General features: G+C 40.0%; 9 protein-coding genes across 33 annotated transcripts; 2 read left to right on the forward strand and 7 right to left on the reverse strand.

Moving 5' to 3' along the window:
* Nucleotides 1-1,951: 1,951 nt before the first annotated feature.
* LOC117813914 (cyclin-dependent kinase 17-like) lies at nucleotides 1,952-48,791 on the reverse strand. Its single transcript, XM_034684975.1, has 17 exons — nucleotides 48,326-48,791; nucleotides 31,517-31,665; nucleotides 23,966-24,130; nucleotides 23,072-23,205; nucleotides 16,167-16,292; nucleotides 11,688-11,744; nucleotides 11,401-11,515; nucleotides 8,943-9,037; nucleotides 8,635-8,697; nucleotides 8,138-8,261; nucleotides 7,795-7,915; nucleotides 6,946-7,043; nucleotides 6,672-6,777; nucleotides 6,226-6,268; nucleotides 5,936-6,026; nucleotides 5,685-5,762; nucleotides 1,952-3,242 (listed from the first exon to the last, which is right to left on the reverse strand). Exons 2-17 carry the CDS (start codon nucleotides 31,641-31,643, stop codon nucleotides 3,205-3,207), a joined length of 1,581 nt encoding a protein of 526 aa, XP_034540866.1. The 5' UTR covers nucleotides 31,644-31,665; nucleotides 48,326-48,791; the 3' UTR covers nucleotides 1,952-3,204.
* On the forward strand, nucleotides 48,142-59,032 carry ucmab (upper zone of growth plate and cartilage matrix associated b). Of its 2 annotated transcripts, XM_034684977.1 has the most exons (7): nucleotides 48,142-48,853; nucleotides 51,334-51,402; nucleotides 51,531-51,593; nucleotides 51,680-51,775; nucleotides 57,604-57,702; nucleotides 57,781-57,902; nucleotides 58,184-59,032. In XM_034684977.1, the coding sequence occupies exons 1-6, from the start codon at nucleotides 48,847-48,849 to the stop codon at nucleotides 57,876-57,878; spliced, it is 432 nt and encodes a 143-aa protein (XP_034540868.1). In that variant the 5' UTR covers nucleotides 48,142-48,846; the 3' UTR covers nucleotides 57,879-57,902; nucleotides 58,184-59,032. The 2 variants fall into 2 exon arrangements, with proteins under 2 accessions (XP_034540868.1, XP_034540869.1); XM_034684978.1 differs by lacking the exon at nucleotides 51,334-51,402 and having other exon boundaries at nucleotides 57,781-59,032.
* Nucleotides 59,033-59,496: 464 nt separating this feature from the next.
* Nucleotides 59,497-91,829, reverse strand: camk1db (calcium/calmodulin-dependent protein kinase 1Db). Of its 8 annotated transcripts, none has more exons than XR_004631487.1 (13): nucleotides 91,083-91,688; nucleotides 78,364-78,495; nucleotides 75,457-75,531; nucleotides 70,274-70,412; nucleotides 69,313-69,439; nucleotides 68,973-69,048; nucleotides 66,288-66,400; nucleotides 63,990-64,068; nucleotides 63,181-63,268; nucleotides 62,885-63,047; nucleotides 60,235-60,764; nucleotides 59,930-59,990; nucleotides 59,497-59,678 (listed from the first exon to the last, which is right to left on the reverse strand). XR_004631487.1 is itself a non-coding variant. In XM_034684976.1 (11 exons), the coding sequence occupies exons 1-11, from the start codon at nucleotides 91,166-91,168 to the stop codon at nucleotides 60,613-60,615; spliced, it is 1,230 nt and encodes a 409-aa protein (XP_034540867.1). In that variant the 5' UTR covers nucleotides 91,169-91,829; the 3' UTR covers nucleotides 59,497-60,612. The 8 variants fall into 8 exon arrangements, 1 of the variants encoding a protein (XP_034540867.1); XR_004631485.1 differs by having other exon boundaries at nucleotides 59,497-59,713; XR_004631486.1 differs by having other exon boundaries at nucleotides 60,121-60,764.
* A 5,044-nt stretch (nucleotides 91,830-96,873) lies between these two features.
* On the reverse strand, nucleotides 96,874-115,189 carry dhtkd1 (dehydrogenase E1 and transketolase domain containing 1). Its single transcript, XM_034685965.1, has 17 exons — nucleotides 114,728-115,189; nucleotides 113,694-113,846; nucleotides 111,766-111,977; nucleotides 111,190-111,384; nucleotides 110,758-111,027; nucleotides 108,451-108,622; nucleotides 108,135-108,333; nucleotides 107,696-108,008; nucleotides 107,522-107,606; nucleotides 107,279-107,418; nucleotides 107,040-107,190; nucleotides 106,845-106,951; nucleotides 102,537-102,701; nucleotides 101,617-101,699; nucleotides 101,269-101,435; nucleotides 97,646-97,731; nucleotides 96,874-97,561 (listed from the first exon to the last, which is right to left on the reverse strand). Exons 1-17 carry the CDS (start codon nucleotides 114,897-114,899, stop codon nucleotides 97,460-97,462), a joined length of 2,772 nt encoding a protein of 923 aa, XP_034541856.1. The 5' UTR covers nucleotides 114,900-115,189; the 3' UTR covers nucleotides 96,874-97,459.
* A 4,253-nt stretch (nucleotides 115,190-119,442) lies between these two features.
* Nucleotides 119,443-149,090, reverse strand: LOC117814816 (CUGBP Elav-like family member 2). 16 transcript variants are annotated; one of them, XR_004631635.1, is made up of 14 exons: nucleotides 148,749-149,090; nucleotides 137,428-137,630; nucleotides 134,276-134,358; nucleotides 132,559-132,607; nucleotides 131,923-132,057; nucleotides 130,896-130,975; nucleotides 129,485-129,646; nucleotides 127,851-127,914; nucleotides 127,172-127,306; nucleotides 126,442-126,555; nucleotides 125,765-125,941; nucleotides 125,521-125,667; nucleotides 124,092-124,272; nucleotides 119,443-123,137 (listed from the first exon to the last, which is right to left on the reverse strand). XR_004631635.1 is itself a non-coding variant. In XM_034686346.1 (13 exons), the coding sequence occupies exons 1-13, from the start codon at nucleotides 148,817-148,819 to the stop codon at nucleotides 124,145-124,147; spliced, it is 1,548 nt and encodes a 515-aa protein (XP_034542237.1). In that variant the 5' UTR covers nucleotides 148,820-149,090; the 3' UTR covers nucleotides 119,443-124,144. The 16 variants fall into 16 exon arrangements, 7 of the variants coding, with proteins under 7 accessions (XP_034542237.1, XP_034542235.1, XP_034542236.1 ...); XR_004631633.1 differs by having other exon boundaries at nucleotides 126,442-126,567; XR_004631631.1 differs by having other exon boundaries at nucleotides 126,442-126,579.
* An 8,162-nt stretch (nucleotides 149,091-157,252) lies between these two features.
* On the reverse strand, nucleotides 157,253-170,520 carry taf3 (TAF3 RNA polymerase II, TATA box binding protein (TBP)-associated facto). Of its 2 annotated transcripts, none has more exons than XM_034685365.1 (7): nucleotides 170,133-170,520; nucleotides 169,442-169,684; nucleotides 167,229-169,057; nucleotides 167,050-167,132; nucleotides 164,001-164,271; nucleotides 163,639-163,745; nucleotides 157,253-158,143 (listed from the first exon to the last, which is right to left on the reverse strand). In XM_034685365.1, the coding sequence occupies exons 1-7, from the start codon at nucleotides 170,296-170,298 to the stop codon at nucleotides 158,029-158,031; spliced, it is 2,814 nt and encodes a 937-aa protein (XP_034541256.1). In that variant the 5' UTR covers nucleotides 170,299-170,520; the 3' UTR covers nucleotides 157,253-158,028. The 2 variants fall into 2 exon arrangements, with proteins under 2 accessions (XP_034541256.1, XP_034541257.1); XM_034685366.1 differs by having other exon boundaries at nucleotides 164,016-164,271; nucleotides 170,133-170,519.
* A 2,388-nt stretch (nucleotides 170,521-172,908) lies between these two features.
* On the reverse strand, nucleotides 172,909-191,163 carry tasor2 (transcription activation suppressor family member 2). The gene is made up of 22 exons (XM_034685379.1): nucleotides 190,502-191,163; nucleotides 190,063-190,211; nucleotides 189,680-189,775; nucleotides 189,514-189,586; nucleotides 187,483-187,574; nucleotides 187,241-187,378; nucleotides 186,810-186,943; nucleotides 186,666-186,682; nucleotides 186,351-186,450; nucleotides 186,166-186,254; nucleotides 185,950-186,056; nucleotides 185,641-185,713; nucleotides 185,453-185,524; nucleotides 183,091-185,259; nucleotides 181,936-182,686; nucleotides 181,331-181,811; nucleotides 177,047-180,925; nucleotides 175,194-175,313; nucleotides 174,953-175,106; nucleotides 174,728-174,833; nucleotides 174,266-174,447; nucleotides 172,909-173,618 (listed from the first exon to the last, which is right to left on the reverse strand). The coding sequence occupies exons 1-22, from the start codon at nucleotides 190,533-190,535 to the stop codon at nucleotides 173,518-173,520; spliced, it is 9,117 nt and encodes a 3,038-aa protein (XP_034541270.1). The 5' UTR covers nucleotides 190,536-191,163; the 3' UTR covers nucleotides 172,909-173,517.
* Nucleotides 191,164-198,066: 6,903 nt separating this feature from the next.
* On the forward strand, nucleotides 198,067-205,279 carry asb13b (ankyrin repeat and SOCS box containing 13b). The gene is made up of 6 exons (XM_034684751.1): nucleotides 198,067-198,311; nucleotides 199,791-199,990; nucleotides 200,095-200,245; nucleotides 201,446-201,580; nucleotides 202,594-202,785; nucleotides 202,893-205,279. The coding sequence occupies exons 1-6, from the start codon at nucleotides 198,269-198,271 to the stop codon at nucleotides 203,039-203,041; spliced, it is 870 nt and encodes a 289-aa protein (XP_034540642.1). The 5' UTR covers nucleotides 198,067-198,268; the 3' UTR covers nucleotides 203,042-205,279.
* A 2,756-nt stretch (nucleotides 205,280-208,035) lies between these two features.
* Nucleotides 208,036-215,427, reverse strand: LOC117814511 (neuroepithelial cell-transforming gene 1 protein-like). The gene is made up of 12 exons (XM_034685887.1): nucleotides 215,062-215,427; nucleotides 213,065-213,131; nucleotides 212,823-212,882; nucleotides 212,349-212,456; nucleotides 212,090-212,257; nucleotides 211,926-211,988; nucleotides 211,731-211,827; nucleotides 211,560-211,636; nucleotides 211,214-211,471; nucleotides 210,944-211,114; nucleotides 210,672-210,858; nucleotides 208,036-208,970 (listed from the first exon to the last, which is right to left on the reverse strand). Exons 1-12 carry the CDS (start codon nucleotides 215,205-215,207, stop codon nucleotides 208,639-208,641), a joined length of 1,734 nt encoding a protein of 577 aa, XP_034541778.1. The 5' UTR covers nucleotides 215,208-215,427; the 3' UTR covers nucleotides 208,036-208,638.
* Nucleotides 215,428-220,456: the final 5,029 nt, after the last annotated feature.

A 220,456-nucleotide genomic window follows, 5' to 3' on the forward strand; every position in this document is an offset into this window, starting at 1 on the left:
AGTACCGGCTGTGCCTTGTTGTTATTTTTGTGTCTTTCTTTTGAAATCTGTTAATGAAGACGAGATTGCAAATCAATGAAAAAAACTTTGTAACACTTGTATTGTTCTCTTTTTTATACTGGACTCGGTATACAGTTTGTATTCTGTATAATTTTGTATTGTGAAGAATGTTTGTCATTTTCAATAAACAAAGCATTGAATGCTTGAATGCATGGCCCTTAATTTAATATTTTATCTAGAGATAGACCGATATGGTTTTTTCAGGGCCGATACCGATACCGATTATTAGTAGTCAAGGAGGCTGATAACTGATATTTGGAGCAGATATTTATTTGCAGTAAAAGGGGAAATATTGGCATCAAAATTTTGAATAATACAAACTCCAACACTTTAAATGCCTTTAAAGCTGGGGTTGGTAGTCAGATTTAGATACACTTTTTGTTATACTGGTTAAAGTGATCTTTATGTCCCGATGGCAATCAATAAATGATTTGTGTTCTTAAAAAAGAGCGAAAAAAAGTCTCTATCTACAGCCGTAGTAAAGCTGGGAAAAAACCAACCAATCTCTGCCATCAGGAGCCAAAATATGAAACCAATCAAATCTCGTCCTGCCGTCCTGCCCGCCTCCTGCGCGTACATTTCAGGTTTGTTTGTGTTTTTAACTTTCACTATGATAATGTTTTGGTGTTTTCTTACTGCTGAGTGAGACATGAGTTGATGTAGTGCAAAACACAAACGATGTGATGAGGACCGGTTTTGAATCAGTCACAATCATATGGTCGTGAATCAGCGGCGCTCGTGCATGTGAGCGGGGGGGTCGTTTTGGAGGAGCTCCGAGGGGAGGGGTGAGGGATTAGACCAAGCGGTAACCTCCGGCCTAAAAATATGAGTCAATGCGGAAGTGTTAAAAGCTGCAGTTCATCGAGGATCCGCTTGAGGCTGGCTCCAGTTGTACCGGAAGTCACATACACATGAATGGGAAAAAGCCGATCTTTACAGCAGAAATAAACATGTTTACAGCCTGGTACAAAAGACGAGTGTAGTCTGAATAGCTAATTTCTCGATGTCCTCTCACTGTGAGGGGGGTGAATTTTTTTCTAACGCGGCAATTTCGGAGATATTGAGATTACAAGTCTTCCAGTGAGAGGCACAGCTGCCTGTGGGAAAACTGTAGCTGTTGGCTAGGAGGCTCAAACTCCACCTCTTTACGTCACACTGGCTCGACAGAAGCAATATAGCTGCTGCCGACGATTGGCCTCAAAACAGCGCTTCAGAAACAGATGGGTGAAAACACGGATACTACGTCCATATTTTATACAGTCTATGGATTAGACGAAGTCCTGAGGAAATGCTACATTCAAATTCATGCTAGTTTTCCGTGACTACCAACCCTAGCTTTAAGCATATGTTTATTAAACAGCTTTTCAGATTTGCAACATGTTAAAGGTTTTTTTTAATCTTAGACAATAGACATCTTTGTTATAAAATTCAAACAAAAGCTCCCAGGCCCAGCAGCATGTCTTATAAAGTCAAATGAAAACTTAAACAAATAAATAGCTCCCTAAAGTTTTCTACAGTAAATAAAGTTTTCCAAATGTAAATATAACTGAAATATTAATCTTTCACTTATCTTTGTTTTAAAGGGATATTTCAGTGTTTTTGAGTGGGGTTGTATGAGTTTTAAATCACTAGTAATTGTAGGGGCCACAACAGATGCTGCTCAGCTCGTCTCCTGTGATGAGAAACTGCAGGGAGAAATGGAACACAACCTAGGCTATGGATTCTGCAGACGGTGTCATTTCTGCCACGTGATTTAGTGAATTTTGAGACAAAATAACCCAGTTTTAAATTGCCGTCAAAATGCCGAATATCAGCGCCGATAATCGGTCTACCCCTAATTTTATCACCGCTAAGAGAAAAAGGACAAGATGAAAGAAAACAGTTCAAAGTGTTTCTGTTTAAACTTTAGATTTTATTTTCTTTACTCTGGAAAAAAAAGCTCAAATATGGGGGGGTATCTGCAAGGAAATCCCACACCAATAACAATTATCCACAAATAAAGTTAAAGAATATCATACAAAACATCTCTGGTAACACTGTTAAATAGACTTTGACTCAGTATCATATTCACTGGGGGCAGGACTATAGCTAGTGCTCCCTGAAGTAGGAGTTCAGTGGCTGTGTGCTTCCTCATACAACAGAGCAGGCATGCAACACGATGATGGAGGCAATCCAGGAAAAGAAAGGGGATCCATTTTTACAGCTGATGGGAGATGGGAATGGCATCAGGGGAACACATCTGTAATTCACAAAGGCAGAGTCGCAGAGTCGCAGATTCCAACACTTTGCACCTCGTCTTTGCAGCAGATTAGGTGTCAGATTGAGGTGGAAAAGGATGAGAGGGTTTTTCACAGCAGTTTAATCTCTTCTGAAGAATTTAGGCGGCGTAACTAATCCTGTAATGCCCTTGTTAATAATCCTACATTGCCTTTCCCCCCCTCCTCTTGCATTCGTTCATTGGTCACGACACGAGACCACAGCATCCCGGAATGATATGCCAGCATCTGACAAGAACGCACAGCCTTCACGACGGCCTCCAGTTAGGATAAAACTATCTGTTATATCAAAGCTGCCCTCAAAAAAACCCTTCAGAGTAAACGGTCGCATACGAAAGGTGCAGCTGAGAACAGCGCCGTGGCAACAGAGACAGAAAATCAAACCCTTTTGAATTGCTACAGAAACATCCCTCTGCATGTCTCACACACCCCGACACACACACGCACACACACACACACACTGAGGAGCTTTGAGGTGCAGTTTTGTTTGTATGAAAATGGAAAAATGACAAAAATTATCACTAAAAATACCACCACTTCAAAAAAAAATTAAAGATCTATACACATTGCATGTACTCATTAAAGTGACTGAGCCAGTTAGAATTCTAGACAGTAGTTGTATTTAGCAGCAAATTCTCTTCTCAATAAATATAGATGTACAGTATATAAACGTCTCTTTTGGGCCCGCTTCAGGCCAAACCTGGAGAGGAGGGGTTCGGCCGCACTGTGGGCGAGTTTCCCCCCCAAGTAGTTTCTGAGGGGTGATGATGGTGATGATGATGATGATGCTCAGCGCCAACATCCATCTCAGGTTACTGTACAGCGAGGAGATCCTTCCCAAATAAAAAAAAAATACAGTCCAGAGAATCTAAAACAGCATGCTTTGTCTTCTGCTCTTTCCGTTGCCTGAGGGGAGAGAAGAGAAAGGGCTTCACTTATTTTGGTTTTGCACAAATTACAGACGGAGATTTCAGATAACAGTTAGTTACAGTTCATTTCAGTCAATTAGTTACACCTCGGGCTACAACTCGAGACTCAGGCTGTTTTCGAAACCGCCCACTATACTAGCAGTACGTACTAATTCGGCCAAAATTCAGTATGTAGTATGTAGTATGTGAACAAGAGCGAAATCTGCAGTCTACTGATTCAGGAAAATGTCTCTGTATTCATCTGACCAGTCTCCCTTGCGTACTGTTTCCCACAATGCACGGCTCGTTCCGCTTTTTCCTTTCTCTTTTTTTTTTGATGGGGAGAACTCAACTTTAGGTGCTGTGAAAATTCTAAAATCACTTCCCAACTTTTTAAATCATAAGTGATGCTAAAGAAGGCACAATTAACCTATTGAGTTAGCTTTGAGATGGTCTAGCTTGTCATGTACCCAGAACTGTGGCAGCAAGTAAACCACTGCCACTAAACAGTAAAGATGTGTGGGTTAAGTGGCCTTAACAATCAAACGTCCTCACCTTTGCTTGTTGGCGCCAGAATTACTGCTAAGTGCAACTTATTATTGATTGTTTTAGAATTGTGGGCCAAACATGCTGGTCGTATGTTGTGTCTAAGCTGTAAGCTGCTGAATGCTACAAGCTGCGGCTGAAGCTCTGGGTAATGCACCAACGCTCTACTACCCAGATGTAAAGAGGCATAAATGCAAGACGACATCCTGTAGCGTGGCAGTTTGGCCATATTTTGATTAGATTTTTACAGGATGTTAAACTTAAGGCCAAGAAAAAGACAGCTTGCACGCTGAAGAGCTCCTATACTGTAGACAATGTGTCTCACCAGAGTAGTGACGTTACCAGTCACCTCAAAACCTCACTACCCTGGTTATCAGTGACACCTTTCCTCCACTCAGCACCTTCCCTCTTTGGTTTGAATGCAAGTGTTTCTCCACTTTTGTACATGTTAACCTGGGGGACCATCGGCTGGTGGTGCTCGCTCTGCTAATGTTGGCTTGAAAAACACTTGTCATCCTTCACTTGGAGACTGGGATACCATCGTCGCTGATACAGATCTCTGTCTCCCATTGAAAACAAAACATGCCATCTTTGGCTTTGTGCCAGCTTTGATTAGATACATTAATGCTTCAGCTCTTCTTCGTGCTTGGCCCACTTCCAATGCTTGTATTTATTGACTTAATTATTTATTCATGAATATTTTTACTCCAACTTATTCTCACTGGTGACTTTTTAAACGACTTTCTTTCTCGGCTGCACGTTGTCTTCTTTAGCCGTATGTCTGTCTAGCTTTGTGTTGTTTGCGCCGATACTTTTGAGGTAATAACTCTTAGTCTCTATATACTTTTAACGTTTTATTGCACCACAGCATTAGCTTCATTTTTCTACACCCAAGGCTGTCCCTTGATTGCGACATAAGGAGTAGGGCATGCAGTGTTGCAGTACAGCCCAGTCTATCTGTGAGAGATCAAACCAGAGCTCCTATTAATAGCTGACCCACATCATGGTCGCTTTAACTGTTACTTACTATTTTGATCACTGACCACAAACACAAATACGAATGTCCATTGAATACCAATAAAGGCTTTTAAATCTAACTAACTGTTATACTATGTATTGTGTATCTTCTATATGTCTCCTGGACAAAAGTGTACTAGCTGCCACTGCCACCTAATTTCAAGGTAATTTGCAAAGCCAATAACGAGATGGATCTTTCAGTTTCAGCCTGAGACGTAATGATTTTTGAGGAAGTTGTTTGGATAAAGAACTGTAATTTTTCTATATTTCTGAGTAGATTTACATCAGAATTGTATGTATAATTCATAATTAATCTACAAACAGGAGTATCATCTCTGTTTGTTTCCCTAGAAGTTTATACTTAGACTAAAAATGGAATACACAGCTCTCTGAGAACTGATGATCAAACTGTTTAGAGAAATGTCAATACAAAGATGCCTGTGGCTCAGTGGGTAGAATTGGTCATCTATCAATCGGAAGGTTGGCGGTTCGATCCCAGCTCCTGCGGTCACATGCCGAAATGTCCTTGAGCAAGACACTGAACCCCAAATTGCTCCTGCTGTTGTTCAGCGGTGGGTGAATGCGTATGAGATTAACTAATACTGATGGTCCCTTACTATAGCAGCCTCTACCATCAGTGAGTGAATGGGTATGAATGGGTGAATGGGACAAGTAGTGTGTAAAAGCGCTTTGAGTGGTCAGAAAGACTAGAAGAAGTCCATTTACAAAGTCCATTTACATCAGACTCTGTCCCTTTTTAACTCTTCCTCCGTCCTGAAAGCCTGCAGCATATTGGGAAACTTTCCCCAGTTTGAAAACTTCTTGTTTACACTGTAAAATAAACAATCAAAGTATTCATCCTTGCATCCTTCCTCACCTGACTCAGGGTACGACGAGTTCCGGTAGCCAGGATCTCTCTGCAGCTGGACCTCCTTCAGTGTGAATATGGATATGTCTGCCAGACAGAGAGAGAGCCAGTCAGAGCAGCAGACATCACATCTTGCCAGGAGAATAGCTTCTTTGTTATGAAGCTGAAACTGATCCTCACTGTACACTGCAATATCCTTCAAGCTGTACCTAGAGCAGCCTGCCAAGTCTACGTTACTGCGCTGCCATTTCATTACTCACTCTCTGGCAGTGTGTGCACGCGTGGCCCCAGGCTCCTGAAGTACGGCTGTCTCATCGCTTCATCAGCAGAGGTCCTCTTTTTCGACTCGTACTGAGATTTAAGGAAGTAAAAGAAAGAGTCATTAAGGGATGACAAAAGAATTAGGTCAGTGTTGTGCGATTGTATGCGAGTGTTCAGCCGCTGCGCCTTGATGCACTTCTTTTTAAAACCACAGTCCTAACATAGCTGCTGAATGTGTCACTTTGCTTTTAACATCCCCATCATGCCGGGCAGATTCACTGACACTCACTTTTAGGAATGACATCAGCAGGTCGATGCCATCAGTGTCCAACCTGGAGAGCAGAGAGAGGGGGAGGGAGGGAGGGGGGAGAGAAGGAGAGGTCAGCAGAGGTGGGGGTGACGCACAGATGCTGGTGAGTGTAAGGAAGGAAACTCAGTCAACTATTCCACAGGATTTCCTTACAGGAAGTGACAAAGAGCACACACTCACACACTAACTAAACAAACCTAAAAGTCAGGCTCTCTAAAACCTAAAAAGCTCTACATACAGTCTCAGCTCGACTTTGATACCTGGGTCTGTTCTCAAACAATTGCTCGTTTCCATCTTCAATGATTAGAGGGCTAACAAGAAAAGCGGAGGGTGAGCGTTTAGAACTACAAAGTTGTATAATTGCCTTATAAATATCTGAAATAAGCTCATAATGAGCAGAAGAAGAAGCAGATGTTGTGTCTTACCTTGGGGCATGGTTAATAAGAGGCTGGGCCTTGTACTTGGGGAACTTGTAGGACTTGAACTCGTCGATGGATGAGATTCCAGGCCAGCTGTCCTCGTTGGGAGTGCCTGTGGAGGGACATTCAATCGGTCCTGTTATACTCAGGCTTTACAGGGGCAGCTGGAGGGGCTTTTTAACACTGCAGCAGGGGGGGGCTACATGCCAGGGTTAATGCGATTAGAGGATCATATGAAAAATGCTTGTGTGCATCCCTGTCAGCAGGGGGCAGCACTGACCTAGCAGCCTGAAGATGAGGTGCAGCTCGTCCTCCACTGTGGAGCCAGGGAACAGGGGTCTGCCGGCAGCCATCTCATAGAATATACAACCCACACCCCTGAGAGCAGAGACAGACGGGGATCAGGTGTGAGGACTCAAATCAACCCATAGCCCCAACCCTTTGGATGGAGCCTCGACAAGCTCAAAGGAATGAAAGATTGATTAAATGACATAATTACTATGTAAATGTTGATAAAAAAGCAGATAAATATACGACCAGGGTCAAAAAGAGAGAAAAATAAATACATATATGAAGTATTGAATCTTTCCTCCTCTCATTAACTGTTAAAGATATCTGTACAACGACTTGAACAGAATTCAGTTTGTACTTTTCTTGAGTTTCATGTTTAAATACTCCAGAAGTTCCCCCCACAGGTCATTACACTTTTTCCTTATTGTTGAGCTAGCACAGAATTTCTTTGGGTTGAAAAAAATCTTTAAATATTAGTTGTAAGTAATTAATTTATTGCTTTTTACAAGAAATTCAACTGAAGGAAGAGGCAAGAATTTGTTTAAAAAAGCAGCCGTCTACCCAATTACAGTGTCCGTGCTGTTCTGTATCTGTCAGCTGCTTCGTTAGAGCAACCACTAAGCCTAAGACAAACATCACTGCTTATTCCACAAATCACTCAAGTGGCTTCAGACTTCACATAAACAAACAAAAAAAATGCTCAATTCATGGCAGGAATTCTTTCTGCTGGAGGATTAGATTTGCTTCTGCTGTTTCACTGCAACAAAGAGAGGAGTCAGGAGTCCACTCAGTGTTTTCCAACAGTTGTAGTCACCCGTGCAGAGCGAGGCCCACTCACCACATGTCTATCTGCGTGGAGTACTCGGAGGAGCCCAGCAGCACGTCAGGGGGCCGATACCAGAGTGTTACCACCTCGTTAGAGTATGTTTTGGTGGGCACAGACTTGGCCCTCGCGAGGCCTGCGGAGAGGAAACATGTGAAATAAAAACAGATCCAACAGACACATTTGGAAGAAAGTCATCTGAAGGATTTTATTCCCAGACACCCAAGATGTATGAATTTATATTTGAATGTAGCTTAAAAAGGTGGAACATTTACTAAACATGGTGGCAGAAAAAAGCGTAAACCCATATGAATAAATAACTACGCAGGTTGTGTTTGTTTTTGTTTTTGTTACTTACCAAAGTCGGCCAGTTTAAGTTCTCCTCGGTCGTTGATGAGCAGATTCTGGGGCTTCAGGTCTCGGTGGAGAACTTTCCGCCTGTGACAGTACGCCAAACCTCTCAAAATCTGGTACAGAAAGATCTGCAGAGAAAGATAATTTTGATCAGCATCCATCATCATACTGCAGGCACCATTCAAGACTTAAATCACACAGAGGATTAAAATGTGTTTAATTCAGCTTAAAGTAACACAATATTCAAACGCTCCGACCAAAAGCTTCAGTTAAATTTCCATCTGCAGTTTCAGTGCTAACCAAAGGGAAATCTAACCAACTGGACACTAAGGAGTCAGGTAAGTTTGGATGTTAGGTCAAAACTCTCTGCTTTCTACACAGTGTCTACTCTCCACCACCAGGGGGCACACTGACAGTATGTCTGGTGTTGACACCAGCAACCACAGAGCTGTGACATCAGATCAAGTTGGCTGGGCCAGCAGGCTGCCTGCCGAGGCTCACCTTGACATTCAGCATACTCAGGATGTTCCCACAGTCGTCCATGTACTGCTTCAGGTCTTTGTCCTGGAGGAGAGTGAGAGAGAGAGAGCGAGAGAGAGAGACAGGGGGAAAGGGGAGTAAAGAGTTAGAGGAGGGGACAGGACAAACTGCAGCAGTTACTTTCTAACTATTGTGCTCCCATGCTCTCATGTCATCCCTGCAGAGGGTCATGAATAATAATGATATAAAATACATATTTATTTTAGCATCTGTGCACAGAATAATGTGAGTCATGCAGGAAGTGAGGGCAGAGGGTCTGTCGGTCTCACCAGGTATTCAAAGACCAGCGTGAGTGACTTCTCTGTGTGGATGATGTCGTGCAGCGTCACAATGTTGGCGTGTTTCAGGTCCTTTAGTAACGACACTACAGGAAGAGAGAGACAATACAGCTGTAACACTGACATCATCATTATTACACTCTGACCATGAAGTTCACTTTGAAGTATGCATCAAAGAAAACATAAAAATATAATTACACAGAGAGTGCAAGATGTCAGGACATAAATATCTCACTACATTCTCACTACAGTACTAACTACAGTATGCGTTGTTTGGAAGGCAGTAACCTGTAGTATCAGTCACTTCAGTCATATTATGTTTGCAGCACTAAATACAACACATCAACACTTAGTAAAAGATTTTAAATCAGGAGTTTCTACCATAAAGATCAAATAATTCAGGTTCATTTTCAAACTGGTCAAGCTTTGTGATGATTTGAGGATTTACAACTTTTTTAAACTCATCTGAATCTTTTTTTTTTTTTACTGCTAGAGCTTTTTGACATCTCGTTGTATGCTTAAACCCAATAAACAACTCAGGTGTCCAAAATGTATTCCCAGATAATTCCCCTAACTTTGAGGCTGCATCTGAGAGCAACATCTCTACAAACTTTCAGAAAAACAGGACACTGGAAGTGCGCATGTAGTCAACTAAATGATTAAACATTATCATCCTTGGCAGTCGGAACCAAAATTACTAGTTGTTTCACTGAATTGTTAATATTTTATTATTAGGCCAAATGCCGGACTCACGGTTTATGTTGTGTCTGTGCTGTAGTGCAGCCGGCTGCTACTAGCCAGGGCTGTGGCTCAGGTAAATAGCTATCATGCATCTGGTTGTGTGGCACACCTATTTTGATCTAGAACAGGGGCGTCAAACTCATTTCAGTTCAGGGGCCACATACAGCCCAAGTTGATCTGAAGTGGGCCGGACCAGTAAAATCATGACATAATAACCTATAAATAACAACAACTCTACATTTTTCTCTTTGTTTTAGTGCAAAAAAAGTACAAGTACATTCTGAAAATGTTCACATTTAATGAACTATCTTTCTACAAAAACAGCTGTTGTATTTGTCACCATGATCAGTCTCAAATGGGGCAGAATATTTTACACTGTAAGCCCTGAAACCTGCTGCGAACACACCAAACACACAGGTTACCCATTCACCTGACACAGTGTAATGTTTACTGCAAAAGAACAGATAGATTATAATAATGAAGAAGGTAAAGTTGATTATTTTGGCCCCCTCAGCTCCAGCAGGAACAGTTTGTTTGCTGGACAGTGTTGTATGCAGGGGTGTAGTGCTAGTAGTGACCTGTGACGCATGCACATGTATGGCAAGCACGCATACAGTATGTGGCTCCTTTCGAAGACTGTGGATCCACCGTTCCTACTGTAACAAGTTTACATATATGTGAACTTTAGTGCTAATTGGATCATCTTGTAGTGCTCTAAAAAGTCTTTATGATCTCAACCAGATTATGCAAACAGCAAGTCATCTATTTTCTCACTTTGAGAACTGTCTAAGCGCCGTTCAGGTGTGCTCTGTCAGCACTATGATTTTATGCGACCCTCAGAGGACAAATCTGAAATAGTAGTTGCTTTTATTAAAAACTTGTAGTTAATGTCTCTGTAATTTTTTAACCGTATGTTTGACACCCCTGATCTAGAACATTATAAGAAGAGTTCTATGTAGGTTGTGTTGAGTTAATATGGCATATAACCACTAGACTGGAGCAAAGCATGTTGACCAACAAGGAGGACTGAAGGTTGGTGGTGCTAGCTCTGCTCACTGTAGCCACACTCGGCATACGGTTTCGACACAGTTTACCTGAGGACTTGTGTTTAAAGGTGTTTATATTATGCTCAATCTTGACTGTTTTCTGAGTGTTTTCTCACTTATAGACTAGTCGCTCAGTCGGAATTTGAATTACAGTTTAAAGAACAAGGAGAGTAGTTTTTTTGGAACATCCCTAAACAGAGCAAATCAGCTGCGTTTGTTACTTCCCTGGCTCTGCACATAGGAATGAGTTGAGAGCAGCTGTAACAACATGGTCATACACTCTCTTTTAACCACTAAGAGGTAAGACTGTCGTTTGAATATGCAAAAAAAAGATTTATTATGGTTAGATTTTGTTTCCTTTCCCTTTTAGATGGGATACTTAAAGGGTAAAGGAAGAGACTAAATTATAAAATTATATTCAAGGTTAATGATAAATCATCTGGGGTTTGGAATTTAAAAATGTGGCAAAAAGACAGGAATTTAAGGGAAAGGGGGAAAATATTTCTGGTGCTTTGGAAGTTTAAAACTAGGAGAAGCCTTCATCCCTACAGAGGGCTGAAGTGGATGGGACAGCTGTTTATACTCAAACACTCAAATCAACAGTCTGTCTAAATGGAGGTAAATCAGTTTTCACTTATGGTGCACAGCAATGAACCCTTTACCTTCTCTAATAGCTGTGCATGGCGCCCCCTCTTCATGCTCCAGTCTGATCTCCTTCAGCGCCACCAGGTTGTCTGTCAGTTTACTCCTCCCTTTGAACACTGTGGCGTACGTACCCTGGAGGAGCAGATGAGCGGAGAGGATAGGTTTAAAAATCAGCAGTCAGGCAGTAAAGGGTTAAAAGTAAACTGTTAAGTGTTATATCACTCACTATGAGAGCTGTAGCACCTGTGAGAAAGTCAAGGTTAACAGTGAACACACACACTTCCTCCCACACACTCTTACATACCTCCCCCAGTTTGTCCAGTTTGATGTAGGTTTCCAGCTTCCCAAATCCAATTTCTGACTGGAGGAGGGAAAAGGACAAACAGCGTTAATGAGGCCCACGTTGTGATTAGCACTGACAAGCTTACAGACACTACGGCAAATCCTTATGACGGCCAGGCAGCAGAGGAGGGGGGGGAGTAAGGAGGTCACAAACCCCCAACCATCATCAGAGCTAATCTGTTGTGACAACGGACTGCTGGCTTTTGGCTTTTACCGTGTGTTTGTTTACAGGGGAGGAGTGCTTCATTTTTAAATCAGGTTAATTACACAACGGAAAACACTAAAGTGCTTTAATCAAACATGTCAAATGTCAAACTTTGGATTTGATGCTTCTGTACAACACATAATAGAGTTTTGGAATATAACTTTGATCTAAGATTAATCCCAATAATAATAATAATACTAATAATAATAATAATAATAATAATAATAATAATATTAATAATAATAATACTAATAATAATAATAATAATAATAATAATAATAATAATAATAATAATAATAATAACATCAACAATAATAGCCATATTCTGAGTTAAAGCAAGGTGAAATGAATGTGGTAAGTAGTGTGGTAGGATGTGGCAGCATGTGCTCTTTATTTATTTATTTTTGAAAGTTTGGTTTAATTTAACTTATGGTGTTTTTGTTTGGTTTGCTGTTTTTTTGCTTTTTTAATTTGGAAATGTGGATGTGTGTATGCTTGTATGTCTATATATTTTTATATATATATTTCTGTATGTATATGTTTATATATTCTTTATTATTAATATTTTTATCACACTTTTATCATTATTATTATTTTCACTTTTATTTTTTTCCTTATGTTTTATGTTAAAGCTGGAGTCACATGTGTGGTCACTGTTATCTGTAATGTTGCCTGATTGACATCAGCAAATATGTTAATGCAGCTATTATTTTCTCTAATATCTCTATTAGTATTTGTTTAACATTGTCTTAGGTTAACAGGATTTTAATACTGTGAATGCTAATAAACAAAAATGTTTAAAAAAAATGTTAAAAAAACAACAACAACAATAATAGCCATAATAATCCTAATAATAATACAATTATTTATTAGTTAATTAATAAAAAAACACTGAAATAAAAGACCTTAGATTTAAGGATATTATAACAGACATTATTTCAAGAATGAGTACCAAAACTTAAAGCTCCTGTGGGGAGTTTTTAGCCAGTTATGGAATAAACTCAAATTAAAACTGATGCTTCTAAATGATCTATAATAGCAAATAGGACCATTAGCAACAAGACTGCTCATCTCTATGTTGTCCTTTTTGATGCCTGTTACCTCTGCCGCGTACTACCTGTCAGACGTACTCTGCAGAAACAGCCTTTTTTTCACATTTTCCACAGCAAACATTCACAATGAGTGATACATTTGACTGTTACAAGACACCGGCCTGAGATTTTGTGGTCAGAAAACAATACCTATGCATGTACAGGAAAGAAATTGAGAAAATAAATAAGGTGTTTTTTTGTACACAGGGGGCACCAAAATCAACATAAACCTAAAGTTCCCCACAGGAGCTTTAATTAATTAAGAGAATAACCTGCATAGCTCAAACTGGCTATATTGTTGCCATATTGTAATAAATGCTTAACTTAATAAAAGTTAACACAAAAAAACCTGATTACAAAAAGTATGCATACAAACTCTAATAGATGCATTTATCATTGAAAGGGCTGAATTTTGTAACAGCTCATCTTTGAGGTCGCTGAGTCCCAAGGAAAGTTTCTGTAACAACTAGGACAAGGTTGCCAGTAACAGCTGCCAGGTTGCCAGGAGCAAACATTTTAGAAAATTAGCCTTTAGCAGCCATCAGTGGCAACAACTTCTTGACACACAGAGAAGTGACAGCAAACAGCAGAACATGCATCCCTAAATAAATATTTAATACAGGTTGCTTAGTGGTAGGGATCAGTTGAATGGATGAATAAGCTACTGGTGGGTTTTTAGATTCCCTTAACCGGGGTCTGACGACAGCCATGCAGTGTTTGGTGTTTTATAAACCAGGAATAAGTAAAGGACACCTTCACTCAATAACTAAATGATTGTATATTCTGTCATGGCAATCATATTTATAGATTTAACAGAAACCTGATGCTGTGAAGTGTAAACCCTGAGAGAATTGAAACTGAAAGGAAGCTCCACCAGACTTCAATATGACCCTCTTCTTCACATAAACCAGGACCAGACTAGCTGAGAAGCTGACCTGCTGATAGATTTTTCACATATCAACACACATCTTGAGCAACATCACTAAGTTCTAGATAAGCAATTTTCAGATGAGCATGTCTGCAGATGCAGCAAACTGGACCCGATGACACAGAGCTCATCCTTTTCCTGTCTTCTGCTTTTGACAGATGCACGTTCACTTTAAAACCACAAGCCAATTATTGAGCCTGCTGACAGAGTGAACACATGAAAGGCTGAGAGGAAGAGATTAGACCGTCAAAGGCGGAGGTGGGAGCTCTCTCACTTCAGTTTCTTGTTCTCTTTAAATGAAAACATCACTCTTTCCATTATGTAGCCTCTTCCTGACGGCCTCTCTGTGTCTGTTTCTCTCTGTTTTAACCTGACTCTCAAATCAGAACTGCTCGCTCTATGTGGGCAGTGAGTGCTGGACATTTACATAAGCCAGTTTGGAGACTTTAACTCTTCAGTTGATTCAGAGAGGAGTATTTCAGTTTCTCTTCTCGTACATCTAATTGACGGATGTGGCTTTAGTTACAAAGTTAGAGTTAGGGAATACATGAAAGATATTATGAATTGAAATAATACATCTGTGTCACATGTTGAGAGATTCTGCCACAAACTCTAAATTTAAAAAAGCCTTCCTTTTTATTTCTCTGGGTGTGTAAAACTCTTGAAACTCAATAAGCTGGGTTGTGATGAAGAACATCAGTGTGTCAGGTATTCATTATGCTTTATTGGCCCAAGAAGAAATACAGTGTGGCAAAGCTCTTTGAGCTGGTTACTGCCCTGTACTTCCACAAGCTGAACAAGTCTATTTATCAACAAGGTCAACAGCAGCAGGAGCAATAGAGGCTGCTGCTTACAACACATTAGCAAAGGGAATTTGGGGTGAGATTGCAAAGCACCTGTAGACTGGTATTTGCCTCAGAAGCAACATTCATACTCTGAGTCATAACTTAGAGAATACAAGAAAATGTTCTTTATCACTGCAAAACTAACCTGGGAATCATATTGTATGATTTTCATTCAGTATCAGAGTTATCCAGTGATTGTGGGGTTGATTTTATTATTTCTGTTATTATTTTAATCATTGCTTTAACATATATTTATCTTATTTAATTATTTATTTATCTATTTATTTTGTGTGTTCATCTGATCTTGTTAACGCTACCTTATTTTTAACTTTTCTTTCCACTATTACTAATTTTATTAATTTTACTGTATTGATTTGATCTTATTTTTAAGTATTTTATTTATAATCCTGCCTTTAATAATTTTACCACTGCTGTTGTTTTCTGTCTCTCATTTATTCTGTGAAGCACTTTGGGCTGCATGTTTTTATGTATGAAAGGTGCTATATAAATAAAGTTGAGTTGTGACAGCCTTCTTTGAGGAACTGTTATGAGCTAGTCTAGTATTCAATCTCCTCCAAGCTTCGTCCTGACAGAAACATCTGGCTCATAAGCATCTCAGTATCCACCATGTTACTAAATCTGTTAGTAAAGTCATCTTTCTACTGTTTGCTACCGGGCAGGTCAAGTCCAGTGGGTTAATTGCAGCTCCAGGACTGAAAATAGCTGCAGGCTGTGGTTGGATACAGCGCTAATGACGGGAAAGTCTGGGACATTTCAATTCTAAAATTGTAATTCTCTAAAATAATTAAATAGACTGACCAGTAATGAAGCTGTATTTACAGAATCTCAATATTAGTCGCATATTCTCTCACTGACCTGCTTCACCCTCACAACCCCTCCCGTAGTCTCCACTCCTCCAATGAAAACCTTCTCTCCCCACCCTGTAGGACCAAGCACTGAACCTGGGGTGACAGGGCTTACTCCATTGCTGCCCCCGTCCTCTGGAACTCCCTCCCCAAACAGATAGCAACTCTACTGACCTACAAACTTTCAAATCCTAGCTCAAATCTCACCTCTTCAGAACTGCTTTTAACTGTTAATGTTTTAATTTTCTAAAGCTTTATGTAAATAAAATGTATTATTATTGTTATTATATTCTGATATAATTAGGATAATTTCTCATCTCTACCCCAGTAGGTCTCTGGAAATGAAAGCACTTCAGCAGACAAACTGGTTGTAATCTTGGTATTTATCATCTTTTGACAACTTTAATGTTTCTCCTATGTCTTATCATCACATCACCCTCTCTGTCTTGACCCTCAACCAGTCTCTCTCTCTCCATCCTCCTTCTCCTCCCCTCCCTCTCTCTCACCAGTGATGCTCTGCGGGAGCGTCGGCTCAGCGGCTGGTCAAAGGGCGGGCTGCTCAGCTGCAGCTTCTCCAGATAACCGTCAGGTATCCTGATGTCAGCCGGTAGGGATAGACGCTTGTTCAGGTCCTGCACACACACATATAAACACACAAGATAGTTATAAAAGCAGAAGAAACAGAGTACCCCATTTAAACACAGAGTCAACATGGTGAAAATAAACCTTTAAAATCAGGAATAAACCCTCAGCAAACAGCATAAGCTCTGAATAAATACCAATGATTGTCAACAAATTGGCAGAAACCCAGAGCAAACAGGCAGAACGTGTAAGAAGGGGCTGGCTTCAGGCCTCAGTGGTCAACAGAGAGGGCAGTGTGTGTGCAAGTGTGTATGTGTGTGTTAGAGCCATAGACTGTATGTTAAAATGGAGTTTTCACTGACTGTAAAGCTATAACATTTAGAGCTCCCTCTGCTGATTGGCTGCACTATATGTTGTAAATCCCGCCTCTGTGATGTTAGCAGATGGAACATGGGTCTAACTACAAAATTAAAATGTGCATCAAATACACTTTTCTTTATCATGTTGGCTGTCATCATATTCATCTGTATCATGCTGATTTATGTCCAAGTTTTTCTGAGAAGTTTAGTTTCAATAAGATATTTGATTTTAACAGGATGATTGATTGACAGCTCCATTGACAAATGCAGGCTCCTGCAGCGTTCTGTACCAGATTAAAGGAGGTGAGGGACAAAGTAACAAACACGAACACAAGAGTCATTGAACTTCCTAAAGCCATGCATGCCAGATCTCAAGCATCTGTTCTGCTGTGGACTGTACAGACCTGAGGGATCTTTGACGTTTTATCTTTAAGTTTAATGTTAGCGATTTTTGTTTGATGTTTTTCTTAGCAGAAAGGATGCTACCAGCAAGGTCACTTCCGCGTATGCCTTGGCTGCTCTAGTGCAATATGTCAGCGCCTATTAAGGCGGCCTTTTGGCTTCACATCTCACAATAGGAGGAAATGAAGGCATGTTGTCCATCAATGGTATGAACACACATGTAGCAGCAAACACTTCTGTGAAGCTGACTTGTGTACATATCTAAGTCCGCCTGTGGAGATCAGAGTTCAGGGTTACAGTTTCTTCTAGAGCAACAAAAGATTAAAGCATGATCCTAATGAGCGTTACATAAAATAAAACACACACTCCCAGGACGACATCTAGATTCTTCCCATCATGCATTTCCTCTGTTTGTTAGATTACAGTTAATCCAGCTTCTCTCTCTCTCGCTCTATCTGCTTTAAATCTCACTCCCTCTGAGGTAACACTGGACACCTACTTACACCCCGCTGCTCCTCCCCTCCTCCTCCTTCCTGAACACAAACGCACAACAACATGCAACTTTGAACGTTTCCACATTTCAACAACAAACTCATTGATGAATCAGTAACTGGAGGTGACTGACATGTGACCCTTCAGCTTTTATCTCAAACCCAACAGTGACTCAGCTTTTAGCTGCTCTGTTCACACAGAGATTTAAATACACTAGAACAGACACTTTAAAAGTGCAGTAGGTAGTTAGCAGCTTTTAGACTTGGTAGCAATGAATATAATGTCCGTAAGTATGGACAAACTAATACCACATGTATTTTTGTGTCTAGATAGCAGCCGGGTGAAATGCACTGGTCAGGGGATGTAGAAGAGAAGAGTGGCTGTTGTGCACAAAATAACTAGTACTGACGGATGTTAATGATGGTAAGACTTAACAAATGAAGGATACTTATTACTTATTGAAATATGTATCATCAGGTCATTTCATCAACAAAACCCCCCCAGAAATTTAATCAAATTAAAAGGAGGGATTTCTTTTATTTTTAAGACAGATTTTTCTGCTATTTTTCTCTAATTGTGACAGGACAGCTAAAGTGAGAACAATACTGGAAGTAGAGGGTGATGATGATGTGGTGAGGATGACGTTCAGCAAAGAGTCATCCTTTGCTAGTCATCATCACCAGAATTACTTGTCAACTTGAACCAAGTATCAATATTTTAATTACTATAGGCCCAAAATCCTCTCGATACAGTATGTTGTGTCACTAAGCATTGACGTAACCATCCAGCACTAGTGGCTACTGACATAGTGTGAGATAATGCTCTACTACCAGATGTAAACAAGCACAGATGGCAGATGGCACCAGCTCAGTTTAGCATTATTTTGATATAGAAAATGAAGATTAATTTGTATGTAGGCTGTGACTGCTTAAACTGGCACAACCATCTGACCCGAGTAACAAGCATAGGCGTGTGGATGTTAAGCTGTTACACAAATTCAGGGTCCTGTGTTTAGCTGTGTCAAATACAATGTGCTCAATCTTGACAGTTTACAGAGTGTTTTCTAACTTCTAGAGTATTGCATTAGTTGGAATCTATTTAGAAAAACATGGAAGTTGGTTGTTTCGTCAGACCAACAACCGGGAAAAAACAAGTATTAGTAGTATATGACATTGCAGCCATTTCTTACACTGGAGAAGCCTAAAGCCTGATTTTTACTACTGCATCGAAACCATGGTGAAGCCCACGTGGGCGGTCCGCGTAGCTGACGCGCACCTCCTCCAAAATTTAACTACGCATTAAATTGACGCAGACCGCACGCCCTATGATTGGTTGTCTTGGCAGCATTGAATTTTCGCATTTACAGCACTTTCGGGATCCCCGCTCATCGGCTGTGTACTTCATCTCCTCCTCTCTATTCTTCCCTGTAATCATGTCTGTATGATAAACAGCAACATGTATCAGCTGTTGATTAACGTAACATGCTTTGAATCTCTGTGAAAAACGTACATAGAGATCGTAGCGGGGCGGAAACAGGCGACCGGCTATCAGAGAGACCACACTGCCCTCAAGCCTTTTGGCGGAGTATTGCTGCGCGACACGGACCCATCGACAAAGAAGTATGAAGTGCACATGTCTGCGTCAGCCCCTGCTGCGTAGGGTATAAACCAGCCTTTAATCACAGCTAATTAACTCTGTCAGTTAGGGCTCCACAACACTTGAAAAAATCCTACCAGTAATATTAATAACAGACAGATATTCAAATTAAAATGTTGTTCAATAAGAGGGAAAGAAAAAGACTGCATCAGCATTTTATATTCACACCATAATAACCAGTGATGAGATGTTATTAACTGGGGTCTGCAGCTTATTAGTCCTTGTCACAGAGGCTGCTGGTATGACTCCCAGCCACACCCCCCCCCCACAGTGTTATCCCCCCACTCTCTTCTCCTCACATTCCCTGTCTCTCTTCAGCTATCTTATCAAATTAAAGCATAATGGGACAAAAAATGAATTGAAAAAAGCTTCTACTTTCAATTGATTGTGCTGCTTTGCTGCCAATGGACTGATTTGGTTTTAAATGACTGAATGGTAAGAATCATTGAGTAGACTCAAATAAATAACTACCAGGCTGATTATGTAAATATTTTCGAATGACATTTCATCCATATCTGCCTGCCTGTTTCTGTCTGCTGTGTCAGGATTGGTGGTTGGTCCCCAGAGCAAGTTGAAGCCATCCATCACCTGACCTTTGCCCCTCCTCTACCCCCCCTCCTGTTCTCCAATCAACCCGTCCTAATCTGTTACAACAGGGGCCCATCTGGACCGTATTACAGTAATCCTTGTGATGTAATCCCAAAACTGCACTGCCTCCTCTCCCGTGAGAGACGCACAATCCACTACCTGTCCGCAGACGGAGGGATTTCCTCACTTCCTTCTCTTCTTCCTTGTCTACTTTAGCAAGTGTCCCCTCAGATCACAGACGAGTGTTTCCATTGTTTGTTTACTTCATCATCGAGCCCTGCTGTCAATCCCTCCTCATACTGACACAAACAAAGCCCTGGGTTTTTATTAAGTTACTGTAAATGTGATCTTGTGTGCACTTCTCCCCACGTTAAACTCTTGTGAAACAGTGAAAGGAAGTGTGGGGGGGCTCTGCATGCACACGCTCAGAGCACAGCGAGAGGTGATGTGTGTTGTCTCTGTGTGGGAAGCCCTGAATAGAGCAAGCTGCTCTACAAGTTCAGAGGTTTTTGTTTGTGTCTGTGTAGCTAGTGGTATGCTCTTAAAACCCAGAGGTCCTGCAACCAAACCACCAGGAAGTTTGTGTTTCTAAATCACATGATCTTCTTTTGCATGACCGCCCAGCAGGTACTGTGCAACATGTGGTTCACTGGCAGGACGACAACATTGACCACACATCAAAACACAGTCACAGTATGATTAAGGCACATGTTGGCTGATTTAGTTAACTAGTGATGTTTTTTTCTCTTTTACATTAAATCAGCTTGAGTTCTCATATGAAAAGAAAGGAGGAAGAAAACTTGTTTCCAAAATCTTGAACTGGTTAGATCTTAAGTTTTCACCATTTTAAACGTTTTTGATCTATAATTCACTTTACAGTACGAGTGTCAACTAAAAACAGATCTACTCAAGTGATTGGATTGATTTGATTATGGAAAGTGCAGACGTCATATGATTTTAGTCAATCTGCATCCTTGAATTTTGGCCTTTGCTGTTCATTTTAAAGTATATTAAAGACCCGTCTAGGAAAAGGCGCTGCAAATTAGCTAAAGATATAAAAACTACACTGTGTTTTATTGGTTAGCTTGTGTTGTACTTGTCCGTAAACAAATAAACTTTAAGAAAAAATGTATATTCTGAAGTATGGGTGGATACGATAGACCATATAAAATATGGACGTAGGATCCGTGACGTCATCCATCTGTTTCTGAAGCGCTGTTTTGAAGCCAATCGTCGTCAGCAGCCACATTGCTGCTGTCGAGCGATTGTGTTGTAAAGAGGCAGGCTTGAAGCCTCCTAGCCAACAGCTACAGTGTTCCCGCAGTCAGCTGTGCCTCTCATTGGAAGAAAAAAAAATCACCCTCCGTACAGTGTGTTCTGATCAAGAAATGAGCTATCCAGACTACACTCGTATTTTGTACCAGGCTGTAAACATGTTTATTTCTGCTGTAAAGATCAGCTTTTTTGAATTGGTGTGTATGTGGTTTCCGGTACTTCCGTTGGACTCATATTTTTAGACTGGAGGTTGCCGCTTGGTGGATACATAGCGGGCCGACAAACCTAGCAGTGCCACTTTTTAATTATTTTCTGTGGTACAAGCTTATAACCATGCATTGAAAGAAAACAGTCGTATTCTACTAATTGACCAGCCTTTTGGAGTGCTATTATGATTGAAAAGACTCGTATATAAGGCAAAAAGGGAGCGGTAAAGGGGGACGATGCAAGTCCCTGCTAATTGGTTGTGAGCAGTCGGTCAGTCTGCATCTCATAACTATGCCAAATACAATGGGAGTGTTCACGCAGGACTACAGTTTTATCCCTCCAGAGAAACCCCTGAACAGCCTGTGTCTTATATACCATTACGACTAACAAAAACTAGACAAAGCAATGATGGAAATGACACAAATCTCTTTCATGTTCCTCTGATAGTTGGACTATGATAAATGCAGTGAAGAATATAAAATAACATGTAAGATAAGAAAGCTGTAAGCCAAACAGTTAACTGTGACTGTTCACTTTCACTGTGAACCTGGGAAGTCATTTGCACTGACTCATGGCACATGGACAACCCTTAAATCCCATTAGTGTCCATCACGTTGGATTAAAAGGACAAAGTCTTGGCTGTGTCGAGGACGGCGAAAGGGAAAATTTTCACACAGTTTCAATGATTGTTTAAAACAGATACGCCAAAACCTTTTGTCTATACTGACGTAAAAAAGATTGAATAATTGACTAAGAAGAATAAAATATTAAACAAGTTGTCCATTTGATTACTGTTTAACATTGCTGAGCTTACAAAGTATTCAGATTTAACTAAATGTCAAAAATCTGCAGAATTCACAAAAAGCCCTTGAAGCCCTTAATAAGTCTCCTGAAGATAAAGCAGTGAGTTTCCTCTTATCCAACGCTACTTTTCATGTGTCCCTCAGTCAGCTGGATTAAAGCTACACTCCTCATCTGGTTCTGCATTCGTGTGCTCGTCTGCCTTTTTGTTTGCTAAATTTTGTGGTGCAAGCAATCACAAAACAGCCATCACAAGATCTTCCTGTTGTTCTCTCATGGTCAAACTTGATGACACAGAGATAATGCTAAGCCTTATTTAATATGTGCAAAATCCCACACCCTGGATTCAAATAATGCTTGTGGTGAAATTGAACCTCGCTTTGACACCAAATGAAAAATAATAATAATCACAGCGAGAAGTCTTTCCATAATGTGTTGAAATTATGTAACCACAAAAGGAATGTCAAAATCTGCCCCTTACTGACTCAGTGAGTGTGTTTCTGTGAGAGAATGTGTGTGTGAGTGTGAGTGTATGTGTGTAAGAGAGAAAGTATGTAAGTAGGGGTTCGGGTGGGTGGCACTGGTGGCATCTGTGAAGCCTTTGTGAAACAGCTTTCCAAAGTATGTTAAGCATAGCAGTATGTGAAGTCAATGTGTGTATGTGTGTGTGTGTTCACTATGTAGGCAGCTGTGTGTGACTTCTGTGTGTTCATGTCACACTACGAGAACATGTTCTGGGTTGTAACAACATAAATTACCTCTTTTATGGATGAAAAAAAATAGAGCCTGTCATCAAACGCTCGGCTTTCTTTGCTGTAAGTGGACAAATAAAAAAAGATACCTCCGACAACAAAGCAGAGGCTGAACTGCCACGCCAGGTACGATCTCCAGCTGCAGAAATGTTTCATGATTCATAGCAGCAACATATTCAAATGTCAAAGCCTGTTACAGCAGCCAGTGACTCATATCCTCCAACATATCCTTTCATTGAAAGAAAAAAATACAAAAGAGCACTGAAAGTTTATAAAACTCAGAGAAACAAATCCCACCTCTGCAGAGATGCGTCTGTTCCCCCTGTTCCGCAGACAAACACCCGTGGGCGACTGCACCTCATCGGAGGAAGTCCCAGACGCCTGGTCGCTCTCCCCGTCCGACCCCATCTTCAGGTTCTCATGGACGATATCTGGAGTCCAGGCAGAAAGAAAAACAGGGAGAGAAAAGGAGGATGAGGGCTTGTGTTTGACAGATGGAGCAGGTCTGTGGAAAAACAAGGAAGGGCTCGACAACGCCTGATGACTTCAACAGGAAAGAAAAACACGCTCTCTGACACTTTTATGTGCCCCTTTGTTCTGATCCAGCTTCTGGTAGTGTCAAGCAGAAGTTACACAGCGTATGTTTTTCAGGTGTAATGAGTCTGACAGATATATCTTATTTATAAATCCATGCATCACACTGTTATTATTCTATGACTAAACAAACTCAGCTATCATAAATATAAAGAACTCTGCCATTTCCTCCAGGCTTTAACCTTAAAAAATGAGAATGCTGTGGATGTAAATATTGTATTTGGGTCTGGAATCCAAGAAGCAAGTGAGCTGGAAGTGATTGAAAGCATTATTTTCAGTCTAATTTTTTTAACATCTGGCGAATTGCTTGAGTCTAACACCGGACGGGTTTAAATTTTTGTGTGTCTGCACTAATTTATGCCTCTAGCAGAAGTTTTAAACAAATAATTACACATTATAAAGGTCACTAGACTCATGTAACTCAGTGAAAAAGTATAGGAGGATGTTAGATATAGTTTTGAGGATATAATACATCCAGATATTTAATAAAGAATCCTATATCTGAATTTAAAGATTGGTACTTGAGCTTAGGTCACAGTTTATCAAAGTATGAGATGTGATGGTAGCCCGTTTGTGTGTAATACATGTGTGTCTCACCGAGGCGACTGCCGTTGCGAGGCATGACCATGAGTGAGCCCAGGCCTCCCCCTATGACGCTCTGGGGCCGTCTCAGCGGCGGCTTCTTAAAGGAGCCTGTGTACTGGTGGAGGAAGGAGTGGACACTGTGGGCTGATGGAGGACGCCCATTCCTCACTATGGGCTCTGTGAAGGAGGGAGACAAACAATTTAATGTTAAGATGACGACACAAAAACAAAGCCTAGGAATCAATTAGTGTTTGGGTGGCTGACTGAGTGGAAGAGTTACTGCTACTGAAAGAATGTAACCGCTACCACAAACACTAAATCTTATAACTACACCAACAAAGACGGTGTTTGATGGTAAGTCATCAAACTAGGGTAACCATTCAGTTTATTGTGATATTGTTATCAAGGCTATGCATCACAACATTCGACTTTCATGTTTCATGGATCTGTGTCCTCTTTTGAAGCAAACAACATGTGCTTATTTTTTCCTGTCTCAGTTTTTGATGGAGTTTTAGAGTAAAAAACATGAAGAGAGATTACATCAAAGCTATCTTAACTTTCCTGTCACTTTTTATTCAAATTCTACCACTCACCCAAATCTTTGAGCGTCACTTATCAGGAAGCAATGCTGGGTTAACTCAGAAATGATAAAGTGTTTCAAAAACATAATATTACACCTTTTAAGTGCACTGAAATTTGCTCACACTCCTTTTTACATGTGCTTGTTTAGTCCTGACCAGGGGCTTAAAAATAATAACAATGTGTCCACTTGAAACTACTGTGAATACTTAGGGCATTGATAGAAATATATCCTACAATTGACTTCTTCTTTTCAGGCAAAAACAGACCTTTTTTCTGCAACTAAACGATGAGTTTTGAATGTTGTGTATGACAAACAGTGTTACCACAGAAAAGGAGTTTCTGCAAAAACCTTCAAAGTAAGGAGCAAATGTGTTTGCTGGATTACGACTTGGATTATTCTTTAACAAACTAAATCAACACTAGACTTCAGATATCTTTCCCATTATTACTATTAAAGCTAGGGTTGGTAGGAAAACTAGCATGAATTTGACTGTAGCATTCCCTCAGGACTCCGTCTAAGAGACGTCTGTAAACATGTTTATTAATGCTGCAAAGACCGTCTTTTTCCCATTCATGTCTATGTGGTTTCCGGTGTTTCTGCAGCCAGCCTCAAGCAGATTCTCGATGAATTGCTGTTTATAACACTTCCGCATGGGCTTCATAGTTTGAGACCGGAGTTTGACGCTTGCTCAGCGGTAAGAAAACACCAAAACATTATCATAGTGAAAGTTAAAAACACAAACAAACATGAAATGTACGCGCAGGAGGCGGGCAGAACGGCAGGACAGGATTTGATTGGTTTCATAATTTGGCTCCTGAAGGCAGGGATTGGTTGGTGTTTTCCCAGTTTACTCCGGCTGTAGATAGCAGCTTTTTTCACTCTTTTTTAAGAACACATTATGTATTGATTGCCATCGGGACATAAAGATAAATTTAAACAGTATAACAAAAAGTGTATTTAAATCTGACTACTACTAAAATATCCAAACTTTTATCCCGTGGTTGCATGAATAAGTGTGGATCAAATTGAAGGCAGAAGAAAGTCTGTTGTCTTTTGAAGCATAATTCAGAGATGTGAGTGCTCCTGGCTCCTTGCTGGCCAACTGCCTAAAAGCTTTGTGTGGCACAAACTACACATTAGTGGTTACATAGCATAACGCCAGAATGCATGAAATAATCACAGTTACATAAGAGGTTTTAACTCTATCTGCTGATGCACAGTTCACATGAACATGGGATAGCTGCTGTATGAAGCAGAGCAGGTGGTTACATTCTAAACCAATACTGCGCAACGTTAAGTGTGTGTTCCTGTTGGTGGACTAAAACACTAAGGGTATGTTTTCTATGACACAGATGAATTAAAAATGTGAAAGAGTGTACGTGAAAGCAAAAGTGAACATTTGCGGCACTGAAATGTAAAAATCCACATGAAAATATTAAAAGGATTTTGTGATAGGATGCTATTTTTAGCAACATAAAACTATTCAACACTACTTATCCTGGCTGTGAAGGAAAAATTACAAAAACCAATGTGATTAGGTTAACTCTTGATCTTAATGTGCTCAGATTTTCCAGAATATTGCATTCCTACAGCCTCAGGCTGAAACTAGGGTTACCTAATTGTAAACAGAGCTGCGTGAGCTGCACTGTGGTCCGCTCTATTGCCCAGTGTAACTTTTAAACTAAAAACTGTCAATACCAAAGAAAAGTAAGAGAGTCTTGTGTGTAAGCATAATGTCTTGTAGTCTCAGCAGTGTATTCTGGCTTGAGAAAAGGCTCTGCGACTGCCCGACAGAGAAGCATTTGTTCCAAGGGGAGAAAGGGGCTGACAGAGGTAAAAGATTTATTATGTGTAGAGTAGCACCAACTACAGCTCCGACCATGAAAGTGTGGAGAAAATGGAGCCCAAGAGAAGCTGTTTATTGTAGCAGGCAGTGAGATCAAACAGAGTGAAACTGTCATACCATATGTATACAAAAAACAGAGATGATCAGGAGGGAAAATACAACCCCTGTAGAGAAAATGATGCCCTTAACAAAAAGCAGAAAAAACTGAGTCAATGAGAGGAACATTTTAAAGCTACATGACCTTTTAAGTGCACAATCAGCATTTGATTTAATACAATTCTGCATCAGAGGGTTTAAAAGTTCAGCAGAGGGGTTAGAGGTCAGTGTGCAGAGGCTGGAATGAGATTGAGCCAATATCAAGTGTATGAAACAGCAGAGGAATCAAGGTCTGGTGGAAGCTTCCCCTTTTGTTCCTATGCTTTTATCGAACATTGTGAACATTTGGGGTTTTTTTGTATTCTAGTTTTCCATTAGAGGCGTTTCAAAGTAAGGTAACGCAATCAGCTACTAGCGTGTCACACAGTGGTGAGACTAGTTAGCATATTCATCTGTTGGTTAGCTTGTAAATGGCACTGACTCACACTAACATAAGTTGTTAAACATATAATATCAACTTCAAATGTTAAAGTGTTTTTACACCCCCAAGTTGTGGAACTCTCTGCCTCTGGACATTAAAACAGTGAGCTCTCTGGATGTTTTTAAAATTACATTTAAGACTTACCTTTTTAATCTAGCTTTTAATTTGGAGTAATTTATTTTTAACCCTGGACTGCATTATTATTATTTTTTTATTATTTTTATTATTTTAACCATTATTATTTGAATCATTGCTTTAACATTTATTTAACATTTATTTATCTTATTTAATTATTTATGTATCTATTTATTTAATGTATTCACCTGATCTTGTAAACACTACCTTATTTTTAACTTTTCTTTCCACTTTTACTTATTTTATTAATTTTACTGTATTGATTTTATTTTATTTTTAAGTATTTTATTTATAATCCTGCCTTTTATAATTTTACCATTGCTGTTGTTTTCTGTCTCTCTGTTATTCTGTGAAGCACTTTGGGCTGCATGTTTTTATGTATGAAAGGTGCTATATAAGTAAAGTTGAGTTGAGTTGAGTTGAGAGTTAGAAATAGTAGAAGGAAGCTCCAAAATGATGTTAACAAGTAACCACGCTCTACTTTCACTATGCTAACGCTAACTTTTGTCTGCACCTTCCGTTGAAAGCAGACTGCATTAAAAGATGGATGGCATGACAGCTCTACAGAAGTGAAGCTAGCCCTGTGTTTTATTCAGATCAATATGGTAGGACATGTAGTTACAGCCTCGTGTTCCAACTTTAAAATAGATAGATTCATGAACTTTGAAAGGAACCAAGCCACGTCACCACCTACACCACCTCTAGTTTCCGGATTTATTTGGCTTCCAGTTTCCAGAGTCGACCAACTCTCTGTGCTTAGTGCCAAAATTAAGCACTCAGGATTCAGGCAGCTTTTCTTTAAAGGCTGATTCAGAGTGGTGTGGGTGTGCTGTGCTGAAAACAAGAATCGTCAGCAAATACATCAAAACTTTTTTTAACTTTTTAACAGAATCGCATAAAAGCACCTCTGGTTATAAGGTCATCACTGGATGGTTAGATAACTTCCAAATTGAGCTGTCTTTTCAGCTTTAAACAGTATATACTTTTCAAATGGTTTGTCCTGCATTAAAAGTTGAACTCAAAACATACTTTCTGTAATCTTTTTGTTGTTTGTTTTTCCTGATTTTCAAATAAAAACGGAAAAACAAACCGCCCCATGTGAAACCCAGGTCCTTCTGTCACTCGTCCCTTATCTCTGTGCAGCTGCTGTTGCTGCTGCTGCTGCTGCCTCTGGCTGGAGTTATAAGTGTTATATAATCAGATCAGGACCAGAACGCTTTCCCCTGATCACTGGGGTCAGATCACATCTCATGTGGCTACTCCATTCTGTCTCCTTTCTCCCCTACTTACTGTTACACAGGCCGCTGAAATCCCCTCACTCACGCAGGCTCACACACACAAACACTACATGATTCTGTGTCCCCACTCAGCAAGCACAGAACACTCTGGCCAAACCTGGTGTTAATCACTACACAAAAAGCTCTTTACAAAGCCCGGTTAGTTCTCAGAGGGCTGGTGGGGACGTGGAGGGGGGGGGCGCAGTGGACTTGGATGATCTGATTGATTGAAGAAGAGGGAGAAAAAAAGCTTCTCATTTGGACCAAAAACAAGAGAGGAAAACTGAGGACAGGCCTGAAAGAAGATTGTTGGGAAGGGTCAGGGCGGCCAAAGAGAAGAAGTAGAGGAGCTGAAAGATGGAGAAAAAAAACGGGGGGAAATGGTTTCACCAAGTCATCCAGGTTGCCTGGGCGATGTCATGGAAACTCTAAAATGTTTCCAGATCCTAAGCACCATGGAAACGTCGTGATAGCACAACGAAAACTCGCTACCTCGCCCGCTCACTGCAGATTTGGTAAAAAATCAGCAGAGATAAGCCGCTGTGTTACTTTGCTTTTTATTTTGACGGCTTGAAGGCCTCAACCTTCAGTGGGATCCAAAGCGGTGACGTAACACGAGGACAGGGTGTAAGAGCGCAGAGCACAGTGTGTCAGCAATCACATAAATAAATAAGACATGTCAGACAGAAGATGAAAAACAATCAGAGTTAGAGAAGTGGACTCACCACGTGCACCTCAGAAGAAATATTCAATCACTGAGTCTCTGTTGTTCCTTATATACAGAGCAAAGCCTCTGGGTCAGAGTTAGATCAAATTTGGATTTTGGCTTTGGATAAAAGTGTTGTGTAAATGCATTAAAATCCAAGCACTAAATCTCAGTTTAGCCAGGCACTTTATTACGTAAACATGCTGGAAATTTTACACGTCTGTCATGTGTTTGATTAAACCACTGAGTCACTTTTCTGTACAAGTCGGGACAGAAACCCTGGTTGCTAATGGCAATGTTTAGGACTACAGTGTCCTTGATTTCCCCACTGATGGAGATAAAAAGCCACTTAACTGAAGTATAGATTTGAGATTCTATATGACTGATGATAAGAGTCTGTAAAATGTCACTTCTGTCTCCCTCTCTATGCAACAGGAGCCGAATCCCACATCTCTAGTACTGCTGTTTCATTGGTCTTGTACTTGAGTACATTATACTCAAAGGCGTCTGTAATATTCCGCCCCTTTATTGAGAAGTGGACCTCTCAATAAAGTCCAGTGCAGTTCAACAACTCTGCAAACTTCGACCTTAATCTTAAGATCTGGTGAAATCACTGGGCACGCTGTAAAGGAGCAGGGATTTCATTGATGTGCCTGATGGATCTGTAGATGTTAAAGTGACCAAATCTATCAACGTTAATGACAAAGTGTTAGGAAGAGAGAAAGAGGATGACATGCAGGAACAGTCAGTGGTGGGAATTCAAGTCAGGACACTGCAGGAAGGATTGAGCCTCTAAAGTTTAGGTCAGTGTTAGATAAAATACCAGTGCACCTTAAAATAGGGTTCAAACTAGATTCAATTTTGGATCTGACCCTGTCTTAAAAATGTCAGCAAAGTCCCAATTTTCTTAATGGATCTAGATTATCTGTCCAGATTTTCCTGTGGTGTGAGGTGAGTTCAAAGTTATATTATCTCCCCCATATCTGCTCAGAAAATGAACAGGGCCACACTGATTTGAAGTCGCAAATATTGAACGTGATCAGCCGGGCCCGCACTTTGTGGATTGTAACGTGGAACGGAGCTATAGCCAATCAGGAAGCAAGCTGACTGAAGAAGGAAGCTCAACAAATGCTGCCATTGCAGCAATGATAAAGACAAAGCATAATGGACATAAGAAATGAGGGACAACACTCTTAGAGGCAGTGTTAATTTTTGTGGCATTTTTAGATTTAGTCTTAGTCTTAGTCTTTAGATGAAAATGCCAGTTAGTTTTAGTCACATTTTACTCTTTTCAGCCCTTTATAGTTTTAGTCTAGTTTTAGTTGGTTGAAACTCACAACATTTTAGTCTTGGATTTTTGCCGAAACATCTTCACTCTTTAAATAATTCATGTAGTCTATCAGATATCGGTAACAGGGTTGTACCAGGTGTTAAAATCGTCAACATTTAACTTCTTTAACACTTTTGCTTGTGTTATATCTTAAGTTAAATAATTCAGCCTGGCCCTGCTAAAAAGTCAAAAAGAAAACATTCTTGATGTGACAACTGTGACTGTATTTTGATTCTCTAGACTCGCAGAAAAATGCCATGAAAGGGCTGTATTGCACATTTACGACGGTCCCTGAATGCACCTGCAGTGACAGGCGCACTGGACAGTCAGTCAGTTCACAGCACTCTGAAATGTATCTGCATATTTCAACAAGGAGTTTATCAAAACTTACTAAATGTGTCTGCAACATTTAGTTTCAGCCACATTTGACAGCAAGAGATTTTGCAAGACTTCTAGTTTTGAGAGTGAGGACTCTGATTGTGGATGAAGGGAATCTTTTAATGTGTGGTGTGCAGTGTGGTCAGAGGTCTCTTACATCTTTAAAACCTGTAAAGATTTTTAAAATCTGTTAATGTTTCCAACCCCAACTCTGTCTAGGCAGATGGCTGTCTGGTCCTGCTCGAGGTTTCTGCCTGTTAAAAGGACGTTTGTCCTTGGCTCTGTAAGTTGCTAAATGCTGCAAAGTGCTCTGCTCATGGAGGATTAAGATGAGATCAGACTGAGTCCTGTCTGGAAGACGGGACTGGATCTTATCCTGTCTTGATGTCGGATCTGTGTTAATAATATAACACAGAGTACGGTCTAGACCTGCTCTGTTTGTAAAGCGTCTTGGCATAACATTAGTTGTGATTTGGCGCTATATAAATAAAGATTGATTGATTGATTGATTAATGTGAGCCATGCTTCCTGTGGTAGAACTTGGATCTGTTTAGAAAACGGATCCAAACTATTTAAAAAACAAAGTTGTGCTGATTTAAAAATGTTCAAAGCAGCGTTCATAACATTTAGACCTTTACTTTCTTGAAGATCTTCCTGGTATCATTTTTCACTTATAGGACATTGAGTGAGAGTTTAGCAGCTCACGCTCAGTGTCAACTCTTTCAACTCACCGCTGTCCTTCAGGCCGTTCTCCTCAATGGTCATCTGTTCGGCGAGCTCAGACAGCGACTCATCGATGGTGTGGCTGCCTCGTAGCGTCTGAGAGAGACGCCGCTTGAATCTCTTCATTTTCTCCATGGAGCTCTCGGGAAGGGGAGGCCTGGGGATGACAGATTAAACATTAGGGATTAGGAGTTGTGGTTGCAACCTGTGCAAGACGACAAGGAAAACAGATACGGCTTGTTTTAGTTCCAGATGAACACTCCCTCTGTGTGTCAGCTGTCTTGTTGATACAGGCCTTGACATTTCACTGATCATATCTGTAGTGTAAACTGCTTTTCATTCAAAAGAATACAACTCATTCGCCTGCAGCCAGATTTCACAATCCCACACTAGGAATCTGAAATCAAAGACAGTTGGATCATCAGGTGTCTGACTGTGAACAAAGAATGCACCACTCGGCACTCTGACGTTAATTATGACTCAGCTCATTCAGGCACATTACTTCACATTCCTCCCGCTGGGAAAACATGACGAGCTGGTGAGAGATTCTTACGGTGAGTTTAGAGCACGGTCACTGGCACACAACACTGAAAAAGCAAATCCTAAACCAGGGGGATTTGCTGCTGAATGGAGCAGGACTAGCTTGGGCCGCATCGAGTCCACATCACACATTCCAGCAGCATTTACTGTGTGCATGAGAGCCACTGAGTGTGAGAGCTGGAGGCAGCATGTGTGTATGAGAGAGGAGAAGAGAGAGAGAGAATTTGCGTGATGCGAGGAAGAGATGTCAAATCAAGACAGAAGATGTTTGGGAATGTTTGGCAGATTACAAGCCGCCTCTCTCTGTGACCTAAATGTAGAGATCATGACTCCACGACTTCGGCAGATCTGGACATGAGTCTGTCTGCGACGATGATGAGTAAAGCTAGCCAGACATGAAAACACATGAGTAAAGCCGCTCCTCAGGGCTTACAGCACGTCAACAGCACACTGCTGACAGTCTTTGTCGTCCAGATATCACTCATAACCTGGTTTCTGTCCAGAGACTCAACAACTTACTCACTACTCCTCAGTGTCATTCTCAGAAAAGTAGTCAGTGCACAGAAGACTCAGAACAGAACATGACTTCAAAGAGAGGAAGCTTGATTCTTAATCTGTCTTTTAGAATAGATTTTAAGATTATTTTATTGGTTTTTAAATCTCTTAATGGCTTAATTAAATCTCTTGGCCCTTCTTATTTATCAGATTTGCTTTTATCATATGAGCCAGTGAGAGCCCTCAGGTCTTCAGGTAGTGGATTTTTAATTGTACCACAAGAAAGAACTTAGACCCACGGTGAGGCAGCTTTTAATTATCACGGCCCAGGCCTGTGGAACACCCTACCTGAAGATCTGAGGGCTGAACAGAGCATCAACATTTTTAAAGCAAACTCAAGACCCACCTTTTTAGTCTCGCTTTTAACTGAGTTTTATTCTTATAACAGGATTATTTATTTATTTATTTATTTATTTATTCATTCATTCATTTATTCATTTATCTATTTATTTATTCATTATCTACTTCCTATTTTAGTCACTTTCATTCTTATTTATTTATTTTAAGAAAAGCATCTTATTTTCTTTTAATGGTTTAATATGTTAGTGTTTTATTATCTTAGAAATGTATTTTATTTTGGTGATTTCAATTTCCTGTGTTGAGCTTTAACATCTTATTTTACCTCCAGTGTTTCCTCATTAAGATATCATGAGAGTGTTTCATCAGTTCGTTCAGCAACTTTTTTTTTCTTTTTTTCTTTTATATTTTTTGTTTTTACTACCATTGTTGCATATATTGTGTTCTTAACCTTAGGATTGTGGGGTGGGTTTGGGGTCGGGCTGGGATCTTTTTCTTAATTTATTCTATTTTAAGTTGTTTTTATGTACAGCACTTTGTGTTACAATGCCATTGTATGAAAAGAGCTTTATAAATAAAGTCGGATTGATTGATTTCTTAAAGACAACAACCACAGGTGCTATATTTTTTTCTTGTTGCAACACTGCCTACAAATAGTGGTGTGATGCAGCTTAGTACCTTTAGTCATCATTCTGATGAACAGCAGTTACACAAGTACATAGAGACTAGAGATGTGAGTCTTAATTCGACGGAAACCAGGTATTTGTTTTGGTTAGTTTGGGGCTTTTCATACTTGCAGATGTTCCAACACATGCCGACAACTTCTCAATCACTGTGGCAAATACCTGTATCCTTTATCTTGCCTGCTTCAAACTCCACAACAGAGCTATGTGTGCGTTGGCAAACCTGCTTTTCATTATTGCACCCATGCTAACAGGTACATTTTTGTTGGAGGTGCACACATGCAGTTTCAGGAGATAAAAATAGTGACAATGATCTGTGGATTATCTTACTGATATAGGTGACTAATATTCAAGTGGCAACCTCCAGCCAATGGGGAAGTGTTAAAAACTGCAATTCATTGAGTGTCTGCTTGAGGCTGGCTCCAGAAGTACCGGAAACCACATACATACAAATTCAAGAAAGACGATATTTACAGCAGAAATAAACATGTTTACAGCCTGGTTCAAAAGATGACTGTAGTCTGGATAGCTAATTTCTTGATTGGCTCACACTGTACGGGGGTGGGGGGGGTGGGGGTTCATAATGCGGCAGTTTCGTAGATATCAAGATTACGAATGTTCCATTATGAGAGGCACAGCTGACTTGTTTGACAGGCAGGAACACTGTAGCTGTTGGCGAGGAGGTTCAAAGCCCGCCTATTTACCTCACGATACCTTTTCCAATATGGCTCTCACTGACGATCGGCTTCAAAACAGCGCTCAGGAACAGTGGATGACGTCACGGATACTACGTCCATTATTTATACAGTCTATGGTAATATAAACCTATTTCACAACAGTCTCAATGCTTATACTTGTACAATGCAGGACACTGCAAGAAGTCTGCTTTGAACTTTGTGATAAGACCTTGAAGTGTTAGGTGGGTGCCTTTTAAAAGCCCTCAGGCTTGTTGTTATCTCCACTGTGCAGTGTTATATGTAAATGTGAGTCTGTTCTATTTCAACCATGTTTTTGCATAAATAAAGAAAAGAGAACAAGGTATATTCATAAACATTAAATACATGCACCATCTGCATTGTGTAGAATGTATCCTCAAGGGACCTATGAAAACATTTTTACAGAAACTCAATGAAACATTTGATTCCTTGTTGTATTCTCAGAGTCAAACTCATTGGAAACAGTAGCTTCCTTGAGTCAAAACATCTACCTTGTACAAATAACCCACAAAGATACAGTATGTAGGGTTAGAAATAGGCCATGATGCAGCTGCTGCATAATCTGCAAGCTCTGGTTTAAAAAGTTTCTACACAGAGTTTCAAGAGGCAGCGAGCCTGGCCCCGTTCCCTCTGCGCAGCGGACAGCAGCAACTGTCTGCCTGAGGGTGGCTGAAGGCCAAAGCAAACTGGGACAGTGCAAAGACAAAATATTAAACAGCAGATCGTGTGTACTTTAACTACGCAAGAAGAGTGTATAGACATTTACAGATTCAGACAGCTGCAAGGTACCCAGAATGTCTGGACTCATTTATTCGTCCATTTTTTCAGCACATGGAGGTAAAAAGTAACAACTTTTTCTCTGTTTACTGAGCAGCTGATAGCATGGTGGAGTTCTCCTTGTTACAGCTAAGATCCAGCTATAAACTTGGAACAACTGCAGATCTACGAAGTCATAAGAACAAGGAACTGCGTGCTCTTCTCCTCCACCGCCTTATTCTTCATTCAGTTTGCACAGAACATCTATTTTTACTTATTCTTGAAAATCGTTCATCTCACATTAATACAGACGTTCCTTCTTTGCTCTAAGTCAAGCAGCAATCATTCTAATTATTCCAGGGGCTGAGATGAGGCAGAACATCAACTTGACTGTCACAACAGCTCGACATCAGCCCGCAACATGACACATCAGCTCCCCGCGGGGCCGAGAAGAAGTCAGTCACTGTCCTGCTGCAGCCTCACACACACACACCATGCAACATGTGCCCTGGATAGGAAAGTAAACTCTTGTGGAAAAAGTACTCAATCCTGACTGCTGACAGGTGCCCTGAAGGGGACAGGTTACCCTTAAAAACACACTGGTGATTTAATAGTCCCTGATATAGAGATAAGCACTGGCAGCAGTAGATTTCCTGCTGCAGAATAAAACAACATGCTGGGTGTAAAGTTCCCAGCAGGCTTTTTACATTCAATGTCAATGCAATGCATCGAGCAACAGAACATTAAAGTGCGGCTATTTTGAGAAGCTGATTGTTTTATCTTTAAATTAAAGAAATGTGTCAAATATGAGAGTTCAAGCAAATAGAAAAATGAAGGTTTGCTGTTTTTATAAGAAAGAAGTTTTTATTTTATTTTTCAGGCAGTATCACTGGCAGGATTTTATATTATATACATACATTTTTTCCTTCCTGATCTTTTGATTTTTTTAATCTTTTATCTTTTGTTGTTTTTATTCTTCCAACATTTTTTTATTTCCTTTTATTTGTTACCTTTTTATCTTTCTTTATGTCTCTGTCACTTCTTTCTTATACTCTAGTCATCTTCACATTTCTCTTTTAGTTCTTTCTTATTTGTAAAACACTTTGTAACCCTGTTTTGAAAAGTGCTACATTAATAAATATAAATTATAATTATGTTTTGCACAAATTCAAACCAAAAGATCTTTGTATTTTTGGACTACTACCAAAAAAGGACATGTTATTATTTTATTTACAGATTATTTTACCAGGATTTAAATACTTGTACAGAGACATGAAGCAAGGCTCTAGAGACCCTCTCAATATATATATATATTTTACCACTTTTTGTCATATCTTAATCAACTAAGCATGGTCCAAATCAGAACACCGATATAGACTGAACTAACTCACTGTAAATGTGTCCACAGTCAGTGAAATAAACAAACCAGGATTATTTGGGGATTAACTGACGACAGACCATACACTGCAGGTTGTTGCAGTCAATCTTTGCTCAGTTTCCTTGGCAATATTGAGAATCCCCTCTTGATTTATGAGTGTGTATGAAGTGTGTATGAAGCGGACATGAGGGGGCACATTAACATCTCATAAATAACCGGGAAATGACCCACTATGCAGCAGACTCTGGATAGAAATCACTTTCTCAATGTTCCATGGAAATTTAATGGCGGCATAACAGAGGAGGAGGGGGTGGAGGGGATGGGGTTGGGGGGTGGGGGGTGGGGGGGGGGGTAGAATCTGTCTGCTATGTGAACAGTATCCACTGTCCCACGTTCCTGCTCTGGGATCGAGTGTGGAGCTTTGGACATGATTCCTGCACAGAGCCTTATCCTTTGCTCCCATAAGTAGGCCGGTCTGAGGTCTGAGCTCCAGAGCCGCTGGGAGGTGGCCATGGGGGAGGAGGAGGGAGACAGGGAGGGGGGGGGGGGGGGGGGGTTAGTGGAGGGGTCCGAGAGAGCTCTGCACTGATTCAGGATTTGTTTCCCTGGCAACCATGCTGCTTTTTCCATGCTGGAAATGCAGAGCACGGCAGGAGAGTGCATGCATGCTGATTTCCTGTCTCACTCCATCTCACAACCTATAGCAACCCCTCCCACCCCCTCCCACCCACACACACACACACACACACACACACACACACACACACACACACACACACACACACACACACACACACACACACACACACACACACACACACACACACACACACACACACACACACACACACTCCTTCCCTTGACCACGTCTGCATTTCATCTCCTAAACTAGCCGTTGACACCCACCTAACAAGCCTCTCCCCTCACAAACTGACTCTTCTATCTGAGGCTGTATGCCATTTTCCTGATCTGTCTCCCTGCAGTACAGTCTGCAGGAGCCTGCTGTTTGGAAGCAGAGAGGAGGGGGGAGGATGAATGCTGCAGTGGTGACAACAGACGTATGCTTCATATGGATTCTGTCCTTTCCCCCTGCTGCAGCCGCGAGCAAACAGCCCCTGTGCTCATGATGGAGAACAGAGGGCTGCTAAGAGGGTAAGGCCAGCATTCCTGCTGTGAAGTACCACCAACCCCCCGCGGCAGCCCCCGCAACGCTAGACCGGAGCTCCCACAAGCCTCCATTACTGCGTGAGCCAGTGCAATTGTCCCACTTGTTCAAGACAGACCAATCACACCGCGACCACCATCACTGCCATAGGGTGGCTGTGCTGTCAGGGGCCACCCACAGCCACAGGACAAAGTGAGGTTGTAACCTCTCTCTTACCCCTACAGGGTTCAGTTAACCACCTTAACGTCACTGCCTCCAGGAGAACTGGGGTCCTGAAAAACCTCTGCCCCCTCCTCCACCCCTCTGGCTTACAGAAGACGACAGAGAACAAGCGTGACTGTTGGCATGATTCACGGGTGAGCTCAGCCTCGCTTTCTCTAAAGAGCAGCCTTTTCTCATCCTGGCCAAGACAATGAGGACATGAGTGAAGGAGCTGGCTCCATAATGGAGGCCTTATATAAAGGCTGCATTGTGCACAGGAGAGAGAGAAAAAAAATAGGCTGTTTCGAGAGACGCAGGAGGTTGTGGTGTGCTGCGTGGTGCTGAGTCGAGCCTAGCTGAGCGGAGCATAACAACCAGGCAGGCATGCGTCCCCCGCACTCTGCACCAGGTGAGGCTTTGCTACAAGAGTGAAAATCTGTTTGAACTTCAACACTTTCCGAGGCAGACACACGGAGGAAATTCATCTTTTCTGCCTCTTTTCTTTCCCTCCTCCCTGGCACACATACCTCCCTCATCCTGCCCTCACACTTGTCACATGTGTCACCTGTGTCCACAGGAATGAGAGCTGCTGACAGACCGGGCAGTGCATGTGTGTGTGAGTGTGAGTAAGGGAGAGAGTGTCTTTGTGTGCTCATGTGAACTACAACACCTCAACCACAGCCTCTGGCCGAAGAAGACCTGGTCATACCAGTGACGCACAGCCACAGATCACACGGACAATAAGATCCAACACCAGCTGATTAACACTGCTGCTATGGTAACAGCAACTTGACTGACAGGCCGGCTCCCTTTGTGGTACAACAGTCAGATAATGGAGGAGGAGCAAGTTCAATATTTCAGTTTTGTAGCTGCAGATCAAAGACACGCTGAGAGTTCGACTGTGAGAAGAACAGCTTTCACTGCAGAATACATTCCTAGTCTTTGTTGTCAAGGTTGTGTTCTTCTAATTAAAGCTCAATATTCACTTTATGGATTCATCCACAAGAGGAAAGTTATTTATTATTCTTTAAAAGGAAATTCATGACCAGGCAGTGAACCCTTTTTCATAACTGACTCATCATTAAAGGCAATTTTTAATCAAGGATGCCAAACATTTTTTGCCGTTTACTGCTTTTCTTGTTCTTACATCACAGCTGAAAGAAAATAAGGACGTCTGTTAAAGTCGCTTTAGCTTCTACAGGGATACTTTGACCGTCTTCTTGATGTTTTACACACCATGTGATTCATCAAAAGAATGATCAATCCATAATGAAAGTGCTCGCAATCAAATTAAAATCAATATCATACTCCTAGAGCTCGGGGTCACGTCTTATGGTGGCTTGAATTGCCTGAAGAAGGTCTAGTGTTTCCCCACCATCAGAAAAAATACATACGTGAAACATAAAATAACCCTTCAGGATGAAATCTATAGAAGCATTATTCCAAGTAGTAAGTGTATATTCTAATGGAGGGGTGGGGGAGAGCTGACCTCGGCACAAGCCTTGGATTGACTGATGAATCAGGATACTTGGCTTGTCAGCTGGATCAATAAACTAAATAATTAACTGATTTTTAGATTTGTTGTACCTGCAAAATCCTATCATTATTTCAGCTGAGAGCTATAATCATTGCTCCAAACCACATGACTCTATCTGACATTTGACACAGGAGTAATGCAGTGACTTCAACTATTGCTATTAAATTCTATACGTAGGGTTAATCCAGGTTTATACTTATGCTCATGGTTTACGACTCTATGCCATAGCTACACTGTAGTGGCAGACATGGTCGTAAGCACTGCATACTTGTGCATTGGGTGTCCACGTTGCTCAGCAATAGTCTGCCTAAACGCTAATTGGTATGCTAGTTGTATCATCAGTTTACGGTCTCTACTTGTTTGTGCACAGGAAACTATGGCGACTCGGGAGTATTATGTTTGAGTTGGAGCTGATAAATGGTGAACAGCAGCTGCCATTATTGCCAAAAAGAGAGTCGGCATCAGAGAAGATTTAATGTACGAACCCAACTATGACGCAACGCCGACTGTGTTAATGCAGGAAGTTATAATGCTGCACAGCGAACCAATCAAAGAGCTAGTAGTGTGTGTTGTCTCAGCCACAGACTGAATAATCAATGGACGTAGTATCCTTTATGTCCCTCATCTGTTTTGAAGCTGATCGTCGGCGGGTGCCATATTGGAAATGCTTAACTCAACCATACTTCTGTCACACCAGTGTGAGGTAAAGAGGCAGGCCTTTAGCCTTTTCCCGAACAGCTACAGCGTTTCTGCGTGTCATCAAGTCAGCTGTCCCCTTATTTGGGCAAAACTTGTATGTTTAATATCTTCAAAAAATATTGAGTTCTAGACCTAGCGGTCTAAGCGCCCCACATACAGAGGCTACAGTCCTCGTCGCAGGGTTCACCGGTTCGATTCCCAACCATGACCATTTCCTGCATGTCTTCCCCCACTCTCTACTCCCCACATTTCCTTTCTCCCTTCAGCTGTCCTACAGAATAAAGGCAAAAAGCCCAAAAATATAACTTTGAAAAAAAAAGTGGATGACAGTTTTGAGGAGGTGCACATCAGGCTATGTGTGTAGGCTTCTGCGTACGTTCAGGGCTACGCATACCTCCAGTGTATGCTATGGCGTAGATTTGACACAGAGGTATAAACCAGGCATAACTTTATTTTCACTGTGAGATCAAACAAGGAGTAGGCAAAATGACTTGGAGCTGAGCTATAATAATTAAATCCCAAAATGAATTGGTTAACAACAGAAAACTTTAAGTTTGTGCAACCAGGGCTAAACTTCCATCAGCCACCTAAAGTTAAATGAGGAACTAATCATCACCTGGGTCAACAAACATTGTAACTTTTATCGGCTGAGGATATCTGAACTTGTTCAGTGAGTTAGGTCTGACCTTTGCTAGTCTAAATATCTGTATGTGTAAACTGTTTAAAAAGGATTCTGATGCCTATTCACACATTCATGAAAGACTTGCAGAGTGATGATAGGGGGTAGCCTCACAGTGTGCTGGCACGTTTATCAGGAAGTACTGAGGTTTAGTGTTTTGCCAAAGAACACAGTGGCATTTGGACAGGAGGAGGTTGGGATCAAGTAGCCCAAAGTGTGATCAGAGACAACCTGCTCAACCTCCAGAGCCAAGTTCTCATCTATTCGAAGAAATGAGCACACATATAACCAGAGTTACCTTCAGAGGTAAAGGGGGTTATAAATCACCAGACAAAAGAGATTCAACTTCCCCTGCCTAAGTGTGTTGGGACAAGTTAAACCACAAAGCTGAAATCAAATGCTGGATTTAACTGAAAAGGATACATCTAAAGCACTACTTACACGTCACATGATAACACTGTTTATGAATGGGATGAAAGGCCTGCATGAATACTGACAGATAAGCCTTGTGGACCCAGCTGGGTTCAGAGCAGGGCGCTGAGATCAACAGATATGCTCCGATGTTATCAGACATGCAGCCGACTACTGTCACTCCAAAGCAAGACTTGTTTTATTTTTTTTGCTTCCCAGTCCTGCTTAAGGGAAATCTTGTCATTTATTTGGTCAAGTATACATTATAGAAATAAAGGGAATCAAATAAAACCACTTCTAGGATAGATTCTTGAGAGTTTACAGCTACAGAATCAGTTTTTCCAGTGTTGTATATCCCCTGAACTACACTACTAGTCTTGATTGTTGTGAATCAAAAGCAGAACCATTATCACAGATTCTTCTTTTGCTCATTGGAGATAATCGCCCCGGTGTGCACCAATCTGATCTGAGCCTGAGTCAAGTCACCTGGCGTGCATTTGTGAGTGGAACATTAGCATCAGAGAGAGCAACAATTAGCAGTCCCCTCCAGGCCTGTCTGAGCACCAGCAGGTCCTGCAGGCCTTTCATGGCTGCTTTAATATCTCACTGAGGGCAGACGGCAGGAGGGGGTTATCAGGATATCAGCTTCCAAATCAAACTGCAAACACAAACAGCTCTTTAGTGGCCTTTGTAGTTGTAGCAGAGAAGCCTGTGTGCCAGCTGCGGTTACGGCAAACCCTGCAGGGTGGTATCACGCTTGCAACTGAGTTTGTTTTGTTAGGACTGCAGATCACAAGTACTTAATACTAGGGATGCATCGAAATGAAAATTCTTAGCAAAAAAACGAAAACGAGGAAACAAAGGCCGAAACACCGAAAGAAATTATTATGCCAATTATTAGTATGGAGGCCGGGGACAGTTGTAACACGGGTCAGTTGTAACACTTGCCCTTGCTCCAAAAAGAACAAGTTAGGAATCACCTGATTCACTCTGCACATGCTCAGTTTAGTTGCAGCTAGTTTGTATAGCAGTTTGAACACACTGGGTTAAAAGAGCTCAAAGTTATAGACAGAAATGTCCAAAATGTTACAACTGTCCCCGGTCTCCCCTACCATTGCATTTATGGCTCTGACTGTGTGCTAACCTCACTAAAATCAAGGATCTCATTGAACACATCAGACCACGAGGGCGCATGCCCCTCATCTGGTTCAGAGAGACGAGTCCTTTTTCCGGGGTTCTCCGCATCCATCGTGGCCTGGATCATTTCTCGTGCGCGCTGCTTTATTCCCACATCCAAGTAATGATCTCTATAAAGCAGATCAAGTACAGTCGCGATGAAGTGCAGAGGATCTGAATAGATCTCAGTGAAACGTGTGCTCACAGACTCTAAGAGTGTACTTTTCATTGTTTTCACTCCGTGGTCCGTCTCAACCTCTTTGCTTAGAAGACGCTTTAGTGCTGCAATTAAAGGAATAACGGAGGCAGACATGTTGGCCCTTATCCAGAAAAGCGCGTACTGGCCATGGTTTTTACTTGCGTCATCACAAATTCTGTTTCGGCCGTGTTGTTTCAGTGATAAAAGAATTTCAGCCGAAAATGCACTTTGCGGCCATTTTCAGTGCATCCCTACTTAATACTTCATTGTCTTTTGTTTGAACTAGAATGTTCTTTAATAAAACTGTTGATTCATTTTTACTGGACTCATTCGTTGTTGTCTGCATTTATATAACATCAATGGCTCAGTTTTACTTGTAGAAAAACAGATCAAAAACATGAAGTGTGTCACTTTAGCTTAAATAAGAAACGTACTAAGCTTTAGATCAATCAACTTATCGATAATGCCTTCTAGAGAAAGCTTGTAGTTGAACATGGGTCGACGTCCTCATGATGAGAATAACTTCTGAGCTGCGGGTCAGTGAGTTCAGCTAATTAAAAATAAACAAACAGATTTAACATGGTTTTTATTACACCTGTGAAAGCTTCATAATGAACACCTCAGCACCTCTTCAGTTTGCGTAGACCTTTCGCTGGCTGTCACAACGTTGGTTTGGACGAAGGTATGTGCGTGTGTGTGTGTGTGTGTGTGTGTGTGTGTGTGTGTGTGTGTGTGTGTGTGTGTGTGTGTGTGTGTGTGTGTGTGTGTGTGTGTGTGTGTGCTTCCAAAAAAAGACCAGACAAGTGTTAAGACAGCTTCTGACAATCCTGCAAAGAGCGACGGGAAAAACAGCAGTATCAGTCCCTCACCTGTTTCAGACATGAATACTGCCGATGACGACCCAGATATGTGGAGTAAGTTCTTACTGTAATCAAACAGGTTTCTCGGCCAGCTGGCTCAGTGGGATCTTAACCACCGGCAGACTCTTCCAGATCCACATTCAGATAGAGAATCTGGGAGTGGAGCCGGTCGAACCTAAGCAGCATTTGTCTCTTAGGGTGAGTTCATGTGAGAGGCCTGGGCTGCATGCCGGGGCCCAAGCTGTTGTGTTAATGCAAGCGGAGAAAAGAGGAAGAGTTTGTATTCATGGCTATCTATAGACAGGAGTGGTGCCTGTGACATAGCAGCTGCTCCCAAGAGTGCTGTGACACATTAACCTTCAGCCAGCTGTCTTGGCCTGCCGCTTTAACATGAGCTCACTGACACACACACACACACACTCAGACCCAGTTTGTATTAGCATTTAACCTCACAGAAGGACTTCAAATCGCCCCAAAAGTCTATGAAATTTGGTTGGAATCAACTTGGAAGTCATTGTGAGAAAGTAGAGACTTCATTATTTCGTATTATCATGGACTTAATTACTGTCAAACAACACACAAAAACACTCACACAGGCACACTGAACACAAACACTTGCATAAGAAGCAGACACAGAATCACTTTGGCTTGTTTCATTGTGGATTTGTAGAAACTAAAGTGTAAACAACTGATCGTATACATAAATATTGACTTCACATGTTTTGGTTTTAAGCTTGGACAAAGAATTAAGAAGGTTGGGGTTCAAATCATTTTGTTCTGTCCAAAAGTAGAGAATGAATCTTTCCAAAACACATCCATGACATATCTCTGACACACACATGCCCTCATGCTTATACTGGACCATCATCTGATCTGCACTGGACCTCGGGGGATCAGCACTGCGTGGCTACAGCTGTTTCGCAGCGGCTCAGGTTACCCTGCCACCACCATCCCCAAGGCCCTCACCAAGGGAACGACCCCACCTAAAACCAACACACCCAGGCAACACTGTCCTCACAACAGCTCCCGACCAACCTGCAGGTCCCAGACCCGACACCAGGTATTTCCAGCCCGCAGCTCCCTCCAGAAGCTCCCAGGTGACATTCACCTCACAAGAAGGTTCAGCAAGTCGGGGCTGTCAAACTGAAACCTTCTCACAGGAAGCCGTGGAGAAAAAGTGCTTTGACAGCTCTTTCATTCGGGCATCAGCAGAACAACAAAAACTGTAAACAGTGACAAGCACATCAGAGGATCAAACCTCAGTGTGTTTCCGGATCCTGACCAAAAAGTTTGCGCAACCAAAGAACACTGACTGTCTGTTTCTTCACCTGTCTTTTGTGTGGAGATAGTTTCGTTATCATGATTTTAAGATTCATTCAAATAAATCATTGTTCACCTGGTGTCTTTTGAGAGAATAATCATATTATTTTCCCTACTATTGAAAACAGGCTGATATCTCAGTACCAATGACTGACTGTCAATAACCACAGTGCATTTTATTATGATCTGATTCTGCTGATAATAAAAGAAACTGATAAATAACTTCATTAGTCAGTCAGACTTTTACGTTTTGTTTTTTTTAAATAACCAGAATTGATCAGTCATGAATGTGAATATCAAATATTTAATAATAGTAACTCTTGTGATAGTAAATGTGAGGATTTGCTGGTTTTATCGGTCTTCTAAGATAGTAAACTAGATATTTAGAGTTTTAATAGAGATAGACTTATATGTTTTTTTCAGGGCCGATACCAATAATTAGATAACCGATATTTGGAGCCGAAATTCATGCGGAAGAGCACATCTGTGTTGCGGCCATAAATGGTGCAAAAACGAACTGACTTTCTGGCGGCAAATTAAAGTGCTGAAAAAATCCAAGTGGAGCGTACACCTAAACAGAAGTGAGTGCTCGGGTTGGAATCTTTCAAAATTTGCTAAATCACTTGGCAGAAATGACACCGTCTGCAGCAACGGTAGCCTAGCTTGGGTTCCATTTCTCCCTGCAGTTTCTCATTGGCTGATTGGCTGTTACCTGTGCCGTGGCTCTGCGTGTAACCAATCAGATGGTGCTGTGGGTGGGACAATGATGGAGACAGAGTAGTTACAGCAGATAGAGAGGCGCGGCTGCATCAGAGCCAAAATAACCCAGTTTTAAATTGATCTGTTATCAGCCGTCAGATTTTTTTTTTTAAAAAGCCCAATGCCGATATGCGTCAAAATGCTGAATATCTGCAGCGATACTGGCCCGGTCGATAATCAGTCTATCCCAAGTTCCTAATTTAAAAAAGAGGACGTGTGCCTGGACTTTGGGAAACTAATGGTTAGTATTCAGTATGGCTACGCTTTTTGTAGACTTACTGGTTCCTAATCAGCAGAGTATAAAATAATCCCAAGATCAAAATCTGGTTTGTTTTTCCTTTTTTTTCCTTCCCAAGCAAGGGTTTGTTTCTAGAGCACAGGTCAAACAACCTTTATTATCATATCTAATGTGTTGCTATAAATGAAACTGTAAAAATAAAGTGGGCATGATTATCCCAGATGGTCGCCCCCGTGATGCCAGGTTTATATCAGACACATAGCGAACATGTTACGAAGGAATCATCACATATTGAGATGCTGATGCAAACTGATATCAGGTTAATGTAACTCTTAATTATCCTGAAAATCAAGCTTTTCCCAAGGGACACATTTGCATTCAAGCTTTATGCTAACCTCAAACACACAAAAGTAAAGATTGAGCATTTTTAAAACTTGAAAGACTGATTTTTTTAAAGGGGATCATGACTCTGCTTGTTTTAAGTGAGGTTTTGAATCCCTTCAATGTTCTGAGAATAAGTTTTTTAACAACATAAGAAGAATAACTATGGTAATAAATATGTAAACACACTGGGTCCTGGGTGTTTTCACACCAAAAGTACTTCCTAATCAGTTTTCCATGAGCTTTCCTCCCCCTCCCCAGAACAATGATGCCTTCCTTTTGGACATCCTGCCAGCTTCACACTCATCTCTCGATCCCCCCACGCACATACGTACATACATGACCTCACAGACCATCTCCCCATAAAAAAAGAAGACACAAGTAGAGGAATTCATGTGGTGAGACTCTTGAAAGTCTTTCTCAAAGTGTGTGACGGCTGCTGTCCTGTCCTGTCCTGGGTTGTGCTGCATCAGCTTAGAGATGATGACACTGGCTGTGAGTGTGTTCCCAGGCTGGTAGAGTTTGCTCTGTGTTTTCCACAGTTAAAGAAAAATGTGTATGGGACATCTCTGAAATGTGGGTCAGTGAGTGTTTTCTGGTAGCAGCTATGCAAGACGATACATGTACAGCAGAGCAGTGAGCCCTCCCTCTTTACAACCAAACCTCATAGTTTAGTGACAAGAGACCATTCAAGTGTTTGTGCTACTGTAACAACAAACCTGACACACATGTTTAACTCACATAGAAGACAGAGCAAAGCTTGAACGACTCTGAATGTTCATTTAAATGCTGCCTGCAGTTAACCTCAGTTTGTTTTAGTTTAACGTGGACACTCACCGCACTGGAATAAATGCCCGTCTAAAAACAAGGAAAAAAAATATTTCAAGGTACTTTTACCTTGAAATAAGCAAAAAATCTGCCAACAGAACAAGTGAAAATTTGCTTGGTAAGATTTCTTAAAATAAAGACGTAATATTTAGAAAACTGTGATCTTAAAATTAGCAGGGAAAACTTCTTTTAAGCAATATTTCCCCAGTATTTAAAAGCGTAGTGTCTCAGAATAAGTCAAGAATGCTAAGAATTAGTATTTTTTCACTCAAAAATAGATTTTGGCACTAATAAATTTCATGTCAACTTCTTAATTTGAGTTGTATTATAGCGGCACTTCTCTAGGTTTAAGACCATCTTGTACTTGAAATAAGATTACAAAGTTTAGTTTGAGCATTTTGAGATATAATGTATTCTCATAGTTAGCTGGATATACAAATATTCAGTCATGATGTTTTTTAGGATAAGCCAGCTATGCTCAAAAGTAGGTGTTTCATTGTGTGCATGTAGTTTGAGGATGTGTATTTCTATCTGATTTAGAAGAAACAGTGCCTGAAAATTGTAACCCACCCTTAAAAAACAACTTCTCTTTCCTTATTTTATCAATGGAGCTGTTTCTGATAGATTCTCCAATAACATGCATTTATTTAAATCAAGTAAATGGTTTGTCTTAAATCAAGAGAATCCATCTTCTACAAATAAGATCTCCGCTTGAAACATGTTGGAAATGTTAAATAAACCTTGTTTCTTCTAAATTACAACTCAACACAAGATAATTTCAAGATTTTTTTACTTAAAAAGATATTTAAGATGCGTTGTCTTAAAATAAGTCCCTCTATCTTGCTCAAGTGTTACTTGTTAAGTAAATGGATCTTAAATCAAGTGGGATAAGACATTTTGACTAAAAATGAGACTATTTCACTCAGAGTTTGAGTTTTTGCAGTGTAGGTGTTTCGGTTTTACGAGTGACCCTGTGAACTGGCGACTTTCAGCTGAATGCGTCTGTGGTTGTCGTAGTTACAATCAGCTGTTGAAACACGGAAAAAAGTAATCCACAGATACCTCTTACAGTAATTTGTCATCACAACGTGAAGATACTGTCACCAGGTATGAGTTCAGTTGAAACTGAACAAAGGGGGATCGGTGAGAACCTTTTTTTAGTAGCTGTTGTAACTACGACATCCACTAACGCATTCAGCTGAAAGTCGCCAGTTTACAGGGTCACTCTTGAGACCGAAACACCGGTGAATGAGCTCACACAACAAACGGCTGTATTCACACTGACTGGGGTTCAGTGAAGTAAACATTGCTGCATTGTTAAGCCCGTTTGTGTGAACGCAGGGTGGTGTACATGTTGCTGACCCGGGGGGGGTCAGCTGCTTTTACCCGGGGTACATTCACACTTTAAACTGTAAACAGGAACATGGAAGCACTCTCACCAGAAACGATGAGCGTTACTCCGACCGGAGTCCCCGACCTCGGAGCTTCTCCTCAAGCCGGATGCCGTCTTTCCCTCCGAGCGTGAAAAAACAAAAAGCACCGACTGCTTCTTCTTCTTCTTCTTCTTCTTTGTGGTTTCCGTGTGGTGGTTTCTAGTCTCAGGTCTCCGGTGTCGCTTATATCCACGGGCTTTTAACGTCCGGTAGCATGCCTGCGTTTACAAGCGTTCAAGTTTTTACTCTCGGGGAGAAAATAGAAAGCGTTGGACGAGGTTTTTCGTGTCGGGTTCGAGACCATGGCAGTGTGAGAGACGATGGTGATTACTGGTTGATCTCTCTGCCTGCTGACGCTGCCACCAAACACCACACAGCCGTGTCATCATCAGGGTGTCAGCCGGGAAACAGCGCCGCTCCCAGGCGACTGAGGAGAGGCAGTGAGGCTGTCTGTGTAACCCCACAGCGCCCCTTACTGGAGGATATACTGGACACATAAATATACAACCACATACTTTAAAGTTTACATGACAGGTGAGCCACATCCTCAGTATTCAGAACATCTACCCAAGTAATCTACTTCAGGGGTTCCCAAAGTCTGGGTCGGGATGAGATGTCTTCCAGAATTTTTTTTCTATCTAAAAAATAAATATTATTGTTATTATTTATTTACCTTGTTTTATGTTTGTCTTCCTTTTTGTTTGTACTGTCATTATTATTATTTATTTATTATTATTATTATTATTATTATTATTATTATTATTATTATTATTGTTATTGTTATTGTTGTTATTATTGTATATTTTGTATTTATTTATTTTTTCTTCTTTGTTGGTTTTGTATTACTTATATATAACTTGTGGTGAACAGAGAAATCATGAAAAAATGTAATAAAAAAACTTGAATGACAAAAGTGATCTAGAAATAGTACATTTTACCCATTATAGTAAAAAAAAATATTGACAAAAATAGTACCTAAACTTGAAATAACACCTTAAAAATAGAATATGTATTTAGTTTTCTGCCTTTCTTTGTTGCCAGATGACTCTTACGTTTAGAGTTAGTGAACAGTTAATTATCAAAAGCATCAGTATTAGTAGGTTAATTCATAAAGGCACAGGAAACACAGCCACATGCTCAGATAGGTAGGCTAATTTTCTGCAGACCAGTTAAATGAAGCCACATTAAATCATTTAGAGGGACAGGGGGGGTCGCGAGTCTTTGGCACCTATATTTTGGGGGTCACGGGCTGAAAAGTTTGGGAACCCCTGCTTTAGATGACGGCTGAGCCATTCCCTCAGTATTCAGAACATCTACCCAAGTAATCTACTTGACTATAATTTTAATAAGTTAATAACGTGTCCCCTGTTTGCACCTTAACATCAGTCTATTAATGTACATTTGTCAAATAAGTTTTCAGATGCTGCATGAAGTTTGAGATCACTTTTAACAACCAATCAGCTGATTATTTTCTTGATGACTCATATATTTTTCAGTTTGTAAAGAGAGAGACAGGAGCAACCTCTTCAATACAAGCTTTAAAATTATTCAAGAGCAGTATGGAAAATAAGCAAACCATCCTTCACATTAAAAGGCTGTAATTACCATTTTATTTAGATAAAAAAAAGACTTCAATCAACAGCACAGCTTCTTTTAGTCTTCTATAAACAGTTTCTATCAGCTGCAGCCTCTGCACTGCATTTTTCAGTGTAGAACATTTACAGTGAAATATACAGTATATCCTGTAGTGTATGATGTCTGCAGGTTATCATAACAAGACATCAGTATTTTCAGGATTTTTGTAACAGATTTACATCAGTAACTTTCTTGGACTTCCCTGGCCTTACTACCCGCCACATTTCACAACAAACTGCTACTGAACAAACAGGACAAATACTTTTTACTGAACATAAGATTTGCAGACTCTGTCAAATTTAATTTCCTGGTTCAATACCTGATAATATTTATTTGGTTATAGGTTACATTGATTTTCCTCCTCTTACACACTACCCTAACTGGAGTATTCTGCAACCCTGCCTTTGACTTCCTTGCTCTTCCAAAAGAAACAATCCCTCCACCTTGGATTGCCCCGTGAAACAATTTAAACATTCACTGTTTTCTGGGACACAGCCAGAATTCAGGTGAAGAGAGAAAAAAAAAGCTCCAGCAAACAGAAGTCTGCATACTTTCCGGGTGGATTTTATGCAGAATCAAGGAGAGAGAAAGCAGCCTTGTTGAGGGGCCTCCTTCAGCTGGACCTGAGAGAGAAGAAATTAGCTGTAGCTCTTGGCAGACACTTTTTTTGTTGTTGTCTGTCAGTCATGTTTTCTCTGGTAAGTGTTGATATTAACCAGGCAAGAGGAGCATATTCAGCCTGTGGTGTAATATTTAAAATCAAAACTGCTAACTCTCTTGGTAACAAATTAACCTCACAGAGTAATGATTCAATAAAAACAGGTCTGAATCCAGATGATTGGTTTCTTGATGATTTCTTGCTTCTTTACACCTTAAGACAGACTTTGCAAATTGCCATCATACTATAAAATATAATCTAAAGTACTATCATGAGAGTGTTCAAATCTATTTTTTGTCATCACTTAGCAAAAATATGAAGAGTTGAAATCATTTCTTATAATCATCAAAAATAAAGAGCATAAATTCAGTTTATATGACCTAAAATGATGATCACTTGCAGCCCTGAAGAGTCATTAGGTAATCTCCTGTATGATCAGAAACACAGGTCCTGAGAGGCTCATGCATGTACCTGACCGGCCAGGTGTCCACTACAAGCATGCTTTAACTGCAACTCAATAATAGTAAAAGTAAAAGCTTAAAGTAGCATACAATTCTCAGCACAATCCTGTTTTTGAATTTAGTCTTTTCATCAGTTCTGCATGGTCACTCCCTCCTTTTTCTCTGACATCAGTCAATATTCCTCCAAGCTCTCTCCACCTCCACATATTTCTCCTTCATCTCTCCCCCCGGGCCACTTTCTCTCAACTCTCCACACACAGAGCGTCTGATGATGTCCTGGATGTCTGCAGCCCTCCTGGCTGTCCTCTCTGTGCTTCTTGCACTTTCCTGTGAGTGTGTTTCAGGATGATATTTAACTATCAGGGGTATAGAGCGGTGTAGCTGTTTGTATATTTTGTTTTTATGATGGAGAGGTAGGCCTTATAGAAATATTCTCTGTTTTTGTACTCTTCCTCAGTGTCCCTGGAGGCCGATGCTGCAGCTGTGCCTGGCAGCTCAGGCAGCACCAAAGACCCACAAGGTGAGGAGCTGCATCATCCTCTCTCTTTATCCCTCTTTATCTCTTTATACTGTGAGCTCAGCCTCATTCTGCGGCCTCCACTGCAGGTCCAATGAAGAGGATTTTCATGAAGGAGGCTGATGCCTCAAACTTCTTCAGGAAACGCAGCAGACGAGGGGCCAAGTCTCAGGATGAGATCAACGGTGAGTTCCCCATGGGTTTATTTGAGGCAGTTGGGACAGATGGTGGGTGTTTTCTTGCACCTGTGCCTTATAATACAGGACATTTTAGTCACACAGGTAACACTGTCCTACAGTAGTGTCACTATTTTGAACTCAACTCCAAGTTGAGTTCTATGGAAGTATGAGTGATCCACTCGGTATGGATTCCTTACCCTAAAGAGCTTTTGATCCTTTCCTTTATTGATAATTTGATTGTGCACATTTTTTGTCTCAGCTGTGACCTTAAAAAATGAAACATATTCTCATAGCGAGCTAAATAATCCAGAAATGTTTACATGCTTTTGGAATGTCCTAGAAATTATTGACATTCTCTCCAAATGCACAGGATGGTGCAGACTGCTGCGGTAGCATTGACGAAAAGACAACAGAAAGATTTAAATGAAAAGTTCTGACACCATACTGCCCATTCTGAGCATAAAGAGACACTGTGTCGTCATGGAGACAGGGGGTATTATACAGCAAACCACAATGACAAATCGATTTATCTTCTTTAATGGTCAGGATGTAGAGGATAAACAAAGCCACCAGCACCTCAATTATGTCAGTCAATTTTTCTTCTTTCTTTTATCTGTCAGTATGCTTTGCTCACTCTCGATTGGAAAAAAAAACATGCTTTCAGTGATGATCAAGGTCTGTAGCAGCACCACAGTACTTAACTATCGTCTGTCTGAGTTATATAACAAAGTGTGTTAAAGAAAGCTGAACCACAGACTGCACAGACTGCACTGACACTCTGCTCAGAGAGCTTTAGACCTCATTGCATTCCCCACTCAAAGTCACACAACAGATCAAAATGCCTCGACATAATCTCAATAGTTTCACCGCAAATCTCAGACAGGAAGGTAACAACAGTGTGATGAGTTGAGTCAATTTTGGTTTAAATTTTTTGGTGTTAGTATTTGTACTGATGATCTTTAAACATAGAGTTTGTTTGGACTGAGGATTGTTTATTTCCTTTTATATTTCAGATTTGATTACAATGTGTTTCGTGTAATTCGTATCAAAACTGTTTTCACTGATCCACAACCAGTGAACCTTTAGAGACAAAAAAAATCAACTTAACTTGGCAAATTTGAAGAATGTTGAAGTTTTGAGCACAGTGATGGATAAAATTACTTTCTTTATTATATAAATGTATTTATATAATAAATATCAATAATAAAGATAATAATATAATAAGTAATAATACAAATCTTTATTATATAAAATTAATTTATGAATTCAGCATGTTGTTTTTACATTTTGAAAAGGCCGTCAGAAGGAATGTTATTGACAGCCTGAATGTTTTATGACAGGCAGATGTTAACTGTCCTGTTTACCTGGCCTGATCAGAGACCACCTCAGACCTACTCACTCAGCAGCTCTGCTTCCTCTGCAGGAGGCTGCAGCAGGAGTCACAGGGCAGCATGGAGCTGACACACACAGACACACACATGCACACACACGTTCACCTCCGAGTAGTTCAACGAATATCCCCCTCGAAAGTGTTGTGAAAATTCCCATACTGCACCATGTTTGACATTCTCAGGTGATATAGCAGCTCTGTTATGTGCAGTTCTGCCAGCAGGAAGGTGAGAGCACACAGTGAGACGGCTGCTCTGAATCCGAGTTGTATAACAGGCTGCGGCTCGGTGTGTGTGTGTATCAACAACTAGACACTTGGTGCAGCTAAAGCAGGGATAAAATGAACACAAAGCAGTAAACAGAGAGAGAAGACTGAGGTGGAGTGAGTGGGTGAGCGGCTGGGAGATGAATGAGGAATGTGCCGACACACAGCAGAGAGGGGTCAGGGAGAAGCCAAGTAAAAAGTGAGACGAATCCACTGCACTCACTTTGGAGAGCCTCTACCGCTGTTTGATGACATAAAAGCATGACACCTTACCTTCAGATAGATGAAGTTTTCAAAGTAAATAACTGATATTAGCTGTTTTAGGGGTTGGATGAGCAACTTCATTAATTTTAAGCAGAGTTTGTGACATCCAAATGCAGACATCAGACTCTAGACAAATGCTTCTGTTTGACTTTGTTTGTTTGTGGGAGTTTGTGTGTGCCGTAAGAAGCAGGCATGCTGTGCTGATGGAAGACTCCTCCCGCTGTGACATTTTCAAAGGATAAAAACAAAAATAGTGGGTAGTAGCATTCAAAATCCTTTTTGTCTAAAATATGTCTGAGTCATGAATACTGATCAGCAGCTCATCCGTGAATCTAAGTGACTTGAATTCTCAAACTAAGCTCTTCACTGCAGGCACGGACTCGTGCAGGGAATCCCAGTAAAAGGTCAAAGGTCAGGACCTCTCTGTGGAAAGGTTAGCACCTCAGCTAATGTCTCTTTCTAATGTTACTGCAGCCAGTCAGTGTGTGAGTTTCACTGAGACATGTTCAGTTCTGTTTTTTTCCTTGGGTCCAAAAGCTGCAGGTCAGAGGTCACACGCAGGCTTTGTCGAATCCTCTGCCTCATTTCTCTGTATCAACACTACTCAGAAAAATGAAAGGAACAAATTTAACTTCAATAATGTTTTACATTATTAAAATGGTATGGCTGTAGTATCCATAGAAATGTGTTTGTTTTGAAACAGGAGATAATTCAGTAACCACAATACTCAGAGAAAACATCCTGCCCACATTTGGATAAATAAGCGTACTCTGAAGAGTTCAAATCTGGTTATGAAACAGTCTCATGCCTCTATGTGACCTATAACAGCAAAGCAGACCATCGGCTCAAAGATGACTTTATCGATACAGTTATTTTAACTTGGTCAGATTCTGAGGAAGTTACTCACAGCATGCATAGAAAAAGAGCCAATGTTCACATATTCTGTTCAACAGTAGATTATTAGAATATTAATCTTTAAAGATAACACACACATGTTCAGGGCTTGATCAGCAAAGAGATAAGATATAAGATATATGATATACAGCTTTGTCCATAGGGACCAAAAGAATGAAAGATATTTATAGCTGCTTTAACTAATGAAAGTAACATAAATTCCACTCCTTATAGGGTTTTCCTCACACAGCCAGGCATGAACTCTAAACACACAAACACGGCACACTGTAATTACTTTTATGGTATGGTAGGTTTGCTGCTGTAAAATAGCCTCTTTTGAGTGGTACAGTATGTCGGTACCAAATTAAAACATGATAAATTTTTTTTTAAAACCATATCTTACACAGAGACTGTAATTTTCTAATACAATGATACAATGACATGGCACAATACAATGCGATACGAAACAATATGATCCAATGCAACACAATATGATATGTGATGATACGATACCATACATGCAATACAATAACATGTTATACGCTGCAATGCAATACGTTACAATACTTTATGATACACTACGATAACATACTAAAGAATACCATACCATACCTTAGGATACAGCATCAATACGATACCATACAGAACGATACGATACTATACGATACGATACTATACGATCATAGACTGTATAAAATATGGACGTAGTATTCGTGACGTCAGCCATCTGTTCCTCAGTGCTGTTTTGAAGCCAATCGGCGGCAGCGGCCATATTGGAAATGCGAAACTCAACCAGGCATAGTGTGACGTAAAGAGGCGGAGTTTGAGGCTCCCAACCAACAGCTATGTGTTCCCGTCCGGGAGTCAAGTCAGTCATGTCCTTATTTGGGCAAAAATTCATAATCTTAATATCTTCTGAACCATACAATACTAAACGATATGATACAATATAGTGCATTACAATTCAATCCCTAATAATATGATGCAATTAGATGCAATATGATACGAAAGAATGTGATATGATGCAGCAGTATAATACAATAGGATACAACACAATTTGCTTCGAGACGACAGGACAGGATACGATACGACATGTTACACTCTTATGTACTTGTATGGAAATTTGTCTTGTACTCTCGTGCTGCCTCCACAGTAGCATGTACTGTATATATAAGCTAAGGCACATGTGGGTTTATAAAACATTACTTGAGTAACCCTGTGTTGTCTACCAGATTGTAAAAGTTTGTACTCAAAGAAGAGGATGTGAGATGAATCCATCCTCTTTACCTGGAAGAATGGAGACAGTATTCCTCTTTTCTTCTTGTCCAGTTCATCAAGTAAAAAATGGGCTTACGATACGTCAGCTGCATTAGGAAATAATCTCTGCTGTCAGAGTGGACAGGAGGATCAATAACGCAAACAGAAACCATGTACACACATTCTTAAAACTGCTGTATGAAATTTTGTGAACTTCTCCGTTGATTTTCTTTCTTCCCATGGGAATCTCTCAGGATCGAATAAAAGCAGCAAGACATGACTCAGTAGACTTCTATGCATCCCCTGAGTGCCCAGGGTTTTATTGATACAAGCCGCTTCTTTAAATACCAGCGTCTTTATGATAGATAAAAGTGGCTTTTGTTCAGACAGTGATTCAGTTTTTTTTTTTCTTAGAGGCTGTAGTCTTGTGATGTTTAACAGTCATTGTGTTGAGCGTGTGTATGTGAGTGTATCTTATGTGAAGGTGAGCTTTGCAGTGAAACTTTGATTCCTTTTGGCATGCAGGTTATTTCTGGACTGTTCCCCTGCTATATTAATGGTTGTCCTAACAGTTTGGTAGAGCATATTAAGAATTGTAAAGTATTGGGTTTTTTTCAGCTTAACTGAACCTGACGGAGTAGACTGAAGTACATCCAAAACATTTCCAGTTTTCAAGACCAGATGTTTTGAGGCAGCTTCCAGCCTGGAAGTTGTTTGCAGTAAAAATCCTCCTTGGCGTGGAGACTTGATTGATTGCTGGATTTTGTTTCTTAGCAGAATAATTATGATGAATGCTCCATAAAGAAAGACCTAAGGAATTTAAGATAGTTTTCAAAAAAAAAAAAAAAGGCTTATCCTGCTTGCTAAGTTGCATCTCTTAAGGTAATGGGGAAAAAACAACAAAAAAACTACAAAGTTGCAAAAATGGTTAACCAAAAATAAATGCTAATGTGGTGTTGTTAAAGTAAATGTTAAAGTTTTTCCGCTAAAGATTCGATTTTAGCAACAGATTAGTTACATTGGCTGCATGTTGTTGCAGTGGGTAGTGCTGTTGCCTCACAGCTAGAAGGTTCCCAGTTTGAATCCCTGGCCGGGCAGGTGCCTTTCTGTGTGGAGTTTGCATGTTCTCCCTGTGCATGCGTGTGCAGGTTCTCTCCGGGTACTCCGGCTTCCTCCCACAGTCCAAAGACATGCTCACCAGGTTGATTGATCACTCTAAATTGCCCTGTGTGTGTGAGTGGTTGTCTGTCTCTCTGTGTTAGCCCTGTTATAGGTTGGCGACCTGTCCAGGGTGTACCCTGCCTTCCGCCCGAAGCCAGCTGGGATAGGCTCCAGCCCCCCATGACCCCTAACGGGATAAGCGGTCAAGATAATGGATGAATGGATTAGTTACATGACTGGGTATAAAAAGGGTTGAGTCTCTCCGAAGTAAAGATGAAAAGAGGTTTATCACTCAATGAGAGACTAGATGAGCAAAACGAATTTTGGGATATCATCATCTACAGTGCAAAAATGTTTTAAAAGACACAGATAATCTGGAGAAATGTCTGTACAAAAAAGCCCTCAGACAGCACTGCATTAAAAACAGACATAACTCTGTAGTGAAATTCACTGCATTGGCTAAAAATGACTTCCAGAGCCATAGTCCGTGAACAGTTAGTCACTCATCTACAATTGCAGGTTAAAACCGTGCCTGAGGCAAAGTGGAAATTTTTTTTTCTCTGATTGCAATCTGTTAGTTTCTCCCCCTCTTTTGTTTCTGCAGCTGAGCAGAGACAGATCCTGGCTGCAGACGAGAGAAAGAGAGAGTTTCATGAGGAGAAGAGGAATGAGTTTGAGAGCTATGCTGAGGAGGAGAACGATGGTATGCAAACCCTGATATATGTTATAATGTATTTGCTAAACATGCTCCTTATCTTTTAAACTTTTCTAAATCTCCCAGAGCAAGACGAGAGGACCAGAGAGAGCACAGAGCAGTGGAGGGAGTTTCACTACGATGGGATGCATCCTCCCCAGGAGTACAACCGTCACTCCATCTGAGACATAGAGGAGAGAAGTGATGCTGTGAGCTGAAAGAATATTATGCTTTAAAAAATTACAACTTAAGCTGTAGAATGAAACTTTAATCTTAAGACCATCAAACCTTGGCTGCGTTAGAGAACAGAAATATCAGCCACATTAAACCCTTGTGTCGGGTTGGATTACATAAAGTTCTTGACATTACAGTCACCATTGAAATGTGAGGAAAGCATTCATAATTGTATATCAAGAGTATATGATACTAACTGATAATATTCATTAACATCATTTTAACAACAGTGTTTTGATTTCTGAACTTATTAAAGGCCATCCAAGGGAAAGGAGACCTTTGCCTTAGACGCCTCCAGGGCTTCTACATTTTATGAATGTGAAGAACCCAGAAAGGACCATGAAACTTTGTTACTGTTTAAAAGGAAATTTTTTATTTTTTATGGGCTACAGATAAATCTTGTAATGTAAGAAAACATAAAAAGATACAAATGTGACAATTTCTTACCATACAAGACGACTTCATCGTTATAGAGAAGAAAATGTGTTAAGATTTAATGGTTTTCCTTTAAAATTAACTCAACAAATCATCAATTCACACACGTTGAATGTGACGTTTCTGATAAGTAATGTTCATGAAAGCCCATAAAGGATTCTGAAAGATGTCTTATAAACTCCAGTAACTCAAATACAAAATTACTGATATTGGATTACTGGAGTTTAGTAATAAAGTTAAGAAAGGCATGCATTGAATGGATTGGAGTAAATATTGTTTGCCGTTACTGAAGACCAAAGTGTCCTAGTTATACTATATGTGGAATGTTTTTTCTTAACACATTAACATAGATAATGTAAATATACTGTATTCAAGCATATTAACATACTTACATGTGTTTGATGCCATGATTAACATGATTAAATATATATATTTAGAACTACTTTGGATGCAGAATTGTACTAACTTTCTGTCAAAGAAGCAACAACCAGGCAAACGAGCCCCTTTTTTTAATACATGAATCTCTACAAATCCAAAGCACATTTCTTTAACAATATGTAATACATGCTTATTGAGGGGAATTCAATGCTTTATATTTTGCTTTCTGTGGGTGTTTTTTGGAGGGGTGGAAAAAAAACAGGGAAGACAAAAATAAATACTTAAGACCAAAGCCCACTGTGTTGTCGAGATTTGTATTTACACTAAAGCAAAGGCTCAAAGTCAGCACTCACCACAACATTTTTACATAATTTAATTCATGTTATGGGCAGTCTTCCCCCCCCCAAAATCATGTTGAGTGATTTAAATCAAACAGAGGAACTACAGAAGTAAACACAAAGACAAATTCCTTTTCTCCTTTTTGTTTTAGTCTCTGGAGAGAGCAGTAGAAAGAGTGTTCCTGCTAAATTCAACAGGCTGGAATGAAAGCACAGTGATTAAACACAGAGAGAGTGAGCTGTTCTCAGAGCAGCCACTTCAGGAGCGGAAGCAGAGCACGATATTACAACTACTGAACTGCACACTACTGATCTGACGATGCTGCAATGGGTGCATTTTTTCCAAAATACATTAGCATTCATATATAATTTCACACTTTTTTTTTTTTCAAGAATTGAATACTCACTTGACACAAAACTGTCAACAATGATGGATTTAATGAAAGAAAGCATCTGTCAGACTCTCCCAATGGCACATTGGAGTAACATGCAGTTTTTGGAGGATTTTCTCTCCCACTTTTCCACCATCCTCCATCAGCGCTGTTGGATCACTCTGACAGGTGGTTTGGTTAGCTTCATGCTGGAGCACATCCCTGAGAACTGGTCACACAACAACAATACGTTGTTGCCCCCCTCTGGTCAAGGAGGGCTTCACAGTCAAGTCAAAACTAATCAAATTAAACATTAATTACAAAGAAACAGCTAGTAGATTATCATATCTTTGTCATTCAGTTACTTTTTCAGTCTGGCCTAATAACACATTTACATGTTTCTGCAAGTGATGTTCTTACAAAAGTCATGATATATTGTAAGAAAATAAATAATCCAATACATAAGTGCAATGCACCGACCTCTCAGCTATCACAGCTGTGATTAAAGCACACTGTCCCAGTCGTGTTTCATGTCCACACACTGTAAAGCAAAGAGATAACACACACTGTCACTGCTGGGAGTTAAGACCCTGTGGAACTGTTGGAGCAAACATCACAGCAAATTAACAAGAGCTGTCAAAACGAGTGCAGATGATGTCACAATTATTCACCACAGCTTGAAGCTCACTGTATATTTCACTTGCATAACATGACTCCACTCAACAGTTCCAGGCAGTATATTTACACAAGGCAAACAGTTGAGCGTCAAGTGTTGGGACGCTCACAGTCAAAAATGATAGCAGCTTTAATGACGAGTTCCTTTAAGAGTGGCACTTCCAAGACCATCTGCAGGATTATCTTCCAAGACAACCAAGATCCAGGCTGAACATGGATTCCACAACAACATCTTCTGGTGAGCATCCCCTCCTCTGAACTTCCACGTCTCTGTGACAAAGAAGGCAGCAGGGGGGGTGCCATGCTGAGCCAACATAAATGGAGCTGAACCAACGCTCCTCAAATTCCTCCCCTGGTTGGCAGAAACAGGTGGGAGGATGCGGGATGAGCAAACTGGGCGACAAGTTTGAATCACAAGGCCTGGGTAGGTTTTGATCCCCATCTCAAAGCTCTGTGGTCTCCCAGCTCACTTCCCGCGGAACCTGGCGTCATTTAGTCCCAGTGTGGATGACCGTAACAGTGGAGGGGCGTGGTCTCGGGGCCTCAGCCACCACTGATGGCTCCTCTCTTATAGGAGAGGTGGCGTCTGAGTCCTGATTGTAAACTTTCACAGCAGAGGGCAAGGGGGCGATTGAAGGACCTGTGGAGGGAAGAAAAACAAACATGCACATCATTAACTGAGTTTAATTTGACTACTGAAATAAAAACAAGGTCCAGGTGAAGTCTTAATAAGGTATTGGCAACAAATCGCATGAAAAACACTGACCAGTTGTGTTTAACAATTCTTAAGAACTTCTTGTCAGATGGCCTGATAGCTTAATAGAAAGTTACTCAGCCCAACTCCTTGATAATGTTCTCATTGTCCACATGGCAGCCATTTTTCTCTGATGGGAACCTCAAATGACTTTATCTCTGCTGTGCTCCATGTTTTAAAGGTGTACCAACAGAGAAAAATGTCCATATTTTGACCCCTCACTGATTGTTAAGGAACTTAAAAGAAGATGACAAAGTGAAAATTCTGGAGACGTAGGGCCATTTCTTAAGCTAACTGAACAGTAACTGGCTAGCTACCAACAGCGAAGTAAGAACTGCTAACATTAGCATTAAATCACTTTAAAATGACTGATCTTTAGCTGTAATTGCTAGCTTATATTATAGTGTGATGGGAATTTACCACATTCCTATTGCACTGTGCAACTTTATCAACAATATTTCTACCTAAATGACTGAATACTAACTTTAGCTGATGGTAGAAAAGAGTACTAAGATGGAAAGTATGTTGCTTTGCTTGAAAATATTTCAACGTTCCTCCAGATTTTCACTATCCATTGCTTTGTAGTCTCTGATCAAATAAAAGGTAAAGAAGCGTGTGACTCGTCTGATGTCTAATTTTTTAACGTTAGCAAATATGGGATAGAGTAGCACCACACAATAGCAGCAGCTACCCTTTACCACTCTAAGGGTAATGTACAATGAAAATGGCTGCCTTGTAAATACAGTGAATTGGATAAAAGGGGTCTGACAACATTTTCAGGAGCTTTCATTTTTTACTCTAGACTGGATGAAAAAGTTCAATTTTCCTCATATTTAAATGATAGTGAAACTCCTTTAAGTTCTCAATGATAGCTGGCTCTGTGACCTTTAAAAAAACGAGTCTATAAAGTGCATTAACATATAAGCAAAACATAGATAAGAAGAAAACAAGAACCATAAACACAAAAGAGGAAGGCTTAAATATGGAATAAGGTCAATAATATATATATTTTTAAATAGAGCATTGAGTAAATCTCATTATTTACTGGAAGAAATAATGAAACATTTTACCATTAATTAAAAACGTTTGGTGCTCCAGTTAGTTTACAGCAGCAGGATTGTGTGTGTGATCCTCTCTCACGAAAAACATAGGCTATGCCACTTGTGTCACACGGCTCAACATTGTGACTCATTAATATGTGTTTAATGGCCAACAATAGAGGTCTATGGAACAATGTTATTACATTTAACAGACTGTGAGTACCCCAACAATACTGAATAAAATAAATAAAAAATAAAATAGATATCATTGCTGGTGTGAGTCTTTGTAGGAATTAAATTGTAATAAAGTAATATGAGACTTATCCATTATTCCTAATCATAGAAAACAAACTGTACAAACATTATTTAGAAAAAGAAAGAGAGAAGAATAAAAGAGAATATCTTAAAGACTTCAAGTTTAATGTCTTTGCTGTTGAAACTATGATATGTGGTTTAAGGATTAGTAAAAAAACAAGATTAAGTACTTGCTGAGTATGTGTTGCCGATTCAAGGATATTGCAATGTATGAACACAGTAAGAAGGTAATAATTGGGGCGTTGGTGGCCTAGCGGTCTAAGGCTACAGTCCTTGTCACAGGGGTTGCCGGTTTGATTCCCGGCCGCGGCCATTTGCTGCATGTCTTCCCCCGCTACCTGCTCCCCATATTTCCTGTCTCTCAGCTGTCCTATCAATAAAGACAAAAACGCCCCAAATATATAACTTAAAAAAAAGAAGGTAATAATTCTAGATGTTGTAAATAGAGATATTGTGTTTAATTAAAAGCCCCCACAGTTTGACACCAGGTCATGACCACATGTCTTGGTGTCAAACTCACTTCACTCTGTTTAACAGAAAATTACATCTGAAGGATTTTAAGCTTTGGCTAAAGTGAGGGTGAACAGAGCTGTGTAGGACTAAAAGCTGGGCATGTCTGTGTCTACAGAGGGCATCTAAAGTGTCACTCACAGTCCTTCATGGAGAGCGGGGCACAGTCCACGGACTGGCTCTTGGCTGGAGCACGGCTCGGAGGGTTGGACACAGTGTTGTTGCTTTGAATGCTGCTGCCGAAGCTGGTGCCCAGCTGCAGACGCCTCATGTGGCGAATCACAGCCGTTGCATTAAACGCTTGCTGTGAAGAGAGGGTGGAAACAGATATTTGTGACAACAAAGACACGCTACAGTACATTTCAGCAGTATAAACAGATCAAGGATAATATGTTTGAAGTATCATTAAATACTGCAACCAGGTCATTTCTGCTCACCCTCCATTTGCTTTTGGCAAAGTTTTTCCGCATCTGCCGACTGACTGACTCATGGATGTTCTTGCAGAGAGCAGTGTCTCCAGCAATCCTGCAAATGAAAGTCAAGTTCTATTAGATCAAGCAAAACTCACACATACAAACACAGAATTAACCAAATGAAATATATTTGTATGTGTTAACACTGTTAGTCATCCTCATGCTGTTTTCTTATTTGCTCAGTTTATTTTTCTATTTATTTATCTGTGATTGCTCAGATGTTTTTTTCTGCTTTCTCACTTTCTGTCACATTCATCTTCATTTCAGAGTCTGAAACCTTGTCAATGGAGGCCATTTCTCTCACTTATGATACCTGTTACTGGTGTCACATACCCACATATTTGTATTAGAACGACCACCTGCCAAGGACCCAAAAGGCCCATTACTGACTAACAGACCTATTCATATTGGCCACCTCAGCCGGAGACAGCAGCCCACGCCAGCTCACTCTCGTTAGCTTCGGCTCGGGCCTGGGAAGACATCCTAATTGTTCATTAAAGCTCCCACATTCTTCAAGCATCCTTCAGGACGCCAGCCACTAATTGGCAGCCATTTATTCAGCAGATTTCTCTCCGAGGGCTGGCGGTGCCGAGCAGAGGTGGGTTTGCGGCTTGAAGCCATGGCGACAGATGATAGTGGGAGGACATGCTCTCCATGACAAATTTGTAAGCCTGGCAATCTGCGTCATACTGCTGTTTCATTGCACCGAGATGTGAGGTTCCCTGTGATTGTCTCGTAGGGAAGCAGTGTGACGGGGGAGTAAGTTTTCTCACCATGGGTGCTCAAGAGCCTGGTCACATGTGAATCTCTTCTCGGGATCCTTCTCCATGAGGCAGCTGATGAAGTCTTTGGCTGTGGAGGGAATGGAAAATGTCAATAACACTTATTCTGCACTTTTTTTCCTTTCATAGCAAAAGACTTCAATGAAGAGTTATCAGAGCTATTGAAATAAAGATAATTTGGCAGTACTAACTAGAGAGAAAGAGGCACATTTTTGAGTCTGCACATAGTGATAAGTTTCAATAAGTTGTATGATGCCATGTAAGCCAAAAAAAGGCAGTAAAGGTTAAAACTTTAGTCAAAACATAGTAGCTCCTAATTTAGTTCCTAAATAGTCTAATATGTTCCTTTCAGTGGAAGTCTACATTGAAAGACGTGCAGTCTATGGCTATCCATTAAATCATCTCTTACATGCTTAAAAATGATGGCAAATTGATTATAGAACAATGCAACCACAGATGGTTGCACTAATAAAGTGCTGTACAAGTAACAATGATGGGCAACGCTCATCTCAGCTTTCTCTTTTCTCAAAAAATATAAAATTAGCTAAGTAAAAATCAAAAGAGCCAGCAAAGGAAACTGGAAGCTGCCTTACTGAAATAAATAAATAATGATAATAATCAGAGGATCAGTGCATAAATCGACCTAAATAGATCTGAATGACAAAAATGGCCACAAATGTTGAATGAGGATGTTTTTTTTAACCTTGTCAGGTTGCATAATAATAATTATAATAATTAAATATTATTATTGGAATATATAATTATAATAATTTATTGGAATAATTTTCCAAGACAATCTGTGATTTTCCAGGACATTTTATTTTTTCTCCCATTTTCCAGGTGTTTTCCAGTACTGGAAAACTGGTCAACTGTTTTCCAGGTTTTACAAGACGCATGGGAACCCTGAACTAATATATACTAAATGTCAAGCACCATACTTTTGCGTGTTATCAGTCAATAGTGAGTCAGCAGTGTGTCTGTAAACTGCTGATTAGCATAAGCTAAGATTTTTTATGACTCATCCATTTAAAAAAATATAAAGTTTTGCACAGATTTCCAGAATTTGGGGGTGTGTCCGGGTGGACAGACAGGCAGCACTTTATAGCTGTTTTCAAGGAAGCTTAAGCTCCGCCTCTTTTCCTGTTGCTAGGTTGATGCAAAGTTAGGTTGATTGTGCATCTACAACATGGTGACCCACCACAGTCTGCGCTCATTGCTTTGTGCTTCAGCTCAGTCAAGCTAGCTAGCTGGAAATGTTGGAACTCAGTGTTGTAAGCCAGCAGTGTTTTCAGGTAAGCTATCTAAGCAGCTAACCATCCTTGATTCCAGCTCTTCTTTTAGACACATGGGCTGCTTTCCAAATCACTTACTTCTCACTACATAATCTACTAAGAAGTGAGTCGAGTCTTAATTTACCTTATTTATCTACAAGGAACATTTTTAGCTTGTTGGGTAGAATATCAAATGTGTTGGGAGAAGGATCAAATAAAAGTTTAAATATGTGCCAAGAAACACTGACTTAAAAATAACAGGTGTGAGAGCCGTTTAAGTTTAGATATACGTTATTAACTTATCGGATAAAAGATGCAGTCATTGCTTCTCGGTTTTAAGTGACTGAAGGAAATAAAGAAAGCCAGGGACCTTTATCCTGGAACCAGGGACTTTACCCCTGAACTACGTGCGTTTCGACCGGTGGACCAAGGTTCTAAATTTAGTTCAGGGGTAGATAATATCCCGCCTAAAAAGCCCCTGCTAGGGGGATAGTACTTTTCGAAAAGCCCTGGGGCTTTTGGGGGGCAGGGCCTGCAATGCTGAATGTGATTGGTAGATTAACCGCAGTGTGTTTATTCCACCCGTCGTCCACAATAACATGACACACATCTGTGAGTCACTTGATTATTTTACTTTGTTCTATCTTTATTGTATGTGTGTGTACTTTTCAAAAGAAGAAGCTGTGATTATTCACTTGATTTAGCAGCTTTTAGCAGCTTGTAACAGTAGTCTTCTCTCAGCCCACCACGAATGCACCTCTCCTGGTGTTACGGTTTTAAAAGTGACTCTGTAATAATTGTAGTTAACACTCCTTTTGTCCCATTAGGGATCCTGTAGCTTGTTTATTTGTACTTTTGGCTTGTCTATTACTTCATACTGCCCTTTTCAGGTCTTTGTGGCTTCAATCATCAGCTACTTTATTGAAAATCAAAAAGTGTAACCTTTATTAATGATCTGAAAACAGTGTTAACACATCCACATCCATAAAAAGAAAGAAACATATATGTCATAGCTCACCAGAGTCTGATATGTCGTCCCAATACGGTGCATCAAACTCATAGTCGGCCTTGAGAATTTGTTCAAAGAGTTTGGAGTCGTTCTCGTCATAGAAAGGAGGATAACCGCACAGCCTGAAGAGATGAAAGATGGATGATTACACAACAACAACCCGTGTGAGCACACTCATCCAGCTGCTGTTAGAAATTTTTAACCCAAATCTACAAGGATTTAGTGTGGCCTAATCTCATTCACAGGCAGTTTGATTTTTCATACAGCATGCAACAGGAGACGGGTCAGAGGGATTATAGAGACTACATGAGTGCTAAGAGAGGAAAAAACAAGGACATAACAGTCTATTCTTATCTGATATGGAAGAAAATAAAAATAACAACCATAAGCATGACAACGACCAGGCAAATGGTCTTATTGTAAGGGAATCAAAATGTCTTTAAAGCTCCTGTGAGGAGTTTTTGACTGATTATAAACCAGACTGAAATTAACAGTTAAGAGTTTAAGTCTTAGGAAAGCAAATGAGAGAGGGGGGAATCCCGACCAGCGCAACAAGGACTACAGCCTCCACCAACAGAGCCAGTTAAAGGACAGAAAGCCTAAATTACAGGACAGATTCAGCAAAAATGTCAGAGGTGCCACTTTGTCCAGAGGGGCTAACAAAACCAAGACAAAGACAGTTTCTCGTAGGCGCTTTAGCTCAACACTAAAGCCATTTACCTGATTCACTTTTTGATTTTATAAAGGAAAACAGTAGCTGTGGGTTTCACTGAGACATGATTTGCTCCCAACAACAATAATTCAAAATCAAACAATTTGATGTTAAAATCTGGTTTAGTTAAATCAGTTTGGGTTTGATGGTTTGAGATTGTTTTAAGCTTTTTTAAAACAGACCTACAGTTTCTACCAAGGGTAGCAGAAGTGCCCCAGGCCACCTTTGTGATCTAACAACAGTGAGCACCAATTAGAAGTGCTCTGAAATAAAGGTTGTGGGTGCTGTCAAAGCAAAAAACAGCATTAATGGACGCAGCCCCTTACACCTTATCACCAATGTAAACATCACAGAGGCAGATTGGTGGGGCTGTCGCTCTGCCACTGAGCCAAAACAGAGGTGAAACATTGTCACTGTAAATGTTGGAAAGTGGAACGGCACCTTGTCTGTAAATGAAGCTAGCACTGTTTGTTTACATGTCATGCCTCTTGTGTTTTGTGGAATGGCACATTATAACATTGTGTTAAATCACACATCAGGACACAAACATTACCACTTTGTGTGTTCTACACAAAAATAGAGAGGCACAAAGACAGCAGAGCTTTGTTATGGCTGTGGCAGAGACAATGTTAAAAAAGGGCCACGGACACTCCAGGGTGTGGCCTAAAGATGAAAACTGAATGACAGTCTTTTGGTCTGTCACTCACTTGGCATCAGACTGAAGAGTCTTAATATGGATTTAATAAATAACATTACTTTTTTTTATACATTTATGGTCACATATGTGTGAATCCTAATTTGGTGATCATCTAATGCAGGGGTTACCAAAGTGTGGGTCGGGACCCCCTGGGGGATTGCGAGACACAAATGGGGGTCTTGAGATGTCTTCCAGAATAGTTTTTTTTTTAAGTCATCTAAAAATAGTACATTTTACCCATTATAGTAAAAAATATTGACAAAAATAGTACCTAAACTTGAAGTAAAACCTTGAAAATAGAAAACGTAATGAGTTTTCTGCCTTTCTTTGTTGCCAGATGACTTCTAAGTTTAGAGTTAGTGAACAGTTAATTATCAAAAGCATAATAGTAGGATAATTCATAACTGCACAGGAAACACAACCACATGCTCATATAGGTAGGGTCATTTTCTGCAGACCAGCTAAATGAAGCCACATGAAATCACTTAGAGGGACAGTGGGGGTCCCGAGTCTTTGGCACCTATATTTTGGGGGTCGCGGGCTGAAAAGTTTGGGAACCCCTGATTTAATACACTAAACTGAAGCTAATATCGGAATCTTACACATTGTTCATGTTAATTTTATGCTAAACTTATTTCATGTCTTTAAAAGTACTTCTTTGCCTTTCTTTGTACAGATGGTATTTTTATTTTGAACTTTTGGATTTTTGTTTAGGTTTATACATTTATTGCCCTTACTGTCTTGTTGTGTCCTTACTCTCTCTTGTTTTAAGTACCAGTGTTCCATTCACCACATCAAATTCCTTGTGTGTGCTAGCTCATTTGGCAATAAAGCTTTCTTGAATCTTGAATCTTGAATCTTAAATATTCCTTAAGAGCAGAGTTATAACTTAAACTTATAACAGTTATACCTTGACTCTGACATGTCACTGGCTGCTTCAAGAAAATGTATGTGAATGTGTGTTTTAATACTAGTGTGAATACACCTCTTCAGAATCAGTGTGAACCACCATACGATGGTCAGCATCCTAAGAGTTAGCATTTCATGCCGAGTATAGCTTCACTTAGCTAGCATGGCTGATGACTCTCTTTTGTTAATCAATTTTCATCCTGTCATTGGTTCAATGATTTTTTTTGTCAGTCTAATAACCATTTCTCCCCCTTTATATTGTTTGCCTGGTGGTTTATGGACTGAATGAGGGTTTCTAAAAAAAAGAAAGAACATCAAGCAATCAACAGAGAAGATGAGCTACTGTTGCATATTATATTTGAAAGTGAGCACTTACAGGATATAAGCGATGACCCCAATAGACCAGCAGTCCACTGCTTTACTGTAAGGCTTCTGAGCTAAAACTTCAGGCGCTAGAACAATAAAATAATACATTCAATAGTCAGACAAACTGTATGCATTTAGCAAAGAATGAAAAAATTATTATTATTCCATTCCTCGCAAACATGGCTTGAGATGAATGTGAATGTTTGGTGGTTTGCCTGCAGCAGATGGCTAAAGTCATCCTGTGGCTACTGACAGATTAGATTAGATCATCATGTTTAGCCAACTAGTGAATCTAATTATCTCAGAGTAAGTTTCCACAAAGCTGGAAAGAGCTCACAGGGCATCCTCACCCACGTATCCTGGAGTTCCACAGGCGGTGGCCATGACATCCCCTGTTCCCTCCATCTTTGACAAGCCAAAATCACTGATCATGATCTTTGATTCATCATGTGGACTGAAGTATAGCAGGTTTTCAGGCTGGAAAATAAGAGCAAAGAGTTAAAAAGCATGTCTGTGTTTGTTTGTCTTTGTGTGTCCATCTGACCTCAGGCTCTGTCGATGGAGATTAATCTCAGTCGGTAAGATATCAGACAAAATATGGAACGAAATCCCGGCTCACTAAAGAGGCTTCGTTAGTTTTACAGTGGAGGAAAATCCCTGACATTTAACCTCTGGGGGTGATCCTCTGCATGCCCTCACGTGATATGACTCACAGGGTTAAACAGCAGGGATTTCCCCAGCAGAGGAAAACGAGGGCTACCACACGAGTGGCAAAAAATTTGAAAGCTTTAAAAACAAGTGCAGAGATTTTGTGAGGAACTGTGTAGTTGTTATGGCTGTTTAAAATGCCAAGGGGGAACACAGGAGATACTCCAAACTAAAAAAAAGGACAAAAGACAGCTGGAGCACTTTAACTGTGACTATGGATGACATTTATTAGCAGAAAAGGATGATTATCCAAAATAAACAAGCTAAAACCGCAGAGCTGAAAGCAAACCACGTCAGGGTCTCCAAGGACAGAACAAAAATGGCGCACTATCTCTAAATTTAAAACTTAACTTCATAAGTATACAGTATTAAACAGAAGAGCATTACTGTTAAGTTCAACTAAGAGAGAAAATCCCTGACATTTAACCTTTGAGGATGATCCTCACAAAGAGCTACAGTAATATCACTCCTACAGGTTAGATGGAAGGGATTTCCCCTCACAGTAAGACTGAAAAGTTCAAACCATCTTTGATAAACAATTTTTATAGTCAGAGGGCTGTGTGAAAAACAATGTTCAAGCCATGAATACACATTCTATTGTACCTTTAGGTCTCTGTGCACTATGCCCATGGAGTGCAGATAGTTGACTGCATCAAGGACCTGTCGAATGAGCCGACTCGCGTCCATCTCTGTGTAGAAACCTTTCTCTACGATGCGGTCAAACAGCTCCCCTCCAGACACTCTGTTAGAAACACAGTAAAAAAAACATTTATCTTTTAACTTTCAGCTGTGAGGACATTAGAGCATCTGTATATGTAACTGATTTAAATAAAGGAACTAACTAGGAGCCAAATAGTTAATGTAGCTGCAGGGATGAACTCTATGCAGAGGACAAATTAACAACATTTTGCATTCAAATAGATCTACAAAAGAGGGAAATGCATACAAAGAAACATATAATGCTCTGTTGACATTTATAAAAGATGTGTATTCAGGCAGACACTACCAGTCAAAAGTTTGGACACACCTTCTCATTCAATGGGTTTTACTTATTTTAATTTCAACATTGTAGATTAATACTGAAGACATCAAAACTATTAAATAAAATGTTTTTTACCATAATATGGATTACAACAGTAGTCAAATAGGGCTATCCATTATGTACTAACCCTACCTCTGAACAACACAACTGATGGTCTCAAACACATTAAGAAGGCAAGTCATTCCACAAATGAACTCTTGACAAGGCTCATGTTAATTCAACTATTCCAGGAGACCACTTCATGAAGCAGACTGAGAGAATACCAAGAGTGTGCAAAGCTGTCATGAAGGAAAAAGGGGGCTACTTTACAGAATCTAAAATATAAAACATGTTCTGGTTTGTTTAACACTTTTTTGTTTATTAAATAATTACATATATGTTCTTTTATAGTTTTGATGCCTTCAGTATTAATCTACAGTGTTAAAAATAATTAAAATAAATAAAAAAACGTTGAATGAGAAGGTGTTTCCAAACTTTTGACTGGTAGTGTACATCTGTGAGCTTTTGAAGCAAGACAAAGAATTGGCGTGCTCACTCGAAAGTTCGAAACTACTCAAAGAATTACTCGGTGCCGACTCAAAAAGGACAAACTGTTGAAAAACGTCAGCACTCGCAATACAGTTCAAAACTTTTAGTGACAGAAATTGATAGCAGCATAAAGAAACAAACGCTTTTCAGCCCTAGGCTTTCATTGGCGTCTCACCAACTAGGTGGGTGTGTCTCTTTCGCCAGGTGGCCAACCACAAAATAAAAGGCGATGTTACGTAATAACACAAAATGATACGCGATAAATGAAGTAGCAACTTGAGTCAACAGGAAGTAAAACAAACCAATGTGTGATAAATCAGCAGCATGAAAACTCCCAAGCCGAAAATAAACAAATACATAAAGGAAACAGTCAGTCATCATACATAGCCCCTGTGGTCACTGTAGACTGCACAAAGAAAAATAGTGAAAGAAATGGTCAAACTTAAAAACATTAAATTATAAAAACCAACCGAAACCATAATATCAAAAACATATAATGGGCCAAACCTCATTACCATCTCACATTGCAGTCACAATAAGATAAGATAATATATCCTTTATTCGTCCCACAACGGAGAAATTTAAGTGTTACAGCAGCGAAGTAGACAGTGCAAAGCAATATAGAGCAAACAAGAGCATATGAAATAGTAATTATCAAAAAGTAAAAATAGGCATATCTTACAACGTATATACACAATTAAATAAGTAAATTAACAAATAATAATAAAAAAAGAAAAAGAAAAAACACATTATCGCTGTTCCAGGTGAAAGCTTTTGAAGCTATTCATGCACAAAAGACCTTAAAACTCATGATAACTCTCAGGGCTTCCACATCTCTGAAACTGCCTCCACATTACAGGTTATTAATGTCATTATCTCTGTGACACTACAGCAACAATATAGAACAGTAAATATAATTCAGTGTTTAGTGAGCCTAAAGGTAAATGGTGCTATTGTTAAGTTTTACTTTATTTACTTCATTTTTCAGAGAGTTTGAGTGAAGTAAATTTAAAGTTGTTGTTAAATGTATTTTGAAATGCCAGCATCCTTTATTTTTCCATATACAGCTTTTCATTATTTAATGCACATAGAACATGATATTTGAGGCTCGCCTGTTTACACATTATGAAGTCTTCCAGTTTGCGGCTCAGGTACAATCAGTTACTCTCAACAACTTCAAATCATGATTACAAAAAGTCAAAGACAGAACAAGTGGCTCACATTAAGCTTAGCACAAATAATGAGTATGTTCCTGCTCTTACAGACAAAACAGCACTCAACATTTTAGTCGAGTGAGACTTAAAGGCAACATGAAGCACCTCGCAGAGGAACAATGAGGGCAGGTAATTGCAGCCTAAATTGCTGTAGCATTAGTCACAAACACTTAAATGTTGTGAGGAGAAAGGTTGCTCTAAAATCATGCCGTCATATGTCAAACAGGAAAGAGGCATTAGTACGGAGGAGCAGCTGTTACACCTACACCACAAACTCTAACTGAACATTTAACATGAACTTTTCTGCCTGAACTTCATGGAACAAGAATTTGCTGCTTGAAATACTTCCTGGCAAGTCATTGTTGAGCGTTAATGTATTAATGGAATTACCAGGTGTGACAGCTTCAACGTAATCTGAAGGTTAAACTGGGAGAGCCAATCCCCTTTCTTTCTTAAAATAGATGAGCAGATTGATATAGTTAGCTTAGCTTAGCATAATAAATGGAAACAGATAGGAACAGCTGGTTTAATAGTCAGGTCTAGCAGTCCCTCTTTATATCATTACCACAACCATTACACCATGTTTAGTCTTTCTATAAAGAACACATAGAGTGCTGTGCTATTTCTTGTCAAGGTGCAGCAACCTCTTTCAGTCTCTGCAAGTAACTTTGATGAAAAGACCACATAGAGTCGACCACAATACAGCCGCTGTAGATGAAAACAAAGTAGATCTGGGGCCAGAGGAGGGGGGGTATATTCAAATAAAATGTGTTCCTTGATGAGATGGTTTGTTTTTACTTATTGTTTCTTTAGTTTTATTATCCTGTGTTTTAATTGTTTTATGCCTTTGTTATTTGTCTATTTATGTACAGCACTCTGTTTTGACTGTGGTCGTTATTAAAGTGCTTTATAAATAAAGTTGAGTTGAGTTGAGAAAAAAATACTAATAGTAATTCAGAGTTTTTCTTGCAAATAAATCACAGTATACTCTTGATTCTCTCGTTTTTTTTCTCATTTATAGGCCACTTTAATCCTGGAGAATATCCTTTTTTAAAATAATATTAGAATTTTTTTAAATACATTTCCAAATATACAACTTCATACAGCTAGTTGTGTATCTTCTCACCTAGTTGTAGTGTTGTAGTCAAGACCACATTAACCGAGAGTGCACCGAGACCAAGACAAGACCAAGACATTTAGGGGCCGAGACCGAGTCAAGACCGAGACCAAGGCAGTGCAAGACCGAGACAAGACCAAGACCATATATATCAATGAAAAATCATCATGAGAGTTAACAAAATAAAAGACTTCTGTTTATTTTATTTAGATATGCTTTAAATACAATTAACAGCAACAAAAAATATTTGGTTTTGTCTTTGTTGCCTTTCTTTTGATGCGCTGTGAGAGACTTTTTACTCCTTTAGTTAAATTTTGTTGTCGTTAGTTAAACTTTCGCTTTAGATTAGAGTTAAAACTAGGGATAGACCGATTATCGTCCGGGCCGATTACCGGCGCCGATATTAGGCATTTTGATGCATATCGGCACCGGCCTTTTTTAAAAATCCGATGGCCGATACGAGATCAATTTAAAACTGGGTTATTTTGGCTCTGATGCTGCTGCACCACCAGGTAACTCCAAGTAGAGCATACACCTAAACCGAGTGAGTGATCGGGTCGGAATCTTTCAAAATTCACTAAATCACGTGGCAGAAATGACACCGTCTGCAGAAAGCGTAGCCTAGCTTGTGTTCCATTTCTCCTGCAGTTTCTCATTACAGGGGTCGAGCTGAGCAGCATCCGTTGTGGCCCCTACAATTACTAGTGATTTAAAACTCGTACAACCCCACTCAGTTATAATGACATTTTGGAAAACTTTATTTACTGTAGAAAACTTTAGGGAGCTATTTATTTGTTTAAATTTTCATTGAACTTTACAAGACATGCTGCTGAGCCTGGGAGCTCCCTGCACTTTGTGTTTGTCTATTGTCTAAGATAAAAAAAAAACTTTAACATTTTGCAAATCTGAAAAGGTGTTTAATAAACATATGCTTAAAAGGCATTTAAATGAAGTTAAGTATTGGAGTTTGCATAATTAAAAATTTTGATGCCAATATTTCCTCTTTTACTGAAAATGAGTATCAGCTCCAAATATGGGTTATCGGCCTCCTTGACGACTAACAATCTGTATCGCCCTGAAAAAAACCACATCGGTCTATTATTAGTTAAAACTGTGTTTTCTGTTTCATGAGATCTCAGGTGAGGTATAAGGTCTTAGCGGTAACTGCACAGGATTATTTTGTCAAGCCTTTCCTCATTAGTTGTTTTATCACAGTAATGACAGGGACACAGAGTGCATCAGTTGTGGTCTAGACCAGTCTCGATATAAAATGCGGAGTCCGCCCAGTCCAAGACCGAGACAAGACCGAGTACAAATGCTTTCGATTCCAAGGCGAGACCGAGACCTTAAATAATCGGCCTCGAGACCAAGACGGGTCTTGAGTACTACAACACTACCTAGTAGGTCAGAAGAGAATGAGCAAACTCTGGAATTAGTGTCAGAGTAGTAAAGCATGATTTTGAGGACACTATCTTAACACTAAAACCTGAGAGGAACAAACTATTGCGAGTACACACAACCGCATTAACCTTTCCTTTTTTTACACTTCTGTTTTTGTAAAGGTAAAAAATGTGTGTAGCTGTTAACCTTTACTTTCAGTCTTCATGCAGAGCTGTGCTAACCTGCCGCCAGCCATAGCTTAAGATTTCAAAGATTTCTTCTGATCTACCTCATTGATATACATTTCCCAACGTCTTCATCTTATCACCCATCTTTATCCCCTTCGTCTTTACAGCATCACTGAATCCACTCAGACATTAGCCTGAAGAAAATAAATACTCCAAAGGACAAAACAGATGTTTATAAAAAAAACACACGTTATAAAAATGACTGAACGACAAGGACCTGACGTGAAAAAAACAATATGGTGGGTTTATGTACTTACAGTTGCATTATGAGGTACAGGTGGTTTGAGCTCTCATAGATGTCCTCCAGAGCCACAATATTCTCATGTTGTATCCTGGAGAGAGAGAACAGAAAATTCACTTTGCTTGCTGTCAGCCTCTGCTCAATGCAGCACAGCCCACTAATGAGGTGCTATTAGCCTTTTCTTTTGTTAAAATGATGCCCTGCCAACTTAAAACAAAGCTCTTTTTGCTTACTGTTACTGAGTATTGCCTATATTTAGACAGTGTGTGTGTGTGTGTGTGTGTGTGTGTGTGTGTGTGTGTGTGTGTGTGTGTGTGTGTGTGTGTGTGTGTGTGTGTGTGTGTGTGTGTGTGTGTGCACATTTGTATATTCACGCTTATCAAAAATGGACCAGGTAAAAGGTAAGACAAGCTCTCGTGTGTGTGATGGAGAGTAGGAGAGATTCTTGGGGGATGTTAATCAATGAGTCATGAAGCGGCAACCCCCGTTAGCCGTAGATGAAAAAAAACATACGAAGGATCAAGATGCTGGGAGTCTGTGTCCAGGCAACCAACCATCAAGGTTTTATTATAAAAAAAAAGAGCTACTGCCAGGAGATATGCAGATGACAGAGCGTGTTCACAAGGGCAGGTGGCTGAAAAGGAAAAGGTGGGGGTGGAAGAGGAGGAGGCGTCTCAAAGGACCAAACAACCTTCAGAAACTTGCTTTTCTAAGTCCAGAACGAAAAATGAGACTGCAGACTGAGGGCTTTGAGACGGAGTGAGGAGGAAAAAAAGGAGAGAAATGGTTGAAAGATCAAGATAGCGAGGGAAAAAAAAGGGGAAGTCAGAGGTAGCAACTGTAACCAGGCAACTACACCCAACAGCTGGCATGCTCACTTCAAGAGTGACTGATAACTGAGCTTCTCAGGGGAATTACCTATCAGACCCTGGAGGAGGATGGAGTGTCACCTGATGTCAAAGTAATCCTATCATACTGTGTGTAGCTGTGTGCGAGTGTGTGTATGCTGTGAAGACCCAAAAAGGTGGTTAGATGGGATTGGACAAAGGAGTCACTTAAGACTGACAATGGCTGTTTAATAAACTGAGCAGCATCGACATCTAAACCTGGAGCCATTAGCCATATTCACACAGCAGACATTTTCTCTCTGACATTACGCTCAAGTTGGGAGGCTCAAATGATGTGACCATGTCATACGGTCTGTAGATTGTGAGATATATGGTTGTAAGGAATCTGTCATCGCCATTTTCCAATTCTGGATTGATCAGTAACTGACATATCAATATATGTAAAACCCATAGACTGTATAAAATATGGACGTAGTATCCATGACTTCACCCATCTGTTTCTGAAGCGCTGTTTTGAGGCCAATCGGTGGCGGCAGCCATATTGCTGCTGTCGAGCGATTGTGACTTAAAGAGGCGGGCTTTGAGCCTCCTAGCCAACAGCTACAGTGTTCCTGCCTGTCAGTCAAGTCAGCTGTGCCTCTCATTGGAAGACTCCTAATCTCAATCTAAAAAATTCACCCCCCTACAGTGTGTGCCGATCGAGAAATGAGCTATCCAGACTACACTCTTCTTTTGTACCAGGCTGTAAACATGTTTATTTCTGCTGTAAAGATCAGCTTTTTTGAATTGATGTGTATGTGGTTTCTGGTACTTTCGGAGCCAGCCTCAAGCAGATCCTCGATTAACTGCAGTTTTTAGCACTGGACTCATATTTTTAGATGGGTGCCGCTTTGTGAAACCCAAAGAAAAGTTAAATTAAAACGACAAATTTGGTAACCACTTATCTACTGACAGACAGAATGAGGGTTAGTATGAATATTATATTCAGATTGAACTGTTTGATATCATGTGTGAAATGCTAGCTAATAGCCAGTTATCAAGGCAGTATACAAGAGTTAAGATTAGCTTTTATTTTCTATAAGCTATGGCTAATTAAATGCGTGATTTTTACAACGTTAAGCCTGTTAACTACTTATTTTTAACTGCAATGTTAGCATTCAGTATTAGCAAGTCAATTGTTAATAGCCAACATTAGTTACTTCAAAGCTAACAGTTATATAGATACAAAAAGGCTAAGAGTTCATTACCTACTTCATAGCTATTTGTCATACTACCTATAATGGCCAAGATCCATTATTAGCCACATGAAAGCTAACAGAATATTAGCTAGAAAACTGCTAAAAACATAAGAAACTTCAAAAGTTTACATTGATATTAGCTTCAGGAACCTGCTAAGAACTAACAATGAAGACTTCTTGGACGCAGACTTGGCCTAATGGTAAAGTTGCACGCCCATGAAGCGGTTGGACCGGGTTCAAATCCAGCCTGCAGCCTCTGTCCCGCATGTCATTCCCCCACTCTCTCGCACCCTCCTACATTATCCACTGTCCTCTCCTCTATGAATAAAGGTGTAAAAGCCCCAAAAATATAAGTTTTAAAAAAAACAATGAAGACTTCAAAGCTAACACTAATATTAGCTTTTATATGGCAAAGAGCTAGCATAAGCCACTTCAATGCTTATAGTAATATTAGCTCGGGAATAGCTAAGGGGCTAACATTAGCGGGTCATTGATTTTGGAGTTTGAACTTGTAATATGGCCAAATTTCCCTCCAGTGTTTTCCTGTTCATTGCCTTTATTTATCAATCTGGAAGTTCTGAATTGTAAACGCTTAATCGGATTTCCTTTCTTTGTACAAAGAGAAACTAGAACACAGAATGACATCACAACATCATTTGAGCTTTACACCCTCAGCATGATGTAAAGGGAAAAGTGTCCACTGTCTTAATATGGACAGTAACTCAGGAACAGAGACACACGCATGCTTCCCTTCAGGACACCAGGAGGTGATGATCCCTCTTAACTGTGGTTCTTTATCTGCATCCTCCCCATGTGGCTAAGACATGTGGTACCTACTTCCTAAGCACTGCAATTTCATTCTCGATGCTCGTCTCCTTCCCCTTTAGAGCTTTCTTTGGGATACACTTGATAGCGACCATCTTCCCTGTGACCTTCTCCCGAGCCATCACCACCTCGGAAAATGCACCCCTGTAAAGACAGAGAGAGAAACATGTTAGCCCCGCTTGATATCTGCTTGGACAATATTGACACAGCAAAACCGATGGTGTGTGAATGGACACCGGTCACTCAGTAAATATTCACAAGATGTTGTTTGTGTGCTGTGGACGGAGGACTAGTTAAGTTAAGCCCCTGACTATGGCCAACAGCTTCATGCTTGGTGCTCATGTGCAGCCAAACGCACGGCAAACACTTTTAAAACCACTAAAAACACCCATTTAGGGCGGCAGATAGCGTGTCTCCCTCGACCATCTGTCTCTATACTGAGAGCTTTTAAAAACAAATACAGAATTAAGAGAATATTTGCTCAAGCAATTTCTATCTGTTGCTATGATACCACATTCAGTCCACCTTAATAAATCTTGCTGAGCAGGCAGCATGATTGCTTTTTTCCCTCCCCCCTCTCGTCTTGTTTTCATTACGCACCTTCACAGGCACCTTTTCCCTACATGCTCCCTCAGTACGGCTTCATTTGAAGATTTAGAAAAAAGGGTTTGATGATTTAAAACTCCTTGGGCAATGTTCAGAGGACCAAAAAAATAAATATGACCTAAATAACTCTTTATCAACTGATGACCTCAAGCCTCTGATGAGTAGTTAACATATGAAGTGAAACAGTAAACTTAGCCTGAGGCCATGATACTGGGGACTTGTTTTTTTTTTTTTGGAGTGCTGCTTTCCAACTCAATTTATCGTCGTTTTTATATATATTTGGCCTTTTTGCCTTTTTTTGATTGGACAGCTGAAGAGAGACAGGAAATGTGGGGAGTAGAGAGCGGGGGAAGACATGCAGGAAATGGTCGACCGGCCTGGAATCCAACCGGCGAACCCTGCGACGAGGACTGTAGCCTCTGTATGTGGGGCGCTCAGACCGCTAGGCCACCAGTGCCCCTTCCTTCATATTTTGTCATCACTGCATGTCCATTACTCCTCAGCTTTTTAAGCCTTAAACAGGCCATATAAATTATCCTGATGGCTAAAAAAATGGGTTAATGTGGACGCATACTTTGGTCCAGCAACAGTGACATACAGTAAGGCATTTGTTACTTACTTTATGAGCACATTAATTAATAGTAATTAATGTTAATTAAATTCATTTTTTGTCTTTCTTGATATGTATTAAAAATAAATATTTATCATCTGCCAAAACAGTATGACTAAAAAAATACAAGATCATCTCTTTCAAATTTCGCAAATATAGTAGCGTTGGCCCTTCATGTCTTGTTTCCCTTCAAACTTTGTGTTGGACTGACGCCTGATTTCTTAAGCTAGTTGTGTCTGTTTTTCACATAGACTATAAATAATGAACGTAGTATCCGTGACGTCACCCATCTGTTCCTGAGAGCTGTTTTGAAGCCAATTGACGACGGGAGCCATATTGGAAATGTGGAAGTCAACCAGACAGAGTGTGACGTAAAGGGGCGGAGTTTGAGCCTCTTAGCCAATAGCTATGTGTTCCCGTCCGAAGGTCAAGTCAGTCATGTCCTTATTTGGGCAAAAACTCGTAATCTTAATATCTTCTGAACCGTTGCGTTAGAAAAAAATTCACCCCCCATACAGTGTGTGCCGATAGAGAAATTAGCTACGTAGAGCCAAGCCTTTTTTTGAACCAGGCTGTAATAATGTTTATTAATGCTGCAAAGATCGTCTTTTTCGAATTGGTGTCTATGTTGTTTCAGGTGTTTCTGCAGCCAGCCTCAAGCGGATTCTCAATGAATTGCAGTTTATAACACTTCCGCATGGGCTTTATAGTTTGAGACCAGAGGTTGCCGCTTGGTTTTTCATCATACAGTTGTTACTTATTGTTACTTATTGTTCAGGAGGATTTTATGTGGCCTGATATCATTTGTCGCATCTGTATTTTTCTGCAGCTTTGAATATAACCAAGGACACCATTGTACTTCATGACCTCAGCTATACTTTGTCAGTGTGTCTGAGGTTTTGTCCCCCTGGAGTGGATGTCATTAATGGCTTCACATTGTGAAAAGCTATTTATCTCTTTTCTTGAGAGTTACTACAACACTTAAGTCCTAATAGCAGCAATTAGTTTAAACCCAGGCTGCCTGTTGCCCTTCTCTGCCTCCCTTCTTTTCTAACATAAATAGTTGTTGGATCATCACCAGATATAAAAAAAAATAAAAGTGACGCAGAGAAACACACCTAAAGTGATCCACCGCCTCACAAAAAGCAAGGCGGCCACCATCAAAAGATCCATTATGCCCTCAAAGTGTAATCAGTTCCTCCCAACAGGCTCTAAACTCAGTTCCACTTGCTGCACTAAGTCCCACCGAGGCCATCAAATCCACGCTAATCCCCCACTCCACCATCACAGCGTGGAGGAGGGGGGTCAGTCAGTGCCACAACACATAAACACAGACTGTGCATAAACACACTACCTGCTGCTCACAAAGCCGACACCAGGTGTGATTAGGTGAAACACACAGACGGCTAACAAACACTGCTGAGAGGCCTTGGAGTAAATGCCCTTCTGACTTTGACCTCTTTCTGACACTCATTGTGGGACTGTATGTAAATCCAAATGAGGAAGTTGATTCTCTATCCTCTGGACTGTTACAGCACTATCTTCTCAACACAGCTGCTGCCGCGAGGACAGTGAGCATCATATTCATTCAGTACGTGCAACCAATTCTAACAGCTGCATGGACTAGGGGAGAGGTAAAAAATTCTTCCACAAGCTGGGCGGGTATACCAAGCATTTCTCTTGCACATGTTTTTTCAGTTCTTTTTTCCTCTCTCTGCAACAGAAGACACACAATGACGAAAACCACAGGAAACCTGTGAACCCAGTGAGAGGGAGGTTAGGGTGTACAGCACTGCCTCTGTACTGTGTTCACCACATTGACAAGCAGTAGCATCACTTCCTGTGAATGACAACATGACAGTATCTGAGCCTGTTACTTTCCTCACTTGAGATGCATGAAGCATGCTGCTTCAGTGCTGCAGTTCTGTCAATGTGCAATCTATTAATGCTTCATTCGCAAGAAAGAAAAGGTGTGATATCTGCTAAAGACGTGCATATGTTGATGCTTCTGACCACCTGCTGTATCTGCACATACAAACCTAACATACATGCAATCACACATGCATAAATACATACAAAAGATACAGCCGCATATGCACACAAAACAAACGTGGAGCAGAAACAGTGAGACAATCAAAAAAAATAATCTACATTCATTCTGGTAACTGGTTGGTCTTGGGTTTTGCTGTTTCATCTTTGTAATATATAGAATTTGATTTACTTTATTGTCATATATGAATGCAAATTAAATATATTTGAACTGTTGGTCCAATAAGTAAAACAAGTGAAAGATCCACCTTACCTAAAAACTTTTTTCTTATTTTTTAAGTTATATTTTTGGGCTTTTTTGCCTTTATTGGATAGGACAGCTGAAGAGATACAGGAAACGTGGGGAGTAGAGAGTCAGGGAAGACATGCAGGAAATGGTCGACCGGCCGGGAGTCAAACCGGCAACCACTGCAATGAGGACTATAGCCTCTATACATGGGACGCTCAAACCGCTAGGCCACCAGTGCCCCACCTACAAACATTCTTCATCACGTTTCTAGATATATATTTTTTATATATTTTTGGGGATATTTTTGGGGATATTTTTGTCTTTATTTGATAGGACAGCTGAAGAGAGACAGGAAACGTGGGGAGTAGAGAGTCAGGGAAGACATGCAGTGAATGGTCGAGGCGGGAATGGAACCTGCAACCTCTGCGCCGAGGCCTATAGCCTCTGTACATGGGGGCGCTCGCTTAGACCGCTAGGCCAACAGCGCCCCAATGTTTCTATATTTAACAGAGAAAGTAACCAGCAGTCTAATCAATCATAAAATAATGTTTAACTAGCGCTCCTTGACTAAACAACCTACCAGCACAATATCACTATCACTGGAGTAATCCTAGAAATTATCTGTTGCAACATTAAGTGATGAGAGAAAGCTCCATCTAAATTGGACTGTTACTGAAGCTCATCCTAATTTATTATGCAAGATAAATATGTTTGTATGGCTGCAGAATGTTCCTGACCCAGTGTCACAGACTGTACAGTCAAGCCAGCACACTGACTCACTGGTTGAATAATAATAGTTGAATTTTAAATTCTTCCTAGAGACACAGAGCCCTCTCTTCGTGGCTCTTGGATGACAGTATGAGCTGTGTGCTTGTGTGTGCACTAGTGTGCATGTGAGTGTGTGTGTGTGCGTGACAATCTGGAGTCACACAACACCACTACACATACAGGGCAGTGAAGCCAAATGGGCTGACTAATGTGAGATGTGAATGTGGGCTGCTCTCTGTGCAAAAAGCTGTGGCTGCTGCTGCTGCAGATGCAGAGTGAAGCCCAGCATCAATCACACAAAACTTTTTTCTGGCTGCGACCTCGGCTGGTTGTTCATAGAGATTATGAAATTCAGGGCACTGTTAATGGAGGATTTTTTTTCTATGGAGTAGGAGGAGGTGGAGGTGGGGGTCTCACGACTGATGTTGGCTTATTGGCATTTACAGGTGGTGCATGTATCGAGGTTTGCTGAGTAATCACAATGAGTCATCTTGTGTAAGATGCATTACAGCGGCCCGTTACGTAACGTATGGGCTAGAAAAGAAGAGGCTTGATAATCCAGGAAGAGCTACCGTCAAGGTAACCTGCTGTGTTCAAAGTCACCTTCCAGTGGGGGCAATGACAGCTTTAACCAGACAGATGCTGGATCATTGTTTTGGAAAAAAAAATGATATACATGGTATGTTAAGGAATTCAAAAAAAAAAAGTTAATCAAACTTCACTTTTAATAACTTTACACTTATATCAACACAACTGATGCAATGTTATCTTCAAAATCATCTGGAATACTGAGCAGCTGCATTCAGGACTGAAAAATGAAGCCACTGTGTAAGTGCCAAAAAGTGCAGTTCCACAAATAGCCACTTGAGGCTGGCCCCACAGACACCTCTGATGGCCCTTTTCCACTACACAGTTCCAGCCCTACTCAACTCGACTCGACTCGACTCGGTTTGGGTACCTTTTCCACCAGCTCAAGTACCGACTCACGGTGGGCAGGGTCGTCATAACACAGCTACTCGAAACTGCGTTCACGTCATTTTGAACGCGACACCGACACAACAATCACCAACAATGGAGGACATGGAGGCAATGGTGTACTTGCTGCTCGGTCTGTGGCTTTTTGTCGCAGGCCGAGCGAGAGAGGAGAAACCACGGAGAAACTTTGCGTGCAGACATTGTACAGTACTGATGCCGTTTTTTAAAAATGGTGGGTTTGATTCCTGTGTTGGGCGTTGTGCTCATGACTCTTCTGTGACGACATTCTCTGACCAATCAGTGGCCGGCAGTCCGTCAACGTCACCTTTTAGTATCGGCTCAGCTCGCTTGTAACCAGAGCAGAGCAGGTACGAAAAACTAGTATCTGACACGAGGTACCGCGCCCGTGGAATCGCAACACAAACCGAGTAGAGTCAAGTCAAGTCGAGGAGAGCAGGGATAAGAATGTATCATATTTAGAGCCTTCTACAACAAAACCGCCCTGGTCTCTTGTTGAAAGATACTTCCTCCATCAAAGACAACTGTTCAAGGGCTGAATGCAGTTTTTCAACTCATATAAAGAACCAGGGTTTACTCCGGTACTAACTTAGCTCTGAGTCACCAGTTTGGTTTCTCATCTGTGTTTGGGTTGTAGGTGGATTTTGGAGGATTTTTCATTCACATATCAGACAGATCTACAGTATGTTGCACGACTAACTGTACTAACATACTATTCAAGAAGTTTGTTCACCGGTTTGTTACAGTTAGGAAAGTTAGTGAATTATTTTATTTATTTTAACATATTTATTGGCAGGTATTATGTCCATGCTCACCACACCTGGTTAATTGGCTTAGCTTGTTAGCGAGCCAATGAGCTAGGTTACAACTCAGCCCTGGGCATGGACTGTACGTAAGTATGTCACTTTTTAAAAACTCTTTTGCTGACCACTTGCTTTGCTCAATCTCCACCATCTCATCTAAACATGCTCCCTTTCATTATCGGCGAAGGATCTATCTCCTGTAAAGACATATTAATGGCATATAGAGACAACCATTCAAACGCATGGCTACAAGCAGTTTAGAGTCACCAGCTAATCAAAAGAGTACGCTTTTGGACTGAGGAGAGAACCCAAAGACTCAACATAAATAGGTCCCTCCAGGACAGATGAGTCAAACCAGAACGCTGTTGCTGTAAGGAAGCTGTGCTAAGCTGATGGGGTGATTATTGCAATTACCAATCAAGAACAAGAGTCAAATATTAGATGGTTCTAGTATAGGGTACCTTTCTTTGTCATTTATGGTCGTAATGTTGAGCCTTTGGGTTTGTGGCAGTTGGATTGACCTTTCTGCAGTGGTGATTAGCAAACAATGGATTCAGTTTTTATCTGGTGTTGCAGATTCAAATCCTACAAAATATGATTACAGTGAAGTCCAGCAGCTTTTTCAGTCCTGATAACTAATAGTGGGCACAATTACACAACAGCACACACAGGACCCTGAGGCTACTTTCCAGGAATGTGCACTTAGTTATCAACAGACTGCTGATCAAACACACAAAGATGGTCAGTTACATGCCGATGAAAGCGATGAAAAGCTCATGCAACACTTACAATGAAAAAATATGTATCTCTGGGGTGAAATGCTTGGCAGAAACCTGTCTGAATCCACTGAGCAAGCCGACAGAGAGAAGCTGAATTTTTTTAATGAGGGTGATTACCGCCTCCTGTGCTCTGATACAAGGCAGACTGCTGCACTTCAGCTCTGTGAGTGCAGCGAGGACAGTACACTATGGTTCTGTAGGTATTCACTGCAGGGAGGGGGGCAAGAACACAGATGAATGCTAAGAAAATGAATACACATACAACATACTATGCCTCATTATAGCTAATTAAATGACTTGTCCATGTCCCGGTCAAAAAGAGAGTTTCTCATTGCAGGAGGACAGCGGTAGGTACTGGTCGTGTCTCCTTGGAGGGAGCAACTGAGGACTCCCATCATCCTCGTTGCCTAGCTGCCATTTTTACTGCATCAAGGACCCAACTCGTCAATACACAATTTGTGTTTGAGAAAATGATCAATGCATGCAGGAAGCAGCATTCACTTTAAAGCACCATGGACGAGTCACAGCCATGGCTTGATTAGAATCTGTGAAAGAGGCCTGTTTATTCATTATTATGCGATCTGAAAAGGGTGATTTTTCTCTTAGTTCACAAAAAAAAAAAAAAAGAGGCTATGGATGGCCAAAAAATGACCTGGATGAGTCAGCTGCAGCTAAACTGTGTTTGGGCTGAGTGGTGGCTAACAGAGGACAACTTTAGCACATTAATATCAGAAAGTAATACCTGACAAAGCACTTAAAGCTGGGGTTGGTAGCCAGATTTAGATACACTTTTGTTATATTGGTTAAAATGAGCTTTAAGTCCCGATGGCAATCAGTAAATAATGTGTTCTTTAAAAAGAGTGGAAAAAAGCCGCTATCTACAGCCGGAGTAAACCTGGGAAAATCCAACCAATCCCTGCCATCAGGATCCAATTTATGAAACCAATCAAATCCCGTCCTGCCGTTCTGCCCGCCTCCTGAGCCTACACTTCCCCGGCGTGCACTCCCCGTCCCCTGCCTCTGCTTCACCTGCCTCTATTTACTGCCCCTCTCGCTCGACCTCAGGCCTGTCCCCTCTGACCCGATGAGGTGCTTTGCTCAGGACTGTAGTCCGGATCAGAGTCTAAAAAGCTCTCAACACGGGGGCTCTGACAAGCAAAATAATTAATGACATCTAATAAGTCCTACAGAAAAATGTATCATATGTATTATAGCTTTTCTCCTGACATTGTGTCACCAGTACAACTGGATAATGCTAGCATGACAGTTGTGAGTACTGACAATAGTCAATCAAGTCAGCTGTGCCTCTCATTGGAAGACTTGTAATCTCAATATCTTCGAAATTGCCATGTTAGAAAAAAATTCACTCCCGTACAGTGTGTGCCGATCGAGAACTGAGCTATCCAGACTACACTCGTCTTTTGTACCAGGCTGTAAACATGTTTATTTCTGCTGTAAAGATCAGCTTTTTTGAATTGGTGTGTATGTGGTTTCCGGTACTTCCTGAGCCAGCTTCAAGAGGATCCTTGATGAACTTCAGTTTTTAGCACTTCCGCATTGGACTCATATTTTTAGACCAGAGGTTGCCGCTTGGTTAGTAACTAGCTGGTGAGTACTGTGTAGCATTTCAAATTAGCATTTAGCAGCCAGATATTTCCTTCAGGGGGGAGTAGAACCAAAAACAAAGCAAAAAGAGGGTTAAAAGTGGAATCATATTCATCAACTGGAGAAATACACTGCTCCAGAGGGAGGATAGTGATGCATTATAAATGTTCAAAATCTAATTAAGCAACTAATTTAGTCGCAACTTTGCTATATCAACAAAACAAGAGATAATATGAGGATAAGTTGTTGTAAAAACTTTATCCAATACTGACAGGAGTGTATGCTGCTGTAGTGTTCCGATCTTACATTAAGACATTCAGGAGATCTTTCAAGGGTTTCTTTTTATCAGAGATGTTGAGAACAAATAATTTTAAGTTTTCTTAGTTGAAATCATGTAGTTGACGGATTAAACATTGATGAAGATTTTTATCATTTTGCCAAATTAAAAATGTCCATCTTATGTCTTCTGCAACCCGAGCTGTAATTTCAACTCCAGTAAACACACAGTAGGACATGGTTAAAAAAAGAAAGAAAGGTATTGTTCTGTCATAATATTTGGAAAATAAAAGTTCTTTTTTTTTTTTTTTAATAATGTTTAAAAGATATCTTTGGAATTTCTCTACTGCAGTTTCTTACTACATAGCAGCCATAATACAAAGAAAGCAATACACTGATGATGAGCTGGTTGCTGATACCTTGGCTGTCTCAGCTGTAAGCAGGGAAGCTCAGATAAACAACAAACTAAATCAGAATCGACAGCAATCCTGACCTTGAGCGGGTATAGTTTTGACCATTGTGTGGCTCATGCGCCTCTAATACAGTTTCTTGGCATGATTCCAAAATTCTGTTTCTTATGGCTCATATTTTTAAGTCATGATGGACTGAATTTGGTGCCTCACTTTAGATTCAATGAAATGATTTAACTGGTGCAACACATAGTGAAGTTTACAGAAATTAGGTAAACAAAACTCTTAGAAGCAGTAACGTTGGATTGTTGCATCCTTATTTTTTGTAATTCAGACAGGCTTTAATGTGTTGGTGAACCAGAAACTATGTATGACAAACACCTCAACACTCCCACTGCGAGTAACAACTCTCCTTGCCTTGTGTATTTACAACACTGTCTCTTCTGGGATCTGTGAAAGTGCTCGTGTGGTCAGGTTACTTAATTTGTTTCCACAGAGTATCAACAGCTTAAGGGTCTGAAATTAGCCGCGAGGCAAGTGGCAGTGAGGCAGGAGGACTTCAGGCTTCAGTGGCGAAGATCTCATTAGCTCACAAGAGCTAAACTAAGAAAACACAGAGAGGAAGTATGTCCAAAGAATTACTGTAACTGCTGCAGGGTCTTCCCCTCAAAACTTCTATCAATATCTGATCACTCATAACATTCACACACAAACACACTCGCAGAGTCTGGCCTCCAGCTGTTGTTGGATCTTTTTGTATTTGAATCTTCAGGTGCACATTTCTTATATTGACACATTCTTGTGTTTCAGTCAAGTATTGGTGTTTACATAACCAAAGAATAACTTTCAGCCAAAAAGAACTCACCTCACAGAATCAGTTTATCACAGAGGCGTGATCACTGAGGTGTTCAGGCTTGTAAAATACATTGCCTTTTGCTTTAGTAACAGAAGCAATACTGCTGTGTAAAAAATGCTCTAAAAATCATGTTAATACAAAAGGATTGAATGCAGATATAAAGTATCACAGAACTGTGCAAAGTATCAATGTTTACAGTCACATTTTAAAATCCATTTGCGACCATAACATTAAACTCTTTCATTATTACGCCGTTCTGCACAACTCATCATTTTGAGCTGTTCTTGTGATTTTGCATGTTCTTTTACTGTTGTTAAATGGTTTTGCAGGTACACTCAGTGTCGTCTCTTGTATATCTGTGTAGCCTGAGTTGCTTCTGCATCCTTTCATGCAGCTCTGTGTTGTTAAAAGTAGGACCATGGTGCTCACGGAACATCGCTTCACCTCACTGTGAACTATCTGTGTACTTGTGGAAAGACAACGATGAAGGTCTTACAATCTAAATACATTCAATATCATCAGTAATTGAAGAAAAAGTAGTTAGAACACAGCACAAAAGACCTGGTCAGTTTTGTGTAGTTTGATTTTTTGGCTATGATGGTTTTAATGTTGTAGCAGGTGGGAGTAAAGCTAATTTTAATACTCTGGACTGCTTTATCTACAACAACTTGTCACATTTTAGAACTTAACAGAAGGTTGATTTTTTCAAATACTCTGAATGCAAAGTTACTACAGCTTTCACATACATGCAATGAAGTTAAAAATGCACTACTTTACCCTCTAATGCAGTTTTATTAATTTAAGAGTAACATAATATGGAATAGTCCCTAAAACTGTATTGAGGTGTAGAATTTGTGCAAAAGTAGTTCGACTTTTGTGATGAATAACTTCTGCTTGGCTCTAGGACCTCACAGCGGGATGATCCCGAATTGGGAAACCAGACAAGGGACCTACAGTTGAAAGGTGGAGCAGCAGCAGGAAAAGAGGAAGGGAGGAGGAGGAGGAGGAAGATAATCTAAGTCTCTTCCCTCGACCAACAGTCTTTCCTCGTCCATCTTTAATCCTTAAGCAAAGCTCCAGGGCTGCTGGGCTTTTCTGTCCCAGGTGGCCTGTTTTGAACCCCGCTGTGGAGCATGAAGGCACTCCCTGAATAACACACACAGGAACTCATAAATGGGACTTACTCAAAGTCAATCAGGAAGAGTACGCGCTGTACAATGTGCAACAGAAGGGCCAAAACAGTGACACACTGGGGCCCCGAGATGTGGGCGAGGGACGTGAGTGTGTGTTCCTCCAACCTGGCCATTGTGTGGACAGTAAAACCATGATGATTCACTGGTGTTATTCAGAGGCTCTTAGCACATAAATGAAAGCCTCGGGGAAATCAGAGCTGCCTCCAGGTAGGAGCGTCTGACTGTTTAGAGCAACAGCTGAAGTGTCGAGTGAGCTTTATGAATCACCAATCTGTAAGACACTTTAATGACGCTGCTCCTCAGGAAAAAAAAAAAACAGGTCTGCAATCATGCCAAGCTGCACTGTTCAACTAAAAGAGAGGATGATCAAGACAACCAAGAAGAAACGATGAAGTTATCACAAAATGAGGTGGAATATGACCCCAAACCAAAGGGTGTCTCTTTTCCCTATTAGGCAACATCCACAGTGACTTCAGGCCCATTTTCCTGCTCAGTTTGACACCACTTCTCTCAGTCCAAATAAAAAAAAACGCTATCATATTTCCCCAGGGAGACTCCTTCCTGGACACTTCCCAGAATTTCAAACAATACAAACATCATCACATTAGATTCCTCGTAGTCAAGGGAAAACACAAATGTCTCCAGGGGCCAGAGAGCTGCAGGAAATGAGAAATATGCTCTATTAAATGTGTGATGTGTGCACCCAGCGGTTGATCAGAAGATTGGCAGCCTGTTTCTCTTGTAAAAAGCTCAACCCAGCCTTGACCAGGGCTTTTTTTAATCAGGGGATCTCTGGGGCTCTTTAAAAGCAGCATAACTTATTCAAAGAAAAAGACATGAAGTCAAGCAGCACTAACAGCAGGACCAAAATAAACTCTGGAATTTGTCTGCTCTGTGATCCAAGGGGCAGGAGAATAACTTTAACCAAAGAGGTCCGAAAAACTGCACCCATCAAAAACAGCAGATCAGCTTTAATAACTGTACAAACACAGTATAAACCCAGACATAGTGTTTCTCAGCTCAAATCTGTTCCTCTGTTTGAAAAAGAAAGGGAGAGCTTGAGCACAAAGTCAGATCACAGATGGTGCCTTAATTTCAGAGCTCATTTTATCATTTCTGTATGCAAATAGGCCCTGCTGTCTTTGTCTGAGTTGTTGCACAAAGCCACCACAAATACATGACTGCCTGCACAAAGCTCTGTGAAGACTACATGATGTTATCTGTGGGGAGATTTCAGAAGCACGCTGTTGCTGCAGCAGTTTCTGAATGAACTGAAAAAGCGACGCGTGCCTGACTTCACACATTATTGTATTTCCTGTAGCATTTTTCACGCGTCCTGGACTTAAACCTGTTTTTTATTCTAACAATGTCTCTTATTACAGGCCCTGTCTGTTTCTCTGTCACCGTTCAGCGTTTCATTGTGAATCCAGAGAATATTCAACAGCTGTCAGTCTGCTTTTTCATTTCCCTTAAATCGCCTCAATGTGTCATTGTTTAAGAGGCTGCACACAAAGTTTGTTGTCGCCTGCACGGATGTGTTATCTTGTTACTCACGTCCCAAGGACTTCCTTGAAGTCAAATATCATCTTGATATCATCGACATGCTTTTTCCAAGATCCATCGCCGTTTTCTTTCGCCATTTCGCACCAGGGGGTGGGGGAGGACAGGCAAAGAGAGGAGGATACTGGAGGATCTTCAGCCAGCAGACAAAACAAAAACAAAGAAAAGAAGAGAAAAGTAGTGCACTTCTCTAATCCGTCAGAGGCTTCCTGGGTCTTTGTCAGCGCAGACTATGTTGCTTCCTCAGCCCCATACATGCAGCAAGGAGGGGAGGTATGTCTGTCCTACCCCGAGAGGTTATTTCACTAATCTGTTTGACGTAGCGGATCCCGAGTCTGAGCTTCCCCACTGTTCAGATCACCGTGACAGGGGAAACACAGGCTCTCCCTCTTCTTCCTCCTACTACTCTGTTTTTCCCAGGGCGGGTTTCAGTCCCCAGTGCAGCGGCAGAACGGTGAGCTCACGGGCTTACTTGCTGGAGGATGACACCTGGCAGTCGCATCCGAGCCGTGCTGCTGTGGCATCGAGTCACACCGCCCGCCCTGTGGTTGTTATAGCAATAGGAGGAGTGGGAGGTTGCTGCTCCCGCCTATCTATCTGACAGCGTGCACAATGGACCATTTAAGTGTTCGCATTGCACCAAATCACCGGCCCGGTTCAAACTCCACTGGACTGATCAGTGTCAGGGTCTGGTCCTGGTTCAAACTAAAAAGCAAGTCTCGCCTTGTTTCAGGTTGTTGCACAAACAGATGCTCTCATCTAAGCAGCCTATGTGTAATTCACAGACAGGGGCGTAGCTGGGAGAAAAGGGGGGTACAGGTGACCCCTGGCCTTAGGGGCGTCGTAGTGGGGGGTGGGACTGACTACCTAGGGCCAAAGTGGGGAAGGGGGCCCTTAATGGGCCTGAAATAAAATGTGTTTTCTACTACGCTTTCGTTTTGTTATAACTGCAATAAGATAACTAAAACTCTCTGAATACATAAACAAACATTCAGAATTCCTTTCTGGAATTTCTTTCCAACTCTGTGAGATGCACGTCTCATGCTTAAAGTGGGGAATTGTCATATTTTCATAACGTTAAGTGTGACTGAATCTGATTGAAAGTAAACTATAGGATTTTAGAGTTTTATTTGACTTCATGTGGTTAGATTAGACCAAATAATGCCCCCTTGTTGTTATTCAACAAGTCACTTGGCTTCAAATAATCTTGTTTAAAGAGGTGGACAGTCTGAAGGTCAATATTGTGCAATTACATTTGGAGAAATTGTAAAAAAAATAATAATATTGATATGTAGCTTAGATTTGAGTCAGTTGACCAGGATAGTTTTAATCGTATGTTTTTGTTTAATTCAAATAAATCAGTATTAAAGCAGCAATGTTATATTTTGTATGGTTGGCTGTGGTGATGGGGTCCACTGAGATATCTTTTCGGGGGGGCCCAGAATTCCTGGTGACACCCCTGCCTGGCCCCCTTCCAACCTCCACAATGAACAGTTTAATTAAAATAAATTCAAGCGATAAAACCAAACAAGGTGTACTCGCAAACAATTCACTTATTTCTTATGGTTCGTTGGTGCATTAAAAAAGAAAATACAACATGCGTTACAGCCCCTTTTTTTCGATTGGGTCTAAATTTGACCCTTTACTTTGACTCTTCTTCTCTTGTTCAACTCCAGACCACTTGGTGGCAGTATTGCATCTCTATGATGGTTTGTAATGTATAGAAAACATTGTAAGTACTACAAAATCATCTTAACTTTATATTCATTTATTTTTTTATCTAGAAGAAACAAAGAATAAGACAAAGATATGTGTTGGAAAAAAGGGCAAGGGAGCGTTTAAATCTAGAAACTGACTGCTAGATACCACGTTATATTCCCAACACTATACACTGTACCTTTAAAACAGAAGGGAAGAATGGCAAATTTGTTTGGAGGGAATTAAACAATATTTTACAATCAAGTTCAAAAGAAAATATCATTGAATCTTAAGAATCATCTCCTCAAGAAACCAAAAGATCAATTTACCAAAAATTGGCAGAAAAGCAGCACCATCTGTCTCCAGAGGAAATGCCCTCAGTAAACAGCCCTGACTTAAATGCTACTATTTTTGTCAGGACACTTCCTGATAGTTGTGATTATTTCACCCATACATATTTGGGTTTGTTTGGATTCTAGCTCTGTTATTTAGATATCAATCTCACTCCTATATGCACACTGGCTCAGTAGTTTCAGGAACCAGGAAGCCACCGTTTATGAGAGATGACTGGACAAATCTGAGTGAATCTGAGGACAAATATCTAAAAGTTTGAGGCCACACTGAGGAAACCCTATTCAAGAAGAGGTACTGATGCAGGACTCAGTACTCCATGAAACTATTTTTAAGACAAGTTTGAGGAACAGAGATTTCACTGTGAAGGCAACAAGTCAAGTGAAATGACTCACTCGTGGAAAAATATGAAAACGGATCCATCTGGGAAGATTTGTCTTTAAAACATAAACTGTAGTCTCATCTTATCTATATGTCCCTATAATTTGTTGGAGACTTAGTGAATATTCTCAACTCTCAAAACAAAGAGGAAAGAGTCCAGCAGTATTTGTCATCACCTTGAACTGCTGATCTAAATATCATTGCTATAGAGTCATCTGAGCCACAGTCAATTATAATAAAAAACAAGAGGACTTAAATCATTGCATTTACATGACACATTTTTTTGCTCCAGAGGGAACTAAGTCTTCAAGATGTCCTCATGTGATGTCACTTGAGTCAGTTTCAAAAAGCAGAAATGTGGAAACAAAGAAACCTCCCTCGCTCACTTCTGATCTTTGCTTGAGACTCTGGGTAACTTTGGGTAATATTAGCAGCTGCTGCTATAACAAACCAAACTGCATTCTGGGTAATGTAGGCACCTGGTACAAACAATCAGAAAAGTTTGGAACACATTAATGTCATTCCTCCTTCTGTGGCTCAGAGTGAGACTGATGGTGTGATGGGTGTGCAATGCCAAATCTAACGAGTGCTCTCCAACAAACCAAAAACACTTTCACGTGTTGACTTTGGCACTCCTTGTGGACAAAGTGGGACCATTTATTTCTCTGCTCATCCTGGCCTTTCCTCATGAGGTGTTTTTCGACCACAGGAACTCTACCCTCGAACCAGGGACTTTACCCCTGAACTATGTGCGTTTCGACCGGAGGAACTAGGGTCTAAATTTAGTTCAGGGGTAGATAATCTCCCCCCTGAAAAGACCTTGCTTGGGGGGTAGTACTTTTCAAAGGTCCAGGGACTTTTGGTTGAATGTTACAGTGTTTGTGGAGTTTACACAGAGTTGAGTTGTCTGTTGAAACACAGAGGGAGTTCCTGGGAATGCATACAAGTTTAGATTTTTATTAAAATTTCAAAATATTATTTAATATTATTTATTTTTCTCCATACGTCACTGGCCTGATTTGCACAGTCTACCCAGGACTGCAGCCTGCGGTCGAAACACAGACAACAATTGGGGCACAGGAACCTTTTAGTTCCGGGGACAGTAGCTTTGGGGGCTTAAAGACCCCGGAACTTTTGGTTGAAATGCACCTATAGAAGTGGTATTCAAGAAAAAGATCTCATCATGTTATTTTTCATCACGTTAATGTAAAATTTGTAACGTGCAACTCTCATACAATCTTTGAGTTGAACCTTTTTATAAAGGGCTGTTTTATTGTGACTTTCATTGCCTGTTCTGAAATGCAGCAAGGTACAAATACTTCTATCAGTTTTGCTCTTATAGGACATGTCACTGCATCAGTATTAATGTTAGTCTGTTTCATAACCAGATTTAAACTCCTCACAGGAGCTTCAAATGAACTCAACAGACACTAAAAAGTCCTGCAGTAGAAAGATGGTTAACCAAATGTATATGGATTTATCCTCCTGTGTGTCCCTGATTATTCCTTTATTCCTACAAATTAAAATTCAACCTTGGTTTTTTTTTTTTCGTTGAATGAATCTAGGTAACAGTCATTGAATTCCCACCGGGACTGATTTCTATGTTCCTTACCATAGCTACATTACAAAAAAAGTGAAGCTCACGTAGAGTAGTGACATTAAAAACTCTCAAATTGAATGAGGTTTGGTCAGATGTGTGTAAACTCCAGTGGAAAAACCTTTAACTACTGTTCCTTAATATACTCATCATGCTCAACCAAATACTCATATAGTCGGTGTCCATGCTCATCATATTCAGATTTTGTACTTTTTAATTCTGTTGATGTAATAACTGTAATTATATTAATTGTTAATTTTGTATATTCTTATGTTATTTTATTTTTAGTATCAAGTATTGTCTTTATATGTTTCAATTTAGTATTTTTTTAAATTCATTTTTGATATTACAACACTATTTGGGTGGAGGCTTCGAATAAGCTCTCTGAGTTTTCTGCCTCTTCCTGCACATTATATTATTTATCTTTGCTAATTTTTTTGTATGCATTTTCTTTTAATTGTGCAAATAAACAAACACCAAAAAACAACAGAGGAAATATACCAATTCTTATATTTGGCGTGAATTTGGATGGAAGTGTTAATTTCTTTGTCACACCACAGCAGAAATCTCATTTTACAGGAGTGGATTCAAAGTGCTGGAGGTTGTGTGGATTTCAGGAAGCAGCCCACTGGCATATATTCTGGGAATGTCCAGTGTTAAGACACTTCTGGATAGAGTTCAATAGAATATTAAAACGTATATTTGATATTGACCTGCGCCTACAAATTACTGCACTGTTTTTAGGAGATGTAGATTTTCAGGTGAGGCCTGTTGACAAATAAATAATGCTTGTAAAAAAAGCAATTACGAGGCGCTGGTTGCTTCCTGAACCTACCTGACAATACAGGAGTGGATTGTTATAGTAAATTATATTAATGTTGTGGAAAGGATTACTTTCTGTTTACGACTTCAGAAGGATGTATTTATTAAACTCTGGACCAAGTGGACTAAGTATGTAAAACCCTTAGACAGATTTTGTGGATGATACCATTCAAGGACCTGGTGAGACTGTCTTGTCTTAGTTAATTACATGTTTATTTGTTTTTTTTGTGTGACTTTCTGTCACTTATCTTTCCCTGAAATGTTTCTGGCTCACTCTAGTGTTTACATATCTCCCCCAGGTTGTATTTAGGTCTAATAATCGGAGGACTGCAGAGGAAATTAACATTATTCTCTGTTTTATATGTCTATGCTGTGTATAACAAACTGTTGTCCAATAAAAAAAAAAAAAAACAAGTCTCAAATTTACAAAAGCACCAATATGTCAGTATAAAAGTATCTCAAAAGACCGTAATTTCATAATCACACGAGTCAAAAGATGTCAGTTCATGATAACAGGAGGAAAAAAAACACAATGCATAAAATTGAAAATAGATTTATTTGAAAATATTTCATTTTGTGTATTTGGTTTATAAGGTTTATTTACATAAGCCCTTCAATGTTTTTATTTTTAAATTTAAGTCTGCGTACACCAGGATTAAATAAGTATAATGATTCAGTAATTCTTGGCCTAAACTTGTACCATGAATCCATCAAAATCAAGCTTGATAAACATTTTAACATCAAAATGGTAACAACTCAGTTTGTTCAGAAAGCCAGTTATAAGTACTCCCGTTCTTTTATCATGTTATTCTTTAGGACTCTTGAATCCATACGATGAGGACTCTTCATTAGTGCCTGATGTGTCCTCTCCCAGGTGAGATACCAGTCCACTCAGGTTCTCCCTTTATCACATCAAGATTTGAAGGATAATGCTCGTAGATTCTTTTCAGTTTATGATATTTTAAGCACAAAAATGAACAAATCAGGCAGACTGACGGTGTGAGATGACTCAGCAGTGTTTTCAGAAATGTTGCTTTTAGAGGGTTCATGCAGTTACAGTCCCAAGTGCTACAAACATGACGGTCAGTTAAACGTGCTTTTTCACTACAATCACATTGTAAACATTGTCTCTAAGGCCTCAATGAAAATAAAGACGGAATAAGAAGTTGTCTTTTTTAACCATAATGCTGTAAATGTACAGAGGGGATACAGACAGTGTGTATCAAGAGGGGCAGACAGGATTCAGCCTTGCTTCAAACCTTTAGTATTATAATAAAAACCTGTCTGACTATGAAAATATGAATACAATTATCAAAACTATCACCTTTAGCACTTTAGTTTACACCACTGACCAATCTAATTTTAAAACTGCACACCCACATCATCAAAAGGTCCCGTGTATCTGCCGTGCAGCAGCCCTGCACATTTAGAGACGGTGTTGGTAGGACCACAGCAGATACAGTATGTAGTGTCGCACTGATACATGTTTAGAGGTTGTCACTGGTTCCAGTGTTGTCTAGCGTTATGAGAAGGTAGCAGTGAGGATTTCCTCTTGCTGCTGGTGATGGAGGAATCCAATGCCGACAGCAGGGGCGGGCAGAGCAGGTCTGCTCACTAACCGAAGCTGAGGAAAGCAAAGGACATAGTCAAGTACTTGTGATATCGTCATTTAATCCAGCTGCACTGGGTTTTTTGAAACACTGCTCACCTTGCAGGCCAGCTGCTGCTCAAACCTAGGAGCCACAAACGACCAGGGACCCATGTTCTGAGGCTCCTCCTGACTCCAAACAAATTCTGTGGAGGGAATAACACCAAAAGTTAAGAAAGTGAAAGGTGTTTTTTTTTTCACTCTTTAAACAAGCAGAAGAGAAACCGCAGCTCAAACTGACACTGGATTTCAGCGTGTTTCTAGAAGGAAGGCTGAGGTGTAAACTGATCTTTCAGGTTTTGTTTGAGAAGCAAGAAACCCCCATCCATCACAATGACCTTTGAGTTACGCAAATTAGTACAACACCCAGTGAAAGAACCAATCTTCCCTTCCTCACACACCTACACATCCTGACCTCCTGCTGTGAGTCACTCAAGGCCTACTGCTGCAGCGACACTATGACAGAACTGTGGCTTTTTCTATTTTTCACATATTTCTGTGTTGAGCTTGTATATGATGAAAAGTTGACTCCATGACTCCAACAGGCTCCCTACATTTAACAATATGTTTTATGATAGATCATTTTTATGTTCTGATTTGTTGATTAGTTGCTTCATAGAAAAATAATCACAAACAATACCAGATTCTGTGCCTCAAGTACCGCGCTCAAGAAACTGGACACTGTTAATTTTAATGACGATAAATGTTCTTCAACGACTCATTTTTTCAAGACGAAAACGAGACTATGACGGGCTAAAGTGCATCACTTGTAATAAAAACTCAGACGAAAATATGTTTTGATTTCGTTGACGAGACGACGACAAGACGAGAACATTAGTGGCGGATCGTCGGACATTCAGAATCCATGTTTCCCCCCCCTGTGCGTCTTTAAAGATGACAAGTGATGACTTCCTGTAACAGGCTGAGTTATTATATGAGGGTCAAAGTGTTAGCTTGGTCTCTACCTGCAGCAGGTGTCCTTTATGAACCAGCTCTCCTCACCTCCATGCATCTGTCTCATCTTCATTGATGATTTTCACCCCAGGTGTGCGTTACTGACAAAGACACAACCGGGGGACGTCTGTTTGATGTTTGCCGTTTTTGCTGCTCCCACCGTAAAAACCTCCGCGTGAAGAGCTTGATTTAATCCAGTTTGGTGAAACATCAGACACCTTCAGAAAGTTTTGATAAACTCCTACTCATCAAAGATGCAGATGCATTTCAGAGTGCCGTGAACTGACTGTCCAGTGCGCCTGTCACTGCGAGGTGCATTCAGGGACCGTCGTAAATGTGCAATACAGCTCTGTAATGGCTTTTTTCTGAGTCAAGAGAATCAAAATACAGTCACAGTGGTCAAATCAAGAATGTTTTCTTTATACTTTTTAGCAGGACCAGGCTGAATTATTCACCTTTAAATATTACACAAGCAAAGGTGTTAAAGGAGTCAAATGTTGACGATTTTAACACTTGGTACAACCCTGAAACAATATCTGATTGACAACATGAATTATTTAAAGAGTGAAGATGTTTCGGCAAAAATCAAAGACTAAAATGTTTTGAGTTTTCGTCGACTAAAACTAGACCAAAACTATAAAGGACTGAAAAGACTATAATGTGACTAAAACAAACAGGCATTTTTGTCTAAAGACAAAGACCAAGTCTAAATCTAAAATAGCCGCCAAAATTGACACTGCTCTTTATCACTCAGCTATCCACTTTGCCACTAATGCACCCTTCCACACTCACCACTGCGATCTCTATAAATTGGTGAAGTGGCCCTCCCTTCATACCCGGCAGCTTCACCACTGGCTTCATTTCATATACAAGTCAATCCTGGGCAAGACACCTCCCTACCTGTCCTCTCTTCTTCACGTCACCCAAGCCTCACCGACCTATCGCACTAGGTCCAGTAATTACATCAAGTTCCTCATCCCCGGTACTTCTACTGTTTTCAGCTGTAATTCCTTTCGTTTTGCAGCAGCTAACGACTGGAACAACTTACAAAACACCCTCAAACTCTCAACTTTGACTCCACTCACAACCTTCAAGCTAAAACTTCAACAGTTTTTAGTTGACTGTTAGTCCTGCTGATCACTTTGGACTTTACTTACATGCATACTTTTGTACACACATACTTTTTTTTACACCTTGCACACATTGCTTGTTACTTGTCCACTTTTGTTCTATTCATGTTTGTATGTCAGTGTGTGTATGTGTTCCTGTTGGCGCCTCTTGGTCAGCTAATGTTTGTAAATGAGAACTGGTTCTCAAAAATTTTTACCTGGTAAAAATAAAGGTCTACTAATTATTGTACAATTGTACAATTCTACAATTTCATTTAGCAGATACTTTTGTCCAAAGCGACGTAAAACACAAGCAAGAATTAAGACTGGAGGGAAAAACCTTAGTAAGTGTGACAAAGCGCTTCAAGTTGATTGGCCCCAGGTTCTGCCATCTAGTGCCAAAAGAAGTGCCAGTTTTTGGGGTTATTTTACAGATAATGTAGCCACTGCTAATGAACAATATCGTTCAACATTCAATAGCATTCAATATTCTTGTCATGTGTGAACGCTGAATAACTGCAGTTGTCAAACAGCTTTTTCAATTCTGTCTTGTAATGTTCTGACTAGGGAGGGGGGAGTGGGGGGTGTCCAGTTATTCCACGACCACTCAATTGAGTATAATATGTAACTAAGAATGTGAGAAAAACACAAATAAAGTCTATACACAAAAAGAGCTGTTGTTGTTTTTGTTGATTGCAGAGTGATGTGTGTAAAACTTGATAGTGATTTCTTGTACAGTAAAATGTGTCACAGTTTAACCTTCTTCTGAAAATGAAAATATTTAAACAAACACCGTTTATGCACCATTAGAGCCTTTCTTTTTTCTCAACCTTCAGCTCCTTCACATATGAAATGCTTCACCGTGTTATCTCTGTTGTCCTTGCTGCTGAGTGCTTTGTTTTGTTTTAACTTGTCCTCCCTCACAACCTACAGCTTCTGTTTTAGTCAGAGGATCAGAAACAAAGGAATGGATGTCGACACTGTAGCCAGTGGTTCCTTATTCTTGAAAAACTTTTGCATAACAAAATGAAGCAATCACAGATGAAGTGTGGATTGACACTCATTTTGTTCAGCTGAATAACAAAAAACACTTCTGCAGTCACCCTGCAGTGAATTCAAATCTGTGCAGATCGCTGTGTGTCAGAAAAAACTAATGCATTAGCATTAACAGGCATCTTTACAAGATGTCTATGCTGTCTTGAGGACTCACAAATCAGAGGTGACTGTCAGACTTCTATTGAGGCTGCCGCATACAGCTGAAAAGCATTTAACTCACTATGACTCACATCTGCAGCTGCTTTTGTAATTGTTTTTCATCACGACACGCTCAGATAGAAGGAAGCATCTCTGAAGAAGTGCATTAAAGAAACATTCCTCCAAAGAAAACAGTGATTAAACTGAAGTAACATTCTCTTGTCAACACAGGTCAAAGGTCACTGTTAAATCCTTTTCACAGAGGACCCAGAGATAAGAAAAAAGATTTGTACAAAGAAGTGAAGAATTACAATGGCAAAATCTGTAATATGGCCAAAATTGAAGGACTGAACACACGAGCTGTGATTCATTCAGCATGTCTATGAACAGTGAAGTGTGCGTGGTGGTGTTGGTGGTGGGATGTACCTTTGGCATTGGGGTATTTTGCGAGCTCCTTTTGCAGAGCCTCCAGTGGGAATGGGCACAGTTCCTCCACACGGATGAGTGCAGTGTTCTGGTTGGCTGCTGATGTGTCCCTCTGCTTCAGCAGGGCATAGTAATGCTTCCCTGAGCACAGCACCACCCTCTGGACACTGCATGGAACAAAATATTAAACATCCATACTTAAAGTTTGGGTTTGGGTTGTATGGAGGTTTTTTTTTTCAACAAATCTAATAAAAAATCTTAAGTTAAGGATCATCTCTATAGCATATCATCTTTCTATACTGTGCATACTGTAATAACCAAATTATGTAATGTTGTGACTTCCTGTACCTTCCTGCTGAGACTGAAGTATCACCTATCACAGGTCTGAAAGATGTTCCTGGAGCCAGTTCAGCCAGACTGGAAGCTGCTCCCTGAAAAAGAACAAACATTACTTAGTTGACATAAATATCTTGGAAAGTGTTTATTTTTCAAAGTATCAGATTGGGGTGTGAATAATTTGACTTTAATGCAGCAATTCAACAAAAACACCAACAAAGCGGAGAACTTAAAGGCCCTGTGAGGAGTTTTGAACTGGCTGAGAAACGGACTGAAAATGATACTGATGCCTCCTTATGACCTTCAATAGCAAACAAGACCATCAGCAGCAACACTGGCACCTTCTCTGTTGTCATTTTTAATGCCTGAAAGCGCCCTGAGGGGGTAGGTGTCAGACCAGATGATGGACATCTCTCTCAGAAACAGCCATTATTTGACTGTTTTCATGGAACATAATCATATTGCCTGATAAAGTTGGCTGTTAAAAGACAACAGGATGAGTTTTTTGTTGAAAACACTGCTTTTGCATGTATTGGACAAGAGATAAGAGGTATCACTTTGTCCACAAGGGGGCGCCAAAATCAATACAAAGCAAAAGATCCTCACAGCAGCTTTGACAAGCATTTCATTTAGCAAACAAAACAGGTAGAACTTTCAGATTTATTTCCTGTTAAAACTGCTTCTGTTGTTTATTAATCTTGTTCAGTTTCAACATGATTATGTTGTTTCTGTAAAAATGCACTTGCAGGCGTCCTTTTTGAAGGATTTTTTCCCAGTCTGGTATTCAAAAACCGGCAAAAGTGAGGAAAAACAAATCTGAGAGAATTTTCAATCCTACTAAGATTTAGATTATCAAAAAGTGAAAGCTCATTCCCATCAGTTCATCATTTCAAACAGGACTCATCACACCCCTTTGTATCTTCAGTGCTTACAGAAAATCTGAGCAGAGTCTTAGGTCCAACCACAATGAGAGGTTTGCGGAAGTTTCGGATCATCTGTCTTCTGAGCAGGTGGAAGTACTGAGCGGATGTGGTGGGATTGACCAGGGCCATGTTCACAGTGTCGCTGTCCACACCCTCCACTTTACTGTCACACATCTATGAGGCAAAAGGACAACTAGTTAGGAGTCATTTACAGAGAGCACAGCATTCAGCTTGGACACAAGTGGTAAATCTAGAGTCTGTAAAAGATCATGGGTGAATGAAACAAGAAACAGTCACAGCAGACAAGAAGCAATGTTTAAACACACTGTACCTCTACACCAGGTGTGCTAAGCTGTGGAAAATTCACATTCAGCAAATGGGGATGAAATGCTGAGAATTTAAAAACAGCACATACGCACGTTCATTCAGAAATGGAAACATGATTTTGGTGCTGAATATATAAGATACTCCACAGAGCCCACATAACTCCTCTTATACTCAGTAAAATGAACAATCAGATCTCCCCTCTGTGCATTAAATGTAAGGAAAGTGTTGGGGGACACTCCCATTACTTTTGGGAATACCCCAAGATTTCTAGATTTTGGAGTAATATAGCACAGGAATTGAGTGACATTTTCTCAGTGAAGGTTTCCAAAGACCCAGGCCTTTTTATACTGAGCTTACCTTCCAGAACACTTTTCCCTGAGTCGAACTGATATTATACTATTGCTGATATTGCTGTCATATATACATTCTTAGTTACTATTATTATTCTGTTACTGATATAATAACTATTATCAATATTACTTATTATTCTCTTATCTGTTTTTGAAGATACCCTAGCTTGGATGGTGGAATATTTATTTACTCTATTTTTTATTTTTCTATTTATTTATTTCTTAATCTGAATGTTTGACCAACAATTGTTTCCAAAAATCTCTCTACTGTAAAGAGCACTGTTATTGTTTTGTTTCTTTTGTTAAAATGTGAAAAATCTTTAAAAATCTTAAAAAAAAAACAAAAAAAAAAACAGAACACACTTTTTTTTGGGATAAATTATAAATAACAAATCTGTGCAGTGCGTTAGTCAGCACTACTTTTCTATGCATACAATACAGGTTATAACAAATCCTACCTCACATTAAGGCAAACACACTTTATGATGGGCCGTATACCAAACAGTCAATTTAAGACATACATTGTGTCTGTAATCACTTCTTACTTTATACATAGTGCACAACATTTCCCCACTCTAATCTTTTTCATTCTGAGTGACAATGATGCTCTTCTTAAAGCTTCCAATGATGGAAAGTTGGCCCATGTCGTGATGACTCATATTCAATGCTGGCGGTGTGACATTTACAGAGATTACTTTGATTCTATCCATCCATCCATTATCTATACCGCTTATCTTGTTTGGGGTCGCAGGGGGCTGGAGCCTATCCCAGCAGTAATTGAGTAGGAGGAAAGGTACTGCCTGGATGGCTCGCCAGCCAATCACAGGGCTAATATGTAGACCGACAAGCAGACACGTTTGAGTGGCCAAGAAACCTAACGAGCATGTCTTTGGACTGTGGGAGGAGGCAGGAGTACCTCAAGGGAACTAAGGCATGCACGGGGGGAGCACGCACATGCCACACAGAAAGAACCTAGTCGAGATTGAACCCCTGTGCACTTTGATTCTATCCTCAGTTTGGGGCTCACTATAGTCTAGACTTCAGAGTGCATATTAAAAAGCGGTGGCTAATTTTGCCTGCTGATTGCTGCTGGGAGAATAAAAAGCATTACTTTTGTCCATTTCTTATTGATTTCTGTTTCTGGAGTGTGAGTAATGTCTTCTGCACTGCATTGTGTTGCTTTGTACTGAAGACAGCTGGCATGGCCTTACACGTCTGCATCATCACCTGTTTCGCACTATTTTTGCACAAATAGCAGTATTTGTGTCTACACTGCAAAGCTACAAAACTCCTCCTCCGCCCCTGCTGTAGTAAAACATTAAGCTTCCATGAAAACTTCTCAGGTGGTTTGGTATATTATTAAGCAACAGCCAGTAACCTGCAGGACTTGAACTTGTTATTGATGCACTACAGACTATACTGGAAACATGCAGGACATGTGCAAGATGGTCATGTGAGGGATGTGACCCTGACATTACTATGGTGCTTTACCTGTTACTTTCAGATTTTGAATGACACACTTAGGCAATGCTGCTTGTTAGTTTTTCCAGAAGGGGTAATCTAGAGTTGAATTTTAAAAATATGAGAATATCATGAAAAAGTTCAACAGTTTCCATCAGTTATTTAAGAGCGACAAAACATATTCTAGACTCATTCCATGCAAACTAAAAGGTTTCAAGTGTTTTTTAAGTTTAATTTTCATAATTATGGCCTATACTGCTAAAATATACATATATATTTATTTAGATTTTAGGTTCACCATTATTCAAACTGAATAAATTACTATCATCTCTATCTCTCGGTCTAGTTCCGTACACTCAACCACCATCATGGGGAGGACAGCTGACTTCAAAGTTGTCCCGAAGACGATCATTGACACCCTCCACAAAGAGAGTGAGCGATAGATGGACATTGCTGAAAAGACTGGCTGTTGGCAGAGTGCTGTATCGAAGCATGTTAAAGACTGAGAGGTAAGTGTGTAGGTAGGAAATTGGTGCACAAGCAACAATGATGACTAAAGCCTTGAGAGGACTGCTAAGAAAAGAAGATGATCCAAGAACTTTGGAGAGCTCAAGTCTGTGCATTCCAGGCAGTAAACGTTACGACTATACAGATCAGACAGATGAGAGAGTTAGAGGCAAGCTACAAGTGAAAAGACGGTAGAAAGAAAAAGAAAGATAGCGATACATTTTGAGAAAAAAAAGGGAGATATACAGAGGAGTGAGACGGAGAAATGGAGCGATACAGATGACTGCACTTGAGAAAGTTTAAAAAATAAGGAACTAGTGACCCTCTCCATAGAAGAAAAGTGTTCAGCGAAAATAGAGAATTTAATTCAGACTGGACAGACTCATTTCTGTTCATATTTCCGTCTGGGAGAGCTAAACTAGCGTATATCATATGTTCAGAAACCGTGGATGAAACATGAAGGTTTTGAACAAACATACAAATTTTGCTGGAATGTAAGCTTCTTTCAGGGATTTGAATTCATGTTTTCGTTATTTATATATCAATCATTCTGTGTTTTCCTTTTAATAATTTCATTTTCAGTACAAATGGTCACATAAATATTCACCAGAATGCAGGGAAGTAAGTATTAGATCCTCAAGATTTCCTGGGGGAGGACCCCCAGACCCTCTCTTGTTACCTCTGCCTCAGTGTTTAAATTAATCCTACATTCTGGGTATTAGGTTTGAAAGAGAGTGCTGTTCTATTTTCCTCGCCCCTCAAACAGCCTGAGGACACCACTGATCATTCTTCTGTTCATCCTGTGTGATCAATAAGTGCACGTGATTAACACAAGTGGGATATAGTCCATGTCATAAAAATCTCACTCCTGCCAGACACTCAAAGTTGGCAGCCCTGGTTAAAATATTTTTTAAAAAAGTTTTTTGAATCATACTGATTTCATTTAAGTTTACAGTGGGGTATTGATTTCATGCAGATACAGTATATCCCACTAAATAGTTAGACATCGTGATCTTTCAGACCTTTGCTTCAAGAAATTTTCCCTAACTGGACCTCTTGCAATTTTAGTTAAATACCCCTGTCTTAGAGTCTGGAGGCAGAGTAGAGAGACAGAGAATCTGAAGTGTGTTAAGTCCAGTGTGTAGTTTCTGCTGTCTGAGATGATTTGGGGCACCATGTCATCTGCTGGTGTTAGTCCATTAGGCCGTGTTTTATCATGTCCAGAGTCAACACACCTACCTACCAGGAGACTTTAATGCACTTCAAGCTTCCATCTGCTGACAAGCTTTATGGAGACGCTTATTCCCTTCTCAAGCAGGGCTTATCACCTGCTCACAGCGCCAAAACTACCACTAAATAGTCTGATGACCATGATTTTACTGTACTTGATGGGCCGCAAAAAGACCTGAAACTCAGAGAGAATCTGTGGCGTATTTGTAAATAGGAAGCTGAGAGACACCTGACCTAAAAGCACACACAAGCTAAAGGCTGCTATCAGAGCTACCAGGGCTATGATCAACACTTCAGCAGTGCCACAGACTGATCGCTGCCATGCCAAGATGGACCTGTATATACTGGAGCTTTCAGAAGCTAGGATGTCAAAATGAATGTAATAACACACACGATTTAGTAATAGGGTCTGACATGAGTGAAACATTACAGCCCCACAGACCTGCAGGAAGCGCTCCATACGACAGGACGAGTGTTCAGGTCCGGCTCCATCGTAACCGTGAGGCAGCAGGATCACCATCCCACACTGCAGCAGCCATTTAGCTTCACCTGAAGAAAGAGCAGTTTCAGTCTGATGCATGAAGACTTTCCAAAACACCGAACACATTATCTGTTAGTCAAAGAGATCAGAGGTTACCTCCAGAGAGGAAGGTGTCAAAGATGATCTGTGCTCCGTTGAAGAAATCTCCAAACTGAGCCTCCCAGATAGGAAGCAGCTTCGGCTGTGCGATACTCATGCCATATTCAAATCCAAGCACCGCCTCCTCCGACAACGGGCTGTTACACACCTAAAGACATCAGACACTTCATGTTTCATATCTCAAGTTGCCATAATTAAGACACATTATGTTTAAATTGATGTTTAAAGGATTTCACCTCCAGGAAGCCTGTCTGCTCTGGGCTGATGTGGTTTAAAGGGATGTACATGTCGTTCGTTTCTTGACACACAACCATTGCGTGTCGCTGACTAAACGTGCCTCTACCAACATCCTGTCCGCTGATTCGAATATTAAAGCCTGCAACAATAATAATAATATAAAATAATCACATCCGTTCTTGTCAGCAGTAAAATGTATTGATTACTGAATTTGATCTGACGTATTCTCTGTGAACACTGACCCTGAGAGAGGAGAGAGCCAAAAGCCAAGGCCTCTGCTGTGGACCAGTCCAGCTTGCTCCCATCTTCTAACTTCTGCAACCGAGCCTGAGTTCACAAAGGAGGAAAGAATAATAATGTCCCCACAGTGAAGCCAGCACCAGATGATCTAGGGGAGACAGGCAGTGAGGCTGTACCTGTACATGTGTCTTTCCTAGGTGACTGTGCAGCTGGGTTTCCTCAGGGATGTCCACAGATTTTGCCCCAACATACTGCAGCAGGGGAATGGGGACACCTGTGTCCCAGGTGGTGACTTTGGTCTGAGGTTCCACCAGGTCCCCCCAGCGGCCCTGAAGGTTGGTGGGTGGGGGGCTGTACAGCATCATGTTGGACAGCTTGTCATTGAGCGTGCTGTAGTGCTTGGACTTGATTTCATCTCGCTCTGCATCGGTCATCAGCCCTTCAGAGATCAGCTGATCTGAGTAGGAGTCAGGGACGCTCTTACGGGATCTGAAGTGCAAAAATGTGACATCTTATGTTTTAAATACAACACAATGTACTCCGAACACTCAATACCTACGGGAAATAGATGGAGAAAAGTGCAGTGAGAGAGTTAACTGTGTACATATGACGTACCGGATGACCTTGTACATGGCCGGGTTGGTAAAGAAAGGCTCATCCAGCTCGTTGTGGCCCCACTGGCGGTAGCAGATCAGATCCAAGATGACGTCTTTCCTGTAGAGTCGCTGATAATCTACAGCCAGCCGAGTGGCCCGCAGCACCTCCTCTGCATCATCACCATTTACATGGATCACAGCACAGTTCACCATCTTACCTGTGACACACATGTGAGCATCAGTTTGTCATTATGGTAGGATACGAGACACCTGTGTGAAGAAACTGTTTTGGTCTTTTTTGAACTACTGTGATCCTCTTTACGTGTTTGACTGACCCACATCGCTGCAGTACAGAGAGGATCTCCCTCTCTCAGATGGAGTGGTGTATCCCACTTGATTGTTCACAATGAGGTGGATGCTTCCACCAACTCTGTAGTGAGGGAGGTTTGAAATGGTCAAAGTTTCAGGAACGATCCCTTGGCCAGTGAAAGAACCATCACCGTGGACCTGCGAAGCAGAGGAACAGAGCGTGTCCAAGTTTAGGAAACACAGAAAAAAGTTTGTACGAGGACTTTTTCATCAGCTTAATTATAACATGAAGGCCCAGAACGGTTTCGTGTCTTCGAGTGGGAGCTCTGGATTAAGGGTAAAGAAGACTTCACAAGTGGACTCACTCCTCTCCCCCTACTCAAAATGCATGGATCCAGGAGATACTGTGTTGCATTACATTAGAAAATATTAGATACTCCCTGATGGGTTCTTTAAATATATTTTACCAGCAATGGCAGCCCCTCTTAGATTATATTGACTCCCTGTCTATTTATGCAGAAACGGACAGCTAACTGAGCATATTCTTCCCTTTCCCTTCACTTTGTTTTATTCTATGTATGTAGCTTTAACACTTTATTTATTTACCTTTACCCCTTTTTCTTTTTTTCTTTTTTCTTCCATTTATTGAAAAACATAATTCATCTGTATCACTGGTATGTCTTTGCACTTTACCTCTCCTCTAAAGCTTGGAGTGACTTCAACAATACACTACTTGTTTTCAAGTAATAATCGACTATTTCTGTGTGATCTTGCTTTCCCTAATGTATTTACATGATATTGCTCTTTTTTATTTATTTTGTTTGTCTACCCCTTATTAATGTCTGTATGAATGTGAGGTGTGTGTGTGTGTGCTGTGATCAGTGTCCTGGGGTGGGTGGGATCTTAAGGGTGTTTCTGTTGATGTGTTTTATAACTTCATCCACAGAACTCTGCTCCAACTGTTATGTGTCACAAAACCTACGGTGCATTTGTCTGTGCATAAAAATCCAATAAAAAACTTTGGAATAAGAAGGCTTCACGTGGCATATAGAAGAGGTCTACAGCTTTCGAGGAACAGTGTTTGGAGACACATTTGTAGATCTCTGAACGGCTTGTGGCAGCAAATATAAGTAATCCACTGTTGCATCCAATGTGTTTGTTTAAAGATAAGAGTCTTTGTTTGTAAGCTAACCGGGGTTAAAGGATAAGCCCAAGATTATTCTAAAATAGTTAGGTAGTTGTGTGAAAACTGCAAGAGTTATCATGCCTTGTTATTCTGTATAATAAAACTTCATTCTCATGTTGAATCTATCCCAAATAAATATGAGGCTCCAGCTTCCTGCAGCATTGAATAAAGAGATATTACTTAAAGGTTGTAGTTAGATATTAATTCCCCTTGTTTTAATGTACATAAGGGAACCTGACAATTGTTTTACAGCATACTTGAAAACCTATCAAGGTACATGTCACAAACTTAACATTACACTATTCAACTATTTTACCTTGTGACCATTCTGTGTGAGATTGCAGTATGGTGCTTCTTTTATCGCCACTCTGTGCTCTGAACAGCTGTTCTTGCACTATGTGACTTGGGTTGAGGTTGTTTGATTTCCACAGAGAGGTGTTCAGCACTTTCAGACACTGCTTTCTAGCAGACAGCCCTGGTGGCCAATACTTTCCTACTCATAAATCATATTCTCTGTTCGTACATTCTGACAAAAGTGAAGGGACTTTAGAAGACACAGATAAAGGAAATACAAAGACACAGTGTCAATGAGTGCCAACTGTCAAATGACTCAGTGCAGTACATCTCTGACTCACTTTAAGGTGTGTGTAAGAGGGTGAGTCAGAGTCTGATATTTGAGGTGATTCCGAGTTATCAAAATAGAGAAGAAAAAAAAATCTAAATGTTGCTTTTAAATTTGTTGTTTGGTTATAGACAACCTTTCACAAGATGGTTGACTGGACCTGCATCCAACATACAGGTGTCCATAAGTTATATTTTCTCAGTTCACGTAAAGTCATAAGTTAATGAAGATTGAATAATGCTTTAATTAGCTGAAAATATACAATTTAAGGTACAAAAATCTGTAAAAGCAAGTGAGTTCTCTCTTTTAGGCAGCTGAATTCTGCATCTACATGAGCTGTGTCGACAAATATAGAGGAAAAGACCGTAACACTTAAAGGAGATCTTCTATATGCATCAGCTGATCACTGATTTGTCCTCAGAATGACTGGATAGAGTAGCTTTGCCTTACAGTAAAGAGAGAGTGAATCTCTGTGACACTTCTTACATCTGCTAAGTTTGAACTGTATTACTCTCGAGCTTGTACCTGCAGGCAGACGACTTGGTCTCCCGGCTGTGCATTGTCTTCAGATGAATAGTCTCCCTCTTTCCTCAGCTGCTGCCTGGCTCTGGCTTTGCCCTGAGCCACAGGGTTGATCGCCTCCAGGTGGGACGGGTTGGGCAGCATGGTCACATGAATAGGGTGTGCAGCTCCGAAATCCAACTCCACTGAGGAGGTGAGGTGGGAGAGGACGTCCCCGGTGGCAGGCGAGGTGTCGGGGAATTCACTGAGGCCGCGCATCTTTCTGAACATGAGCTACAGAGAAGGATCATGGGAGAAAAGCGTTGCTTGATGTGATCTGATCTCTGTTTGAACTTCAGTTAACTCATGCTGAGGGTTACAGGAGAGCAAAATCAACAATGTCATTTAATCAAGTCATGGATTGTTAGAAGTATCTTGTGTGATCTGCTGATTAACCTCTGGTGGGCACTTCAGCAGGCCTGACAGGAGGTTGAGTCGGCCTCTGTGCGGCATGCCGATGATAATGTCAGTAGCTCCACTGTGCGCAAGCTGATAGAAAAGCTCGTGGAAGAATCCCATCATGCTCTCTGCTCCCTCTCCTCCGTAACGTTTCACAGTAGCAAACTTGGTGGCCAGAAAGTGGTCAAATTCCTACAATAGGATGGAGAAAAATAAAGAAATTGATGTATTAACAAAACATTAATAAAAATATCATACTTAAATAAGTGTTGATGATGTTATCCTCCTTTTCTTTTATACATACTGACTAGCCTGATCAGACAAGCCTCATCATATTCCATTATTAAAACTCATCTTAAAACCCATTTTTATTCCTTGGCTTTCAACCCTGCATGAGACTCTACTCCTGTTTTAGTGTTTTATGGTTTGCTTTTCTTTATTGTTTTATTGTTTTATTATCCTGTGTTTTAATTGTTTTCTGCCTGCGTTGTTTGTCTATTTATGTACAGCACTCTGTTCCGGCTGTGGTTGTTTTAAACTGCTTTATAAATAGAGTTGAGTTGAGTTACTGACCTGAGACTCCAGCATGATCTTAGCCAGCTGTTTCCTCTCCTCTGTGGAGAAACTTGTCTTCTTGAGTTCCTCAAAGCGGTCAGCGAACCATTCTCTCTCCTCCAGGCTGCTCAGCTGACTGGTCTCTACTGACAGGTGTCCACAGTATGCTTCCTTCAGGTAGGCCTGAACCTCCTCTACTGAAGCCTCTGCTTTGCCAAAGTGCCGTAGACCTACAGGAGAAAGACAGCACAATGACGTTTCTCTGCTTCTTCAGTCTTGCAGGCACAAATGCATAGACTGCATAGTACAGTCCTCCCATTCATTGTCATTTATTTTATTTATTTATTTATTATTAGTATTATTATTATCATTATTATTAGTAGTAGTATTAGTACTAGTATTATACTCTTTTCAAAAAAATATTTTTAACTAATTTGCTGGGGTTTCTCTTTTTCTTCTTATTACTATTTATCATTATTAGTAGTTCTTTTATCTTTTACTATATTCTTGGATGTTGTTCTTGTTGTTACTGTACTTATAGAGTATTTGTAAATATGTGTGTGGGTAGGAAGTTACATGTATGAATACGTGTGCATAAGCATACAGACGTAAATTTGCTGATATACAGGTATATATGAAGATTTTTTAATTTTTTTTATCATTATTTTTCAACTTATTCAATTATTATTTTCCCCACTTATCTTCCAATCCCCTTATTCTGCATTGCCTTCCCATGCGTAACCACAAACGGTGATTACTGTTACAAAAATTATTACTGTTTTCATTATTATTAGTAGTATTATTATTATTATTGGTAGTACACTTATTACTCATACTACATTAATATTAATCCACCTCATACTCCCCATACTCTCCCCCCTCTTCACTCTTCTGTCGCCCCACTATTTGTCATTTCCCTCAATTTGAGACCCTCCCACCCTCCCCTTAGTGCCTTTGTACTTTTATTCTACTTTTCTGCTGGTTTTTTTTTTTTTTTTTTTTAAACATCAATTGATTTTCTTTGTTTGTCTCTTTTGTTTGTTTTGTTTTTGCCTTGATTTTCCTTTTATTATTAGTATTACTATTATTACCACTTCTATGTCTGTCTGTTTTTGTTTTTTTATTGTTGTCCATATTCGTGCCTTGTTTACGTGTTACTCTATCTACTATCACTTGGTCACCCTTTCTTGTAAAACACAATAAATATGTTGTTATTACTCATACATTAATGTTTGAGCAGGATTTTAATTTGGTATATGGATGAGGTAAGTATTTAATCTTTTTTTTTTTTATGATTTAGAGTCCCAAGTGACACTTTCAATTATTCTTTTATCCATCCATTACTCAGAAACACTTCATTATGAAGTTGAGATTAACATATCACATATGTGTAGTCAAATGTTTTGTTTTGTTTTTACCCTTTGTATATATACTCAAATCTATAGTATGGTCAATATTTCCTAAAATGCACAAGACAGTACCTTCATTTTGTACTTCTCTACAATAAATGTTGAGTAAATATTATTATTATACTATTAATTATTAATTTAATGGTAATAATCATGGGAACACATCGATATTATTGTGTTGCATCATTAAGAAAGAGGTTTTTTTTCAGTGAATAAGTGAGCCTGCCCATAAGAGGTCATTGTGTATCCACTATTATTGTTTCCTTTTCACAATTGCTGAGAAATTTAAGTTATCAGAGAAGTGTGGACGCCATAATGGATGAACAGGATCTGATCCATGGTCTATGACCTTACCTTCTTTGGACTCTTATTCCAGGATGGCTGATGTTTTTTCGGCACTCAAAACAAACAAAACTGGAAGGACTTTTGTTTTTACTTTCACTAATGTTGCTATACTGTTGTATCTACCTGTCCATTCCAAATAAAGATACAATTAAAAAACAAAAAAGGAAGGGTCCCTCTTCAGCTCTCACCTACCTGAGGTGTTGAGTTGTCCTGTGATGGTGTCACTCAGCGTGTCAATCTCCGGGACGCTGTCAGCAACAGGCATTTTAGGTAGTAATGGGTTAATTTTAGCAGACTTGTGTCCATGTGCTCTGTATGCCTCCACCAGACGAGCAAGGCCATGATCTGATCAGAGAAGCAAACAGAAGCTGCTGTCAGGATGAGACATCTTAAACCAGGCACACTTCAGCTTTAAATCACACTGCAGCTTTAAATCACACTGCAGCTTTAAACCACACTGCAGCTTTAAACCACACTGCAGCTTTAACCCTCCTGTTATGTTGCAGGTCAAATTGACCCATTTAAAGTTTAAAGTATTATTTCACATTTCTAATGTCACAGTGGATGATAGGCTAGTGGTATTCACATTCCATCTTAGGTAATATATGCCTGACAAAACAGCTAAATGCAGCATAAAAACCTGGGAAGCATGTGACAGAAGAGGTGTCTCGTGTTAATTTGTTAACATCACTTCATAAAAAAAATTCAAAATGAAATAAACAAATATCTAAGTCACGTAAAATGATTGTATTTATATTTAGGCCTTTTCAATGTGCATAAAAGAAAATAAAAGTTTTAACTTGAATTTTCATAAAACGAGTGAGTTAACCTCATTGAAGCATGATCTGTGAGGATTAAAGAACACTATTGCACTAAATATTGATTTAATGGTTAGTAATGGAGTTAATAATGAGATTTTAAAAAATCTTAATTGGGATTTTTTGGGGGTTCTGACACTTTTGGATGATTAAATACACAGGAACATGATTGCTCTTCCTGAGAAACATAACATAACAGGGGGGTTAAACCACGCACACTGCAGCTTTAATGTCTGCCACGCTGTGCAACTTTGACTTCACATAACATCCCTCATCAACAATGGACCAAAGGGCAATCACTGACACCCTCAATGCTGGTACACATGAGACTAAATACTCACAGCAGGTACAGTGTATTAAAGTGTGTGTTAAAGTTTCCTGCAGAGCGCGTTAATAACCCGTACTGACCTTGGTTGAGCGCCGCGATGCGCTCACTCTGTAAGTTGTGCTGGCTCTCCCTCTGTTTGGGTCGGTACCCGTAAACTCCTCTCTCTGTGTGATAACAGGAGCTGACAACCTGCCGAGCCACACTCGGGGGGAGTCTGCTCAGTGACTTCCTCAAGAATAATAATGCCGACATGTTTTTACAGAATAAAGATTAGAAAGTGAATCAAGGCTAACACAGATGGCTACAAGACGGCGGCCATACTGCTCAGAGAAGGACAGCGTGGGCGGAGACGCCGCACTGGACGCCGATTGGCCGGGGTCCTGAAACCGGTTTCACAACTCCGTGAGGAGGAAACATTAGTCTCTCTTTTTGGGTCATTTCGTCGTGGAATTACCAAAAACATATTGTGTCATTGTAACATACAAGAATATATATATAATACAAAGTACAGAGTAGTACTCGTGACGTAGAGCAACAAGTGTCAAGCGACAAGGTTTAAGATGCGTTCATGCGATCCTTGAAAATTACAAAATCCGTTTTTAAAAGTTGGAAAGCCAGGTTTCCTTCTGTTTTTGTTTAAACTTTTTTTTTTGTTTTACTTTTTATTAATCTTTTTTTCAATTGACACACAACAAGCACACATACAGGAGATGTATTCCTTTACACTTAATCTTTACATATCATCAATGAGACAATTTCCTACATCTAAAATCTTTGTCACTACATTCTTATCATCTTATTTAACAATGTACATTCATTGGTTATAGTGTACGTAACAAAAGTGTATTCAAGGTAAAATTGAACTGAAATTAGTAAATCAAATCAAATAAATAAATACAATTCGAGAGGTGACTAGAGCTTAGAGCGCCTGTATCACTGGTGCCCATGTATTGAAAAACCTGTTTGAATTCAGCTGTAATCTTGCAGTGATTTTCTCCATGATAAAGACAGCTTTAACTCTGCCTCTCCATTGCGTAATGCTGGGAGGTAGCGGATTCAACCAGGATGTTGTATTTGTTTTTTTGGCGATTAGAAGCAAAATTCTTAGTAAGGAAATTCTTGAAATAACTCCTTTTTTTAACTTCATTCTCTTTAAATGACAGGAACTCTTCCTCTAGTTTGGATGTTGTTTTATGTCTTTGAAAGTAATTTCTGAGTTGTAGAAATTTATAGAAATCATATGTTGATAGGTTAAATTCCCTTTGAAGTTGCTCAAAAGATTTCATAGTTTGATCCATGAACATTTGTGCAATATATTTTAACCCTTTGTTTGCCCAACTCTTGTACCCTGCATCCATAGTTGATGGTATAAAATCTGGGTTTGCTGCTATTTTTGTGACCCTGCAGATGGAATTTGACAGTCCAAATTTCTTAAGTACTATTGCCCATATTTTCACTCTTTCCCTAATCCATTCATTATTAATTCTTATGCCCTTCTGTATCTTTTCAGTCAGAAATGGATGTGCTTCCAAGGGTACCTTCTGACATGAGTTTTGCTCCATTCCCACCCAAACTGTTTCTGTGTCTTTAGTTATCCACATAATGATGGCTCTGAGTTGTGCTGCCCAGTAGTAATTTTTAAGATGAGGTAGATTTAGTCCTCCCTTCTCTTTTTTTAAATTTGTTTTTAATATATTTTTATTATATAATTTTCTTATTAGGAAACATACAGGACATTCAAACATTATTAACTTATTAACAGACAAAAACAAACACACTAATTACAACACTATGGCAGTTCTGAAAAAATAAACAGAAAGACAACCCAATAATAATGAAGTTAGTCAATCAAACTTCACTTTAAGTGATGGGCTCTAACAGTGGCAGCAGATTATGAGTTTTATTATGGGTATGACTTACCTCTAGATTTACTTTCAGCATAGTGGGGTATCAAACTTATCTCTAATGTAGTCTGTAAAAGGTTTCCATGTTCTCTCAAACTTATCAGAGGAGTTATGGATTGTGAATCTCAGTTTTTCAAGTTTAAGGTGTTGCATCACATCTCTTAACCAATGAGTCCAGCTCTGGGAATGAGAGGATTTCTACTCGAGCAGGTGGAAAATCAGGTTTTAAGCTGTTTTTTATTTGTTTTTAAATGTACTTTTGAGTAATTGGTAGCGTTAATATCCCTCTTGATCTTATAAAGTACATATAGAATGTGGCCGAATAAATACATTCAAATGATGCATTCAAATGCTTCTACCAACAAAGCAGTTCCCTGAAAACTCTGCTGTGCAAATGGACGTGGTTGCATCTTGCTTGTGAAGACTGATGATTTACCTTTTAGCTTTCAAAATTGGCATACTGTGCCTTCACCACTGGGTGGAGACATTTTGCAGCAATTTCCAGTCGGTTGCAGAATGTAAAACACACAGGAAACATTTATTCTCGATGAGTCATAAATTAGGCCTACTTAATGCTGAATTCATATCATCATATTTGTGAACCCTAGGGGAAGGACATTTTTGGGGTTTATGTGGATTCACATTTGTTGCGACATTAAATGGCTGATGAGAATTTTTTTAGGAAATAATATTGTTGTAAATGTGCTCCATCTCTAACAAACATTTAGGCTAAAGATTGTGTTAGTTGGGGTGGATACAGGGCTTTATTTATAACCCTCTTATCAATGTAGGCCTATGTAATAAAAAACTTCATGATGGTCTTTTCATGACTGTATGGGGTTTTGTTTTTCCCTTATTACTTCTAAATGTGTTACTGTAGTTTAAAATCAAGCAAAAAATACTATTATCATTAATTGGAAGCTTAATCCTAAGATAAACTAGACTTGATTGCAGCAATCTTTAAGATTAATCTTTAAATAATAACGACCTGGATGACAGAGAACCCCCACAGATATCTTCATGAATGTTTTTTATTAGCTATGATTGGTGGCTTTTATTTGTAGACCTGCTTTGTCTGGGTTATTGCTGTTGAAGCATTTCTCTTTAATATTTGTGGACATCAGGTTTTGATATTTGTGCAATAAAATAAATATGTATTTAGAGAAAGATGGACAATTTCATGTCAATTCAACAGCAGAGGATACCATATGGTAAAAGAATCAGACGCATCAGTGTAACCAGATCACAAAAATGTTGAATCTTGTTTAGATGATGAGGTGAGGCTATTTATCCGTCAAAATACTTGCTTATGATGCCTTTTTATTTTGATTTAACTTTGCTGCTGAAGCTCATTCTTTTTACATACAGGTGTAAAAGGACTATACGTCTCAGGTGAATAATCTCCAAACTATAAAGAGTCAGCTTTAGAACCATTTGTGGTAGAAATCAATGCAAACTTATAAGATTCCTTAGTGCAGAAGAAAAGGTGAGTCCTTCCTGCATTGAAAACTGTCAACACTAAAACAATTTAACGCTCTTGTATGAGTATGAGGGTTCATCTACTCTGCACTAATGTTCATATGATATTGCTTTTTTACTGGCACATTAGTATCTTATCGTTATTTATTGTATCATGGTTTCTTATCTTGACAGTGGGCATGTTATTGTATGTTGGTATGTTGAATGAATGTATTGTTTGTGAGCAGCACTGCACTTATGTTCACGACAAATTTCCCCCGGGGGACAATAAAGTTTATCTTATCTTATCTTATCTGAATTTGTGTCTGGCATTTATTTATTCCAGCATGAGACAAGGTCATCAGTAAATCTGATCTCAGAGTCCCGATCGATGAAGTAAGTGATTATTTGGAGAATACTGGAAGAACGTTTTTTTTCTGTTTGTTTTTGGAGCTTTTTGTTAGAGGGAGACTATTGATAACAGTGATTCTATTGACCCGATGATCATTTGTTCTTGGTCCAAGAAAATGGTAAAAAAAAAAAAAAAAGTCACCACTTACACCTTCCAAAGCTCTCCATCTTCAGATGACTTATTTTGTCTACTTACCAAATGTGTTAATGAACACTCTTAGATGTTACTCACAAGAAACAACAATTGAGAAGCCAGGGAGCTTGATGAATATGTCATCACTGGTTTATTGTTTTATTATAATCTGTAGTGTCCTTGAGCCCAAATAGGAAACTTCAAATGAATGTAAGATTCACAGTATTATTATATTAGCATGATGATAATAATCATTAATAGTTGTTATTAAAATGTAACTTTAATTCCTGGAAATAAGCTTACGTACGGTTAAAAAAATCCTTACTGTTTTCAAATAGGACACACGTATTGAAGTTAAAGCCGTTCTATGTTAGCAAGCTGGACAGCCTTTTCAAGCTCACTTGAGTTTATTCAGATAATACAGATTCAATTGGAAACTCCTTAAAATAATATATTTTTAATATATTAGCTGCAATAATACAATGTTACACCATCCTTATATAGTGGCATCACCTTTAAGTGCAGCTTCACAGATGTATGACCCTTCTAAGCTGCACTTTTATGTTGTCCACCTTTTGTTATACGTCCACCTCGCTTTGTGTTGTGTTGGCACTGATGCTTTGAGATCTGCATAACAGACTACGTTCTTTGAGCTTAATTAATTTGAAGGTAGAAAGTCATTGACAGGAATTCTGAGACACGCCTGGGAGTTCCCATGAAGGTTAAGGTGAACCTCTACATTAGTTGCTGGTCAATAAGAAGCAAAGAGAAGCACAACAAAGAGAAACAAGTTAGCGAGACATGACACACAGGGGGAGGGAAGGGTGGTTTGTAAAATGTCTTTACAACACTGGACAAGCACAACGCACAAAGACACACACAGTCCATATTAGGGGATATGGTTTAATTTGGAGACAGAGGCAAAGAAACACACCACACATGAACAAACATTGACCAAAAAAGAACATAGAGTCTTTCGGCTTCACACTCCGCTATGGGAACAAAAAAAAAAAAGGAAAAAAAAGTCTACACAGGTAAAAAGCAAGGCTCAAACTAAACAGATAGTTAACTCTTTAACTAAGACAATTATCCACACAAGTTGTCGAAATCCTGATGACCATTAAACTATGTTGTGGACAGCACAAATACTAACATGAAACTTACCACGATTTTAGAGGATCCCAACCCCCCCGAAACTGAAACTGATTAACGAAGTGAGGAACATGTAGAGAAATCAAAATCAGGCATCTTTTAGAGACAACAAACAAAAAACAACAAAAAATTGCTTGACGCCACCAAGAGGCCAAACTCAAGACCTGGTCAAGGCGAGGCCACATTGAGAGGCCAGACAATTTTTTCCAATATAGATTTTTTTCTTTAATTTCCAATATAAAAAGCTCCACTGGTACAAAATACATATGAACAACCAGTTGTAGAAATTGGAAAGCCTGTGTTTTTTTCTTTTTTTTCCTTTTTCAAAGCCCACCCAGTTTCAAAAAAATATTGCCTGAACAGAAAAAACTACTGTATGTATAATACAGATCACATCAAGATGCACCCACTTTGGCTTTCAAGACAAGGAAAAACATCAATTAAATTATTGGTGGAACATGAACAAAGTCCTACCGATTATCAGACAAGAAAATAACACGAGATTTTTTTTTCTCTCCTCACTTTTGTTTTGGATCAAGACAATATCTATAGAGATGCAAAGCTACCACACTGTCAAAAAAATAGCACTTCAGAATATGAAAACACAGAACAGAGAAAGTGATTGTTAGAGCTTGAAAAGGATTTGTGATGGAAGCCCCTGAAGTGAGTCAAGTTCCTGTTGGGACCGCTGTGGACTGTACATTGTGCTTTTTTTAATTTTTTTTTTTTATTCATTCACAGTAACACTTCACCATACACGTCATATCACCCCAGATCTGCACTCATTTCAGTGTTTAGACACAATTTGATCGTTTCAAGATCTTACTAACATGGCACCCAAGCTTTCTCTCTCTTTACTTGAGCTTTAAGCATCTTTGTGACTTTTACTAGATTCAATAAACTCTCCTTCCGACACTTCAGATCAACCAATGGTTTGTATAGCAAAGTGTTACAGTACACGTGTTCACACTAAGAAAGAGGTTTAACCTTCAAATGTATAGGGAAGTTTATTGTTTATCTACAATTTCCTGAAACAGCTGTTCAATTGAATACATCACAATACACATTTACCAAAAACTCAACACACAAAGTGGGAGAGGGGGAGAAGGAGGGGACATGAGCAGGTGACAAGAGCTTTCATGACACTGGCATAAATAGACAAAAAAAGGCTAACTGCAGCAATCTCTAAACCAAGGCCTAATAAGGATGTGTAGGCAGTTTCTAGACGTATATATGGCACTTTGAATATATTGTATTGCATTTGGATAGAAAAACACACTGTAAAAAGCACATGCCCGTATTAAAAAGTGGAATCAGTGGTACCTTGCTAGTTTTGGGATTATAAATCACACACAACATTCTGCAAAAGTGTTTAGCTCCCACAATTGTGCTTGAAGTTTCTCTTACAAAACTACAACACTTTCCTCCAGCACTGTTTCAAATTTGGTACCTTTTTTGTTGTTTTTTTTTATTCTTTTTGTTTTTTCTGAATATTTATATGTATTTTGAGTAAAAGGAAAAAAAAAAAAATCCAAACAGAAAAAGGTCAAATGGTGACAATTGTGCATTGTGTCATAATCCTGTGTGAGTGTTGAGTTTCACACACAAAAAAAGCCCCTGAGTTGACAACTCTTTAGCGCCATCAGGTATGCAGTTTTTAGGGAACACTTCTTTGGGGTGAGGGGGGGAGGGGTGGGGGGTGAAGTGGTTTTTATTTTGTAGTAAAAACAGATAAAATACCACCCCGGTAAAAAAGAAAAAGAAAAAAAAGTGTAAACTTTGTGCTGAAAAAATGGAATGTATTTGTAAACCAACACTATTGTGGTGATTTTAGTAGTATCAATGTGCTGTGCATCGTGTACGACTGAAACATGATATTGGAAGTCACTTAAAAAGAACAATCAGCGAAACATAAAAAAGCAAGTGTGAGTGTGTCTATAAAATGTGCAGAGACCCACAGGTTGTGTGTCGTGTGTCCGAGTGATCTCTTCTTCAGGGGCTCCCACATTTGCAATCACAGAAAAGTGTACTGTCGTGTGCTGCAGTGTATGTGTGTGTATGTGTGTTTGTGTGTAAAGAAAACTAGGTTAACATTACAGGAAACTATCTCATGTGAATTCAAAAACACTGAGTTTGACACATGGGCACTTTAACAACAAAATCAAACAAAGAGACATTGTCTGGCATCTGTATGATTAACAGACATTGTAAGTCGTCATCTTTCGACATGAGGCATCCAAACTTAACCAAAGTGAAACATCCATTAATTCAATTATTAATGAAGAATTCACAGAAAATCTACAAGACGTACCGTGGAAGTTGAACACTTAATTTTATTTAACACAGGAGAAAAAAAAAAAAAAAAAAAAGAAGTCTACTCACTGTGACCATTAAAGAAAAAGTACTTCTTTTTTAACCAGAAATTTAAATTACAATTAATGCAGAGGAATTCTTGTGTGTTTTTTAGTTTACTAGAAATGTGGTCACATGGATCAAACTTAATTTTAGTCCTCTTTAAAAATGCAGTACACTGAGACCCCCCCTCCCTCACACAGATGACATTACAACATAATCTACAAAAAACCCAAAGTTTTGCCTGGGTTCTGTTAGTTAAATTCTATAGATTCAATGGTATAAAATATAGGTAATCTAAGTGTGCATTTAAACCACAGATTGTCTATTTGTGAATCAGTTCTAAAAAAGTTGACTCATGTAGGTAGTCATTTCTCTGAACAGAGCAAATGTACCTTTTATTGTGCCATCAATAGTTCAAAAAAAGGTAAATACACTGGATATTTTCCTAAATGAAAAGAAATATGTTTTTTAAATAGCCTTGGTGTAAATCTTCACACTGCCCGCAAAATGTAGAGATCATTACAGAGCACTGAGAGGGCTTTTACTGGTCAGACTTTTAAAAGTGTTGGAAAGTGGTCTGTTTTTTTTTTTTTTTTTAAGAAGCCACCATATTGCTAATGGCACCAAATAGCACAGCTGTGTGCCGATCCCTGTATTCAACTTTCAAGTGAACTTTACTGAGAGAGGTAAAAAGAAAGCAACATAAAAAAAAAACAAAGCTTAATTAAAAATAAGAAATCCCACAGGTTTTTAAAACATTCGCGAAAACAAAAAGGTCTCTTAAATGAATTCAACGCAGGTAAGTTTTCACATTGATTTGCTTGACCTCTCTCCCACCTGTCACATTTCTATACAGAAAAATAACACCAAAAAAGAAAAATAAACAAAAGGATATACATGCAGAAAAATCAGGTTGAGCTAAGGTCAAGGGTCAGTGGGTGGCCAGGTATTGGTCAGGCGAGCTTAGAGAGACATCACAGACAATGGTGGGATGATGAGGCCAGGAGTTTGGCTTGGCTTTCAACATCATGAAGACATGCTAGGCTAATGATGAGCAAACAGGCATGGAGATTTGTTCTAAAAAAGGAACAAAAACGTGAAAGGAAGAGACACAGAGAGAGACAGAGAGAGAAGAGAAAGAGGAGAGAAGAGAAAGTTAGGGGCACAGCACAAGAATCGTTTAGCCATGAGGCACAAAAAACAACAAAACAAATCACCACATACAGTAAGGACAGCGCGATAAACATTTCCCCCCCTTCTCTCTCCCCCGACACACAAAAACAATACACAGATTTAAGGAAAGTGACACCACCGGGACATATGGCAGAGACTCCGACATGCACAAACTGTATACTTGGCACCCAAAGAGATCCATCTAGAGCCAGTCCCTTGTGGGAGACTTGGAGGATGGATGGAATGACTTGAAGAGGTTGTTAATAGAGAAAAGAGAGAGGTAGCCTAGCTAGACATGGCTTACAAAATGACGAAGAGATAAGAGTGGGAGACAGAGAGGGGGAAGATGGAGGAGGGGGAGCAAGGATTGAAGGATTTAAGAGTGCAAAAAGATTTTCACATTGAAGAATGGGAAACGAATGAGACAGACTACATAGAAGAAGTCACACGCAGGTTGAAGGCTCTGGGCTCAGGGACTACGTGGTCTGGCTGCAGCCCTTCAACACAGTAACTGATCCTTAGTCAACCTGCCTCACTTGACCTGAAGGCAATGAAATGGTATGGAAACACACCTGATGCTCTCCACTACTACAGTGACTCAAAATACCTCCAGCGAACACTGACTCCAGTGATAGTCATAAATAATCATATACATTAAAATATTTAATCCGACGCAAATTACATGATAAAACCGCAGGAATGAAATACAGCAAAATGTGGAAAGATCATTGCAACCACTTGTTTTTTCTCGTTTTGCCTTTTTTCTGCAGCAGGAAGTCTCCCTTCCTGCTTTGGGCTCCTTTCCCCCTTCCCCCCTGAGTCTCTGCTGTGTTGACCTTGGCAGGAGGGTGAACTTACCCTAGCAGTGCTAGCATTAGAGCTGGGGAGGGGGGAAGACCCCTGGGCTAAGATCAGTAGGGTTTGCTGTCGTTCTTGGAGCGCTTCAGCTGAACCTTCAGCCTCTTCATTCCGATCTGAAACCCGTTCATGGCCTGGATGGCAGCTTGGGCAGAGACAGGATTGTCGTAGCTGACGAATCCTGAGAGACAAAACACGGAGGACACGCATGACGTACAAGAAAGGATATCCTTCTATAACCTCAACACAACCCTCCACGTTAACAAAGTAAATCTAAATGCTTCTCATCTCTTTGAAAATCCCCGCTTCATATGTAGCTTTAGTTTGAAGATTCACTTCTCTCGTTTACGGAGGTCAGAGAAAAAAATAGAACTCTTCACACCACTGAGGGATGGTTTCTATTTTTATGTGTCTTCTAGAAGGGGGCTGCCCAGACTGAAGTTAAGGTCACATTGCCGCTTGCTTCAAGGACTTGCTGTACAAGGCCAGATCAATGATTTCTCTGCTTTCTTTTAGTCTAGAGCAGGGGTTCCCAAAGTGTGGGTCGGGACCCCCTGGGTGGTCGCAAGACACAAATGGGGGGTCGTGAGTTGCTTCCAGATTTTTTTGTTTTAAGTTTTCAAAAATATTTATTATGACTATTATTCATTTGTTTATTTACCTTGTTTTTTTGTTTATCTTCCTTTTTGTTTGTACAGTTCATTATTATCATTTCTTTATTATTATTTTTGTATTTATTTTTTTTTTCTCTTGGTTGGTTTTGTATTACTTTGCCTATATATAAAGTTTTTTGACTTGTGGTGAACAAAGACGTACTGAAAAAATGCAATAATAAAAGTTGATGACAAAAGTTATCTAAAAATAGTAAATTTTACTCATTTATAGTAAAAGATAAACAGAAATAGTAGCTTAACTTGAAATAAAACCTTTAAAGTAGAAAATGTAATGAGTTTTCTGCCTTTTTTTTCCCCAGATGAATCCTAAGTTTAGGGTTAGTGACCAGTTAATTATCAAAAGCATCAGTAGCAGTAGGTTAATTCATAACAGCACAGGAAACACATGCTCATATGGGTAGACTTATTTTCTGCAATCCAGCTAAATGAAGTCACATTAAATCACTTTAGAGGGACAGTCAGGGTTGTGAGTCTTTGGCACCAATATTTTGGGGGTTGCGGGCAGAAAAGTTTGGGAACCCCTGGTCTAAAGGACAAAATTTGGTATTTTGTTATTTAAATTTCACTGAAGAGCCAACTGGGAAGAATTTGGAGGTTTTTTTGTTGCATATTTTGTGTTACAGCGAAATAATTGTTCTTCTTGTTGTTGAAAAATATTGGGTCAGTTTAATTTTAATTGGAAGCCAGGGTCTAACTGGGACACTTATGTATGTTGGCTTAATTACAGATGGTTTCAAAAAGGCCAAAACACTTACCGAAGCACTTGCTCAGATTGGTCTGTTTGTCGATGAAGACTTTGGCAGAGACCACATTTCCAAAAGGCATAAACATCTGCAGAAGATCCTGGTCCCCAAACTCCTGGGGCAGGTGGTAGATGAACAGGTTGGCACCCTCAGGCCCGACTCCATTTGGAAAGAAAATCATGAACTCAAGTTAGATGCCAGTTACATGTCAATTCATTTGAAGGTGTCATGCTGTGCGTGCAGGCAAACTTCTCACCTTCCTTCTGGCTGCCAGCGATGCTCTGCTGTAGGAGGGACTGTCCGTAGAGGGAGGGCAGGGCAGAGGCCGTGTACTGCTGCATCCCTGAGTAGGCCTGGGTAAGAGCGTCCATGGAGCTGGCTGCTGACCCGTTGGCCAAGGAGGCTCCCAAACCTCCATTCATGCCCCCCATCCCTGTGAAACAGAAAGATGTACGTGTTGTGCACTCAATTTGTAACATGCAGACATCATATTTAGACAGGTACTTAAAGTTGTAGTAAATAGTGAAGAACACCAGAGGGCAGAAAATCTAAATTTTACTATCAGGCTTTTGCTTGACAAGTTCCACACCCTTGCTACTTCATTAGGTACATTATAAAATACTGTACTGTACAAGCTTACGCAATGTAGTTCAACAACTTTGACAAGTATTCAACCTTTACAAAGATTTTGAAGGATAGAACTTGTTCAAATCTCATCAATAAGTGTTGATTCAAAATCATGCTTATTACTGAGTTCTTAATGAGTGATGTTTTAGCTGGCTGTATTATGTTATCATGTATTTCTAATGCTCCTCCTCTGGTTTGTTAACCCACTACAGGATACTTTGAAGGTGAGATAACATGCTGTCAAATGAATACATCTGAAAAGCTTTGTTATGTAAATGACACAAGCTGACAAAAGGACAGTCTTACCAGTGACGCTGCTGGTGAGAGCGTTGAGGTTGAGGCCCACAGAGGTCCCTGTGAGACCCTGCAGGGTGCCAAGAGATGCCAAGGTGTTCATGGCAGCACCAGCGCTGGACCCTGCTGTTGAACCGGCTGCCCAAAGGCCCAAAGGGAAGAAAAGGAGGACATATGGGTTACCACAGGGGGGTCTTCCTCATTTTGAAAACGTCCTATACCCATCTAAGTGCCTGGCATCCTTACCACAAATTGTTATTGTTATGAGAGGATGACACAGCAGTGAGGGGGCAGTTAAAAATCTGTCTCTTAACGAGAAGAGGTCATTACCGCAGCGGCAATATGCTAAACTCAGACAGATGGAGCCAATGTATATTTACACAGATTAAAGGGAAATGGGGGCTCTCATAAAATTTTATATGAGGGTGATTAACTCTCATAAAATAAATGAGGAATGGCTGAGGGCCATTATGCAAATAGCGGGTGAGGGAGGTTTTCAGAGCAGTTAGTACCATCACAGCAGCAGGAGGACTAACTGTGAGAATGTATTTTCATTTTGCTCTAACTTTCACTAAAATGTAATGTTTAAAGATAACCTTACACAGTGACCAAAAGCATGCAGCCCTCTAACACAACTAAAACTACTGGGATCATCAATAACTTGAGCAGCTTGATGTTCAATACTGTATGTGCAGTGCATGCATATCCTAGAAAAATTTAGCTCTTGCTGTTGTTTTATTACCAGGACTGGCCAAGGCTCCCAGGGCTCCACTGTTTGCAGTGAGGGCGCTGGCTGAGGTTGGGCTGCCAGAACTCTGAGCTGCAGCAGCAGCAGCAGCTAATGTGGCCAAGTTCTGCAGCTGAAGGGGATTCACACCTGCTGGAAGAAGAGACACCGAGGTGATTATCAAGGACTTCCAAAATGAGGGACTAACTTTTACAGAACACATCAGAAAAGTTAGGGACTTTTTGGGGACTCCTCTATATTAAACCTGCTGGATAGTATGTAGAATTTTTGCAATGAATGTCACTGCTGTGGTCAGTTTAGACTCACCCCCTCAAAAATGCATCTTTTATTATGTTAATCTACTGAAGCGTCATCTTGTTTTTCCTTTAGAAATTTAAATCACTTAGATTCAAATGCTGATCTTTTTCTTCACAGGTCTAGTGTGTTTTATTTTCACCAAGTCACAGTCATGTGCTGTGTGTTTGCCCACATGTATCCTCCACAGTCCTGAAAATAACAGCGCTGTTTATTACTATTCTATTGATCTTAAAGACTAGTGAGATTCACTGCAGTAAAAACCGTGTGGGTGGGCAGCACTTAGTCACAAGGTGCTGAATGTTGGTGACATGAAAAGTGTCAGCCTGTTGGTTTAGAGCATTGGGTCTCATGTGAACATATGAGCAGAAGAACTCACCTCCTAGCCTCTGGATACCATTGAAACTGCTCTGGTTGCTGCTAGATGTGGCCTGCTGGAGCAGCTGTTGAGGACAAGCAAAGAAGAAATGAAGTCCAGAATAAAACAGGGGACACATCCTGGAGGATCTTGAGTGATAAGTGTGATATCAGATTAATGTTTACAATTCAGTGTTGGTGTTGTATCCTTAAAGTGAGATACAGATTGGATATTATCATCTCGGCATTTATACACTCACTGTTTTCACAGACTACTACCAATACAGCTGCACTATAGGGGGAGTAAAAGCTATCCCAACCACCCAAGAGGTATACAGTGAGGGAGTTCAAATTTAAAACACATGGTCCAATGCGTTAAGAGACAAGATCAACAGACTCAGTGTCTGTATTTAAGTCCCTTTGCTTATTGGCTCAGAATCAGATCAGCACATGCAAGTCACATGCTACTGTCCCTGAGGCAGAGTCCCTGAGTCATTGTATTCTTGGTTCAAGCTGAGAGAATAGCTTCAAAGTTCAGGTCTGAGTGCTGTGCTGTATCAAATTATATTACATTTTAAAACTTGATTCATTTGAATTCATAACACTTTTTAAATGTATCAAGCTTACATTAAGTTTATCTTTTTGATATGTCAATAAGAGCTCCCATTACTTTTCCAGTGCTAACAGGCTTTTTGTACTGTAAATTAAATGGCTGCTGCTTTTCTACACATAACAGTTACTGGCACAAGTTAAGAGATAGAAACCGGTCCCGTGTGATGGTTTCATATTTTCTGCTTGTACTCTGACTCCAACACCAAGACAAAAACAATTCACCACACCAAAGTACATCCTCATAGATAAACATGTATCAACCTCATCTACCCAACTATCCACACAAAATCAGACCCAACTCGGTCGAGGCAGATGGCTGTCTAACATGAGTCTGGTTCTGCCTGAGGTTTCTGCCTGGTAAAAGGACGTTTTTCCTCGCCACTGTAACTAGCTAAATATTGTGACGTGCAATGATCATGATGGATTAAGGTGGAGTAAGACCGAGTCTTATCCTGTCTTGGAGTTGGGTCTCTGTTCATAATTTGACAGAGTCTAGACCTCCTATGTTTGTAAAATCATCTTGAGATAACGTTTGTTGCGAATTGACGCTATACAAATAAAGATTGATAACTTAATTTTGTTAATAAACTGATTCTAGCTTGCTTTTTTCCATTCTTCTGGATTATGATACTCATCTTTGGTTTTGCAGTCCCTTGTATTTTAGGTCTCTGGTAATGTTAAGTTTTTTAGTGCTAATGCTCCAAAGTAAAAGAAACTGATAAAATTTTGAATGGTGTCCAAACACTAAAGTTAATCAGTTGAATTGTATTCTGATGATCAAGTGTAAAATTCTGTAGCTTTTGTATAAAACCTGAATGGGAAATCATGGTTCAAATATCAAGCTAAGTCCGTGTTTTTGGTTGTGCATAATTTTATCATGTGGCTCTTTGTGCCTCTCTATTTGATCTTCTTTCATGTCTGTGTATTCTGTTGATGTAAAGCCTTTTGTGTTTGTCTGTGTAAAGTGCTATATACATAACCTTACTTACACTTCTAGATAAGGCTGAACTTTGAATACAACTTGCATGTTTGAGAAACACTTACTGCCAGGTACTGCGGTGTGAGGGTCCCAAGGCCAGCCAGGTTTCCCCAGGAGGAGGCGCTGTTGAGCTGCTGAATCTGCTGTACTAGCTGCTGCTGCAGGCGCCGCTGCTCCTTATCTCTCTGTGTGTCTGCAAACTTCACCACCAAAGGTGAGGAACAACCCTGGAGCAGCGAAGAGGTCAGAGACGTCAGAACAATTCAGAAACAGTGAGGAATTCAAAGTTTATCTGCCAATACAAGGACACAGTCATCGCTAGGAGTTTGTTTTTTTTTTTAAAGGGGGGGGGGGTATCATCTACGCCTCAAGACATTTTTTCGTTGTTCCTGTTGCATTCATATCAAAGCTAACACAGAGGACATCTGCCATGCATAGCTGAGCCAGGCCATTCCAGAGAGGGGCATAGGATAATGCTGCAGACAGTGAATCTGTTTAGCACTCTGAGGAGCTGAATGGAGTCCACAGACAAGCAGACAACAGATGGAGACAACACTTAAAACATGACATTCAAATGAAGATATGTCAGCAGACGAATACAAGAAAAAAATGCATTATTTCATACACACACACACAAACACACAACACACGCACACAAACACAATCTCACAAACAGTCACATATTGTCCAGACAGACGCACTGACACAAGGCATGCGGTGCAAAAATCCTTTGAGAGTAGAGAGCCAGACAGGGACCAGGCTGGACAGGGAAAATGGCTTCTGCACCAGCAGCACCTCCCTTGGCAGCTGAGGATTTTGGAGGTTGTGACGTAAGGGTAAATAGGTGGCACCACCACAGGGGCCTGCGTTTATACTGGTAGGACCAGTGTTATGTTTGGATGGGCTGCTAATTAGACTTGGTCTGATGCTTCACTGGGGAGCCTCTGACCTGCTCGCTGTCAAATTACTGCTGCTCCACTTACACTAAGACTCCATTGGCTACACAATGACATGGACCCAGTTTTTTGTAGAAATCTCTCAGGATAGCTCTCTGCTCCAGTCTGGGTTAATTCATTGTTAACCTATATTTGATAAAGTGGACTCTTTTTCATGTGGTCCAAAACATAGATTGATAATGGCAGACTGTGGTGACTAGGCTCCAAAACATGATTATCATCAATAAAAGAGACTTATTTAGTTCAGCCCAAATATGAGACGACAGGAGCTTGTTGTGTCCCGTTAGCTCCAGATTCAGTAGCTATATGAGAAGCCATGTTTCAATTTTATTCAATTATTTTGCAGGCAACGATGTAATTTTGTAATTGGCAAGAGTTGCTTTGGAAATGGCTCATGCTCTTTGATGAATGGATGCCATCTGCTTGGGCAGGTTCTCCATCTTTTCAACACAAGGGGGCAGCAGAATGTATGAGAGGGGAAGGGGGGAAAATGAGAAATAGGTGCTAAGGGGTACAGTACCTCCATAGTCTGAGAGTGATGCATGGTTTTGATTGCATTCTGTGCCATTGCCCTGGTAGCAAATGTGACAAACGCACAGCCTGTAGGGGGGGAACAATAGGAGAGGGGGAAGGGGGGAGGAGGGAGGGACAAGAAGAAACAAAACAAGACAAAAGGTTTGGACAACTCGTTATGAACCCCAAAAAAACACATTACAGTACAGAAAATGGCAACTCCCAAGCACACAGAACCACCCTCACTGGTTAGCACACAGAGAAAGAACACAACAAGGAGAACAGTAACACGTGTCACATGAGCACAGTGATCGACGGATTAAATTGCCACCCAAAGAGGCTCAACTACGTGGTGAAACAGTCAATGTGATTATATACACAGAAAATGCACACAAATACACGCTGAAAGGCTTTGATCTGCTAAAATATGTAAGATCTGAAAACATCAAAGGGGTATTACGCTCCGTTTCAAATTGTGGTTACATCGCGTACCTTTACTTGAAAAAAAAAAAGCAGAATTTTATGGGCAACGATCTCTGCTATAAGGTTTAATCACATACATCAACACGAGAGCCTCGTGCTGCCTGCTGTCTGAGGCTTTATGCAGTAGAGAGGTATGTAGGAGATGCAACGACAGGCTAATTCCAGCCTTTGTCGAGTGTGATGAAGGAGGCGGTAAAGGAGAAGCTGAACTGAGCCGAGCCGCCTGCCAGCTGAGCCCACGAAACACCGGCAGCCAATGGTTGCCAAGGCGACGGGCCATTGTGCCGGACAGCGAGTGAGGTGGCCCTTCACTGTGAGATGCGGAGGCTGAGTGTAACAGTGACGGAGGAAAAAAAAAAAAAAGACTATGGGGATGGAATGGGTGCCACTAGAGGTGAATAGCACTTGATTTGGGGGCGGAGGGGGTTGATGTGAAGAAGTAGGGAGGGGCCTGTGTGAATCCTCCATGAGAATATATGTACTCGAGCTATGCTGAAGGCGGCAGGCTGTGAGGCCGAGAACACTCTGCCTGTGCGGAGAGAAACACCTACCTCTGCTCTGACCATCTGGTCCCCGGAGGATTCGGCACTCTTCGATCTGTCCGAAAGACGAGAACATCATTCGGATCTCGTTCTCGCCGTATTTCTTTGAAACCATTCCGATGAAGAGTTTTCTGTCCTCTACAGCTGCACGTGGAAGAGAAGAGAACAGCTATTCAGTCGACTCCGAACAATTATTCAGCTTTAAAAAAGGGGCAGTTAAATCAAGTGTTATATCATACAGCTCTTCTTTTCTTACTGCCTCTCACTTAAGGTGCCAGTCTCTTGCACAAATCTTTGCAACTAGCAGCTTTGTTTGCCTGACTGTCAGCTTCTCTAGACGACGACTATATCATCCATTTGTGCTGTCCTCCAGATCCTCTATACCTGCTGTACTCCTCTCCCCTTGGTGCCTTTTAAAGCCCTTAATCCTCCTAACCCCTGACTCTATATAGAAAATTGTGTATTGCTGTGCATTGCCTGGAATAAGTCCCTCTCAGGCCTCCTTTTTTGCATTTAACAGACCTACAATACAGCCCCCTCATGTTTTTAGGGCTTTGTCTAGGCAAAATCTTGCGCTTCATATATTCCTACACCAACGTCATCTTTGTATCTCCGTCACCCTGCATTTCACATAAGACCACTTACCACTTGTTTTCTCACTGTCAGCGGGTTTCATCTGGATAGGATGATGCATCTGAAATAAAGCATGCACAAATGGTTAACACAACACAGGTGTAGATTTTCAACAATGCAGGTGCTTGGCCTTGTTATCTCTCATCACAAGTGTTTCAAATCTTTGTACTCAATCACCATCTTCAGATCACTCTCTCTGCCCCTCGTTATGTTCCCTCACTCTGAAACAATCATCGCTCACCACAGCCAGGTTCAGGAGGAAGTGTCTATGAGTTGATGGCAGGGATCAAATTCTCCAGGATTCCATTTCACTTCTAGCTTTACTGTCTGCTTGTGATTGAATCTATAGATTCTCCCCGTCAACATCGCTCATCGTCTTTAGTTCAATTTTTACGAAACGAGTGACAGGCACGCCAGGTCTGTATCTCTCAAAAGTGAGTCAGTTTTTTTGTTTTATCTGAGATAATACATTTCTTTAACCCCGTGTTGAACAAAACATCACACGTAGACCGAGGTGGGAGTGATGAAAACCCTCATCTGAGTCAGACCAAAATCTCTGTACATGATGATCATTCCTTCTCCGTGTTTATTGTGTGAGAAGGGATGCAGAACAACTGCTTTGGGATACGTTTCATTAATCTCAATGTAAATGTACAATGTTTCAATGCACTATGTACCTGTCACACTCTTTAAAAAGAGAAGGAAAAAAACGTAGCCCGTGAAACGCCTGAGCAGTCTGTACTTATGAAAAGTGGTGGGTTTGTTTTTGACAAGCACTAAAGACAAGCAGACAGATGGCCCGCTCAGTATGGGCACTGGCTAGCGCTGCCGACCAAGGAGAGCGAGGCACAGAAGGGAGAGAAAACTGGAACAGGGAAACAAGCTTTTTTTCTACTGTCACGCAAACAGAACTCAGTCACCTGCAGTCAATGCCAGTAACAGTATGACTGGGGGATTGGGATTGGAGAGCTGAGCTGTTAGACCACACACTATTTGAAATGTCTGCCTGATGGATAGTCCTCTGCAGAAGAGAGCTACGACTGTATACTCCACCTGATACATTCATTTATCAACACGGTTCAATATTTACCTGTAACCTCACTGACAACAGCTCCTTTTTCAATAGACTAGGCTATTGATTTAATCGACTGCAGGAGTTGTTTGGTATTGATTTAATTGATTGGAAGGAAGAGTCATTTGGAGCTCTGTATAGGCTGGGAAGATTTGTAGAGGTTTAATGAGCAATTGCATTTATTCCAGTTGACTGGGCTTTAATCTCCTGGGATAAATCAGGTGAGGAATTAGGAAACCACACACTGCACGGTAAAATGTCTTGAACTTGCTCCTTTTTTTACATCCAACTTTGGGACATAAAATGTAGAAGTGCATCAATGATTCATAAAGACAAGCATTAATAACTTGTGCCACTTTGTGAAAATAGGGTTTCTGTGCCTGAGAGAATAACCTGCCGCCTGGTCAAAGCACAATTTACCTGATACCTGCATGTATGTGTGAAAGGTCAGCTGGCCTATCGGTTCAGTGTGTTGAGGGTTCAGGGGCAGCCCTCAGTGTAGTGTTAGTGCATAGTGGGGGCAGAGATATTTTTCAGGCAAGACATGCAGTTCAGTGAGCCGAGAGCTCATTATCGGCCGGCACACAGCTCACAGTCTGCACCGGGGATGTAGAGGGGCTCAAGCAGCTAAAAGCAGCCCATACTGCGCTTACTCACCCCACTTAAGGTCTTTATGTTGTGCAGTGCATTCTGGGCCTCCAGTGCAGCTTTTCTTGTATAAAAAGTTACAAAACAGCATCCTACAGAGAGAAAAACAGGGACAAAGAATGGGCGGGGGGAGGGGAGGGGGGGAGAGGAGACAAAAACAGCATTAAAAAACGCAGTGCATACAGTCAGTTAATGTAATCCAACCACTGCTGCAGAGCAGGAAGAGGCTAAATGGATGGGGCTATGTTCTCTGCATATGATAACAGTAACATGTGACAGGATATTCTTAGCACCATGGTACACGCAGCTTGTGTAGGAGCTTGCAGCGAGGACATGAGAGTATTAAGATAGTTGAGGGCTGTTGTGTGACATCGAGATGACCACAGGGTTTGATAACTGTCAGGGGGGCAGTGATGCGCTGTCCGCAGGTCAACAGAGCCCAGGCATGCCGGGGCACTGTACCAACACATCAGAGAGAGCAGCGCCGCGTTACATAAGAATCTGAATCACACAGAAAGATACATACAGGAGGCATGAAACCAGCACAAATACACAAGAGGGAGCAGGAGTGGGAGCAAGGAAATGGAATCATGGGAGGAGGGAGGTGGTGGTGGGGGAGGGGGGGTTGAAGAAAAGAAGAGCGGAGGAGGGGGAGGAGGAAAAAAAAAAAAGCCTCTCATCCTTCCGTCCCAGCAGACCGCCAGTGGCGTTCCAGCCTGTCAGTTTCACTGGGCTGGGGAAGTGGAGCACTGCAGCGTCTCTGACCTACATAGTGTGTATTATGCTGTTACTGGAGCTCCCAGGCCGTGGGGAGGGCTGTTGAACTCTAATATGCATCGAGCTGCTCTCTTCTCTCTCTCAAAACCAGCTGAGCTCCCTTTCTCTGCTGCTTAGCCCTGCCTCCGATTTACTGGGGCTAAATAAACCATCCAGAGAGGCGTGATAGTTATCAGATGATTTTTTCATGACCTGCAGTGGATGTGACCTAAAAAAAAAAACAAGAAAAAAAAAAGCAAATCTGATGGCTCCTCAATGGATCCCTGGCAAAGTAAACAACCAAAGTGGAATGGGATAACAGCACTTCCAGGGACAAATCAAACAAAAGAAAGAGGCATGCTTTTCATTAGCTCTCGTGCAAATAAACAAAAGGCAAAGGCAGACTTCACCAGGCCTTCATGCTGCAACATAAACCGTTACCTTTTTACCCTGTGAAAGTACGACTACTGGGAGGAGGACTGATGGATGTTGGTGATGCTGCAACAAATTCACCTCACACGAGCTGAGTGAAACTAAGACTGCTGTGATCAGGCCAGATTATCTATTAGAATACATTAACATTGCATTAACATGTCAATAGGCTATCACAGCTGACACTCCACATAGAACAGGGGAGGGTTCATCTCTAAAAGGGAGGCTTTGAACTCTCCAGCCTCGAACAGAGAACTGCATAGTGCAGGCTGTATATTTATATACCCAGTGCATAAGAAGCACCCTGGAGATTTACTGGTATACCTTCAAACAGACTCAGCACTGGGTATCGTTTGATGTGTACATCTTTTTTTAAAACACCAGGTGGATCGAGGTCTGTCGTGGTAACAGGATGTGTTTCATTAGGGCCAAATGCAAAAAAGGCTCTTTGGCCAGTAGGCACAGGTAAATGAGAAGTGCTGGGAACTGATGTGAAATCTAAATCTAAGCATAAACGGTTTCCCTTTGGCATACTGCATGAAGATGAAGCTAACCAGTTACAAGGCAACCGTTTTTAGACTAAATCTCACTTGACAAGACAATACAGAATAATCACATTGTTTTCTTTGTTTAACTGAAAAACTGACATTTGAATGGATGACAGAAAAAAAGGGGATAGGCAACATGTCTGTCTCAAAGTAGCAGCATTGTTGTCAGCACATCCTTCATTTGGGCTGGGGGAGGGGGGCAAAAAAATAAGGATTGGCTGCCCTAAATGGGTACAATAACATATTTACAAGACTGAACAACCCGGCAACAGTCTCTCAGATCCTCTCCACGGGTGATTTTACAGACGACATCAGAAGCACAGCTTCTTATGGGCCCAAACACTGGAAAGGGTTCTCAACACACCCCTAAAACTACAGGTGAGGGTTGGCCGCAGCCCAGCCAATTAGCTTGTGACAGCGTGGTCCGGCTTCGTGTGTCAATTAAAGCACTGGTAGCACAAAACAATTTTCATATGGACACAAAGTCCAGCGTCAAACAGAGTCCTAACCCATTAAAACCCCCTGAGTGGATTAGCGCCTTTAACCACAGTGAGTCATCCAACCATCAAGGAAATTGAACATTTTGGGTGACATTGTAAAACCTAGACAGTAACACCGGGGAAAATGTCGTTTACTTTATTCACCTGCAGTTAGTTACGGGAGACTGAGCACTTCCAGTGGCACTTTGCAGCTCTCTGCAGACAGCAGGCTTCCACTTCACCGTCTCCGCTAATTGCAGCCTAAACTGAATCGGTAAACTCGAGCACCGTTTCTAAATTGAGCGCATCGATAGATGTCTTAATGGAAAATTGCAGTCGAGTAACATTTCCTTTGTACTATGCTGCTTTTAAGCCCGAATGGTAAAATAAAATAAAAGTAATTCCATAGAGTAGGGTTACGAAGAAAAACAATTCAACCCTGAAACAAAAGGAGTCAATCAGCTCATCTGTTAGGATGAACAGCTGCAGTTGATGTGCAGACATGTAATGTTGTGCAACATCTCAGGGGAGTGTGCTGAAATGTGAAGGTGGATGTTACAATATTAGGTTTCTGTGTTTTGTGCTCGACCACTTAGAGCCAAGCAGAACCATACATGATTGTGTTTCTCTTCCAAAATCCTTGACAAATATTTTACAATGTTAATTTATTAAGACTGTATTTGTGAATAAGCAATCAAATCTCTAAATTAGTGATTTAAATGACACAAAGATTTACTCTATGAAAGGAAATGTAAGGGATGTTCCATGACAAGTTATAAGACCCTGAAATATCATACGCCTACTTCCACATTGATCACCTCTAAGAGATGAGTAACTGCGTGAAGTAACTTCCTAATGCATTAAATCCTGACTAATCGACTGATGACTCAAGACTGTAACTAAAATCAACCACATGTCCTGCATTCGTCAGCTTTGGTGGACGTACCTTTGCTCTGAGGGGGATTCTGGGTGCGATCACGGAGGATGTTGATCTGGTGCACGGCTCCAAAGGGCTCAAAAAGCTCTTTTAGTTCTGTTTCTGACCAGGAGCGCGGGATCTGTCCCACAAACATCTTGATGGAGTCCGGGTCTGGCTGGTCTAGATGTTCCAGTGACCCGTTCATCTTGCTGCCGTTTCCGTTGCCGTTGCTAGAAGGGGAAAAAAAGAAGAACAAGTCTCATGAGAATACTTCACTAAATTATAATGGTTTGGTTTTAACTGGCTGTCATATGACCAACAGGGATAATAATAACATGACTCTAGAAATGAAAAACAATGTGACATAGCTTTGGATGTGACACAATATCTTATCTAAGGTGGAGGTCAGTAGCATGGCATTGGAGAAACAAATGTTATCAATGTGGATAACTAATGAGTTTTTAAATGTCTAAAATGTGAAATGAAGGTTTAATTTTATTTGAAGCAAAAACTGAACAGTCCTCTATGAGAAGATCTTACATCAGAAGGGTTATCAAATAAAAAAGTAGATCTAGTGGATCTAAAAACATGTAATGCTTTGTGACATCTGTCTGTCAGAGGGTGCAAACAGCAGACTGAGTTAGTTACATGAAGAGGTTATACGACACACTCAACCAGTTATGCTCCAGAAAGAGTCAGGACTATTTGCTTTTCAACGAAGAAACATCAGGAGTTAAGACATCAACAGATAGTAAAAAAACACATTGACATTTTCCAGGTTGCAAAAGGAGTTGTGAAATGTTTGTTTCATTTTGTTCTTTTTTTATCTGCTCTGTGTAACCCTTTATTTGACTTTAATACAATGCATTGTTTTGCCTTCACGTGTAATACCAAGAATAATCATTTGCATGAGAAACCTGTCTTTGGCTGCTAACATATGTTCAGGCCACAAGTGTCTGTCAGTGACGGGGGGTTTCAAATTCTTGCAGCAAACATTTACCCTGTATCTGCCTCCAAGAACAACGACATATCGTTGAGGGAGGTGGCTGACATGCCAAACACAATCAATGGTTTAGTGATTCGTTGTGCTTGGATTTGTAGCATTGACAAAAACATGATGTTGTACTTAAGCATTTAACAAATGAGTCAACAGAATGAATAGTTTGAGTAATAAATCAGAACAGCGATAAAGATCTAAATTACCTTTTAAAAACCTGATTACTTTAAAATGGATGATGCAACACTTCTAAATAAATAGAGTTGACGGTTGCTGCTAATAGAAACAGTCATAGTGAAAGTTAAGGTAGGATGTCTGAGATGTGATGAAACATTCTGATGTAAGACTACGTTAAATTACATGGGCTAGACTTTGCATCAGTCACTGATCATGATAGCAATATGCTTTAACAAGTTAAATATATAAATTTCTACCAATAAACTAAATGGTTCAAGAGCATTAAATCCTTTGGAGTGGAACTCTACACATTTACACACTGAAGTAGATGCTAACACAACAGCTTGTTTACAATAATGGACGACTCGGAATTGCAAAGCAAACAACAAATCAAGCCACCTCGTGGGTGGTGCGAGTAGTGAGGTGATGATGGAGTGTGAAATACTAAATCGTGCCATTTCTTCTGAGACAAGCCTCAGGGACAGAGGATCAATATCCATCAGTGTAGCTACGACTACAGCACTTCTGTCTCTCTCACTCAGAGAAATCAGGCACACAAACACTTCCTGACAGGGGTTGAGATGCTGGAAACTTGGGGTGCACCACTCCTGTTCTGGTATCAGGTATCGGTCAGATATCGACTCAAAAAGCTGGATCGTGTTTCAGTGATTAAGGACTGATCCTCGGGGCAGTTCTATTCAACGCTTTTCTGGGCTATTTTGTGGTTACCAGAGCCAAGTGTGCGTACTACACACAGACTGTATAAAATATGGACGTAGTATCCGTGACGTCACCCATCTGTTCCTGAGCGTTGTTTTAAAGCCAATCGACGGCAGCAGCCATATTGGAAATGCAGAACTGAACCAGGCATAGTGTGATGTAAAGAGGCGGACTTTGAGCCTCCTAGCCAAAAGCTATGCGTTCCCATCCGGGAGTCAAGTCAGTCATGTCCTTATTTGGGCAAAAACTCGTAATCTTAATATCTCCTGAACCGTCACGTTAGAAAAAAATTCACCCCCCATACAGTGTGTGCTGATAGAAATATTAGCTATGTAGAGCCAAGCCATTTTTGAACATGGCTTTAAACATGCTTATTAATGCTGCATTGGTGTCTATGTGGTTTCCAGTGTTTGAGACCGGAGGTTGCCACTTGGTACTACATCAACAGCGCATTGGTAGGCCTGTACCAAGAGCTAACGAAGTACGTAGGGAGCTAACTACAGAAGCTGTTTTGAGGTATTGCACACCTGGTACGCCAACAACTCCAGCGGCTACTTGCAAGACTACTGTTTGGAAGAGTGGCGTAGCCCAACCAATTCAACGTTGTCAGCTGTATCGCAAAAAATGTGCAAAATTTCCAAGTGATAGTTTGAAAGTGTGAAAACAAAAGAAGGCTCGCCAAGTCGGCGTTTTGGATGAGCAACTCCTGTAACTCATTAAAAAACGAGGGGTTCCACCGCCGGGTTAAACACTGGTGACCTGGGTGCAGTTAACCATCACGTGAATATATTTTCCAACACCAGATTGCCACCGATATCTGAAGCTCTGACGTTTGCCTATTGTCACTCTTAAGTCTGAAAGTACACTGGTTGGACATGGATCACACACCAGTGAATGGATTTTCACAGCCACCGAGGAACTGCTTGACAAATAAAATGCATGTCTGTATGTTTGGACTATTTTGTGACATATGATTTAATTTTTCTATTCTTTTCTCATTTGATGCAGGAATATTAATTCTAGACTAATCCACTGCTGCATTTAGAGTTATAGAGCTGAATTCTTACCCCTGTTAGTTTTACAGATTTATCAATAAATAGTGATTCAGACAGTTTAAATATGAATCTATTTTGTTTGGTTTACAAGTTTGGAAGAGCCTGATGTTGTCAAAACATAATTCTCAGGCTCGTCTCCACATACAGGTTGAGTCCGACCAGTATCGTTATTGACCATCAAAGGGTATCGGTGTTGGTATTGAGACTTAGAAAGTTGGATTGGTGCATTCCACCCAGAAACCAGGAACAAAGCTAAGACCACAGCCGTTCAGTGTTGAAACAGAGAAACCATGTTAAGAAGAAACAAGTCTCCCCCCCCATTACACACAATGTTAGCACAGAAGAGGTCAGGATGGGCCAAGAACCACAAGCACAGCAAAAACTGGAGCTTGGTGTAGCCTGATATTATTCTGGCGCACACAGAATCCCACAATTGTAAAGACAGCATTGTAAAATCTTGACTGCCAAAAAGATACACTAATGTAAGAACAATATTACACAGACCTTTGGACCCGAGCCATCCATCTCTTACAAATAGAGCCCAGCCGTTCTGCAGAAACACCAAACTCCTTGAGGGACTTAAATGACATGCTAACAAATCACACTTCAGTTTCTTCTTCTAAAATCCAACTCCACACCACAGAAAGTGTTTTTTCTTCTCCTGGAGGCTGTCAATACATCTGAGTAATGATAGATAAACAGACAAAAAAAAAAAAGAGCTCCGGTGAAACAAAAGCCTCTCTCCACCGAGCAAGGGGTGAGGAGTGCCCCTCTCCCAGCAGCTCCAACAGCTGAATGAAAACAGTACTGCAGAGCTGTAAACCTCTCAAAAATCGCTGGTTACCAGACTGAATTTTGCGGTGTATCTCTTCCTGAGGCGCGTTGGCGATGGTACAGAGAGTAACCTACAGCTTCTTCACCACAGCAGGGGAACAATCACATATTGTTCCCCCCTGCTGGAGAACACTATTCACCGTTCCTCCACAGCACAATGGGCCAAGTCAGAGTGATGCTTTGGAACACATCGAAGGCTATGTCTGCTAAGGCCACATCACTGGTGGGTGACACCATTTATCCAGATTTGCCCGTGGCGCTCCCGACACCATTTTGCTGAGGGCTCTTTGCTGAAATTTCCCTGCAGAAAAGCGGCAAAAACGACACTTGAAGAACTGGATTTGTGTCAAAAGAAGGAGCAAAATAAATTCCTTTGAAAACAGTATCTTATTTTCACTGAATGCTCAAGCACCCTGCAACTGTGTATTGCCCCTACAGCTCAAGAGACAGCTGACAAAGAATGCAACTGCAAACACATTCCTCGGCCTGGTTAGCCATTGCCACAAGACTAACTGTTGTAATCACTGCAAAAATGTCATATTTATATCGCAAGGATTGGAGCAATAAATTGTATCAATCTCAATGGTCTACCAGGATATATACATACACCGTACAGTGGACGAGTGCAGACAGAGAAAACTAAGAACTGGGGCTGCTCTAGGGTGTCAAAATTCAGGGAATTTTCAAAGTTGGAAACTTTCCATGGAAATTTACGGGAATAAACCAGGAATTTACTAATTTGAAGGTTGGCTCTTAATAGGGAACTTAAATATAGTTGGGGAAAAAATATATTCTAGCATAATCCTGACTAAAACAACCAGATTTCATGTAAGTACAGTTGAATATCTATGCTATTCCTCAATCACATGCACATAGCACACTGTTTACTGCAGGGCTATTGAGACCACGCCCCCTACATGCACTTTTTATTTGCATGTTGAATGGGACTTTTTTAGAGGGAGAGCTCCTGTTTTCATTTAACATTTTGAATGGGACTTTGTTGAGATTGCATTTTTGTTAATTTTTGAAAGTGTTGGTCGGGGGGGGTGAGTAATATTTAACTCAACATTCATGTTTTTGTTCTTCAATGAAAGAATTGATTGTTCAATAAAATATTTAACACTTGATAAAGTTCTACTTACAAATAAATCTGTTTTAATTGTATTATTTTGGATGGATGTCTGCTTATAACAAGACATGTATGCTTGGATATGATACCTTTCCATCAAATTACCAGTTAATTCCCATAAATTCCTACAAATTCCAAGTGGGAAATTTACCAGAAACTTTCCAGAAATTTACCACCACTTTGCAACCCTAGGCTGCTCAAGTTTAAAATTGAGGAATGAAAACCCAGCAAGTCAAATCATGCCTAATCAGAACATTAAAGTTTAAATATTCCTAGCTTCCGCCCTTTTCTTTACCATTTCTTCCAGAGAGTTGGATCTGGCTAAATGTAACAGTATATAGTAAATATGAAGCGTGAGCGTTGCAATCAGACAGGAAACAGATGGCCTGGCTCTGTCCAAAGTTGCTAAAAGTCATCCATCCGATCCTCTAAAAGCTCAAGAGGTTACTTAGCTGAAGAAAAAAATCATCAGGCCTTCCAACATATTGTTTGTATGAATCCAAGTCCTCACTACCCAAAATGTTGAAAAATTGCCTTTAAAAGGCCTACTTAGTGGTCAGCCCTGCTCGCCTAGCCACCACAAACCTACCAGCTGGATAAGAGGATCTGTATCCGCAAGTGGAATATCTGTTTTAAGTCGCACCGGCTGACACAAAGTATTATCTATCACTGGACCTGGAGTGACAACTCATTAAAGCAGCATAATGTTATGTCAATACAGCAGTGGCTTTAGGCCAATTCAAAGCATGCTGACGTACACCTGAAACAAAACACTGTCAACTAGTTTCACTCAAGCTATTTTTTTTTAATGGAGAAGTTGAAATGAAAGAAGCTTACTTTTAAAAACAGGTTCTGTGAATTTGTGGTAATCAAGACAGTTTCAGTAAAGACTTATCACGGTTAATCCAAACAAAAAACAGGCACTACTTCCTTGATCTTTATAAGAGCATAAGCACATTTTTGATTAGGAAACTGACTCCAAAATACTGTTAATAAATTCTGTCACTACTGCAGGCTCTCCTCCCCACAGCAGCCAGCAGAGTGCTCCCAGACTGTAGTAATGAAGTCTTTCGCTGAGCTTCCACAAACAGCCGTGCGATGTGGCAGCTCCTCGTGCTCCAAGACGCCCTGAAGCAGCTGACAAGCCATTCAGAGCCAGAGCAGCGACAGTTGCATGCTTGCTTGCTGCACCGCCCATAAAAGCAGGTGATTTATCTGGAGCATGTGTCCGTCCTGTTGGTGAGCTCTGACCGCACAAGTATGCCAGCGACACCTTTGCTGTGCCCATAATAGAAAGCTGGCCAATTTGCCTAGTAATGCACATGATTTTGAAAGCTCAGCATTGTGCATTTGGACATTAGTCATTCCGAAACCATCAGGGGTTATAGCAACACCACATGGCACATGATTTTATTTTGTCACTGCTGCTGAGTGAAAACAACCTCACTGTTGCACTTCCTTGCTTCATCAAAAAAACTGCTTTGTTGGCCACCAGCCATCTATTTAAGTTATGTGGTACTTATAGTGTTAACTATGACAGTGTTGTTTTAATTACAATATTGATCAAACAAGTCTTGTTGGTGCAACACTACACATAAAGCTGACACTGTCTGTTTTGAGCAATGGACTAAAACTCTTTTGCCTTGGGCTGTTTTGGCAACCAGCAGCCCACTGCTGTCATCCTTTATTGGGGATTAAAACAAAGTCAGAGTTCACATGGACACTCATAATGTCTCTGAAGAGAGAGGAACATCAGTCAACTGGAACAGCTGTTTGCTAGTAATACCTTCAGATAAAAAAAAAATCACAAGTTGCTTTTTCTTTCTGGAAACCAACAGCCCTATAAGCTGATTCAACAAGACACAGAATGCGTCTAATGCCTGGGTAACATCTCTGACAGCTGTCAAGTGCAGCATAAAGGCTCTCTCTTCTTCAAGCTTCTATTTTCTTCCCTACAACAAAAAGAGGGCTGAATATTCCGTGACAAGTTGAATAACGTTTCATAAGCTCCGTATATAAATATCTTTCTGACAGGCTTGAAGTTTTAACGTTACAAAATGGTCACAGAAATCAGCAAGAGGATTTGCAGAACATTCGCTGGAAGGCCACCGAGCGAGATTCACTCATTCAACGCTTGGGTTGAAAAAAACGGGAACAAAAAGGGGAGATGTTGCTTGAGACCAGGAGACACCAAACAGGGGGATTGTGTAATATGATCTCCATACTAAGTGTTTAGACCCTAATCAGCATATTGTGGTTTTGATGAGAAGTTATTAAAATATTTCCCCCCTGGAATTAACTCTAATTCAGCTCAATATGCCCTGATTTCATTGTTGCATCTCCCCTGATGAAGACAGACGTGTTCAATCAGCCTCTGAATAGGCCGCATGTTAACAGACGGCCAGCATCTGATGACAAGGCCCGCCCCATTAGCTCCATAATCACACCAAGAGTCCCTGGCGGTTATGGATGACGTTACTAAAAGTAAAGCTCTCGTGAAGGAACAGAGACGCATCTGACTGAAGAAATCCAGCTAATGCGTGTGTCAGTAACGGGCTGAACGTGAATCTAAATCTTCAGGTGGAGCTCGCCAGAACAGGCAAGCCCGCCTTACTGCTGCATCTTAAGTGAAGAGACAAACAGCTCACTGAAAGCAGCAATTACACTTGATTACTTTGACAGAGTGTGCTTACTTCCCTCGTTTACTGAGTCATCCATTATCTAAACCTGTGATAGGCAGAACAGCTTTAACTAATACACCTCCCCCCCTTATTAAACACTGGATGTTTCATCTTTGCTGTTGTGTCAGTAATAACTCCTTTGTTAATCACATCCTATGCTATGGACAGTTGTAGGGCTGTCATCAATGGTTTCATTATCTATACATCTGTGGTTATTCTTAGGATGTGTGCGTTAGTCTGTGAAATCTAAAGAAATGTACAAAACGCGAGACATATTTTCGAAGAGCCTATGGGGACATCTTCAAAATGCTTCTTTTTAAACTCTATTACAGTAAATGATACAGAAAAGCGGCAAATTTTAACATTTAATAGGCAAGAAAAAGCAAATGTTTAGTCTTTTTAGTGACTGAAATGAAATACATACATTTGTGCTCATAAGTTTACATACCCTGGCAGAATTTGTGATTTCTTTTGGCCATTTTTCAGAGAATATGAATGATATGTGGTTGGGTGAAGCCATTAATTGTCAAACAACTGTGTGTACTCTCTTTATATCATAATGACTACAGACATTACTCAAGAAATCATAAATTCTGCCAGGGGATGTAAATGTACGAGCACATAATCTGAATACCTTAAAATAAATTGTCTTCAGGGTTACAAAGTAGTTCCAAAATTCTCTAAGCCTGAGCAGTACGTGACACTCCAAACCCCCCTTTAAACAGCTTTGTGTAGCATTAAAACATGTATACAAAGTGAGTTTGTATGCAGATTTCTAAACCCATGAACCTTTTTATTGCAGCATTGCAGTTTTTTTGGGGGGGGGGAGACGACGACGACATATAGAGGAGTGCATGAAAATGTCATTCATAATTCTGACACTGGAATGAAATAGCTAACATTTTATTGCAGACTACACGCTGTAAAATAGGAATTTGAGAGAGGCTTTCTGCTTCAGAAAGGCATCAATTCAAAAGAGATGTCCTTCTTTTGTCACATCCTCTCCATTCAGTCCATTACTGCTACTCTTGACTTGTCCACTCCAGAAGGGCTTTTTTCAACCAAACGGTTGATTGCATTTGATGTTGACTGTAATTACTGACTTCTAGGTCACGTGTGCAGTGAGCTGGACGGTGCATTAGCTTTGCACATTATGCAAATTGATATATTTTTGATCAGAATCATAAAGTCGGACATACCATCACTTATTATTTGCTGAGTAAAAATACCTGTAGTGAGGACTTGCTGCTGAGACTATATCTTGGATGCAGTGAGTACATGTGTCTTATGCAACTCCGTCTGACAATATCTTTTGTTTGCAAAGCTTGCAGTGGAATTTGCTCAACCTTCCATCACACTACTGCACATACAGGACATGATTATGAGCATGTGGCTCCAGGACAGTCAGTCTTGTAATTAATACAGTGCCCAGCAGCAGGAGTAGAGAGAAACAGGTGACAGGCCAGATCTGAGCCCTCTAACTCTCTTGGGTTTCAACATCTGGCTGGCGTTCACTCTATACCACCATTGTTGCCGCCCTCACATCGAGGTGAGAAATACAAACAGCTGGCCCGTGCTGCCCTACAGACCTTGTGCCAAGATACTACACTATACACAGATCAGCAGCTCGCCGGCCACAACAAAAGGGATCACTGTGACGCTTAGCTTACTGACATGGCACTACGGCTCCGTGAGCTGCCAATGGATCACACTTAAGCCCAGATAGTCAGTCTTACCGTCAACAATCAAGGGGGATGAATCAATCAAATACAGCTGGTAACAGATAATCTCTACCTCACTGGGCCTAAGTAAGACAGCTAAGAAAGGCTTCTAACTAAATCCAACAAAAGAGCAAAATCTTACTAAAAGTAAGTTGTTCATATTGCTCATCAAAAGCCTCCATCAGTTTGGGCTTATGATCAAATGTAGAGCTGCAACTTATCATTTTGATTAAACTTAATAATTTGGGTTTTTTTTTCAATTAAAATGCCTGTTAAGATTGAAAAATATAACAGAGTACTTCCCTCACAAATGTACATACTTTTTTGTAATAAGGGATTCAAAAATAGAAGCATATATTTGTATTTGGAAATTGGGCTTATGGCTTCAAAAACTTTTTTGTCATGATTGGTAGTTTCACAAGTAGGGGTTCCAGATGGGAAATGCAGGTAAAAACTGGCTAAGCAACTTTTCAAGCCAACCACACCTACCAAATTTTCATGACAAAACAACTACAAAAAGGATCATTTTTGAAAGAATAAGCCTGATCATGACAATGTTCCCGAGTTCTCGACCATAAAAATCACACAAGCGATTTTTGCTGGAAAATAAAGATAGCACTTTTGAAAGTGCAACACTTAAATTTTAAACAGTCTTTAAAATGCAGGCAAGTGGTGCTGGTAATGTTTTTGTCAGACAGGATTAGCTGTTATGTCGAGGCACATGTATAATGTGCACTTCTGTGCTTTGCTGGATGTCTTCCTCCCCCCTCTCCCTTGTTTACATGTTCTGTCACAAGGTTTCCATTAATGGCTCAATAATGTAGCAAACCACGTGTTTCTGCCGTTAACCCTCCCTGTTGTGTTGCGGGTCAAATTGACCCTTTTAAAAGTCTATTTTAGGCTATATATACACCTACCACACCAGCTAAATGCAGCATAAAAACAGAAGGTGTCGTGTTAAGTTCATAAAATAAAAAAAATAAAAATGTAAAATATAATGAGAAAAAATCCATGCCATGTAAAACTATTGAATTTATATTTAGGGATTTCTCATTTACATTAAAATAGTTTTAACATTAATTTGAATGAAAATGAGTTAGTTATCCTCATTGAAGCATGATCTGTGAGAATTAAAGAACACCAGTGGACTAAATCATAATTTAAATGGTTAGTAATGGAGTTAAAAAATTATATTTAACAAAATCTGATTTGGCTTTTTTGGGGGTTCTTAGATAATTGGATATGCACCGGGTCAATTGACCTAGGAACAGTATCTCTGTTCCAGAGAAAGGAACATAACAGGAGGGTTAAGTAAGAACTCTACACTCAACATGGAGGGGGGCTAACCATGTTAGCTGCTAGCAGAGAAACAGGGAGGGTCAGGGAGTCCAGCCAAACCGAGCTGATAGCCCGTGTGCTGCGTACAAACACGGTTCCCCCTTGCTCTGGTAATAAAAGGAGAGTTTGTGATTAAACACAATATTAGAAAACCACTCAAGTCAACAGTTGTGGAACTCTTGACTTAACGCACCTCTATTTACAATTCAACTTGTTCTTAAATCAAACACCCCCAGGAAAATGTCTCCAAAGAGGGACAAAATGAAGCGACCCAGAGACAAACATGGAGCAGATAATGGATGTTTTTCCCCTCTGATACCGAAACGTGTGATCTCTCCGGAAGCACATGTCACTTGACTAATGTAGCGCGTAAATGTACTTCAAGTAACTTCGAGTAATATCAGCGAACAGGGCGTATGCTCAGCCTCAGTTTCGAGTGTTCCGTGTGTATTTGATCCACGTATGTTGTAGTAACATGCCTTGTTTTCTAAGTTAGTCAAACTACTTGAACTCCAGGTGAGTGTTCCGTCACAGCTCGTCATGATTAGCAACGTTAGCATCCCAACTGCCAGTTAAGCTAGCGTTAGCTAACTCGCTAAACGCTGTTTGTCTCTTTAAACATGTCTCAAATGTTTTGCTGCTGCTGGCGAAAGAAAGATTGGAAACCGACCGCCTCTCCTTAGTTTGGTTACTTACATTGTGTCGCCCGAAGTCAATAACCGACTTTCGGTTAAAGGGTGGAAATCCAGGTTGTACGTCGAAGTCATGCTCAAAACAACGTCGAGCTATCTAACAATGAGAGTCCGCTCACTCGCAAAGAGGTTCAACTCCGACAACAAGACGGAGCAGAACAGGTGCAGGGAGGGGGCGTCTTCTTCAAAACTGCATGAGAGAGAGAGAGAGCACCGATATCTGTCTTCTTTCTTCCTCCTGATTTCCCTCTCTGGTCCCCCGTCTGAAATAAAATGAGGCGAGCCGCTGTCACACGGCACACACAGAGCTGCAGCAAACCAGAGGCGTGGCCTGCTCAACAAAAGTCTAACCATGCTGTCTCAGAACAACGCTCCTGCTAAATCACACTAATATCTCTATGGGGGCTGGGACGTGCTGTCCTACACATAGATAGATGTACTTTATTTCAGACCCATAGGTCCATATTAGCACAAGAGTAATATAAAAGACTTAAAACACAAGTAAAATACATGTCCAGGAAGAAATAAAAAGATCATATTACAACAATACACATTCATTTTGATTAGAGCATAAAAGGGCATTTGTTCCAATGTTTCCAAAAGCAAGAAAAATACCTTGTGTCACTTAACCCTCCTGTTAAGTGGCGGTTCAAACTGACCCTTTCTATTCTATTCTATTTTAGGTAATATATGCCTTCCAAACCTGCTAAATGCAACATAAAGATCTGGGCAGCATGTGACAGAAGAGGTGTCTCGTGTTAATTTATCAACATCACTTCATACATTTTTTTCTTCTTCAAAATGTAAAACAAAACAAACAAAAATCAATGTAAAACTACTGTATATATATTTAGGGATTTCCAATGTACATTAAAAACAGTTTTAACATTAATTTGAAAAAAAAACAAGTGAGTTATCCACATTGAACCATGATCTGTGAGAATTAAAGAATACCAATGGACTAAATCTTCATTTAAATGGTTAGTAATGGAGTTAAAATTAATGTGTATGGGATTTTTTGGGGGTTCTTACACTTTTGGATCATTAAATATGCCCCGGGTTAAGTTGACCCAGGAACATTATTGCTGTACATAAGCAATTAATGTAACAGGGGGGTTAATGTGGGCTGAGTGAGCTCCCTTAAAATGTTCTGAATCAGCTAAGCGACACATAAATGTATACATCAAATTTCTCAGTACAGCATGAAATGTAGGGACATTGTTTGATACAAACATTAAACTTGCACTGGTCCATCTTGGTAGTTTAAGGATGTGCATCATTATAGGCTATCTAGATAGTTTATCGGCCTATTTCTTAGTTCACAAGGTTTATCTACTGTGGCATGATGATGGCTCATGATGACCGATATTCTGAAGCCTTATAAGATAGAGAAAAATCAGGGCCTATTGTTCTTCCTCTTCTTCTTTGTTTATTCTATCAGGTAAAAGACTCATTGAGATTTAAAACCTCTTTTCAAGAGTGACCTGGTCAAGACGGCAGCACAAAACAGGTTACAACACACAACAAGCACACAAAACAACACAAATAAAATACGGTCACAGTTTCACATGGTTACATGATTACACAGTGCAATCACAATATCCAATTGTTTCTCTGTCTTTTATAATTGACTTGAATTCCCCCAGAGTCACAAGATGTGTCAGTTTCAAGTCCTTCTGCACATCATTCCAGGTAAACAGGGCTGAAAATTTAAAAGCCTTTTTGCCCAGTTCAGTTTTGACTCTCGGGACCTGGAACTGTATGACGTCCTGAGAGCGCAGTCCATATCTACGAGTCTATGATCGTACAAAGATGGACAGTGTGCGACAGCATATAAGGAACAGTGATGTACATGATAGCTGCAACCAGTAATAAAATGCAAAGCACAGAGATATAGGCTACAGTATCTTGTTAAGGGAGTTAAGTCAGTGGATGAGTCTGGAGTCTAATGACTCTGATTAGAGAGCCATTTAAAATGTTTAAATATAGAACCCATGTCATAACTATCAAGATTAATGATGCTGCTCCTGTTGTTTCCATCATATCTCAAGAGTCTAAATTAGGCACCTGTTCCTATGAGAATTTGATTAGGCAAATAAATAAGACTATTTACAGTTTGTTTATTGTGCTTATTGTGATAGGTCTGTAAATCTCTTCCAACCTAAATTGAGATGATTAAATTGCAGTTACTCTTGCTGTGTTGCTTTTCCCTAGGGTCACAGGTCATGTTCCTCTTTGTGCTGGGCTGTAGTTTCCCTGGGGGAGGGGGAGCCTATCTTCTTTTGTTGTACTGGACTTGCAGGGCGAGGCCTCTACACTTGGGGGGGGGGGGGGTGTGGGGGTGTGAAGGAGGAGGAGATGGGGGGGGTTATCATTTGCTGTTTGCTAAAGCAGAGGGGCAGTGGAGGGGGAATAGCCTAATTATCAAACCAATTTATTATTACTCCAGCAGCTGCAAAACCCAAAAATATTATTTATAACGAGTGTTAAGAAACGTCCTTTTCACAAGATCCAACATAATCCTTGTATCCATGGCAATTTAAACTTGGCTCCAGTGCAGAGGGTGCTCTATTAAACAGTGCCTAAAAGAGGCTTGTATGCATAATGTCATATGCGACCTATTTTACCATACATGAAGACAAGCCCACTTTGCAACATGCATTAGCATTAAGCTTGAGGGACTGCTATAAAAAGCTAGTAGAAACCTCTCTGGAGAATCAGGTTTCATTAAGATTGAGGAAAAACACAACAATGTCATCCCATCCGTGGCAATTCACATATTTCCTTTGACTCAATTAGATCTCAGGGGATCTTATTGAATAGATTTGACATAAAAGGAGCAGGATTCTTGTAAAGAGAGGCTTCTCTTTTCCTTGTGTGTATGTGTAACTCATACAGCACAGTTTAGTTTATTTTCATCATTTGGTGCTGTATCTCCTTTGCATTTCTAAGAGATTTTTTTGGGAATGCATTCCAGAGGCTGATGTCTAGTTGCTGGCACCTTCTAATACTAGCCTCCTATTCTTAATCTGAGATTATCACTACTGTAATCCTATCATAATCCTCCCCATGTACCATGCTTTTGTTGTTTACATCAAATGTTTTCCCCTTAATGTAGCAGAACTCAAATCACACTCGCCCATCCTCATCATCCAGCAGTTAAATTTGCACCCTCTTCGTGACAAACGGCACAGTATAAAAATAGGCCAGTTTCAAATCCAAATGGGCCACATCCTTTCTTCTTGGATATGTTGCCTTGAACTCTGTGTTACAGTTTTTCACATCCTAGTTTGTGTGTGAGAGAATTTGCAGAATGGCGACCAACTAAAGGGCTCTCAAAATGGAGAGAACTTCTTCTGTGTCAAGATGTACTGAGCACACAAGATAACACTGTCTTATCAGGGTGCAGTTCCTCTAAACCAATGCAAATGATGTGATATATGCAAATTTTAAAGTCTAATCTTTCAAAGATGTTTTCTTGTTTACTGAATGTGTTCATTGAGGCCGGGAAGGGTTCAGTAGACATCAAATCACATGTTGTTTTTCAGTGGCCTGTATCACTCAGAGGCAAACACCTGCATTACTGACACATTCATCTCTTTATTTGCAGTTCAAGCCAGCATCTGAGTCCTACAGGAACTCAGACAAGAGGAGTGAGGTACATTACATGACCCCAGAAACCTATATGATATTGATTTTTGTGTTTTGATGTAATTTGAAACACATCTTCCACCTCCTGTTTGAATCATTTTTGTTGAGTGAACATTGGATTTATTTAAATATCAATATTAATCAAATTCCACCTGATATTTTCTGGGGTTTTAAAAATAAAAATCTAGGGGACAAGCAGAGGAACACCACCCTGCCCACACTCACACAGTCACAGCATGGGAGAACGCTTCAACTGGAAACAATACATCCTATCAAAATATTCAGCCCAGACAAAGAAGCAGTCCAAACACGGGCTGCTCTACAAAAGCCAGCCCAGATTTGAATGAGGGGCCAACCTCAACGTACCTCATAGGCAGGTCCTCATTCCTGACAGAGATCCCGGCCGCAGAGGGGGGACAGCGCATGCTGTTGGCATACAAACTCTGCACCAGAGCCAGCTCAGAAGAATGTTCCAACATCGGTGCTCTGGAAAAATCCACCCGGTGTAATGGACACTTTCTTCTCTTTCCCTCTTTCCTCTATGTGTTTCTCTCCTTTCTCTTGTCTCCCGCCCACTCTTTCTCCTCGGTTTAGTGCAGCAGAGCGGCGCCCACCCCCTTCGCTGACTGGCGTGGCTGAAATAATCCTCTCTGACAGCTCATCGTGCGCTAATGCATTGTGCTGCCTGCGGCAGCCCAGTTTGCAGGCTGTAAAGCTGTGGCCACAGTAGCCCTTTTGCACTAATTGACACCCATATTAGGCAAACTTCAGGAAATTGGACATGGATGATTTATACCCGATGGCAGATTGAGGAAAAATTAGGAGAAACAACGATCAGTTAATACAAAATCTCATCCACAAGTCCTGGTTCAGTGGCACGCTAATGTGCATGTTGGCATGATGTATTTGAATCAGGGAACTGCTCCAGATACAGGCTGGAGAAAGGTGTACTCTTGGGAGTCAGGTGTTCTTAAAAAAAGCTTATCACAACTATTTTAATACTCACCTGTCTACTTATCACTAAGCACCTGCACATACAGTGGGTACATATTTTAATCATCTCAGTTCAGCCTGTGGGGATGTAGGCTATATGTCACTTCCCCTCAGTGAGCTAGCTGATAATGAACCTCAATGTCAATATTTTTCTGGATATAAAGTGGGCTAAAGTTAACCTGCTTGGATATAAGCAAAAATCAAATTCAGCACTGTTAGAAAAAGACAGATTACAGCACAGCCCACATAGTGCAGCATTTCAGACTGCAGTGAATTTATGCTCAAGTATCTGTAGTGTAGGAAAGTTACTTGAACAGCCTGTTAGAGTACAACATGTAGGACTATTTAAGGTGCCTTTTAGTGGAAAGCAAATGTACTTATATGTAGATTGTATTTCTATGTAGAGATCCAAAAAGGACAACTACTGTCCACATTAATATTACATTCCTGGAAACCTTATCATCTCTTGATGACGCATGATGTGTGATGTTGAACCTAGTGAGCAGGCTGACCTAGTGCAATCAAAGTCTCATTTGCATTGAAGAAAGCTCATTTGCCTGTTTTCTTTCCATGTAGTTGGGGAAATGACGAAGGGAAATCCACTTCGAAGCTGCTGAACATTAAAGCACTCTCTTCATATGAAACAATTGAAGCACATTTTCCAGTTCTTATGCAACCCAATATAAATTTTCAAGTATTTTGTTAGGACATTCTCCGCACAAAGCCCAGGAGGGTTTATATCTGGGTCTCTTTCTCCCATAGGTGTTGCGTCCTGTTAGAGTGACATGACATTAAGCAGGAAAGTCGTCTGAAACAGGGTCATGTAGGTGTGTGTGGGTATCATAGCTGAGAAGAGAAGCATGAAGGGGCTCCACTTCCTCTGATCGTTGCGTAAAATCCTCTTCATTTCAGCCCTGCGCTCACTTCTGACATGAATATTTTAAACACTGATGTTGAAATCCAGTTCTTTATGGTGTGTTGCCGCTTAGTATGACTGTCAGTGCCAGAGGCGTCATGCAGAGCACAGAGTAAGTGAAGGTCTCTTTTCCTGCTCTGATCTACCAACATGACAGAGTGCAAAAATGCACAGTATGATAATGTGGGGCCATGTTTTAATGCTTTGCACTCAAGGCCTCATGAAAAAGAGATTTCAGGGATAGAATAACAACTCAAAACACAAGATATGCTCTGTGCTCTAGACTCGTTTAAGCTTCAAAGACTCAACATTGTTATAAAAAAAAAAAACAGCCACATCCTGTTCACATTTTCATTTAAGAGAGAGGCAGTGTAAGGGTTTCTTAGTGCTTGCTGCGGTTGAAAAAACTGCACTGAAGTGTGTCATGTAATCAGACAAATAACTGCACGTTAACAGCGCTGCAGGTGGCCTCGTGATGAGTGAAAGCAACCATCAGCTTTCCCTTTTTTACCACTCGTGAGCTCCCTTGGGACTGATGGCACAAACACTATCTGTGTTTTTGTGTCTGAGAAGTGAAACTGTTCCAGCTCGATGCACAATGCACTCTTTGGTGTGTCTGAACGCAGAGTGTACGGTTTTAACATGAGGAAGTAAAAATGAACATGTTGAGCCAAGAGAGCAATCTGAGGATGTCAGCTAAGGCCCTTTGTGACAAACCCTTTTTGACAGTTTGAGACTAAATCATGAATTGATTAATCTTTGGCTGCAGCCCTATACATAACACCTTTAAAAGGTCCTCTTATTCTATATAGCAGCAGTGTAATATACCACTTAAGAGTGGGGGTAGATGCATCTGGAAAAGGTGAGAATATTTGTACCTAATAAGTAATGAAGACTTAATCCTTTTCCTTGCATACGTGCCAGAGCTCCCTCTTTACCGGCGCTAGGCGGGAAAATTTATGATCCAACAGATGCTAGCAGCAAGCTTTGACTGTACGAGACCTGACACCAGCATGTGTGACTGAAGAGGGACTGACACAGCTAGAGAGGCCCATGAGTGGAGTTAGCACATTACACTCTGCTCAGCAGGGAATACTGCTATCTATGACCACCATGACATTTTAATTCATACTAAGTCTCATCTTTTCCCCTTCAATAACTTAATGCTGAAAACCTGATATATATACTTAGAAATTATATATCACCATAATGCTTCATTACAGATGTAACAGACTGTGTCCCTGTCTAATTCTGTCTGTCTGTGTGGACGTGCATGAGAGGCTGCATTTCATATGATAAAGAGCTACACCACATTGAAATGTCAGCTTGTTTTGCATGGACAGAAGTCATTCTACTTCCCCTTTACGGAGGCCACTCATCATTTTTTCCACTTCCCCTTTTATTTAGTGTTATCAGAAGACTGAGTAGATTTCCATCAGGGCCTTCTATGGGAATAGACACTCAAACAGAGACAATGAGAAAGTTGAATAAGCAGAAGGAACATTTCAAGAATCAAGAAAGTGAGTGAGTCAGGTGTACTTTCTAGCTCTAGCTCATATCAGTGATTGAAATAAAGCTATCAGAGCCTGAGCTTTAAACTGTGTGTCGTCTCTGTGACTGTACTCACCAAATACAGACATTAAAAACAGGTCAGTGAATGGGTGTGACCACATTACCCCCTACTGACTCAGACTAAAAATGAACTAAAGTCAGTATCTGGTGCAGTCTTGTGTTCAGACCTAAATTTAACAGCAATCAGCCTGTTACCACCTCAAAATATTAAACGACATTACAAGATTGTATCAAACTAATTCAGAAAGGTTGAAAACTTTAATGGGTCTGTTTCATTTGGAACACTGGTGCTCTACACAGCACAGCCCACCCTCCTGTCAAAGAATTGATTTGAAAGCACTGCTTCTGTTCATAAATCTTTAAATGGTTTTGCACCAAAATACACATCTGATATGCTCGAATATAAACCAACCAGACTCCTGCGGTAAGCCAGCACTTGACTTCAGATTGTTACTTGAAATAAATAAAAGCACAGAGAACCTAATAAATATCCAGAACTGTCACAGTTCAGTGTTTTGATAGGTCATGAACCCCTCTGCAACAGATACAACAGTTGTGTACTTGCGTTGTAAATGGAAAAAATAAGGTAGTTCAGGCATGCAAAAACCTGCATCGTAAAAAACAGTCCACTGACAGCTGATGAGATACGCTTTATGGTCTCACAGTGCGCTCTTCTCCATGAAAAGTCTTAGTAGCTTCTGATGAGCTGTAAATCACTTTTACAGTCACCTGCAGGTTCTCTCATGAAGCACAGCACTTCAGGAGCACCTTTAACTCAAAGGCATACTTCACGGGACGAAGATTCCACACGCATCAACAAAGAAACACCTGTCACATTTTCTACATTCATTGTGTGACAAGTTATTTTTTTTTCCTGACCCTGCCATGTTGTCTACACAGTTCCTGTCATGAGCAGCACAGCAGTGTTTGTGCATGAATAATGACCCCATGTGGTCACTGAAGGAAAAGCAAAAACAACTCTGCTGCAGATGGAAAAGGAGACATTTTTAGACGAAAGAAATCTGTCCCTCGCAAATCTTCAGTCAGCTTTCTAAAAAAAAAAAGCAAAGCCGGTGCAATGTGACTGTCAAGAACGCTCCCACATATCTGATGAAGGTAAAGAGATGAGTGACAGCGCAGAAGATTCAAACCCAAAATCTAGGCTAATACAATGCACAGTCTGCTGCAAGGGAGGTTCCTGAACTTAATCTAACCATTTTTTTTGTGTGGAGGGAAATTCAACATCTGAAAGTGGTTTTGTACAATATTTCCAATCTACACTTCATGTTAAGCACATGCAGAGAGGCAGCTAATGGAAAACACACGTCTGTCCATCCAGGTTGACAATCAAATAAAGAAAGAAAATGTAGATACAGTTTGGATGGTAATGGGATTTACGTCTTAAAGTCTGTGCGTACACAGACTGTTCATCTTTAATATTGAAATATCAGCGAAATTAATCACAATACAAGCACAGCTACAGTATAACTCTGGGAAAAATCCATGTGAAGAAAAAAATTAAAATACAAACTTTAAATTTAAAAAATGTACAGAAATTACAGAAAGTCATTTGAGTTAAAAACCAATATCTGAAAATGGATTTAAGTCAGAATCCTAAGAACAAAATGCACTTGGCTTGGAAGTTGGTATTGACACATTTATACACACCTGATGCCATCATCATTATTTACATGACATTTCATCGATACTGCAGAAAAATGGGAAAAGATTCGAGGTCACTCCTCTTGTGGCAAACACAAAGGGAACAGAAATAAAAGACAGTGGATGTTGAGTCGTTTGTTTGGATCTGCTTTGTCAAGCTTTCGTCCTTGACACGTTGTCATGGTCTCCTTATACAAACATAATTGTTGTGATCTTCTACGACGACAGAAACAAGCAAACAGTTTACAGGTGAAAAGGGAAAACCACAGAGCCCCACGAGAGAGCTAAGGCTGGATATGTGCTGGTTAAAGCCTTTTTTTTATCTTTCCAACTCACAAATCATCATGGCTGACATCATTAGAAAAATCATCATGTGTTAGCATCAGCCACGGTTTTAAACTTTTTTTTTATTTTACAGCAGTGCCATGAGTGTTCAGTGATGGCTTGAAGTCCGAAGAAACAGTCCAAAGTATGTGCTTTTTGCATAGTCTCAATGCGGTTTGTGTTTCCTTTTCTTGTGTTTTTTGTCCTTCTTCTTGCTGGAACATTTAACACAGAACCACGGCTGATCCTCAGGAGGGGCTGTGAGGATCCCGACACAAGGCCTGAGCAGACACAGAGGAAGAAAGGAAAGGTCAGTGATGAGAATTTAAAAACTTAGGCATCTTAAAATATAGATTTTCTTACAACTCAGTTAGAATAAAAAGCTCACTGTCAATCTAACTAATAACTTGTCATTACATGAGAAAGAAAAACTGAGTTAAAAGCTTTAATGAATGTCTCTGTTGTTATGTTAACTTGCTATGGTAAAACCGATCTAGCCTACTATAGACCGCCTGGAGCTAACCTATGATTTGAGATTTGGATGTAACGTAGAAGGGGGTATTACACGCTTTCATACTGTGTTTATAAGTTTATAGAGGAAAAAATTAGGTATGCACCGGTCCGATCTATCTAAGGCATCTACTGTTGTTTGTTATCTATCGTTTTAGTACCCAACACAACCTCTGCATTTTTATTCTTGTCACTTCGGCATTTGTGTCCATTTTCACTTCACACTGCTCTGCACTTTACCTTACCATAACTTCTTTGCACATTAGTAGATCTTGTGTGTGTGTGTGCGCGCGCACGTGTGTATGTGTGTATGTGTGTGTATATGTGTATACATGGGTATACTGTCGCCTGTAAAATGTGTTGTTTTTTGTATAACTATTTTTCTTTCTTTTTTTTACAATCCTCATAATTTAGGTGTTTGTTTTTTGCATTCAATGCTGCTCATACGTGCCTTAAATTGCCCCCCAGGGACAAACAAAGTTTTTTGAATTGAATTGAATTGAATCCTGATATCGTCCAGATCGGACTCAAAGAGCTAGATTGGATATCAGTGACAAGGGGCCGATATATAGTGCCGATCCATATGGCAGATCTATTCATCTTAGTTCTATGCGTTTCTGTATCTACAACAGCCATGAGTGTCTCCTACGTCATCAGCGCTGGCCGGTCTGTGCATTTTTTTTGCTAACAACTCCGCCAGAAACTTGCAACATGTGCAGTGCCAATGTTTCGACGGATCGGCTAATATCGGCATCAGCAGATACCAAAGCTTAGGAATCGATATCGGTATCGGGACCTAAAAGTAGGAATGGTGCATCCCTAGACAAAATGCTAAAGATAGCAGCCTAAAAGTAAACAGATATAAGCAATATCCTGACGCATTAAAGTTTCTTAAAAGCTAGGGTCAAGAGTTTCTTCAGCATGAGGCTTTCATCTCGGCAGACTTGGCAGCAAAAGGAAGCTAGACGTCGTTCAGATCTATTATTTGGAAGCATTACGAAACAATGAAACATGACAAAGAGTGGAGTGGACAAGAACTGTGTATTCACCTGATTGAACCAAGTTAACAATGGTGTGTCTTTGGAAGCCTCAACAACAGCTAAGAAAGCTGAACTATCTGTCTGGTGAGCCACAACAGCCTTGAGCTGAGCCACACACTTCCTTTGAATTCTACTCTCAGTACAAGACGAACTGAAAACATCAAGAAAATATTTACAGCCCGACGACACTTGCTACTGTCTAGGGATGCAACGATTAAAGATCTTGGTGGTACGATTATTGTGAGGGAAATAATTATGGTGTCATGTTGATCCTGATTATTATGCGTTTAATTCACCAACAGGTTTTGAGGGTCCTTCCCCAGAGCATTTTTCGGACACAGGTGTCATAGGGACGACCTCACCTGTAGAGAATAAAAGAGAAGGCACTGCGGAATTCTTGTGCCGTTTTGGCAGCGTCTTTTCAGCTGCACTGGACTGATTTTAATAAAACGCCGCCAACATGTCGTTTTAATGTTGCAGTTAAAAATGAAAACAGTGTTCTTCATGAAAACACCGTCTGACTCTGACGGGACCTGGGGCGGTATGGAAATGGGGGGAGGACACTGCATAACACTTTTAAATGACGGAGAAACTCTGCACAGGTGTCACTCATTTTTCGTTTACAAGTTGCGCCGAGCATCCGAGAATCCTAAACAGGTCTTGCACAGTTTATCTGGAATTTCCACAGGGGAAAAGACCTGATGGATTCAAGTCAGAGCTCTGCAAACAATGTATCAACTACTCTGAAGACCCTTTACCAATAAGCCATTGGTGTTATTTCTTCTCTATCACTCGCTCCTACTCTTTATTTAGCTGACATATCTTTAATACTTTAATGAACCACTATTCCTCAAGTCACCTGTCAGTTTGATTAAAGGAGACTGTAAGATGCTCTCCAAAGTACTTCCTACAATGTGGGAGACATTTTTTCAAAAGTTGGACATCCCAATTTACAAGACTGTCTCGTGATAAGATGCATTTCGACCAATAGTTCTGGGGTCTTTCAGCCCCCAGAACTACTTTCCCCGGAACTTAAAGGTTCCTGTGCTTCCCATTGATGTTTGCGTTTCGACTGAGAGCTGAAGTCCCGGGTAGATTGTGAAAATCAGGCCAGTGACGTATTGAGAAAAAAAATTCTATTAAATAATAGTTTGAAATCTTAATAAAAAACTCAACTAGTATGCATTCCCAGGAACTCCCTCTTTGTTTCAACAACTATGTAAACTCCACAAACACTGTTACGTTCACCAGAAAAGTACAAACCCCAAAGCAGGGGCTTTTCAGGGGGGAGATTAACTACCCCTGAACTACATTTAGACCCTGGTTCCTGCGGTCGAAACGCAGGTAGTTCAGGGGTAAAGTATCTAGTTCCGGGGTAAAGTTCCTGCGGTGGTAAAACGCCTATAGATAATTCCGTACAAAGATTATCAAATGTACCTGGTACATTAATAAACTGATGGGTTACATTTTTGTCAACACGCACCGTTCAGACCCATCCTAAAGCACTGAGGTCACCTTGTTGCCCTTTCTTTCCCTCACACTCTCTTGAGCAGAAATGTCGTGGAAGCATAGGCAGAGTTGAGTTAGCTAGTCTGCCAAATAATTCCTCATGCAGATGATGTTTTGTTGTTTGTTGGTAGCACCCTAAAGAAGTTATTACCAAGATAGATAGATAGATAGATAGATAGATAGATAGATAGATAGATAGATAGATAGATAGATAGATAGATAGATAGATAGATAGATAGATAGAAAGAAAGAAAGAAAGAAAGAAAGGTGGATAGAAAGGTGGATGGATGGATGGATGGATAGAAAGGTGCATGGATGGATGGATGGATGGTTGGATGGATAGATAGAAAGGTGGATGGATGGATGGATAGATAGATAGAAAGGTGGATGGATGGAAAGGTGGATGGATGGATGGATAGATAGATAGAAAGGTGGATGGATGGATAGAAAGGTGCATGGATGGATGGATGGTTGGATGATAGATAGAAAGGTGGATGGATGGTTGGATGATAGATAGAAAGGTGGATGGATGGATGGACAGATAGATAGAAAGGTGGATGGATGGATAGATAGAAAAGTGGATGGATAGATCGATAGAAAGATGGATGGATGGATGGATAGATAGAAAAGTGGATGGATGGATAGATAGAAAGGTGGATAGATGGATAAATAGGTGGATGGATGGATGGATGGATGGTTGGATCGATAGATAGATAGATAGATAGATAGATAGATAGATAGATAGATAGATAGATAGATAGATAGATAGATAGATAGATAGAAAGGTGGATGGATGGATGGATGGAAAGGTGGATGGATGGATGGATAGATAGATAGAAAGATGGATGGATTGATAGAAAGGTGGATGGATCGATAGAAAGATGATGGATGGATGGATGGATAGATAGAAAGGTGGATGGATGGATGGATAGATAGAAAGGTGGATGGATGGATGGATGGATAGATAGAAAAGTGGATGGATAGATCGATAGAAAGATGGATGGATGGATGGATAGATAGAAAAGTGGATGGATGGATAGATAGAAAGGTGGATGGATGGATAAATAGGTGGATGGATGGATGGATGGATGGTTGGATCCATAGATAGATAGATAGATAGATAGATAGATAGATAGATAGATAGATAGATAGATAGATAGATAGATAGAAAGTTTGATGGATGGATGGATGGATGGATGGATGGATGGATAGATAGATAGATAGATAGATAGATAGATAGATAGATAGATAGATAGATAGATAGATAGATAGATAGATAGATAGAAAGTTGGATGGATGGATGTATAGTTAGAAAGGTGGGTGGATGTATAGAAGTATGTATCAGAGTCTGTTCGAAATGGCTAGAATGTATTACCTTGGATTTTTTAAAGATACTCTCACAGGGAATGAAGCAGATCTGAAGCTCTGGTTTTATTTGCCCCTATCTTTGTTTGCTGAGGGAGCTAGATTGAAGGGAACATGCTGCCATGGCGACTCTAGCGAATTAAAACGCTCCACAATTTCTCTCTTACAAAATGTGTTGCAACAAAAATATTGCATAATATATAAATGTCTGTTTCTGGACACTTATTGCGTAAGAGGAGAGCAAAATTAGAAGTGATGACTGAACTGGTAAAAGATGGATGATAATGCTTGCCTTGCCTAATTTCCTCGCTAAGCTATCTGTGAGGTCATGAACAACCGTATACACGTTTTTCAATCAAATAATGCGTTCTCATTGTACGAGTAAATCGAATGAAACTGCTACAATAAGAATTCCGGACAAATGATTTATACATCACAACCAACACCTAATTTTCTGAATGAAAAATGTCCGACATACTATAGATCTAATGTTTAAAATATGTAGGGAGGAGGTTTGACTTTACTTTCATTTATAATGGTGATGTTCTGTGGTGATACATTTCTAAAACACTCTCTTTTACATAGAAATTAAAATGGAAACTGTATTTTTTGCTGGGATTCTCACAGAAAGAAAGTAGACTCAAACTCCCCACAATGACATACATGTCAATAATAAATGTCCTATGCTAACCAAGAGGAGAAAGACTTATATTTTACTACGTGTTTTTGGTCACACAATAAAAGAAAGATGGATTCACTTTCAGGGTGGAAACCAACTCAAATAAATTGTACATAATAGAGTAAAAACCCCTTCCTGTCGTTTTATTGATTTATTAAATTTCCCTGAGAACAAGCTGCCTTTACTGTCACACTGAACAAAATGAATGTATTCTTCACTGACTGTTACAATAAGATGCAGATTAAATGCTGCCAAAGAAAACTTAAAACTTTATGAACTTCAATTAAGTATTTGAGTCTTTCACAGTAGGAATACTGCATTACAGACATTTGTTTACTTTTTCATCAGCAGACCTTTAAAGGCCAATGAGCTATCAGATTCAAACGTCTCAAACTGAAAACAAACATGACTCAATCTGCCTTTCTTTGACCCTTACAGCTGTACTGAAAACTTTAACCAAAACCGAGGTATCACCTAAACCATGAATTCTTATGTGCCATTTAAATCTGAATTTCCTCCAACAGGCAAAAACACTGATCAGTGAACTGAGGCTCTACTTGACAGTAACAACTGGAACTTAACCACCAACTATGCAAAACTCAAGTCAGAAATAAAAAAACAACACATGGTACAATAAAGGCTGGAAAACAAAAACAAATGCAAAGATTCTTACCAATGATACCAATCATCGCAGTCATCACATCCTATCATGAGACTGCCATCATCAGGTTTGTTGCATCCAGGACAAATCCAGATCTTGTTTCCCCATTCATCTCGGATCTTTGGATAGACACAGAAAGCTTTAGAAACATGATCTTCATGAACAGCTATTAGACTAAGCACAACAATGAGGGAAGAGACCAAGTCTTCCACGAATAATCATGAGGTTTGTTTGATCTTAGCTGTGATTGAAACACTTTTTATCCTTACACACTGCATACACTTTGTCTGAGCTTCAATATGAACCGCAGTTCATAAAAACAGTAATGATAAACATGAATTCAGAATCTATAAAAGTGGTGAGTCGACACTCACTACGTAGTTACTGACGGTCTCAGTTACGACGCTGCGGACTGGGGTCTTGAAGGACGCCGCAGGGGCCATCATGGAGGCAGGAGACAGCAACGATGAAGGAGCAGGAGCTGTTGGAAGTGGAGAGGCCGGCGGAGGCAGGGTGGGTACCATGGGGGAGATTATTGGGGGTGGTGGAGGTGTCCGGGGGCGATTCCCAGGTCCGGACTTGGCAGCTGGGGTTTTCGGTGCTGGCGTCTTGGGCTCAGAGTTTGGAACCACCTTGCTGATGACACTGGTGAGGGACAGAGAGTGAGAGAGTCAAGATTAACACAAAAACATGGGACACTTGTGGCAATTTTGGGACACGCTTTTCTATCATAGTGTTGCACTGTTCAAATTCAAATAGTCATTTCTTCTTTTTACTCAAATGCCCCTTTTCGACCAGCTCCAACCGGGTTGTATTTCCAGGCTGGTGCTCACGCTGGTTCGGAGCTGGTTGAACTTGCGAACCAACACAGCACCCGTTTGTTTTTCCACCCGCTTGAGCCCGCGAAAGAGGCACGTCATGACGTCAGATTTACGTGACCGCACAACAACAACGATGGCGAACAACGGCAGCTTGTTTCCTCGGCTGACCACTGCTTCGCCTTGGAATAGATTAGTCTCTTTTATTTTTTCGCTTCAGGACAATGGCGGAAACACGTTTGGTTTGTGTTTTTGATCACGGCAACTCAGCGCCCCTTGCCCCTTGTCCCTGACATAAGCGGTTCGCGGTTCTAGACCAGCAAAGAGTTGGAGCCGCTCTGGAACCGGTTTTCCCGTCCGGGAGCCGGTTCACTCGCAGTCGAAAGACAAAAAAATGGTTCTCAATTGAGCGCCGGCTCAGAACCGGCCCTGAAACTGCCTCGGTCGAAAAGGGGTAAAAATGTCCTCTGCAATGTAGCTCAATATTTGCAGTTTGTCTTCTTATGGACAGGGATTGAAAGAAAATGACTGGCTAACCCTTATTCTGTCATTTGGTATTTGATTGCTTATTAAGTGTAATAACAAACAGATCTGAATTTTGATCAGATTTCCTTCTTCAAACTGTTTAATAGATAATTCATCATTACTGCTGTTTTAAAATTTGATTGATTATTAGCTATGTAGCTTAACTTCATATTTAAATCTTAGATATTTAAAAGCTGGAAGAGAGAAACAGCATCTCGTTTTTCCTGTATGTCTCGTATATACAGTGAAAATTGACAATAAAAACCTTTGAATCTTGAATCTGACTATCTCTTCCCTTTATGGCAGGTACCACAGCTATGCCTCTGTGTAAAAATGATGAATTACTAAATCGTTCCCATGTATTTGATGGATTCATTTTTGAGTATGCAAATCTAATGAGACTCAGGTGAAACTGCTTCTTGTGAACAAACCTGTTTTGTCCTGCATTTAATATTTGCACACAGTGTATGTGCATTTCACAACTGTATGCATAATATGTCTGTTTCTAAACATACTTCATTCCTATATTATTGCCCAGCTTTCCTACTAATCCCCCAGCAATGTTAAATACTTGAATGTGATTGGTTACAACCCCTTGACGACGGTAATTAGATCTGAACAGGAGAAAAGAAGCCAAGGAGAACCAGATCACACATGTCATAGTAAATCAATATATGGGAAGGAGTCTAGCACTTTTAGAAAGTTGATGGTTTCACCTCTTCCTGTTGACAATGAGGTAAAATAGTGTTTCCAAAAGCACTAGTAAACAACATGGAGGTTAATTTAATACTGCTCTCAGTTTTGTGTCAGGGTCTTGTCACACCCTGGTAGGATTGTATTTTGCATGCAAAATAACCTCCTATTGCTGTTACAAAAGATGATAATCCATTTCAACTTTTTAGTTTGACAGCTTTTTTAAATGTCTACAATTTGAACTCAGTCTGGAAACATGTTGTAAAAAATAAGTAAGAGTTGTGAGTCTTGCATTTGAAGCACGCTTTAAGCACTTGATAATTTTCAAAACTAAAAGTGTAATTTTCCATACTGATTATTATCTCATCTTTTTATTTATTGTATTTCACTCATTTTCTTATTACTTGTGATTGATGAATCTGATGGCAGTTGATTTGAACCTGAATGTTGTTCATTTATTTTTTATTTATTTGGATATTATTAACATTCTTCATATTATTCATGTATGTATTTTTTATCTATTTAGTTATTTTATCTTATTTTATTTATTTTTATTCATTTATCAGTATAATTATTTTTTATTATTTTCACTATTATTACTACCACTCCACTTGCTTATCTGTTTCACCAGATTCTGATGATGTATAATTGTCAAAACAAGCACAAAGCAAAATGTTGGTAATTGCTCTATGGTTGTCAATAAAAACAAAATTATTGATAATTTTCAAAACTGCCTGTATAATAACCATAACATAACCTATGTGTAATGGTCCAGTCATTTCACTGTTAGAATGTAAAAAGCTTTGAGGTTTGATAGAGAAACAAATATCACAAACTAAAGGCTGGTGTATATTTCTGCTTGGCACCTACGCAGCAGTGGTTGACGACGACGTGAGCTGTATATACTTGCGCAGCAATAGTCCGCTGAAATGCTTCAGGGCAGTGTGGTCTCTCTGATAGTCACTGTTTACTTTTTTACAGCCATTCAGAGCGTGTTATGTTAATCTACAGCTGATACATGTTGCTGTTTATCATACAGACATGACTACAGGGAAGAATAGAGAGGAGGAGATGAAATACACGTTAATGAGCGGCCGATGAGCGAGGATCCCGAAAGTGCTGTAAATGCAGGAAATACAATGCCGCCGAGCGGACCAATCACATGGCTTGTGGTCCTGATGTGTAGTTACATTTTGGAGGAGGTGTGCGTGAGCTACGTGTGAATGCCTCTGCGTAGATACGGGAGCTGTGCAGTACTACGCAGTCGATTTGACGCAGATGTATAAATCAGGCTTAACATCTCTGTTTTTTTCCCCTAGATGTTGCAAGAAAGGGAGAGCCCTGATGGAAGAAAGAAGTTCACTCTAAACTGAAGTTGAACACTTACATTTTGTCTTGGCCTGCTCCCACCCTGAGCGTCAGTCTGGGGATGACTGGAGACGGTAGAGTCGCTGGAGTTTCGACTTTGACCTAATGATTCATAAGGGACACGGTGAGTTTCAGTGAAACTCATAACAAACATACAACAGAAAAAAAAACAATAAAACAAGAAAAAAGGAGGATTACCTTCTCCAGTCTAATTCTCTCTTTTTCTTTCTCTTTCTCCTTTTCCCGTTTTTCCTTTTCCTTCTCTTTTTCTTTCCTCTTCTCCTCCTTCTCCCTCTCCTTTTCTTTGGCCTTCTCTCGCTCTTTATCTTTTTCTTTGTCTTTCTTTTTCTTCTTCTCCTTCTTGTCCTTTTTCTTGTCCTTCTCCTTGCTCTTTACTTCCTTATCCTGGAGAATTGGGGCCAAAGGAGGGAGCATGGAGGGAATGCGCAGGCAGGCAGAGGGGCTGAACAGTGGAGGGAGTTCTCCCAGGGCAAAGGGTGCTAAGGCAGATTGTTTCTGCCTGTCCTCTTTGCTCCTGTCCTTACCCTTGTCTCTCTTGTCTTTGTCTTTCTTATTCTTTTCTTTGTCTTTCTTTTTGTCTTTGTGTTTCTCCTTCTCCTTCTTGGGTCCATCCCCGTCTCTTGTTTTTATCTTGATGGAGCCCTCAGGCAAAGTAAAGTCTCGCGGAAGGAAGAGCTCGTCATCCTTCATTCCAAACTCTTTCCAGGGAATCTTACTATCCTTAGAAAAGTCCTTGTTCTTATCCCTGTTCTTGTCCTTATTCTTCTCTTTCAGCTTGCTCTTATCTTTCTCCCGGTCCTTGTCTTTCGGTTTGTCTTTCTCCTTCTTCTTCATTTTAGTTTTGAGCTCCTTCTTCAGCTTTTTCTTTACATCCACTGATGACACAATCTTGTTCTTCTCCTCAAACACCTTGAGCAGAGGTTCAGGAGTCGGTGGGGAGGCAGAACCCGAGGACAAAAAGTCACCCTGGCCTGGCTGGGCTGCAGATGGGCCGCCTTGGTTGACCTTTCGGATCACTTCATTGATTGAATCATCCATTGTCCAATTTCCCAGGCCTGGGTGCCCCTGTAGGTGAAGTGGTGTTGACGTGTCCTTTACAGAGTTACTTGCCCCCATCAGGGCTTTAGGTGTAGAAGGCTCCATGATGGTAAGTCTCCTGGGGCTGGAGAATCCATTGCTATCCGAGTCAGAGCCTGAGGAGAACGCAAAAGGATCAGGCTCCCGCTCAGCACAAGCTCTGGCAATCACAGCATCAATGGAGTCATCGATGGCTGTATTATCAGGCTCTAGTTTCTTAAACGGACCCTCAGCTAAGTCCCTGTCCTCAACATTTGGTCGCATATGGATGTTCTCTTTGCCCATCCGCTCACTCAGAGCCAACAGAGGCAGTTTATGCATGCTGTCTGTCTTGCTCTGGGGTTGGGATGCTTTGGCTGAACCCATCTTTGGGCTCTTGGGGCTTTTAGGGCTCTTCGTCCTGCCTGGGGATTTCTTCCTCTCCTTCGATGGTTTTGGAGAGTGAATGGGGCTACCACCCACCGGCACAGGAAGGACCCCTTTAGGGGACTTAGTCCGTTGTCTGCCAGGGGAAGAGACCTTAGGCTTTCTTCCTGGAGTGGTGAGGCCCTTTTGATCCGAGTGTTTTGGTACAACCGGTTGAGGTCTGAATGAAGGAAGGGCTCCAGAGGGTGTTTCAGGTGACAGGGGGTCGAGGCTGTCATGAGAGGGCAGCATGCCTGGGGGTACACGCTGAGGGTTGAGAGAGGTAAGGGGTTCCCTGGGCTCAACCCCCCATTCTGGGCTGAGGCCAGGGTACATGCGTGGTCTCTTGGAAGTAGGCATCATGCCCATAGCTGCATCTGGACTGTCCAGGTGCCTCTTCAGTGGGTGGTTCTCGTCGTTGACAGTCTCATCCTCGTCCATGTCGTCCTCGTCTTCTTCCAGGGCCACCTGCATAGCTTCGGCTGATGTGCCCATGTCAGCAAGGACCTCCTCCTCCTCTTCTTCTAGAGACAGAAGGGATAGAAAAATAGGTTGAGCCCTTTCCTTTAATCGATGTCCCTGTCACAACACTTGTCTTAACATGTACAGGCTATTATTGCAGCATATTTAACAGATTTCACATATTTTCTTGGCGCTGTTTTGAATTTCCCAGGCAATTTTTTAAATTAAAGTCATACTGTGGTTTTAATTGTACTTCTCAGCAGCAATCCAGTACTTCGACAGGCGACATCTGTGATATTATGTCACGCTTTTTTCTTAAAGTGTGCAGCTTCTGCAAAGTGGATATTGCACTCTGCCATATTGAATGTCAATAACACTTCAAATGACTGTTCGGCCCTAATTCAAACACAATCAGAGATGATTACACATCCATAATATGAACTGACCTTCTTGTAAAGAGACCAGGGGTGGCAAGTACTCTGGAATATAATCCTTCCTCTCCTCTGCATCCCGGGCTCCAGGCTGGGGAAACTGCAGCACATTGTTTTTGCTGACAGGAAAGAGTGGCGTTTGGTGGTTGAAGGGTACCGGCTCCAGGTTGTGGACATAGTCCTCCAGTTCACTCAGACTCACTCCCAGCAGCCTGAAGGCTTGGCTCACATCATCCAAGACTGGATCTGCTCTTCCATCTGAAATAAAGGATGAAAACAAGACACTGAAACACACTGCTGTTCACACACTTTGTTTTACACACCAGCTGTCAGGGCTGATGAAAGCTGAGTCAAATTGTGAGTGCATACTGAGGATAGAGCTGCAGATACTAGGCGCTACCCTGACTAGTGTTGGTTTCAAGTACTGCTCAACAGGTTGATTAAATCTTCCTACAGACAATACAGGACTTCTCCGCAGACAATTGTGACTATGAGTATTCACGATATGGTAAACACTGCTAAAGAGCATCATTTGTACGACAATGACTCTACATGGAAGCTGGTTAGCTGTGCAGCTACTGTACTTTTTTGACACATCAACCTTTGCTAGGGGGCGCCAGTCCCAGAGCCAGTCAACAACAACGTGATCGACTTCTTCAGTTTCGAGGTTTAAAAAAGTAATCGGGGCAATGAAAGAAGCACTCACAGAGCTCAGAGTACCGATGGCACGCCCTGGCCAACTGCTGGATATATCGATGCAGCACATCCGACAACAGATCGCATGCAGTTAGCTGAACCGCATCCCAGCCCAGAGCTTGGCAGATCTGCGCCACCGAAACACGCAGCAGCGAGCGGGCATAGCTCTCGCACATCTCGCTGACTTAGTTACGGTATTATTCCGGTCAGTTCCTTTTCCAAAACATGCTCCAGGGCTTCATGGTTCGCGGAACCCCTGAGGGGCTTAAAAAAAACCGCTACCGCGGTGGATTTTAGACATCTACTTCAGTAAATATATTGGCGCTTTCGCCAGAGTCGCCATCTTGATTCCATCGATAGACCCATCCCCAAAATCTAGACCGCACATGCGCAGAAGTCAGCGTCTGCCTCCAAGCTCTGCCGTGTTCAGGCGAGTCATCAGCGGCTGAGGATGCGCAGTTTGTCCATGTTGTTGACTTGTAACCGCTTGTAACCTCTAAGTACACAGACTGAGGCATTGACTATGTTAAAGCAGTTCATATTTCACTGTTGGACTGACTAAAAACAAGGGCTGAAAAATAAAATTAATGATTAATTTAGTAGTACGGTGGCCCTGATGGACAAAACAAATTTACAAAAGATGAAACACTTTTAAAAAGTTGAAGACAATTTTACATTTTGGAAAACATTTTTAAATTTTAAAAAACAAAATTACATCAGCAAAAGACTTTTACCAAGGCCAAAACAAATTTACATTTAAGAAAACAAATTTACAAAAGATGAAACACTTTTACAAAGTTGAAGACAATTTTACAAATGACGTTACACTTTTACCGTTAAGTCTGACTCTGTTTGGCCTGACTCTGTTTAGCCTGAGGCTATGAGGCCATTTCATCTGAATTCTGACACACAATGAAGGTTTTGCGGAGATATGACGGAGCTTTTCCGGAGACACAATGCTTTTTCATCTTAGGTCTGACCAAGCGGCAACCTCTGGTCTAAAAATATGAGTCCAATGCGGAAGTGTTAAAAGCTGCAGTTCATCGAGGATCCGCTTGAGCCTGGCTCCGGTTGTACCGGAAGTCACATAAACATGAATGGGAAAAAGACAATCTTTACGGCAGAAATAAACATGTTTACAGCCTGGTACAAAAGACGAGTGTAGTCTGCATTTCTCCATCGCCCACACTGTATGGGGATTTAATTTTTTTCTAACGCTGCAATTTCGAAGATATTGAGATTACTACTCTTCCAATGAGAGGAAAAGCTGCCTGTGGGAACACTGCAGCTGTCTGCTAGGAGGCTCAAACTCTGCCTCTTTACGTCACACTGGCTCGACAGAAGCAATATGGCTCCCGCCGACGATTGGTCTCAAAACAGCTCTTCAGAAACAGAAGGGTGATGGATACTACGTCCATATTTTATACAGTCTATGGCTCTGACACCTCTCTGAGACCCGAGGATGTCCTAATATCTAAACCATGTCCATCTCCGTTTGGTTTCTCTCCATCAAAACAAACTAAATGACCCCTCACTCGATCACTTCCAGTATTTGATACATTCCCTTTCCGTAAAAATGAAATGTTAATTTGTTTCAGAAATGGTAAAAGAGTTCCGTCGTTTGTAAAATTGTCTCCAACTTTGCAAGTGTTTCATCTTTTGTAAATTTGTTTTGTCCTTCAGGGCCACCATATTTCAATGTAAGGAACAAATTATAATGGTCTGAAAAAAAGGACCCTACTGTTTTTTTCACTACATACGCACTGCGTCAATGAGTTCATCTCTTCACCACAAACAAAGCAGGATTTCTTTCCAGCCTCAAATTCAGTTTGGCAAGGCCAAGTGAGAAGACTGAGCGTGCCACTAAAATAAAACTTCCATCCTTCCTTTCCATGTGTGTTTAGTAATAGTAGGCAATGATATGGACATAGTCCTGTGTTTCTGAAGTCTCTCTGGTAATAAAATATCAATTAAATAATTCTTGTGACATAAAACAAGTTCTGTATCAAGGATGTTCAATAAATCAAAACTGGCCCTATGAAAATAAGTAGACCTAGAGAGAATTATTAAGTAAATGTAGCCCTTTAAATTAAGTTGTTTTTTTTCCCTGTTCATTCACATTATATGACCTTTAGCTTATACTCAAATAAATGGTTGTGTCTGTGTATAACCCATAAAACATTTTCAAGCCATCTCAGTTACTGAAAAGAGACAAGTCTGTCTGTCCAGCAGATCATTAAGTTTGAAAAATCACACCAAAACCTTAGATTTCTTTGATAATGTATGCTGCCACTTTATTTGAATTGTTTAGTTGCAACTTTACAAGTTTATTAATAGAGATTAAGTTACAGCATATCTCTTTTATGTCTTGCTATTTACTGTGCTGTCTTCTCCCTGGCACTCCCATTAAAGACATTTTTTATTCTCAGTGAGGCCCTCTCCTGGTTGACAAAGTGCAATATAAAACGTGGAGCATTTGAAATGAACTATGAAGAGTAATTTTATAATTTAAAATGGAAAAGGGGAGATATTTAAAGCACTTCTTCGCTATTATTTAAAAACTAAAGTTAAATACAAAATTGAGCCAAGATTTTTCTAAACATTTCAATACCTCATTTGAAACAATTACTTTACAAGATGGAGGTGACTTCTTCCCTTCCATTTAACACAGAATCAGGTTTTAGTATGTACGTAGAATATAAGTAAGAACTAAGTGTAATATAAATAGCCAGGAGGATCAAAGTGCAGATTCTTAAACCAGTAAAGAGTTGCATTCAAAGCAAGAATAGTGAAAGATTCTTTATTCTCAGTCATGGTAAAGTGAACTGTAACATATTTAAATATGTCAAATTTGAAAACAGCTGAAGTAAGCTTTGTTGCAAGGCTTGGACACTGTACTAAAATAATTTTTACATACATAAACCAAAACAAACCTCTGTCAACAGCCTTTTGACCACAAACGTTATCAAACAAACACAAAAAATGATTGAGCTGCACATAAATCAAGTCGACTTTAAGCAAAATGACAACATTTACACATTTGTAAAAATCACTTTTTAACAAGTTTACAATATCATTTTCTATAAAAATACAATACAAAATACACAAAGTATAAACAGTACACCTGCCTGCATACTGACATTAGTTACGTATGAACTGAAAGATAACTTAGTATACAAATTAACAATCAACAACAAAAAACATGTAAAACATTTAGTAAAGAACTGATGATCAGTACAAGAGAGCTTAACCCATGTACTCCCCCCAAACTGATTTAATGCATTATTATTGATATCACTGGAGGTTAACCCTGGTTTCTCCTCACACCCACTGAGTTTTTTCATTTTTGCTCAATTGAATGCATACATTGTCACTTTTGTCCATCCAACTTTAGCTCAAACCGAAAAGGCTTCACTTGGAGAGTACGTCAGGAAAGAGCTGAAAGTCATCGTTATTATTCCATTACTGTCGAACTCGGCGCTGTCTGCTGTAGCATCTGTAAGACAAGAAAAACACATCATTCCTTTTGCCACATTGCCCTAACCTATATAAAGACTAACTCTGACTTAACACATGTCTGGTTTGTACTATTTTAAAATGCCCAGTGAAAAATAAATACAAATATTTTTTATTTTTACCTACTAGACGTGTATAACATCTCAAATAGCGCTGGGTATTAATACTCCAAACCTTTACCACACTGTATGCAAAAAAAAAAAAGAGCACTAACACGCTGCTTGTGCATTAAGATGTAGTAAAAATAATACTAGTTGTGTGGTTGGTCACACAATCACAGCAAGTCTGTGGTGTGGTGAAATTGAGCAGGGTGTATTTAAAGGAACTAAAGGATTACAATGACCTAGTTACTATTCAAATGTACAGATAATAAATATTCCAAATGTATTTGTGCTTAAATAAAATTCATCGGTACAAGTCGTACTACCATTCTCTTCTTGTGATTGCCTTCATTCACATGAAAAGTATTGCTATTGACAAAAAAGGTATCTAAGACAGTATTCTATTGGTATCACTTTTAGGGCATCGCTATAGGTAAAGGTGTTGTAACTCTTTATAAATGCTGGGCCCAGAATGGAAACCAAATCTTGCTGAAGGTAAAGCTACTAGTATCTGAGAGTGTCTCACCGGTTATAAAAACAGTGAAACGCGCCGTTATATTCTGGACCTGCAAGCGAACCAAACATGTGAGATAATCAGGCAGATCTCTGGACATGAGGTCACACTCATGGTAAGGCAACACCTCCAATATTCCAGCTTCTTGGCACCAGTTTAGGAAGTTCTGCTTCTCTTTTGCCTCAGCACTCAACCTGAAAATGGAAAGAGCAAAATTAACATTTAGGTGCAAATTTTGACAAAGGAACGCAGGCTTTTATACAGTGTGTGTGGACAATCAACATCAGCCTTTAAAGAGTGATTGCAGTCACTCTGATAACTAAAGTTGAAATATAATCTGAGAAGAGATCTTAAAACTAATTTTGAGAGGGTATGTACATGGAAGTCAGTCAGAGATGCAGTGGTTGACTTACATACAGCATTATATACATATTAATTATTTTCTTAAGCCTCTTTTCCAAAGTCGATCCATACCTTGCATTTTCTTTTAACCGACGGCTGTCTCTGTAGTGCAACATCCACTTCCACTTCCCTGTTTTGCACAGCTCTTGCAGGATTTCTGACATTTTTTTCAAGTCACCTGAAAGTTCGTACAAAGTTGAGTCATGAGTTAAGCTGAGATAAATAAGAAGTTACTGACATGGTAAGATCTAAAACAACAAGAAGCTGGTTTTTTTTATAGTTTATAAGTGGACATACAGAGACTTAGGGGCTCCAGTGCTGCTCTGTCGAGCATTATAAAACCGCCTCTTGTGAAGAGCTCCTGATGGGTAAGATTCACAACATCGTCTGATTCATCAATCCCAGCAAACTGCACTCCAGGGCACTTCTTCAGCTCAAGCAAATGTGGGACCTAAGACAGCACAGAGCAAGTCATTAATCCATTACAATCCCCTTTAAAAGGTCCTGTTAATATCTTTCACCAGTTTAAAAAAACTACCTCGCAAATGTGCTCTGAAATGTCTTCATTCCTGAGGATGATGAGTAGAGAAGGACTACCATCACTGAAGAAGAACTCTGATGGCTGGACAGCAGTGTGACCCTCTGCCTTCAACTGTGCCTTTAAAAAATAAAAGACAAACCAAACCGTTTGAGTGGTTTCACATCCTCAACATTATTGTTTATTTCGGTACTGGAATCCCTTTAAATGTTATGACAGAATCCTCTTGAGAAAACTTTCATTGTGAAACTTCACTTGCATCGTGATAGTTTCTACTTATAATGGCTGATGGAGGTTATTTGTGTGCATGCAAACTGCAGTTGAGGAAAACCATTTATTATTCCTTTAAGATATATATCTGGAGGGAGTGTGGAGCAGTTTCTGCTGACTTTGTTCATGTTTTCTGGTCTTGTCCATTCCTTCAGCCTTTCTGGAGAGGTGTTGAACACTTAATCTCAGAGATTTTCGGAATATCATTTGAATCTTTTTTGTACCTCAGGAAAATACCTGAAGGTCTCAGAAAGAGAGACACGTATCTTCTGAAGATTTTCATGGCTACAAGTAAGAAAGCAATAACACGAGGCTGGCTTCAGAAGAACCCTGCCACCATTAAACTACTTAAAAACATCATTGACTCTGTTCACAGTATGGAAAAAATGACTTTAGCTCTTCGTCTTCAAAAGGAGAAGGGGGATACAGTCTGGGAAAAATGGGATTGCTATAACCACAAAGACTCTTAACTTTTTCTGTTTGTCTGAATGCCTTTGTTGTGTACTGTACCTGTCTATAATACTTAAGTTTCACTTTATTTTGTACTGGTTGTGATGTAATGTCCTTGACCTCACTTGTCCAATGTTATATGTTCATATAAAACAAAAATAAAAATGAATGTTTCAAAAAAAAAAAGAAGATGTATATCTGTTGGTCAGACTGAATTCAAATTAATTCAGCCATATTATCAGTAAGTCATTTTTAATGTTTCCAGCCAATGGTTCTTTATCATTCAAGTATTATCTTAACCATGGTATGTTGTATAAGTGCCTGTTAAGTCCTCATACTTTGCCACTCAATGGAGATTGAGGTGAAAGCCCTGGTGTAATTGGTTTGGTAATATGAGTTTCCAGTTGTCACATGTTCAAACGAGCTAATTTCATGGCCAGGAGTGAAGTTTAAATGTTTCTCTGTTTGTAAAATAATGTGTTAACCCTCCTTTTATGTTGTGGGTCAAATTGACCCATTTAAAGTTCAAAAATCTAAAAAGAAATTGTTGGTAAAATTAAAACAATTCGAAATGTAAAATAAAATAAACAAAAATCTAAGTAATGTAAAAACTACTGTATTTATATTGAGGGGTTTTCCCAATGTACATTAAAAAAAAGGTTTAACAGGAATTTTCACAAAAAACAAGTGAGTTATCCTCATTGAACCATGGTCCGTGAGAATTAAAAAACACCAATACACTAAATATTGATTTAAAAGGTTAGTTATGTAGTCAATAAAGCAATATTGCTGTTCCTGAGAAACAAACACAACAGGAGGGTTAAGAGAGTGAAGTAAAAAATTTCAGATTTTAGGCTTCATGTTGTGTTTCACGCAACGTGTCAAGAATTCTCTTCACTGTAGAGACAAATGAAAATGTGTGCATTTAGATTTCCATTGCAACTGAGCACTCCATCTGCCAATGAAAATTGATTCAAACAAATTGAATCCAAAGCATGTAGTAAAAAATACATTTTGGGGGACATGACGTTTTAGTGAGTTTGACGATGCACAATATGAACAGTGATGTTAATATACAGTCTATATAGTTAAAACAAATACAGCATTGGTAAGTTAAGAGAAACTTGTCTTACCTTGGTTTCCTCAAAGAAGGCATCATCTGACGTCTCCAGGATGTAGAATCTGTACTTAGTTTTACAGGATTTCTTCACAACTGAATTCAGACTACTGCGGAAACTCTCATCCATCTCTCTCTTCATCTGATCGCAGAAGTCAAAATATTTACTTGGTTCGGCCTTCGGGTAACCTCTATCCATTTTGAAGAGCTTGGGTTTAGATGGAACATCCCTGACGGCACAAACGTTGTTCATTGTTGCCTCATACAGCTCGGCACACTCAGCAGTCAAAGCAGAAACTCCAGCATGTTCAATCGGTGTGCCTGCACCTTTACAGGACTTTTTAGAATTCAGAGTCTGTCTCTTCTCTGTGAGGTCTTCTAAGTCTTTCCTGTCAGACATGTCGACCTTGATTTTTTGTCCAAAAACTGATAGGCCGTCTAAGTGATCCACTGTAACATCCTGTTCCTCAAGACCTGAAAAGTGTACAGACACAGGGCTGGGGCAAGACAGATTTGATTTGCCATGTGCATCCAGTTGGTGATCAAGCCCCATTTTAGTCCTTTTCAGAAGCTGTTTCATTTTCTCTGAGAAGATAAGGCACTCCTGTTCCATTGATGCCTCAGTTGGATCATCTTGTATGCACCTTTGAGAAAGTTGTTCCAGAAGCGAGTAAGATCTCTTCCCTCTGGTGTTGTAGACTGTGCATGAGAGAGAGCTGTCAGGTCCCAGGTAGAGGCTGTCATCCATGTCGTCGTCTTTGTAATCAACAAGTGAAGATGATGTGGAAGAGCAGTTTCTCTGATCTATCTCAAGACTCTCTTTAGCAGTTTGACCAACTTTCTCTGCTGAACTATTCATTACAGCTTGTTTTAAATCAACAAGTTGAGGTCCCATTTTAGCAGAAACAAAAGTCTGCACTGGTAGAGATGATGCTGAAACCTTGTTGAATTTTGAGAAGTCTCTCCCTTGGTACTGACACAAAGGATCTTGATATGCAAATGTAGCTTTATTAGACTCACTGTCATGTGACATCCAGCTGCTCTTGGGAAGACGCTCGCATGTCTCTTGTGTTCGGTAATCTAGTCCTTCAGAATTGATCTTGAAACATTGTGTCTTGTTCTCCAAAAGCTTTGTCGTTGGTGAAGCGAAAGGAACTAAAGATGTTTTAGTCTGCTTGTTTGGGGGAAAATTTGACAACATAGAGTTTTCACTCAGTCTGTTGTTTGAGAGGCAATCTGCTTGACTTTCTTCACTCTTTGATGGTTTGACTGCCATGACAGGACGTTGACTAAATGGATGTGGATCGTGACTTAAATTCGCCTGTGATGTTGCATGTCTGTCTTGGTCAGTAGTTGGGTCCATGGCTACCAAACACCCAGTAGAAGGATGGGATTGATGGGGATAACAAATGTCATGCCCTGAGGAAGTTTGCCGGGATCTCTCTGTTCTTTCAAAATAACGTTGATGAACTGATGTGTCTGTGTGCGTATGCTGCAACCCAACCCCAAGTACTTCCTCCATTTTATTCTTGTATGGCAATATAAGAAAGTTTCCTGATGCTTCTGTTTGCAGCTCTTGTGAGGTAGGAGCTGACACTGCTGCTGACTTTTTATTGCCCATTTTCTGGTCCTTGAAGTCTTTCAAGCAGGAAGTAAGGATGTACTTACTGTTGGGGTTTGAGGTTTGGGGTTTTTGTTTCATGTCAGCTGTTTTAATCTGACCGGGTTTGTTAATGGAGTTTGATTTGGAGAGGAACTTGTCTATACTTTGGAGAACTCTTAAAGTTCTTGCTTCAAGATCAGGGTGAAGACCATGATGGGTGTCAAGATCACCATTGACTGCAGACATCAGACTAGGTTTTTGTTCAACAGGCTTCTCCTCCTTTGCAGTTACTGAGCTTCTCCTGACGCATTTTGGAGTCACATTTTTGCTGCTTTTGCCACCACTACGGTATGGTTTTTCATCCATGGTTGGGGTAGGGCACCTGTCATCAGACTCACTTCCTGAGGCCCACAGCGGGTTGATATCAGGGATTCCAAGTAGAGGTGATTTGCCTGAAGACAGTTCTGCCTTTTTACTGTGTAACTGAGCTGCACTGGATACATCAGAGGGTTTTACTGTTTCAGGGAGGGTAGTTTCACTGATCAAGACTTTTCCCGCCTGACTTTGGACAGATTTGTCAACATTGCCCTGTGAATGTGAGTCATGGGGTTGTAGTATATCCTCTCTGGAGATGTCTATTCCAATGAATGGAATTATAATTCTACTGTGACTTTCTCCCAATCCCTTGTTAGTTTCACCACTAATGAGGTCTGTTTCTTTGGTTTCTGCTTTTTCAGTTTCAGGCTCAATTGTCTCTCTCTGAGATGAATGAGACTGATTAGTTAAGAGTTCTGTCTGAGTTTGGTTATCAGCCATGTGTTCTCCTATGACTGATTTGGTATCACAGTTTCCATGACCATCACTTCCATTATTGAAGCTTGCCTCTACTTTGTTTTTGCTTCCAGTTTCAATGCTGTCATTTGTCTCGGGTACAGACTCATCTTCCTCAACTGCTGGTTTACTTAAATCAACCTCCATTTTTGGTGGAGTGGGAGGAGCTTTTTCTGTGATGGCATGTTCAGCAGTCAAAACACTACCATTTGCACACATCTCACTGGACTGCAAATCACCAGCGGCTTCTTCTTTTTTGTCTGCTTGAGGTGGTTGCACATCCGAGTTTGCTTGGCCGTCACACTTGGGGATGCTATCCATCTTCACCAAGTTTCGATCATCAGACTTCATAGATGATGGTTGATTGCTTACGTCACTCTTAGCATTCACTGTTGAAACACAAGTGTCTTTCTCACCAAGTCCGCCTTCTTTCCCAGAGGGATCATCTTTGATGTTGCTTTCATTAAACGTGCACAAAATCCCATCTTCTTTTACACACTTGGGGATGCTATCCCTCTTCACCGAGTTTCGATCGTCACACTTCATAGATGATGGTTGATTGCTCACGTCACTCTTAGCATTCACTGTTGAAACACAAGTGTCTTTCTCACCAAGTCCGCCTTCTTTCCCAGAGAGATCATCTTTGATGTTGCTTTCATTAAACGTGCACAAAATCCCATCTTCTTTTACACACTTGGTGATGCTATCCCTCTTCACCGAGTTTCGATCGTCACACTTCATAGATGATGGTTGATTGCTTACGTCAGTCTTAGCATTCACCGCTGAAACACAAGTGTCTTTCTCACCAAGTCCGTCTTTTTTCCCAGAGGGCTCATCTTTGATGTTACTTTCATTGAACGAGCACAAATTCCCATCTTCTTTTACGCTTGCAGCCTTGCCTTGTGAGACTTCCATGTGTTCCTCACTAACTAACTGCTTCTCATTTTCATTTGGATTTCCATTACAGGCTATTTCCAATTCTTTGTTTGTTGCATCACCACCTGTCTGGATTGGTTTTGGATACAATTTTTGATCCTCTTCTTGGTGAGACTTTTTGCTTACTTGCAGGTTTTTCCCAGGTTTGGCTTCAATGTCATCATGTTGGTCTGTATGAGTCACAGCTTCTTTTTTCAAGTCATCCGCCATGGATTCGGATGAGACCCTGCCATGTGGTTGAACTGAACCAATCTCTATAGCCTTTGAATTTCCCATGCCATGTTTCATATCCGTCCTAACTTTGTCACATCCTTGTAACATTAATGCAATCCCTGCAGTCTGGAAGTTTCCTGGCAGAATGGGTACGCTTTTATTTGCGTTCTGAACAGGAATTAGTGCTACATCCTTAAACGATGACACACTAGTCAGCTGAAATTGCAAAGGGGTATAAAATCCCGTGAAGGGGCCTCTGAGATGATTCATACCATTTATGGCCTGTGTGGACAACACTATCTCTCTACAAACCTGTGAAAAGAAACAGCAAACAGCATGTCAGAATAACACATAATACAAACTGTATACTGTACAAGTCTGAGCATTAGTCCTCTAGTAATTTAGTTCAGCAGTATTTTGAAAAGGTTGCCATAATTCTAAAAGAGGTATACAGTTTGTGACTCCTATTTAGATGCCAGAACACTCTGTGACAAAACAATGGTTTGCCCCTCTTAACTGACAAAAAAATATCTCAATTGGTTATTGTTAAGTAGTCCCTCAACATTGCTAATGATTGCATGCCTACTATATGACCAGCCAACAAACCTGGCCCTTGTGGAGTGCTATAACCAAATAATCATCTCCATGTCAAAAATAACACTATAAACAGATACAACTTTGTCTAATAATTGTGTAATTGTGAAAATAGAATCACACCTGAAATGGGCTTGCCTCTTGTGGTCTCTTGGATGGCTGGGTGTTCAATGGGTTACTTGCTTCTTTCCGTTCACGAGACACATGGGTCACTTTTTTATTGACCTGAAGATCTGATGTGACGACCTCTGCAATAGGGTTTTTCAGGGACAAATCCAAAATCGAAGATCCATGGTCTGAGGCTGAGTCATCTTTTTTGCTGAGGTCTAATGCTTTGACAGTTGAAGGGTCTGAGGCGTCAGTCACATTTGGGAGAGGTTCATCTGATATGGCCTTGAGCTCAGACTGATCTGAGCTTGATACCACTGCACTGGACATTTCCAAAGAACCACTCTCTTCTGAACATGGGTGTGTTACGTCAGGTGTTACGTCAGGGTCGATATGAAAGAACCTGGCTGTTGACCGGCTGTAGAACAGACCTATCCACATGTGAACGATGAGCCGCACCTCTTCACTGGTGTCTTGCAGAGACTGATCCCATGGCCTATTCAAGATATGAAATTCACAAAAATTTGCCATCTCAGTTAAATATTATATTTATAGCCAAAGGTAATTTTCTAAGCCAGTGTTGAAAACACTTTTTAAAAAAAGAAACGAAATGTACATACCCGTGCAAGGCTCGGATGATGGCTTTATCCTTTGGGTCACTTGCAAACTTGCTGTCTTGATTGAAATCGTAGTTTTCTTCCCATTGCTTTGTGACTTGGATGGATCCATCCTTGCTGACAAAGGTACGGGAGTGTCTGAACTTTCTTCTGTGCACAATGTTTTTTTTCAGGAACTCTGAAGTCCCAAAGTTATGTTCACCTCCATCTTTCAGAACAGAGGGGTGCTGTGGTCTACTTCCATCGTCATACATTGTCTTTTGATGGTGCAGCAGTCCAGTAGAACCACTTAAAGGGGATACCTGGAAGGGTGTACCTGGCAAACCCAACGGTAGAGAGGAAGATGGGGGCAATGAGTAAGCATGTTCTTTAGATACCAAATCAACCAATTCACTGCCCCCCACAAGATGGCTTGGTGAGGGAGACTCGACAGGCTGAATGGGTCTAACAGCAGGCTGTCTAAGAAGGGCATGGAGAACTGACTCTTGATCAACACTGGTAACATCTTTTACAAGGTCAACCTTCTTCAAACTTGTCTCAGGTTGCCTCCCAAGTGCTGGGTCTGGTTGAGTTGGAACCTGGTCATGACTGGCACTGAGAGCCAAGTCAGCAAGTAAGGTCAAAGCATCGGTTGATGGACAAGAGCTGCTCAATTTTTCCTTAACAGTCTTCCTGACAGAATTATTCTTATCATACTGTTTGTTATTGAGTTTGTCACTTGCATAAGAGGCTGGGGTTTGAAAATGTAACCACCCTGTGAAGACAAAACAGAGGAGAAAAAAAGAGAAACTGCATGAAAAAAAGAAAGTAGCACATGTAAAGCATCTGAAATATACCAGTGTATTACTATTTGAACGCTGACACCAACATGAACAAACAAAACAGATTGATTGACTGATTAAACCAATAATGCAATGTCTGGTGCAGATGTATAGGATTGGCAAAAACACAAACCAAGCAAGAGCAAAAGCTAGCTAAAACTCCATAGCAACAGCAAAGCAAGCCAAAGCGAAGCAAACCAGTATGCTGAGGACAGTTTCAGAAGGGACAGAGCCAAGAAAAAGGTTCATCCGGTTTGCTTAAATTGATAGCAGTTAAGAGATTGTACACATTAAACAAAGGAAAAGTTGAATAATAGAAATTTGAGGTATGACTTACATTTCTTTTTGACATTTTCTGCAGAGACGTCTTGGTGCTTTTTGAGGGTTTTAATCCTACCCCTTCTTGGAAAAATGGATGGTGGCCTCAGTATGATTTGAGGTTGCTTGTCGAACACTGTTTGTTCTTGTGTCTGTGATAAGTCTTTCCTTTGTTCAGTCGACAGACTATCAGTTTTTTGTGCCATTTTTGGTATCCCTATAGGGGTTAGGCCTAAGGCAAAGGCAAAAATAGGGTCAACTGAGAGCATCCTTGAGACTTCATTGTAACCCAAATTGGCATCTTCAACACTGGTGATTGTGTCGTTGCTCTTCAGAATACTGGTTTCTGAGTCCACTTTGCTCAGCTCGAGACACGACTCGGTGTCTTGGGCAGTAGCTCCAGCTGTTTGTTCTGATCCAAGGAGATCGATCTTTCTCTTTCCTCTTAATAGAACTGACTTCAGTTTGCTCAAGAGGAATTCCCCCTTTGTCGAACACTTTACGGAAGGGAGGGTATCACTGTGCTTTTCTTGAACTGCTTGAGAGGAAGAAGTGTCTGTGACTTCAATCTTTGTAGATTGCTCACTGCTCTCTGGATTCACATTTGATGAATCGTTGCTTGCATCGAACAGCCCAGAAATGCTGTGTTCAGGGGAAACATGGCCATGAGGGTTTTCTTTGTCTTCGTCTTTCTCTCTTTCGTCTCCTGCTGTCTCTGGGACACCGTTTAACTCATGGTCTATTTCAACAGTGTCCTTAGCTTCCATTGAAGCAACAACCAACATTTTTTCATGGCACTTGTCATTTGTTGTAGATTGAAGTTCATCCTGTAAAGACTTAATTTTATCAGCAACATCTGCAGATCCATGAGGAACCAATATTCTTCCACATGTGCTCACAACAGGCTTCAAGTCCCAGCGTTCAGTTTTCCTTCTCAGAGGTAAAGCCTCCATTTCTATTAAAATGGTGCTTTCTGAAGTCTGCTGCTCAGGGTCCGCCTTTTCCTCCTCTGAAACTGTTACACCAGGAGTACAAGGTTTCATTTTTTTACTCCTTGGTGATAGTTTTCCAAATATGCGCTTTCTCCTTCGTACTTTCCTCCAATCAGCAACGGGAGGATTGCTCAACTGTTGGTGGTCTTCAGGTTCTTTGGCCAGGTTATCCTCCTGACTCTTGAAGTTGTCGTTCTCCACGGGTGTTTTTACCGTTGGCAAATTGTCAGTCTCAACGCAACCATTAGATACCTTTTGGGGACGTTTGAAAGGACCCCTGCGTACTTTCCTCTGTTTTGTTTTTGTGAGATTGTTGAGTTCAGAGGAATCCAAAACCTTTGTTGTTTTGTCGGCCTCATCATTCAGTGGGTTCACTCTAGCCGCATTTGATTTGGCTGTTGAAAAATCGGAAATCTGTGTACCATTGTGCTTGGTTGCAGACTCATTTCTGATCACATTTTCATCAGTTCGCTCTGCTGAAGTGATGCTGACAATCAATTCTGCAGGAAGTTCATCTGATGTAGAAGGAATAAGATTTTTTGTCCTTTTGACATCAGTTTTTATCCCTGCACCCAGTTCAGATGTTTCAGTGTCTTTGTCAGAACCCCCGGCTTGCACATCACAGGGTGCAACATTTTGAGAAGCATTACTTAAGTCAAGGGGGGCTTCAACACTTGTCACCAAACTGTCCACAGATGTCTCAACATTTACAGAAGATGTCTGTCCTGCCAACTGGTCCTCTGAGCAAATACCAGCATCGTTGGCTGGTGCCTCCTCTGGTGACGACAGACAAATATAAATATCGTCTTCGAGGTCCTCCATTCGGTTTTCTTGTCCAACCATCAGGATTTCTGACGCCTTAGCCAGAGGTAATTGAAAAGATACCGGTTTGCTCAGGTATGATTTCAAGCTCTGCCATGCCCTATTAGTCCACTCTGGAGAAGTGTAGAGGTGCTTGTGGGCATCTGGAACATCATACTGATCTGCAAAGATGCTGACTTCCCTAGAGGGAATTATATCCAGCCCAGGATTTATCAGTGCTGCGTAGCTCTGCATATGCTGTGCCAATACTTCACTCAGTTCTTCACTTGGATCGATGGGTGTTTTCTCAGCTTCACCCTCTGCATAACTTAGCACAGGTAGAACCCGGAGGATTTCAGATGACATGGCAGGCTTTCTGTGTCCACATTTTGTGTCTGAGATAAATCAAGAAAGAATTCTTGTTAATTGACTGCTTCTATACATTTTTCTTAATATGTATTCTATGGCATTCATTCTAAACAAGCTCATACTAGAAAGCTCCTGAGCAGAGCTACTGTAATTTATTTTAAGAAATGTGAGAAACATTTTTCAACACATCAGATAAAAAACAGCCATTGCGGTAATCACCTCTTGATATAACTCGTGAGTCAGGAAACACAAACACGCCTTGCAGAACCTCAGGTACACAGGACCCAGTATCTGAAGGCAAAAAGATAAGATATGAAGTTAAATAAGGAGTGTTAACAAAGATAGAAATGTGCAAGTTAGACATGACACTGACAGTATAGCAAATACATCTCAATTTCTTATCTTACCATCATACATGAGAAAATGAGAGGAGTGCACCAAGAAGAGAAAACCACCATCATTCAGGGGAACAGTAAGAGCCTGTGAAGTAAATAGCATGTTTTAAGGGACATTAACAGGTTGCTGTATAAATGGTAAAATCAACTACATACTACACATTATTACGCAGAACAATATTTATTTGTGAAGAAGGGTAAATTTTAAAGCCTAGAAATATGCAGTTCACTTAGCAGACAAATGAACTCGATGATCAACAGTATCTAATGAATGACTAAACTCTACAGAGTCTTAAATATTGATAATAGACAAACACTCACAACATCTGTTTTCTTGATCTCAAACAAAAGGTGAGAAAGTGAGTTGGTTTCTTCGACTTCAGAAGAAACAAACTCACAATGACTGCACCATAGTTCATCCAGAAAAACTGAAAGAGAAAAAATAGTCAGCATGTCAAATAAATTCATGAATTGTTTTATAAATACAGCACCTAAGGAAACAATTTCATCTTAATTTATTTAACAGTGCACCTTTACCAGAGTGGCAGGTTTCAAAGACAGCTCTCGGCAGCATCTGTCTCAGAGTCAACATGGAAATGGCTCGGTCAGCTTTCACCACTGGTGGCCTTCCATGAAAATATTAAGAATAGAAAGTAGGTGAGACAATTTAAATAGTCCTTTTAGAATACCATGAGTACTTTATATGTGCACAATTCACTTACAGTTTTGCAGGTAGCGAGGCCCCTGACGTAGACCTCAGCCTTACGTCATAGAACTGGTCACAAATCTGAAGCTGACCCCTCCACATAATGTAATGACATACTGGGGAAAAAGTCACACAGTAACAGTGCCTTCAGTAAATCTGGTCACAGAGAAATTCTTGAAAATCATTCCAACTATTCAAATAGATGTGTGAAATTATTTTGCAAGTATGTTGAGGTGTATTTGTTGAGATTACATTTAAACAGCAGGGGGAGCTTTTTATTTGGATTTCATAGCAGTAAAAAGTACACGGAAATTAAGTATATGTAACTTACCCAGTTTTTTCTCCTCACTGAAAAGAGAAATCAGAAAGGAATTAACAACCATGTCTTGAATATCAACTTAAATTCAATCCTATTTAGTACAGTATACAATGTAACCTCCAGGGAAAGGCATGAGTTTCTGTGGCTGTAAGGTACCTGTTCTCCTGTGGTGCTACGTGTGCTGCTTTGGTATCCGTATATGAAAATGATACAACAGCGTAAGGGCAGGCAGCACTGGGAGATTGAGCCGTCTCGTTGCTTCCATCATCTAGCAACTCGTACATGTAATACTGCAAAACCAGAAGACTTGAGTGTTACCTGCGGTCCATGACTGTACGTCTCCTTTACATGCACTAAGATGCTCATAAATATACAAGGATGCACCAACAAGCAGATCAGATGGACAAAAAAATAACACCACCACCTCAACAGCTGAGGATTACTACATGTTACCTCCTGGTTTTATCAGTATGATGCGTTAGAACAATATAATAAAACATTTTCTGTACATTTGCAGCTTGATGCAAAAGTTGGGTGTTTGTGGATTTAACTTTGCTGTATGGTGTTCATCAGCAGTCACTTCTTACCTGGGTTCTTTCAAATGCAAGAAAGGAGCTGGTTTTGTCAGATACAGATGGCAGCTGATCTGACACGTGACAGTCAAACCCTGTAGTGGGTGCAGTGAAATCCTGGGTGTAGTTTTCTGAAACATTTTTAACTCTCCCCTGTTGATAACAGAAAAAAACAACAATGGCTCTAACATGTTCTCTGTGAATGAAAACAGTGACTGCACACCATGTGCAAGTATTTCACAATGTATTTTTGGTACCTTTGTCAGTCTGATGATGGCAATGTATCCAGATTTCCCATGATACCAGCGATTGAGATCCAAACAGTCAGAGTACATTGATATGTAAATACCTGAGTAAACACAGGTAACGTTCAGTTAATGTGAGGAAAATTAAAAAATACTACAGAGGGGGCTGTTTATTAAGATTTCAGGAACACATAAAAACCTTCAATGTTTAACTCATAACTTCAAAGTCACTTCTTAAAACACCTGACACTCCTTCTGCAGCAAGGCCACACCTTGGAAGATGAATGTGTCAGAGTCACATCACACATTAAATATCTGAAAGTCCTCACCCACAGTCTTACATTGAGACAAAACAACGTTTTATTATCTGGTATATACCTTGTTGTTAATAGACCAGGATAAAGAAAGAAAATGATGACGCATACATTATGACACTTTGGAAACTTTTTGCTCTGTATATTTAAATTGCTGATAGGAAATGACATGTACTTGAGGTGTGAGAATATAGCTGAAATTTGTGGGCTTCATGGTAAAGGTAAAAACACACTTATTCTCGTTTCCCACTCACATAAAGAGTTGCTGTTACTTCATGAAAATAAAAATAAAAAAAACATTTTTTATTATATACTTTAAATTATTAGTTATTTAAGTTTTCTTTCTTATCCTATTGTCATTTTTTGTGTGTCTTTACTTGAATTCTGTAAACACTAGTCAATTTAAAATCAGAAAAAAATAAATAAAAACAGCTTAATCAATTTAAGTTGAAAGCAGAAGAACATAGGATCTGTTTTGCTCAGTAAAAGGAGTCTGACCCCAACTGACTGAAGGATAAGGAAAGGGAGTGGCTGCTGACTCATAAAAGCACACGTTTAATGCCCAGTGCATGTATTAGAACATGGAGTGTTTCCTGAATGAGGATAGATTACACACCGAAGAATTAGTGATGATCGGATATATTCACAATTCATGAAAGCAACAAGGTGGAAATCTGATTTAAGAGGCAACACAAAGAGAGACAATAACTGGTTTGGCAGGTTTGGTATGTTCTTCGTGCTCCCTCATCTGCAGCCTGCTGCCAAAGTCAATAAAGTTGCGACACACATAGAAAGCTGCCAACAGTTTCTACAAATGTGTCTTTCAGTCATTAAAATGAAGTCACAAGTTAAAAAAAATAATAATATTTTTCATTTTGTTATCATTTGCATTCACACTGGTGTGTTTACCAGACAGTCCTATAATTTCTTCTCATACCTTTTCAAATAAAAATGCTTCAATGTCAATGTTTGATTTTTAAAATCCCAAACTTTATCTGTAATGCCAGAAGTAAGAGTAACTGTCCCATCCTCGCTCACTTCAGATACTTTTTCACTTGTGTTAAACTGAGGCAGATTAACCCTTTGTGTACTGCAACATTTATAACATGTGACTGAGCTCTTCTTTTCACGTGCCACCCCCATGTGGTTTCCTACATGTTTTCACAGAAAAACAGCTCCATGATAAGGACTCTGACCAATGTATATACCTGATAACTTATCACAGTGAGAGGGTAAAAGAATAACAGACATCATAAGAGACAACATTTTGAACTTGCAGTCTCAGAGAAAACAACAATTGTTATAAGTATGTGATCCATGTTATACTGAAAAGTGAAACAAACAAACTAAAACACTCGTCTCCTTTAAACACATTATCAAGAGCTGCTGTGTTACAGTTTCTGTTTCACATCAGAAATTCTTCCACTTTCATTTGTGTACATTCATACATCCAAGTTGCTTTCACTTTCAAAGGCAGGAGAACTCCAGACAAACAACATGTACTTTTCCCTTGCTGGAGCTGCAACACATATTCTGGACAGACTGCACAGATGAACATTAAGGTAATAAATTGGGATTAAACACTTGTATGATTACTACAAAAGCCTTAGGCTACATATTTGTTTGCATTTGCTTCTCTGAATTACAAGTTAGGATATCTTAGTTGCATCAATGACTTTTTTATGTATCTGACTGAGCTGCATGTACTGTAATGTGAAGATAACCTTACCATTTGAGGGATTTCCAAGAGTTGTGCATGAGCTGTTTCCAGTTAGCACGCCACTTTCTCCAAGAGTGTTCGCCTTTAAACAGATATAATTAACAGTATGAACACGATCAGGTTTGTTTTTATATATATATATGTCCTTACATCTAACTGTGTATTAAGTCTTTACCTTGCTGACATCATCAAATAGCAAAAACCCATACGACTCCTTCAGATCCTCTTCTGAGTATCCTGCTGCTTTTCTTTTTGCTCTGAAGGCATTATACTACAAGACAACAAGACAACAAGACGAGTGAGAGGTGTGAAATATTGGTTGCATTTCCTGTTCATGGTTTGATTTCTTTATGCATTTACTGTATATCTTTCAGTAAGATTATAGTGTGAAAATATAGGCAGCTACCACTTAAGTCTACAGTGGTTACAGGAAGTTACATATCTTTATTTATCAAAACACAGCAGAAATGAATCATATGTGATGAGGACTTATTTAAGTTTAATTGAGTGTGGTGAATGTCTAACAGGTAGGATATGATATACAGGATTTGGACTGACCTTTTTCTCTAGTGCTGGATTCTTCACCAGGAAAGCAGAGTTGTATTTAAAGGACAGTTTCGACTCTTCGTACAAGTAAGCACTTTTAAGTGGGGCCAGAATACTGTTGTGAAATGCATCCGAAGATTCTGGCACAGGCACTAAAACACCTTAAAGTGGAGGAACATATTAAAAAGTTAACATTGATATAAGTGGCATGGCGGAATTACAACAGACAGGTTTTCACTCCGAAGCGAAAAAAAAAAACTTTCCGACTTATTTCACAAGACGGGGACTATTTGTACCGTGAACAACATCCAGTCAACACGTCTTTATTCGTCATTTAACTACCCACAGTGAACCTTTACCACCATTACAGTGCTGGAAAACATACACTTTGTTGATTTCTTGTATGTTTTAAAGTGAAAGTTACACGAGGAAGTACAAAAAGACTCATCACCTTTGCTCGAGGCACCACCATTCCCACTTTCCATTGCTGAACACTTATGAAATCAGTCTTTCTCCCTTTGCCCTTCGTTGGAAAGAATTGTCCCTTGTTTCAGACATGTCGGTGTAATTAAATCCCACGAATCTTGTCTTCAATAAGCCGTTGAAAGTAACTTGATATGTCGCCGCTTAGTCTCACCAGACACAGTCATACGACAACCAGGAAGTTAAAACACCAGATCGACAGTCCAAACGTGTAGAAACAAAAACATCCACTTAAATCCACGGTTTTCGTCTGATTTATAGTAAGTCCAGTTCAATAAAAAATCTCCTCAGTCCTCTTACAAATGCCAGCTAAGCGTGAGCAGCCAGTTTCGAAAAAGAAACAGAAACCTATCGAGGGGGACAGCATCCATCTTGAAAGTCTACACCAAACTGTGGCGTTGTTGAGGCCAGAGTCAGACTGCGCCCCAGCGTGAGGGTGTGTGTTTTTTTTTCTTTCAGCTCCAGCTAGAAACATTAATGATTGCTAACCCAAAACAACCTGGCATCGAGAAACCTGCATGACAACACTACTACCTGTGAATACACCCTGCACGGTTTGAGAAGGTTCTGCGGTATGTTCAAGAAAACAACGGAGTGAAGTTTGGTTGAGTTTAACTCCAGAGATTGAAGAAGTTATGGACAGTGCTAAGAGATATTAGCATATTATCCATGAGACACAGTGACTATGAATTAACTGAGGTTTTACAGTTCTCCCATAATATAATATTCAAGCTGGAACTTTGAGTGTTTTGTTCCTGCTGATTTCTATAACTCCAAGGAAAGGAGTATTGTATAAATCCACTTGGCATGAATGTATAAGAGTATTTGAATTAACCATTTCACATTTTTTAATAAAATAAAAAAAAGGTAACCAACATGATGTGGGATTAATGTCCCCTTTTAAACAATTTATATTAAATGTGCAGTTGGTATGAATGTGGTAGAAAAAAAAGATTATTTTTTAAGCTGGGTTTGGAAAAAAAGTCATAATACCCATTGGTACTCATCAGTATTTGAAGTAATTTGAGATTATGGCCATATCTCTGTTTTTCAATGCCTTTGTATCAAGCAATGTTATTATTCCCTTTCGTCCCCGCTATCACGAACCAATCAGAGTTACTCTTCGACCCTCTGTCCTGATTGGTCGAGTGGCGGCCCCTAATAGGTTGTCCTGAATGGCTGGGAAGCAAGTGGCAACCTCCGGTCTAAAAATATGAGTCCAATGCGGAAGTGCTAAAAACTGCAGTTCATCGAGGATCCTCTTGAGGCTGGCTCTGGAAGTACTGGAAACCACATACACACCAATTAAAAAAAGCTGATCTTTACAGCAGAAATAAACATGTTTACAGCCTGGTACAAAGATGAGTGTAGTCTCACCAGACACAGTCATACCACAACCAGGAAGTTAAAACACCAGATCGAAAGTCCAAACGTGTAGAAACAAAAACATCCACTTAAATCCACGGTTTTCATCTGATTTATAGTAAGTCCAGTTCAATAAAAAATCTCTTCAGTCCTCTTACAAATGCCAGCAAAGCGTGAGCAGCCAGTTTAGAAAAAGAAACAGAAACCTATCGAGGGGGACAGCATCCATCTTGAAAGTCTACACCAAAGTCTGCATGGTTTGAGAAGGTTCTGCGTTATGTTCAAGAAAACAACGGAGTGAAGTTTGGTTTAACTCCAGAGATTGAAGAAGTTATGGACAGAGCTAAGCGATATTAGCATATTATCCATGAGACACAGTGACTATGATTTAACTGAGGTTTTACAGTTCTCCCATAATATAATATTCAAGCTGGAACTTTGAGTGTTTTGTTCCTGCTGATTTCTATAACTCCAAGGAAGGGAGTATTGTATAAATCAACTTGGCATGAATGTATAAGAGTATTTGAATTAACCATTTCACATTTTTTAATAAAAAAAAAAGGTAACCAACATGATTAGGGGTTAATGTCCCCTTTTAAAGGTGACATATTACACTCTTTTTCATCAAAATTTATTGGTCTAAGAGGTCCCCAAAACATGTCTTTAAAGTTTATTGCTCAAAAAAACACTTTGAAATCAGATTTTGGCATGCCTGTTAAAACCTCTTTTTCAGCCCTGCTCAGAACAGTCTCTTTTCTCTCTGACCACGCCCCCTCAGGAAGTTGATGTGGCTTCGGCTCTCCAGCACGTTGGTCTAATGTTTACATGTTGGCTGAATATACACGGCTGCTCACAGACCTGCGTTACTTCAACCCTCTGAATTTGATCCAGAATCTGATCCTGACGGAGAGGCGCCTGCAGCAGGACCTTTCTGAACGATTGGTCACAGATTTAGTGTTTCTTGTTGTTTTATTTGTCAGTATGTCGACGTGTGTCTCGGTACACAGCTACAAACATGTAGCTATGTGGCTATGCTAACTAGCGCTAGCACTTATCCATGATAAATAAAAATCATCCACTAGATCTTCAAATTTGCAGACGTGGGGAGTAAAACCGACCTTTGTGTTTATTAAGACAGCATACAACTAGCATGCCTCCTTCCTAAGCTCCTTATTAGCACACATGTGTACAGGTAATGAAAAAGGGAGGAGGGGTTAAGTTGTATTTTATACAGTCTATGTACTGAACAAGCTCCGAGCTCTGACTTCCGTTACAGACCGGATGTCGTTGTGACGTATGAAAAACATGGAAAACTGAAACGACTCGTTTCAGCACACATTTATAGAAAGGTGGAGAAATCAGAACAGGGGCAGAATGGATTTTTTTTCATTTTCAGGGGGTTTGTAGACATACCAGGGAAACATATTTCAGGTAGAGACCCATCAAAAAGTCGATTTTGCATGATATGTCGCCTTTAAACAATTTATATTAAAGGTGCAGTTGGAAGGAATAGGGTAAAAAAAAATTTTAAAAAATTTCTGGGTTTGGAAAAAAAGTCACAATACCCATTGGTACTCATCAGTAGGCTATTTGAAGTAATTTGAGATTATGGCCAAATCTTTGTTTTGCAAAGCCTTTGTATCAAGCAATGTTATTATTCCTCTTTGTTCCCTTTATCACGAACCAATCAGAGTTACTCTTCGACCCTCTGTCCTGATTGGTCGAGTGGCGGCCCCTACCAGGTTGTCCTGAATGGCTGGGAAGCAAAAAAATATGAGTCCAATGCAGAAGTGCTAAAACATGCAGTTCATCGAGGATCCACTTGAGGCTGGCTCTGGAAGTAACAGAAACCACATAAACACCAATTCAAAAAAGCCAATCTTTACAGCAGAAATAAACATGTTTACAGCCTGGTAAAAAAGACGAGTGTAGTCTGGATTGCTAATTTCTCGATCAGCACACACTGTAGGGGGTCGAATTTTTTCTGACATGGCAATTTCGAAGATATTGAGCTTATGAGTCTTCCAATGAGAGGCACAGCTGACTGCGGGAACACTGTAGCTGTTGGCTAGGAGGCTCAAAGCCCACCTCTTTACGTCACAGTCGCTCGACAGCAGCAATATGGCTGCCGCCGACGATTGGCCTCAAAACAGCACTTCAGAAACAGATGGGTGACATCACGGATACTACGTCCATTTGGTTTTTAAAGTGTAGCCAACATGGAATTATCTTCAACCTGCATTATTTTTAACGGCCAGCAGGGGGGACTGTAATGGCAGTGAAATAGTTTTTGTAGTGTTTTTATACTTAATAATGCACGACAGTTAAAGATTGCACTACCATTGTGCATAACCATTAAAGGTAAAAAGTCATACTGTTAAAATAAGTACATTCTAGGTTACAAGAAAAATATGCAATGAGAGATAAGAATGACTATAACCAAGCAGCAACCTCTGGCCGCTAGAATTAAAGCCAATGCTGAAGTGCTAAAAAATGCAATTTCTCAAGTATCCGCTTGAGGCTGGCTCCGGAAGTACTGGAAACCACATCCACACAAATTTTAAAAAGCCCATCTTTACTGCAAAAATAAACCTATTTACAGCCTTGGTACTAAAAATGTAGTCTGGATAGCTCATTTCTCTATCGGCACACACTGTAAGGGAGGTGAATTTTTCATAATGTGGCAATTTTGAAGGTATAAAGATTACAAGTTTTCTTTTATGAGAGGCACAACTGACTTGATTGACAGGCAGGAACACTGTAGCTGTTGTCCTCACACTAGCTCACAGAAGTCTGGATGAGTTCAGCATTTCCAATATGGCTCCCGCTGACGATTGGTTTCCAAGCAGTGCTTCAGAAACAGATGGATGACGTCAAGGATACTACGTCCATTATTTATACAGTCAATGACTAGAACTAATTTATACGAAGTAAGAAATAAACAGAAATGAAAGAACCCATGCTAGCTTTAACTCAAAGTCTTTATGAATATCTGCTGTTCTTCATTTTCTCCCTCAATCCAAATATGTATCTCTAAAGCATTCTTTAACCACTTAGTTAGCAACACTTAATCTGAGCAGATAGCTAGCTTGGGCCTTATCTGATTGCATCAAAATGGTATTGAAGTATGGCCATCATACTCAGGCCTCCCCCAGGAGGTAGGGCTTCGCCATGTTGAGTGATAATTGTTTGTTTACATAACATAATTTTCTTGTGTTTTTACAAAAAAATCTGAATTTTCTTGTGTGTTTCACGTGAATCCACATTTGAAACAATGATAACATAGTGATTTCTTGCACAGTCGTATACATTTTATCTCACAAGCTGCAGCTATTTCTATTAAACAAGAGCATACCAGCAGGAAAAATAAACACATATCGTAAGAACTGGTTGAATGATTATAAATATGTACGATCCATTAATATAATACGAAGGCACAATAACCCCTATAGGAGGTATAGAAAATAAAGTACTACTCTATCCAAAGTCCTATCTCAGAATAAAGGCCACCAACCTCCAACTACAGCCACACACAAAAAAACACTTTTACCAGAGTCACACTAGGGGCCATAAATTATCTTTCCTCCAAAACTTCACATTCTATGAGATTCTTTAAACTGTGTTATTACTGAGTGATGCAGTAGCCTATACATCGGCTACATGGGAGAGGCTGAGGGTCGTATCTTATCTAAGTTGTTTAATAAATTACTACAATAAAAGGTGCTCCAGTATAGCAGCCGTAATTATTAATAGGAATATGCATCATACACCCTGTCAGACACATATGTATTTGTATAACATGGCTTGTTCCCTCTTGAATCAAATTTCACATTTTGATCAAAAGGAAGTATGTTACAAGCTTTAAAGATCTGTGCAATAATGAACAGCCAAAAAAAGTCTGTCTTTTTTTTTGTTTTTACCCAGATTTGAAATGAACAGACAATATGAAATTCAAATGCAGTTGTTATGATAAAGACTCTCCATATCTGACAGGATTGCACTCAACCTTTGAACTCAATGCTTTTAGCAGCAAGATATAACACACAAACAAATGCCGGCTGCATTGTAAAGTTGAAGGACAGCTAGAATTACAAGATTGAACACAACAAGATATTTACAACACCTACCTTACCAATGGTGATGCTTGTTATGGAGACTTCATCAATGATAGGCAAAGTATAAATAATAGCACTTCCTGGCCAAGACCAATTCCAGGTCATTCAATACATTAATCTGCAACTTGAGCATTTTAATAACATTCAGTTAAGAGCTGTAAGACGAGAAGACTGCATGTACCTGCAGATTTGTCAAGGGGAACTCCAAGATTTTTTGGGCCACCTGAGACTTCATCAAACAAAATTAGATGCAGCATGTTTTATACAGTTGGCCACTCAAATGAGAGGGGGATTTTGGTGTAGACTGCAAGTTAATCCTACCTTTTCCTAAACATTTGTAGCAACAAAAATGTTAAAATTGCTTTTTTGTAATTATATGGTTTAAATATGTCTTGTAAACTGATGTAAACTAACTGAACTAGTTAATTAATCTGGTGTGTTAATTACATTTATAATGTACTGTGTGGGAAGTTTTTTAATTTGTAATTGAACTCAGAGAACCAGTTTTGTGCTTTCCATATGGAAGTTGAAGACATAACGTCTTGATGTAGAACCAAGCGGCAACATCCAGTCTACAAATATGAGTCCAATGCGAAAGTGCTAAAAACTGCAGTTCATCGACGATCTGCTTCAGGCTGTCTCCGGAAGTACCTGAAACCACATACACACCAATTCAAAAAAGCCAATCTTTTTTTTTTTTTTTTTTAAGTTATGTATTGGGCATTTTTGTCTTTAATGACAGGACAGCTGAAGAGAGACAGGAAACGTGGGGAGTGGAGAGTGGGGGAAGACAGGGAGCAAACAATCGAACGGCTGGGAGTCGAAACGGCAACCTCTGCAACGAGGACTGTGCCTCTAAACGTGGGGCGCTTAGACCACTAGGCCACCGGTGCCCCAAAAAGCCGATCTTTAAAGCAGGAATAAACATGTTAACAGCCTGGTGCAAAAAACGAGTGTAGTCTGGATAGCTAATTTCTTGATTGGCGTACACTGTACAAGGGGTGAATTTTTGTCTAATGCATCAATTTCAAAGATATTGAGATTACGAGTCTTCCAATGAGAGGCACAGCTGACTTGATAGACAGACAGGAACACTGTAGCTGTTGGCTAGGAGGCTCAAAGCCCGCCTCTTTACGTCACAATCAATATGGATGCCACCAACGATTGGCCTCAAAACAGCACTTCGGAAACAGATGGTGACATCACGGATACTACGTCCATATTTTATACAGTCTATGCTCCCAACCAGGTTTCCTCTTGGCCCCCCAACACAGATCGGTGTGTGCAGTCATGATCCTGCCGGACTCATAACCAATTGGAGGACGTAGTAGATGCCACCCCTTAACCAATCAGGACAGAGGATTGGAGATTAGCTATGATTGGTCAGTCATAACGGGAACGAGGGGGATAATAAAATTGCTTTATACACAGGCATCGGAAAAAACAGAGATTTCGCAATAGTCTCAAATTACTCCACTTACCAATGAGTACCGATGACCTTTTCGGCAAACCCAGCAGAAATAAAGTAACCTTTTTTACACCATTCCTACCAACAGCAGCTTTAAAACACATCCATGGACTTGTTAATCATGTTAATAGAGTGTGGCTCACTTTCATGCACTGAGCCTTCCAGAAATGCATGGTTAGAGGGCAAGTAGTCAAAATTACCAATAAATTAGATTCTGATTCAGATTCAGAATACTTTATTAGTCCCCGAAGGACAATTCAATTTTACAGTCAACCTGTCCATAGTACAGAATATACAGTAAGGAAATAAGGAAATAAATAACACGTCGTGACGTCGTATTTTTTACAGTCTATGGTCGTGACATCAGCAACTACTACAACCAGTGACCTTACAGCAAAGCGGGAAATTAATCAGTTCTTTATATTTTAACTTAGAATTTTGGAATTAAAACATCACCACTGATGTTGTACTTATATCTGTCAGACCTTAAATAAGTCAATTAATTGTTTTTAATTTAAATGTTTGAAATCTCAGGTCACTTTTTTCGTTGGTCAGTTGACTACATCTCCCAGAATTCCAAGTCATTGTTTACCGACTTGAATTTCGGTCGCTCTCTTCACTGCACTGTGCTCACTGCTGACCACCGTGTTTCTTAAAGAGATGCAGACCTGATGCAGACCGGATGCAGACCGGATGCAGACCCTCTTGTTTGAAGTATTTTGCTTCAAAATGAACAACGTGTTTGGATGAATCTCCGGGTCTACTCAGGAGGAAACGGGAACATGAAATGGAGATCACTCGTGCCAGGCCGTCCTTGTACGGAGAAATCGGTAAGTAGCTTACAGTAGGTGACCTATAGTAACCCAAGACAACTATTTGATCTTGCTGAACAAGTGGTGGGGTCGACGGATGGGTTTGATAGCTAGGTTTCATTCACTTTCATTTCATGTTGAATTGCTGGCTCAGATGCAACATTATAGCTAGGTCAAAAGGAGCTAGCATGGTGTCTGAAGTTAGTGTGACAGCATGAATCCCAGCTTTAAGCTCGTTAGTGAGGCCAGCAAGCACCAAAGTGCGAGTTGTGCAACAGCATCGGTCCTGTACATGTTTATAAAAAGGAAACTAAACGATCAGTGAGATCTGCTTTGTAAAACCGAGTGTTGCATACACCAGTAGGCATGAGACAACACCATGCTCCTGCTGGGTTGTTGTGATAGAATAGAATAGAATAAAGTGTACTTTATTCATGCCCAAGGGGGAAATTCAGGTGTCTGGCAGATACAATTATAAAAATCACATATAACAAGTAATTCAGTTGTCTGTCAGCTCATCTCTCATTGACTGGAGAGTTATGAAGCCTAATGGCTGCAGGGATGAATGATTTTCTGTATCTCTCTGTCCTGCAGCGCGGAGAGATGAGCCGTCCACTGCTTCTGTTTCTCTGGTCCACAAAGAAGTTGTGAAGTGGATGATCTGTGTAATTTAGAATGGCCTCTATAGCTTCTTCTGTGTGCATCTCTCTACCACAGCTCCTAGTGAGTCCAACCTGGTTCCAATCACAGTGCCAGCATTTTTCACTGGTTTGTCCAGTCGCTTTGCAGCCTTGTGTTTTATACTGCCTCCCCAGCAGACTGTGGCATAGAATAACACACTTGCCACCACAGACTGATAAAACATCTGCAGCATCTTTCTGCAGATGTCTAAGGATCTGGAGCCTCATGTGCAAAGGGTGCGTACGCAGAAAAACATGGAGTATGCTCTTTTGTCTGGCAAAGTTCAGATGTATCAAGAGTGAAATGACCATGGAATTGTGCAATGCCTCACGCCAACTTCATGGCTGGCGTACGCACGTTTCTACAGCTGTTGATCCTTGCGCACAGATTCATACATCTGGATATTTTTGTGCGTACAACATTTTCTGGATATGAGTGTACGCCATGTTCAGTAGGAAATCTTTGCCTCATTAAGAAAAAGAGGCAGCTCTGCCCCTTCCTGTATAGTTTTATCAATGCTATAGTCTCTTTGATAATATCAAGTATCAATTGTTTGTTTCCATGTGGTAATAGGTTCCTTCTTTGCCTATTCCAAACCCTTCTACCAAGTTTCAGGCCTGTAGATATTTTTTAATCCTTTAAACAAATAGAAAAACTGAACCAAAGACAAAAGGTAACAATATTTCACTTTACAAACTCAGTAAATATGACTAATTTAATTCAACTCAATAAACTTGAGGTGAGTTTTCCTTTTCTGACAACCAGAACAATGATGAATGAACTGTCTCAAAATGCTTCGGTTTCTCCTGACTCTAGCTCACGGTCTGGGATTCTGGACTGACCGCTCAGCCGTTCATGAAGCTGCAGCACAGGGCAGGGCACTCCAGCTGCAGCAGCTAATCGAAGGAGGTGCAGCAGTTAACATTGTGGCAGTCGATTCCATCACCCCTCTGCATGAGGCATGTATACAAGGACAGACTCAGTGTGTCAGACTGCTGCTGGATGCTGGTGCTCAGGTAAGAAAGCATCATAGTGATGTGCAACAACAAAATGCGTGATAGGACATCAGTGGCTGTCTTTATTATTGCATTATTGAATACTTGATTTATTTTATTCCCAGGTGGATGCTCGTAACATCGATGGCAGCACTCCTCTGTGTGATGCCTGTGCAGCAGGTAGCCTGGAATGTGTGAAGCTGCTGTTGGAGTATGGTGCAACAGTAAATCCTCCGCTGTTTACCTTCTCACCGCTTCATGAGGCTTGTATGGGAGGTGGGTGTTGTTATAGTACATACAGTGCCTTCCAGGAATGTGTTTCAAGCCAGACATCTATCCATCAAAATGACTTCGTTTCTTAGTTATGACTCATTCCAAAAGTTGCTTTTGTTGATAACTGATTGAACATAATGATACATGAATCATCAAGCCAGGCTTTGATAACACCCAGTTCCTCAGTGTTGTTCCTAAGAAGTGCTGGGAGACTAATTTCTTGTGCTGTAACCAGTTAGAAAACATTAGGCAACAGAATCACAAAGCAATATCAAATCTTTTAGCTGCTGAGTTATTGATTATTACTGGAAAAAAAACACAAGTACCACAAAGTGGGAAAAGACTGTCTTGGCTTTGCTTGCTAAAGCAGCTGAGCACACTCAGATGATTGCAGTATTGATCGGAAATGTTGAGTTGGGAGAAAGCTCACAAATGAAAGTGCAGTCACTCTATTGATCCTGAAAAACAGCTCTTGTTCTCTGTGTAAATGTTACTTCCTGCTTCTGGGAATGTGTTTCCCAACCATGCTTGGAAAGTGAATCTGCTGCACGGCATTTACAAGTGATATTAATTCAAAACTCTTCCCCGAGATAACATCCACAGGCATATTATGAATCTACAAAATAAATCAATTTATTTGTAATCTTATTTGAAAATCTGATCTTGTTTTCTTCCTGTAAAACAAAATTGATTTGGGCTTGTTATTATTCGCTCAACCAACAAATGTCATCTGAGTATATCATGATATATACCCTCCCGATCAGTCTTTAACATGTAGAGGCACACAGCGAATAGAGCAGAATAGAGCTTCATTAGTTACCTTGCAAGTAACAGCATGGGACATTTTTGTGTCTGGAGATGTTCACCACCTCAAAGCTTGCTCAGTTTACTGGAAATACTGGTCCAACAGGTCTGCTGACAAGTCTTCTTCACTTTGAGGAATTGATTGTCTATGAAAGCTTTGAATCATGTTGAAGACAAATGATAGGTCTTTCTCTCGTTCTTACAGACACTGATAGCACATTGGTGTACATCTTTAATGTCTCAACTCCTCCCACATTCCCCTAAACAATGTATACCCTGCCTTCTGTACATGTGGAAATATGTCTTAATACAAAAGCCAGACATTGTTGTAGAGGTATGTAATCTTAACTTTCAAATGGTTTTGAACAGTCATAATGTTGCCCTTCTTTCTTACAACAGGTAACTCAGACTGTGTTCAGCTCATGATTGATCAAGGAGCTTCCATGGAGGCCCATGACTGCCACTACGGCACACCGCTTCATGTAGCATGTGCAAGGCAACATTACGACTGCGCCAAAGTTCTCCTCAATGCAGGTGATTGAATATTAATCTACTGTTCATGATTGATTCTTTTTTTTAAAGTTATGTTTTTGGGCATTTTTGCCTTTATCGGATAGGAATGCTGGAGAGAGACAAGAAATGTGGGGAGTAGAGAGTTGGGGAAGACATGCAGCAAATGGTAGAGGCCGGGAGTCGAACCTGCGACCGCTGCGATGAGGACTATAGCCTTTGTATATGGGGCGCGCTCAGACCGTTAGACCAAAGGTGCCCTATCATTGAAGCTATTGTGGCAAAACTTAGAAAAATAATTCACCTGTTGAATGCAAAACTTTGGTTTGAAAATTAATTGTTTAAGATAATATAAGATATTACTTTAATGAATAAAAAAATTAAAATGTTTCAGTAGTGACAGGTTATTAGAACTATAACTTAGGAACATATTTTGGAACTGACTAATAAATAAACCACTTTATTTTAATTTTTTTTATATATATATGTATATTTATTGTTTTTCTGTGAAGCACTTTGTAACTTTTTTTTAGAAAAGTGCTATATACATAAAAAATATTATTATTATTATTATTTTTATTTTCCAGTGATTAAAAAACATTGAAATATATTTATCTTTTAAGTTTATTCTGAGGAAAAGCCACATTTCAGATATTTAATGATAAAAGTAACCAACCTGTTATTATAACAAACTCAAAAGTTCTATCTTAATGCTACAATATTCAGACTAATACTTTGTAGGGACAAAAATAATAGAAGAAGTCGGCATTTAAGTTACAAACTGGAAATTTTCCCCATGCTTAATAAATGACCAGAAACTAGTGAAATGCTGACTTCCAAGTTAATGATTGATAGTAAAGTAACCAGCATGACATGTCACTGACTTATCTTCCTGCTTTGCTGCAGACTGTGAAAAGATAAGTTTTGTGTTGGTCATATGTATCAGTTGTTGTAGAGGGAAAAAACAAACTTTGTGTAACATAGAAGTTCCTCTTTATTCTTCATGCTAATAATCGTTTTGTCTTTGTTGGCCAAAGGTGCGAATGTAAACGCTGCCAAGCTACATGAGACAGCACTTCACCATGCAGCCAAAACACAGAATGTGGACTTGACTGAGCTACTTGTGGAGTTTGGGGGGAATTTGTACGCCAGGGATAATCTTAACAAAAAACCAATCCACTATACCAACCTGGGATCTCCCTCGTACCTCTGCTTTGAGTTCTATGAGAGTAAGTCGGTTCTTTTAAAGTACACATCTGATAACTGACCTGTCTATAGATCACAGACAGATAAGAACACAGAGTGACCGTTGTCTCTTTTAATCTCTCTTCCTTAGATACCCCCCTCAGTCTGCAGCAGATCAGCAGAGTGGCTTTCAGAGAGTCTCTTGGAACAAGAGCATGTGACGTTGTTACCAAGCTGGACTTGCCCAATCGCATCATAAGTTTTCTTTCTCACATACCACCTCCTGTTATTGAAATCTAATCACCTTTGGGAAGTTAAGGTGCAGCTCTGGGCGTGTTAAAGCTAGAAAAGGTTCTGCTGGCTCTCTGCTGGCTCTCTGCTGGCTCTCTGCTGGTTCTTTTTCTGGAAAGTCACATGACCATATGTTGGATTTGGCAGACAGGGAGCACAGATGATTACAGCTAAACCAGTAGGGTGAACATCACAGAGAAGTTGGCATGACTCAAATAATTGCACAAAATGCACGCAAATTGTTACAGAGCTAAGTGTGCTTGCTCACTTAAAGCTGAGTTTGCAGATTGTTGGACTATTCAAGAACAGCAAGAGGTTCTGGGTTGTCTCTTTGCAAATGGCTGCAAACGTTTATCCACATTTATCAAACACAGATCAGCAGGAACATTCTCCACAACTACTGTCCAGTATCTCCATCCAGCAAATGTTTCAGGACTGTGTTAGCAATCACTGATTCATAGCAGCAGGTAAAATTAAACCCTTATCTTTCTAAATATTCTGCAAACATTGTACCAGGAACTCAGAAACATTATCTTCAAACACAAAGGGGAATGGAAGTCCATTCAAGTTGGATTTTATAGAGTTGGATGGAAGGTTGGCTATTTTAGGGAAGATCTATCCAGCCAAAGTGCGCCAACATAAACACACATGTGTAACAAGGTAATATTGTGTACAGTAAACAGAAACAAAGTTGCTTATACAACAGTTTTTTACTCTTTGTAGTGTTTGTGTTGGGAAATGTGCTGGCTCAACTTTGTAGTTGCCATATTTATCAGTTGGTTTGTACTTGGTAGCCTTTACAAGCAAAACTGTGCTAGCCTACTCATCCTATCCAAAGTACATTAAGTAATCAGTTAAAGCTGCTGTTGGTAGGAATGGTGTCAAAAAAGTTACTTTTTTTCTGCTGGGTTTGGAGAAAAGGTCATAATACCCATCTGTACTCATAGGTAAGTGAATTGTTATTATTCCCCTCGTTCCCGTTATGACGGACCAATCATAGCTAATCTCCAATCCTCCATCCTGATTGGTCGAGTGGCGGCCCCACTACGTCGCCCAGATTAGCTGGGAAGCCACTACTTCCTCATAGAACCAAGCGGCAAACATCCGGTCTCAAATGATGAAGCTCGTGCGGAAGTGTAATACATCGAGAATCCGTTTGAGGCTGGCTGCAGAAACACCGGAAACCACATACACACCCATTCAAAGACGACGATCTTTGCAGCATTAATAAACATGTTTACAGCCTGGTTCAATAAACATGTTTACAGCCTGGTTCAAAAAACAGCTTGGCTCTACGTAGCTAATTTCTCTATCAGGACACACTGTACGGGGGGTGAATTTTGTTCTAACGCGACGGTATAGAAGATATTAAGATTACGAGTTTTTGCCCGAATAAGGACATGACTGACTTGACTCTTGGACGGGAACACAGCTGTTGGCTAGGAGGCTCAAACTCCGCCCCTTTACGTCACACAATGCCTGGTTGAGTTCAAGACAGCGCTCAGGAACAGATGGGTGACGTCACGGATATTACGTCCTTTATTTATACAGTCTATGCATAGAACGCACACAACAATCTTTTGTGGGCGGGGTTATGGGAGCAGAGAGGGGAGGGGTAGTGTTGACATTCGAAATCTCTCTCTGAACTGATGTTTATATCACGACTACCAACAGCAGCTTTAAAGAAGGTACTGTAGAGTTCAGTTAAAATAAAAACCTGTAAACATCCGTTTGCAGCCATAATCTATGTTTTCCTGAACAGACGCAGCGGGAAATTGAAAGAAACTGTTATATAGAAAATATCAGCTACCTCCATTGTATGTCAGGATTACAACATGGAGTTTAATGACCTCACATGACTGCCAGCAGAGATCAGCTCACCTTCAACCTGAGCAGAGGTCTAATCAACCAGATACAATGATTCATTTTTCAACACTAGAGATCATTCTGAATAACTCTGGAGTTTGAGTTAGTGTTGATAAGTCAGAAGTATTTCTTAATCAAGTTTACATAAAGCTGTCTGTCTTGGTCATCATGAAGGAGTGAGAATGAATGTACAATGTGTGTAACAATTCTCTGAACCCAAAGGGACCAGGAAGTAGTCTGAGTACCAGGATCTAATTTGTATGTATTTGTATATATTCTGTAACTATTTATATTGAATGTAAATTTGTAAATAATACAGATGGTTCTACCTCTATTAAATTAGTGTAAATAAATAGACCACCTCTGGACTGTTAACAGAAATGTGAAGTGTTACATCTTCTGTTGTCGCTAAGCTTGAAGCAGGATTCATTATTTTTGATCTGTACAAAGTTTATAAAGTCATTTGACAAAAAAATACACAATAGCAGAAGTACCTGCTGAAGATTGCACTTAAGCGGTCTGCAGCCACAGTCTAAACTAAAAATGAGCCACACCCATGCACAGATAACAAAAGTAATCTTTCAGTCAGACCTGCACAAAAACGTGTCAGAGCATGAGCCTCTTGTGCAAAGCCAGACAGACATCAGGTGACAAATATTTGGAAATGATTGTAACTCTATGAACACAGCAACAGTTTTATGCTAGAAGATATGGGGTAATATATACACAAGCCATCTGTGGAGATCAGAAGTGGCATCACATTCACAAAATGTGTTTTTATCATCATCAGAAATTGAGCTCTGCATGCCTGAAATCTGATTTGAATACCTTATACATTAAATGAAATATAAAGATTCTAAAAAAGAAAGAAAGAAATATAAATATTAGTGATAGTATCTGTTCAATTGTGCTGTTTAGAAAAACAATGGTGAATGGTTATGGATATACTGATTGATTTAAGAAGAAGAAGACAGCCATTTTCTTTGACAGTGTTAAAAGTCTTATTTTCGTATCACCTTTCGTAAAGTATTTCGTAAGGACAACATTGAGCTGCAATTTAACAAAGAATAAAGGGCAAAGTTTATGGGGTAGTGAAAAGAATCGTCAGGCAGTGTAACACGAGCCATTCTTTATTAGTTCTCCTTCGAAAGAAGACATGGTCACCAGACATTGGCAGCTGTGACAAACACGGTTTCCTACTTCAGTAGATATTTTTAGGAGGAGGTTTTCAGTAAGGCTGTACAGAAGCTGCAACTGCTAGTGTTGTGAACTGGGAGCTATAAATACAGCAGGTTGAACAGCTGACACTGCTGGAGGCCTCTGACCACAGCAAGACTATAAATATGTGCAACTTGACATTAGAAGGTCTATGAAACGCTCATATTGGTGGGGGCCTTATGATTTGGCCTCGTCCAAACATCTGCTCCTATATTCCAGTCTGTTGTCACGGACGAGTTAAACAGTAACGAGCCACCCTCATGTCACATACGAGATCTTTACACAGGAAGTGGTCAACTCATCTACAAACTCAATAGTTGCTTCCTCTTTTTGTAGTTTCATTTTGTATCTCCTGACAACTTGAAAGCCATCAATGATGTGTTTTTGCAGCAGTAAGAAGCCAGCAAACACGATAAAGTATTATCTTATCTGCAGTGCTGGCGAGTCCCTTCCATATATCAAACCATGATGTTTATCAGAGTACAAACACAAGAGAGACACTAATGCAACAACAGATATTTAGGTGTAGTTCACCCAGTGGTGGACAGTAACAGAGTACATTTACTTGAGTTCTTAAGTACATTTTTTGAGTACTGTACTTTACTTGAGTATTATTTTTTGGGGCTACTAATTACTTTTAGTCCACCACATTCAGAAGACAATTATTGTACTTTTACTCCACTACATTTCTGTCAATGCTCTCAGTTTCTCACTACTTTAGCTTTGACGTCAGCTCATGAATTTCCTTTTCTTTTCTGAAATCTGATCCCTAAGACAGTAAAATGTGTTTGTGTAGTTCTGTTTGTCTCAGTGTACTTGTATACTGTGCTTGTATACTGTACTTGTATACTTTGTCTCAGTCGTACTTGTATATCGTGTGTCTCCACGGTTGAACGTGGAGCAAACACAGAGCACATTTCACTCAGATCAGGCAGTTCATTTAGAGGTGGTAATGATGGCTATAATTATCCACCTGAGCACCCATAGTCATATCTTCAGCCCGTGTTAGAGGTTTTTGAAATGAAGAGTGATACGTATAATTTGAAATGTTCTCCCTGTTTCTCACTCTGCCCAAACATATAAAATTCACTGTCCAACCTGAGAAAGAGTGTTGAGATATGTAACATTTGTTGCATTCCAGATGAACATTTCAAACTAAGTTGTCTGTGCTTGGAGTAACTTAGTTGCTGCTTTTATTCCAAAGTATATTTTTTTTGAGATTTCAAGTAATGGTTTTTAGATAAACATAATGTAACAGAATGTACTCCTATGTATTCTTGACTGCATTTATGTATTGGGAAAATACAACATTTTGAGATATTTAAAAAAGTACTTTGAATACTGAAGTATTTCTAAAAGCAAGTACTTTAGTACTTTAACTTAAATAATAATCTGACAGAGAAACTTTCACTTGTATTGGAGTAATATTTGCCACGGAGTTTCAGACTTTGACTTAAGTATGAAGCTGTGTTCTTTGTCCACCACTGAGTTTACCTACATGTAAATTGAGCTTTGCGGGAAGGTTAAACAAGCAATGGTAATGCAAATCATTGGGTAGACTCTTCTTCAGTATTCACTCTTTCAGGCCAAAGGTCATCAGTATTGTAAAATAGTTACTAGAAGGAGAAGGTGCAGACTACAGCATCTCATAGGGGAGGAAAACAAGACTTTTTTAATCGTCTGCTGCCTCTATAATTGTGATAAAAAATACTGAACTTAATTAAGGAGATGTATTTTTGAATGCACGATGTGATAAAGAGCAGACTTTAGAGCTTCTGCTACCCTGACAGATGTTGCAACAAACTGCTGAGCAGAATCGTCATCAGTAACAGGAAGTGGCTGATGGGTCAAAGTACAAACTGAGCAGACGTTGGTGTTGTGCAACAAGCATTAAAACAGTCAGTCAAACTTGAGACTCCTCAGATATGTACAGACTTGGTGTTTATTTCTTTCCCAATAGACAACCAATTGCAGAATACATCTATATTCATTCTTTTTTTTTTAAACCAGAGTAAGGCTCTCAGTTTATAGTAAACATGGTCGGTGTGTATTCTTACATGTAACGCTGCAGTTATCACACGATCCTCTGATTCTTGATCCCTTATCATGGCACAGATAACACTCACAGCTGCACACATTTTGACTATACAAGAAAGATGAAGTGACATAAAAAAAGATAAGAGTTTTAAAAGTGTGAACACTGAAATAACCAAAGTTATAAAGTTCTTTTAGAACTTGGGTAAACTCATAAAACTCACATTAATTCCACACATAATAATCTGGTGTAAACTCACATTTCAGTACACTGACACGTCACTTTTTTTGTAAACTAATTACTCTTTTTAAAAGACTAAAACTGGATGGACATTTGGACGGAAATTATTGGTAATGTTTTCAGTGCAGCTACAGGGACAACAAAAACAAATAGTGGTTGGTTGGATGAAAATCCTCCGCCGGACACGTGAACAATGAGGTCATGTGTCTAAGAAAAACCTTTGTAAACCCTTGCTCGGGGTAAATGTCTACACTCCAGTCTCTTTCCTCTTTAGTGAGCCTTGAAACTTTTGGTCCAGTCTGGTTTTGGAGAGCGTCTGAGGCCTGAGTTTTGGGCTTGAGACGGGCGGACAGTTCTCATCGGTCTCCTCGTCATTGATGGGCGGTGTGTTAACGGAGGAGCGGCGCTTGGCTTGTACAGTTTCTTCCTGCTGAGCTCTGGGTGGCACCCTCTGTTGTTGGGCTATGGCAGTGCGTAGGCAGTTGAGCCACTGCTGCTTGTGGTAGACATCGTTCACATACAGGGTGTGAGACTGGCCATGGGATGGATCCAAAGAGCGAACACGAAAAACGTTCTTGGCTGGAAAGAAGAAAAAAAAAGAATTCAGCTAGTTAGTAACGTTTTTATCACACTGTCAACGTGAAGAGGTGAAATCATGAACGGTACGCTTGATGTGCTGAAAATCGTTTCCGGGGATTCATTTGATACGTCTGACATCTGTGATCGGGTTATCCCTAGTAATTTTTCATCCAACTTTTCAGTCCCCTCTGCATTACTGAGCTGGGGGTCTCTGCTTTTCTAAACCCACATGTCCAGCACTAAACTACAGACAGCTGGAGAATTACTGAGTAATATTTAGCAGCTCAAAAAAGGTCCTTGTAACTTGGTGTCAACCAGGACAGAACTTTTCTTCTTGTTTAATAAATTTAACTGACAATCTTTGTGTTTTGAACTGTGGGTTAGTCTCAGAAAGACATTCATGGATGATATCTGAGACTTTAGGAACATAGGACAAACATTTTTCACAACTTAATGACATTTAATGGGTGCAGATTAAGCCGAATGGTTGGATTTGGCCACCCGCACCCATATAGCGGGTGGCCTAATCTAACCAGACTGTGGCCCTTTTCCTGCATGTCATTTCCCCACTCTGTCCCGGTTCTCAGTGCTAGCCACCGTCCTCTCTAATAAAGGTGTAACAATAAAAATATAACTTGAAAAAAACCTTTGTCATCACTTCCTATTGCAACCCTATAATGAACACACAAGAACAGGTGTGAATATATGTGAATATGTCAGAGTTAAAACTGTATTAATATAACAGACAGAATACAGAGCATAGATGAAGTAAGGCATTGCAATATTGCATTTCTGATGCCTGGGTGAGCTCACCTTTACACTGCGCTGTGGATGTGATCTATAGGTAAGTAACAGGTTACTGCACGTTCTTGCTGGTTTTAAACTACGTTTTTATATTTCCTTACTTTAGGCTTTAGGTTATGTATTAATTTATTAATTCATTTAGAGTCTACTTTTAGCTTGTTATCTATTCTGTAGGCTGCTGGACCTGTTTCGTTCCTTCATGTTTTTAAATGTGACTGAATGACAATAAATTGAACCTTGAACCTTGAGCCTTGAACTTTAGGTGCACATCTTTGTCTGACTGTTAACATCAAATCAAATCCAAATCTCTTTATTTTCCAAAGCGTATAAATGGTTACTCTGTGAGTGTGTAATCATGAGGACAAATCTTTTCCAGGTTATTATTTCCCTTATGGTTTTTACTTTTGTTTGCTATGTGGTGTGTCTGATGTATGTTGGGTGTATATATCTGTGTTATTCACAACAATGAGCAACTATTATTTACTGTGTTTCTATGTTTTTAAATAAAATTACTATTGCTATTTAACCTGACAGGTTAATGGCAAATCTCATGTTGAAGCTACAATGAAAACTAAGTTGAGTTGAGGTGCACTGCTGGATTTTAATTCATGCATTAATTTTTCCATCAATAGCTCATGTCAAGTTTTGGAAGGGGAAAAGAAGTCACAGAAAATTCTGAAACGAAGGAATAGAGTGCACAGCGACATCTTTAAATCATCCGAACAAAAGTTCAACACCAACAGTGAAAAGCAGAAACACAGGATATCTTGGAAGCTAGTATCAGATAGTTTTAGGTATCTTTGCTGTCAAAATGAAACAATAAAATGTGTTCAGAAAATGAGAGAAAATACAGGTCAGTAAAACTGAGCCACTGTAGATTCCACACCCACAACCTACTTTTCTCTCCATTGGTGAAAGCCCCCCTGAAGGACCCTCCCATGCGGATCTCTCCGTCCACTAGGTCCTCCAGAGCCAAGTCTCGAACTGGTATTGGCTGCCGGTACACCTGGAAGCAGCTCCTATCGTTGCGGGTCACTGGTCTGCTCAGAACCAGGAGCTCAGAGAACAGAAACACATGCAGCCTCTGTGAAGGAACACACAGTTTCATTTAATACAAGACAAACTTTCACTTTGAAGGTAAAATTAAGGAGATTTATGCTCTTTCTCACCGATCCACTCTTGTTCCGCAGCTCTCCATGGCACAGCAATATCTTACAGTTTTCTATGAGAGGGTCTCGCTGCTTTTCATCCAGATACTCCAGTTTGTCGATGTAATACTGGCACTCTGACTCTCCTTTTCTGATGTTGATGTCAGACAAAATATCCTGGATTATAATAACCTGGGAAATCAGAGAAAGATCTATCAGTTGGCTATTTGGAAAAACACAATAAACTCAATATTCTGTAACATATGAACAAATGTTATGTTGGTAACATACAGCTTTCTCCAGACTGACTACGTCTGGGTGATCAGGTGGAGTGTGTCTGAGGATCTCCCGCAGCAGCAGAGGGTATTTCACCAGCCGTGACCGAGGGATGTCCAGGAAGCTCCAGAGGTCCAGCTTCCTGCTGAAGGGCGACTCTAGACAGCGCTGCAGGAAATCCTGCACCCGCTTGTCTTGCTTTTTCTGGTCCAGCAGGGCTTTAGCTGCAAGCTGGTTACTGCAGTAGTCTTTGTAAGCATTCAGACCAGGCAGCTGAGAAGAAACAGTAACAATCAAAATGTGGCTACATGCTTTCACTGATGTGTACATAAAGGATGAAAAATAAGACCCTTATACACACCCAATGTATGACTATCTGTCCAATCTGAGCTACAGTTCCATCAAGCCCAGTCCCCTCCGTCAGTTTCATCATTAGGTCTGAAGGTAAAACAAACAGAAACAATACGGTCAGAGACTTGTTAGAAGTCAATTTGAAACAGTCAGAGTTCAGGAATATTTAGGCACAACTGACCCTCATGTAAGGGGATGTATGCATCAAGGTCCCCAAATATGTGAGTTAGTTCCTCCTCCGTCATGATGGAGAGTTTAAGCATCGGATCATGGTATGCCTAAACATACAAAAGCCAGCAGAGTGAGTACAAAAAGGGCTTCTTCAGGGTTCATGTATTTCGTATTTATGGGTCCAACTTTAACTGAATGTTTGCACCTTTCGAGCAAGTTGGAGATCTTCAATGAGGTCCTGCTCTCCTCTGAAGAGCTCATAAATTGCCTGAAGAAGAATCAGAAAAGAAAGCATAACAAAACAAGTTACTTTTGCTGCTTTCTGCACTTTACTGTGCTCCACACTTCAAAAAGAATGTCACCCCGAACCTCTTGTCTCTTGATCTCTTTAGTGGAGAACGTGCTCTTCTGACTGACGTCCAGCGTCTCTGACCAGAGTGTGCTGTTTCTGCGTTTAGTGGGGGTGGGACCTGCTGTCTTGCTGAGAGCTTTGAGGGACATCCCCGGTGACTTGGCGTCACTCCGTAATGACATCGACTAGAAAGAATAGACATTTCTGAGTTACACACTGGTTAAAAATTCAACATGGTGCATCTGTAAGAAAGGGCAACATGTGAGTGGTATCTACCTGGATTGTCTGACCAAAGCGCCGCACTGCTCCATTCTTTGATGGAGATATCAAGTTGACCAGGGATGAAACTTTGGCCAGAGGTCGAACACGCTTGTTACTGGGTTCCTGGAAGATGAGGAAACAAACTGTCACAAGTGCCACTCCTTTAAAAAAAGCTGCAGAGCAACAATGCTGTGATTAATGAGTTCTGTGACACAAGATACTTGTATTCAGCCTAAAGGCATACAAGGAGTTCAAAGTTATTAAGTCAAAGAAGAAATCTGTGTTCAGTCTCTTTACCAGAAAGACACTTGTGACAGTCTGAAGCAGAGTGAGATTTTTTTTTGAGCTTATGACACGTAGCTTTAATTTCTGCATTTAGAGAGAATCTGAGTAACGCAGAAGGATTAAAGTTTGTTGTGAGGACATGTTTAAGGGTGCTACACAACACTCAGCATCAACCACCGTACAGAAAGTTTCCCTGATTCTCACCTTGAGGTCAAAGCTGGATAGACTGACTGTGTCATCATCCTTTTCTTTGCGCTTTCTCTTCTGCAATAACACAGCAATAAACAGAGGTTACTTAAAAACACATATTCAGCAACATCTCTTATATAGCTGTAATCATCACAGCACTGAATACTCAAAAATAAATGTAAAAAAACAGTCATGTGTACGGCTAACGACAGTCATGCACTCAAATATGATGATGCTATATTTTGAGATAGACTCACTAGACTGAAGTCCCACGGAGTCCCAGGAGTAAGAAAGGTGAAGGAGCTGCCTCTCTGCAGTGGAGGTCTACAGGAAATGAGAAAAATGACAATATGCAAGCACAATGAGAACAAGTTTAGATGAATTTGACTGTACACTGAATTAAACAAGAACTCAACACAGCTTGGTCTTTTGTAGCTTATGACTGCCAATCAAATGTATCCCGGAGAGGACAGAGACAGAGACTTCTCATTTCATAGAGAATCAGTTAATTCGTTTATCAGCGTATTCATAAAACAGATGTTACTTTTGTTCACTGCTGTGTTTCAACACCTCAAATGCCATGGATTGTGGCTGAATAATTTTAATATTTAATACCATATAAGGAATTGGACTGCTCTCTGCTTCTGCTACAAACGTCAGCTATGGTGACACAATCCTGCAGCCTCAGAGAGGTACAATGTCTCCTTCTTAGGGAATGACACCCTCAGGGTGCTGCTAAGGCCAAGGCCAGCTGAACACATTACTACGTGGCCTATTTGTGCCTCCAAGCTATGTAAAAAATGACAAAATTTTGAATTGAAAGTGAAACTTAAAGAAAGTGAAAGAAGTAAAAGTTGCAAGCTAAGCATGTTGGCATTCAAACAGAGCAAAAGTGAAAACAATTCAGGTTTAATAATAATTCTAGTTCTTTAGCACAGTTATCACAAGTTACTTTATTCTGGGAGGGAAGCAGTTATAGCCAACACAAACATTAGGTACTACCTCAACCCAGTCTGAAGATAGTATATCAGTTTTCATTGTTTGGCATTTTGCAAGTCCAAGAGAGCAAATAGAGGCATTATACAAGTTTAAATATGCAGACACACTTTTTTTTTTTTTAGAGCAACTGACTTTTAAAAAAGAACAATGAATATGGTTCTGTTGCAATTTAAAAGACTGTTAGTTAGATAGATAGATAGATAGATAGATAGATAGATAGATAGATAGATAGATAGATAGATAGATAGGAACTGTATTAATCATTTGGGAAGGTTCCCTCAGGAAATTCAGATTCCAGCAGCAGGTAACACCAAAGGACAGAAAAAACAGCACGCAGATACAAAAGATGTAGAAATCACAGGTTATATACACACAGTACACAGTAGCAGCAATATACAAGTCTAAATAAGGAATACCGGTGCAGGTTTATAATAAAATAGCAGCAGCACTAATAAATAGATAGATAATTAACTATAAATAATGAGTAGTGCAAGCTTGTTTGAATTGTGTCGTGGTCAGTTCAGTTAAGGTCTAGGTTATTTAAGTAAAGACCAAGAAATCATGAAAACAACACTTCTGTTGCTCAGTATTGACAGTGCAACCTTTACCAACCTGGTATTGATAGCTGAAGTTATCCAGTGCTAATATAACTCATTGGTGTTTATTGTTGGGGTGATATGATTGACAATTTATTAAAAGAAAATAAACAGAATAGAATATAACACTGGTATGCCACACTTTGCTGTATACACATCATCACTCATTAAAAAATATTTTGATTGTAGACTGCTAAATAAACAATCAAAGAAACATGTAGACATATTTTAGGTGTTGATACAGTCATATTTTTTTCCTCAATACTACTAAAACAGTGACCCAGGATCCCCTCATTAACTGGTCAGATAAATAACCAATCCTCTGCAAATGAAGACACCCATCATATCCTGACTCCTACCTCTACATGTAACTATATCTTCTTTCAAGTGATGAGTGAAGTCACTGGTCATTGATGCATATTACACCTGTATTTACATTAAGTTAATACAAAGAGTTACTAAATGAAAAGAACGTGGTCCTGTGTAAAACTGGGGATTCCGAGGTGCACATGAAAGCCTCATTGGCCAGTTACAACAACAGCCAACGCTTGTCACAAAGTGGCAAACAAATCTTCCACAAATTCGATCATTACAGGCTTTTAAAAGGGACAAACCTTTAAAAACAATGAAATCAAACTCTTTAATGATACTTTACTTACTTCTTAGAGTTGTTTCGTCGCAGTGTTTTTGGAGAAGGCTCTGCAGCGCTGATGACACTGGTAGTAGACGTCCTCGATGACATCCTGCGCAGTTTCGGCTTTTTGTTTTCCATCGTCTTCAAACTAACCTCTTCGTTTTCTTCCATTCTGCTGGAGGCTCCGTTTATAAATGTGCTTTTAGAGATATGAAGGTTTGATTGTGAATCCAAAAGACGAAGCTAAATGTTTGCAAATTTATCCGATGCATACAAAGAACGGAGAAGATCGGTGACAACAGACATTCACATTACGGCGGAAGTTTGAATACGGCGGATTCTTGGAAAAGGACCAATCAGGAGAGAGTTCAGAGCTCCGCTGCTAGGATACCGTGAAGTGGGAGGAGCCAGGCAGGCTTGAATAAGACTTCTTCTTCTTCTATGGTTTAGGCAGGTGAGGCGCAGCAACATCCTACTGCTGCTCTCTTCTGGTCATTTAATGAAATACTTAAATCTGAAACGAGCAACATCCAAGACTTTATTCCAAAAACAAAACACATAACAGTAAAGGGAACTTTAATAGTAAAAGTCACAATTTATGTGTTATTTGGTAACCAGTGCTGGACAAAGTACACTTTATTAGTACACCATAGATTCATTACTTAAGTCAAAGTAAAGATACTCCATGTGAAATATCACTCCAATGAAAGTTTCTCTGTCAAATTATTACTTGAGTTAAAGTACTGAAGTACTTGCTTTTTAAAAAATACTTCAGTATTCAAATTACTTCTTCAAAAATCTCAAAACATTGTATTTTCAAAATACATCAATGCAGTCAAGAATACATAGGTGTACTCTTCTACATCATGTTTATTTAGAAACCATTACTTGAAATCTCTAAAACTATACCATGGAATAAAAACAGACACTAAGTTACTCCAAGCTCCAAGACAACTTAGTTTGAAATGTTCATCTGGAATGAAACAAATGTTACGTAGCTCAATACGCTTTCTCAGGTTGGACTGTGAATCTTTGTATGTTTGGGCAGAGTGGGAAACAGGGAGAACATTTCAAACAATATGTATCATTCTTCATTTCAAAAACCTCTAACACGGGCTGAAGATATGTACATGGGTGCTCAGGTGGAGAATTATAGCCATCATTACCACCTCTAAATGAACTGTCTGATCTGAGTAAAATTTGCTCTGTGTTTGCTCCACAAATTCATGAGCTGACTTCAAAGCTAAAATAGTGAGTAACTAGAGCACTGATAGAAATGTAGTGGAGTCAAAAGTACAATAATTGTAATAAAAATAATACTTAAGTAAAGTACGGATACTCAAAAAAATTTACTTAAGTACTGTATTAAAATAAATTTACTTTGTTACTTTCCACCACTGTAGTTAACTCAATCAATCAATCAATCAATCAATCAAGCTTTATTTATATAGCACCTTTCATACAAGTCAAATGCAACCCAAAGTGCTTTACAGCGGTTGAAAACAAGAAAGAAGCAGAAATAAAATAATGGCAAGACATGTCAAAAAAAAAAAAGATTTTAAAATAGAGACTAATGCACACCACCAACAGTAAAACATGTGTAATTGAAATAAGTTAAAGTGTCAAATTAATATTAAGAATATAAATAGTTAGTATAGTTCTAGAGGTTGTTCAGATAATTTTAAAAAGACAAGGGGTCCTTTTCTGTCATTTGTAAATTATATTCCCTCTCTTGAGGACTAATGTAATATATGTTTCATAGGCCAAGTTGTAAAAAATTATTTCAAGATTTTGTGTTAGAAATAATTTTTATTTTATTTTTAATTTATTATTTTATTTAATTAATTTATTTTATGTATCATATCTTCTTTTTAATTCATGAGTCCTTCCTGTTTTCTTATTTTTTTTAATAAAAAAATAATAAAAAAAATAAGATAAACAGTTAAAATAGTAAAATAATAAAGCAACATTTAAATCAATATAACAGTCAATAGTAAGTAATAAAGTTTGTTAAATCCTACATAAAAGCCAGACTGAATAAATACATTTTTAGTTTATGTTTAAAAGTCTCAATATCTCTATCAGTTCCTCTCAGATCCTCCGGCAGGCTGTTCCATAGTTTAGGAGCGTAGTGGCTGAAAGCAAAGTGTAACGGTTTGTAGAACAAATAGAGAAATAGATGGACTTTATTGATCCCCCATTGGAGGAAATTTGTTTGTTCCAGCAGCTTACAACACAGGACATGAGAATATGACAATGTACTTACATAGTTAAAATATATATACATCTAATAAAATAAAATAATAATAATAACAGTAATGATGTTAAGGTGAAATACAAATAAAATAAAATATAGTAAATATAACAGATATATACACTATGTACACTTCTAAACTTCTATCTTTTGAATCGATTGTAAGGCAAGTTGTTGCAGGGATAAAATTGCACCAGGTTTTTATGAGCATAGACAGTATGAAAAGCACCCAGATCGATTCTGCTTTCACCTTCTGTTTTGGCTAAAACTATACTAACAATGCTGTACATTTTCTCATTATATGGGTAGGCAACAGTGATAAAACTATTCATAGGTTATGGATTCAACTGTTCGGCAGAAACAGCAAATCAAATCAAGTGTTACCCAAATAATATTAAATCAAAATGCCCGCCTGTAACTGCACTTTTGATTTACAACTAATGAACAATGTGTTATTGACATGTAGAGGATTCATGTACTTTGGCAAAAAAACAAGATGTCATCAAGTCCTTCCAAATTCTTAGCTTTTCTTCATGGTGATAGTCCCTTTTACCTTTAAAATGAATCCTTGAGTCAGGATCAGATATTATACTCAGTCTGTTCAAGAGTTCCCTGCAGGATGACACTACCATCACTCATACAGATCAGTATGGGCTTCTTGGATCCTATAACCCTGTCCTTCACGAGCACATCATCACCTCAGTGGAGCCATGTGTGCCACTTTAATCAATATACCTGTCCAGCATATGAAATATGTAGCATGACATCACTGCTGTGGTGTCTTCATGAAGCCGGAGTGGAGAGGGCATTTTAAAATGAGCCCTTGTGGACTGTGCTGTCACACATGGATACCATTTTTGAGCAGGAACCATGTTTAAGTATGAAAAAGTCTCATGAAAGAATGGCTTCTTTTAAACAAAAGAAAATAAAGTCTATTCACTGGCTTTCAGTTGTTAACATTAAATTAGACCCCTTTACATCAATCAGATGTGCTTGGTGCGGTAAAAATTAGTCTGAACATCTACGATTCTATAACAGCTACCTGTTGTGACAAATTAAGGTTTCATAACAGCTTCTAAATAGACTGTGATTACAAGGACAAGAAGGCATTTTCACTCTCACGATGGATTATACAACTCGTTTATTCAATTCATTGTGTGATAAGACCTTTAAACATTTCTTATGTAATACATTTTCAAGTACATTTCCAAGTAAGGTGAGGCAGCAGATGAACAGAAAACTTCCATTTCAATTGATTTCAGGCAAAGGTAAAAAACCTTGAGTGCTTTGAAAAAATAAAGTTATTATCTCCAGTTTACAGAGTGCAAGTGACTGTCACTAAGGAGACCAAGGCATGTAAATGAACAGTAGCTATACCTATGTGTTTTAGTTTTTTCTGACAGGCACTGTTACATTTGTCAAGTGTAGAACATAAACAGAAAAGACAAGGTTGTATAACCCCAAAATAAAATCCAACTTCAGTGTTTCTTTAATAAAGCAGCTGTAAAGTATACCAGTATGTTTACAAACCTTGGTCAAATATAGTCTTTTAAATGAGACTGAGCAGCTACTGACCCAAGGAAGACACATTCGTTTTTCACTAATAGAAATTCAGTTCACAGCTTGAGTTTCAAATTAATACTTTGATATTATTTTGCAGGTACAGCCTTACCTGGTGCAGTATAATAAGTTGTTACCATCATCTTATAAAAGTTGTTCTTATTTAGAAAACGTTACTTAAGAGTGCACATTCAAAATGCACTGGAAACAAACCAAAGTGGTTCAAAATATCAAAAACTAAATATACTGTATGTTAAATATCTGTTTAAGGCCTTGGGGGGGGGGGGGGGGGGGGGGGGGGGGTTACAAGAAGCAGGACAGCAGCTTGGATCAGTTAGTGAATGAAGCAGGAGTGTACAATAATTTATACAAATGTGACCTACTTTCTGGCATCACAAGAACATCTCATATTTCAGTTTATTCATGTAAAGCGTCTGTACATGCCGATAGTCCACCTCCCAGAGCACTGATTTCATATGGTGCTAGAGACTCAGTTCAAACATCTATGTCACCAAATGAAATCAGAATCTGAGTGCAGTCCTGGATTCACAAGATTTCAGCCTGAATACAGGATATAATGCAGAAGAGATCAGGACTGGTATGCCTTACATTGCTTGTTGTTGGTCAAAAGGAGTTTGAAGATGAAGCTTCCTTGATTTTGGGTCTCTCCCAATGTCGCAGTAGTCTGTTCTACAAACCAACAGCAGAGGGAGTGGTTACATTAATATCAAGAGCCAAACCAGTGACCAAGAAGTGGAAGAAGTTTAAGAGAACTTCATGAAGTTACGTGAGATATTTTTGGTTGGACAGTGTCAGCAAAGCATAGAGGAAACCCCCGGTTTATATCCTGGTAATCCACCCTCCAGGGTCAGCAGGGTAAAACTGGAGTTTTCACAAGAAATCAAACTCATCAGATCAAATCTCCTGAACAGTAAAACAGGTAGATTAGGTTCTGGTCTGGAAAGTACAAAGATCTGGAGAACAGACTTTAAAATATTAATAACGTTTTGTTTTTTTAAAGAAACACTTTTCAAGATTTGTTGGACTAACATGAAAACAGATTTTTATGATTTTACGTGAAGTATGGAACACTTAACGTTTTTCTTTTTGATCCTATGAATCCCTCTGCCAAAAATGACGAATGTGGTTTTTAACTTGAAGTATTTGAAGGTGGATTTGTTTACATTTGGGCTCAGCAAGGCTTGCTATTTCTGTCCACAGCACATTAGCATTAGCATTAACACAAGAAACAAGAAAAACAACAGATTACTTTGTAAGCTCTCAAAGTGCTGGTTGTTGGATTTGGTAACCTTTAATTGTACCAGGCTAGCTTTTTCCCTTCTTCTTCCAGCCTTCATGTACAGCTACGCTGTCTGTCCATTGATGGATGTAATAGCTAGCTTGGCTCACCATAGACTGTATTATAATGTACAAATGTCAGTAACTTGGTACAAATGTTTCAATCCTACCTAGAGACACAAATCGAGCTCACAAAAAAACACACGTTATTTCAAGCTCAGCTTTTGTACAGATGAAACAGAGAGATGTAAAGTGTTAATTATTGGTTTTGAGATGGATGCCAATTTTTATAACTACTGAAGATAGG

The sequence above is a fragment of the Notolabrus celidotus genome, chromosome 6 (assembly GCF_009762535.1).
Source record: "Notolabrus celidotus isolate fNotCel1 chromosome 6, fNotCel1.pri, whole genome shotgun sequence".
In the NCBI taxonomy this organism is placed as follows: Eukaryota; Metazoa; Chordata; class Actinopteri; order Labriformes; family Labridae; genus Notolabrus; species Notolabrus celidotus.

What these genes read in the sequence shown, in the direction of transcription:
- LOC117813914 (XM_034684975.1), bottom strand. Translation starts at nt 31,643, where the DNA reads ATGGAGAAAATGAAGAGATTCAAGCGGCGTCTCTCTCAGACGCTACGA. An exon ending in TCGCAACGGCAGTCGCCTCG is followed by an intron (nt 23,206 to 23,965) that starts GTGAGACACACA and finishes CCTGGACTCCAG; the next exon opens with ATATCGTCCATGAGAACCTG. An exon ending in ATGCACAGCTATTAGAGAAG is followed by an intron (nt 9,038 to 11,400) that starts GTAAAGGGTTCA and finishes CTCTTCCTGTAG; the next exon opens with TGTCGTTACTAAAGGACCTG.
- ucmab (XM_034684977.1), top strand. An exon ending in CAGCACCAAAGACCCACAAG is followed by an intron (nt 51,594 to 51,679) that starts GTGAGGAGCTGC and finishes CCTCCACTGCAG; the next exon opens with GTCCAATGAAGAGGATTTTC. An exon ending in GTCTCAGGATGAGATCAACG is followed by an intron (nt 51,776 to 57,603) that starts GTGAGTTCCCCA and finishes TTGTTTCTGCAG; the next exon opens with CTGAGCAGAGACAGATCCTG.
- camk1db (XM_034684976.1), bottom strand. Translation starts at nt 91,168, where the DNA reads ATGGCGAAAGAAAACGGCGATGGATCTTGGAAAAAGCATGTCGATGAT. An exon ending in TGGAACTCCAGGATACGTGG is followed by an intron (nt 69,049 to 69,312) that starts GTGAGGATGCCC and finishes TTATTGTTCTAG; the next exon opens with CGCCTGAAGTTTTAGCTCAG. An exon ending in CCCGCTCTCCATGAAGGACT is followed by an intron (nt 60,765 to 62,884) that starts GTGAGTGACACT and finishes TTCCCTCCACAG; the next exon opens with GTCCTTCAATCGCCCCCTTG.
- dhtkd1 (XM_034685965.1), bottom strand. Translation starts at nt 114,899, where the DNA reads ATGTCGGCATTATTATTCTTGAGGAAGTCACTGAGCAGACTCCCCCCG. An exon ending in CATCGCGGCGCTCAACCAAG is followed by an intron (nt 113,847 to 114,727) that starts GTCAGTACGGGT and finishes TTCTCTGATCAG; the next exon opens with ATCATGGCCTTGCTCGTCTG. An exon ending in GCCATGTACAAGGTCATCCG is followed by an intron (nt 108,009 to 108,134) that starts GTACGTCATATG and finishes TTTGCACTTCAG; the next exon opens with ATCCCGTAAGAGCGTCCCTG.
- LOC117814816 (XM_034686341.1), bottom strand. Translation starts at nt 148,819, where the DNA reads ATGACTTCGACGTACAACCTGGATTTCCACCCTTTAACCGAAAGTCGG. An exon ending in ACCAGATGGTCAGAGCAGAG is followed by an intron (nt 130,976 to 131,922) that starts GTAGGTGTTTCT and finishes CCCCCCCTACAG; the next exon opens with GCTGTGCGTTTGTCACATTT. An exon ending in TCTCACCAGCAGCGTCACTG is followed by an intron (nt 125,942 to 126,441) that starts GTAAGACTGTCC and finishes TCTGTTTCACAG; the next exon opens with GGATGGGGGGCATGAATGGA.
- taf3 (XM_034685365.1), bottom strand. Translation starts at nt 170,298, where the DNA reads ATGTGCGAGAGCTATGCCCGCTCGCTGCTGCGTGTTTCGGTGGCGCAG. An exon ending in CCATCGGTACTCTGAGCTCT is followed by an intron (nt 169,685 to 170,132) that starts GTGAGTGCTTCT and finishes CCTTTATTTCAG; the next exon opens with ATGGAAGAGCAGATCCAGTC. An exon ending in AGACCGTCAGTAACTACGTA is followed by an intron (nt 163,746 to 164,000) that starts GTGAGTGTCGAC and finishes GTCTATCCAAAG; the next exon opens with ATCCGAGATGAATGGGGAAA.
- tasor2 (XM_034685379.1), bottom strand. Translation starts at nt 190,535, where the DNA reads ATGGAAAGTGGGAATGGTGGTGCCTCGAGCAAAG. An exon ending in TGGTGGTGCCTCGAGCAAAG is followed by an intron (nt 190,212 to 190,501) that starts GTGATGAGTCTT and finishes CTCCACTTTAAG; the next exon opens with GTGTTTTAGTGCCTGTGCCA. An exon ending in ATCATCCGAGCCTTGCACGG is followed by an intron (nt 181,812 to 181,935) that starts GTATGTACATTT and finishes TATCTTGAATAG; the next exon opens with GCCATGGGATCAGTCTCTGC.
- asb13b (XM_034684751.1), top strand. Translation starts at nt 198,269, where the DNA reads ATGGAGATCACTCGTGCCAGGCCGTCCTTGTACGGAGAAATCG. An exon ending in TGCTGGATGCTGGTGCTCAG is followed by an intron (nt 199,991 to 200,094) that starts GTAAGAAAGCAT and finishes TTTTATTCCCAG; the next exon opens with GTGGATGCTCGTAACATCGA. An exon ending in TCATGAGGCTTGTATGGGAG is followed by an intron (nt 200,246 to 201,445) that starts GTGGGTGTTGTT and finishes TTCTTACAACAG; the next exon opens with GTAACTCAGACTGTGTTCAG.
- LOC117814511 (XM_034685887.1), bottom strand. Translation starts at nt 215,207, where the DNA reads ATGGAAGAAAACGAAGAGGTTAGTTTGAAGACGATGGAAAACAAAAAG. An exon ending in TATCCAGCTTTGACCTCAAG is followed by an intron (nt 212,457 to 212,822) that starts GTGAGAATCAGG and finishes CTCATCTTCCAG; the next exon opens with GAACCCAGTAACAAGCGTGT. An exon ending in AAGAGATCAAGAGACAAGAG is followed by an intron (nt 211,989 to 212,089) that starts GTTCGGGGTGAC and finishes ATTCTTCTTCAG; the next exon opens with GCAATTTATGAGCTCTTCAG.